The sequence below is a fragment of the Lethenteron reissneri genome, chromosome 48 (genome assembly GCF_015708825.2).
Source record: "Lethenteron reissneri isolate LAM-NWPU_2019-01 chromosome 48, ASM1570882v1, whole genome shotgun sequence".
In the NCBI taxonomy this organism is placed as follows: domain Eukaryota; kingdom Metazoa; phylum Chordata; class Hyperoartia; order Petromyzontiformes; family Petromyzontidae; genus Lethenteron; species Lethenteron reissneri.
This window is the reverse complement of record NC_083826.1, coordinates 8,924,018-9,167,810: the sequence shown is the minus strand read 5'-3', so window position 1 is coordinate 9,167,810 and position 243,793 is coordinate 8,924,018. Positions and strand designations below refer to the sequence as shown.

The window sequence follows — 243,793 nt, the reverse complement described above, 5'->3', positions numbered from 1 at the left end:
GAAGTGGCTTATCATCACGTGGACATTTATAGCAGCCAAATGCTCTAAACGCGTGTTGATTCTAAATGTGGAGGGAAAACGGGAGGACCCTGAGACAAATACACACGACCAACGGGGAGAACATGGAAACTACAAATAATGTATACAGGTGTCAGGGTTGCGATCGAACCCACTACCTCCTGTATACCAGGCAAGAGAGTTAACATCTCGCCACCGCAGCCCCCCTACATAGTGGTCGTGGAAGCCTACGTAAAAAAAAATAACTTCTGTTAAAAGGCGTCGCACTGCAGAAATCAAAAAACGTATTGGTGTGCCACCACTGCTGTATAGGTTTTTGTGATTGTGCTTGCGTAACTTTTCGATGTGTTTACGTGTTGTTTGGCACGACGTCTGACGTTTCGCTCCACGTGCTGGGAGCTTCTTCAGCAACTGAATTCAAGTAGATCCCAGCACGTGAAGTGACACGAATCACGCGCGACAACTCCAAAAACGTAGGTACAGTGCACCGTATACAATCTCTGCACAGGAACTTGTTGATATTATTCAGCCAAAAAATTGTAAAACGTTTTGAGATGCTATTATTTTCTGTTAACTGGAGTGGGAAAAACGACACTCACAAGCAAGCTGCTCCAGTCTTGTGACAACCTGTGAATTACTTTCTAACAGTGGCAGATATTGAAAGTTGGGCCTTGCACGATAACAATGGATTTCTGCAGGTGTCCGAATAACATCTATATGGGACAAACCTACACCAAGGGAATTTCTTAATGAGGCAATCCACTCATACACGGGAGCTCTTATCCGTAACCCGAAATACCACAACTTCTGTAAACCGTAGCAACTAGAGCAGTGGTGGTCAACCTGCGAGCCCGCAGGCCCCTTGCGTCCCATGGAACACCTCGTGGTGGGCTTATCGAAGCGTGTCCAGGTAGCTGCGCGGGGTCGTCACGAGTGCACAAGCACGACGTCAAGTTTCGCGGCCCACTGAGGTGCAGGAGGGCTGCCTATCTGGCCCACGAACCACTGCTAGGTTTCGATTTAAAGCTTTCGTGACTGCAGGGATTCATCTTCTTGGTTCTTTCGGTAAAGTCACGTAGAATGGAAATAATAAAATAATAAAAATAAAACATAATAAAATACAAGAATTGTATTTTAAACATAATAAACATAATAAAATACAAGAATTGTATTTTATTATGTTTTATTTTTATTATTTTATTACTTCCCTTCTACGTGACTTTACCGAAAGAACCAAGAAGACACTGCTAGGTTGCCCATCACTGAACTGATACAGAGGCCTTGAATCGCATGTTATTTGCGGCCCCATTCCGTTTTACACAATTATCGGCAATTTATTTCCCCTCCTGCTTTGTGGATGGCTTCCTGTTATCTGCTATCCCCCCCCCCCCCGCGGATAAGTGTTGTAAAAGCACATATTATCCTGTGCTGTACAAACGTTGCACCTCCAATGATCACGGTTGGCTACGTACTTTGCTTAAGAAGTTCAGCACATATATATGTACCTATATTCTGCCCTCTGTGCTGTTTATGGCCAATACGTTTTTCCCCCCAATGTATGTTCAACTTCTTAATTGGATTTATAATAATTGGATTCCTATATCATGGATTCCTAAATCCAATGATGACAGAGCCGGTGTCAGGTTTTGAACAATAGCCTTTCCAGATGGACATAACCTCGATTTGGAACATTACGTAAAAACTTGAGAAAAAAACCTTTTGTTACAAATAAAAACATCACAAAATAATACAGTTGGGCAACACGAGGAATTATTGCAGCATTTATTTGACGGTTTTGTAGACAAACTTCAAAGAAAGTCCTCACACTATAGTTCTCCCCTAGAATATTATAAGAACTTGTAAATACCACATTTTCCCTGAATGAAACCCCTTGATTCAAGAATTAAAACAGAAAACATTTGCTCATTTGTAGGCTGCTGCTCCTGTGTATCTTACGCCGCATAGGTGCAACTGCGGGATGCCACTTTGAGTTGCCGATGCATTTCAGCACCCTACGAAGGGGTGATGTTAAACAAATCCTATACGCAAGGTTTACATGATTGTATCTTGACCGTCTCATCTCCTTTCATGCCCCCTCTTGTCCTCTTCATTCCCAATCTTCTCTCTTTCTGTCCCTCATTCTCCCTGTGCCCAATTCCATTTTCGGGACCCTTTCCCCCCGTGCATCCCTCCACTGGAACCACTACCCATAGGCTCAGCACTGCCCATAGACGCAACACTGAGACCCATAGACTCAGCACTGCCCATAGACGCAGCACTGCCAACAGACTCAACACTGCCCATAGACGCAGCACTGCCCATATACTCAACACTGCCCATAGACTCAGCACTGCCCATAGACTGACTCAACAGTGCCCATAGACACAGCACTGCCCATAGACGCAACACTGAGACCCATAGACTCAGCACTGCCCATAGACGCAGCACTGCCAACAGACTCAACACTGCCCATAGACGCAGCACTGCCCATATACTCAACACTGCCCATAGACTCAGCACTGCCCATAGACTGACTCAACACTGCCCATAGACACAGCACTGCCCATAGACGCAGCACTGCCCATAGACTGACTCAACACTACCCATAGACTCAGCACTGCCCATAGACGCAGCACTGCACATAGACTGACTCAACACTACCCATAGACTCAGCACTGCCCATAGACGCAGTACTGCCCATAGACTGACTCAACACTGCCCATAGACTGACTCAACACTGCCCATAGGCTCAGCACTGCCCATAGACGCAACACTGCCCAGAGACTCAGCACTGCCCATAGACGCAACACTGCCCATAGACTGACTCAACACTGCCCATAGACGCAGCACTGCCCAGAGACTCAGCACTGCCCATAGACTGACTCAACACTAGCCATAGACGCAGCACTGCCCATAGACTCAGCACTGCCCATAGACTGACTCAACACTACCCATAGACGCATCACTACCCATAGACTCAGTACTGCCCATAGACTGACTCAACACTGCCCATAGACTGACTCAACACTGCCCATAGGCTCAGCACTGCCCATAGACGCAACACTGCCCAGAGACTCAGCACTGCCCATAGACGCAACACTGCCCATAGACTGACTCAACACTGCCCAAAGACTCAGCACTGCCCATTGACTCAGCACTGCCCATAGACGCAACACTGCCCAAAGACTCAACACTGCCCATAGACGCAGCACTGCCCATAGACTGACTCAACACTGCCCATAGACTGACTCAACACTGCCCATAGGCTCAGCACTGCCCATAGACGCAACACTGCCCAGAGACTCAGCACTGCCCATAGACGCAACACTGCCCATAGACTGACTCAACACTGCCCAAAGACTCAGCACTGCCCATTGACTCAGCACTGCCCATAGACGCAACACTGCCCAAAGACTCAACACTGCCCATAGACGCAGCACTGCCCATAGACTGACTCAACACTGCCCATAGACAACACTGAGACCCATAGACTCAGCACTGCCCATAGACGCAGCACTGCCAACAGACTCAACACTGCCCATAGACGCAGCACTGCCCATATACTCAACACTGCCCATAGACTCAACACTGTCCATAGACGCAGCACTGCCCAAAGACTCAACACTGCCCATAGACACAGCACTACCCATAGACGAAACACTGCCCAGAGACTCAGCACTGCCCATAGACTGACTCAACACTGCCCATAGACACAACACTGAGACCCATAGACTCAGCACTGCCCATAGACTCAGCACTACCCATAGACGCAACACTGCCCAGAGACTCAGCACTGCCCAGAGACTCAGCACTGATCAGAGACTCAGCACTGCCCAGAGACTCAGCACTGCCCAGAGACTCAACACTGCCCATAGACGCAACACTGCCCATAGACGCAACACTGCCCATAGACTCAACACTGCCCATAGACTCAGCATTGCCCATAGACTCTGCACTGCCCATAGACTCAGCACTGCTCATAGACTCAACACTGCCCATAGACTCAACATTGCCCATAGACTCAACACTGCCCATAGACTCAACACTGCCCATAGACTCAACATTGCCCATAGACTCAACACTGCTCATAGACTCTGCACTGCCCATAGACTCAGCACTGCTCATAGACTCAACACTGCCCATAGACTCAACATTGCCCATAGACTCAACACTGCCCATAGACTCAACACTGCCCATAGACTCAACATTGCCCATAGACTCAACACTGCCCATAGACTCAACACTGCCCATAGACTCTGCACTGCCCAGAGACTCAGCACTGCCCATAGACTCAGCACTGCCCATAGACTCTGCACTGCCCATAGACTCAGCACTGCCCATAAACTCAACACTGCCCATAGACTCAGCACTGCCCATAGACTCAGCACTGCCCATAGACTCAACACTGCCCATAGACTCAACATTGCCCATAGACTCAACACTGCTCATAGACTCAACACAGCCCATAGACTCAACATTGCCCATAGACTCAACACTGCTCATAGACTCAGCACTGCCCATAGACTCAGCACTGCCCATAAACTCAACACTGCCCATAGACTCAGCACTGCCCATAGACTCAGCACTGCCCATAAACTCAACACTGCCCATAGACTCAACACTGCCCATAGACTCAACACTGCTCATAGACTCAGCACTGCCCATAGACTCAACACTGCTCATAGACTCAGCACTGCCCATAGACTCAGCACTGCCCATAGACTCAACACTGCTCATAGACTCAACACTGCCCATAGACTCAGCACTGCCCATAGACTCAACACTGCTCATAGACTCAGCACTGCCCATAGACTCAGCACTGCCCATAAACTCAACACTGCCCATAGACTCAGCACTGCCCATAGACTCAGCACTGCCCATAAACTCAACACTGCCCATAGACTCAACACTGCCCATAGACTCAACACTGCTCATAGACTCAGCACTGCCCATAGACTCAGCACTGCCCATAGACTCAGCACTGCCCATAAACTCAACACTGCCCATAGACTCAACACTGCCCATAGACTCAACACTGCACCATAGACTCAGCACTGCACCATAGACTCAACACTGTCCATAAACTCAACACTGCCCATAAACTCAACACTGCTCATAGACTCAACACTGCCCATAGACTCAACACTGCACCATAGACTCAACACTGCCCATAGACTCAACACTGCCCATAAACTCAACACTGCTCATAGACTCAACACTGCCCATAGACTCAACACTGCACCATAAACTCAGCACTGCCCATAAACTCAACACTGCTCATAGACTCAGCACTGCCCATAGACTCAGCACTGCCCATAAACTCAACACTGCCCATAGACTCAGCACTGCCCATAGACTCAGCACTGCCCATAGACTCAGCACTGCCCATAGACTCAGCACTGCCCATAAACTCAACACTGCCCATAGACTCAGCACTGCCCATAGACTCAGCACTGCCCATAGACTCAACACTGCCCATAGACTCAACATTGCCCATAAACTCAACACTGCTCATAGACTCTGCACTGCCCAGAGACTCAGCACTGCCCATAGACTCAACACTGCCCATAGACTCAGCACTGCCCAGAGACGCAACACTTCCCCTCTACATGAAGCAGTCCGCCCTCCTTGACCTCCTTCCATTCCTCTCTTAACGCATCTCCTCTTCTCTCTTGCCCATTCCCTTCCCTCCCCTCGCCCCTCCACTTCTTCCCGTCCCACCCTTGCCCTTTTGTGACCCCCTCTATCACGGTCACTCGTTCCTCATCACTTGCACGCCCTTGCCATCTGAACCGTTCTATTTTGTCGCCGTGTTTCTAAGCTGTGCAAAGCGCTTTGTGTAAAGGTGGTCTATAAAAATAAATTAAGGTAAGTCAGCAGCAATGTGACCCTTCAAAACCAGCATATTCAATGGTTTCCAACCTGACCCTCGAGAAGGGATGATAAACACCGTTCTGATTTGCTCCTCTGTGGGCAAAACTACCACGGGGAGGCTTTTTAAATGCTACCAGGCCTGTTCAGAGCCAGTCCGGTGAATTTAAACAAGTCCCGATATTTTTGTGCGACTAACTTTTAAAAGAGCATTTGGGTGCAGTGCGTGCAGGCGACAGGCAAGGCTTGTGGTGTGTTGAGAAGTGTATTGTACGACGGTAGAATGCCTCGTCTGTGAACAATGCCTGTTATCCGTGGGAGCTGTAGGGTCTGCAAAATATTCCATTATGCCCGCGACTGTGTTTCTCACCATCTGCAAATTATCCACAGGTTCCCTGTCCTGCTTTTCTCAAAGGTTTGTCTGTGAACCGCACTTCTCTCCACGGATGAGTGGAGATCATCGGCCAATTCGTCCGATTATCCGCAATAAAACTTTGTGGATAAGTGAAGTATACATATACCCAAAGAACTTCACAAATAATGGAGTCAGCAATTGTTTTGTACCCCGACATCATTGGAGTAACTAGCCGTAGCTGTGTTGGTAGCAGGTGGCTGCAGGTTGAGAAGGTCACAAACGCTGCCTTTCTTATCCTAGTCTCGGGTGAAGCCTGAGCCTGGCTGAACTAAACACACGAAATGAAAAGCAATGGCATTGACTTAATTGGTGTGGGCGCAGGGAGTCTATGCAGCATCCCAGCAAAACCGGTCCTCTGAGTGACAAGCACACTCAATGAATTATCACGGTAATTCTTAGCAAATATCAAGGGCCGGATTGTGGGAAAATAAAAATAAACGAATCTATGGAAAGGTCACGGAATGAAGGTGGGCCATTGCTTCACCCAGAAAGTCATTTCCAAAAAGTTTGTAAAACAAAATATATGTTAAAATCACCATTTTAAGATAAAAAAATGTTTTAAACCGGCTAATTTTAATTATATACATTTTTGTGGCATTTCGAATCAATTTGGAAAGAATCGATTAAAAATTCAGAAATATGGGGATCCGTTTTGCATATGGACAGGGCTCGGAGAGGTGGGGGGGTCTCCTGGCTGCCTCACGTCATGCGCTGTAAATAACGACCTGTGGTGTTTTCAGCAGAAAATCTATGGCGTTAAAAAAGAAACAAGTAAAATTAACACCTAATCGAATGTCTTTCCATTGTCATATCCAAAAAATTTAAGCACGTTATTCAAGTTTATAATATCTGTGACACCCGTGACTTCTGTAAACCACCGTGACCCAACTCATAGCCTTGGTTATCGTACGCTGCCTTGGTGTCCCAATCAGTAATCGATCCACCTGCATGCATCATCTGAGACTCGAAAAACCCCAGACTGAGTTCGCAGCTTCCCTTGACTTGGCCTCTTGACTTGGGCTGAGCGGCGCTACATGTCGTGCTGTGAGCTTGTGCTGAATTCTACACCCAGACCAGATGTTACGGGATGTTTGTCGTCAAACCTTCCATGCTAAAAATACAAATAAGTATAACCCGTAAAAACAAAGTGTTTCACTATAAATCCTTTATATGCGTGGCAGCGAACTTAATATAAAGGATTTAAAAATGTATTCGCCTGTGGAGGACGCGGGGATCGATCCCGCGATCTTTGGCATGGGAAGCGAGGGCGTTACCAACTGCGCTACTCCGCCACGGCCTGTGGAGGGGTTACGCTCTGGGCTCTTATACTGTGACGTTCAGCCAAAGCCAAGAATGAGTTCTATTTGAATATATGTAAAATATTTTTTTTTGCCTAAAAAGTGTAACATTTTGGGAATTTTTTTTCACGAACATTGTCTGGCACAACGAGTCTGTGTGGAAAATGTCAGCTCGATTGGATCACGGGAAGTGGGTTAAAAAACGACCGAAAGATTTGCACGGTCGTAAGCAAGCAAGCAAGCACGCAAGCAAGCAAGCGAACTTAATATAAAGGATTTAAAAATGTAACCTTTGACAGCGACTCAAAAATACCCCCACATATTATTAGAGTATTTCTATGCATGATCTGTGTTTGTGAATTTATTTGTGATTTTTAGGAGGAAAATTATTACCCAAATTCACGTCGCAATATCTCCGAAATCAAATCATAATATTTAATTATACTGGAGAAATCCGATGAGCAATAACGCTCTTTTTCACAGATGTACACTGGGTCGTCCTCTTCTCCATTGGCAGCCCTGAGTCAGTCGTAGAAATTTCACATTCATATTGCAGGGCCATAGGACAATAAGTGTTGAGGAAAGTATGACTTGATCTTGTATTGGCATTTCATCTGCAGCATAACGCATTATCTTTAGTATATTATTGGATGCACAAATGTTTTGGGAATGAGAAATGTAAAAATTAATGGCAAATTAATAGCAACCTAATGTTATATGGACCCAATAATCATTAGAAATGTCAGCCTATGCCAATCCACTGCTGGATGACGGCCTCCCAAACCATGTTAGGCATGGGTGATGTTTAATCATACTTCACCTACTGTCACAATAGAGTACAGATAGTATGGAGCAAGAACGTAAAGTCGTGGACGAAGCGCATTGATGCTCAGGGTCACAGTGTTTACGAGCATAAAACAAGTTGGTGAGTAAACCTGTGCAAACGTTTTATTCTCAACATCTTCTTCTCAAATCGGTCTGATCATCTCGAGTTCAGAATCCTGTAATGGTATGCGCATCGAGTGGGTTTTATGGATACGGTGAGACTCTGCAAGAGACGGGGCAAGAACGGTTGGCGACTCAACAGCCGCAATGTAGCAGGGACAACTGTGCATCCTTCCTCTTGAGTAAGACATTCTTTAATTTGTTTCAATTGCCCAAGAGGAGTAACATGAGAAACAAAAGCAGAGCAAATACATTCATGGGAATTTGGGCGTGGTTTTGTGCGATGAAATGATTATAAAAATATAATGGGAGACAGCTTTTTTTTATTCTTCTTGAAACTATTGTCACGAATGCTTTAAATACTGTATACTGCATTGAGTGTCCACTACAATACTGCAGGACCAATTTCCCAGAATGAACACGCCAAGAAAACATCTTCATGTTCAAGATTAAAGAGTGATCTTGTTTAATGTCATGAGTTTCAAACAAAACGCAAGCAGTATGTAAAAAGCACACCGCCTCTGTGCATTATGCAAAATCCATCAGCCATTCCTGAAGTAGTGCATTGTGGTCTCATCTTGTCTTTGGTCAACAACAATTACATTTGAGCGAATGTGACCAAGAGAGGACCACAATGCACTGTTTCTAGAAAACGCCGATGGCTTTTGCATAATGCACAGAGGCGGAGTGGTTTTTAACACATTTTTTCCGCGTGTTGTTTGAAACTCTTTGTTTTTTTTCTCCCCGCAGCTTGCACCTATTATTCCGTTACGATGGGTTTTTTTTTCTCCCGTAATTTTACAGATTTTATTCCCTTCCGCAACAACCCGGTAGCATGTGTGGCATTGTGGTTGTATACACATCACACAGGACACTCAACCAATCCGCATTTTACATTCATATAGACATTGATTTGTTACTTCATCACGTTTCATATAGCGTCACCAAACACTCGCGCTATAATCATGTTTAATGGCGCGAGACTTGTAGCAAACAAATACTGTACTCTCTTCAAACTGGTACTAACAAGGACCAACGAATTCCAACACGGCTGTTTTTAATTAGCTTCAACAACTTCATTTGTATCGACAGACTCCCAAGATTACATCTGGGAGTGCGTGCCATCTTTTTTTTTCCCACGGAGCCGATAATAGTCGAACATAATTAGTGTGAAAAGCCCGAGGTCCCTTGTGCACGTTCACACCAAGACATTTCATTTAACGCAATATTTATTAACTTTTCTTGGCATCCGTCATGGAGCAGCTCGTGGAACATTGCCACGCGCACGAAGCAAAAAGCAAAACACAGTTTTTCTCTGACCTCCCAACCACTCACAGCAGCAGTCTTCCGCGGTTTTCCCACCCCCCCACCCCCCCCCAAAGTTTTGTTTCCACCGTGCCCCCCACTGCGACCACTTTGCGACGGGGCCTTTGTGACAGCTTCACGCCGGGCGAACGTTCTTGCCATCCTCGTGTCTCTCGTCGTGCCACAGATTCCCTCCTTCCGTGGTATTGCAGCGGCGTGCGTAGAGCGGGGTGGTTGGTGCCAGGGGTTGGTTGGGGTAGTGGTGGTGGTGGTGGAGGAGGAGGACCCACAGTAAGGGATTGCCCTGACGCGTTATAACTTCGTTGTTGTCCTGGTCATCGCTTACAAATCTTTCTGCGCACATTTCCGACGCGATTCTTCAACGCGGTGGCCCAACCCCTTGCAAGCGACTCCTGCGGCACTCAATGTACGACAGCGAGAAACCCCCCACCCCAAAAAAAAAAAAAACGAAAAGAAAATTCAACCCACTTTGATTATAATCAACCCCAGGCGTACAATAATGCTGGATAAGAGGTCTGTCGTTTTGGTAGAATCCTTTCAATGTTATTCAGCATTGTTCAATCGCTACTGTCTGTAGGCTTGGCTCAAAGCCCCGTGTCTAGGTAGGCTTGTTGAGCAGTAGACGCACTGATACATCCTCTGTGTTGATCGTCATCCTTTCAATATAAAACACACACAGGTACGTGTCCATCATCCAGTTTTTGTTTTGATGAAGACGCTTATCCTTTGATGCCATCGCTGGACATCCTGGTGCATCTTCTGATATGCTGTTCATGTGCCGGCCACTCGTTTTACCATCGCTTATTGGACAATTAGACGCTTTTCTGTTGAATACTCTAATGAGCATTCGATACGCATAAGTTCTTGTGTATTGCCTTTTTATTTTTTTTTACTTTTATCGTATTTTATTACCAGAAAGTAAAGTATATGATAATTGTAATTAAAATTTTAAACAGTATATAGCCACGGTTTCCATCATCAACCCCGGCCATGCATAGACACTCAAAATAAAAAGAAATTAATGTAAAAACTAAAAAAAACCCACACAAATATCACCCCTGTGAAACAGCTGGTCCGAACGTCACCTCAACAACTTCGCTTGGGTAAATCTTCGGCGCTCGATTCAATTAAAGGTGACACTTCACGGAGAGTTTCAAGTCGGTTGAACTCTGACGGGCGATGGCTTCCATCAAATACGTTTGGGTGGAGCAGCACGAAGGCTGGGGCTGGGCAAGGGGCTTGGGCAGCAGAGGTCTGGGCATCAGGGTGGGGGGGCTCTGGACTTGGGCTGCTTTCCGCGATTTTAAAGGCAAGCGTTGCGCGTTCAGCGCGTCGGCACCAGAGTCTGAACGGGACCCGTCGAAATCAGCGCGACGAGTAGCGGCAGCAGCAGCAGCGGCGACGAGGACGACGCGGCGAGCATCGGCAGGGCCGGAGCGCGGAGGCGCCGGCCTGCCGAGTTCGAGCCGCAGCTGTTGGGCGAGGTACAGCGGGACTTTTCGCACAGCACACCCTCGTAGCCGGAGACGCACGCGCAGCGCTGCCGCTGGACGCAGGTGCCGCCGTTTTCGCAGCGCAGGAACTCGTCGCACACGATGGCTTTTCCGAGTTGAATCGTTGCGGGGGTGGAGGGGGGGGGGGGTCAGCAAAGTGCGTGTGTGTTTTTGTTTTACCAGATTTCGAAGGCGGCGGTTATGTTTTGGAAGGGAGGTTGAAAAGGATACACACAAATGGCAGGGTTAGAAAAAGGACTCGAACGCATTTAATAGAAAACGTGAAATATTTCAAACGGTCTGAGTTACGTTTTCCCTGCTGCTGCATTGTAACTTCGTGGCAATAATTGCTGCACGTTGTTAAATCAATTTGCTTGGGTTTTTTTCATCTTTTATATCTTTTCTTCACATGTCGTTTCAATTAATTAACTTTTGAATCCACTTATAATTTTGGAAATGTACATTTAAAGGCCCTTAACTGGAAGCAAGGAATACGCAATTTAAATTGGGACGGTGGCAGCCGCACACGTGGTCACTTTTTTACAATAACATGACAGGAATGTTAACGTCCACTTGCGAAACTTTTATATATTTTTATTTATGACAATACAACCCGAGTTATTAAAACCGGGGGCGGCCGCTTCGAACCTATCCAACAAACCACTCGGTCGGCCACCCCCACCCCAACCTCCAATTTACCTCCGCGGATAATCCGCGAGTCGGCTGTAACGATCAAAAGGACATCGACGAGTAAGGACTCACGGTGGCAGCCCCTGTTCCAGTGGAAGCCCGGCTGGCACTCGTCGCACTTGAGTCCAGACGTCCCCTCTTTGCACTCGCACTTCCCCGAGTCGTTGCAGCGGTCGTGCATGGCTCCAAAGTTGTTGCACTCGCATTCTGCGGGATTCGGGGAATCAACGAGCGTCCGGGAATCCCAACGCCGCCTGTTGTCTCGGCTAAAACAAGGTAACAGGCGCGAGAAACCCTGCGATGTTTTGCCGAAGCCACTGTTGGCCGAAGGGACTTCACTAGCGGTGGGAGCTCTCGTGAGGCCCCCCAAAAGGGGCTATTTGGCCAATTTCGCAATTAAACTTGATTTGGCGCTTTCGTGATCTCTCTCTTAAATTTAGAAATATTTGGAAGAACGTAATTAACCGGTAGGGTGGTGACTGTTATGGTAGCCGACTATCTGTGTTGTTCTAGATTTGGCGCTTTCGTGATCTCTCTCTTAAATTTAGAAATATTTGGAAGAACGTAATCAACCGGGTAGGGTGTTGACTGTTATGGTAGCCGACTATCTGTGTTGTTCTAGATTTGGCGCTTTCGTGATCTCTCTCTTAAATTTCGATTTAAAGCTTTCGTGACTGCTGGGATTCATCTTATTGATTCTTTCGGTAAAGTCACGTAGAAGGGAAATAATAAAATAATAAAAATAAAACAGAATGAAATAATTCTCACGACTTTAAGATATTTCAACAAACTCCAGAATAAGAAGGCTCAGCTAATCGAGTCTCTCACCTTTCTGAAGAGATGCCGCGACTCTAAGGTAATATGCAAATTATTTTGTCAAGGCGCTCTTCCCCCTCCAACCCAACTTAAATATACCCTCTAAGCCTGGTGGTGTTTCATTCAGACGCTGTCTTTCCGACAGACCTGTTCTTCACCTGAGGACGGCTGCTTGCGTTGTGGCCGAAACGTCGTGAGAATTATTTTATTATGTTTTATTTTTATTATTTTATTATTTCCCTTCTACGTGACTTTACCGAAAGAACCAAGAAGATGACTCTCTCTTAAATTTAGAAATATTTGGAAGAATGTAATCAACCGGGTAGGGTGTTGACTGTTATGGTAGCCGACTATCTGTGTTGTTCTAGATTTGAAGCTTTCGTGACTGCAAGGATTCATACTGTTTGGTTTTTTCGGTAAAGTCACGTAGGTTAAAAATCCAATAAGCGGTTGTGCTTTCGCTACATTGTCCACACCTGAAAAAGGACGCTTGTGTTGCGCCCGAAACGTCGTGATTTTATTTAGTTGTTTTCATTTATTTGATTTGATTTTTTACCTACGTGACTTTACCAAAAAAACTAAGAGTATCAGTGTTGTATTGCATTATATTTCTAAATTTAGTAGGTCTGTTTTCTCTTTCATTTGTACCTGATGATGATTGCTTGTGTTGCAATCGAAACGTCGTATGCTATTACTCAATTTACTATTTTCTCTTTCTCCGTGACTTTACCGAAAGAACCAAACAGCAATGTTGCAATTGCCATTCGGGTAGATCGAACAGGCGACCTCGGAATGTGAGATCTTGTAAGCTAGGCAGATTGACCCTGGTTTGTACTTGGATAGCACCTCGGTTTTCAAAATATTCTAGACGTCATGCTGCAAAGGGCTGATGGTTACCCACCCCTGCCATCCCCTGGGTGTGTTTGCTCCGGGTTCTCTGGTTTCCTCCTGCATGAAGCCAAACTCTCATTAACGACAAAGGCCAAAACATCACTCTCTCTTTGTAGCAGGATCCTCCTGAAAAAGAGTCTTGAGACTCAACGAGGCTTGCCTGGGTAAAATAATTGTCATCATTATCATCATCAAATGCAAAAGTCAAGTCTTTATGTTTAATCGAGTTTAGTGGGTTTGTGTTGAGTAAATTCCACATTCCCACCGTCGAGACAATCTAACCGTATGCCGACCATTTTTGTGATGATGAAATACACCATACTCTTTGGTTCTTTCGGTAAATTCACGTGGGTATAAAATAAAATAAATCACGACGTTTCGGGCGCAACACAAGCGTCCGTCACCCACCTGATGACGGACGCTTGTGTTGCGCCCGAAACGTCGTGATTAATTTTCCACCAACGTGACTTTACCGAAAGAACCAAAGAGTATGGATTCCTGCAGTCACGAAAGCTTCAAATCAAGAATGAAATACACTCTTAAATAAAAAAACTACTTTCTTTATAACTGCGTTTTGTATTGAGCTTGTTGTCATTCCCTTGCACGATTGGCTACGTATGGTGCGAAAGAAGTTCAACATACGTACTGTACTGTACGTATAGACAAGAGTGATTTAAACAACACAGACGATACCGTTGGATGATTACAGACCTCAGCGCTGATGAAAAATATTGAACGTGATGCGTGCAACCAACACAATTCATGCGATTGTTGCGATTGGTGATTTTGTTTAGTAGACGGTTGTGGTGGTTGTGGTGGTTGTGGTGGTGGTGGTGGGAAGCGGTGGCTTTGGCGTTTGGCAGCGATTGCGGTGTTGATGGTAGGCACACGTTATTTTTGGTGTCACTTAATCTGAACGTTAACTTTGAACGTGTGACGTCAGTTGCACTTGAATCAGAAATGTTGTCGGGTGAGCTGAAATGGGATACGAGAAACCTGCAGAAATATAGACAGGATATCTTCGGGATAAAAATCAATTATCCTGACCTTCCGGGGAAACATGACGCTTCTTACGGTAAGCAGCAACGCGCGGATGTGAAGCCATTTGAGTCTACGCTTGAAAGTTTTACTTTTTAAAAAAAAACTGTGTCGTATTCATATTTTGTGTCTGCTTTATAATTTTATCTTCAAATTATCAGTGTAATAGGAATTAGTAACTTAAATTTAACGTGTGTACGATGCGTGAACGTCTCCTCCGCTATTCAATAATTTGTTACATTTCGTCGGGCTGATTAAAAGTTCACAACGAAATATATCTTCCTCCGTATTATGACAACATGACCTGATTTAGTTAACTTTATATTAAATATTTTTTTGGATAATATAATTGGTGTGAAGTTTAAATCATAGTTTCCAATAAACACACAAATGTCACGTGAAAAGTAATGTAGTTTTTGTATAACGAATGATGTGCAATTCCTGAGGTTAAAATATACATTTGTTTAAGTCATTGTCTCCACATTCAAATGCGCATAGGGCAGACCCTGCTTGTTCTTATGCCTCGGACTGTTCCCATATAGGTCAATTGTTACTGGTAGGAACCTCCTGGTTACACCAGCCCACAGGGGATTATTGTGTCCGTCCGTCTGGCCGTCGTGCATCCAAAAATGGGAGGGGTGGGGCTGGGTGGAGAGGGGAGGGGCTGGGTGGGGTGGGAGGGGTGGGGCTGGTCACCCCGTGGTGCCCTTATAAAACTCAACGTTTAATCTACTCACACCGGCTTGTGCCCGCCCTCACAGTCGGCCATATTTGCGGAATACACCACGCCGCCGTTGACCCTGGCCATTGACCGAGCAACCCATCGTTCCTACCAGCTCACTCCGCAGGAATGTGTTAACTTTTCTTTTTACCAGGTAAGGCCCACTGAGCTATATAGCTATTTTTCAGAAGCGACCTGGCTACCACAATTGACAGCTCAACAAAGTGACTTATTATCACGAGGAAATTTATAACAGCCAAATATTCTAAACGCACAGGGGAAAAACGGATTACGTGGAGAAAAATCCATGTGACTATGTGGAAAGAGAACACGCAAACTCCAAATAAATAGGGGTCAAGGTTGGAATCGAACTCACGACCTCCTGCATACACGGCAAGGTAGTTAACATTTCGCCACCGTGGCGCCCCAACATTACTTTTCTGATTTTGGGCATGAACGTGAACCCCTTTAGAATCCTAAAGGTCTGGCTCTGCGAACATATCCATTTACAGCATACTGTAAACAAAATCCTCATAGTTCCTTAGTTTGGCTCTATGAGGCTCAGCCAACAACACTGAACCATTAGAATCTTATAAGTTTCTTCGTCTGAGTCTTAGACATTAGCACTGAACCCTCGGAATCCTAAAGTAGTGGGCACCTTTCACTGCTTAAAAATAAATCTGGCTAAACATCTCAATTATAAGACATTGTGAATAAGCGTTGAACCACTGATGTTTTATTGAACACATGGAGAGCCAACGCTGTTGCAGCATGGCAGTGACTGGCTCTGTGCACTTTAAAATCAAAAAGAGAAAACCAAATGGCACCTCAAGCAACAGAGTCATCGTCCCAAAGGAAGGGGCCGGGGGGAGTGATCACCCCTTTAGGACGATCCCGTAGAACTTGGCGCTCAAACCTGAGAGTCACAGAGCCAGACTTGGGAACGTTTTGGATTCCTGGGGTTCATTGTCTATGCCTGAGACACTAAGAGCCAGACTAGTTTAGCGCAATTAATAAGTCAGTGCATGTGGTATGAGTGCCGTTATTGTGGCGCAGGTCGCTATGTTTCACAGACGTAGTCTATAGTAGATGTACAGGACCAGGCGGTCTTGCGGTGTGTAATCCCAATTGACTAATTTGCAGTATATATTTTTTTGTAAATTTGAGAGATTTGGACCATGCCACCTGGCACACAACGGCCTACTGCCAAGCAGCCGGTGCAATATGCTTTCATGACTAATACAGTACACCGGCATTAATAGCTAGGGTGGCCTGCAGGGTTCGAACCACGAACCTCCGCAGCAAGTGGCGAACACTGCTACCACCAGGCCACGTCGCCCCCCCACCCCACCGCCAAAACAAATTGTGAATACAAAAAGAAAGCAACGTGTCCATTTGCTGGTGCGGCATCTGTGAAAAAGAGCTTCATAGCTCCTTCTTGGTTCTTTCGGTAAAGTCACGTAGAATGGAATAATAAAATAATAAAATAAAACATAATAAATAATTCTCATGACGTTTCGGCCACAACGCAAGCAGCCGTCCGCAGGTGAATCCCTGCAGTCACGAAAGCTTTAAATCTAAATTTAACTTCATAGCTCATCGGATTCCTCCAGTATAAAGAAACATTCTGATTGTGATCCTGACGACCAGCCCCCCTTTTTTCTTCTTCTCCCCCCGCCCCCCCTCAACGTTAGAACGCGAGCAAGCGGAGCGAGCGGAGCGGCCGGCCTACTCACTGATGCACATGTTGGGATTGTCCAAATCCACGGAGAAGTTGCGGTAGAAGCCCGGACGGCAGAGCTGGCAGTGCTGGCCCCGCGTGTTGTCCTTGCAGCTCACACACGTCACGATGTTCAGCACGTCGATGTAACTGCAGCGGTTTGAATGGCCATTGCAGCTGCATTCTGGGGGGAAGAGGCCAAGCGAGACGTCAGTCGAGAAAAACTCGAGTGACAGTTATTTTTCCTCTTTGGATGTAACGGTGTTTTGTTTTTTTGCACGTCAAAGTTACGTTGCATTTTTTAACAAATGTTGCATTTAAATAGTGTCGCAAATACTCTAAGGTGCAATTGGTACTGTGCGATCATCGTATTGACCCGTTTAGGTGTGCGCAGTGTTTGTAATTGTGTATCTTTATGCAATATGATGCAAATATAAATGTTTATAATATTTTAGGAATGTTTTGTAAGTGTAGGACTACACAGGACGTGTACATCTATTTAGTGTTATTTTAAGATCATCGTATTGATCCGTATAGGTATGCTGCAGTGTTTGTAATTGTGTATCTTTATGCAATATGATGCAAATATAAATGTTTATAATATTTTAGGAATGTTTTGTAAGTGTAGGACTACACAGGACGTGTACATCTATTTAGTGTTATTTTAAGAGCGTCTACATCATGAATATTATTGAATATGCGTTTATTTAGTTCTCAAATAGGAAAATATTTTCCTAAACGATCAGAAATGCCAGTGGATATTTTTATCTGTTTTCTCTATGAGTCATCGACACCATAATCCCATGTGCAGCATTTCATTCAGTGTATTAGAATAATCTGTAACAGCAGGTGCAGTTGGGACAGCAGTTGAGAAATGTAAATCATTATGGTGAAAAATGAATTACTGTTAGAGTTTTCAAAAAAACTTTTACAGAGTGTAAATTGATCACTATGTCAATCAAACTATGTGCTAAAGAGAATTGTACATAGCTACTGCAATTCGAAATCGTGGTTCTGTTTTAAAACACGATTATTGAACAGTTTTCACATTTCCAGCAGAGTTTTTTTTACATATTCGAGTGGAATTTTCAACGCGAAATATGAACACGATGCATGCATACGGCATTTACATCAAAATACAATCTCACTGCACAGTTGGCAGCAATAAACATGGCTTTAGACCATGTAATGAAAGAGAAAGCATTTGCGCCAAGATGACATTAAACGGTATTGTTTTAAAAAATTTAACAGATTACAGTAGATTCCACGCTTGGACAAGAGCCAATCGGAAGATAGCCCGGTGGGTTGTGGTGATTTGTAAGTGAGCTAAGACTTGCCGTGCACGGTGTTGCAAATATGAGGCAATGGACAAATTAAAATGGCCACCATGTCTGGGCAGGGGAGTTGTTCGTGAAATATCACAGCTTGGAATTTGATTGTGCGGTGAGTCGGAAGTCAAAGTGACCACCCAGTTGGCATATCAGGTTGCCCAACTGTCCTGGTTTTCCCAGGATCACCCCTTCTGTTGAGGTAGCTGCTGTCCTGGGAAATCTATAAGCCTTTCCAGAACATGAAAGGTCCAGTTTTGTTTTGTATCAGTCATGAAATCATACACCGCTCAAGACCAATGCAATTACCTGTAGTGCTCATCCTCTTTTAATATTACGAGATATTCCTCTTCACGTGATATTTCCACGTTTTGTGTTGTTGTACCTCAGACGTGGTGATTCCAGTAGATAAGTGTGGATAGCGTGGGCCCTGCTGCAATAATTGAAATGGGCCATCCCCCCACCCCCGCCCTGTCCAATGTGGGCCTTTTGGGCCTCTCCGGCTCGTGGTCCCTACAGCGGTTGCACCGCTCCACTGCGACCACTCCCGTCGCGTGTTGAAATGAGCATGGAGTGGTTGCTCATTTCCCTTGGTGGTCGTAAGTGAGGATTGGAAAAATTCAACATTACTATTGCCAGGACAAATATCTGCAAAGGAAATTCACTGTTGATGTCTGACACATTGATGGTTCCTTGCACCATGTGACAGGGGGGGGGAGTGGCTTTAAGAAAAATAAATAAAGCTGTGTCCTATTCACACTAGAGCCAAATCACCCTGGATGCATCCGATCTCCAATGCTCAGAAAGACTGAGCCTTGTTAGAACTGGGATGGGAGATTGTCTTGGAATACCAGGGCATTGGAGGCTTGGGATACAGTGTATTGAATCCACCTGTGTGGAACTGAAAATGTTAACCATGGACATGCATGGGTTTATTCCGAGTGCTCCAACATGCTAAACATGCCAATGCAAGACTATCCTGAAAATGAGTCTCGATATTTTACGAGCACAAATAAATAGCATTGCTATCCTAGATCGAAACTAGAAATGCAATGTAGCCTCTGTGGAGCTGTGGTTCTGATTGAGAGGTCGCTCTTTTTTGTTCTTTGCAGATCAACGAAAAAAAATCGACTGATTTCCAGGCATGCAGCGTATGATGTTTGCAATTCACAACGGACACTTTATCACTCCAAACGTCTCCGCGCTTTTGTAACGTATGGAATTGTAGGCCAAATTTGATAGTTCCAGTCACATACTTGACTTATGTGTTGCTCACTGTATTCACTGCTTGGTAGTGGGTGTACACGCATGGGCAACTTGCCAATGCGGTGAATTCAAAAGTCCCATACATGACAATTGCACCACTGAAATCGTTCTCTTGCATATTTTTTGTGCCTTTTGCTTTGCAAGCTCTGGATGTGCCCCAGATTACATTTTTTTTAGAACTTTACACAAAGATGGTGCCGTTTAAAATCAGATGAAGTGAATTAACGGGAGCGTGCTCTTCAACATTTCTGCCCGACTCGAACTCTCCACGAATCGGGCTGCTGTGCCTTTACGGAAGTTTGTCTTCTGAGAGCTTTACAAGAAAAAAAACAATCATCACCCTATAAGGGCGATCATTGAAAATCCCACGAGAGATTAGAATCTAGCTGAGAATAACAATTATTCTTGCGCTTTACATGCACAGGCACATTCATGAAAAGCCAAGACAAATGAGAGCACTATTGATTAAAATAAAAAGGAGAGAAGAGACTAAAAAAGATTACTTGAATGATGATGGCGAAAAAGTTCTCGTACAATGAACGTCAAATGGGGATGTGTTCGGAGGAAATGGTATAGGTATGGTACTTACAAATGACAATGATTGGGACACGGAGGAGATGGCAGGCACTGGGGAAATGACTGGATGGTGACGTCCAGGGAAAACAGGAGGGTAGTCTTGACCCTACCTGGATTGGTGTCTAGTTCCTCCAGAGAGGAAGAGATGCTCGGCAAAAAGGCATCGGCCTTTGAGGCGGCTGAAAACCCAAAGCAGAATAAGACACGACACACAGATTAACCCCTTTTTTCAGGCCGCATTTATCTCTGCCGCCTCAGAAGAAGAAGATTAAAAAATATATGTATATAACTTGTAGTTTAAAAAAATGCCACGGAATCTCCATGCTCAAACAAGCGCGGGATGATGCTCAACTTTTTGGCATCTGTGAGCAAAGTGGAGAAAAAAACTTGCACATTACTATGGCAGGGATCGGCCTCAATGTCACAGCCGCTGTTGACTTCCCGTAGAGTAGCACTTTAGTTTTGTTGACCCTAGATGGACGATCGTCCGAGTCCGCCACCCGACTGGAAATTGAACTCGTAACCTTTCCACTGCGAGTCGATGAGCATCATGACGGCACCACTCGTCTTTGATGTATACGTCGCAGTGGTGAACCAAAAATTGTCTGAAGTCACTCGGATTACATGCCATTGCTGCTTATGCTCAAAATGGTCTTCAAATGAACGTAAATGTCACTGCAGGCCAGGAATGTAATATAAAATACCAAACAATTTACGTTGTCATGTCTGGATAAACAATCTATTTCTAATTAACACGTTTTCCCTCCAGTAAAAAAAAAGCTAATGTGCATGCCTACCAATGATTATGCCTGCAGACAACAGATGTATGCAAAGGTTTAAGCAGACAGCCTTGCCAAGGTACATTAAAAAGACCAATTGAATTCTAAAAAACAATCAAAGCCTTCCCCACATGCAAAATTCATACGGCATTAAGGCCCTTTGTTAAAGCAAGATCCGGTTTCTGTAAAGCCTCTGGAACCACATGACAATGACTTTGGTCGCGGGCAGAATTCCTCGACGGATGTTGCTTATCGGTAAAGTAGCAGAAATTTACAGAGACGAAATTAAAGGGGTCGACGGAGGTTGGAAGCTTTTGTCAAGTGAGACGGCGAACAACAACAACAACAAACATCTCTTGTAGATGGCGCTCTTGGCTCTGTTCGAATACCAAGCGATGCCGTTTCACCCGATTGTGAATCAAACAAGATGTTTGCAGTTGGCCCAGGCACGGCTCTCCCCGGAAAAAAAAAGAATTACGGAAAATTACGTTTGGCTTTTGTTTTTCACGAATGGCTGTTGTTGCAAATGTTAACGACGGATATAAATAACCACGGGTCATTGCGGGGGGCACTGTAAACTCGTAATTGTAAACGTACGCCCTCGTATAATAAATGGTATTATTGTAAAAAAACAACAACATAAATTGGAGTCTGTGATTTTTGTACATCCTCTGACTATATGAAACGTTGCACATTTACATTGCATAAAATGTTTCAGGTTGTGTGTTTTTGTTGAACCTGTGAAATGAAGGCTTTCATGCAAAACCAACAGGGCCGCTTAATGCAAAAATCGGTGCATTTCTCTTTTTAAAATGGCACAGACACAAGATGGGCATAATGCGCAAGAGATTGCCACTATGGCTATTTTTAAAATCGAAACCAAAGTACATTATAAATATTCTACACCATCTACGACGGCTTCATTCAAGCTGTATTTTAATAATTAATGTGCATCGGGGATAGAAGTGAGATCTTGCCTTGGTTTAAGTGATGGAAATGCATGTGTGCATGCAAGGCAATGGATGAGCTTTAGCCTTCCTGCATGCACACGGTACATCTGTGCAGTGCTCACAATTGCTGAGAATCTCGCTTGCGTAAAACACACTTTCCATTATTCTGTATTTTATATTTCACCGCGTGTAGTTTTATTTTTTTACCATAGCTTATTTTTCCCTTCTGATACAGATAATCCTGTAATTCTGTAAGGCTGCGTGGATACGATGCTGAGATGCGGACAAAGGTGCTTTGGGAAATGGCACACAAAGGGAAAAAATAAAAAAAACATCGCAGCAGTTGGGGGGGGGGGGGGGGGGGTTACTTGTGTCCAAATCCCAACTATTTCTGGGATGAAGTATGTTTTTGATTGTGCTCGCTGAATGATTGCACACTGACATCATAAAACTGAGCACGGGCTAACCGACACAAACCATTTTTAAATTATATGTTGCTGTACTTGGGGAGGAGAAAAAATTGAGCTTTTCCTCTTGTTGGGAGGGCTGAGTTATTGGCCCAGTCGATTTATACATTTGCCGGCGCTGACGCATGATTCGACCGATGATGATGATGATAACGTCGCTCCCGTGATTGTTGGCAACAACTCCTTGGGGCTCTCGATTGTCACGTGGCTATGTTTTCCGTGCCCGGTTAATTCGAGCGAACCAACGATTCAATTTTCCGGCAGTGTGTAATTTTTGTAAGGAGGGTAAACGATTCGAAATGCTGCATCGGGCTCTTGAGATGCCATCGCGGGGCTCGAACGGATATTGGCGGTGTCCCTCGCTGCCAGCGGGCCAATGAGCTGTTTGCTGCCACTGATCAAACACTCCGTCCCCTGTGGCTGAGGCTGGCGTTCGCCATCCAGAATTTAAAAAAGGCTCTGGGTGTCCCAACCGATCTTTGGCCAAAGAAATGAACACCGTATTTTTTTCGACTTGTTCAAATTTGAGCCCTGAGATTACAAATTGCGTACGCTTCAACAAGTCGAGAGGGGCGGCTTTGGAGACCGCTGGTGTTTTGTGCAGATGATTGTCAAGTTTATTGATGGTTAGTGTTTAAAGAGACCTCAACGTGGGTCACTGCAGAGGATGTGGGGTAAAGCTACGGCGATTGTAACGAGGGCCCAACTATTGCGAGATTTTGAGAGATGTGTGCATGTTAACAATTGCACGTATGTATTTTTTGCCACGACTATTTTTATTTGACCAGACAAGGCCCACTGAGCTATATGGACGGAAATGTATCGAGACCGCAGGGTGGCACAGTGGTAACACTTGTGTCTCACAGCAAGGAGGATCTGGGTTTGATTCCTGACTCGAGTGCAATTCTCTCAGGAGTCTGTATATTCTCCCTCTTCTCTGCATCATTTTCCTCTGGCTTCTCTGGTTTCATTACGTCGCTGAAATCATACAAAGCCATTGATGTCAGCCAAGTATCCTCAGGCAGGACCCTCCTGAAAAAAATAGTTTTTGGATTCGGTGTGGCTTTCTTAAATATGTAAGACTTCGGGAAATACGCACATGTATAAATGTGGGTTGTTCAATAAGTCATGCTCATATTTAACTGAAATGTTAATATAGTATGACCACACAGGGAAATAATAATACATCTCTTTGATGTATTGCAATACATTTTTTTTAGCAAATCCAACTTTTAGTTAATTGTCCCTTTAATTTTACAAGTAAAACGACATCTTGCTAAAAAGCTACTCTTGAGGTTGTGTTTTTTTTAGAGCTGACTGCATATAATTTCGGACATTATTAAGTTCCGTTGAAAAATGACAAGCTGAAAATTGCGCTAATTGCACGTAATCAGTATGCGTGCCTAGAAAGGGGGGGGGGGGTATATGAACGGTAGTCTGGAGGCACCAGACTTTGTTTTTCGAAGCCTGTGGGGAGCAAGGCCCATGGCGTTGACATCTGAATTATCAGACTTGCCACTGCTGGTGGGGAAACAGGCCTCCACTCTCGAGGGTGGTTTGACTTTCCACGCTGATCAGTCATCTCGGAGGAGGTGAGAGTAACAACAACAACAACCGCCATTCGCCACTAAGTGGCAGTGACGTCACCACGACGCTTGTGCCAGGCCATGTGCACCTTGAGGCCACGTGAAGTGTCGAACGCCCGCTGGCAGGAGGTCACGGGCAGACCCAGGTGCCACGGGTCGACTGACTGAGATGACTGAGATGACTGGCTGATGCACCACCTGTGCCCCCTACTGTGCCAACTTGCTGTGCTTTAGCCACCCGGCACTCCGCTCGTTGTTGTGGGAGTAACCACACTTTTGCACCACCACCGTGGCGTACCAACCTCTTAGTGGACATCCGTGACCCTCCTGGACATCTGGGATACAGGTGCTCGATAAGCTCGTCGGATTCCTCCAGAATAAATAATTATTGTGATTCTGACAAATATTCTGATATGGTAGATACACTTCTTCACAGTGGATGTTAAGGATCGCGTGATGTTGATTCGTTATAGATTTTTAAACACGGATATTTACGCGATTTAACCCCCCAAAAAAACTATTGCGGACACGCATTTTATTAACGCGATCGGACACACAAAATAAATTATGAATCGTAATATCGGTCGCGAAAAGCCTGAGCGTGTTAAATAATTTACCCTTTGATGTCATTCGAAAAAGGGAGCACAGTCGGTCATGTGTGCCGGTGACACCGGCCCAATTTTCCAGACTCGGAAATTACACCGCAAATTACCCAGTTGGCTTAAAATCACATGGCACAAACGCCCCCTCGCGTGAAACTGCCAAAGAGTTTCCTGTACCCAGCCGTGTCAACAGACCGCCTTCGTGGTAGCGTTGACAGCCTCTAAGAATGACGTGAATACCAAATACAGGAGGCCCTTTTGCAGCGAGGTGAAACCTGAGCGCCCTCTGCCTGGTTCGTGCAATGATTCTTCTGTCACCTACGCGTTTATCATGACGATGATGACGACGATGACGACGACGGATGCCTAATGTTCTCGTGATTTGATTTGATTCGGTTCCTCCATCGTTGGCAATCCGAGTCGTGAGCCAGTGTGAGCCTGTTTAGGTCGTCGGCTCCGATGAGAACCGGCTGAGAGGCGGGAGTGGCCGCTGAGGCTTAGGGACATGATCACCGTACGACGGAGGAAATTGTACGGGTCTAACAAATCACGGTTGATGGGCACACTAAGGTACACATCGGTTTTCTCTGCACGAGAGTCTCCTCAGGATTCTTATTCCTAGGATTTATTTAAGGACCGTTTGATAGACAGTATTGTTTAATGCGGTTTAAACATTTCGGTGTGGGGCAGTATTGCAGTGGTTAGCACGCTGCTCTATGAACCTGGTAACTCGAATTTGATTCTTGGCCACAGCTGCTATCAGAACTGGTCCTGCCCTCCTCCCCCATCACCAACCTGCACTTGACCAGCGTGGTGAAGTATAGTCAAACAATTAAATCTTGACTTAAAGCTTTCGCGACTGCAGGAATTCATATTCTTGGATCTTTCGGTAAAGTCACGTAGATCGGTTTTTGTTATTTTCTTTGGACCTTTCTATGTGACTTTACCGAAAGACCCAAGAATATAAGAGTCAAACAATTCCCATGACCAACACGGTGTGGGGAGGCCTTCATCCACGAGTGGCTTCATTTTCTATTTAAAATTTTTCTAATGTAGCTTACATGTATCTATTTGATGTTAAATACAAGGAACAAAAAATATAGAACCTCGTGCAATATGTTCATAATTTCAACGTCGCTCACATTTGCTAGGTAACTGACTAAACACATTTTACAGGTAATGCCACTGGTCCTTCACAAGCCAAAGCTGAGGCCCGTATTGACCACTATGCAAGCGGGTGGCCAATGCGCCACAGTGCAATAATTAGGGAATGGAAGACGAGTGGGCTGACGCTTCCACTCGAGAAAAACAAACTACTAAACATAAATTCCCAACGCACCAATGACTCACAAACTACTGTACGCAGCAGCAGCAGTTGGCGGTAGTGCTAAGCGCACGTCGGATGGACGTGCGACGAAACAAAACAAGGAGGCTCTAGGGGTATGATGGATGGGCAGACGGGCGAGCGAGTGGATGGGCGGACGAACGGACGCGGGGTGGGAAGATACAGAGACGGACAACAGCGTGGGAGGGTGACTGAGCGGATGGGCTAATGGACATGCGCTCGCATGGACTGATGAGCGGGCACACTGAGATGTCACGGGGTACAGCGGGTGGGCACATCCAGCAAGTCCCTACCTTGTTTGTGATGTGAGGCCTCGAGGGAAGAGGCACTTGGCCACACTCTCTCGTACTTTGGAACGGCTGGGAGCGTTCAGGAGATACACGTTAGCTTCTTATTTGTTGTGCATCTCGCCGTGTGTGTGTGTGCCGCACGTGAGTGTGTAATGTGTGCAACGGTGCGAGCTATATGTATATATCCGAATATACTACCGGCATTGCTGAAAGTAATTCCAATGTTATGTAACTATGGCGAATGTTATAGTCGTTCCAGGGCTCTAAAATTAAACAAAATAAGGCACAGAAACTTTTTTTGTTTTTTCTGCCTGTGCAGTCATGTAACATATATTTGCCAAACCATTATGATTTAGGTGGTAAGGTGCAGATTTTTAAAAAATAATTAGACTACATAAGGATTTTCAAACGTCTTCATACAGCTTTAAAAAAAAATGTTTTATGCATTTCTTGCTTTGAAATTGATATGCGGTAAAAAGGGATTTATAAATCATCAGCCTACCACTTACATCGGTAGGTTTGGCAAGTAAAAAGATGTAGACAGAAGAGTGATACATGTAATAGATGTAATCGATCATTTCCTACTAAAACAAGTGGGGGAAGTGATCGGTATTTATCAGTTGGGTCAGATTCAGATGTTGGTAAATGGAAATTAAAAACAAAATTTGGCAAAACATTTGTCTGTCCCAGTGGTTGTCTTGTGGGGCCTCTGCTTCACAAACCTGCATTGACTAGTGTGGTGAAGTATGGTCAAACAACCCCCCGCACCACTGACACGGTGTGGGGCGGAGACCTTCATCCAGCAGTGGATTGACAAGGGGCTCTACGTTTTTGTAGTTTTATTCTATTATCGAAAAACGTTGTGTAAAGAATTCGAGCACTTCTCTCCAACTAGAATCGGGGGGGGGGGGGGGGGGGCGGTGCAATCGACGTCACTCTAGAGCAGCGCTGGCCTGACGGGGAGACCAGCGCCGGTCGGTCAATAATCACCGACCGGCGCCGGTCGGTCAATAATCACCAACCGGCGCCTTTGTGTTCCAATTCGGTGACAAGCGTCACATGCGTGACGTTGCCTCCGCCCAACTGGAGCCAATGGCCGCTGCCTCCGTTTCCTCTCTGACCGCCGCTGACCCGCAAGTTCAATCGAGTGAAAGCGATGTGCGTCGGCCAATATCTGGGGGAGGGGGTGGGTGGCGTCGGAGATTGGCCTACGATGTGCGGTGTTCATTGATCATCCCAAAAAAAAAATGAAGCGGCTTAAATTTATTATCTGCAGTGCGCAGGTGAAGATAAAATCACTAGCTTGCTCGAATGAAAAAAATTAAACCTGTGCTGGTATTCGCCAGCCCTTTCATGAAACCATTCTGGACAATGAATCGTGTTCACCATTAAGACTCAGCGGCTCGTAAAATTACAAAGTAATGTGACGCTCACTTTAAACTATTACGGGTTATTTAAAACAATGTTGCTGTTATTGTAAAGGCACATTATTTTCCCTCTAATTAGCAAAGGTCAATGTTTGTCAATTTGCATGGTAATGAGGTTGTGTGAATGTAATAATACACTGAATGAATGGATGGATTATGGGTAGTCAACACCTACATTTCATAATTTACGTACTCTCAATGAATGTGGAATGTGTATTAATTTTAGATATCAAATCAACTTATGCTCACGTTATGATACATTATTTAGTTTATGTTATTCATGAACAACCTACATCGTTCATATTTTGGCTACATATTGTCTCTCGTGTTTGCATAAACAGTGCTTTACAAATATTGGTGCGAGTGGAGAACAATTCGCAGAATGTGTTTGTTATCGTGTTGCATTTGTAAACGATCTGTTTTCGTCCTTTGCGGTTTATATTTTATTTAACTCCTAGCGATGTTGAAAAAGCATGACAATACAGATACAATGTCTGGTTTTCCTTTCCCATTTTCCAAAATGCAAGTGACCTCACCTCCAAAGTTGCCACCAAGCCCATCTGTGGACAGAGACAGGTTAGTTCAGTTGAGATTTCATATCCAAGTCACATGGCATGGGTTTAATGACTCGTAACATTCCACAACTTGTGCATCGCATGTCAACAAAACCACCAAGCATGGCTGGACGAGGGCCCTCCTACGCCACACGGGTCGCAAAGGTCATATACAAAGGTCAGAAACATTGAGCAATTACGGGTTGGTCAAGGTGGCAATCATAGGTGCGAGAGCATAGAAGTACAGTACAACCACATACATTTACGTGTAATATTCTTGGCTGCCCGCTGCTGCCCAATATGTGGCCCTGTAGGTGCCGAGGACAACCTGGCGTACATGATGGTCACCCATCCAAGCACTTTGCGGGCTCAACTCTGCTTAGCTTCAAGCTCTTGAGATCAGGTGTGTTCTGGTTGATTTGGTCGTCGGAGAAACAAAGGAACATCTGTCCAAAACAGGCACTTCGGATACTTACACTAGGCCCGGTTTTCATAGGCGAGCATCAACACGTTCCTCCTGTCAGACGGACTCATGATAGCTGATTGAAAGTTTACCTTTTTTCAATTGCCTATTTGGAACACCTCGCACACAAGAGGTGTCAAAACCCAACAGCAGGCATGTGTCACGATTCATTGATTTACATCGACTCTTCTTACCCTCCCAGATGCATGCATTGAATTATAGCAAATCATAATCGGTTATTTGTTATTCATAAAAATTATCATCCCAACATTCCCTCGGGCTAACAGTGATAACAATTACATATCGTTATGTTAACTAGCTCATACTCACAGGCCCTTTGGATTGCACCCGTTGGGATTGCACTCCCTCGTCGAGGAGGCCGCTGTCCTCCTATCTTACAGCTACATGCTAATTTCTCACATTAACATCACGATAATCTCTCACATTAACATCATGCTAATCTCTCACATTAACATCATGCTAACCTCTCACATGAACATAGCCACTTCCGTGCCCTCGTCGAGGAGGCCGCTCTCCTCCTATCTTACAGCTACATGCTAATTTCTCACATTAACGTCACTAGCCCCAGCCACTTATTTATGACCCTTGGGCTACACCCATTTCAAACCTTTTAAAACAGTCAGCCTCAGCAGCAGACCATGCTTTCCCACCTGATGATGGACGCTTGTGTTGCGCCCGAAACGTCGTGATTTATTTTATTTTCTACCTACGTGACTTTACCGAAAGAACCAAAGAGTATGGATTCCTGCAGTCACGAAAGCTTCAAATCAAGATGGTCTAGCTCGTTATGTTTATTTGTATTTGCATTTGAGTTGATATTTAGTACACATTTGCCAGCTGCGTAAAACTCTCAGCCTTTTCCCACTTGGTTTGCTTTTAATGAAGTGACATCACTGTTGGAACAAAACGACCCAACTGGTAATTTGTTTAAAATTCATTATAACTTCTAAACTATTTCTGTTACACTATCCTTGCAAATTATAATTGTTCGTTTCATCTGCGCTGCAACAGAAATTCAAAAAAATACTTTCGGTGTCGTATGCAGAACAAAATATCCCAGCAGATGGCACTCAAGAGATTCTCGAAAAAAATTGCGACTCCAGATGAAGAATGGCACGTTCGCCATACGGATGACAATTGTCAGCAGCAAAATGATGAATATGTAAAATATGAATACCAAAATAATAAAATATTATTAAAGCCAACAGCGATGAGTTGAGTGGTGCCATGCTGTGCCCAAGTGTCAATAATGCTTCAATTATTTAACGAATGCAAGGACCCATTATAATGGAGAAGGCAAACAAGCATATGGTGAGTGGCTATGTATGGTGCTAAAGAAGTTCAACGCACATACATCAAACACTTTCCACCGGACCCCCCCACCCCCACCAATGTTATCAGGTCAGCCAATCTGTCAACTTGGTCACGCTATTTTAAATTCATAAACATCCAATTACCGGGTCGGTATTCACTCTGCCGTCACAGTCTCTTGCAGCGTTATTAAATGATCACGGTCAGCATCTTTATTCAGATGGGTTAATTCTCTTTCTCTCTCTCTCGTTATTACAATCAGTGTGGCTTTGATCTCGGGGTGGGAGGTTGAGGCTCTTGGGTAGCTCGGCTGACTGAGCTCACGAAAATATTTACCCCTGGGGGGGGGGGGGGGGGGGTGCAGGGGGGTTGTAGCGGGGGGGGGGGGGGGGGATAAAAAATATTCCACGAGAAATTAAGCCCTGGTCATTCTTAATCATTTTTTATCCACTAACAGTCACCACTCACTCAAATAAAATGACATTTGATTGACGGATATGTTTAACACTGCGAGGGGGGTGGTGGCAGTGAGGAAGCGCAGTGGTAAACACTCGCGCCTCGCAGCAATAAACGCCTGGGTTCGATTGCCAAGTTTGGATGTGCTTCCCCCTGTTCTGCACGGATACCCTCTGAGTTCTCTGGTTTTCCTCCCAAAGCCAGAATTTTTTTTTTTTTACAATGTAAACTGGTAGTGGTCAAACATCCCAATGCTGGAAATTTACCTGCAAAAATTACTCAATCGGGAGTTCACATGAAGCCAAAAGTTTGGCGGGACCCTCCTGAAAAGAAGAGTCTTGACCCTTTTCTTGAGTGAACGAGCACAAGAACAACAAACAACAACAACCAACTAACAACGATGACTCACTTTGCTTACCGGTGTTGGCTGTGCACTCGTTGGGCATGCCGTTAGGGTACGGGAGGTAGGTGCCCGCCTTCCACAGGCGCCCGCGGTATCCGCGCTTGCACTTGCCGCAGTCGGAGCCTGTCGTGTTGTGCTCGCAGTCGCAGAGCAGCTGACCCTTTTCAAATTTGCACTCCCTGGCGTGCAAGTTGCACGTGCACCTTGAGCGGCGGGAGAGGGCGGAAAGGTTGGGAGAGGACCGTAGCAACGCGCACACACAAGAGACAAAGGTAAAAGGAGCAAAGGGTAGGCTCACAGACTGTCAGGGCAAGTGCTGTACAGCTCGCCGACGTCTTGTCGAGGTTGCACCGTGCGCGTTGTCTCGCGCTTATCTCCACATGCTGGGAGCTTCGAGAGGAACTGAATTGAGGGGCCGTAGTTCCTCGCTCGGTAAAGTAGCGCTGGTTGCTGCTGCTGCCTCCTCTACTCGGGAGAAAAGGGCTGAAGCCTCCGTAGTTCCTGAAGAAGCTCTCGGCACGCGGAGACAAAAGCGTCCTGACGTCGTGCCGCAAGTCCACAACACGCGGTGACAACCCGCAGATGCCGTTCGTTTGGGCAGCATCCCTCCAGGCCACCGCTTGTGTCTCCCCCAGCGCCGATATTCGCACGCTCTCTCTACTCGCTTCTTGCTCGCACGCAAAACAAAATAGTGCATTCAGCTTCGTGCCTCGTAAGACAAAGTGCCGTTAACAAGTGCCAATTGAGGCCAGCACCACAACCAGACGCTTTACGTCACCACGGTACTAGTGCCCATTGACTGCATCAAGTACTCGCTTAAGGCCGAGTCAACCTAGGGGGAGACCGACAACTCCGATTAGCACGGTTGGCTACGTAGGGTGCGAAAGAAGTTCAACGTACAGTACATACAGGTTAAGATGGCACTTGGCACTCATGCTATACATCGCGTGGAATCAAAGACTCTGAGCAGGGCTTTAGTGCAGTGTGAGAGTCAACGCAAGACTCCTGAGCCTTTGAAGTAGTTTCCGTGCTGTTGGCAAAGCATTCATTGAGGCCGCAATGGTGGACAAAGGGAATTGTGTAGCCAGCACCGTACTGTGTGTATGCGTGTATGAATGTTCAACTTCTTTTTGCACCGTACGCAGCCAACCGTGAGAATCGGAGGTGCACAACCGCTGCTCAACTTTGTTCCTCCAATTCCGATGATCGGCACAGTGCACCAGGTACTCATTCAAGGCGGAGCTGGAAGGCGGAGGGCAAGTACGAGCCCAGGTGCCGCTTGCCACAAAAATGTTATTTGTCGCTGAGAAGTGAACAGCAGATTTTAGCGCAATGCACGAATCACAGTGCCACTGTCTTTGACACTTACAACAACAATCACCGTCATTTGCCAATAAGTGGTGGCGACGTTGCTATCGGGGTAGAGGTGCACCGAGAGGCCAAGACGTGTCAAATGCTCGCTGCGTGGGAGGTCAGCGGCACAGACCCCAGGCGTTACGGAAATTTACCGAGATGACTGGCAGATGTTTAGACGCACGCGCGCGTGGCACGGTCAAACAAGCGTCCGCCGCGCGCGCAGGCTCAACGACACGAGCGGGGTCAACGACAAGCACGGGGTCAACGACACGCGCGGCTCTGGAAGTTCCGGGCACCGTTGCGCCGTCAGCGAATGAAAGTCGCGGCCACTCGTGCATAGACGAGGATTGTCTCCAATTTCGGATGCAATCACCCCACCCCCACCGAGCGTCCCCTCGGCACTCGCAACAAACCGCGGCGTCTGCGCTCGGGCATCAACGTGCCGGCCACTTCGTTTGGCGCGCGCACGATCCTGCCGGGGAGCCGCGTGCACGTGCGGACAACGCGCACCTGGATACATGTTGATGGCGGCATTACCGCCACCGTCATCCGTGCATGCGTGCAGGCGCTCCCGTGGCTACGACCCAGCGTGCCCTTGCCTTTTGCCTCGTGACGCTCCTTTGTATGTCCCCCTCGAAACTGCGGCGGGGATAAATTGCAGCCACAACTCGGGAGGTGGGGGTGGTGGGGGGCGCACACTCGGGTATCTTGTTGTGCACCACGAGGCTCCTCAATGGCCTCACGCAGCTCGTGAACATGTCGCCGTACGCCAGAATGGAGCGGCCTATTTTATGCATCGCGGCATGAGTCACCATCGGCCGCGGTAAAAATAACTGCCGGGTGAAGCCTCCTCAAGCCGAGCGTACGGTGTGTAACAATCCGCGTCGCACGTGCAAACGAGGTCATTTTTTGTTGTTGCGATTATGGTGCATAGTGGCTGTTCGATTTGTTTTATGTTTTCTAAAAATGCACTTGAAACGGGAAGAGCTGTGCTTTTCACTCAAGAGTAAAAGCTAAAGGCACAGCCCTGCAATTGCTTGCTCGCAGCACTGCTGCCAGAAGAGGGATCTCTAGAGAGTCCCTCTGGAATGTATTCGGCCTATTCCTCAACGTGAGCGAGACATCTCTGATGTGCGGGGGTAAGCATACTTGGGACAGATTAAAATTTCGTTTCCCCCCCCAATTATTTTAACCGCCACGCCGGGAGAATTATCCGAACCCGCAACCTCTGCATTGCAAGTCCAGTGCGCTAACCGTTACACCGCAGCTACAACCGCCTACTTAAGTCGACAGTGTCTGATGGTAAAAATATCTGCCAAGTTTTGTTCGAGCTCGAGAATGTCCGATTCCTGTGTCCACGGTGCTGTTGCCAATTGTGTATGAGATGGCACAGAGCCACTCCGGTGTGACTGCCCAACACAGCAGACTTGCACGCTCTCATTTTTCTTTTCTTCAGGATGAATAAAAATCGCCGATTTTGTGATTCGAATTCATGCAAATATAAACGCGGCCCGCACTGGCGAAACATCGCATTGGTCAGGAGTGATCTTCGCTCTCTCTTTCATCGCGACGATACGAATCGAGTGATAAGCGCTCGCGTTTTTTACTGCTTCTAAATATGATTTCGGTGAGCCGAGTCATTGGGCCATTTAGGAAGCAAAAGAAAACGGCTATTTTTCAAAGCCTGTCAATTGAAGGGCTGTTCAAAGAGTCGTCTTAAAATAGGGCAATTTTATCAGTAGTAGTATTATTATTATTATCATCATCATCATCATCGAGCGCGTAACAAGTGCTAAAACACTGTAATGCTCTTTCATTCATTCGCGTGATGCTCACGGAAGTGGGCGCAGTTGCGCTGATTATCCGTGTGAATGATTGCGGCGTAGAGGGCACGTGGGAATTGAGCTTCTGCTCCTTGGGATGTGTGTAGTGAAACGATACAAATGTAGATTATTATTCATTGATATAGCCCACAAGGAGCTGCGGCTCACATGGAGCCTGTGAAAGGGCTGAGGAAGAAATACATAATGCCAAATTCCACGGATTATATGGCGGCGCTGGGTAGAGGAAAATACACCTTCCAAACTTGTGCTCGGTGTGAATAACATTACACAAATCTGTTCTCTCTCACGCACAGCTGCCAGATTGTAAGATGCACCCTCAACTTTTAGGTTTAAAATGCGTGGGGAAAATGCGCTTCATAATCTAGAGAATATGGTAACAACTATCCCTTTTCTCCAATAGGTGAAGCGAAACGAAACAGTGTTCTTATCAATATTTTCCCATTTTTTGTATTCTATATTTTTATTTTATTGTGGGTTTGAAGCCATCAAAAAAAAAACTCGTTATGTTTGAATGTTATGTGCACGCGCATTTCCTCAGTTTATTTCCTGATTGTCTTCGGGAGATCAAGCGTTGTCGCCTATTTCTGCGTTAAATGTTTGTGTCTGGAGGCCCATTACGCTTTCCGAACGCCGCCACGTGTTCATATAAATAGTTTAAATCTCACGTGCTGCTGCTTTGATCTCAACAAGAGTCGTAAAATCCATCACCGACACGATGGCAATGCGTGTTGTTATCTTAGAAAAAAAAAATCCGGAAAATAATTTGACGCTGTGTTCAAGAATGCTTCGATACCTAGACATCTAGTGGCGTGGATTTATTTAAACAAGGTGCTCTGAATATTTTTGTTGTTGCTTGGTTACAAGTGTTTAATGAAGGCAAATGTAGAAATGTTTTACTCTAATCACTGTAATTATTTGCAGTGTTAACACGAGTAATGTAAACATATTTAACTTGCATTCAATAGCATAACCCACGTGTTTTTTTTTCTCGGCATACACTGCTGCTCGCTGTTTGCAATTTAAAGCATCCATATTCATTTCGGGGTGGAGCATTTGTGTACAGTGGTAGCGTGCTGCACTATGAACCCTGCGACCTGAGTTCAATTCGAGGCCATGGCTAAAATCAGCAGCAAGGGATATCAGAACTGCTCTCATCCCAACTTCACAGACCCGTACCGACCAGCAAGGTGAAGCATGCAACAAAAAAACCCACGAATTACAAAGTGTGGGGCAGCCTTTGTCCATTGGTGGATTGAGAATGAATGGATTTTTATTTACTCAAACAATCTTTTTTTAAATTAACATGAAAAGATCGGTCACTTGACGAGTTTTGGCAGATCGAATATGAACTTGAATTCTCATGCGCATTTTAGGAAATTATGACAATCGCAAACGAATGTGACATATAAACTTTGAGCATACAAGAGTTTGTTAGTCACATCACATCAAACTTCTCTGCTGTGATAATAATAATAAACATTTACAGAACCTTGTCAATACACTGTATTATTACCTAAATGGCCTCATATTTGCAGCTGTTCAGACCCGTGCATACGCTTTGCTTGATTTCCGTAGCGTAAAGCACACGGGCATTCCAGCGTTGGCTAATGAAACTACTCGTAATGTAGAAAGCCCACTATTAGGCCGTGAAGTTTGGATCAGTGCTGAGTATGATTAATAATCCTCCAGCCCGCAATCTGTGTATTCGCGTGAAATAAAGGGAAGGCGCAGAAGAAACTAGACCAAATGAGCAACAGCAAAAAAAGGGCAAAATTGCATTTTGTATGTTATTCTGGGCACAAGGGAAATCATTAAACCGGGGCTGCACAGAAATCTTCCTCTTGGGTATGAAATGAAGAGAAGGGATCATAGTGAGCGGGAGTTGTTTTGTCTTTGGTTTTTGTTTCTGCTTTAAAGCCCTTGGAGGGATGAGCCGTGATACTGTCTTGCATCCTCATGTTTGCATCTCCCACCTCTTGAGTCCAAAAACTGCTGTGAAGAATCACTTTCCGCGAATGATAATTGCTCTGATTAGGGCTGGCATATGCAAGATCGATGTTTGACGTCAAGATAGCAATTGGAGATGAGTCGTGTTTGGTGTTGCCACGTCTTGGGGTGCATAAAACTGGGACACAGCACGACGAGAAGAAGAAGAATATTAATCCATACCAGAAGAGGGGGAGAACTACATTTAAATGCATCGTCTTGAGCGGCGCATTATTATTGCGCAGCTTACAATAACCGAGACTTTTAACGCCCTGGGAAGACTTTCCAGAATTTCCCAAGATAGCTACCTCATAAAGAGGACGGTCATGGGAAAGCCAGGACAGGTGGTAACCCTCGTTGTGTTGGTAGGGTGGGTTGGCACGGGCCATGGTACAAGGAATTAAATAGGGTGGCCCCCCTTGTCCAATTGCATCCCCCCCTCCCCCCACCTTCTTTATAACCCGGTGCCCGGGCCCCTTTTGCCCATCGGCCTTGGTAAAGTTCCGCCACCTGCCCACTCAATAGCTACCCCACTGCCGGTTGGCTGGGTTGCAATGGATTGTTTGAAAATGCAAAAATAAAAGGAGGTTCTCATTACTTAAACATGCATTGAACGGTGCTCGTCTCTGTTTGAGACCCTAAGCCACTGGTCAAATTCCACATTTGCTATGGCAGGGGCCATTTGTATTGTCTTTCAAAAGGGCAACCGGTGCCGATTTTGATACAAATTGGTGGAAATTCAAATGAATCGGTGTAAATTTAAAATGAACTCCGACGATAGGGACGAGACTCAATGGAAAGACAACCACTGCCGACTTCCCACAAGGTGGTGCACGTATTGACGCCTGATGGATGGTAGGCTGAGCAGATCCACAACAGGAATGCGAACTCGCGGGCCTTCTGAATGCGACTCGTGATTTGTGCCACGCGGCCCCTGAGCTGGATATGCGGCGTGAAAACCCCACCGCTAGATTCCTCGCGTCTTGTTCAATTGAAAGCAGGTAATCACCCCCCCCCCCCCCCATGTTAAAAGAAAAGGTGACTTATTTTATTCTAGATTTGAAGCTTTCGTGACTGCAAGGATTCATATTCTTAGGTGTTTTCGGTAAAGTCACGTAGGTAAAAAATTAAAATTAATAAAAGTAAAATAAAATAATTTTAATGTTTTAATGTTTTACCTACGTGACTTTACCGAAAACACCTAAGAATATGACTTATTTTAGTCGTCTTCTGATGACGTTTTTTTATATTCATGTGTAGCCGTGAAATGCAACGACAAAAAGCAAGTGCCAGCGGTGACATTAGAGAAATATATGCGCTGACAACAGACTATATGTAAGAGAGCACACACGCTTAACATCTTACCAAGAATACCGGGCCATGCGTCTCGGTTTCTCGTCTTATCTTGACCTTCACTACGGTCAGTTGTTGTTGTTGTCGTTTCCTAATAAATACCGCCACGTTTCAAAGGTGGCATGAATACACCGCCTTGCGACTGTGCGCTCTACGCGTTTCGTTCATGAACAAGTCATCAGTATGAGCATTGTTCAAATTGTCGTCATAATACACTATTACTCGGTATACGGTGTATAAACCCTGCTGCCGCTGTTGAAACAGTGGTACAGGTTTGTTACATCCTCCTGCCACCAACGCCTCGCTCCACAATGTAAGTGGTTGCACTGCAGTTAGTCAATCCGCAGGTCATGTGTGGCGGGGTCAAGTGTGGGTACTGCCAACGTCTCCAAGACGTCCTGGCCAGCGTGGAAGAGTAGGCCGAAGTCCACTCTTCTAGGGCGAGCTCCCTCGTGTTGACACCCTTTCAGTCGGCGCATGGTTTTCTGAGTTACAGGGCGGGGGGGGGGTTCTTTATCATGAACCCCCCCCCCCTGTAACTCTTAATACGTGTATTAGACTGCGGTCTATTTAGAAGGTGAACTTCAAACGCGATTGCGAGTCGAGTGAGCCAGCGACGGGACCCATTGTGAGCCATTGCAAATGAGATCGGCCGAGCATCTCGGTGCGTCTGTGTGGGACACCGCCTGCATGCGCGCAACAAAGCAACGACGAACATCAATGACTGATGTTTGGAATGAAATCAAATGAGTCCCAAACATGTATTCCTCTGATGATGTTAATTCAATCACAAAAGAGCACTGAAGTGCAAATGAAATCTATTTATACAACACAAATGAAGCATTAATAGAAAGAAGTGATGTTATTCACCTAGATTGATATGGTTATATAATGCCGGTTATGATGTCAGAAATGGAGACTGGATGTGGGGCTAACACAGGGAGATGCATTCGGTGTTTCTGGTTTAATATTAATCGGTACGTTAAGATATTCATGATTTGGCCATGATTGTTACCTCTTGCTAAACTAAACTATTTTATTCACCAGGTAATGCCCACTGGGCTATTAGCTCTTTTTCAGAGGCGACCTGACCACACATGATAGTTCATAAACGCGGCCTAGATCACATGTCGACATTCATAGGAGCAGCCAAATAATACAGAGGAATGTTTCTAAATGTGGAGGGGAAAAAACCAGAGGACCCGGACAGAAATCCACAGGGCCATGGGGAAGAACACGCAAACTCCAAATATACAGCGATCAAACCCAGGAGCTCCTTAGCAGCAGGCGAGGGAGATAACCGCTCTCCACCATGAGTGAGTAATTAGGAAGCCTCAAAAGATGACAAAATTCGGATGAAAGCCTCCCCACGCCGTGTCGGTCCTGTGGGTTGTTCGACCATGTTCCATTACACTGGTCAGTGCCGGGTTAGTGAAGGTGTCACCTAAGATTGGTTCAGATATCACTCCTACTGTATGTTTGGCGTGGCCGGTAATCAAACTCAGGTGGCCGGGTCCATAGCGCAGCGCACTAACCACTGCACTATTGTTAAGTTCCAATTTGGATAAGGTCCGAAGTTTGTGAGTCAGTGTCAGCTGACTGTTGCATCTCTCGCGCCGCTGAGGCTGCAGATACCTCATCTCCCGTGCCCCCCCCCCCTCCCATAGCCCAGCCCAAAGTCAAACAGCCAGATTCACCGTCCAGTTAATTTTCACACTTTTTGTTGAATTCCAGTTTTATCTGGAACTAGCAGGAAGCCTGCAATCCCCCTTCCCCCCAGCATCTCTCCTTCCCCCCACACCCCTCCTCGCTCTCTGCTCCCCCCTTCTCGGGCGGCAGAGTGCTGGGTGATAAGTGAACTTTTTCGGCTACGGACACACATGTGTGACGACACATCGTTGCACTCAACGGCGTCTGCCACTTCCCCAACCCCCCGTGCCCATCCCGCGGCTCAAACAAGCGACGGGCCGCGTGCCTCCCGGGCGATATTTGGCCCTGAAGGCAGTAAACCAACAGCTCCGATACCGTATGCGTTGGTTCTTTCGGTAAAGTCACGTAGATAGAAAAATAGACTGCCAGTACACTCACCGAGGTTAAGAACCAGGCTACAGTCTACATTATAGACTTCCAGTACACTCACCCAGCTTAATAACCAGGCTACAGTCTACATTATAGACTACCAGTACACACACCCAGCTTAATAACCATTGCTACAGTCTACATTATAGACTGCCAGTACACTCACCCAGCTTAATAACCATTGCTACAGTCTACATTATAGACTGCCAGTACACTCACTGAGGTTAAGAACCAGGCTACAGTCTACATTATAGACTGCCAGTACACTCACCAAACTGAACAACCAGGCTACAGTCTACATTATAGACTGCCAGTACACTCACTCCGATTAAGAACCAGGCTACATTATTTTTTTATGTTTATTTTTATTCACTTTTTTATTTTATTTATTATTTTCCTTCTAACTTCGTGACTTTACCGAAAGAACCAGCTCCTACACCGAGTGACGTGTGCTTCTACAACAACAACAACAAAATCTGCTGCGCCTTCTAACTGCGAGCAATTAACCTTGCACTGTGTTGCGCTAAGCGACTGGAACCTAAAGCGGTGGGGGTAAACAACAACAACAACAGAAGATGCGTCTCGTGCTGGATCCGCGGCCCCCCATCTGTCTGCCTGCCAAGCTCCAATCCCCAAACCGCGAGCTCCGATTGGCTGCGTTTGGGGCTCGCCGGCTGATTTCGTAATCCCCGCGTTCGCCACCAGAGTCGATCCCCCCCCCACCTCTTCTCCCGCTTGCGGCCAAGATCTTAGAGCACCTCGCGAGAGATGGAGAGGTTGGGAGGGGGTTGTGAATGAGGGGGAGCCGTGCCGATAGCTTCGCCTTGCAACCGCGTGCCCTCTGCGTCTGCCTGTTTAATAATGCTCCCCCCCCCCTGCACTTAGCGGCTGGTGCCGCCACCACGCCCGCACCCCCCCTAATGAAGTTGCCGGTCGCCCGCCTTGTTCGTGTGCCAGCAGCCTGTTTAATAATCCACGCGTGATGCAGCTCCCGCTAGAGAGAGGTGGGGGGGGGGCGATTGTGGAGGTGACATAGAGAGGATGATGGGGATGGGGCGATGGGGGTTCGAGACGCAGTGTCAGAGAGAGAGAGAAGCGGGGGGGGGGGGGGCAAAGCAACATCGCTTATTTAAGGGACAAGGGAGAAATGACTTCGCACGACCGTCTGTCGTGATGTCGGGGCACGTGCTTAATGATTTATTTACAACAATTACTTATTCATAGCTTCTCGGAAAAGCCACAAACACCTATTTCAATCGAGCCGTATGCAAATCAAAAGGGGGGTAGGAGAAACTCCCCCTCCCCCCTTCCCCCCTACAACGAGCAGAGCCATAGCAAATAGACTTCACTTTGAATCAACGCTGACTAAAAACATCACGTGTGAAATTTGGCTCTAAGAAATGCTGTCATGTGCACAATATGTACTGTATCGTGAAACAAAACATGCCTTCGTGGACTTAGCCAAGCTATCGCGTATTTATTGATTAGTTTTAATTTGCGCTTTCTAAATGCCACGTGTAATTTCGAAGTGACGTTTCTCATCGTCGGGTTTATGCTCTTTGATGCCTCATTCGACGAAAGATACGACATTTCGAAACAAAGGAAGAGTCAATTAGATGTTTAAGACAGTCTCTCAGTAAAATGAGCGCCCGAAATTTTAACTCTCAAAAGGTTTGGCATGTTGTGGATATAATCTGTCGAAAGCCATTAGCAGGGTACTGATTTTCTAATTTAGGTCTCCCATGAGGTATTGAACCAATGGCCTTTTGAACTCATTTCAGATTCTGTAGCCACAAGATGACTTCGTTAGTCTCCTACACATCATACAAAATAAGCTTTAAAACGTGCACATCTGACAGCCGTGAAAAACAATCTCGCAAGCCTGCCTGCCTGCGGGGCGCGCACGAGACTGATATTAAACCAGAGATTCGTGCGCTTAACTCAACATTCAACAGGGTCACCTACACATCGTCACTAGGTTACTGGGGGTGTCAAAGACAAGCATTTCGCTTTGTTGTTCACCCTCCTTAGAAACGTAGAACAGGTCCAGGAATGTATTTGAGAAGAACAGACCCCCCCCCACCTCCCTACCTACCCCAGCCCGACATTGATTTCTGGGGCAACTGATTTCGTCTAACACTATCTGGAATCCATTCTTCTAATTACAATCACCGGGAAAGTGCATTTTTGTAGCACCTTTCCCTAGACGCGCGTAAATGAACTCCTTGTAGCTATTACACACCGTTTGGTTCGGCCCGCATTGGACGTGACGGACACATCGCTGCTGCTGCTGTTGTTGTTGTAACTTCTCAACTACTCCATTGCGCGCAAGAGCAAACATCCCACCATATGTTCTGCATAGGCGGATGCGGTTCGTAAAGGTCCATTGTTTATCAGGTTTCGCGTGTTGTCCGTGCACAACCACATCGCCCAGATTGCCCCTTGCCTCGTCATGTCTCGCGAGTTGGGTTTGAGCGTGGAGAGCGTCCGGTGTGGATGGGGGCGACCACCATGCACATGAGGTGCACAATCGGCGTTAAAGGCTGCGCGGTCCACGTGGTGGGCAGTAGAATAAGTCCGTGCAGCAATATCCATCGTTGGACTGCATTTCTATGCTCTCTGCTTTCACCCAACCCTCACTGGCTAGCGTGGTAAAGTATGATCAGGTACACCCCCCCCCCCCCACAAAAAAACCAAACTCGTGCGACGTGGGTAGGGCCTCATCCAGCAGGGGGTTGACAAGAGGGCGGTGACATCTACGTGTACGATGTGTGAGGAGCCGTGGCGGTGTTGTAGTGGTCCGCGCGCTGCGTTGCGAAGCCTCCTGACATCGACACTGGGGAGACGAAGGCGGCCGGGCGTGGTGCTGGCCACCCACCCCCTCGTGTGCCGTGCCGGCCTTCATAGGTGCTGGCTAACAGCACTTGCCCCAACAGCCTGTTAAGGCTATATGGGGGAGCTTTGTCTTTGGTGGCGAGGAGAAATTAGCTCGCTGCGCCGCGAGCCCGTGCGACCCATAAGAGCGGCAGAGGAGCCTCCACTGGTCCTCCGTTAGGTTCACCTGGCCTGCAACACGTGTAGTGTGATGTGTGCGAACATCAGTCCTGGGTAGACACGTGCGTCCGAGCATCGCCTTGAGCTCACCGCCACGTGTGTCCCCGTGCGGCTTGAATAGGCGCCGACGAACAATACCTCCCCCCCCACACACGCACGCTTAGATCACCCCTCCCACGACCACGGACTCACCTGCCGCGAACCTGCACGTTGGAGATGGCGTAGTAGTACTTCTTGAGGTTCTCCTTGTCGATGAAGGTGTCCCCGGTGGCGGGCTGCAGGAGGCGCGCGCGCAGATCCGTCAGCGTGAAGAACCTGCGCAGCTCGCTGTCCACGTCCAGCCTCGCGTACAGAGACGCCACGTTGCGCAGGCCGACGCCGGCGAAGAGCGCCGTGCGGTTGAGCACCTCGAAGCGCACGGTGCGGTCCTGTTTGGCCACGAAGCTACGCGAGTACTCCTCGGTGCAGACGACCTGCGTGGCCGACGCCTGCGTGAGGTCGAGAGCGCGGCGCGCCTCGCGGCGGAAGAGCTCGTAGCAGTCGTCGGCGTAGTACTGCACAGCCGTCCACGTTCGGCCGTAGTCCAGCGACTTCTCGAGCACCATGGCGCTCGGCCGCCGCGACTCGAACGTGATGACGACGTCGTCCGTCAGCTCGATGGTCTTGCCCCACGACATCGTGATGTTGACGCGCAGCGGCTCCGGGTGGCGGTGCCACGAGACGCTCTGCCAGTAGGTGGAGAGGCCTCCCTGGGCCCCGACGCCGACGTGGCCCCCGTGGCCCCCGTGGCCGCCGTAGCCCCCGTAGCTCGGCGAGCCGAGCGCGGGCTCCGAGTCGAACATGAGTTCCGCCGGGTGGGAGAGCTGCGGGGTGCTCGCGTCGCAGAGGTTGCAGAGGTATGGGTTCTCCTGCGAAGCGGCAACGACCACGTGCGTGATCGTTTCTGTGTTTTCCCACCCCTCGTGCAACAATGTTGGACAGGTGGAACGTGCACGGGCGCTCGCCGTATCGGTTAAACCGCAGAGACGGAGACGCCTTGGTGGAGGCCTTTGTGGGTGAGTCGTGATCACGAGGTTGCTCCTCGTTGTTAAATGCACGGAGCGTTCGATAACGAGGACGAATGACATCGTTTATTAAAATGGGCATGTGACCAATGGCCTTGAGCCAGTGGCAGGAATTCTACAATGGATTGGTGATGCCTCCCATCCAGCAGTGGATTGATCATGGACGCTGATTATAACATTGGTGGTGATGTAACGCCAGCTTTCGTTTAAGGGGTAGGTCAATTTGATGCCCTTGTGAGTGGAGACTAAACTAAACGTGGACGTTATCGATGATAGGCAGGCATTTAGTGTGTACCCGCTTTGTTCACAACATATAATTATAATGCGAGCGAAAGCCAGTACATTGTGAGCTGCGCCTCACAAGACATTCATTAGAGTGATGTTTGCAGTGAGTGGGTCAGAAAGGTCAGTACACAGTGGTGCCTCCGAGTGGATTACAGCAATCTGAACGCTTTTGCTTATAAATGTATGCCGAGCAGCTTATGACAGCGATAATTTAAGCAGCAAATATCTAAAACTTTGCATCGTGTCATGAGTAGATTTTCTCGCCGTACCATGATCGGCAGTCAGGAACGGAGTTTAAAAAAATCCCAGCCGATAATGCAACATCAATCTCTGCCTCGGAAAATGCCGACACTGGAACTGCTCAAGTTTGCCCGTTCACACCAAACCATCGCATGCTTGCGATGTCCCATTAACCCAGACCCAGTCGGTGTCACGCGACCCGTCTGTTGGCAGTGTGTGTGTGTGTGCTGGGGTGTAAAATGCGGATCCTCTCACCTCGTTCAAGTCGTTTGGCCCGCGTGGATGACTAGGCCAAGTTAGTTGAACACGTCGTATAGGCTTTCGCGACCAATTTAATCCATAATAGAGGTTTTTTGGGGGGTTAGATCGCATAAATATATAAATGTGTCGTTAAAACTTGCCACCACCCGACACAGCCAACTGTCGGGTTTTAACGACACATTTATATATTTTGCGCGATTTAACCCACAAAAACCCTCTAATATCGGCCAAGTTTCTCTCGATCGAGAGCTCACGGAAGAGTGGAGAGGCTTTTGCCAGCGGTGGCGTGAGCAAACGAGTGCACGGCTTTACCTTTGCACATGCCTCCAAATCACCCGAAATATTCCCGATCTTGTCAGATTTCTGAAGCTAAGCATTGGTTTCACCTGGATAGTGCTTCGTTGGGTCACCTCCATGCACGAACAGGTTGTTGTTGTTATAGAGCAGTGGTTACTAACCTTTACTGCAGCCTCTTTGGTTTTCAATCGTTAAAACGCTTATATTAGTAAATACATATGTTTGATGAAACAAAGTAGTTGTACTTACGTGCACGTGATTAATGTGTGTTTCGATGATTTACCTTCTAAACAAAATCTGGTCATGTTTCACACCCCCAGAAAGGGAATCTCGCACCCCCAGGGGATGCACCCCAGGTTAAGAACCACTGGGTCAGAGCTAATGAGGACAGTCCAAGAAAAGCCCGTTGTCAGACTGCACTTCTATGCTCCCATGTTTATATGTACCCCGTGTTCCGCCAACCTGTACTGATCAGCTTTGTGAAGTAAAGTCAAACAACGCCCATGAGCAAACATGGCACGGAAAAGCATGTGTGTGGCAGTGCATTGGCAAATGGCTTCACAATATGACGAATGAAAATGCTGGGATGAGAAAAAATAAACATGGGATCAATTCAAATTGTAAACATTCAGATGAATTATAGAACAACATGTTACATGGTAAGGTAAGAATAAAATACGGTAAAAGCAACGTTTGTTTAGGGTTACATGCTGTGACATGGGCTCCATGCGAGACCTCCTTGCATGCTGTTGCTGCTGTAACAGTCCTGTACAAAATGCACACCAACCACTGCCCCCACCCCACAGACCTTCAGGCGACGCTTCCACCCCCATGTGAAAGACGCCGTGGCACCCGATTGTGCACAACTCCTGCCAAGCCGCGGCCTTGCCTGCCCCCCCCCCCCCCCCCCCCAGTTGCCAGAACATTGCTCCCTGGACAGAAGATCACTTCACTCTGCCGTCCGGATATTGAACAAACCTCCCTGACGAACACATTGTCGACGAGACCACTGATTCTGGTCTTCAGGCCCTCACATGCCGAGCACGTGGACACCTCCTAGCCTCCCCACACGCCTTGTGGGACTACTGCAGTGAACCAATGGTTATGACGATTCGATGTGCTAATGTCTGATATGGATATTGCTCACAATTGCACCCAATACTGTATATATATATAACAAAAAATAACTGTAGATGCACAGCCACACATGGCAATAAATGGGTTCTCTGGCATCGGAAGTTGTAATAACATTTTGCAAGTCAAAATGTTGATAAACTTGGGTTTTGTCTTGGTTTGAAGCTTTCGTGACGGCAGGAATTCATACTCTCTGGTTCTTTCGGTAAAGTCACGTGGGTAGAAGACATAATAAAAGAGAACACGACGTTTTGGTCGCAACACGGACGCTTGTGTTGCGACCGAAACGTCATGTTCTCTTTTATTATTTTTTCTATCTATGTGACTTTACCCAAAGAACCAGAGAACTTGGGTTTTATTGCACTATCTTAAAAACCCAAACAAACCAATACACAACTACCCCGCCCCCCAAAATAAACATGCCGAAATAAGTTTAAACTGTAAAATTCTCGTGAAATTAATTTAGCGTAAAATTGGTAAAAACTACGGTTAAAATAAGCTAGGCACAATGTTTTTGGCTGAATATATTTAGCATTCTGTATACTATTTACACTTCAAATAAAGAATTCTGCGAATGTCATCTATTTTCACAAGTGAAATATATTTTACATGAAAAAAATGCACATGTATGATTGTTAACTAGTTATCGTCATCGCTGTCACGTGTTAGTAACAGTTTAATATCGCCGTTCCACGATTCTTGGTGTTTGTGCTTCGAGGGTAAAGAAAAGAGGATTAAGAAGTAGTAGGGGACTGAACAGTGGTAGTGACCTGGTATAATAAAACGCTGCTTCCAATTATGGGAGGAAAAAAAAGTGATTAGCAGCTGGCCGGTCTGTTCATACACAAAGCCTGAGCGAGCTTGCGCTGTAGGATTTTAATTATTAAAGCGGTGCATAATTGCCGTTGGCTGTAATTCCATTGTTAACATGCGTGAGCGTGCATGGGATAATCCATTACATCTGGTGATATAATCCCGCAAAGTTTTTTGACGATTCCCAGAAAATAGATTTTCAAATGTCGACCCAAATGCAAACATTGGGTTCAATGCAGTAAGAATGCATTCTCCATTTCACGGGCGTTTTTTTTCCTTTCCCCTGCTGCCATTTTCTTCTCCTCCTCTGCGATTTTAATTTTCCAGCCGGGAGCAAAATAAACAAAGCTCTAATCCGCATGTAACCCCCTTCCGTCACTCCCAAGTAAAACGTGTTTGTTATCCATTACAGGGGTATTTCAACTTGAAAGTCAGGAGTCGTTTGAATGTCATCACGTAGGGGGGGGGGTGTGATCCTTGTCGACACGTGAGTGGCTGCCGATGTTTTATTTCCGTTTGCTCTTCTCGACAATAGGATTGTTATTCTTTATCATCACTGTAGGGACTTGGTAGCGCAAGTGTGCTGAGCACACTTAATGGGGTGGGTCTTTGACAACGACCCTGACTTTTCACAATTGTGGTACATATTTTATTCGCATTCAGAGAGATGGGCTGCCAACTCACTCATCGTGTGCTGAGCACACTTGCCGCTGGGATCTCCGCTATCTCTGTCGTGGCTCACGTCTGTGGCGGGTGCCCAGAGCCCCCTCCCCCAACCCCCTGGCCGCCCGCTTCACCAACTCACATTGGCCAATATGCGGGGCTGTCTCCATCCAGCAGTGGACTGACAAAACGTCATTAATTATATCATAATTGTTTTAATCATTATTATGCACAGTCGAGTATGCCGTCGCATATTGGGAGATTATGAGTGAGTTGTCAGCCCATCCCTCTGGAGGAGAATAAAACAGGCACCACATTGTGAAAAGTCAAGTGGTTGTCATCGACTGACCCCATCACAGGGATGTAGAATTTCTTCAACTCATGGGTTGTGACCACCAGGGCGTACCTCGCCACTATTGTGGATGTTTATTTTACTATCATAATTATTCAGTTGGTATTGATCTGTTTCTCGCTTAAAAGCCTCATCGATGGGTTGATCTTTAATGAAGTCCCACATACACCAAAAGGGCATTCTTGTAAGCTCGAGTACGCTTGAACACTTCGCAGAATGAAACTACATTGGACATTCACTCTCGAATGAAAAGAAATGTGCCAACTCGTAAATTATATTTTTAAACAAAACCAAGCAGAGGTGACCCGGGATGGTTTCAGACGTCAGAGTGCTGGATTGCCACTTCTGAGATTCTCATCCAGACAAACATCAGAATCGTTATTTAGACTGGAGGAATCCGGTGAGCTGTGAAGCTTTTTCACTCAACGATGTCCACCTTTTATTAAACCGGAGTGTGTCAAGTGTAGCGAGGTTGATGCTATCAGCCAGATTACCAATGGCTGCACACAAAAATGAAATATATCATGTGAAGTTTCGTTCAGCACTTGATTTGGCTAAATTGCAATGATGAGAATAAAAATATGACTGCCAGGGGGGAAAGAAAAACAATCCGATTACAAAGTGGACGGGAGAGTGTGTGATTGCTTATTGCATGTATAATACAAATGGCACTTTAATTGTTTTGTATAGAGAAAGTCCTGTGAACTATATTCCGGTGTATTGTGCAAATAAGAGTTCCAAATGGATTCTTTGTCTAAAAATGTCGCGTCGATAGCACAATCGGAGAATGGAGAACAAAATATTTTCCCCCAAAATGCGACAACATCAGTTGTGAAATCGACCCTTAAATCTAAACGATATTTTGAATCGTCACCGGGTCCGATTCTTCCCGTCTCAGTCGAATCTCCTTGGCGCAGGCTTTTTATAAGTGCATCACAACCTCTATGAATGCTCTAGAAGCGCCATTTGAAAACTAGGAGCACGTGACACGACACTCGGCGTGATTATTGTGTACTTTGTGGACGAGTTTAAATCTCCTGAGGTTTGGTCACGGGAGCGTAAATAATTAAAACTGTCTTGCCGTGCTTTTCAAAGCTTTCATGTTGACTTGCCTGGCTGTATGCTTTAATAAAATAATGAGGCTGCACTTTATTTATAGTTGATTTTCCCGCAATAGACGGATATGTTAAAAGGTGAAACCTTAAAAGCAATAACAGATTTGTGTGTGTGTCGCCCCCCATTTGCTATGCTTATTTCTTTTACCAGCAGCGCATGATTGATCATCTCAAAGTGTTTGGGTATTCTCGTTATTTTGTCAAAGCAAAGATGTAAGTAAAGAACATATAAACCCTCAAAAATTGCATACTTTTGAAAAAATATGAAGTGCTGCTTGTTTGACCTTCAAGAACCTTGGAGACCAACAGTGCTGTGGTGTGAGAAAATAGCGATGGGAGATGCATATTTATATATACATATGGTGACAGCACCTATTGTATTGTTTTCTATGCATGTATAGCACAATTATGCATATGTCTAGCGTATATGAAACACATCTCTGCGGAGGAAGCTGGTAGGAACGTTGGGTTGCTCGGTCAATGGCCAGGGTCAACGGCGGCGTGGTGTATTCAGAAAATATGCCCGATTGTGAGGGCGGGCACAAGCCGGCGTGAGTAGGTTAAACGTTGAGCTTTATCAGGGCACCACGGGGTGACCAGCCCCTCCCCATCCAGCCCCACCCCTCCCACCCAGCCCCTTTCCACCCTCCCCAATCCAGCCCCTTTCCACCCTCCCCACCCAGCCCCTTTCCACCCTCCCCACCCAGCCCCTTTCCACCCTCCCCACCCAGCCCCTCCCCACCCTCCCCACCCAGCCCCTCCCCACCCTCCCCACCCAGCCCCTCCCCACCCTCCTCACCCAGCCCCACCCAGCCCCGCCCCACCCTCCCCACCCTCCTCACCCAGCCCCTCCCTACCCACCAGCCCCTCCCTGCACGACGGACGGACGGACACAATAATGCCCTGTGAGCTGGTGTAACCAGGAGGTTCCTACCAGTGTTAATGTTTCATATACATTGCATTTGCATGCAAGTATGCATGTAAAATACTGCGGTTGTATTATGCAAAGCATTGTCACGCCGCTGTGTTTTAATGGCTCGTGTACTTGCACATACATCAAATCGTATTACACAGGACTTTTTAAAATGTTATTCTGTAGCTCAATTAGAATAGGATGATAATAATAATCGTTTACAGTCCTTTGCCAATGTGATGCTTGGTGAAGGCTGCCCTATGCAATGTCAATCACAGGGGTTTTTGTGATCAGACTTCGTCTGACCGATGAGTGCGGGTTGGTGAAAGGGATGGAGGACGCGGACTGGTTCAGATATCACTTGCCACTGATGCGAGCCGTGACTGGGGATCGAACTCAAGTGGCCGGGTTCACAGCATAGTGCAGTAACCACTGTACCACCGATCCACCGCTCGTTGTTTATGTGTTCATGTACCATTAATATAATTTACAGTTGATTAACTAGTTATCTTATGGAAGGCTCGCCACCGCACTAGATGAATGTGGAATTTCCAGTACTAAACCACATTTGTTTACGTAAAGACAATTTGATTTTTGTCGCTTCGAGGGGTGACTGCACGTGAGTTTGTCAGTGCCGAGAATGGCCCATTCTCAAAACTCTTTCACATGATTTTTTTTGCATTCAATGTACCGCATATATTATGTATTTGCCTATCTATCCACCCATGTATGTATGTATGCATTAATTAATTAACTCGTTTAGTTATTCATTTGCTCATTCATAATTAACCTACTTATTTACGTTGCCACTTTCGAGGTACGGCCTGCCAGTTCAGTGCGTGGCATCACAGACACAGCACAAGCAGGGGCTGGCCAGAGAACAAGGGCGGTCTCACCGCATCACGCCCCTTCAGATGCACTTCTGCAGCCGCCTGGAACGCTCTTCCTTCCGACATTAGGAAGCCACTGGAGCTATGCAACTTGAAAAGAATCCGAATTTCTTGAGAACCGATGTTTGTGTTTAGTTTGTTGTCCTTCCCCGCGGACCTCCGATTAGCACGGTTGGCTACGTCCGGTGCGAAAGAAGTTCCACGTAGATGCATACTACACCGCAGTGCACGTCCTGAGAAGCCTCGTTATTCTGTTGAAGTATATCCCGACCCCATCCAGCGCTCCGCCAGCGTGCCTCCTCCGCTGAATTGATTGCTTCCTCCATATTGCCAAGTAGCGGCTTGAATCATTAACGTGCAGAGGCTCCCATAAAACATCTGCCTGGCTGTGATGTATGCCTTGCACGGACAGGTGGCTTGCATCGCATGTCATACTCTTCATCATTATCATCATTGTTATTATCATCATCAACATTGCTCGGTGAATGGTTTCGCTCTCTGCAAAAGTAAATGCATATGCTCTTAGACTGTAATGATTCTCCTCCACCCGGTGATTCGATACATTTATGCAATTCCGGCGTGTTATTTGATAAAAAAAAACATGTTTTTAATGCTTTCCAAATAAGGTTGAAAGTGTTCATTCGTTAGCTCTGTCCATCGCTCTCTCTCTCTCTCTGTGCATTAATTCGTCTGTCACGATAACTCTCGCAGAGATGATCCAATACAAATAAAAATGACAGTAGATTCGTGTTGCTCTTAGGGGACGTAGTGCCTATACAGAAGAAAATTGCCCAAGTTGGTCATAGAGTTGGCAAAACACAAGGCGATGGCAAACATCCGCTCAATATCTCACGGCCCTTTTCGGGCAGACGATGCCATTGCTTGCGGCGCCGTCTTTGACCCTCAACGTGTCATACACATTTTCACATCATATTGTTGGTGTATGTTTTGAGAGGTGACATTTATTTTTAATCGGTGCATCGTCACACGTCCACTGGAGTCGAGGGCAGCTGAAATCCTTGTTGTTGTTGTTGCCGCTGTGCCCTGATCCAAGTCAAGTCTTTGTCACATCCTCTTTCGTTATGACCCGAGTTTAGTGGATGTACTGTCACTGGTTTTGTCAGCTCTTTGTAAATCAGCGTCATCGTCATCATTGCAGTTGCTAACTTATTGTCACTGGTCGACACCACCGTCAGATTAGCGGTTTGCAAACTGTCAGCAAACAACCGATGTTGTCATCATCTTACACCATATTTAAAATCACGATTGCTTAGCAGAGGCCCCTGAGGTTCAAAGCGGCAAGGGGTCAATGATGATGATGAACACCACTCAAGAAGGTGTAACAGAGAAGATAAACTACAACCGGATGAGAGATACTACTTGCTGCTGATATGAGCCGTGGGCTTGGAATCGAACTTGGCTGGCCGGGTTTGCAGCGCAGTGCGTGAACGACTAAATCACTAAGCCCCGTCTCAACGTGCGCTCAAAGCATCGTTTACATCTGCCACCGTGATATACAGAGACACCCGCGTGTTTAGAAAAAATTACAGATAATGTCCCCCCCCCCCCGCCAATGCAGCAATATGTTGGCAGCTTGCCTTATGTAAAAAAAGCAAATGATACTGAAATTAATTAAGAACTTTGAATTCCATGATCTGGTTTAGTTTCGCCACGCGTTTTCAATTTGCCGTGCAGTGGGGCATTTACGACAGTTTAAGCGAAACCCGCGCGGACTTTGAGAGATTTTTTGCCCTCCCTCGTGATCCCCGAATGTGCATGCGGCACGTGTGAGCCGGGCCCAGCGACGCTTGCCACAAGGTGTTTGTCTCGCAGACCGTGACCACCTCTTGCCAAGCTCATTGAGCAATTTACATAATTGGAAATATTAATTTCAATGAAATATTTCTGCACCCCTCCCCCCTACACTCGCCCTCCGCGCCCCCCACCATCCCCTCACTCACCACTCCCCCACTTGCTTATTCAAGCGAGTTAACCGCAAAGGTTAGCGTGGGTCTCAAAAAAATTGTAAATTTAAAAGGGAAGAGGAGGCGGTGCGATTAACATTGCAAATTAGTGTTTCGTGATTTGTTCCAACACCACATGCCTTGTTAAAAAATATATAAGAAGAGAGCGAGAGATTCCAGTTATAACCCAATTTGCAGGTTTTTTTTTACATCTGGAGAGTAAAATGAGGATAAAATTGCATAGCTCATAGCAATCAATCATATCTGAGCATAACGGGTTTAGGTACGCAAAGTTTTTTTCGTGTGTGTTCGTGGTCTTGTGCGGGTTTTGAAAGGGGCCAGGCCAAGAGAGGGGGGAAGGGGGGGGGGGGACTGATGGCCGAGAGTAGCAGGTGGAGAGATGTGTGAAGGGAACGGGAGCCGAGGCTGTTGGTGGAAACGTGCCGCACGGAAGGGAAAAAAAACCCGCGGCGAGTGGTAAACGACTTTTGTGAGCGCAAGTGACAAGGTGGGCATTCCTCTCCTGACAAGCAATTTCAAAATGCAGCCCGAGAGCTTTGACTCTATTTACACTCGTGACAGCGCGCGCGGTCTTTCATTAGCGCCGCACGGGGGTTTTTTTTTTTGCGCGTGAGAATTTTCGAGCTTACATATATTTATTTTACGTTACCGAGAAAAATAGGTGCACAGATGTTTGTTTGTGGGAAGAGGGCTTCAGTAGCAATTTCATTAGGATTATCCCCAGCGTAAAACCTCGCCGCTGCCTTTGTATTACGATAAGTTATGATTTTGACATCTCGCGCTCCCGCCGCGAAATTGGGGAACACGACACAGTCCGGTGCCGGTTCCGTCCACGCTCCTCGACTCTTTTTGTTTTAAAGGGCCCTGGCTTCTTCCCTGGTTGCCCCGACTATCCTCGTTGTTCATTGATGCTTGGGCCCTTTCGTTGGGCTGGTAGAACTACTAGTTGCTTCACTATCTTGGGCTCAGGCCTCATTGGGCCTGGCCTGTTGCTCCCTTACTTCCCTTCTCTTTTCCGATGTGTGTTCCTACCCTCACCACCACTGTCTGCCAGTCGCATTTAGAATAGAGCTGGCAATATGCGACGAATTAGGTTCGAGGTTGCTCTACCGATAATTCGGTCGGATTAGTCAACGAATTGGATGACGTGAAATTGGTCGGGCAAAACGTCTCGCTTCTGCTCCCTCTTCTAAGATGTTTGGTGAGCATGGAAGATCAGGCCAAGTACCCTCCAGAGGGGATCACGAGAGCTTCGTTGAGTGGATGCCCGCAAAATAAATTGCAGAGCTGCACTTTTACCACTAAGACCTTTAACATCCATATCAAGGATTTAAACTCCATCTGATCCAATTCGTTCCATGTGAATCCATGCTCAGATGTATTGGTCAACAAATATTAACTAAATTATTGCTAACTTTTTTTATAGAGTGCAGGAATATGCTATTTGGATATATGCAGCTTTAATATTTGCACATAACTCAACATGCTACGTGTAATATGAAAGCCTGAATGCGTTTATAAAGTTAGCAACATCATCACAACGAGCCGACCAGTAATCACCTCGTGTGAGGAGCTCGCATCTGGCTCCAATTCCAAATGGTTCACATGGCAGAGCCTAAACAGACTGAGAGTGGGTTTCGGCAGACGCAATTATCTCATGAAATTATGGGGATTCAGCACAACCGAGCAATGTGCTTGTTAGGAGAAGCACACCATGGATAATTTTCTGAGCTGCCCCGTAGCACCACCATGCAATCCTCAAGATGTGGCCGTGCCAACACCAGAAGCGGTGGCCTGTGCAGAATATTGGGTAAAGACTGCATAGGTTGGACATGAGACACGAAGAAGACCACGATACTGTGGTAGACCATATGGGAAAATCTCATTAAAGACATCTTTTTAGAACTTTCTTTTGAAGATAGCAATGATTGATGTGATCACAAAGCAGTGACACAGTGCTATCTTATAACGCGATAACATTTTATTCATGACCTTATTATTTTCTTCAGTACGGGTGTTGCCTTAAAAAAAATGTAAACTGTTGCTTGAAAGAAAATGACAAAAAAAGAACCAAAGCAAAATACTAAACTGATTTTAAATAGACACGTTATCTCATCGTCCTCATCCGTGGTTGTGAACGAGCCACCACTTGTGTTGTGATGGTTGCATGTGGCAACGAGCATTTGCTCGGTTTTCTCGACTCGACAAACAACGGTGACACGGCGATGGCAGCGCGGTGCACAAATAGCAAAAATCTCAAAACACGAGTCATTAAAACCGCCCTAAAACGGAAACCTATTAAAAATATATATTCCGTCAAATTGGCGACGTTGTGGGCAGCGATCCTTCTGCACAGGCGTCTAGGTTTTTTTTTCTTAAATATTTTTGACGTTGTTACAATACAGGATATGTCCTCCGTGAAAAAAAAGAATAACGTAAAGGTTTTCATCTTAAAGAATTTAAAAAAATGTGCACAGTTTCACGGGGCAGCGAGGCACCCGAGATGCAGATGCTCAAACCCCGATGACAACGAAACGTTCCCAAAAAAAAGCGTCTCTCCTGAACCAATTAAACGTGACAGCTACCTTCGGGCGACTTCAAGAAAATCCCTTTCCGCCTTCATGCCTGACGTGTTGAAACTGTTTGGGATCCTGCGAGACGCGACGGTTCACTTCCGAGACACACGGAGTGGTGCCGTGCGCGCGACTCTGCACGTTCCGCGCCATGCTCACGCCGCCCCACCCCCCCCCCCGCCACCAGAGCCGCGTACCTTGAAGTCGTGCCCTCCGATGCACGCAAATATCGATTCGTGTAAAAAAATGAAGATGAATGCGGCACGAGGCGTGGAGCCCTGAACGCGGCCCTCCCTGACAAGACGGACGAGGGACTCGGTCAACGTAATTGACTCGGACGCAGCCGTATAATTGGTGGTTAACTCGGTAATTAAAAATGTGAGTGAAAGTGGATGTGAACATTTGTAATTAGAAAAAAAAACGTATGCCTCTGTTTAACCTTTCTTTTTTTACTCAATTTGACCTCAGTGCCGCAATTGTCACGAGATGCATAAATAAAAAGGAACTCTCGCAGAGCATCCAAGCCCCCCCCCCCCCCCCCGTGGTTGGGAGCGGTCCGTAGAAGTGGGTGTTATGGAAGTATTTGTGGGTAACCCTTCAGTAATGCAAACGGCAGAGGGCAGCACTTGCACACCGGTGCAGCGACAGAGAGCAAATTCTCAGAAAGTGGATTTTCGCCAGAGTAAGTCTCAAATAAATTGTGTATGATAGTTGTCGGTGACTTGAAACTCGAGTTTAATCACAGGCAAGTGAAACCCGGATTATAACCCAGCGTCACGGCAATGGCAGATCAGTGCTCTGACCCCCTGCCACCTCTGAAAATAGAATTCTTCTGGTAGGAACCTCCTGGTTACACCAGCCCACAGGCAGGGGATTATTGTGTCCGTCGTGCAGGGAGGGGCTGGGTGGGGAGGGAGGGGCTCGGTGGGGAGGGTGGGGAGGGGCTGGGTGGGGAGGGTGGGGAGGGGCTGGGTGGGGAGGGTGGGGCTGGGTGGGGGGTGGGAGTGGTGGGGCTGGGTGGGGAGGGGCTGGTCACCCCGTGGTGCCCTTATTAAACTCAACGTTTAACTTACTCACGCCGGCTTGTGCCCGCCCTCACAGTCGGGCATATTTTCGGAATACACCACGCCGCCGTTGACCCTGGCCATTGACCGAGCAACCCAACATTCCTACCAGCTCCCTCCGCAGAAATGTGTTTTTTTAGGGACCACGATTTCCCCCTCTCGGAGGCACATGCTATGGAATTCCATGTATGAGTTTGACAAAGGTGGCTTGCACATTGTGCTGGCCACACCACCCTCTCATGCGCCATGCAGACCTTACTAAGAGGCGCTCACTAACAGCGCTCGCCCCAACAATCTCTATTGATGGCTGTATGGGGGTAATCGTTGCTCGTTTGGTATGTGTGTGCGCATATGAGCATTTGGAAGTCATATAAAAAAGAAAATGTGTTCGTGGTAGAACTGTATTAGTCCTAACTCTGTTTGGAGAAAATGATGAAAAACCAGACCAAGAAAAGAAACATCAATCAGACCTTTTTTGCAAGCTGTAGTCCCCGTAAACTAGATGTGCAATGGGCTTGAACAGGAAGTGCGCAATCGAAAGAAGATATAGAACAGCAGGATTCCAGCTTAAAGAGGCTTGCTGCTGGCTAGAGAAGTGGTAAGTTACACTACTAACAGCCGATAGTTTTCCTGTTAAGAGACCACAGGCGCTGTAATGGATGTGAGAAAAAAGAATAAAGAGAGAACGGGTCCTTGGGTTGGTTATTATTCTATCTTCTAACCGCCTTTATCAGCTATGCAGATACTACACCCTGGTTCTGAATACAAAACAATGACAGCTCTGTGGTAGACAACATCTGGAAGGTCTGGCAATTACCGTGAGAGGTTATTTGATGAAAAATTGTGCCGAAGGTAGATTCTTAAGTTGAGCTGTCAGCACAAGTCTCATTGGGCTCATTTGATTGATACTGTAGCGGCTTTAGAGCCGAGTCCTGCCCAGAGAATATATGCCACTTCTTGGTCAACATTCGCTTCCAACAGCCTCAATTTGCTCCATTCATTGATTTTGTTTGATATTTCTATTTTTAGTAAATGTTAAGGTGCGGCCCTGTATTTGCTTACTCACAGCCCCGCTGGCAGAAGGGTCTTCACTGGAGGGAACTCTAAAGACAGCCCAACTCTAGGGCGCTTCAGCATACTCTCCCACACTGCTCCCACGTCTTTGAAGACGTCGGAGTACCCACACTTTAACGCTCACCACATGCGATCTGCCAAGTGGCTATACTGTAGTGTACACATTTAGACTGCTGGCTTGACAGAGACTGGGGGTGGTGGGGGGATTTGTGGCAGGGCTTGCTCCGATGTTTCAGCTGTCGCTACGGGAGATCGAACCGGTGACCTCTGGATTACAAGTCAAGTTTACGAACAATTACACCATACTCTTAGGTTTTTTCGGTAAAGTCACGTAGGCAAAAAAATTAAATTAAAATTAATAAAAGTAATCTATATATATATAAAATCGTGCATGCCTGTCTGTGTGTGTGTGTGGATTTCGGACCATACGCACTTTCATTGGACGGCGGTTGCCCCTGGCAATGGCTAGCGACGCCTTCGCCGCTTTCATTGGACCTGGCAATGGCTAGCGACGCCTTCGCCAAGGGCTGCAGTTTCATTTGACGGCGGTTGCCCCTGCTAACGGCTAGCCACGCCTTCGCCACTTTCATAGGCTCCGTAAATAATTAAATAATAGCCATTACACAGTATTGTTGGAGCGCTGAGGGGGGGTGGGGAAGGCACGCCACCCGTACCCTGCCTTTGCCGGCTGGACAATTTTGGCGAGGCCGCAGGCTCTGCACGCTACTAGGCCTCGACACCCACCACGCCACTCTGAGGTAAATTCATCAAAGTTTTTCCTACTCTTCACTCCACCCCCACCACAATGTGTGCAATTTATATTACTTTTAAACCCAACGCGCCAACAATCGATTACTTAAATGTTCACTGTACAAATAGTCATTAAGCTGGGTCAGCGTACTGCCAGTCTATCATGTAGACTGTAGCCTGCTTATTAAACTCGGTGAGCGTACTGCCACTCTATCATGTACACTCTAGCCTGCTTATGAAGCTGAGTGCGTGTACTGCCAGTCTGTAGCCTGGTTATTATAATCGATTCTTTATATGTTCTTTGTACAAATAGTCATTAAGCTGGTTGAGCGACCCCAGTTCCATTCCAACTCACGCCCACCACCGCTGACGATTATTTGAAACGGACCTGGGTCTCCCCTAGGTCGACTCAGCCTCAAACGCGTAACTGCTGTCGTGTGTGAACATCGTCACTGGGGAGACAAAGGCGGCCGGCCATCGTGGATCCAAGTCCCGGGCGAAGCCGGGTCATGTGTATGTGTGTATGTGTTTATGTGTATGTCTGTGTGTCTCTATGCATATGTGTATGTATGTGTGTGTATGTGTTTGTGTGTATGTGTGTGTGTATGTATGTGGGTTTTTTTGTATGTGTTTATGTGTATGTCTGCGTGTCTGTATGTATGTGTGTATGTACGTCTGTGGATGTGTTTGTGTGTATGTATGTGTGTGTCTATGTATGTGTGTGTATGTGTTTCTGTGTATGTATCTGTGTGTATGTATGTGTGTTATGTGTCTGTCTGTGTGTCTGCATGTATGTGTGTGTGTATTGTCTATGTTTTTGTGTGTATGTATGTGTGTGTTTGTGTGTATGTGTATGTCTGTGTGTGTATGTGTGTGTATGTGTTTGTGTGTATGTGTGTGTATGTATGTGTGTGTATGTGTTTGTATGTGTTTGTGTGTTTACGCTCGCATTACACAAATGTGTTGCAGGTCTAAGGCGTTCCTCGCGCAGCATTGCCGCTTTCTTTTTTCAGCCGTTTACTGCCGTACGCACCCTGACAGTCGTGTGTGTCTGCAGCAAGCGCGTGTATGTGTACCTATGGACGCGCGCGCGTGTGTTGTGTAGGGGGAACGGTAGTGTAGTGCTTAGCGTGCTGTCTGTGTCTGTGTGTGTGTGTTGCTCGCTAACAGCACTTGCCCCTACAGTCTGTTAAGGCTATATGGGGGATCTTTGTCTTTGTCTGTGTGTGTGCGTGTGTGGTGTGTGGGGAGCGGTAGTGTAGTGGTTAGCGTGCTGTCTGTGTGTCTGTGTGTGTGTGTCTGTCTGTGTGTGTCTGCGTGTGTCTGTGTGTGTGTCTGTGTGTGTGTCTGTGCGTGTGTGGTGTGTGAGGAGCGGTGGGTGTAGTGGTTAACGCTACGCTGCGCTACAAACCCGGCGAACCGAGTTCCATTCCCGCTCACGGCCACCACCGGTGACGATTATTTGAACCTCCCCTAGGTCGACTCAGCCTCAAACGAGTAACTGGTGTGGCGTATTAACATCGCCACTGGGGAGACAAAGGCGGCCGTGCGTGAGTGGTGAGGGAGGGAGAGTGGTGAGGGAGGGAGAGTGGTGAGGGAGGGACAGTGGTGAGGGAGGGAGAGTGGTGAGGGAGGGACTCAGCCGCAAAACGAGTAACTGGTGTGGCGTATTAACATCGCCACTGGGGAGACAAAGGCGGCCGGCCGTGGTGGATACAAGTCCCGGGCGAAGCCGGGTAGTACAGCTAGTAATAAAATAAAATAATAAATCACGACCTAGGCAACACAAGTCTCCGTCATCAGGTGGGACCGTCACAGCTAGATTTACTTTTATTAATTTTAATTTTATTATTTTACCTACGTGACTTTACCGAAAAAACCTAAGAGTATGAATCATTGCAGTCACGAAAGCTTCAAATCTATAACAATGACACCCACAGCGGTGTCCCTGTATTTTAGTAATTCAAAAAAACAATATAATTTGCTCTAGATATGAAGCTTTCGTGACTGCGGGAATCCATACTCTCTCTGGTTTTTTCGGTAAAGTCACGTGAGTATAAAATAAAATAAATTTGCCCTTTTCAAGCAAAGCAGACGATAAGAACAAAAATATGGAAAATGTATTATGAGGTGTCAGCACTCGTTATGACTTTTATCCATTTCATTTCAAATCATTACATGTGAATGTTGGTATGTGCCATGAGTTTTACCGCAGTAGAATGCAGCTTGGCAGTTTTTAAAAAGTTAATTGGAGGCTACCATTTGCATAATGACTATTTTCATGCCTTGAAGGCTGCTGAACAAAAGTAAAAAACAAAAACATTATTCAATTAATTCAGCTTAATGAAAGCGTTGAGGAAAGTCACAATCACAAATACGAGGTAATTAAGCGCAAATATACCTAATCAAGATAACATCGGAACACGAATTGTTATTATGATTTGGTTTTATTTGGTGTTGTGATGTCATTAATTAACGTTCGTCGCTCAACTATTTGTGTGCTGCTGCGGTATAACGGTGAGCACACTGACAATCCAGGGGTGTGCTTCCATCTCCTGGCGCGACAGTTCAAACCCCCACGGCGCTCTGCATCCAGCGGTAAACTTGCACACCAGAGTCGCTCGGCTAGTCGCTTAAGTGCGGGCACTCGCACCTGTTTTGAGATGTCTGACCCGCGTGGAAGAGTAGGTCAAAACAACCTTTCAGGGATCTCCCTTCAGCGGAGGCCCTTCTGTCTGCAGTGGAGTGAGCAGGTCATTGCATTGCTGCGCCTTTAACCATTAGCTAGCTGTGAATCTTTTGATGACCGTTCGTTCGTCCGCGGTTGATAACTGAGTAGGCCAAACCACCCTCCAGAGCTGCCTCTGATAGAAGCCCTTCCGCTAGCGGCGGTGCGAGTAAGAAATCCGTAGGGCTGCACCTTTATCTTCATAATTACTCAATTATTTATTTTTAAAATTTAAGAACATTCCGATAGTCCTGATGCATGATGGAGGATCGCTTAAGTGCCAACCACTTAATTATTTAAAAATCCCTCTGTGATGTTGTCGGGGAGCACCACTACATCACGGGTAAAAAGGTTTCTTCACTTGTAAATGACCGTGCTCTTACCCGTGCCCACCAATTAGCATGAATATAGCCATAACCGCGCCGTGCGCCCATTAAAAAACTACGGTCTCCGATGAAGGCACTTGTTCATAAATAGAGTGTGCATCTCGTCGTTTAATACTGCACGGCCATGTGTCTCATATTAATCAATGGCCATGCAATATGGTCGGTCTCTCTTTGTATGCCAATGAAATATTTACAAGCTGTTGACATTTTAGTGACCGGTATTTTTTGTTACATCACTGCTCGAAACCATGACAATGTTTCATGTTGCTTTAAATGTAAATTAACGATTAACAGCCCGACAAGATAAATGCAACTGAAGGCAAATTCGATCTTATTGACCGACCTGAGTTGGTTAAAAAAAAAAACCACGAGATTTTGAAATATATTGCGTAACGTGGATCTTAAGACAAAAAAAGTGTCAATAACGGTAAATGATTATTCTATTTGTTTCCCGCTTGGTGAATGGCATTGGCTGTGGCCCAACGATGATGTTATACATTAAACGTACACCGAGAGAATGGCTCTGGGTTGTGGAGTGAGCTACCCTCTAATGGGGACTAATGGACCATAATGCCTCATCCAGGGACAATCGCAGGCTCCGGAGAAGCTGCAGACGCTTTGTTTTCTTGCAGAGGCAGGAAGTCGTTCGTCTTTAAACCGTGCAGCCTCGCAGGTGACAGCGAGGCTGTCTTGCCGTGTTTAACACAGTCTAGCAGGCTGTGTTAAACACTAGACTGTCTGCAGTGTTTAACACAGTCTAGCAGGCTGGGCACACGCGAGGCTGTGTGCAGTGTTTAACACAGTCTAGCAGACTGTGTTAAACACTAGGCTGTCTTGCCGTGTTTAACACAGCCTAGCAGACTGTGTTAAACACTAGGCTGTCTGCAGTGTTTAACACAGCCTAGCAGACTGTGTTAAACACAGCCGAGCAGACTGGGCACACGCGAGGCTGTCTTGCCGTGTTTAACATAGCCTAGCAGACTGTGTTAAACACAGTCTAGCAGACTGTGTTAAACACTAGGCTGTCTGCAGTGTTTAACACAGCCTAGCAGGCTGTGTTAAACACTAGGCTGTCTTGCCGTGTTTAACACAGTCTAGCAGACTGTGTTAAACACTAGACTGTCTGCAGTGTTTAACACAGTCTAGCAGGCTGGGCACACGCGAGGCTGTGTGCAGTGTTTAACACAGCCTAGCAGACTGTGTTAAACACGAGGCTGTCTGCAGTGTTTAACACAGCCGAGCAGACTGGGCACACTCGAGGCTGTCTGCAGTGTTTAACACAGTCTAGCAGGCTGGGTACACGCGAGGCTGTCTGCAGTGTTTAACACAGTCTAGCAGACTGGGCACACGCGAGGCTGTCTGCAGTGTTTAACACAGCCTAGCAGACTGGGCACACGCGAGGCTGTCTGCAGTGTTTAACACAGTCTAGCAGACTGGGCACACGCGAGGCTGTCTGCAGTGTTTTACACAGCCGAGCAGACTGGGCACACGCGAGGCTGTCTGCAGTGTTTAACACAGCCTAGCAGGCTGGGCACACGCGAGGCTGTCTGCAGTGTTTAACACAGTCTAGCAGACTGGGCACACGCGAGGCTGTCTGCAGTGTTTAACACAGCCTAGCAGGCTGGGCACACGCGAGGCTGTCTGCAGTGTTTAACACAGTCTAGCAGACTGGGCACACGCGAGGCTGTCTGCAGTGTTTAACACAGTCTAGCAGACTGGGCACACTCGAGGCTGTCTGCAGTGTTTAACACAGTCTAGCAGACTGGGCACACGCGAGGCTGTCTGCAGTGTTTAACACAGTCTAGCAGACTGGGCACATGCGAGGCTGTCTGCAGTGTTTAACACAGTCTAGCAGACTGGGCACACGCGAGGCTGTCTGCAGTGTTTAACACAGCCGAGCAGGCTGGGCACACGCGAGGCTGTCTGCAGTGTTTAACACAGTCTAGCAGACTGGGCACACACTAGGCTGTCTGCAGTGTTTAACACAGTCTAGCAGACTGGGCACACGTGAGGCTGTCTGCCGTGTTTAACACAGTCTTACAGACTGGGCACACGCGAGGCTGTCTGCAGTGTTTAACACAGCCGAGCAGGCTGGGCACACGCGAGGCTGTCTGCCGTGTTTAACACAGTCTAGCAGGCTGGGCACACGCGAGGCTGTCTGCCGTGTTTAACACAGCCGAGCAGGCTGGGCACACGCGAGGCTGTCTGCAGTGTTTAACACAGTCTAGCAGGCTGGGCACACGCGAGGCTGTCTGCAATGTTTAACACAGTCTAGCAGACTGGGCACACACTAGGCTGTCTGCAGTGTTTAACACAGCCTAGCAGACTGTGTTAAACACGAGGCTGTCTGCAGTGTTTAACACAGCCGAGCAGGCTGGGCACACGCGAGGCTGTCTGCAGTGTTTAATACAGTCTAGCAGACTGGGCACACACTAGGCTGTCTGCAGTGTTTAACACAGCCTAGCAGACTGTGTTAAACACGAGGCTGTCTGCAGTGTTTAACACAGCCGAGCAGGCTGGGCACACGCGAGGCTGTCTGCCGTGTTTAACACAGTCTAGCAGGCTGGGCACACGCGAGGCTGTCTGCAGTGTTTAACACAGTCTAGCAGACTAGGCACACACTAGGCTGTCTGCAGTGTTTAACACAGTCTAGCAGACTGGGCACACGCGAGGCTGTTTGCAGTGTTTAACACAGTCTAGCAGGCTGAGCACACGCGAGGCTGTCTGCAGTGTTTAACACAGTCTAGCAGACTGGGCGCACGTGAGGCTGTCTGCAGTGTTAAACACAGCCTAGCAGACTGGGCACACGCGAGGCTGTCTGCAGTGTTTAACACAGTCTAGCAGGCTGAGCACACGCGAGGCTGTCTGCAGTGTTTAACACAGTCTAGCAGACTGGGCGCACGTGAGGCTGTCTGCAGTGTTTAACACAGCCTAGCAGACTGGGCACACGCGAGGCTGTCTGCAGTGTTTAACACAGTCTAGCAGGCTGGGCACACTAGGCTGTCTGCAGTGTTTAACACAGTCTAGCAGACTGGGCACACGCGAGGCTGTCTGCAGTGTTTAACACAGCCTAGCAGACTGGGCACACGCGAGGCTGTCTGCAGTGTTTAACACAGCCTAGCAGACTGGGCACACGCGAGGCTGTCTGCAGTGTTTAACACAGTCTAGCAGGCTGGGCACACTAGGCTGTCTGCAGTGTTTAACACAGCCTAGCAGACTGGGCACACGCGAGGCTGTCTGCAGTGTTTAACACAGTCGAGCAGGCTGGGCACACTAGGCTGTCTGCAGTGTTTAACACAGCCTAGCAGACTGGGCACACGCGAGGCTGTCTGCAGTGTTTAACACAGTCTAGCAGGCTGGGCACACTAGGCTGTCTGCAGTGTTTAACACAGCCTAGCAGACTGGGCACACGCGAGGCTGTCTGCAGTGTTTAACACAGCCGAGCAGGCTGGGCACACGCGAGGCTGTCTGCAGTGTTTAACACAGTCTAGCAGACTGGGCACACGCGAGGCTGTTTGCAGTGTTTAACACAGTCTAGTAGGCTGAGCACACGCGAGGCTGTCTGCAGTGTTTAACACAGCCTAGCAGGCTGGGCACACGCGAGGCTGTCTGCAGTGTTTAACACAGTCTAGCAGGCTGGGTACACTAGGCTGTCTGCAGTGTTTAACACAGCCGAGCAGACTGGGCACACGCGAGGCTGTCTGCAGTGTTTAACACAGTCTAGCAGACTGGGCACACGCGAGGCTGTCTGCAGTGTTTAACACAGTCTAGCAGGCTGGGCACACGCGAGGCTGTCTGCAGTGTTTAACACAGTCTAGCAGACTGGGCACACGCGAGGCTGTCTGCAGTGTTTAACACAGCCTAGCAGACTGGGCACACGCGAGGCTGTCTGCAGTGTTTAACACAGTCTAGCAGGCTGGGCACACTAGGCTGTCTGCAGTGTTTAACACAGCCTAGCAGACTGGGCACACGCGAGGCTGTCTGCAGTGTTTAACACAGTCGAGCAGGCTGGGCACACTAGGCTGTCTGCAGTGTTTAACACAGCCTAGCAGACTGGGCACACACGAGGCTGTCTGCAGTGTTTAACACAGCCTAGAAGACTGGGCACACGCGAGGCTGTCTGCAGTGTTTAACACAGTCTAGCAGACTGGGCACACGCGAGGCTGGGCGGCACGGTGACGCAGTATCAACACTTGCGCCTCATCGGCAGGAATGGCCTCGGTTCGATTCCCGACTTGGGCGCCTTTCTGTGAGGACTTTGTGTAATCTACCCCCCTTTCCCCGCATGCTCTGGTTTTCTCCCGTAGCTACAAAAAATACAACGTCACGATTGGTGTGGGCAAAAACATCCCAAAGCAGGACCTTTCTGAGAAAGTGTCTAAAGATTCAGTGTGGCTTTCCCAGGAAAATGAGCCATTTATTCATATCCCCGTGTGCACATGGTAAGACTGTCGAGGGACTTGTGCTTTGCATTCACCTAACGCGATTGAGGTGGGCATAGCCATCGAACAAAGACGGGCACTGCATCGCGCACTCTCAGATGTGCTTCTGTGGCCATTGGGGAACGCTCTTCCTTCCGATATTAGGAAGGCACCGGAGCTACGCGCTTTTGAATAATCGAGATTGAAACCACATTTGTTTAGAACTGCTTTTTGTGTTTAGTTTGTTGTCCTACCCCCGCACCTCCGATCGGCGCGGTTGGCTACGTACGGTGCGAAAGAAGTTCAACATGAGAGGAACACATTGATTAGGTAACTAACACAGATTACACTGACATACGTGAAGATACGTTGTAGAGCAAGGAACAGACACACAACGCAGACGTCATATTATTGGCTGTCAAGAACATTAAGTAGGTTTTGGTGGCAGGGCACATCGCGAGGAGGGGTGGTGGCTGCTGGACGAAACTAGTGACGGAATGGCAGCTAAGGGAGAGGAACACGTCTAAGCGGATGACCACCGCAAAATAACGATGAGATCATCTTTTTGTGCAGGAGTTTGATGGATCGTGGGCAAGGCAAGACCAATAGGGATGGCGACGGCATGGGGAGGGCCTTTATCCAGCAGTGGATATACCGTGGCTGGTGATGATGATGATGATAATAAGTGCAGAGTGGTGCAGCAGGGTTAGGTCCACCTAGAGTTCAAAGTATTGACGCAGCTGTGTATTGAGCTGAGATGGGAGTTTACGATGTCCGTTGCCACCGGCATTGTTCATGACAAGGAATCGAACCCAGACGCAAGACACTCGAATGTGATCATGTGCATTACAATCTCAGCTTAGTAATTGCTGTACAAAATGGACGTGTCATATATACGGTATTGACATGTCATATATATACAGATTTGGTTTTCTTTGCGATTGTTTCGCACTCTTGTCAAACTTTACCTTAATCTCTCAGGTTTGGTAAGCTGTGCGTGGTGTAAGGACGAGGAATTATGGTTCATAAATTACCAGTCAGCCCGTGTTAAATTGTGCCCTGACTCATTTTTATTTGAGTTCAAATTTACATTTCGCTTAGCATTTTGCACCACGCCAAACCTTTTTCGAAGATAAATAATGGACGGTAAATTTTACAGACACACCCTCTCCCTCTCACAGGGCTATACCAAATACATGAAACTGAAACTCTGTCTCTCCCGCGATCGTTCTCCGTGCTTACAAGAGTGATGTTTTACTGTAGCCATCTCTATACATGATTATATATATGGTTAGGATTAGATAAATTGAGAGACAATAAAAAAAACTCAACACAACTCCAATTTGCATCATTGTACAGTATGAGACATTTTGTTTGTAATGTTTACTTCAGAGACCTGATAATGATCACTTCACACGTATGGTGATGTCTAGGTTTAACATGTTGTGAATGTTGCACGATACGTGAAGGCAAGCACATCTGAATTAAAAGCTTTGTTATCAAACTAAATTTACACCTTGGTTCCAGAAAATGGCAGTGTTTATGAGCTTTGAGTTTCATGTAACAAATATCATTATCCAGGAAAAAAACCCACACTCCACACATATACAAATGTTATGTAACATCGTAATGTAATTATTGATGCAGCAACGCTTTAGTGAGTCTATTGGTCGTGAAAGCCGACGTGATAAAGAGTCTAATGACTCTTATTCAGGAGGGTTCTGCAGTGTGTCTGTACGGTCGGTTCCATTTTTGTATCGAGTGTTTTGTACCCAGAGACCCCCCCCCCACACACACAGCGATAACGTTCAGAGCGCCACACAGATGGGTTCATCAATCCCCTCGCTGGACTGCCATCTCCTAGCCACTTGACATCATAAGAAGGCAAAGATCCCCTGTATAGCCCAAATTAACTCTTCGGGGCAAGTGCTGTTTGCGAGTCGCACCTATGAAGGCCAACACGGCGCATTAAAGGGGTTGGTGGCCAACACCACACCCGGTCGGCTTTGTCTCTCTAAGTGCTGATGTTTACACACTGCCCTAGGTACTCGTTTAATGCTCAGTCAACCTAGGTAAGGCCCAGGACAGGATGCGATATTCGTCACTGATGTTGGCTGTGAGCAGGAATCGAACTTAGGTCGTCGGGTTCGCAACGTAGTGCGTTAACCACTGTGCCACCACTCCCCATCATGTGATCCACTAGCCACCGGTCGATAAGACATTGATTGCGTACTAATTATTATACTGATGGGACTAAAAAAATCATCTGCCAAACTTTATAGCAAAGTATGTGTTAAGCGAATGGCGTGCCATTTATATTATCACTGAAATAAAGCAATGACAAAGGCCTAATGCCCGCAAAACAAAATAACAATTGCAAAAGTTTGATTTATGATGGGATGTGGGAAAATATATAATTGTAATAAATCTTCATTGAATAGAACCCAGAGGGGGTTTTCCTTTTTTATTTTTTCAAATTTAACCAAATGCCTATTCGCTAATCACGTAAATCACATTTTACGTTTTGATATTATTCGTTTTCCGTGGCCAGATTCGCCGGTCGTATGGCCAACCGAAAATTCACTTCCACCACCTTTTGGACCGTCCGTCATCGTTGGCTTTTCGATGAAGGATGCCACGCTTTTTTGTTGTTGTAGCTTAAGGCGGTGGCAAAAAAAAAGTTATAAGGCTTATCAATCAAAAGCGGCTGTCAAAAAACAGACTTGGCCCAACAACCCAAGTTGAGCGATTGATTTTTTTTGGAGGCAAGCCCACCCCCCCCACCCCCACCCCCCCCCCCCTTTCTCTTGCAGAGGGCACGAGCCTTTCATTCTCCTTCAGCCACCGGTCATCATCGCCGCGCTGGACCTGCTGAATCTTCTGCCAAATATAGCCGGCGTATCTGTCCGTCGCGGCCGATATGGTAACGTAATATGCTGACGCGAGCGGGCCGGGGAGTGATAACCGGGATGAAAGCGGCCGTGAAGCGGGGGAGGAGGGGGAGGGGGGCGATGATGTGAGCGGGTGGGGGCGGCTTGCTGGCCGGAGGTAGACCAGCAGGGAAACGGTTTGGCGAGGGAGGAGGGAGAGATTTCACTTAGCTCCAATTTAATCGCCATTATTAATGTATGATGGGGGTGGAGTGGGGGCTTTGGGTAGGGGGGGGGGTCGCTGGTGGGGGCGGTGGGAGAGGACAGATTGTGACGTCGCGGCTGTCGTACTTGAGAGCGTTGGGCGATCGAGGTGCTGAACGTGCACGACTCTGCGCGTTTGGTCTCCACTGTTTTGGATTATTTTCTCGCAATTGAATTGTTCAGTGCGCTTGCTATTTAAACAGGAACGTGTAAAAAATATGCATTAAAGGTTTGGTTGTACTTAGCCGAGCCTCTGACCTAATCATCCGGCGTGTAGCCCTTTTCGTCAGATCTCGGACGTAGTTAAGCAGCGGTGAGCCTACATAGCGCTTAGATGGGACGTGACCGTGCGAAACAGATGGCGACATGGGCTGCGGGGCTCTGTACCCACACGCAGCTACCTCCACCAGCGTGATGAAGTACGTCAAACAACCTCCATGAACCGGGCGTGAGGAGGGCCTTCATCCAGCAGTGGATTGACGCACGTGCTCACCACGTGACCTTGCCGGGTTGTGTGTCTCGACTCGTAGTGATAGGCTGGGGTTAGCGTTTAAGACGTCATCAATGCTGGCTTTACTGTTATGTCGCATTACGTATGGACACAATTTAAATTATAATTTTTTGTTAATATATAAAAACCTATCCTATTTTTGTAATTATGTTTTGGCAATGATATTTAATAACATTAAGACATATGCTTGCAGTGGATATGCAAGCATGAATTGAACATTTCTTACACTCATGTATTTTACTGCTTTTTAACAGAAAACTATTTCTACTGCCGTGGATAATGCTGCTCAGTTGGCCTTCAGTATAAAGAACAGCAACGACATGAGAGAAAACGTTGACATATAACCTTTCACTTATTTTAAAAAGAGCCATAGCCTGAAACCGTAGCACATATTATATATATGGTGACCCAAAAGTGAAGCCACATAGGATTATATATTATTATTTTAAGAAATCACAGATGGGGAATTTAATTAATTTCAACAAGTGTTCAAACATAATCTAGGGTTTTTTTGGGGTTAGATCGCATAAATATAAATGTGTCGTTAAACCCGCCACCAGCCTACATAGCCAATTAGTAAGGGTTGTCACATAAACAGAACGTGCCAATTCGTTAATAGCACTGCACACTGGTGTGTTGGAGACAAAATTCACAGCATTAAAATGTTGTGGATTCGCAACATTTAAAAGTTGTGGCGGGTTTAACGACACATTTATATGCATGTGATCTAACCCATCAAACCAATATGATGGACAATGGTGTGCTGTTTAAAATCACTCAGGGTTCTTGGTCCAGTTTTGTGAACGACGGATTTGAGGTGACCCCACAAGAAAAAGAAATAATAGATTGTATTAATAATGGATACAATATTAACTTACAGAATGAACAATACAATTGTGGTAATGTCGGTGTAAAACATAAATAAATGTGTCCTGACTCTTGGACCACCCTGTATTAATATATGTGTACACATATTACTGTTTATGCTTCAAATGAAGATAGGTGGATTATTACATTGCAATATCAAGATATATGGGGAAGGGGCGGGGGGGGGGGGCTTGGGAAAGCCTTCAGCCAGCAGTGGATCGATTGTGGCTGCAGATGACTGTCAATGAAGATAGCCGTGTTGTGTTCTTCATTCTGGAAAAACGTGTGCGTCGTGCAGCTCATTATTTGTCAACATCATTGGCCGCTGGATGAAGGCCCCTCCACAAGCTGCAGAAATCAAGGTCAGGAAATAAAGGGGGTGGACCTGAGCTGCTTTTTTGAGCGCTTTTGTACTGGATAATGAAACGCTTACTTTTTATACGTATAAGCCAAAATGTGAGGGCACACACGTGCGTTTTAGATACGTTTTCGGATTTACGAGCACCCTTCATTCTAAATCTTGACACGGAGTGTATATATGTATTTTGATTTTTTCACAAGTGATTATAGACTACAAAATGTTTTTGCTGCAACCTTGGTAAGGCTTTTTTAAAGCCTATCAATCAAAGCTGGGCCTCCCAGGAGGCTGGTACAGTAAACCCTTCCGCACTCTGTCCGTGGGAGCTCTTGAATTCCTGACCCAATGAAAGGCAAGGAAGGTGGTCACTTTGTCCATAAAACGGTCAATTATTTATATCCCTGATGTTATTTGCAGAAAAAAATTGGCAGCCCGTCAATACTCAAATGCATCTTTTTTCGCTCGGTCAATAACCATGCTTTCCGCGATTATTTGACGAGGGCAGGGTTGTTATTTTTGCTGTTGTTGTTGTTAAGCTTGAAAAATCCGGTACTAAAATTTAATGAGGACAAAAGGCCACACACACACACACTCCAAAGTGAGCCACTCAGAGTAAGGTGAATGGATGGAATGTCGGGAGCAAAGACAAACAGATTTGACATCCAGGGACATTTTCCTATTGGCTGCTGTTTCATTGCTTTGGGCAATGTGATTTTGGATCCATACATGTGGGGCCACATTGTCAGCAGAGGGCAGTGTAAAATAAAAATCCACTGTTGTACTGTACTACGGTCCAACATCTATGCTTACCTTACAAACCCACACTGACCAGCATGGGTAAGTGTGTTCAAATAATCCCCACGGTCCGCCGTGGTGCTGGAAAGCCTTCGTCCAGCAAGCGGCATGATAAAAGGGCTCTATATACAAACAATACATGTGGGAAATTGATAAATTGTTCCTACTTTGAACTGGTACGAGTGTCCGTTGTTTATTTTATCCCAGCCCAGTCGAACCCCGGTGACCTGCAATTGATTCACGGGTGATGCACATCCGTGGCTGTCCGCCTCAAGTGAATATTGGTGCGGCGTGCATAAATCAGCGGTGGAGGAATGGAGGTGGCCAGGTGGTAACGCTGGCATCGCCACCCTCTCGTGTGCTGTGTTGGTCGCGGTTAGGTGCCTTTTAACCAGCTCTTGTGTGTACGTTCTGCGAGGATGAATCAGCGGTATTTGTTTCATTATGTTATCTCAGGTCTCCCTTTGCAATGGAGGCATTTGTATGAATGGGCTCTCAGATGATACTAGATGAAAGTGTAATTGATTTTAACATGTAAGTGGAGCACTCTGTCCTTTGTTTATGATGACAAACAGTGTACACACCTTGGTGAACCTGCTGCACCTGCATGAAGGCATCCCCACATTGTCAGTCGAACCCGGTGTGCTTGCCTAACGTGCGACCGCTCCCCGAAAGTTGTATGAACTTGAATTTCCATAATAAACTCTCCGTTTTCGGCTAAAGTGGATGGACTCTATAATTATGAATACATATTTAATTGGTGATTCAAAACATTGAGATACAAAATACAAACTCGCCCTCCTCCCCCCCCCCCACCACCAATCATTATTCCGAGGCTCATTTCACACACAGGTGATAAAATATGACACATTAATGTATGTTAAGTGTGCTATATTAAATGCTAAAGCAATGTTGAATGCTAAAGCAATGTTAAGGCAACGTGCGTTGGTTTGTGTGCATGCATGTAATATTCCACTCTCAGAACGTATTGACTGTCCACTATATATATACCTTTATATATAGATTTCCTTTATTGAATTTAAATGAAAGTGCATTGAGATGACATTTCTCTTTTTCAAGGTTGACATATATAGTGTAAATATATAACCTGGATGTGCCCCCCGCACATACCACTCTTATACATATCCTGCCTATGTGCCTGGGCAAGATATTTACAAATATCTGTGTGCTCTCTCACTCAGTCTGACTTTCTGCTTGCTTGGCTTCATTGGTGTCTGCTCCCATATTGGCCCAAATTCTCTTATGCCCCCCCCCCAACTGGTTTGTAATCCCTCGACGCATAACTGTGCATGCTTCAGAAGCAATCCAATAATGCACGCTATTCAGACTCACTCCACCGAGCTTTAATTATTGCCAATCAATCAAATGCACTGTATGCATGGAACGTCCCAGCTTTGGGTTGGCTACATGATCATAATAATTATTATTTATGCAACAACTAATGTAATGGAAGTGAACCAAAACACAGTAGTGGAACACATTTGTGTTGTTATTGGTCTTACGTGAGCAGTGTTTGCACAAGTCGAAGTTGGCGCTGATTATTTAGCAAAAGCCTTGTGAGTACGTGATTTTAAACTCACGCGGGGTTTGACTCACACACCGTCCACACAGTTGGAAATGCAGACGTTTTAGATAATTTGCCTACTTGTTGAAATGCGTTCACGGTGATGCACGGTCACACACTAATTTAGCGGCCAGGTTAAATTTACATCCCAAAATTTGCCCTGCATCGCTGATGAGCAGCGCACTGGTTATTGCCTATCATTTTACATGTTTTTAATGGAAAGTTATTCCTTCATTTTAACTGGATACAAGACAATGCTCCCTCCCTCCCACCAGCCAGCAAAACTTTTCAATAAAAAAATATGAATGAATGGCACAAAATAAAATGAATCTCGCTACAGAAAATGTCGAGCATGATTCAACAATTATCACGATGCATTAGACAATTTACAAGATAAATTAAATATTAGTTACAAGTAATTGGAAATTGCATTTACACGTTCTGTCATGAGATTGTTTTACGTGAATAAAAAAATATATTTTATATAAAATCTCTTTTTAATATAAAAATGTAACCGCACATATCAGTTGCAAATGCAAATCTCACATTTTGGTTATCTAGAAGGTGTTGAGTAAAGCTATTCTATTATTGTGATGAAAACCTTCAGCTAATGCTTATTTCATCATTAAGAATGTACAATGAGTTCTACGTTTGAAATAACGGCATCTGTTTACAAAACAAAGTCCAAAATACACGTCATTCCTTGCATATTTTACTTCCAAAATAATCATCGCATATTTCATGAAACCTAATTGCCAACATTCGATTGTAGTTGCTCTTTTAGGTAAAAAAAAAGTATAATATTCATATTGTTGTGAACAGCCGCTGCGAGAAAGCCGATGCATTGGTTTAAGAAGTGAATGACAATACCACAATCAAATAACTCTCCACTTGCTCCATTGCGAGAGGGCACTTGATACGCTAACTTCCCATTGAAATGAGAGCTCACTTGATCCACCGGTTTACCCTGCTCATGTTCATGCAAAAATTATTTTAAAAATGTATTTGTTCTCAGCCACGTCTGAAGTAGAATGTACGGATTTCTCGCGCATCTGGGAAGCCTGCCAATGCCGATGTTACTCTAAACTCCCTTTGCCTTCGTCGGAGAGAGTGACCCCATTGCGTAAGCGCTTTTAGGAGCGGATTGAGTGGACACAATCATTACTCGTCCACCATCCGCTTACTGCAAATGCCACCCCGACAACTGCTCTGAGCTGCATAAAACACAGGATGCACAATTGCTGGAGTATGCCACTGGTTTATCTAAATGTATATACATCTTACACCTAATGTGTGAAAATGAGACTCGGCCACTTTACACCCTTTGGTATAATTTCCCTGATGTGCCAAGCCATGCAGGTACACCCATGTCTGCATAGTGCTCTCGGAGACTCGGTTCATGTATCCAATGTGAGCCGGTGCTGTGCACAATCACGGCCATGCACAATTGTATAGATGGCATGAGGCCGTGCATGGGTAATGTGCGTTGATTTGTGGTGAGTATATGCGCGCACACATACTGTATTGTTGTATATGCAGTAAAAGCAAACTAACGCGAGTTTACAGCATGGAGTAGCCAACACAAGATGAGAAGATTAGGGGGAATATTAATATAATATTGCAAATTGCATGATTTTATTTAACGAGTAATTTATACCGCCATTGTGCACATTGACATTGTGTTTTATATACGTATGTAGTGATTTGGCAAAAAAACACTTCACTATGCTTGGAATATGTGATTAAAAAAAGCAATCTGGAACACCTTATTTGGCCGGGTTTGTTTTCCTGCGCCTTAAACAGTGCATGGCATATGCAGAGGCATGCGCACACAGCAGCTAAATAAACACGGTGATATTTACAGCGGAAGTAAGCGATAATTTCTTCATTGTGGAACTCATTTAGAATGAACCGCGCTTGAATTTATAATATTAACACGAGCATGAATATTGCACGGTCTGCATGCATGAGACACTCATTATAAATGGCATTAGGCCATGCATGGGTAATGCGTGTGGGTGTATAAATATTTATTTTTAATAAGTTTTGCTGATTTTATCACCCGAGCAGAGGTTAACGTTTCAAACTACGCCCATTAGAGTTAACCACCTCAGTCCCTACCCATACGTGAATGGAGCTGAGTTTGTTTGATTTAGAAAAGTTAAGAAGCACCAGTGAGAAGTTGACTCTTTCCACTTGTACATGGAAGCTTCCAATATGCATTACATGATCCAAGTCTAAACCATGCATACTACGTACCTTAGACAGCCTCATCCATTCACATCAATTGGCGAGTTTAATAATGTATTAGATATGCATCTTATATTCATTTTAAAGCACTGATGGATCTATGAGTCGCATGAAACAAAAGCTCGCGTAACCAACCCGCAGTAGCCTAGCCTCGTGGAGGATAGTCACCCAACCCCCGCACGACTGACACTTAGTGGGACCGGCTTCTTTAAGCAGTAGCTTGAGCAAATAGCTGTCAATTATTATAATAATACTTCCATAAGTATCATTCATTTTATATTTTCTTGTATTTCCACGACTATCTACGACTTTGTGGGAAGCCAACAGTGGGTATTTCTCCTATGTATACACAGGACACCGCTGTATGGAATGCCCACCAGTCACTTGGGGGTGTGAAATAACGTGAGTAACCGCTCCAAGCTAATTTTAGACGCAAACTTTTACCGCGTTTAAAATGTGCTCTGGTCTACCTCGCAAGAAATATTAGTACGGCTGGCATGGTTGGCTCCGTACGATGCGAAACAACTTCAACATACATGCATAAATATCCGTCATTCTCTGCTCTTTAAGCAAATTAAGTGAACACGTTTTCGTTAGATAAGCCCATGATTGGGTTGGCATGCGAGTCATCGTTAACACATTTTTTTCCCGAATCACCGTGCAATGATGAGCAATGAAGGGGAGGTTGGGGGTGGGGTGGACGTACCAGGGTGCAGAAGTGGTCAGGTGGAGTCCCGCACGTGATGTCCGGCGGGTCGAGGCGCACCTTGGCAAACTTGGTCATGTCGGTCGCCTCGGGCTGGCACGCGTGGTACTCCCAAGCCGGGCCCCTCCTCCGTGTGAATCATGCTCTTGCACTGGTCGTAGCGATCCCTTTCGGCCGACGTGAGCGCACCCAGAAGTAGCCAGCAGGCCTGTGCCGACAGCAGCGCTTGCACGCCCGGCCACATGATTCCTCGCCTTTGTCGCATGAGCCGGTAGGGAGATGATCCCTCTTCCTCCTTTTTTACACGCTTATTGCACTGTGCATTAACACGGTTAATGCTTTGCTTCGTCTTCCCCTTGTGTGTGTGTGTATAGTACGATTGTTATTGTTATATATAAATATTCCTTCTATTATAAATGTAATGTGTACTTATTATCTATACGCTGGCAGTCTTTATTGTTAATTGCAGCGACAACTTTGAAGGGGAATCCCCCCCTCCCCCTTCTATGTGAGACGCGCTGCTATGTGTCGTCTTCGTTGCATTGCAATCCAGATCTCCACTGGTTGAGCCGGCGCCGCCAGGTAACAACCGCAGGGGAGTCGACGACCAGCGGTGGTCTCGGAACGCGCACGCCACGCCGACGTTTTAAACACTTCTGGCGAGCAAAACAAAAATGCGTACACAAAAATCAGACAGTCCCGTATTTCAATTGCTGTGCTCTATTGCTATTCTAAGTTATTCAGTAGTATTAACTAACTGTAGTTAGTACCTTAATTACCACGAGAGACGGCTGTTGTGTTGTAGCGATATAAAACTATGTTGGTCCCGCGCTACGCCTTGCTTGATTTAAGAGATCATCGCAATTCCGAGGCGCTGTCCGTGGTGCTGAATCGGGACGCTCCGCACTGCCCTCCACTTAAAGTGAGCGCAGCCGACTGTCTTTAAAAAAAACACTTCGTTAGAGCGAACGAGCACACACATACGCACGCACATAAGCACGAACGCTGAGCAGGAGTGTGCGGTAACTGCTGCCTGCTGCTACAGCTACTGCCGCTACTGACAGGGATGGGGAGGAGGTGAAATGAAACCGGGGAGAAGAGTGGGGGTGGGGGGCGAAGGGGTGGGGTGCTGGATGAAGAGGATGGGCTAGGAGGTCACAGCAATAGGATATAGACGTGGAGGAGAGAGAGAGAGAGGGGCAGAGTTGCCGAGTTGGGGGAAGCTTTGCGCGCGACACAGAGCAACGCCGTGGAACGCACGCGGCTCTCGCGCCAGACAGGGGCTCTCTCGCACCGCGGCACTCTGGCAAAAATGCGCGCTCGCCGACTCCCAAGCGGAACTGCGAGAGCGTCACCGGGCACTTTGCGCACTGGTGCGGAGAGGGTGGTGTACGATGCAGGGGCGGTGGAGGGAGCAGGAGAGGGCGAAGGGGGGGAGGGGTAGTGGATGAAAGGGGGCGATCCAGTCCCGGTGGGGAGTGGTGGCGCAGACGGACACAGGGAGACTCACTAATATCCGCCACAGCGATTCGCTCGCTTAGGATAAGTGGACGAATGTTGCGACTTTATTTAAAAAAATCGAGGGCGTTTTACGTGAGAACTCTACGCAAGAAGAACGCCGTCTTAGCATGCAAGATTGTTAAATACAAAGGCCGTGTAAATATGTGCATGCGTTTTATAGGTATATGTGATCACGTCTACGTTGCACAACGATGTTGCGTTATGTATGTACTCGAATGCATATTAATCAAGGCATCGGTGTTTTTTTTCCTCGCCTCTGTGCTGTAGAACGGTTTTGTTGGGCGTGTTTCATACACTTATTGCAGTATTTATTACTAGAGTCTGCAGTGTGTCGTCTTCTTCCTTTAACATATGGTAGTCTTCTGCAAATTATATACCAGTATCCAATCTCTTGTTCATACTGTTCGCTTATATATATATGTGTGCGTGTGAACTGTGGGTCTTTTTTGCGCTTCTTCCTTTATAAAGCTTCACAGACACCGTTGAAAGGAGTAACCCCCCCCCCCCCACCATCTTAAGAAAACCCATACGCCGTTTGTTGTCTTGGTTGCAGTCTCGGCCGGCACCGACACAGCTACGAACAGCGCAGAGGTGCCAGACGACACCGCGTATCCGGGAGAGCAACACCGCTGCTGCTGACGTTTTGACATAATGTTTTGGGAATCGAAACGCCATACAAAGTCGGACGGTCCGTATTTTTAATCGCTGTATCGTTTCGCCATTCCTATTAAGCAGCAGGGTGTCAATTAACATGTATAAACTGTCATCATCGATAGAGGATCAAAGCAGCAGCTGTGTTACAATGCTAACTGCAGCGAGCGCCGTGCCTTGCTTGGTTTAAGAGTTGTTCGCAGTCCCGAGGCGCTGTCCCTGGTGCTGAACCGCGCTCCACTTTAAGTGAGCGCAGCCGTCTCTAAAGCCCCACGACAACACACGCACACAAGAGAGCAACACCAGGTAGGCGTCTCCGGCAATGCTGCCCGCCCGCCCTCCCGTTTGCCTGCCTACCTGCTGCGGCAGCTACCCCTGCTGCTGCTGCTGCTGTTACTGACAGGAACGAGGAGGTGACGAAAGCTATGCCGGTGGAGAGACGTGCTGGGTGTGAAGAGGATGGGCGGGGAGGTCACAGCAACATGGTTATAAGTGTGGAGCAGAGAGATAGAGAGGCGGAGTTTTGCCGAGTTTGGGGAAGCATTGCGCGGGGAGATTGAGCAACAGCGCCGAACGCACGCGGCCCTTGCGCCAGACAGGGGCTCTCTCTCTCTCGCACCGCGCTCATGGCAAAATGCGCGCTCGCGGATTCGCAAACGGAGCGGCGAGCATCACCGGGCGGCCGCGTGCGAGAGTGCGGAGAGGGTGGTGTACGATGCAGGGGTGGTGCAGGGAGCAGGACAGGGGAGGGGAGGGGGGTATCAGGAAGAGGGGTGAACCAGGCGCGGTAGGGGGGTGGTGGCGGAGACACGGAGAGACTCGCTAATACCAATCACATCGATTCGCTCGCTTGGGCCAAGCCGATTATTGTTCTGTCAGATGTGTGCTTTGACTTTATGGGAAAAAAAAAACATGCGCGTATGTTGTGATAACTGTATAACAGCACGACTACTACATGTGCTGTGCAACACATAGGTGGTGTGCATGTATTGCTTTGCGCACGTGTATGGCAATACAGTATATATTTACTACATAATGCTATTGCGTGATGTTTGTAGCCAACTGCATATTAAGCAAGATATCAATGGCACCCCTTCTCCTGTAAAAAGGCGTATTAGGGCGCGTTTTATAAACGTACTGTATTATGTAACAAGAACAAACAGATATAATCCTCATTTCACCGATGGCATTCTTTATACACCTACATGACAGTCGTCATTATTGTATGCATACCGTTCGCTAATTGCAATACTGGATGCGATCTTCCTTGGCACTTCTTCCGTTTGAAAGCTTCAGCAAAACACTTTCAAGGGCGGCTGTCGTTTGTCGACTTCGTTGCATTGAGATCCACAATGTTCAGGAAGATGCGTTTGGCCCAATAAATAATTAACAGTCGTTCGTGTACTGTAGCGATCTACCTGCTCTTTTGCTGGACACCCCTTAACGCCCTCCAGAAATGTAAACCCTCCGCTAGCCCCGCCATCTACAGGTGGAGAAGGGGAACTCGCATGGTGTTAGGAGGCGTCGTTCGCGGTTTCACTTGGAAGAACAGCAATCACTTGAAATTGCACCACTGCCATTAGAACCCAAGAGACCTGCCTGGAGAAACGGCGACAGCTTTGCAGCTGCCGGCGAACCTTTTGAGGGCGTTGTTGCTGATTGGCACGGTTGGCTACGTACGGCGCGAAATAAGTTCAACGTACTGTGCGTACAGACTGTTGTTGAAGCCTTGTTGCCACGTGGTCAGCCACGCGTTTGCACGGGGCGGGGGTGGGAGGGGTCCTCGACCGAGATGCAACCTCGACTAACATATCGATCGCTCGAGCTCGATCAGCCACTGAGCGCTCGTCGAGTAAAATGCTGAAGGCCACAGTTTCAAAGACGTCTGCTTGCATAGTTAGCCGAGCATTTACTTAGCGATGCGGTGTTCTCGTGTTACAGTACCAGTAGATGCCAGTATCGTGTTATACTGTCGGTGACAGTACAGGAGACCCCTGAATATCGAGGGGGGTGGGGGTGGTTACGTTCTTGGAAAGTTCCGCGAAAGTCAAAATGGCAATATTCAAGCCTCAAGCCTGACCTAAATCAGGGGGTTAGGTTCACGGCAACCCACAGTTTCCAACATCACAATTGAAATAAGTACTGTACTGTATGCCAAATAAACTAAACACTAAATAATGTAAATGAACATGTAAAAACCCGATACAAATAAAAAACAAGTCGTCGACAATAAATAGTGCAGTATAATATCCATATAGTGTTGCGGTGTAGGTAACAATAGATAACCTCGGGGCCTATTTCCTGTGCATTTCAGCTTTGCAACGTTGCCGCCTATCTCGCTAACCCTGCTCGGTCCGTGACCAACAACTGACGATGATGATGATGGGCAGGAGGATACCGACGTGGGATTGGCGTGAAGTAGAGAGTTCGAGGTTTATTTAATGCGTACACGGATAATCCCATTTAGCCAGTTGCCCGGCTATTTTACAAGGGACGACACAAACATAATATTGCAGAGAACGAGTAGACGGTCGTTCTAGAATATTACACAACTAATTAAACGAAACATAAAAAGCACAAAAAACCTGCAAATATAGTCAGAGCAAGAGGCGCCAGAAATAGGTACAGGCGGTCATCGACTTACGAACGCCCGACTTAAGAACAACCGCAACTTACAATCCAGCTTCTATGAAAAATATATCTAACAAATAACATCGATTTAAAACGCGAACTCGCACTTTAAAACTGAACCGCGGAGTTATTTTGTTTAGAGGAGGGACCCTTCGTGAGATGTAGCGAGTGTAACGATGCTTCTCTTCTTGTTGCTGAGTCGTAACACGTTTCATAACACTAACCGTGTGTGAATTTAAATGCAGTGCATTGGTGTGTTCTGACTTATGAACCGTTCCACTTACGAACGGGTCTTAGGAATGAATTAGGTTCGTAGGCCGAGGACGGCCTGTATACGTGAAGGTATACTCGCTGTTTTAGTTTAACACTGACACGAGCACACGCGAATCGAAAGAGACAGCGCAAACATAGCGTGGGGCGCAAGAGGCGCCAGAAAAAAAACAAAAACAAAGTTTAACACGTCAGCTTTCGCCATCACGAAATCTCTATGTTTTGGTATAATAGGGAAACAGTGAAGATGGTTGTTGTATGTAGGGGAAGGTGGAAGGTGGGTGGGGACAGGTGGAGGATACATTATGGAGAGAATCAACTACCAACCACGTGAACTTACTCTCATTAGCCGAGCCGTTTATTGTTCCGACTTCATAAAAAAAAACCAGCGCCACCAGCTTGAAAAGCATGCAGCAATAAGTACTGCGTGTGGAAATTTTGCATGCGAAGTATTGATTTATATTTGCTACCCACGCATTTCAAAGCACATTTTCTTAAATTACATCAGTAGCTTACTGCACACACTCATCAACGTATCAATGCTATTGCTTTTAACGAATACAGCTGGACCGGTACATATTCTTAGGTTTTTTCGGTACATGTTTACATTGTAAGTGCTATTTGCCTAACATGTCTGCATTATTAAAACGAGATACCAAGCGGCCTTCAACGTGATTTCTGTTACATTCGAGTAAACAATGGCACTTGAACGTAATCAACGTGTGCTAATTAGGAACAATGTAATTGTACAGATTTTTTAAGTGGCGAATTTCAGCTACAGTACGCAAAGTTGTTACTCTTTACATGTGAGAAAACAATTGCATGCGAACATAACTTGTGCTCATTAGGAACATCCTAATTGTACGTTTTTTTAAGTGGCCGTTTTCAGCTAAACAAAGTTACCTGTTCGCGTGTATTGATATTTAACAAAAAAAAACAATAATCACCCTTCTCCCTCGACTAATGAAAAAGTCAATGGAGAAATGAGGCAGCTCACGAGACAATATATAAATATATAAATTAATCAAGCCCAAGAGCCGGGAGCACACATGGGGCAATTATTCTTGCAGAAGAATGTGTAAACTGCCGTAAGCAATGTGTAGAGAATACGGAGACTCTGTTGGAGAGTAAATGCACAAATTGTGCTCAGATTGTACATGTGGTGGATTTGCTCTCCGACACACCGGTGTGCTGTACTCGTAACGAATTGGCATGTTCTATTTTTATATTATTTGGGTCTTTCGGTAAAGCCACGTAGATAGAAAAAATAATTTTAAAAAATGAAGCTCCAGCGCATGCCCCCCCCCCCCACACCTGACGCTCAACGTACAATTGTCAGACGCACAACCAATACACAGACGCGCTACCGCCACTTCCGGCTCAAGTGGAGGCCAACGTCACCTCGGGAGGGGTTCTCTACAAGCCCTCTCTCGTGGAGGCCATTCCTCCAGCAGGCACGTGCGCAATCACTTGCAGCGCCTGCGCCTTCATCTTTTACGTGACCCAATTACAAGCGGCTACAAATTCGTCATCAAGACTAATCGGCTGGTACGGCTATATGCTGTCGTGTAATGCTGTTGCGTGTTTAGCAGGCACGCGTGCGTAATGCACTGGTGTTGGTTCACACCGCGTTTGCGCTTGTGACCGTGGGTCGCCGCGTGATTTGCTTCCGTGGCTTCGTTACCGGAGGCCAAAAATAACCCTCGCGGCAGCAGCAGCAGCAGCATGCGGTAGGCGAGAAGGGGGGATAGCGGGGGGGGGGGGAAACTAGGGCAGCCAAAGCCCTTCCCTGGGAACAATTGTTCCCGCAGATGTGCGTCCGTCATGTAAAACGTGATGGTAAATCACCGCAGGGCAGTCACGCCTTCACCATCAAGACAACACATGTGGCTCAAGGGGCCTCCTCGCAAAAAATACCTTATTGGCCAAGTGCTCATTTTCAAAAAGCCCAAGTCAAAGTGTCGTCCTCCCTGAGCCAGCGGTGGAAATTCCACGTTACTGTGGCGGTGGCCAGCATGCCCCTAACACGATCACGCAAACTTTCCGATGTGTGTTGTTTTTCGCGTTGTGCCGCGGTGTTGTTCGGCGTGATGTGTCCGACGTTTCGCTTCACGTGAAACAAAGAACCACATGACGAACGACACACGGCACAGACCGCATCACGTCGCAGAGCTGTGCAGCACAACCGCAAACATCCACTTCGTAGCAGGACAGTAAATGTTCCGCGAAGTGGTACATATGTTACCGATCCAGGAGAGATGATGCGACTGGACTCCTTGACGCAGCGATTAACTGGTTGAGATACGATTAGCTCAAACTTTATTTGAAGCTTTCGTGACTGCAGGAATTACTCTTTGGTTATTTCGGTAAAGTCACGTAGAAAGAAAATAAATTAAATAATAGAGCACCACGTTTCGATTGCAACACAAGCAACCGTCATCAGGTAGAACAAAACACAGACACGGAGACACAGACAGACACACGAGCAGAGAGAGAGAACACAGAGACACAGAGAGAGAGAGAGAGAGACACTGTGTCTGTGTTGTCTCTATCTGCACACTGTGCATAGCTAACACAGAGGTGAGCATCTAGAAACAACCCATATTGCTGGAGGTCATCGGAGGAGGTGACATGTGGCTGGTATATTTGTGAAACCGTGAGACTACAATATCTGACTGACGTGGGAAATCAGTTCATGGAAACTTGAAAATAAGTAGTGTTATTTTGTTGTGGGCACGGTTGCAATGCCATCTCATGGTCTACAGGGGCAGCATTTGTGGACTTATTCGGTTTTCCAACACCCAAAAGTGGTGTTAATGCACGCCATGCATGCTGTCTCCTCCTGTAGCAAAGGAAGCCAGGGACAATTGCAATAACAGACAGTAATCTCCGCAAATAGCGCCCGTCCTATTTTTCCAAAATCCGGGACCATATTGTACCTTGCTGGTATCAAAACTCGGAACGTGCAGAAACACTTCACGTCAAACTGACCGCAAGGCCCTTCGCACTTAAACCACCTCCCCCCCCCCCCCCCCGTGTGTAAATAACTCCAGCGGCGGTTTGTGGCTGCGGTTTGAGAAAGCTACAAACTCCGTCTCGGGTTTTCCAAGTCTCAGGTGATACGGCAGAGTCGGATTAACCGGCGACTGAACTGAGCAGGCAATGCATAACAACGCACCAATCACGGGCTCCCACTCGATCAGTTTCTCCTGGGAAGCTGCAAGGACTGCGTATGCCTGGCTGGGAGATCAAGTGATAATTAAGCCATTGCATTCCAGTTCGTTAATTAATCCGTTCGCGTACATCACCAGAGCCTATGGCAATGCACGGTGGTGGGTGTTTTCTTTGGTGCGTGCATTAACGGTTTGCATCTTCATCCGTCCTCGATTCTCTGCCCTCATTTTAATCTCGACAAATGCCCCCTTCAGCCCCTCTAACATTGCCAATCCTTTGGATTTCCTCTTGGTTATTTCCCCTTCGGTTCTTCCTTCTGTTAGTGTTCTTAATTCATCAAATGTGTCCAATTCATAGAATGTTGTCCCATCTCGTTCTCCTTCTGGTCACTTCCATTGTACGTTATTTCGTCGATGCCACTAAATATTGTTTTTTTTTCTCTGTCCAGCAGCACACGTGGTGTTGTGTACAAAGTAGACTTCCTCACTACCCATTTCTGGCTTCAGCAAACTGGAGCCCTGGCTTGCAACCTTAGCTCTCAATACCCAGTTGTGGTATACATGGCTTGGATATCCGTATGCGGTACTAAGTCATGTAACCGACTCACTGGGGGCATAGGTTTACACTTGGGAACACATTGACTTGAAGCTTTTGTGACTGCAGGAGTTCATATTATTTGGGTCTTTCTGGTGACGATTGCTTGTGTTGCGATCGAAACGTCGTAGTTTCTTCGTAAATGTTTTTGTTCTACGTGACTTTACCGATAGACCCAAATAATAAGAATACTTGGGAACATGTTCAAATGCATGCCTGTGTGTGAAATGGACAGATGAACATCTGTTGAAAATGATAGTTGTACCATGTACAGATATTGCACTGAGTGTGGGTGGTTAATTGGTCAGAGTGAATATATGAAGGTCGGATGTGTGACAGTCCAAATACTCGCTGTGGCCGTGTATTATGGTGCACTGGTGAATCAATACAATTTGCAAAACTGTATTACAAACACTGACACATTAATTTTAGTCTCAGCTTCTCCAACGAGTTGAGTTAAAGTCCACGTCGTCGTATCTAATTATTATTCACAAAAATGTACTTTAATTAAATAAGGTTACAAAAAGGCAAAAGAAATGGACTCAGCTTGATGAGAGCCAGCGATGGGGCCTGAATGTTAATATCTAAAACGTAGGCTGTCGCGGGTTAAATCTCGTTATTAGTAAGGTTTGTCTCCTGAACAGAACATGCCAATTCGTTACTAGAACAGCAACACCGGTGTGTTGGAGAGTACATCCACAACATTTATAATCTGAGTCTGACGTTTCGCCAGTAATTACAACTAGCATCATCAGGCGACGGCCAGATTTGTGGAGAGATCCTTCTGTTTCGTTTCCTTAAATACTAGGACAGATGTGATGTCGTCACTAGTGAGCCTCGAACGTGCGAAGGCCAGTGGGGGAGGGGGCAGCTAACGAATTCATATAAATGACAACGGGTATCCATTGCCTGGTGGGTTATTCATATGGTAATCAACGTACGTTCTGCATCGAACCTTTGCAAAATGTGTGGGACACATTTCGCACTGAGCACGCGTTGCAACGTGGCCGAGGGTCGGTGGCAGCCACTTGGGACCGTGCCCAACCAATCTCCCCCAAACTTACGCTCGGGCATGGCTTTTTCACGCGTGAAATCGCTCCAGTTCCAAGGAAGCGATGTGCGCAATTGCATTTGATATCTGCATCAGCGTCTTTTACAGTACGTTGGAACCCACGTGGGAGATTTTCAGCCGCTGTTAGCGAATGGACGCACGTGTCCCCCGCCCCATGCCTTTGGACTGAATGAGGTTGAGCATCCATTGAGACTCCGCTTGCTCCACTGCGTTGCGGTGCCACCTATGAAGCTCCGCGGAGTAAAAGCTTGGTGCATCCTCGGGCATCACAACTCGGTAATTTGTGGCACTGGCTATCCCCGGAGGGAGGAGGGGAGGGAGGGGTGGGGAGGGAGGGGTAGGGAGGGGAGGGAGGGGGGAGGGTGGGGAGTGAGGGGGGAGGGGAGGGTGGGAGGAGGAGGAGGGGAGGAAGGGGTTGCCCAGATCTTCTCCTGGAAAGGTGACAGATGCAAACAGGAATGATTCTAGGATAGTCCCGCACGTGTGCCTTTCGCACATGCTGTACGCCTGTTATCATCTCGCCCGAGTTTTTGCCCATTAACAACCCAACGCGCTCCTTCTCCTCCTCCTCCTGTGACTGCCGCTCCAGGGATCTGTGCCCAGTTTGAGCAGCGGCCTACGCTGAAATGGAATACGCTTGTTGGGAAGTTTGAATTACAAGTTTCCTTTCCTTTCACATCATTCCATGACTGTTGGTAATCATTCCCCCTCCCTTCCCCCCTCTTGAGCGCCGTCGAGAACTTTTTTTACGTTGAATTTCCCTCAGAACCAAGTTGACTTGAGCGTAGTTTGCAAGCGTATTTTTGCATTGTCAATACATAGAAGGCAGCCATCGAACTCCTGCAGACACTTGCGATGAATGGATGGATGCCTTTGTTATTTGCAATGTAAGCCCTCCCCCCTGCCCCCCCAACCCACGCCCAGATTAAAAGTTCTGCAAAGCTTCACAGAGTTACAGAGAATATGTACGTGTAATAAGCATGTGTGTGTTTGACACAAATTGGAAAGATTGCGAGTTCGTCTCTTGGCCAGGAGTCAAAAAGATGAGGAACCATTTGTTAAGAAGTCAGCAGTCGGTGTCTGTCAGGAGAGATTACGCGTTAAGGCACTTCCACGTATGTGTACGCATTGTGGAAAGGTTTCCGATCACGATAAGCTTTGATATTTCGGTCCGTTCGTGAGTGTTTTTTGCATTTTTCCCATTTTAATGCAATTGTGCTATCGTCACGAAGTCACAAGATGCAAAATCGCTTTGGATGATCATGCAGGGCAGTATGCAAACGCGCATCAGAGAATGGCCGATGGAAGTTGATTATCGGAGGGCTTTTCCGAGTAACCGTTCAAGTGGCCTTTTAATCATTTGCACCGGAAGGTCACACTTTTCCACACACCCTCATGTGAGAAAGGTGTTTGTCATATGACAATCAAACCAGTAATAACATTTCAATAGCTGGAATGTATCCAAAGGAAGTACAAAACCCAATGTAATATTTCTTTTACACAGTCATTGGTAACTGAGCTCAGACCATTGGCTCACGTATACCTGGCAACCTGTTATCATGTCGGCTCACCCCTCTGACCTGGGCTCCACCTGGCTACCTCAATCACGTGTTGTAACACCATCATTTGTTCTAGATTTGAAGCTTTCGTGACTGCAAGGATTCATATTCTTAAGTTTTTTCGGTAAAGTCACGTAGGTAAAATTTTAAATTAATAAAAGTAAAATAAAAATAAAATAAAAATCACGACGTTTCGGAGGCAACACAAACCTGACGACGGGGGCTTGTGTTGCCTCCGAAACGTCGTGACTTTTTTATTTGTTATTTTACTTTTATTAATTTTAATTTTTACCTACGTGACTTTACCGAAAAAACCTAAGAATATCATCATTTGTATACCTACTGGCATTGCACGCTGGCTTAGGTAGCGTTACTCTTCACGTCTCTATGCATGAAGAATGTGCAGGTCGGTTCACAATCTGGACACTGATGTTGCCGAGGCTTTCATTGTGAAAGCCAGTATGGATGTTAACTGTGAACTCCAGATGGAATATTCATCCCTTGGCACATTGTTCCAGTTCAAGGGATTGGCCATACCACGTCTTTGATTATTTCTGGTATTTAATGTGTTACTCTTGATGGCTTACTCGAAAGGGTAAAATCTGTTGCTGTTTTTAGTTTGATATTACTCGCCAAAAATAAGAAGTAATTAGTCAATTCAATGTTACTTAATCATCAATTTCCTTAGTTGCACATTTAGCCAAGTAAAAAAAAACTGGAATATTTTTTACTTAATAATAAATAATGCCATAATGAAAAAAAAGTTACATAAAAGTTTCTCCTTGATCTAATAAGCAATCTCATAACATGCCCATTGGTGGCTCTGAGCCAATGATTAAAATTCCCTCTTTGCTGGGTATATCGGTCGGATCATAGTGATAATACATTATCCAGAGAAGCATGGATGAATCTTTCGGCTCTTCTTCAGGAGGGTCCTGCATTGGGATGTTTTGCCATTACTTTATTAAATGAGTGCATTGCAAAGTGAGAGGAAACCAGAGTATTTGGAGAAAACCGATGCATGCGAGTGTACAATTTGAAGCCCAATGGCTGATAGATGAAGGCCTCCTCATGACGTGTCAGTCACGGTGGTTGATCATACTTCACCACGCTGGCCATTGCAGGCTGGTGAAGAATTTACTTTTACCGCTCGCAATTTATGTTATCAATGGCTGGGAATCGAACTCGGGTTGCTGGACTCAGAGTTCAGTGCATTAACCATTGCACTCGCAGTATGCACAGATTGATTTGGAAGCAACCACATCTAATCTTACACCTTAACTGTCTCTCTCTCTTTCTATGACTCATATAATTGCATCAACACCATCGCTGTTACCCTCCCCAGCCTTTCATCATCATCATCTCAGTGTAAAACAAATGCATTTTCATGGCCATGTTATAATGTGCACATTTCATAAAGGTAAGAGCATGATTATACTTTCTCTAAATTGGTATATTTATTATTTTTTTACACCCATTTGCACAGGAAGAATCAAGGCCATGAATAGTCACTCTCGCCGTTTCAAGGGAATGCATCACCTCCGATTACCAAGGCTAAAACAGACAAGGCTGGTGTTTGGTGTATAATCCTGCAATACCCCTCATTGCATCCAATTTGTGATAAGAGATAATGGTGTAAATGCCAGTCTTCTGCGTTTCTAAGCTTCGCATATGGAAAACAATTATTGCCATTTCAGACGTTGGCTCTGCAGCAAGCTATCAATGTGATTTACGTAACCCAATTCAGCATAACAGGGTTTGTAATATTGCTCGTATTAATCCAACCAAACGTTTTGACCACTGACAATTAAGTAGGATGAAATTATATGAGTCAATGGGGGAAATTTCACATCACTATGACAGTGATCAGTTTCTATAGTTTGCAACCACCTTTACTGGAGTAAAACGTACATCCCAGCATTATTGCATTTATTTGTCAATACAAAAAAAATACGATGACAAAAATAATCGCGTTAAATTTACCAAGCACTCAATTCACGCGATTCACTTGGCCCATAAAAAAAAAAACGTGTTTTTGTTCAAATTCAAGTTTCGTTCATTCCGCACTGCCCTCTTCGCTTCCGCGGCGCCCGACGGCCGAATCAATGCGGTAAAAATTAGACTCGCCGGCCAAACCCTGCCGAATCGGGCCCTCCCACCACTAAAGCCTTGCTCACGTGCCCTTGGAGTTCCCTAAGTGGCCGCCCCTCTTGTCCTTTTTATCATCGCCGCTGCGCGCGCGTGTGCGTTGAGTGCCCGGCACAAGTTGCTCGGCACCGTTCGTTTCTGCTGTGGTCCCTTTCGACCAAGCCCGCCCCGTGTCTCCTCTATTGATTGCGGCTCCAATGCTTTCAGCACCCTCATTGATTTTATTAAGCTAAAAACTGCGCTCGCTTTTTTTGTTGTTGTTGCCGCCCTGGTGCACACCGAAGCAAAAATATTGGCGGGCTTCTGCCAGTATTGAGCCGGATTGATTTGCGCGATACATATTTAAGTAACGCTAAAAGGGGCGCAGATTCACTTCGTAGATTCGAGGCTCACGAACGCGTCTGCGTGGGCCAGCGTTTGAGAATGTTATTTAAATGAATATTCTTGCTTTTTATGAATATTCTGCCACGTGTAAAATGATTGCCCGCCCATGCATGGATGTGTTGAAGATCAAATGATCTCGGCCAGAGTGCGTGTTGATTCTGATCCAAATATCACCTTCTCTATTTTTTAGGAATCATTAAAAATAATCATTTTGTTATGCTGAAACAGCCAAGTGACAGCACAGCAGCTGGTGCATGGCCTCTGACTGGCTCTGTTTTGAATGGGTCTGCCTCATGAAGGACATTTTAAAAGTTGCCTTTCTCTGAGCTTTGGACGATATCCATTAGCGCTTTGAAGTTGCAAGTTAAGCTACCCCAGCTACATTAGTTAGGCGGTGGTAGCGAGAGAGTGGGAAGTGCTAAAATTCCTGTAAAAGTTTCACACACGATCATTAAAAGAAATGGCACATTTCTGAAGCTTTCAACACAAAATGTTGTAAATTGGGAAACTGTGCTCTGTGTTTGCCTATGAAGTGCGGTGTACTCTTTTTTTTCCGGTAAAGTCACGTGGGTAAAAAAATAAAATAAATTAAATCACGACGTTTCGGAGGCAACACAAGCTTCCGTCTTCAGGTGGAACCGTCACAGCAAAATTACTGAAGACGGAAGCTTGTGTTGCCTCCTAAACGTCGTGATTTAATTTATTTTATTTTTTTACCCACATGACTTTACCGAAAAAACCAAAGAGTATGAATCATTGCAGTCACGAAAACTTCAAATCTCGAAGTGCGGTGTGTTTTTATTGAAAAAGAGTTTGAAGGACCCACTGTAATTGGAATTGTTTGGTGTGTGCGCACCACCATACGAATCTGATTTGATCGCAGGTCCTGGTCACCTTTATCGGTCCCAGGATCTCAGCAGTGTCCGCTCGGCAATTTGACCTGAGAGCCATCTGAATATTATGCTTTTTTTAATTTCCACTCAGACCCTGTCAGCCTTTTTGTGCTCATCTCTTTTACAACGCTAAGTTGCTGGTGTTTCAGATCACAGTTCAGATCACAGTTTGGGTCATCTCGATAGGTTAACGATGACATTCAATCAATCATTGTTAACATTTCTCACTTCACATTAATAATGACTACCTCAACACTTCAAGTGAACGAACAATTGCATTAAGGTCCAAGACTGATAACACTCTATGTAATAATACCAGACATTTAGTTTACAATCTAAAAAAGCAACGTACCACAGGCAATTTAATTAAAAACGAATTAAACCGTGTACTATAATTAAGACTAATGACTGAAATCAAGCAATAAGAAAGTGAAAGCAGATACCCATTCATGTTACAGATGCAGTGAGGAGATAGGTGCTTAATAAATACTAAAATTGTATAATCTATCTGCATGTCTGTATGCGTTTGAACAACTCTCATTCGCATAATGATTTCTGAAAGCATTGCATGTTTAAAATAAACATCTGGTAATGAAGTCAGAAGTTACATTAGTACTGAAACATTATTTCGTATATATTTATTTTTCCTATGTATATTTGCGAGTCACATACTATCGATTGTTCCTGTGAAGCGTGCAAGTATATGAACAAATTAAACAACACATTTGTGCGTGATAGTTCACCATTTACCATTTTGGAAAGTTCATCCGTAGAAAAATTTCATTCTCGTTTTTTTGTAAATGACCCGTTTCTCGTTTCTGCCAATATGCCAAATCCTAAACCCTATCCCCATTTAGTATTTTGATTAGGTTGGAATATTTATGGTGATGTGAAACACCAAGCCCAGGATGGGGCTTTCATTCATTTTTATTAAATCCGGCCTCAAAGGCACATTGTCAATTCCTAAAACACAGTTGCTAACCTTTGTCTGAAGGTATAAAATGTGTATGTGTGTGTGTGCGCGCGTGTGATGTTACACTCACAATGACTGAGCTCTTTCGCACTGGCGCAGGTGTGTGACCACTGATGTTAAATGTCATATGGGTACAAATTCAATTAAGGTAGGCCATTGTGCGGTTGCTTATGATGGAGGTACTATCACATATTGAATTAACCCTTTTCCTGCCTGGCTATACCAAATCGATTCAATCTGCTTGAGTTCGTTTACAGGCACATTTAAAGGGACAATACCGCGCAGTTTTTATCTTTTCTTAAACGTCCCGTTCTGAATTTACATCCGTAGGCGTGAATGTCTTCGTTCGGAACAGATGGCACGTTACATTTTGAACGTTTGCACTCACTCACACAATTTGCTGCTGATTCGTGGATTAAAATTCGCGAGGTTTGTTATAAAATCCGCGCAGGTGTGTCAGAAGTGGCGCTCGAATTATCTGACAACAAGCCTGAAGGCAATGATTCTTGTCCATCAAAATTCATACTAATTAATGCAAATAAAAACGAGTGCCCATATGAAGCTGGCTTTTTGTTTATCTTCAAAGAGGACCTACCCCTCCTGTGATGTATGCATGGTACGTAACTTTAGCATGGCAAGAATGAAGCGTCAACAGTTAAAACAAAAATAGAGAAATTTCAGTTCTCCTCCCGCTATCCTGCCGATGTTCTGCTCCCTTTTCTGTGATTGCCTCTTGCTCAGTGTGAATATTAAACTTGGAGATTAGTGGCGCCTGGAGGATTAGACTCTGAGCCGATCCCAAATCCCGCGCCTTAATGCTCGATATTGCATTCAAATGAGAGGCATGAAATTTGCTTTGGCAATGACAGACTTAGGTGTCTACAACCACCGTGGCCTTAGCAAGCTGGAATAAAACAAAAAAGCTTAAGACAGAATCGTGTTTCACACGCGAATAAAATAAAAAAGTTCAAAGTATTCTGATGGCAATGACGGTGATAATGCGTTCATTGTTGTGTTGGTCTGGTTTATGTTTGCGTATTTGCAACAAGGAATGTTGATTTCTTTACGTTCAAACTGGATGTTAACTTTCCTCGGCGTGCGCTAACTTGAACGTATGTCTCTGATATGCATGGAACTCAGAAGCGTGCAAACACAAGCCGTCTCGGTTTTAAGGTCGCCGTAATGAAATATCGCTCTGCAACTTGTAAAGATTGCGCTCTGGTCGGGAGTAGGAAGCTTTACGTTGGCAGTGCGGTAAAAAAAATACTGAAAATTACACGTTTTTTTCATCACCATTGGGCATTGTTCATGAACTAACGAAATCTATGCTGCGCACTCTCTGCGTTTGTGTGTTTAGGATTGTGCAGCGCCGTATATGCGCGCTGGGTATGCGCATGATGCACATGTCAACCTTTACCGCATTTCTGTAAGCCACACGACTTCCAGTGTGCAGTCTGGTCGCCTCCCCCGGCATCACCACGTTTTCATGATTTTAATCAACTCGACTTGGCAAAATTTTGACTTTAAACTTTCGTGACTGCAGGAATTAATATCCTTTGGTTCTTTCGGTAAAGTCACGTAGATAGAAAAATGATAATAAAAATAAAGTGAATATATATTTTTTATAAACAACAAAAAAACACTAATGTAGTCTGTACCCTGGTTCTAAATCGGAGTGTACTGGCAGTCTATAATGTAGACTGTAGCCTGGTTCTTAAGTTTGGTGAGTGTACTGGCAGTCTATAATGTAGACTGTAGCCTGGTTATTGAGCTGGGTGAGTGTACTCGCAGTCTATAATGGAGACTATAGCCTGGTTGTCAAGCTGGTGAGCGTATTGGCAGTCTGTAATGTAGACTGTAGCAATGGTTCTTAACCTGAGTAAGCGTACTGGCAGTCTGTAATGTAGACTTATTATTGGTTGTTTCAGTAATTTAAATATAAGAAAAATAGAATTAAAATAAATATATATATAAAATACGAACAAAAACTACGACGTTTCGATCGCAACACAAGCGGTCGTCATCAGGAAAAGGGGGGTTAGCCTCTAAAGGCAAACTGTTTATAAAGGTTTAGAAATGGGCGTAGCCCAAGTGTGTCAGCAGCATGGGCGGGGCAGCTGATGTTAATGTGGAAAAAGCAACGCCAACGCAGCGGGTCTACACCAATCAAAGTGCCGCCAGGCAATGACTGCACCTCGCTCCACATACCCACACTGCTGACGGTGGAGGTTGACAAGAAAACACAAATCAAGTTATGACCCAAAGTGGTTGATGACATCTTTCCAATGATTGCTGAGTTTATAATCATCCTCTCGGTTGAAATTGTGTCTGTGTCTGTATATATGGATGGCTTCATGAACGAATCTTTGTTGATAGCCAGTAGGCTTGCAAAGTACCATCGTCTTAGAGAAATACATTTCGTGTGAACCAGCCGCATTAAAATAATGATCAGCCACGGCAGAAGTATTGGTCCTACCGTGTTTGAAATCTGCCTTATGCTCAAGAACACGGTCAGAGACATGTCGCTTAGTTTCCCCAATGTCACTGCTTCCGCAGATACAGTTTAGTTTGTAGACGCCGGGATATTTCATGTCAGGAATCTTGTCCTTCACAGATGGGATCAGATCACGAATTTTATATATTGTGTTAAATCGGACCTGAAACTTGTGTTTGTTCATGATTTTGGAAATATTTTTGGTTACCCCTGCTTTTTATGGAAAGGTGATGGTTTTGATTGGATCTTCAGATGGCTCCTTCCTCATGTTTGGGGTGATGGCTTTGCGGATTGTGTAGTCAGAATATCCATTCGCCTTGAGAGCTTGGTGTACGTGTTTGTTTGCAATCATTGAAGATTTGGTCCAGCAAGGATTGAATGCTGATGTACCGGCCCTGGCGAGACACTGCCTCACCAATACATACTTCGTGTTTTTGTTTTCGTTTTTATATTTATTTATTTTAATTATATTTTCTTATATTTAAATAACTGAAAGAATCAAGAATAAGTCTACATTATAGCCTGCCAGTACACTCACCAAACTTAACCAGGCTACAGTCTACATTATAGACTGCCAGCACACTCACTCCGATTAAGAACCAGGCTACAGTCTACATGAGTGTTTTTTGTTGTTTATTATTTTTTTAATTATTTTATTCACTTTCTTTATTATTATTTTTTTTTATCTAAGTGAGTTTCCCGAAAGAACCAAAGAATATAGACTTGGCTGCCATCTCGAGCTGAGGCTTTAATTCTCTGGCCCAACGTCACTTGAACACAGCTGGCCTGAATTCCCCATTGACAGAATTCAGCGTGCGCAGAAATACTTCGAAAAGGAAACTAAACGAATTTTATTTTACCAACTAAAGCCCACTGATTTATTAGCTCTTTTTTTCAGAATCGATTTGCCCACCAATGATAGCTTAACGAAGTGGCTTATCATGTGGAAATTTACAGTAGCCGAATTATCTAAACGCACGTTTCTAAATGTGGAGGGAAAAACCAGAGGACCCGGAGAATAATCCACGCGACCACGGGGAGAGAGAGACATATCGAACTCCAAATATACAGCAGGCATCAGGGTCAGGATCGAACCCACGACCTCCTCCATACCAGGCGAGGTAGTAGACATCTCGCCACCGTGGCGCCCCAAATAGCTGTCAGTTAAAAATGTTGTAGGCAATACAAATGAAAGTTTAACGTTAGATTTCATTTTACATTCATTTTTTGTCAGCAACATGGATTTCACCTGTCGATATTTAACTATAACCCTACGCCACCTGACAGAGCCAATCAAATCAAGTTGTCATGTGGCCAAACATGTACTTTTATTTAGTTTATTTGACCAAAACTGGAAATGTTGATAAGCAAGGAAAATCATCTGGCGTTAATCATCCAGAGCTGAGATCTCACGCGATCTGAGCCCATGTTAACCCCTAATGATGCTGCATCTAATCTCCCGAGAAATGTCGTTAATATAAATTTGTCCAATAAATGTTGGCCTGTCAACATGATGGTTTTGCCGATAAATTAACTCAATTTGCATATTTGGCTACGCTGATGACTTTGATTTTGATTGACGCTATCAGATGGTGTGGGGGGTTACGGTTAAACATTATCATGATACACACAATGATCAAACCCAATAGTAACTTATTTGGGAGGGGAGAGGCGAACGTTGCTCACGTGAAAACTCAGTGTTTCATTAATATTGACCTTCATGTGAGCAGCTTGCAACCAGATGACCCCATACCCCCCCCACACACACTCTTGATTCAGTACCTGCAGTGAAATACTGCGGCGGGGTGGGAGGCCGAAAGAGCGGGAAGGAACTCATCTAGAACATCTAGAGATGGGGCCCGGGGGAGCTGAGAGAAGGGTAGAAAATAAGGAAAAAGTAGAAAAAATAAAGCCGCGTGAAGGTTTTTTATTTTCAGGATGGCTGGGTTACCCCCCCCCCTTCCTTTTCCCTAATTACCCCCCCACCCCTCCACCGCCCCCCTCCCCGTGTCAGAGGTACACCTCCTCCCCCCCCCCTGTTTATGACGCCCCACGGAAGACATCCACAGACCTCGTAGAACGTACATGCTATCCTGACCACACGTCGGCTCATACAGAAGCGTCGGTTGGACCCTCGGCACCGATGCATCTGTGTAGAATGTGAACACCGCGATGCGTTGCAACGGGCCCGTGAGTTGTTTCGTTGTAAAAAAAAAAAACCTTTGACCTTCATGTGGTCACCAGAAGAAATTTAAAGAAAAAATGAAACAAGTGTACAGGTGCGCCAGAAACACTCCCCCACCCCCCCCCCCGTACTAGAAAAAAGAGCTTCATAGTTAATCGGATTCCTCCAGTCTAAATAAATAATGGGTCTGATTTTGGTATAACAGGTCGACGTCGCGGGCATTGGTCGAACAAAGGATCCAATGCCTAAAACGTCACCAAACGTATATTTTTTGTTATTTTCGGGCCCGAGTATCAATGACGACTGTTTTGAGTTTGTGGTTGTTGTTGTTATCTGTGCTTGTACACCACTGCCAATGCAGCGTCACCAATTAGGTCGTTCGATTCACAGAATCACAGGCAGATGTACGATGGGAAAAATACAAACTAGACGCTCTTTCTTCCATCATAAAACCTAAGATCAGGGTACGTAAGTTATGTATATTTTTGACTTGATTTATATTAATGTGTTTTCCATATGTGCAAAGAAGTGCTTGTTTCACCGCAATCTCTTTTTGACCTCATTTCAATTTTAAAATATGTATCCTGGACGCTATGATAGAAATGAATGATTCGATAGTTAATGAAATGATCACGCACTAATTTAGACTTGAACAATCACTCAAGGCTAGAATTAATAGACGTCAGATGTACCATTAGGAGGAAAGAAAGGCCCAAGTATAAGAGAGCTCCGCTGTGAAAGCGGCCTCATTTATTTATTTTCTCACGAGCTGCCATCTGATCATTTCTGCAGTGAAAAAGAAAATAGAAAAATCCTTCCATTTTTCTTTCCATCTGCAGGATTAGGAGTTTTGACAGCGGCAAACCTTATCATATTTTTGATGGCACGATCATCAGATCAGCACGGAGACCAAACTCTGTTGATGTGATTATGACGGGCAAGGCAGTGCCATCTTCCAGCAGACCTTGAATGTGAGCCTATGCCCGTAGCTGGTGGGGATTGTATATGCACGCGATGGTATTTCGAAATGTCTTACTCACCAAAGCACTTCGTTCCTTCATCATATATATACACCGCATCAATTGCTCCCCGCATCATCATCATCAGCACCCTCATCATAACACCTCAACTGTCCAGAGACGTGCATGCAGCTCTTTGCGTCGGTTATTAATGTCTCATTTTTTTTCGTCTGTCTATTTTGGTAAAACTGTAAAGCCTGATAAATCCGTTAAGCCATACCCTGTCCATCGTAAGGTCACAGAGGCCTATTTATTTTTAAATTGGGCCTCCATGGGTTACTGATGAATCCACTTACGTAATCGCATTGAGTGTTTGCCTGAGAGTGTAGCACGTGAGTAGATGCACGATTTATTTCCCTCTACCAATCGCCGTTGCAGTCCAATAGAGCTTTGTGTAACTGGAAATACAGAAAGTTTGACCGATGTGAGTATTGGCTGTGGAGCGTATTGGGAAAATACATTTAACATTATTTCGGCAGTTAACAAATGTAACTTTGTCCGAACGGCTGCCATTTCAGAAAGCTCATGGAACACACACAAACAACTCCAATGTTGTTGCCCATTGATATACTTTCATTTCATGTTCACTTACTCTTTGGTTCTTTCGGTAAAGTCACGTAGATAGAAAATTAATAGATCACGACGTTTCGATCGCAATACAAGCAACCGTCATCAGGTGAAACAAACACAGCAGAAGAACTGCTGACATAGGATGCTTCTATCTAAGTGACTTTACCGAACGAACCAAATAGTATGGATCCCTGCAGTCACGAAAGCTTCAAATCAAGATTCATGTTCACTTGTTCATTCGTTATTACTTCATTTCGGCATCCGCAGTGAGGACAGTAAATTCCCGCCGAATGGCTTCTCTCCCTTTATAGCGAGGGCTTATTTCGGTGTGCTGAGCGGTTGCAGACATTATTGCTCGGAAGTGCTTGTAATGTTGTATTCACCTCAAGAGCATTTCATTATCGGCGAGTTGACGGAAATAGAGAGAGTGACCGTAATCACTCGGAGTGCGCCCCATTCTCATCGGGTCTTGAGATGCTAAGCAGGGTCCCACATGGATATTGTTTCGATGGGCGTCCACTGTGCACAAACACAGGTATTGTAGGCTGCTGCGAGGGCTACGTTATTAGTGAAGAGCAGGGCAGGGAAACCCGTTGTGGTACGATACTTCTATGCTCCAACATCCCGTGCTTCAATAATTTGCACTTTGACCAGCATGGCAAAGTGTGGTAAAATCGCCTCTCGGACCTGCATGGCGTGGTGAGGCCCTCATCCAGTATTGGATTGACCAAAATGGCTGCAAGGTTAGGCATGCACACCGCACTTGCACACACGTGTACTAAACGGGCAATACATTTTTAGTAATTTTATTTATGAAAAAAAAAGGAAATTTCACCATTTATTCCACTGTTGCAGCCAATGTGGAAGTGCAGGCGCCGCGTGCCGCGTGAGCCGCGCAACGTTTGCATGCAAAGCGTGAGCTGCGAGCGCTCGGTAAGAACTTTGTAAATAAATCAGTATAGCGCGTTTGTGCACTCACTTGCAAGCAGACGAGGCTAAGCGATGTGGGCCTTGACTGAGAAGAGCCGCGTGAAGGCCACACAGCCTCCTTCCTTCAGGTTTGTCGACAAAAAATACAAGTGGAATAAGGAACATAAGGGGCACATTAGGGGCTCAGCCTTATTATCATAATGAGAATAGATGGGGCACTTCTGTGCTGTGTTATTAAACAGCCTTTACCAAAAAAAAGCAGGTGTATTGAGCCTGTAATGACTAACTAGGGTCGTGAATGAAATAAATGCCAGGTTATTAAGTCATTCAGATAATTTGGCCAAACATGATTAATTCAAGTGCGAACATAATTTATCTGACAGTGGGCAAGGTGTCTTGGGATCTAAAGATATTGCTTCTTCTGAGCGTTTTCAATCTGCAATTTCTAAAATGTTTCCATAATTTTAAAATATTGCTGGTTAAAAAATGAAATATAATTGAATGAAATACAGGCACCTTTACATGGTATGACTTGCGAATAAAACACGTGGGACCTCAAGCGTTTATAGGATTAATTTTGGCTTGACTTGAATTTCAGGGTATTAATATTCAGTATCATTTTTACAAAACTGGACATAAAATGAAAGGTCACGTGACTTTAAAATGAATATATTCTGTTGGAAATGTAATTGTTTAAGTCACTAAGTGGAGAAAAAAACATACAGTTGAGAGGGAGGCATCTTCGTGTTTCATATAGCACAGGACGGGCTATATATAATTCATGAGGTGTTTTCCATGTTGCGTTCTGTGACCTTGGACTCTCAGATTATAAAATAATAAAAATCTGGTTACAGTCAGCCATGGCGCCTTCTTAAATAGGAGCAGCAGTGCCACTTCTCTAATCCATCTCATCCTTGTTGTGGCTGAGCCTGGAACGTTGCCAGTGTCTGGAATGAATACTCACACCCTCACCAGCAACACACCCAAACATAACATTGCGAACGAAAGACAAAGATCCCCCATGTAGCGTTAACAGTTGGTTGGGCAAGTGCTGTAAGCGAGCACCTATGAAGACCAGCACGGCACAAGGGGGGGTGGGGGTGGGGGTTGGTGGACAAGACCATGCCCGGTCGCCTTTGTCTCCCCAGTGGCGATATTTACACACCGCACCAGGTACTCATTTGAGGTGTTGGCCATCAGCTTGAATTGAACTCAGGTGGTCGGGTTTGTAGTGCAACGCGCTAACCACTGTGCCTCTGTTCCTCTATGAAATTGTTTTTAAAAGTACTAACTATTTTTTATTTTACCAGGTGAGGCCGAATGAGCTATGTAGCTCTTCTTCAGAAGTGAACTGGCCACAAATGATAGCTCAACGAAGTGGCTAATCATGTGGAAATGTATTGGAGCCAAATAAACGCGTGTTGATTCTAAATGTGGAGGGTAAAACCGGAGGACCCGGAGAAAATCCATACCACCACGGGGAGAACATGGAAACTCCAAATATACAGGCGTTAGGGTTGGGATCGAACACACGACCTCCTGTACTCCAGGCGAGGTAGTTAACATCTCGTCACCAAGATGTTGTGTGTATACCCAAATCCTCCATGATAATACATTTTAGTTTGTTCTACAATCATGGCTGAAGGTAAAATTGCAGCCCTGCAAGTACAAACTCAAGCCACTGATGATAGAAGGGTCTCCACTAGAAGGAGCTCTAGGCAGCCCCCTCGAGAGAGGGTGTTTAGGCCTAATTCTTCCATGCTGGGCAGACATTTTTGAAGAGGTGTGAGTAACCACACTTCACCCCACTGCACGCGACCAACCGATTGACCAATTGGTATACCCATTTGTACTGCTGATTGGACAGAGTCGGGGGCAGGGATTTTCGATAAACTTTCGACGACTGCATCCGGGAGATCAAACCGGCGATCTCTGAAGTGCAAGTCCAGCGTGCCGATCGTCACACCATGGCGGCGTACTCTGCAGTTGGTATCGAACGATATTCCTTCTGTTGACAAGTCATCTCTGCCATGTCACACATTATTTGCACTGCTTTAAAGGAGTAAATGGTGTTCATGAATGTGTGAAACGCGCAACGAAGGCAACATAAGCGGCACCTCCGTGCCTCTGACATTTAATTATCACAATTAAAAATACACGATCATAACATGCCCCATGGCTGATGATTTCTGACGATAACGATAATGATGATTACAATGTACTGATATTGAATATTTATCCCTTTAAATATTCGGGTGAATGTTTTGACCATTTGTACCGCATACGTATATTATTTGTATTTTTGTTGCACTGAATGTGTATACCGTGCATCTTCACCACTGTGTTCTCTTGCAAACGAGACCGTTCTCACAAGGGACCTTCGCTCTTCCCAAAATAATGTCCATTATGTTCAATAAACAAATGAAGATGTTTACTGCAGGAACACAACTAGAAAACACAGCAGAGTTTAGATACCTGGGACGATTAATCATTGAAGGCAGAAAGGGATCAGATTAAAAACGAACCATACCACGGTCCTTAAAGAAACATGGCAGTGTACGTTCTACACTTGCTCGGCTAAGATCCTCCCCAAGTTGTTGTCCCCTGTCTCTCACGATCTTGAGACGCAACGATTTGTCTAGCGCCTGCGCAAAAGGAGATTTCATCGATTCGTTTCCACGGCCGATGTACTCTTGAGCATTGCCTCTTCGTTTGCTGCCACTCCATCGTCCGGCGTTAATCACTGGCCATCATCCGTGCCAGTCACGTGGCCTGCCCAAGCCCACCAAACCTTTTCTTAACAGTTCTACATGATGTCTCCAACTTGCGCATGTTTTATAATCCAGTGAAATTCCACGTGTACGCCTCTTTACAAAAGTTAGCTTTTGTTCCAATTTATTTAGTCAATATCAAGTTTTCTGACCGAGATGTCATCGGGGATATTAATACATATACTCTTATTCATGATTTTATGGGTTTTTTTTCTCTCTCTCAGTGTTTAGCATCCAGTCAGCAAATAGCATTGCATATTAAAATAACTCTGGTCATAAAGTATAAATATATATTGGCAGAGCTGCACCATGCCGGAATGGCAGGCTGTCCATAGGTTTAAAATATGCATAGCGCATTAGTGGAGCATAAAGTAAACAAATGGCTACTTTAGAAGAACAGTAAGCATTCAAGAATGATGCTGTTCAACTCCGCAAGAAGCATTAGAAGCGCCTCGAGATTTTCGACCAGAAACGGGCGACTCTGCAGAAAAGTCCCTGCTTTGATGGCAGAATGTTGGATTTGTTGAAATCCACTTTGACCGCACGTATCCATCTCACTCGCGCATTGCGGGGCCGCGTCTGTGGCCTGGGCCCCGTGCTCGCGTTGTATTTTTTTTTTGTGTGCTGCCGTTGCCATCTCTCAGGCTGTATCTTGGCTACGCTCGCTTCGACCCGGGCCCGGCTCATGTTTATTTCAGCTCAGGCGCTCGCTGTCCCTTATTGAGCGTCGAGTCCTGCCAAATTGAGCGAGACTGCGAAATGTTGTCCAATTACGATGCCCGTCATTAGCAGCCTCGAAAAACGGGGCTCTGACATCGTCGTCGCGGCTTCCTCCGTCGCGACAGCCCGAAAGTCGTTCGAGCTGGAAACAACCTCGCTTCTTTTTTTCTTCCACTTTGCAAATTTGTCACATTTTATTTTGTTCTCACTGCGTTGGTACCATTCGCTGTGATCCTGTGGACTCTTGCTGAAGCTCATACTTTTGAAGTGGCAACTATAATGCTGCTGCCACGGGACTGCGTAGTTTTGTTTCGTGATTATTCTGTGGCTCACCCGTGTAATTCCAAGTTGTACGGTATGCTACAGCGTGCACCTCCCCACAATTCTTCGTGCTCTTTCCAGCCTTTGTTCCATTTTCTGTGTCAATGTCCAAGCAGTCGCCCACCAGCAATGACGAAGGGCAGAGGAGCCACGCTCACAACAAAGAGCGGAGCGCCGGGTGGCTAAACGGCAGAGAGTTGGCACAGTGGCGAGCACAGTTGGTGTATCTGCCAGTCATCTCAGTCAGTCAACCCACAGCACCTGGGTCTGTTCCATGCCTTCCTGCCACTTGACAAGGCCTCAAAGTGCACCTAGCATGGCACAAGCGCCGTGGTGGTGACGCCACCGCCACTTCGTGGTGAACAGCGGTGGTTGCTGTTGTTGTTGATCCAAATGTCATAACGTATATATTCATGATTTTATGATTCCGGTTAATCGCATTAATTCTGGTACTGTGACAGTAATGATGACTGAGAAGTCGAATAACATGCAGCACGGCCCGCAGATGCATCGGAGAGCCGTGCAGCATTGCAACAACTGCGCTGGCATTCTACATAATCTCACGATGGCAGCGTCATGGGCAGTAATTAAATAGAGCGAGTTGCGGCGTGAGTCACTGAGCTGCGCGCCAAGTGTGAGAATTAATTACAATTAGAGTACAAGTGCGTAACGAGAAGCTGCGCAACGCAAAACAAAAAGGCAAAAAGTGTGAATCGCACATTTTTGGACGAATGAGGTGTGATCGCCATCGCCAGTGTTCTTGTTAGGGGCGCGCGTTCGAGAAAGAAGAGACGGCAAAAGTCACCAAATGCACTCGGTTAATAACACTTTGTGTGCATTACACATTGAGGCCCGGCACACAGAATGTCATTATTATAATCCCACCGCTGTATATTTTGCTGTCTCAATGCAATCCAAGGCCGGCCGCAAGTGCAATTACTCCTCGAGTAATTCTACTCGCCGAGTCTCTATAAACTAATTTCAATGTCAAAAAATGCCCGCGCCCAAAATGACCTATTTTCGACACGCCGTTGTATCGCTGGAGATGAATCATACACAAGGCTTCCGCCTCTCCTCGTTTGAAAGCATATTTCACGGCCTGCATTGCAGAGCTGACATATTGCCTTTTTATGATGGACAAGACTGAACCTGATGGCGGGACCACCGGGGTCCCATCAGCCCCCGGCTCTCGTATAAACTGCGTCGACCGTCCGCGCCAGGCGGGTCGCGGCGTTTATGTGCGCGGTGGGACGGAGTCGCCAAACATTTATTTATTCATTACGATTTTGACTTCCGTTTATTCGGGACCCATTAGGTTCAAGGGCTCTTTACTATAAATGGGATCTATAAAAATGTATTTACTTGCTTCAAGTCACAGGTATGTGGGGTAACCTCACGGTTACCCCACATATCTGCGTTTTTTATTTATTTATAAACCGCAATGCTTCACGACAAAACAACGATTTTTTTCACATTTGGAATTTTTATTTAGAAAAAAACAAGTTTTAGTTATCGATTACAAAAGAAGCTAGATATAGCGCACACCTTCAGAGCAAGGCAAGCTGTGCGTATTTCCAAAGTAGTGTGCTTGTATCAGAAGCTGCCCTTCACCTGCCATTCAACGGAGCAATGTAAGGATACGTTGCTTATATCAGAACCGCGCGTATATATACAGTGTGCTTATATCTCGTGTGTACTGAATTGACTACATTCACACCGAAAAGCGCCGCACCCGCCCTTGCCAGCATGGGGGATGCCGCTCTTCTCCATCGGAGGCCCGGATCCAGAGCTGAAAATTCCACGTCGTTATGGCAGGAGTCAGAGTGACCACGCTTGACTTTCCACAGCGTTATGGACCCTAGAGGGACAATGGACTTAACCGACCTCTGACTGGGATTTGAAACGTTGCAACCTTACCGATTGTTTCGAGTCGGATGTCCTTTTCACGTTGCCACGCAGTCTGATTGTAAAAAACTACATGGGGGGTGCAGCGAGACAGGATCTGAGAAGTTCCCCCCAACATCGTCAGGGCTAAGAGGAGCTCCACTGCACTATGATTGCATTACATCTCCACAACCATCGGCTGCTACTTACTCAGTCCTCGGCCCACTGATCCTGCACTACTCTATATGTATGCACGGGCGTTGAACTTCCTTCGCACCGTACGTAGCCAAACGTACTCATAGAAGGTGCGGGGGAAGGACAACAAACTAAACACGAAAAAGTGGTTTAAAGGTCCCCTCTCCAGAATAATCAACATCACCTAGTTGAAGGGAGTTAAGCGCAAACTGAAAAGTAGCATTATTTTTGTCCTAAATATTGCGGGTGTCTTTGCCAGTTCTAAAAATATTGGGGGGGGTGAAGGGGGGGGTGTCGGGACACCCACAACACCTGAAGCAGCCTGCAACCCCATTAGCACCCACACATGTGGCGATTGAATGCGTAACTCAATTAGCTCAGAGTAACCGCACAAACGCATCCGCACGATTTAGGGGACAATTTCTTTCGCCCACCTTGGCAAACAAACAGGGCTCGAGTGCGTGAACAGATTCGGCCCCTCGCCCTCTGCAGCCCGGCGGCGCAGCGACGTGAAATCGCCTCGGTATTGCTACCTAAAATGTTTCTATACACGTATGTGTACCTTAGTTAGAGTCAATTTGTAGCTTTAGGGATTCAGGGTCCTGCTGTTAGATCCGATTAAATGACGAGGGCTCCTGCAGGGACCGTACGAGTCCACTTGGATTCTGCCTCTACGAGCGGGGGGTGGGGGGGGGTATAAACGCCCCGAGTCGCACACATGTGCTACATTTATCGCCTCTCCTCTCTGCCATGTAAACACCTGTCAACATGCGAAGGTGGACCGGGTAACTCGGAAGGCTAATGGTGGCTGCCCCTGGCAATGCTACATCCCTGGATTCGAATCCCAGGCTTCCCACCTCCACGCAATGCAATCACGCCGAACGGGGACAATCTCGTGAGGTCTCGGGCACTAAGACGGGTTGAGCCTGAGCAGACACTGGCATGGCCTACCACCATGCGCAAACGGGTTGTTATGGGCAATGGGGGGCAATGCAGCAGAGGGCAGTGCAGCAAAAAGCACTCCACTTTCTCTGCTGCCACACCGATGATCTGCCCGCGTTCACAAGGCCGCGCTGAACCAGTGTCACGAAGCGTGGTCATATCACCCCCATGCCCTGCGTAGAGCGAGGAGGCCTTCTTCATCCAGCAGCGGAGTGACACACAGGGGCTGTACATATACACGTAAGGTCTTGGTCGCGGCACACGACAAGCGGATGCTCGTATTCGCCGGAGGGAGGGCTTTTTGGCAACGCATTGGGAAGCCTCACTTAGCATTGCTAACTATCTACTCCGGCTGGAATTCAGGGTCACTGAGTAGAAGTAGCGCCGTGATTGCGATGGACGGTCGAGAATGAGTGAAGTGCTCTTTGCGCGGTTGATATTAATGCACGAAAACCTGAAAACAAATTGCGGCCAGCTGAGTGTTAAAAGGCAAAGCCAAAGTTTTGCCTGCAGCCTTTTTTACACTCATTTGGCTTATCGAGTGCTATTAGCGGGGAACTCGATTGAGATCGGCTCACCCACACGAGGGACATCGCGCAACCAGAATTGCGACCACTCTCTTTCGGGGTCAAAAAGTGTCACGGCGAAGTTTCGAGAGAAAAGTGCATTTTTGAAGAGCGGCGTGGTGAAGGTAATAACACCTCTCGGGAATGTGTTGATTATTAAAATCCATTGATTTGTTTGGGCTTTTAATATTCATCGCAATGTGATCTGGATTTCCATAGCGGCCGAACGCAGCGGCGCCTGGAGATGCTGAACAGAAAGCAGGGCATACCAGTCGAGGGATATCACAAAACTGCGATTCTGTATAGATGTATACACCGAGTAATGTGTATAGCCCCTTCGTCAAACCACTGCAGGATGTGGTTCTCCCCACACCAAGCGGGTCATGCGGGTTACCTAACCATACTTCACCGCACTCGCCAGTGCGAGTTTGGCGAAGGTGGACAGCACAGACGAGAGTAGTGCGATGAACTGTTTGCTGCAAACTGCCCTCTGCGAATGCACCACGTAACCCGCAGCCTCAAACAGCTGCTAGACGTGGGTGTTAACCATCCAAGCACTATCCAGGCTCAGCGATGCTTAGCTTCCAATATATACATGGCGAGATTGGGCACATTCTCTGGGTCGTTTTGTGTCAAGTGACTCAACATGATCTTGCTTGGGTATAAGGGCATAGGAGCCAAAAGGCAGTTCCACCGATATTTGGTCGATGATCGGCAACATTGCTGCTGTGTTTGCTGTTGCTCCACTTAAGATTGCCAAAAGCTGCTGTTCATCAAAGCAAAATCACGTCCATGGTCTACGCCGATGATGCTTTTATCAAGCCCTCACACTTCACTGCAATACATAAAGTGCCTGTTCCCTGTATGCAGATTCTCCATATGCGAGTGGTGGCAATTCTTCATTCTACCGAGTGGTGCTCGTTCTATCTATCCAATTGAGAGTGCTTCAACTGCAACACCGGATCGTAAGGAGCGAAAGACGTAAAGGTGCAGCCCTGCAACTGCTTTGCTCACACCACTGCTCGTGGAAGCGCCTCCCTTGCGCGGAGCGCTCAAGGAAGGTATTCATTTGGTCTATTTCGTTTCTGTGCTGACCGAACACCTTTGAAGAGGTAGGAGTCCCCACACTTTACCCCACCACACGTGACCTGCCAATCGACTCATTGCGGTGATACCCATTTGCACTGCTGGTTTGGCATGCGTGGTGGGTGGCGGTGGTGGTGGGGGTGGTGGTTCGAGAAAGTTGCTCCGTTGCTTCGACCGTCGCGCCGGGAGATCGAATCGAATCGGCGACCTCTGGACTAGAGGCCCAGCGTGTTCACCGTTAACACGGCGGCACCATCCAGATAGGTGAGTACGCACCTCGAGTAAGTAAATATACCCATAAGACGAGTGACCACCTGGAGTGCAGCGCAGTGTGTATGTGTGTCAGGTAACCAGTGGTCCAATGAGGATTAATTAGCCGTTTAATTCCCCACTTGTCGTTCCTTAACCTTTTCACTCTCGGCGCTTGGCACCCGACGGCAGACGCTAGTTTTTAATACGACACCAGCCCTCGGTGTGCATCCCAGAGACAGCTGTAAATGGGAAAACAGCACCGCTGGGCAATGTGCGCGCTGCTCGTCGCCGCGACAAAAGGGATGATCAGAGCCGGCTGACGAGATCTAGTTTCTGGCCCAGAGATGTGGCATGCTTGTCAGAGGCTGTCGCGCAAGGGAGAGATTATTTTGGCCCGTGTTGTGGGAATAAAGAATTGCTCTCTGTTCGAGTTGGCGCAGAGAGTATCGTTTGTCTTTTTTTTGGGGGGGGGGGGGGGGGGTCAAACTGAGAGCATTAATTAGCTCTCGCAAGCCCCCTGTCAAACCCCGCTGCTACCCCCGCCTGGGTTATCCGCCGATCGGGAGCGTCCTGGCCTCATTGCTCGCTCAAAATAGTTACGGCGGCGTCCGTGAGTCGCGAACGGTGGCAGCGTCGCGTCCAATGATGCGCAGTGCAGCTGAGAGGCGTAGCCCTGCAATTGCTAGCTCGTGCCACTGCTGGTGGAAGGGCCACAACGAGAGGGAGCTCTGGCGAGCTCAAGACTCCTGTTCTAGGGGGTGTATTAGTCGAATTCGTCCAAGCCGGCAAGACGTCTTGGAAGAAGCGGAAGTAACCACATCTTAACCGCATCACCCACACGTGATCTCCCGATCGACTGCCACGGGCCCATTTGCAACTGCTGGGTGTACAGAGCCAGGGGGATTTAAGAAACTTGCACTATCATGGGACCTCCTTTGCCAGTACCAAAATAGGAGAATAGGTTTTCCCATTTTTTCTGACAACAAAACAGCTGTGTTAAGATGTTAAAACACCAAACTGAAACCTTTTATAAGTAATCATGTCTGCATTAACCACAATACTTGTGGTCAGAATGCGAACAAAAAACACACTCTGATGATATATTGGCATTGTCTTTGAAACGGATTGGTCCACACCAGAGACAGCTTTCTTTTGAGCCTAGTCTCAAAACGGTGTTAGACCAGAGGCCGCCAAAAGGCGTACAGCTGAACGCCTTTATCAGATGCTTGTACGCCTTCAACAGAGTATGTTTTTTGTGGTTAATGCAGACACGATTCCTCGTTAAAGGTTTCAGTTTGGTGTTTTAACATCTAAACACCTGTTTTGTTGGCAGAAAAAATGGGAAAACCTGAACTCAAACTTGCACTAGTTTTCCTCATCGTGGTACTCATATAGTACACTTATTATTTTGACCCTTTAAGAATGAGTTGTCAGGTCGAACCTTTTGATTGTGTGTCAAGCATTCCACTCTAACTACAGCACCACCCAGCCTCGTGCAGAAGCACCACAAGACGAACAGTTGAGAGGGCAAAGTGCCTTTATAGAACAACAAAAAACTAACATTGAACGACCACCTTGATGCATGACGTTGCCATTAAGAACTTGACCATATACTTGACCATATACACTTGTGTTTGGGTTGTTTTCTTCTCGTATTTTTTGTTGTTGTGGTAACCAGGTTTCTGTAAGCGGGTCCCCGTCGAAAAAGGAGTGTTTAGTCTTATTCTTCTCCTTCAAGGCGGTGTTTAGTGCCCAATGCTGTAGAGCGTTTAGAGCTGAAATGGGGTTTTACCTGCGCCCAAATAAAACCGAAAATTTAATCTGAAAAACAAAGTCTAAATGCATTTCAGGGAGCAGTTCAAACACATTACATGCAAAGATATTATGCAAATAATGAACCCTCATTAAAAATGGTACTGACGTGACTGTTTTGTTGTTGTTTGCGTTGGAATTTTTAGTTTAATAATTCGAAACAATGGCCTTTGTGCGGCGGAGTGGGTGTGGGTGTTACGTGTACTGTCTGTGCGGTGTGTTTGTTTTGTCTTTTTAGTTTGTGCGGGCTTGTGAAAAATCCGGGTGTGAAAACAGAGTTGGCCACTTCTGCCGCTTGCTGTCGTTGCGCCTGCCCGTTTGCCCAATGTAACGATTTCAGCAGAGAGCGTTTCTGTTCGTGTGAATTGACATCGAAAAATATGAGGCAACAACAGCCAAAACCCACGAAAATATGAGCCAACAACAACAAAAAACCCCTCAAAAATCTGAGCCAACAACAGCAAAAACCCACAAAAAATATGAGCCAACAACAGCAAAACCCACAAAAATATAAGCCAACAATAGCAAAAACACACAAACATATAAGGCAACAACAGCAAAAACCCACAAAAAATATGAGCCAACAACAGTAAAATCCCACAAAAATATAAGCCAACAACAGCAAAAACCCACAAAAATACGAGCCGACAACAGCAAAATCCCACAAAAATATAAGCCAACAATAGCAAAAACCCATAAAAATATGAGCCAACAACAGCAAAAACCCAATAAAATATGAGCCAACAACAGAAAACCCCACAAAATATGAGCCAACATCAGCAAAAACCCATAAAAAATATGGGCCAACAACAGCAAAACCCCCCCAAAACGAGTCATTGTATCACAGTGCGTGTATCTTTCCACGTGTACACCTGGCATGGATTAGAGAACCCTCGACAGGTTAACGACATTCTTCCTCAAACATGTTAAGAATGAGTGGGCTTGCGCCGTGACGCATTACGAGAAGTGATGATGATCAATGGGCAAGAATAGTAAGAGTGGTAGCAGACAAGGAATGGGAATGCATTGGGGAGGAAATCGGCTCACGTGTAGATGATGCTGGGTACATTGTGCAATCACGAGAGATGTTGACAACTTGGGGAGATATTCATCCAGCAGTTAATTAATTATGCATGGTGATGGTGATGATCCCCTTCAGTGGCACAGTGGCTCATAAATTGTGCTACGAACCCGGTGCCCTGAAACTTTGGTATCTGTAGTTATGAATTATTATAATTACACTATGTTGCCGGTTAATTAGTCTTCGGGACACTTTTTACAACAGTTCTCCCTACGGAGAGACTGACATCTTGATAGAACCGTGGCATTTTTACACGATTCTGCTCGCGGTGTCACCAAACTCCGCGTTGACACGCGGAGCCCAGACGTTATGTGGCAGGCTGCAGGGCTTTAAACTGTCCCACCGCGAGCAGACCAGCGCACTCACGAGGTCGCGTCTGGTCACGCATTCATCGATGAAGAAAGCCACCTTGCCGTGTCAATGTGAGACGAGTAGCGACGGATTTGGGCCAGAAATCGGCGTTAACCCTCAGCCAAAGTGCATTGCGCCATGCGCAGCCCAGTGGCATATACAGCTCAGCAAGAGGCTCCCGATTGCCTCCCGTTCCCCATTTTCTCCCCCATTTCTTTTTGTTGTCGTCTTGTGTTGAGTAAAAGCCGGAAAGCCGGATCAATCTGCATGCCAGGGTAGGGATTGGGAATATTGATTGCCCATTTAGTAGAACCTCTCTTCTGCCCCGCTCTGCGCCTCCGGCCTGCGCCCCCCCCCCCCCCCCCCCACTGTGACGTGCACGTCGGAATGTTTATTTTGCTCGAGCTGAGCCCGGGCCGGCTATTTTAATAGCCTATCGATCATTTAGTGCCAATCGGCCGCCCACCGTGGGCCCTTGGAGGGAAAAGTTAAGAAACGAGAAGCGAATGTCTTTCATCTACATTTACAGCACGGCTCGGGCAGCCGACGCCGACGATGGGCGAAAGGTTGCCGCTGAAAGTGGGGTTCAAATGGCGGTGCAACTTAGATCTCAGCCCCCTGTCTGCTGCGCCCCTACTCCTTCTTGTTGCTGCTACTGCTGCTGTGCTGCTGCCACCACGGTGGCCAGGCGATGTTAACTACCTCGCCTGGTATACGGGAGGATGTGAGTTCACTGTCGACCCTGACCGCCTGCTGTGTATTTGGAGTTTGCGCGTCTCTCTCTCCTCTCTCCCCGTGGTCGCGTGGATTCTTCTCCGGGGTCCTCTGGTTTTTTCCCACCACATTTAGAATCAACGTCACGCGTTCAGAGTTTTGTGGCTGCTGTGAATGTCCACGTGATAGTCCACTTCGTTGAGCTATCATCTGTGGCCAGGTCGCTTCTGAAAAAGAACTGTATAGCTCAGTGGGCTTTACCTGGTGGTAAAATATATATATTTTTTATAGTTTATAGTTTATAGTTTCTTTCTCTATGGCAGAGTTAGGAGCCGGGCAGGAAGGTTGAGCACATTGGGGGAGGGTGGCAATGGGTGGGAGCTGAATGTGGAGATGGTGGGGTATTCACGTTGTCCTTACGAGGGATAATAACGTGCCGATTTACGGCAATACAATTTGGAGCAAAAAGCAGTTAATCTGACGTTAAATGTTCATTGTCTATGATTATAACATTATTTTTTCTGTAGGAAGTGTATTGCATAGGTTCGTTATGGCAAGGTATCAACTACTTCCCTTCTCTGTTGTGACAACAAATATCCTCCGTATAGCCTTAACAGTATGTTGGGGCAAGTGCTGTATTTTCTGCACACACACACACACGTGCTGTAATACGAATCTTGTTGGGTGGCACCGAGCAGATCATATTTCGCATAATCGTAAGGTTGCAAGTAAAATTCCTGGTTGTGGGTGACTCAACACATTACACTCGAGGGTCGATAAAACGATGACCAATTCAGCAATCGTTCTACGGACTGACTGGCCCATGCTATAGGGAATGTGGAATCTCCGCCCCTGGCTTAAAATCAACAATGGGGATGACCACTGCCCAACATTTGCTTAAATGTGGCGACAATGACACTCTTTGTAAGACGTGCACCATCTAAAGACCCCTCACTTGGTTGTTGTTGTAATATTAATGTCAGGGATATGATGGCGTTCACCTTCCCTGCTCACATGTACATTTCACGTCATTCACTGTTTAACGTAAACATGTAAACGCTTTGATTCATCGATGACTTCATTCACTTATTGACGGCCGGGCCTTCTGGCTTGGCTTGGTGAATTAACAGAGGCCCTTCTGCACCCGATCTTCCGTCACTGTTGAACATTCCACTTAGTGGCAATTAATTTCGCTGAAAATAATTAAACTCAATCAGGAAACAAGTTTATAGTTAATTAGTGGGGGGGGGGGGGGGCGGTGTAAGCAGCTGATTCATCATTCTTGATATTTTAATGTCAATGCTAACTCTGTCGGCGTGACTGAGCTGCAACAGAGTTTATCTTGTGTGCCAGAGAGTAATAGATCAAAACTAATTAAATGTAATTATTGATGAGCACTATAATACTTTCAAAGGTCAGCTGTACTTGGGTATATTTAATTATGAACTGAAGCAAACTTAATTTCGGGCGGCCTATTGACATTTCCATAGCTCGTCGATAGCCAATCAAGCCTTTTGGAAGGATACCGATAAAAAAAAGTTTCGTTAAAAATGTGCAAGATATGCTACGGGTGCTCGTCAGGAAGTTGTGAGAATACATTTAAAACTAGGCAGCCAATCAGGGGTGGTTGCGGACGTATCTCCCACTAACAGATCGACCTGTGATATGTTTATTTACTATTGCTGTTGGAGATTTTGGCAATTTGATGATAATTTTCGGATAAATTTGAAGGTAAGACGACATTATCTTTTGTATGATACCAGAATTGCGAGAGTGAGAGATGTTGTTATCGAGGAAGATGGTGCATAAGAGGGGTTTTTGGGTTAGATCACGTAAATATAAATGGGTCGTTAAAACCGCCACCACCCGACACAGACAAATAGTAAGGTTTGTCATGTAAACAGAACATGTCAATTAGTTACTAGTTCAGCACACTGATGCGTTGAAGAGTAAACCCACAACATTTACAATTCGAGTATGACGTTTTACAGGTAATTACGAAATACTTCATATTAAACTGAAGAGATGTTGACATACAGATTGTATATATCTCTGTATTTATATATTTACATCACCAGATCTGAAACATTAGCTTCCACTTGCAGGAAGAGGAAACCCACAACAGAGCATAAATAAATACCGGTGGAAATTGTTTTTACAAGATTCAGGATGTACCCATAGGTACCCTATTCGTGAAACTTTCTTGCATACACTTAATGTTATTACCACTACATCTTATCTTTAAAACACTTCATGCCACTTGTGTTAAAATATGTAATTACGGAATTCCTCTCATTTCATATTGTATATTGTGATTCAGATTTTTATCCGTTCATTTTAATGATACCAGACTGGTAAATAAGTGCTGCTTTGTAATGCTTTCCAGAAAATACATCAAAAGGGTTTGTGCGTTATCTATTTGCACCTGTCTGTCTTTAATGGGAATGGTAGGGGAGAGGCACGATCACACCAATCATTATTATTATTATTTGATATATAAATGAAATATTAGGTAAAGCTGTGTTGCTTTTAGGGACCTACCCTATTTAAAACTTGCCCCATTGATCTCAATGTTGCTCAAGACTTGGAGACGCAAACCAGAGCAAATAAATACAATGTGCAACCCAAGCAAAGCCATTTTGCCCTTTACAGCTACCACCACTCCGCTTCCGTACTAATTAACTACTTCCAAAGAGAGGCGCCTGTTTGGAAAGCGCTACACAAATCCACGAGTTTGCATCATTTCTCCTGACCTGTTTTATTTTCCCTTTGCCTCCCCCCCCCAACGCCTCACCTGCGCTTTAGACTGACATCACACGCGGAAGGATGCGCTCTGCACCTCTCTCTCTGCCTCGGCCCCTGGGTTCCTGACAAGGGCACGGGGCTCTTCTGCGTGGATGTCAGAGCACAAACCACGCCGGGGCGTTCCCCGCAAAAGACGCGCCCCAGAGGGTGACCAGGCCGAGGCGAGGCGACATGGGGCAGGAAGGTACCCTGCTGTGGCTGTAAAAGCGTAAAGCGCGGCACGTGAGCGATCACACGAGCCCACTGCATTAGCAGAGTCCAAATGATTTGAGCCGAGGACTGCCCAGAGAGTGGTATTCGTTTCGGCGTCAATGTTTGATGATGAGCGGCACGCCGGATGCTGCCGTGATTTTTCCAGGTGAGTTTCTCCGTCGCATCCCATCGCTGATTTGCTGTCGGTGCTGTTCCAATAATTACGCTTGAAAGTGGACCTTTCCATTAGTTATGAGAGGGCAAAGCAGCCCTTTGGCACGCGACATTGTTTAGAGGAGGGTGGTGGGGGGGGGTCATATAAAATGCAAAACTTAGTAAGGGGGGGGTGGCGGGCATGACGGAGTGAATGTGAAAACATGTTTTGAAGACATTTTAAACGCATTAACAGAATCAGTCACGATGCAATCTGCTCTTGTTTATATCCTATAATTTGTTGCTATGTACACGAGGAATTGCTGAAGAAAACCCACCACTGCTGTTTAATATTTCAGCAAGTTCTTTGTTTCTTTTCTGACTTTGACGATACGAATTTCGCTTTCAGCGGTGGGTGGCGGGGGATGGGGGGGGTCTTCCCCCTCAAGCCCTCCAAATGCAATGGGATTGGTGAAAAACTCCCCTTTCTATGAATAGCATTGTTCACAGTGAGAGCAGCACTTGCGTGTTTTAATTATTGACCGTTGAGGAGAGGTTTACTATAGTTGGTATTAATGATCAGTTTTGGGTAAGTTTAGAGTAGGGCATTCAAACATAGTGCGTGCTTACGCGTTACAACGCATGCATGGACAAATTATGGAAAGTGTTGCACGTGGGGCATATCTAAAAATCATCTTTTTTATTTGCTGTTATTGTGCATAACCTTTTAGGGTGCTATGGAAACATTAGATTGGCTAATAATAATAAAGCAGAGCTTGCCTATCAAATGTATCGGTTCACTCCCTGTGTTTAAGGCTCCTCCTGCCTCTCACCCTGGCCTCAGTCATTCTTGCCCAACAAACGTGTTGGCAACGATAGCAATTATACCGTATCATCGAATTGTATTGTGGGTAAAAAAGGCTGTTGCCGAGCACAGGCCCAAAAGGCCAGAATCCACAATCAGCCAGCAACTAAACAGTGCTCTTGAAGGTGTCGGAGATACGTTTCTTAAAATGGGCAAGGTTGGAGGAAACTTTGGAAAAGAGACGAAGTGGAGGGAATTCCAGAATTGGCTCTTGCAATGAAATAATGTTTTCGATTTGTTTATGCTGTAAATAATTGGTCAACATGTCCCATTAGGTCACTTGATGCCGCTAAACTCATCGCACAGTAAAAGAATAATAAACCATGTTAAATCGAATCGCGGCCAAGAGTTACAATTACAGTGAAACCTTGGATTGCGAGTAACTGGGTCTGCGATTGTTTTTCAAGACGAGCAAATTTTTTAAATAAAAAATAACTTGATAAACGAGCGATGTCTTGCAATACGAGCAGTACGTACAGTATACGCTTTGTCTGCCAAGCGTCACGTGATCACAACTGAGCCGATGGTTCTTCTCTGTCTCTCGCTGCAGGATTGTGGGTAATCGTCTCCCATGCTCGGTCTCAGTCGGCGTGCCTCACTCGTATAGTCAACATCCGTGCGAGCGTATACTGTTTACTATAGCGTTGTGACCACGTGTGTGTGCGCAAAGCATTTTTTTAATTTTGTGTCCAAGTGTAGTGACTGTTCTTTAGTAACTGTACTGCAAGTGAAAGTCACCCTACACAATAACCCTCCTTTTCCTCTCCTCTCTCTCGTCTCACTCACACCAGCCACGATACATTTAATTAATAAATTTGATTACTTTATATTAAATTTAAATAAAAATATAAAAAGGTACAGTATTTTGTATTAATCATTTTTATATGAATATTTTTGGGTTGTGGAACGAATCATCTGAGTTGTCATTATTTCTTATGGGGACATTCGCTTTGACATACGAGTGCTTTGGATTACGAGTATGTTTCCGGAACGAATTAGGCTCGCAATTCAATGTTTCACTGTACATTGAATCGAGAAAACACCTCGAGGCCTCATAGAGTTAACAGATAACTCCTCGCATGCAAGTCCTTTCAGACATCGGAGCGCCGCTGTGTACCGTCTTCAATATTTATAAAGACTGCGGCACAGCGAGGCGGGATCTGGAGCCGGGGAGGGCAGCAGGGGTTATGGGTGGAGTGCTCCCAAGCAGGCAGGAAAACACGGCAAATGCATTTAATGCACTCTCAGCACGACAGGCTGAAGGAAATTGGGGTGACGTGCGAGTTTGACGACACGGTTTGTCAGGCAACGATAGGGACGGCGAGCTCCTCTGCGAGAGTGATCTTGGGGGAGTGAGCGGAGGCTGCGTCTGGGATGGCATCCGTTAGCCAAGGTCCGGCCGTCTGCTGTCAATTATTTCAATATTGGCACACCTCACCGCATCGCACGCTTTCAGGTGCGCTTCTGTGGCCCGTCTGGAACGCTCTTCCTTCCGATATATTATGACACTGCTGGAGCTATGCACTTTTAAATCTAGATTGAAAACGCATTTCTTTAGAACTGTTTTTTTTGTGTTTAGTTTGTTGTCCTTCCCTTGCACCTCCCATTAGCACTGCTGGCTATGTATGGTGCAAAATAAGTTCAACATATATACAAACATATTTCTCCGTTTTGGATAAGTGTGTAACCATGTGTGTGTTTTTTACCACATTTTTCTTGGATGTGTTTTGAATGCTCGATGAAGTGAGGTGTTGTCGATTGAATGAAATATATCTGCTTATGGGATTTTTCAACAGCAAAACAAATGGAAATGGTTTACGCAGATTAATGTGTGTGTGTGTACAGTTAGTGTGGGGAGGGGTAGTGTAGTGGGTATCACATCACGCTACGAACCCAGTGATCTGAGTTTGATTCCATCTCATGGCCAGCAACACGGAATTATGCCTCAATCATTCTCCCATTAAACCATTGTGACAAAACTCACAGAAAAAGTAAAATCTGTTTTCTTCATATTACATGTCTACACGTTAAACGCAATGATCATAGCAATTTGAATATCTGAAATAGTCCTGGATTTTCCTGAGGTCACCTCAGCCTTACATGAGTAGCACCTGGTGCGATGGGAAAACATCAACACTGGTGAGACAAAGGCGGCCGGATGTGGTGCTTTAACCACACTAGCACCTTGTGTGCCATAATGGCCTTAATGTGCTCACTCATACTCTACGGGGGACCTTTGTACATGTGGGCAATAATGAATATGAACTATATAGTCAAAGAACTTATTTTTTTTAACATCTGCCTCTCAACCGTATTTGATTTAGATGTGCCGAGAGCCGGCTGCTGTTATGCCCATCTCATGCTTACCGACAAAAGGGCAAAATGTGTTTATTTATTTGATTACAGAACGGTACTGTGCAGTGAAATACATATATAATGGATTATATATCTACAATGCATTTCCATTAGCTTAGAACACAGTCATCAGGACAACATTATCTCCAGCAAAAATGTTCAGCTCTTGCAAGTTACACAATGTCCACTCTGAGTGTGTGTCCTCAATTCTGGGAAGGTGAGGACAGAGAAAAAAACTGTTTGGCCTGGCCAACGAGAGACTTTGTCGGTTGGGTAATTACAATGCTTGTTTTGCCATTTTAGCCAACCAAAACAGCCTTCGAGTACCGTATTAAATACATCCAATTGTCTGCTTTGGCAAACGTCCCATGTGCCTTGGCTCGAGCCGTAGATTTTTTTTTCACAGCGTCTTGCAGATTTGCGACATTCATCGCGTTGGTCCATTAAAACAATTGGCAGCTCATCCGTGTTTCAGGTTTCAGAAAAGGGAAGGTTTACCGATCTAATACGAGCATTAAATTATTCAGCTGCAACGGCAGGCACGTAACCAGCACGGTCAGCAGCAGAGCGCTAATTAGGAACCCATTCACAGGCCGTGGAACTTGAAAATATTGCGGAATTCATAGAACGACGGTAAACGCTCTGCCACTAGGCATGATACGGCAGACTGGAGAATCGTAATGAAAATTAGTGCGCGTTAACGTTGCTGTGATTTCACAGTCACTGATCCTGATGGACATTTGTCGATCCACTGCTGGATGAGAGTGACACCACACCATGGGGCTCGTGCGGGTTATATGACAATGCTTCACTACGCTGGTCAGTGGGAGTCGGTGTTGGCAGGCAGCATATATGTGGAAGCATAGAAGTATGGTACAACTGTGTATTTTGCACTGTCCTCTGCTGCCCACCACATAGTTCCACAGAAACCTATGGTAACCTGACATGGATGGTGGTCACCCATCCAACTACTTTCCAGGCTGAACATTGCTTAGTTTCTTAGATCTTATGAGATTGGCTGCATGATTAGGCCGATCCTGATATTAAATTATAAATCCACACCATCGTCATCATGAGAGATAAAATGGCACTTCAACTTAAACAATGTTTTTTTTTATATTTCAGAGTTTATTCAAATTGAACGGTCATCAGTTCCCTTATTGTGTTTTTCAATGACGCAATATTACAAAATAGCCAGTGGAAATGTTAAAGTAATCATGCAAAAGTATTAATGATGGCCAAATGAGCACAGGGTGGTATACATTGTCCTTAGCGACTGGTTGAAAATTCCACATCCCCGTGGCGGACACCAGTAGCGCCACAGGATGATCACTCTTGAGCTCAAGCACAGGAGGAGTATCGATGATGGGCAAAGTGGACTTCTGACCGTGGTTTGGACTGACATTCTTCCAACTGGGAGTTGAGCCTTCAAACGATTCCAAAAGCCACCGCCCAATAGTAGGCAAATATCAAAAGCGACAGTGAATGAATACACTCACCACGGCACTTATATTCTTTTACTTCGTATACAAATTTGACGTTCGTAGAGCAGAGATGAGCTGATGTGAAGGATTGGTAGTTGATGAATACAATGACGCGTGAACTAAACGATGATGAAAGTGACAATGAGTGGTTAGTGATGATGAGTGAGTGTGACGATGAATGAGCAGGGAAGTTGGCAAGAGGGACGGTGTTAATTCTTGGGAAGGAGAGGGGGAAGATGAGTTTTAAGGGAAGAACGAAAGATAGACAGTGAAGCTGATTATTTGACATGAAGGGGCAGTTTGTTCCGGCGTAAGAGGGCCAGAAGTGAGAAAGAACGGAATCGTTATTTGGCACAAGGAGGAGGAACAGACAGAGTCAGCTGGTACAACCTGAAACACACCGGACAGCTATACAGCGCAATCGCAAAATCCCATGCCGCAGAAATAGCCACATGTGCTTTTGGAAATGTCCTATGCACATGGGCAATATTACCCAAGTAAAAACTGCCAATCACAGCATTGAGCAAGAACCAATACATCTCTAAAGCCATCAATCGCCTCCTCTTCACTCATATCCCTCCCTCTATGGTTTTAGTTGTTTGTGCCAATCCCCAGCCATCTTTCTTGCTCCGCCATACACGATACAGTAGCGAGATGTTAACTACCTCGCCTGGTATACAGGAGGTCGTGGGTTCGATCCTGACCCAGACGCCTGTATATTTGCATGTTCTCCCCGTGGTTGCGTAGATTTTTCTCAGGGTCCTCCGGTTTTACCCTCCACATTTAGAATCAACATGCGTTTAGAGTATTTGGCTGCTATATATTTCCACGTAATACGCCACTTTGTTGAGCTATTGTTAGTGGCTGGGTCACTTAAAAAAGAGCTATATAGCTCAGTGGGCCTGATCTTGTAAAATAAAAAAATAGTTTTAAATAGTAAACCAGCCACATGGCCTCCTCTGAGGCTCCGTGCCAAACATTAGGACAAAGCTACCAATCTGGGCACGGTACTTTGAAAATGATCAGATATGCATAAGTTTGAAAAATCACATTATTATTGTTATGCATAAGCTGACAGTAAGGTTTTCTTTCAAATCTTTGGGGATTCCTTTTCCATATTTATTGAAATGGTGCTATCAGTGTCATGTCCCGAGACAAAGCATCCATTGAGGACCCTCACAGAGCGGTGAATGTGACAGAGAATGGCCCATTAAGGCAGATTCAACAGAAACACGTCTGAGATCCCTCCAGGTGATATTTTCTCTAGCTGCACAAAAGAGGCCCACTTCCCCATGCAGCCTCGTTCAACAAACGGCAGTCAAACGAATTTGTGTAATTTTCAAGAGTCAGAATGTAACCATATTGAGTGTGTGTATATATATAGGGCGCCATAGTGGCGAGATCTTAACTACTTCGCCTGGTTATAGGAGGCCATGGGTTCAATCCCAACCTTGGCACCTGTATATTTGGAGTCTGCATGTTCTCACCGTGGTCGCGTGGATTTTGCTCCAGATCCTCTGGTTTTTCCCTCCACAGTTAAAATAAACATGCGTTTAGATTATTTGGCTGCTTCTATAAATGTCCACAAAATAAGCCACTTCGTTAATCATTTGTGGTCTGGTCGCTTCTGAAAAAAGAGCTATATAGCCCAGTGGGCCTTACCTGGTAAAAAACTAATTGAATAGTTTTGTATAATAGAGTAGTACCCGAAATAAAATACAACATTTTTGTGTGTGCAGTTATTGGTAACATTTGGGATTTGAGTCATTATCGTGAAATGCTACAAAGGAGGCACCGTGTTTCACGGACGATTAAAGTCTGTAATATCCAATTAGCAATTTGCGATTAATTTTCAAATTGAACAAATTTGGGTCCCTGGTGATGGCAGACATGCATGCCCTAGTATTTTCTGAATAAAGTCATGTGATCTTCAACGTCCACTGTGTGGCGGGTAGCTCCCATTTTACGTTCAATTCACCCTCAGTAGTAACCAGGGGCGGCCACTGGTCTCGAATCACGAATCCCTCCAACATGCGGTGCTTCAATCAGGGTTAGCTACCCGCATTCAAACCCCCCTGAGGCCTAAGCCACCCATGCAAACAGTATATATAAGCAAGTTACTCTGTACAAATATATCCAGTCATTGGCTGCCAGTTGTTTTAATCGCGGTGAAGCATAGGTAACACAACAATCGGTGCAAGTACGCAGTCAATCAAGCGTCACGATGAACCCTTCACGGATGCTGCTTACCAGCAAGAAATGTCTCCAAATAGAATGTACACAGGGTAACTGATTAATAGCGGTAATAGTGGTGGTAATTTATTTATGCGGTACAATCCTACCTGAGTCTACAAGGTTCTTTTCAAGTCCTTGAGTGGCTTTGCAGTGAAAGGAAACTGAAGTGCCTGGAGAAAACAAATGCGAATGGATCTATAACACTCAAGCTCCGTACGGACAGATCGGGGCCCTACTTGCTGTACTGCATCACACAGGTGGGTATCTCGTGCGAATGATGGTTTCGGTTTAGCACGTAGGTTGTTTAAATACATAATCCAAGTGTGGTTTTCCTGGTTATGCAGCCCGCTGAGCATTCGTTATCTTAAGCCATGCACCTCTGTGGGCATCTTCAGGAGCACAATTTAGGAAGCTCACCTCGTCTCCACCCAGGATATCAGAGAACCTACACAACGTAACGGTGGGGGCCAGATGAGACTCCCACTTAATTTCTTTGAGATGCCCACAGTTGTGCGTGGTGCAAGCTTGCGAGAAGACACGTTCGAACCACGTGGCCAAACCAGGAAGACCCACAATCCTGGGTGATGGCTCAATCTGTGCACGATCCACCAGCCCTTGCATCAATAAAACCACCGATTTGATTCTTGAGTGTCGTATTAAGCTAACACCAGTGGATGGAATCCTCACCTAACGGCTAAACATGTCTGTCTCGGATTACAGTCCGTGAATTCGTCAATAGGACGATAAATACACAAGGAACAGCAGTGGCAGGCTGTCTTGGGAGTGGCAGGTCATTCGTACAATGTTTTTTTTGCATTCGCGAACAGCTATTGTCTACGCGGAGCAACAAGACTACGTTTGAGACCCAGTGGCCTTGTAGGCCAGTCTTTAGTGTAAATCAATGTCATGAAAGCGCCGAGTTGCCTTTTATGGTAAACTTTGCCTTTCGGACCCACGCTCTCTCCCACTGAGGAGCACTTTAAAGAAGCATGCACATTGAGCGAGCTGTGAATTCATTACGCTCCATCTCACGGCGACGACAACTTCACATTCTGGTTTACCGGGAGGAGTTGTTGCAGTGCACGATGAAAGTACATTCCTAATTTCCATTTTATTGTCAAGGATTTTTATGATAATAAATATCCATATAGCTATATTTTACTTATTACATAATTCTTGCTGTATTTACGCGACTTACCAATCAATAACAATGTACATTTCATTGTACTTGCCAAGTTAAACATTTATAATTTTTGTTTTTTGATTTGAGCTGTAATCGTTTCAAAGTAATGTCAATTAATTATTGTAATTTTCAACCCGTTGTAAATCCACTGATGGAAAAAGTCCATCCCATGCCATGTCAGTCATTTGAGTTGTTTGACCATACTTCACCATGCGGAGGGAGTGTGGCTTGGCTTGGTGAAGCCCAGGATTGATGTGAGTCATGCCTTCGAAGCAAACTCAGACGACAAGGTACATAGTGCACTGTGTGAACCACTATTCCAATGCTCCCACCACAAGGAATAAAGTAACGTACTTTTTTTTTCAAAAATTAGGTGGATTATCATTGGTATATCTATCATAGTTTGCAAGTCCATAGGCGGTTAAATACAAACATCATCACTGACGGCGCAATTCACGAAAGCTAGATTTATGATTCATGATTGCGCGTGTTTAATAATGAGAGAAAGTTGTCATATTTGATGTGTATAATACTGAGATATGGCTTTCATATGCCCATTTCATATTAAAAATGATAGACGATGTGACATAAATAAACACGCATTGTGTGTTCTAGATCATCGTGACCAGAGAGCTCATTTCTTTTTAATACTTACTAAGCCAGGAAGATAAAAACATAACTGTCCTGGATTGTAATATTTTTGGGCTTAAAAATATACATTATTGGAGATAAGGTAAATGTGTAGCCCTGCAATTTCTTTCACACGCCTCTGCTGGTGGAAGGGCCTCGACGAGAGTGAGCTCGAGGGAGTTCCCTGCGCAGGGTTTTTGACCGACTCTTGTCACGCCGGCCACGCATCATGGAAGCTGTGGCACTGCCCACACTTTACCCCATCACACACGGCCTGCCATCGAACTGTGGTGCACCCATTTATTTGTTACCGCTGATCACCCACGAAGCTCATGGTCCACCCTAAACCGCATCCGCTGCACAGACATTGGCAGATGGCGGACACCTGATGCACAAATGTAAAAATTCAGAACTCTGCAGTCGTGTGCGACCGTGGTCACCCAGAACAGACAACGTATAACGCCGCAATGCCCCGATCCACAAGTACGAAGGAGACATCTTACAGCGATGCTCTCCGCTGCTCCTGCCCGGTTGTCTGGGCCCGACCACCTCAATGTCAAGTTGTAGCTGTTGCTTTGCCATCTACGTCACGCCATACGAAAGAAGAATACCTCACTACACGCGGCCTCCCGATCAACACGAGAGGCTGAATCGACCCCCATTCGGGATTTAAAAAATCGCACATCCTTCCAACTGTGAGCTGCTGTGCTCTGACGAAAGAGACACTCAGTCAGATGCAGGGAAACTAAGCGCGTGTAATTGCTGTAATGTCAACGCTAAATATATCTTAGCCATCAATACTCACTCGACTAGATAGCCTAAATTTTAATTTACTGACGCAGTGAACTGTATTTGCTGCCATTGATTTACTAAAAAACCAAATTGGTATTGTTGACAACCTACGTAGATTTGTCTAAACTTTCACTTTTACAAGTGCTGGTAAATGTTTTATTGTTTATTCACCTTAATACGGTCACGGATTTACAACATTTAGAATAATGACACATGTCCTTTTCCTCGTGCGCATCAATAATCGCACCAAACTGTTAATCACACATTTTAATAACGTAAATATTTGCAATATTAGTGTTTTACTGGTCGGCTTATTAAGCGTAATTGCTTCGCTATGAATTGACGTTATTGGCCAAACATGTGGACACATTCTTACGCAATAAATGTTCTTGTATGAATGTAAATACATTTCTCTCGGCATTTTGGCACCGATGACATCCTAATTGATTCCTCAATCAGTTGGCTATTGAAAAGGTCGCAACAAAACTCATTTGAAGAATTGCAGACCCAATGAGCCGCTTATCACGCACATACAGACAATTCACAATGGGCGCAGAACAAAAGTGAACAATGGTCAATTCAGAGGCCGAGCAACTGTGGGAGACAGCCCATATTAGAAAGGCTTGTCTACAATTGAATGACAGACAATCAGATTCGAGATGAGACCAATGAATATCAAATACCACCATGTCTGGATTTTTGGTAAACTATGAAAGGTTAGTTTAACACGTAGGCTTTCGCAACCAACATCATCCATAATAGAGGATTTTGGGTTAGATCCCGTAAATATATAGGGAATGTTACTTAATTCAGTTCAAACCGATGTAGTTATCCACATGCTCTCACAAACCAGGGCATTGTAAACAAATATTTACGGACGCATTCTCCAACCATTTACGAACAGCTCAGACACATCGCATGAGGGATGGCGACGACTTGTGGAGGCATTCATCCAGCAGTGGGTAGATCATGGACGACAATTATGATAGCAACATTGCATGTAGGGTGCAGGGTGATTCTATATATTGCACAGTTTTCTGGCTGAGTGTGGAGTTTGAGGGTTTTTTCCCCGACACACAGGTTTTATCCACATACTCCTGTTTCTTCCCACACACAAAGACAAAGATCCCCTGTATAGCCTTAACAGACTGTTGGGGCAATTTACGTTAGCGAGGACCTATGAAGGCAAGCACAGCGCATGAGGGGGTGGGTGGCCAGCACCACACGCGACCACCTTTGTGTCCCCAGTGGCGATGTTTACACATCACACCAGGTACTCATATGACGCTGAGTCAACCTATGAGGAGCCCAGGACAGGTTAAAATAATCGTCACTGGTGTTGGCTGCGAGCAGGAATCTAACTTGGGTTGCCGGCTTCGTAGTGCAGCACCCCAACCACTACACTACCGCTCCACATACACAAAGACAAAGATCCCGGTATAGGCTTTCATCGACTGTTTGGGCAAGTGCTATTAGCGAGACGCTTACAGACACACACGCACAGAGCAACTCACATACAAATTGGCAATCCTTCCCATGCAGGATTCTACAACAAATATACAAAAAAAAGCCTTGCGCTGCTGCAAGACTTTCCCTAATAAACAAAACACATGACTTCGATATCACTGTCACGGAGAATGAAAACTGAAATCAGTGCTCAAACTAAATGATTTGTGGTAGATGGTTTTCTCTCGTGTGTGTGTGTCGTTGTTATCGGCGATATGCCCGAAACCAGCAACTCACTGCAGATGAAAACCTTGATTGAGCTCGGGAGGATTTCCCTGCAACCGAAAACTTTCTGCAATGGGTATTAGCCCCCTCTGAGCCAGTCCAAGCCAACCTCTTCGACTTCTGCATTCTATTGAATGTCACTGACACTCTGAATTGCTTTGTACCCAGAAGTTTCGGGGGCGCACGCACAGGCGTTGATGGCAATGGTTAACGTTTAGAGACCAACCACTTGACGTTAGCAAATCGATGCCAAATGACATTTCACGTCCAATGGAAAACAGAAAAAAACGTGGAACTTTGCCAAATTGCAAACCCGCCTCCTTTCCTCGCGCCTCCTAAGAATGTTCAACCATACTCACGGCCATATATCCCCACTTGTTATCAATCACGATGTTGTTGTTTTTGCTCCCCGGTCAGCTTTGCCAAAGCGATCCGTTTGTTTGCGTTATTTATAAACGTGCGTAATTAGTCTTTTCATTTTTGACGGGAGGGTATTCTGCCTCTGGAAAATGTTATTCAAGTAATAATTTGGATTTGCTTGTATGTGTGGTTTGGAAAACTTCGACCGGATGTTTTTTTTCTCTCTCTCTCTCGCAGACGGCAACATAATGCGGGAGATGTCACGGAAAGCGAATGCAGAGTTATATCTCTCGTTTGATGCTTTGCATTTTTTTCGCGACGGCGTCGTTAACCCGCCACGAGTAACTCCGCAGAGAACAGCTCTCCGATGCGTTTTTGGGTTGTACCTTGTGTTTTACGGCGCCACGTCCGACGTTTCGCTCCATGCGCTGGGGCCTTCTTCAGGAGCTGAATACAGCACGACCATGAACATCTACACAGCACATTGTGGTGTTATTGTTATTCTTATCCTGTGTGCTGTCTCCCACACATCGCACTGAGCATCTCTCAGTGACACTGCTCACTCTTGACCTGCCACAGGAATGGATATTTTCAACTAATTGCACGACTGTCAACAGATATGAGTGTTGTTACGTTTGGTCAGGGGGGTAAATCTCAGACTTTTGACCTGGATTATCAATTGTTATGTTACGTCCAAAATTAACAAATATATTATCATCATTTTCATCAGCAGCCATGTTCTATCCACCCCTGCATGACGTCCTCCCCACATAACATCTCGTGGTCACGGTGGCTAGGAGATATTAACTACCTCGCCGGGTATACAGGAGGTTGTGGGTTCGACCCTGACGTCTGTATATTTGGAGTTTGCATGTTCTCCGCGTGGCCGCGTGCATTTTTTCTCTGGGACCACAGTTTTTCCCCTCCACATTTAGAATCAGTGTCACACGTTTAGAGTTTTTGGCTGCTGCTATCTATTTCCACGTGACGACAAGCCACTTTGTTGAGCCGTGCATTTGTGGCCAGGTCGCTTCTGAAAAATAATTGTATAGCTCAGTGGGCCTTACCTGGTCAAGTAAAAATAGTTTGTACAAGAAAAATTGTTTAGTTTAGATATCCTCGCTCCGTCTCTCAGATGAACGTCTTCTTGGGCATGTTCCCTCGTGTTGCCACTCTATCATGAGTCTTCACCACCGGGCATCATCGCTTCAAGCAACGAGTGCTGCCCAAACCCGAACATTTTTATTCACAGTCACCGTGATGTCCTCTAATTCGCATGCCCTCTCACGTGGTCTAATCCTCGTATTCCTCTTCCTGTGATTCCAGAGCGCGTGCCTCTCCCTCCACGGGCAATCAAGAGATTGATTCGAATAAAAAAAATCGACAAGTAGTGGGTAATGCATGAATAATAAATACACAATTAATAGTGGCTTCTTTAAAAACAAAAAAAAACATTAACTTTTCATTCATCGCACGGTGTTTCCTTGCAGAGAAGTATCGTTTGACTTTTTACAAGAATACTCTTCGGCCGGTTTATATCTCCTATCAGCTGTCTGTAAGCGTCTAAACCCGATGCTGCTGGGCAGTCCAATATTCATGGGCAAGAACAACCCACAAACACCCGTGGTTCCCAATTGAGTTGCGGCTTCGCATACAAATACAAATACTTTGCATCGATGAATTGCAGTAAATGCATAAAATATTTAATGCACTGGAATTGCAGAATTGCCACGTAAAAATGCTTCGTACTATTTTGAATGGTCAACACCCTGGCTCTACCGAGTGTTGTGTTTACCACAAATTACAACGCGGTTACCGGCGTCACTGCCCATCGAGGTATTTTACTTCTCTGCTTGACAGTCGGTTAGATATGAATACCGGTTTGAATGCTGATGCGATGTGGTGGTGGTGGTGGTGGTGGCGCTCTTTGCTGCATTACATATTCATCCGCTGTGCTGTTTCCAAAATCTCTGGGAAAATTAAGAACACGACTGAAATGCTCCCGACATGATCTCCGGTAGCTTAATTTCTGAAATAATCTCGAATTGTACAGAAATGGGGTCAGTCTCAATGAAAACGCGTTTTTTTAAAAATTTATGATCACAAATCTTTTTATACCTTATCACATTTTCCCTGGGTAACCTCATAAGTGTGAAGGTTTGTCACTGTCTTTGATCAAGAACTATAAAATCCTTATTCAGACCTTTCAAGCTGTTAAATGTGAAGACTAACCCTTCTTGAATACCATGATGAATGACCCACTTAAACATGTAATACTTCATGCTGATGTTTTGTATCATGATACAAGTAACATGTAACATCAGTGGAAAGTGATACCTGAACGGGTCCTGCCTCCCCTCCATCTCTCAGCAATCCCTCACTGACCAGAGTGGTGAGGTATGGTCAAAACAACCTTGTCATGAACACGTAATTTTAATCCAGCAGTGGATTGACAAAAAGGCTGTTGTTTAACCCAAACATGATATCAGCCACAAAGCTGTTGCAAATAACAAAAAACATATGCTGTGTGAATAAACACATTTACAAGTGTACTGCCCCAGTGCCATCATCAAGAGCCAAGTTCATTCCACTGCTGGATGAAGGTCCCCAACAAACTACGGCCATCTCTATAGTCTCGCAATCAAACAATTCGTCTGTCTACCGCACACGAGCTGATCTAATTGCTCCATCTCCACAGCGAATGTCCTCTTGTTCTCTCCATCAGTCTCAACCATTGGCCATTGGTAATGCGCAAAAATCATGTTCTTAACAGTCAACGCAATGTCCCTTGCCTTACGTATGCTCTCTGATTCCAGATTTGAAGCTTTCGTGGCTGCAAGGACTCTTAGTTTTTTTCGGTAAAGTCACGTTGGTAAAAAAAACTAAGAGTACGCTCTCTGATCCAGTGTAATGCCAGGTATTCACCATTCCTCGCTTCTTTGTTTATGCACGCGTAATTATTATCGCCTCAGCTCCAATAAACACAAAATACACGAGCCGAGAGTGAAAATAAAAAGTGATGTAAAAATCATTGCAACAGTTATCGTTGATTGTTTTAGTGAGCGCTTAAATCAGTCGTGTTTTATGTATCGCAGCTTTAATTTTGAGCTCTTAAACATTCTAATAAAGGCTCAGTTTCAACATCTAGTCTCATATCACATGTGACGGAGGCACAATAAGCTATCATCACTGTTACAAGTAAACAAACAGTAGGATTGTGATGCACTGAGCACACTGCCTAAATAGATTTTCAAGTTCAGTCACAGAATTTGTGTTACCGTTCACGGTGTTAGGCCATTGTCTCATTTAAAGAGTTCGTATCTATATGTGCACACTCGCAGTGGCACTAAAAAATGAGCATATTGTCAGCGGTTTAGCATTTATGGGCCATGGCGTTGGAATTTTCACGCGCTCGCTGCTTTGCGTGATTGTACATTCGCGATAGTTTTCAACGCCGGTTAACGCCTCTCTCAGCGAAAGCAACGCGAAACAAGAGGCGCCCGCTGAGTCGGTGTGATATTTGTGGAGCCACGACCGTGGATCAGCTCTGCAAGCGCCGTGATTACCCACTACCCCCCACCCTGAGCACACGCACTAAACACGCAGCGCTTGCACCCACGCAGTGTCCTGACGGGGGATTGCCTGGCAAATCGGGTTTTAATCCCAAGGGCCCCTAGAGGGAGAGTCCCACGGTTTCCCGGTGCCAGGAGCTTGGCCGACCCTCACAGGACAGGTTACATTGCGGTGCCCCTAAAATTGGTTTACAATTGTATGGGCGCAGAAAGAAAAGGTTCCCTGGGCCAACCGCAATGAGGTACAACTCGGGGGGGGGGGGGGGGGAAGAAACCCTGAGCAAGGGACAATGGGTGGCCACTCCGCCCGGTATGACGTCACCCTGGACCTTTGAAGATTAGAGAATAACAAAAGGAGCCCAGGACGATTTGAGCTTAGTTGTCTTCAACCTCCAGGCCGTCAAGACCCACTCCCTGGCGTCCTGCATCTTCGAGCCTCTCACAGCATCCATGTGATGCCAGAGAGTGCTGCTGAGAGACAGTGATAGGTCAAGTCTTCTCTCGTCCTTCTCCCTCCGACTCTCTCGGCGTTCGTGGGACGCGGTGAGTACAGCTTCGAGGTACGTGGTAAGACGTTTGAGTAATTGGGTTCGTAGGCAGAGTTAGGCTAAGCTCTTTCGCGAAATACCCCCCCCCCCCCCCCCCAGGTAGTGTGGATTCGCGCCGTTAATAAACTTTAGTTCAGAGGATCGGTGCAGTGTGATTTGCGTGTGTGTGTGTGGAACCTCGGCGCGGTGTTGGTGATTTGAGCGTGTGTGTAAGGCGCGCGTGTATTAAAACATACACGGCCGCTGACGCTCGTGCGTGTGTGAAAAACGAGCGCCTGCAGTGTGCCACGTGAGTCATTAGGGCGGGGTGCGATAAACCTGCTGGCCAGCGCTCGCGCGCGTTTACACGGCGACAATAGCATCAACGGCGAGGAGCGCGCGAAAATTCGCGCAGCCCTTTAACACTAGCCTTGGTGTGCGGATCAGCCACCCGGAGGTGCGCGTGCATATTCATACCGTCCTTTAGCATTAGCCTTTGTGTGCAATCAGATTAGGGTTTAACCACCCGGAGGTGCGCGCACATATTCATACCGCCGTTTTCTTTAGCGCTAGCCTTTGTGTAAAACGAGCGCTTGCAGGGGCGCGCACGTGCACGCGGGAGAGGGGTCAAATTAAAATTGCTTGCCGACGCTTGCGCGTGTGGGAAATACGCGCCTGCAGGGGCGCTAGCGTACACGCCACCGCGTTCGCTTTTGTGGTGGTGTACGTGGGCGTGTGCGGGATAACCCCGGGCGGTGGTGAGCCAGCCAGTGAGAGATGTCCCTCAGAGAGGGCGCTGGATCGGGGGGGCCGATCACCCGATCGGCGGGGACCCGTCGAGAGGCGGCCGACGAGAAGGAGGGGGGGGTGGACGTCGCGCCCCGCCCGCTCACAGGGAGCGGGGAGGCGGGTGTCGGCCCCCGCATATTGTTGTAACGTGCTACACAGATAGCGATCCATTGAGATACCATGACGATGGTACCATTGCGATACAATCATGATGATATCTACTGTCTAAGTACAGTAAAACCTTGGATTGCGAGCATAATTCGTTCTGGAAACGTGTTTTTAATCCAAAGCACTCGTGTATCAAAGCACTCGTATATCAAAGCACTCGTGTATCAAAGCGAATTTCCCCGTAAGAAATAATGGGAACTCAGATGATTTGTTCCACAACCCAAAAATACTGTATTCATATAAAAATGATTAATACAAAATACCTTTTTATATTTTTATAATTTCAATTTAATACAAAGTAATCAAATTTATGAATTCAATGTAATCGTGGCTGGTGTGAGGGAGACGAGAGAGAGGAGAGGAGGGTTATTGTGTAGTACGACTTTCACTTGCAGTACAGTTACTATAGAACAGTCACTACACTTGAACACAAAATAAAAACATGCTTTACGCACACACACGTGGTCACAACGCTATAGTAAACAGTATACGCTCGCATGGATGTTGACTATACGAGTGAGGGATGCCGACTGAGACCGAGCTTGGGAGACGATTACCCACAATCCCGCAGCGAGAGAGAGAACCATCGGCTCAGTTGTGATCACGTGACGCTCGGCAGACAAAGCGTATACTGTACGTACTACAGTACTCGTATTGCAAGACATCGCTCGTTTATCAAAGTAATATTTATTGAAAAATGTTGCTCGTCTTGCAAAACACTCGCAGACCAAGTTACTCGCAATCCAAGGTTTTACTGGATATAATCTGGATGTATGGCAGGTGCTCGTCAAAAGCATTTGCCCCAACAGTCCGTTCAAGGCGATACGGGGGTGGCGGGATCTTTGTCTTCGATTTTATCTTTGTATGTCATTAGTACGTTTGTACAGATAACTCCTCCGGGACCACTCCATCAATTCATACAATGAATAAGTATAACCCGTAAAAAAAAAGTTTTTCACTCTAAATCCTTTATATGCGTGGCGGCTAGAGTCCTCTCGTCCTCTGGCTTGAGATGGCTGCCACCTATGGGTCAGATGATTGTCTGCCAGTATTAAGAAATTGGTAATTAAATATTTAATTTGTTTTCCCTAAACTGTAAAATTTTGGGAATTTTTTTTCACGAACATTAATTGTCTCGCACAACGCGTCTGTGTGCAAAATGTCAGCTCGATTGGATCACGGGAAGTGGGTTAAAAAACGACCGAAAGATTTGCACGGTCGTAAGCAAGCAAGCACGCAAGCAAGCAAGCGAACTTAATATAAAGGATTTAAAAAAGTGGTCCGGGGGTGGGGGGAATAAATATCTATAAAATATGTGACATTTTAGGCAATGGATCTTCTTCATAGCACGCACATGGAGAGAAGGGCCACTGCACAGAACGTGGACTATTATATATTGATATAGTGTCCCTCGGAGGCAGTGTTATCGATGAATGTGTTGAGTTCTTCCTTTTCTTAGTGCACCACTGCCAATGCAGCAGCGGCGGCACCGCTAAATAATTCGTGAAACAAATGAAGGGGTCGTTTGAGAAGTCGTGATATGAAGCTTATTATGTGAATGGGGTTTAAAGTAGAAGAAGAAAACTAATCCATCCTGCCGAATAATTCGGCATAATAAATGCCCTTTTTGTTTCTTATCAAGTAATACCATTTACAATAGCGCCTGATGCCAATATATTTTTAAATTAATACGTATAACCTGGCATCCATGAATTTAAGTGAGCATATCACTAGTTTGTATGTAAATACCTTTACGCAGACTTATTCAGTATTTAAATGTGAAATCCTGCAACGATGATTTTTTTATGAAGAGCAGCAGGAAATATGAATATATATGTTCTATCTTCGAACTGATTTGAATGCCTGCGTTCACGAGGAAACATCACTAATAGGGGCAGGGGATGCCAAGTATGCAGTACAGAAAGTAGCTTGAATGGGTTTTTCATTTCTCATATACCACACAAATAAGACTGCCTAAAAGGAGTTGATGAGTCAATTCTGGCTAACTAAATTATTATTGAGATGGCCCAGTAATACTCATCAAAAACGTAGGCCATGGTTAGAGATGTGGATGGGTCATCGTTTCAATGACTGCTGGAGAAAAATAGGAAGTTGCAACATCAACCATTTAAACATTTCTCTGATATTTTGATGAATTAAAAAAGTGTCTCCATCCCTTGGAAATGCTACCTGTCACTGAGAACAGTTGAATCAAATTTCAATATTATTTTGTTCAACCAGATGAGAACTCGGGAGACCAGGAGTAGTCTAAACTTGCAGGAGTGACCTGGGAGCATTCACCTGCCAGTGGAGGGTGACGATTGCGGCCCACATTCCCAAATGAATAATTTGCGGGTCATTTTGGATTTTTTGGGGAAAATTTAGACCCTGACTTGAATGGCAAGTGTCTTTACAGGCGCATCACAGGGCCTGGGCTGTATTTCATTTTAACGGGTGGCACTGTGGCAGTGTCGCCGATAGCACCACCCGGAATTAATTTTACAACCGCCCTCGGTGGGGTTTGTAACTGGAGGGAGGGGCCCGGGGATGGGAGCTGAAGGGGAGGGGGGACCTCTGAAATGCATTATCTTCCCACTGTTTATATTTCCTGCCTTAGGCAACCACCTACGTCGCCTACCCCCCAACACGACGCTCGCGCCTTGACCTACACTCACAATGTTACAAGTTCACATCTTGGTACGAGATCAATTCAGCCCATCATCCCCCCTTGGTGTTGGGCAATTGATTTGCCACTGTGTGACTCAAAAGCAGGGGTTGTCTCATGGAGAGAGATGGAGTGGCCTTTGGCATAATCACGTGGAATTTCCACCAACGGCTCAGTGCCACCGTTGGAGATTGGTGCCAACAAAAAGTAATTTGACACCTTAACTTGGCTTGACGTTTACTCCTTGACAAATATTTTCTCTCGGGTGAGTACTGAATGGAAAATAAATTTAAATTACTCTTCATATTTTACTTGATAAATTGTCTTCATATCACGTAAAAATATTTTTTTTTTTTATCTGAGCAGCAATGATTGTGAAACATTAGTCATTGTTAGGGGCTGTGTGCTTAGTCAACGTAAAGGTGCAGCCCTGCAATTGCTTTGCTCAGATCACTGCTGGTGGAAAGGTCTCCACTAGAAGGAGATGTAGAGAGCTCCTCTAGAGGTAATTTGGCCTACTCTTTCACACTGGCCAAGTGGGAATACTCACACTTTACCCCACCGTACACCACCTGGATATCGACTAACTGTGGTGTATGAATCTAAACTTATGGGTAGACAGAGGTGAAGCGATTTAAGAAACTTGCACCATTGATACAAGTTCAACATACATACATATATACAACATACATACATACAACGTATATACAACAAACATATAACATACATACAAAACCGCTACACCACGGTAGCTTGGCTATGTGCTTAATAATGCTGTTTAAAATAATACGGTCGGATGTATGAAGTCCTTAGAATCTTAAGGTTGTCAGTGGGACAAGATTAGAGTATGGGGTTAGACTAAAAGGGGCAGTCACGCAGCGTGTGAAGCGGCAACAGTCGACGTATGAACTGCGTGGGTGCAATTTTACCTGAAGCAATGCACACCGAGCTTCTCCAACAAATTAATGAATGAGCCACGTTAGCTCACAGGGCGGTTCCTACCTCCAGCAAAACGCAGCAAAGTCCACGCGTTCCTCTGCACCACCTTTAATTGTACAGCCGCATTTTGCAAGGACACCATCGTGTGCGTGGATTGATCGCCTCCATGGAAAGGGAAGCATCTCACCGGGTCTCTGAGACCCCGATAATTGTCCCAGCGGCAGCGAGTTTGAAAATCCGTTACATACATCCAGGCGGTATGAGCAGAGACTGCGGCTTTCAGCCACTCTAATTAGCAAGCAGCACGAGAGAAGGGTCTGACCCTAGGGCGTGTAATCATTACGCGGTTCATGATTACGCCTGGCCCAGGAACCTCGTGCTACGTTATTAGAGGCTGGCCGAGGTAAGGGCTTGAGTTACACGGGAGCTGGAGTTTCCGCTACCAATTTTCACCACTCGCTGCACCGTGTCCACGTCTCGGGTCAAGAAGCCCTCGTGTGGTCAAGTCAAACAAGCCAGGGCTCTGTCTAGGGTCTGTCTGTTTAGGGCACCACGATGGCGAGATGTTAACTACCTCGCCCGGTATGCAGGAGGAAGTGGGTTCGATCCCGACCCTGACGCCTGTGTATTTGGAATTTGCGTGTGTTTTCCCCATGGTCGCTTAGATTTTTCTCCAGGTCCTCCGGGTTTAGAAACGGCTGCTATAAATTTCCACCATCATTTGTGGCCAGGGTCACTTCTGAAAAAGAGCTACATAGCTCATTGGGCCTTACCTGGTAAAATAAAAATAGTTTAGTACTTGTTAAAAACGATTTCATAGGGGAACGGAGGCGCAGTGGTTAGCGCGCTGCACTACAAACCCGGCGACCTGAGTTCAGATCAAGCTGATGGCCAACACCTCAAATGAGTACCTGGTGCGGTGTGTAAATATCGCCACTGGGGAGACAAAGGCAACCGGCATGGTCTTGTCCACCAACCCCCCCCCGTGTGCCTTGCTGGCCTTCATAGGCGCTCACTTGCAGCACTTGCCCAACTGACTGTTCAGGCTACATTAGTATAGCTCAGTGATGAAAAAAACAAGTGTTTTAAATAGCAGCAGTGCTCATCTCCTTTGGCAACGGTGAGCCAGTGGTATACATTTCACTACTCACGAGTGGAATATTAAAGGACGAACAATGAACAATTTTTCAGAATGCACCTGATCCTGTAAAGATCGAAATAGGGTTGAACCAAGCTGTGGCTTTGACAGATGACAATGATGCAAGCCAGGATGTCATAGGTGGCTTGCGGGGCCACATACTGGACAGCGCAGGGCAGAGCACACAAGTCCATTGTTGTTCCCTGAGTCTATGCTCCCGCATTTATGCGACCCACTTTCACCAGCCCACACCGATCAGCGTGGTGAAGTATGGTCAAATAATGTCCACGACCCATAGGATGTACGTCGGTCCTATTCCAGCAGTTAATTCACAAAATGTCTGTTTCACATAGTATACAGGAGACTCGATTATCCGCGTGCGGTTTATCCGATTGTGGATTAACCGCGGCACCTGAGATTTTTACATTAATCATTTTCCCTTAAGCCCAAATTAAAATCTAAAAACAGTTATACATTGTTATTCTTGGAAATGTTTAAGACAAGTCACGTGCTTAAACCAAACACATATGTGCTCCGGTTAATCCGAAATGCACGTGACCGCCTCTACAGTACAGTAGTTGCATATCTTTACAACAGTGGGCGGAGTTTGATGTTGATTGGCGTGGCTCTGCTGGTGTCCACTGAGTGGGCGCAACCTTCTGCGCGTGAGCAGCAAAGTGTTATCACTGAGCACGCGCATCAACCGGTCGATCATTAGTATTCGTTCGAAATCGAAAGAGTAACAATCGAAATGGTTATTTTTTTGGATTATCCGCAATTTTGAATTATCTACGGCCGTCCTCCCCGTCATCACCGCGGATGATCGAGATTTTACTGTATGTACATAATAGGGGCCAATCTCGTAAGAGCACAACTGCTGTTAATGTTCCACGTGAAGCAGGTACTCGTTTTGACAACCCCAGAGTCTATACGGGATGAGTTGGGCACTCGGTACGGATTTGAAACTGCAACCTTCAAATTGTAAGTAAGTAACTCGCCACACAGCCATCTGGCCAGGCATAATGACTGAATCACATTGTAGACACACACAACGGCCAGCGTTAACCCCGCAGTTGATTGACAAGCGGCTGCAAAAAACAAAATAAAGACTCTACGTACCTCTATTGGTTAGCCACGGCTCCCACATACACATGCCCCCAGGAAGGTGCAACACACGAGGGTTTTCCATTTGCAGGTTACACGTGATAGGGCAGTGTGTGCGTGTGCGTGTTTACAAATTATGAACGCCGGTAGCATGTCAATCTTGACGACTCTTTTATTTGATTATTTCGCAAACGTGAACGAAATTAAGTTTTTCAGATGAACGGCTCCATTTAATGTACAGCGCAGGGCATGTAAACAGCTCTAAACGAGGTTTATGACCGAACGCTAAGAGTCTTTTTAAGTATTTTTATAAAACATCACATGGGAACTGCATTCAGCAATGCATTAGATTCCAGCCACAATGCAATTAGAAAGTAAAGTCTTTTTTCAGCTTCAAACATTAACTTTGAGGCCCCCTGTGAGTGTATTAGTTAGTGAAAGTCCAAATAGCTACATATATAACAGTAAGTGGGACCTGTGTGGTACTATGATACGTCACGTGACAACAAGTCCATGATAACCGTCTTGTTCATTTCGCAAAATATTTCAGTATCGTGATTACCATTACTTAATTTAGTTATTAGCTAATTAACTTTCTGAGAAAATATATTTTTTTTACGAAATAACAAAGGAATTCATTCATTTTTAAATATATGGAGCGTTTCCATTAAATAGGTGCTTTGTAAAAATATTTCCTGGAGTAATTGAGGGCATGGCGATTATATGACATCATTACTTTTGTAGTTCGTATTTAATGGTGTCGATGCGACTGACAGCATGTGTGTTATAAGCAAAATTAGAAATATCACAGAGGACTTATGTTCATCCATAAGAGTTTTTTTTGGTTAGATCGTGTAAATAACCCAAAAAACCTCTATTATGGTTGATATTGGTCGCGAAAGCCGACGTGTTAAACTGACTTATGTTCAGTGAACCACATTTGAAACACAACTTTTTTAAAATTCTTAATTCCAACTGAAAGTAGGGCTAAGCACACAACAAATATTTAAGAAAATGAAATATAAATGAGTTATGGGAAAATTATTCTCATGTCGTGATATATGACATTGTATAATATCACAGCAACTCTAGTATTATGTGTTCAAATTATTACAGTAGCGTATTGTTACTGTGCAACACAGCCTTGAAGCAGGCCTAATGGAGTCAGTGGGGAATGCGACATCAGGGCATGTGCAATCATTGCATTAATATATATTAGTCCAACAATTTATTACAATTTGAATTTATTCAGCGATCTCGCGCTATTGAATTTCAAGACACTGGACAGAATAATTGGGACCGTGGGCTTCCAGGGGAAAGGAGGCTCGCGTTATTTATTTAAATTTCTTAATTTTACAGAGACAGTCGTAGGCAGAGGGAAAAGTAAGTAATATTTTAAAATACTTTTTTTAAAAACACGCTTTAATGAAATGTACCATACTCGTAGTGGCAAAACTCCACGACTCCAGGAAGTGGCCCCGAAGCGTGCCATAACGTAAGGGACAGTGGTGATTTACAGCCAACGTCAGTTGAGCGTGGACAATTAGACCCAAGCCGAAATTGAACATTTGAAAAAGAATGTAAAAAAATATTTTTGTAATTTTTAATGATAGAATATAGTATTGTCACCAGTATGACATAAGTATACCAAGTTTGCAGTCGATACCACATTGGGAAGTGTGTTAAAATTGAGTTACAAAATTTGAGGATACGACAACAACAAAGTGAGTTAAATAAAAGCGTGTAATAATAAAACGGAAGGTCTTAAGCCTGTGCGAACAGGCGTAGCGAGTCGACAGCACGGACGACAGGGGAGGGAAGGGAGTTCCAGACCTTGGGGGCAGCAGAAGAGAATGAGCGACCTCCCGCCGAGCGAGGGTTAACTGCGCTTGGACGTTGAAAGCCTTGGGGGCTGATAACGGAGCGAGTGTGTGGAGGTGAGCGTGCAGCTCAGAGAGAGGGTTTGGATGGGCAACCACCATGCACACCAGATGATATCGGCCACGGGACTAAGCTGTGGACAGCAGAAGTGTAGCAAAACGTATTGTTCTGTTTTATACTGGTAGGAACCACCTGGTTCCACCAGCCCACAGGGGATTATTGTGTCCGTCCGTCCGTCGTGCATCCAAAAATGGGAGGGGTGGGGGTGAGTGGGGAGTGGCTGGTCACCCCGTGGTGCCCTCATAAAACTCAACGTTTAACCTACTCACGCCGGCTTGTGCCCGCCTTCACAGTCGGGCATATTTGCGGAATACACCACGCCGCCGTTGACCCTGGCCATTGACCGAGCAACCCAACGTTCCTACCAGCTCCCTCCGCAGGAGGAATGTGCTTTATATGCCCCCCCCCCCCCATGTCTTTGTCTACGGAGGGCATCGGAGTATACATGCAGTTTATATACCAACGACGACAACCACAACCGTAAAATAACGAGCGCGGCTCCCTGTCCCGGAGTCAGTTGTGTTGTATCCAGGCTTGGGTTTAAGCACGCGTGTGCCCCGTCTCTCCTTCCCCGTGATCTGTGCGCGCGTCAGCCCGTGCAGCGGCTCGCCCTGCCCCGACGAAAACACGTGTCGTCACCTCTCAGTGGTGGCGGCGGCGGTGGCGACACGCACCTTTTTTCTTCTTCTGTCGGCTGCGTTACAAAGTTGGCTCGAATGCAGACTCCATTTGGGAACTTTAACCCTCGAACAGCAAAGTCACGCAAAGACGATGCCACCCCCCCCTCTCCTCCCCCCGTATAGCCTGTAACAGACTGTTGATGAAGGCTGGCACGGCACACGAGGTGGTGGGTGGCCAGCACGACGCCCGGCCGCCTTTGTCTCCCCAGTGAGTTGACCTAGGGGAGGCCCACAACTGGTTTACATAATCGCCACTGGTGTTGGCCGTGGGCGGAAATCGGACAGGGTCACCAGATTCGTAGCGTAGCACGCACACTGTTTCACTACGGCACACACACACACACACTGCATTATATCACGAACGGACATATCCCTTCATTGTAACGCATTTCACGGTTTAATATTTTCAGTAAATTGCTCACACCAAGCAGACATTTAATATTCAAACCTGTGCACTTTGATTTAGTGCTTGTTAACGGCTCAAACTCGATGCAGATTTTTGCAAGAGCGCTTATTAATGATAAAATCGTACATTGTGCCACATCGCTTGCGCATTGCGAAAACACAAACTTTAAGATGTAATTTTGTTAAAATGTAGTATTGCTTGGAATGATTCGTTTCTAGAATTAACACCGGAGGTTGCAAAATTCAACGGACTCGAGTTTGTGCAACCAACGAATGCCAATACTACACTTTCTCAACAGTTTCGTTTAGGACAACCTGTCACTCTTTTGCCTAAATACAAGATCTATCGTCGTCAATGCATAGTTATATAGTAGCAAGCTGTCAAGATACAGAACAAGTAAAACTAATTATGACGAGGTATTGCATAAAATAGGACAAATCTTAGGCGTTTCACGATGACAAATGATACTTATATTGGTCGCATTTTGACAGAGCGCTCATTTCTGAAAGTAGACTCATTAGTCATTCACATTCAACACAGTTACCCATCACAGTTACCCGTCACAGTTACGCATCACCATTCATCCATCACCATCCACCCATCAGCTTCTCATTGCCATTCACAATTCACCCATCACCATTCACCCTTCACAGTTTCTCATTGCCATTCACCCATTACCATTCACCCATCACAGTTACCCATTACCATTCACCATTCACTCATCACCATTCACCCATCACTATTCATCCATGCTTTTCCATAAAAATAAATTCATTTGAATTTGCCCGTCATAATTTCCCATTGATTAAACTATGAGCATCTTCTTTTTTAAACGTCATCGTTTCTTGATATGCCAGAGGTGTTCAATTCGGCCCTCATAATGACATTCACTCCCATCGTCTCTGTTTTCTCAAGTAATTCAATAAATGCATCAACTCTTATCCATGACACCTAACCATCGCCTCGTATTATTCTTGGGTCTTTCGGTTAAGTCACGTAGATAGGTTAAAAGAAAATAACAAAAAACTACGACGTTTCGATTCTACAGGAAAAGGGGGGTTAGCTTCCAAGGCAAACTTTTATAAGGGTTTAAAATGGGCGTAGCCCAAATGTCAGCAGCCAATGATAATGTAAGTGGTGAGCAGCCAAGCCGAAGGTGGTTGGTTTTCCACCAATCAAAGGGCTGCCAAGTGAAAATTAGCATGTTAATGAGAGATTAGCATATTCATGGGAGATCGCAAAGCCGCAACCAAGGGGTCGGCGCAAGTTTGAAATGGCCGTAAAGCACAACTAACATCGGAAGGTGGTAGGATGGGAACATCATAGCCAATTATGACTTAAACTGGTCGATAACATCCTTCCAATGATTATTGTCTTTGAATTATTCTAAGGCACTGGTGGTGTAACCATCAAACCACATCTCCGTCGAAAAGACGAGCCACAGCAGTGCGATCGTGGCACGCAATACAATCTATGGACCATACAGTCAACCACTGGAGTCTGTGCCCCTTCAATGGAGGAGGGATAACAACGCAACACGAACTCTCTCCTGAAGCGTTTTTGTGTCTAGCAGACCTCGACATTGGAATTTAGCTCCTGGACGAATCGGTGCCACGTGCAGTAATACAAAACAACATTTCAACTTCGTTCGTCCCGATTGTTGCTGGCCGCTGGGAATGTTTGGGCCTCGTGGGGGGCTGTGCTCAGCGCTGGCGATTAAACAAAAAAAATACAATGGTGACGTACAAGTGTGGCCGTGGTATTTCAATCATGCGCTCTGAGGGGTCAAGTTATTCTGCGGACATCTTGAATGTACGGGAAAACCTCGCCGAACGCAAAAGGTTACGTTACTTTCGTTCGTTTCTCAGTCCGCTCGTACCGGTGAGGCTCGGGGCGGCAGCGTGTTGAGTCGGGCCCCTTCATGAACGGTTTAAAAATACAAACATCAGAGAAAGGATACCGAGACACACCCCTGGAGGCAGGCCTGGGGGTGGTGTTCGCCGGCAAGCGCCTGGTGGCCGCTTGAACCCACATAACCAGGTCCGACCCGGCCCAAAATGTCTACGTGGCGCCGTCCTGTGGGCCCACCATCCGCAGGACGAAGGGTGAGGGGCGGGTGCGATGCCAGTATGGCAGGGAGAGGGATGGTCTGACAGGTTACGTTCCATGAAAAATGCCGTTTTGGGCAAATAATAGACCTGGTGGGAGAAAATTGGGTTGCGTTTCTGGGTCGAAAATGATCACTCCCTCCCTTTTCGTTTAACTGATTCAACGTGATTTCCCCCCACTTGGTACCACTTAAACAAACACATAAATGCGTACAATAGATGTAAATGGGATAAAAATTTAGTATTTAGGCATCATGGAATGAAATCAGTTAAACCGATGTATTTTTGTTCGACGAATGATGATGGTGAAGATGCTGTTGGTCGTGGTGGAGGTGTTGAAGGGGGCTCACAGGACTGTGGGTCCCTCTTCAGGGTCACAGGGGGTCACTTGAAGACCCCTGGGAGCCGGCGATTCATCCACCCTGTCCAACTTTCCAACGGATGCAGCACTCTCTCGCAAAGCCTATCTAACAACCGCGCTTTTTTGCGTTGAAGTCATCACTTTTCTCTCCTCTTTCTCGCGAAAAAAATCGCCATCACTCAACTAATGCTTTAGGGGCCGTTATTAAAAATAAGGGAGACTGCGTAAGTGTCAGGGAGGGAAGTGGCGACGAGATATTCACCCGCAGCATCTGCTGCACGGTCCAAGCGGACCGCACATGTATACGCACACACAAGTACGGTACGTACGTATCTGTGTGTCAGCTTAACACGTAGGCTTTCGTGACCAATGATATTCATAATAAAGGTTTATTATGAGTATCTCTGTATGTGTATGTTGAACTTCTTTTGCACCGCGCGTAGCCAACTGGGCCATTCAACTTTTCGACGCCGAAATGAGAATCTTTGCAAGTGTCAAACCGCGTACAGCCCCGTGCTCCAGCAAACAGACCTCATTAAGTAAACCGCGTACAGCTGAAACATCAGCCCCGTGCTCCAGCAAACATATCTCATTAAGTAAACCGCGTACAGCTGAAACATCAGCCCGGTGCTCCAGCAAACATACCTCATTAAGTAAACCGCGTACAGCTGAAACATCAGCCCCGTGCTCCAGCAAACATACCTCATTCAGTAAACCGCGTACAGCCAAAAACATCAGCCCCGTGCTCCAGCAAACATTCCTCATTCAGTAAACCGCGTACAGCCAAAATCATCAGCCCCGTGCTCCAGCAAACATACCTCATTCAGTAAACCGCGTACAGCCAAAACCATCAGCCCCGTTCTCCAGCAAACATACCTCATTCAGTAAACCGCGTACAGCCAAAACATCAGCCCCGTGCTCCAGCAAACAAACCTCATTAAGTAAACCGCGTACAGCCAAAACATCAGCCCCGTGCTCCAGCAAACAAACCTCATTAAGTAAACCGCGTACAGCTGAAACGCTCCTTCAATACAACCGCGTTCAGCGAGGCTTTCCTGTATTCGTTCACTCTGAAGACCATTTTATACACTACTTACAATTGTATTCGTTTCAAATAAAAACCTATCAGGAGGCGTAGATTTCGGAGGTCTAACATCACCTTCTCTGTGCTAAAAGTAAACATCGAACCACAAAGTAAACATGCTAATGCCAGTTATAGAATAACGAATGGGGATGAGTGACCAGAAGCTATAGCATTGTGGGCTGCATCCAAATGTGTACCAATTCACATTTAACCGTGCATTTTACCAAAATACTTCTCCGACATGCCTTGTAATACGCAATGTGTACACTCGTCCACATCAATCGTGCGACAATCAAATGCTGAGCATGCACTTTACCCCAAGTGATACAAAACAATGAACCACACACACACTTGACCCATAAGACAGCGCTCAGAAATTATAAAATAACAATTTAATTTTCTAATTATTTTCAACCATTTATCAACCCACTACTGGATGAATGCCTCGCCCATGTTGTGTCATGGTGAGTAGGGGGTGGGGGGAGGAAGCTATGTGACCATACTTCACCACACTGGTCAGTACGAGTTGGTAAAGGGGGCGCGCCTAGGACATCTTTAAGCAATCGCTTGACCCCGTCTGACGTTGGCAGTTGCCCAGATTGTAACTTGGATCTCCGGGTTTGTAGCGCAGTGCCTGAGTGTACTTTAAAAAGGTATGCGTGACTGTTTGTGAAGAAGTTAGAATTTGTTGAACATCTGTAGAAAGCAACAGTTTATAGGCCGGCGCACTAACAAGGACTGGGTGTGGGCAGTTAATTTCACGTTCTGACCCGCCAGTACTGGACCTCTGCGAAAAAAAATAGCTTATTGGATTCCTCCAGGATAAATAAATATCCAAATTCTTAAAAAAAAATTCTGATAATAGGCAGGGGGTGGGTTTCGTGATCTCGCACTGTATAGCGGGTGTCCTCATGAGCGCATCGGTAAAATTTGGTCGTGAAAATGTCCCTTTTTCCCTGGATGTGTAATTGCAGCGAAGGATACTGGGCTTCTGCTTCGTCGTGGAGACCCGTTTAGCGTTTCATCGACCCTGACGCCTGTTGCTGCATATTTGGAGTTTGCACGTCTCTCTCTCTCTCTCTTTCCATGGTCGCGTGGATTTTTATCTCCTGGTCCTCTGGTGTTTTTTCCCTACACATTTAGAAACATGGGTTTGGACAATTAAAACGATTTAGCTGCTATAAATGTCCAACTTTGTTAAGCTATCATCTGTGGGCAGGTCGCTTTCGAAAAATTAAGTGAATACCTCACTGGGCTTTGCCTGGTAGGATGGGGATGGTTTAGTTTTATTTGCGTTTGGGTGATTTGTTGACCTTTCTTGTACTGTGCACTCCTGTCATGTTTTTGTGATGTTTTGTTGTAACGTTCTACTCCGTGCCCCGGCTGGACATCTGTGAAGAAAGAGCTTTATAGCTCATCGGATTCCTCCAGGATAAATACTTATTCTGATTCTGGTTGTCACGTGTGACATTATTGTTGTCACGTTGGAGAAACTGCCAGAGTGAGGAGGGACCACAACAACAACAACAAAAAGCTCTTTCCATTTTATTTCAGCTCGTAACTTTGTCAATTCGCGTGATGTTTGTTTAACTCGCCAAAACACCATTTGCATCAGGAGAACACACTCATTACCCAAATGAGCTGACTCTATTCGTTCTGGGAAGAATTGTGCAAACTACTTGCTAGTGAGTAAAAAAAAAACTCGCACAAACTATAAGGAGCGATATTGAAATGAGTTCCAGTTTCACGCGGCATAAATGCAACAATCTCGCTTTTTTTTGTCATTTGCCGTTCTTTGGCGCTGACATCGAGTGTTAAAAAACTAACGTGTTTCAAATTAAGTTGATGGTCTCATTCTGCTCCTCCCGTGAGTACGTGGACGTGTGTGTGTGACAGGCTTGAAATGGTTCCCCAGGTTATGCCAAAATATATGAAGAAAAAAAAAATTCCACGGGTTTGTAGTGCTTATCACACTCGCTTCAGGTATGGGGCCTTCATGAGCTCTGCGTGGGTTTGAAATCGAAAAGAAAGCGACAATCGTGGCAGTTTTTTAATTGTCACACAAATGATAGACGGTGTTACTTGTGATGCATAATAAACGGGTTGCACGCCGTTTAGTTATTGACATGATATAGGGAAGTTAGCAATGCAACCTTGGTTTAATGGTTGTCCATTTGACTTCTAATCCAGAGGTCCTCCTCCACGGATCGATCTCCTGACACAACAATGGTGCAGGTCTCCCAAGTCCTGCCTCTCCAGCCCGTCCAGCGGCATCAATTGGGCTACACCGCCGTCAATCGTGGAAGAGTAGGCCAAAAATACCATTTCGGGCAGGGCTCGGCAACCCAAATAACAAGAAGAGCCATTTTTGTTCGAATTCGTTGAAAAAACCAAACTCGATATTTCAAGAACCGCAATGCACTGTGGTGGTTACGGGGACGGTGATGCGCAGTGAATGACGTCACGAAGCAGCAGTCCTGCCGCTGCGGAGCCGCACATGTCCGAGACCTGCTCTACGGGGGCCTTCTCTGGGGCTCCCTCGAGTGCATGACCCCTTCATCCAGCAGTGGAGTGAGCAAGCAATTGCAGTGCTGCACCTTTACCTTTCATCATGCAAGGTTGAGAAGGTAAGATGTCTGGGCCTTATAATAAATTGTATATATTTACCTTGAGATACAGCATTTGAATGTACTTATTAACGTAAATTGTAATCAGATATTGGATGCAGTGTGTCGTTCCCATTCTTGGAAGTAACACTTTCTTCTTGACAACAGGTGCTAATAGTTAACTGATGGCGTTAGTAATTATCGAACAAAACACAATTCAAATGGTGCAGCTGTCACATTTTTTCCAACTTCACACTTGACATCGTATGGCAGTAAAATACTCTGAGAAAAAAGGGTGGAATGTGAAAAATTATCGGTCAAACTTAACATTGGAAAGGCCTATGGGCCATTGCCGGGGATTTTACCTTTTCCAACACTGTGCACACACACACGCATGCACGCCGATGTGTGTTGATGAATTAATGTGTAGCTTGAGAAACTTTTTTTTTGACGCTTTGTATGAGCTCAACCAATTTCCATAAGGCATACAAATTCAGCCGATGCAGATATCCAGCAGTTCACAAGGACAATTGTCAAAATTTCTGGCAGGGCGAAAAAAAAAGAGTAATTATATTTAACTTTGCCTTACAATGAGATAGATGGGCAGCAAATCCTCGAGCTGCCAGCTATTTGTAGTCTGTCTCTATATTTATTTCTCTCTCCTACTTCTTATCCAACTCCCTCACCCCCCTCTGGCTGTTGTCTGCTTCTTCTAAGGCCACTAAAGAGACCCAGACTGGCCACTGGGGGACATTTGTCTTCGAGTCGGTAAAACAGAGAGAAAGTCTTCACCGCATTTAAGAGGCGATTATGACACTCCGGGCAAGTTGCACCGTGTTTACCCAACTTCACTCGCCACATTTGGAAGGTCGCAAGTTTTATTCCGTTGGGGGAACCTGCTCCGACCTATGAATCACCTTGGTTGCATAAAATAAGTAGTATACTGCGTAGGTTTCATAGTTGTGCTGCACAGTTTTGCCCCATGGATTTGCAGGTCGCCCCCACGCATTGTTCGCCGTACGTCCGACGTTGACGAGGATCCCAGGACAAGGAGCGAAACGTCGGACATCATGTCGAGCAACATGTAGTACAGCCACGAGTCACCCACACTGTGGAAGGTCAACAGTGGTCATCTTGTAGGAGGGCAGTGCCCCAGTTATGGGAATGTGTAACTTCCCCCTTTGGCTCAGTGCCAGCAATTCAGTAATACCTCGATGTACGAAGCAGATGCGTTCCTGAGGCTTCGTTCGCATATTGAAACTTTGTATATTGAATAATGTATAATAATAATAATTATAAATCACGTTTATTTGTTAGGCGCCTACCACTAATGTCTCAAGGCGTTCCCAGCTTTCGTAACTTGTCATCACATACTATAAATACTTCATAACTTACTATTCTTATTGTAAACAAAAACAATTTGTATATGAAAAAAAAATGAAATGTTATACCGTACAGTGTTAAAATGAAACGCTGCATAAATTAAAAAAAACAGTGTACCATAAAATATATTCACACTCACCGGTATCGTCTTCGGTGCAGCCGTAAGGTTGCCCACCAAATACCAGAGTCCTGCACGTGGCTTTGGTGGCAAATGTGATGTGGAGTTGGTTATGGGGAGACGAATGCAAGCACACATTCTGTGACCATCGCGATGCGCAACGACTAATAATCCACGTTTTATTATAATGCTATTCTTATTTTCTCCTATAAACATAGGGTTTTTTGGGTTAGACGCGATCTAACCCCCCAAAAACCCTATATTATGCATGATATTGGTCGCGAAAGCCTCTGTGTTAATCGTATTTATATATTACTGTACTGTAAATAGACAAACGTGTAACTTATTTATTAATTTCCGTGTATTTATTGATTATTTTCCTTTAATTTTAGCTTTCTGCGCGAAACAATGCTAATAAAGCCAAAGTTTGTTCTGCCTAAAGTTCGTTGATCGAATCTACACATATCGAGGTATTATTGTATGTGCATGTGGTGCTGCCCCATTGCTCGTGAGGAAGGAGGTCGTTGCTTTGGTTTAACTCATGCTATTCCACTCCGCATATGACCCAATCACCCTGAATGCTGAACAGATCTCAGAAGCTAAGCAGTTTTGAGTCTGGAATGGTGCTCGTAAGCGTGATGACCATGCATAATGGTTCTTGGAGGCTACAGGACCACGTGGTGTACAATAGAGGGCAGTGCAACACAATCCGTTGTATTACACTTATATGCCCCTAAATTCGTGCCTGCCAAGTTCAATCGAACAATACTGGCCAGCGAATGATAAAATAACCCCTCTTCAACCAGGCTTGCATGGAAAGGCTGTCATCCAGTCATGGATTGACGTGGGGCTGTTCGTCTACATTCCACTGACAGCTTCGGCTAAAGTCAAATTTTTGCCCAAAACAGGAACAGGCGTTATCAAGAACCGACACCATTTTACCAGAATATTTGCACATTTGAAATGGAACATCTATGAACGCACATTTCTCTAGCGGCTGGAGCACGCATACCACACACATGTCGGTGATGTGCGCGTCTTCCTTGAACGCTGGTGAGCCGGAAAAGCCCCTCTCTGTACCAGCGTGGACGGCACCCTCGTGTTCACCTTCTGAAGCGCTCGCTCGTCACCGTGGCGTGCGCGGTGACCACCAACACCACCACGTGACTTTTCTTTCGTGTTGTGCGCGGTGCATTTAGCGCAACAGCGCGTGGATGTATAGCGTTTGTGTATTTGTTTTCTGGTGACAGTGTATTTCATATCTGAATCGCCTCCAGTGCTGGTGCTGCTGGCGGCAATAAAAGTTGTTTTAAAGTCAAAAAGTCTAGCGGGGTTGATCAATATCAGCCACAGGCTGGCACCAGGAGCTAATTGTCGGTGTCCAAATGAAAAATACTTCCCTGAGTGCTTCAAAGAGTCCCAAGTAGATCTGAACGTTAGTTGTGAATTAGAAAAGGACCGAAAACTAGAATATTAGTTTAAGTGGGACTCACATCTAAAGCTTGATCAATGCAAATGCAATTCAAAAAGCTTTTACTATGAGGTTTGTTTGTTGAAATGTATATTTCATGGATCTTTTTTAAGCTTTTAGGTTCATTCCGAAAGTCTTTCATGTAAAAAAAAAACCCGTGAAAAATGTTGAGTTCAAAACAAATGCTCGTGCTTTCATCACGAATGGTGGTCAAAAGCACCAACCAACGTAATTCGAGTGATGCAGTTATATAGTTATATCCTTACATGCAGCATACACATTTGAAAATTTTTCATAGCCATTTTTGCTCATCATTATCTTCATTAGCCATGATAAATCCGCGACTGGATATAGGCATACTCAAGCCATTGGCACCCCCCCCCCTCCCCCCATGGTCCAGGCAAGGATCAATCCATCCAGAACTTGCAGCGACACTGCTGGCCTCATCGCTCCATCTCCCACCGCTGGACATTCTCTCGGACACATTCCGTCCCACATCGTCACCGCTCTTTACCATCAGCCATCATCCCTAATTGCGACATGCCCTGGCGAAACCCACTTTTATTTTCTAATGAACAGTTTGAATTACTTTTTTTTTTTGGGAAATCTGTTCGGCTTGTCCGCGTGTTTTCATCGTGTTGGTAACAGTTGGTAGCAAACAACAAACAAAAAAAGGGTATATATATATATTCTTGGTTCTTTCGGTAAAGTCACGTAGAAGGGAAACAATAAAATAATAAAAATATAAAACAATACAATTATCACGACGTTTCGACTGCAACACAAGCAATCATCATCAGGTGTGAAAAACACAGCGATCATTGGAAGGATTTGATAACCATTTCGGGTCTTAATTAATTGTGTTCACGCTTACGGTGACTTTCAGACCGCATTCCATTCTCTTCCTCTCCCCCCTTGTCTTTTCCGAACATAGATGGACTCGTTCATCTGAACAACTGCCAAAATCGCTGTCCGTGGTGCTAACGCTAAGAAAAAAACTCCACTTTTTTCCAATGTTCTTGCTGTGTTTCACACCGGATGATGGTTGCTTGTGTTGCAGTTGAAACGTCGTGAAAATTTTACTGTTTTATATTTATTATTGTATTGTTTCCCTTCTATGTGACTTTGCCGAAAGAACCAAGAATATGAATATCTGCAGTCACGAAAGCTTTAAATAAAAAAAAGGAGTAGACAAAATTAATGCTTGTATCCATGTTTGTAAATGGCCTTGCGCTATTGTTTGTAAGCGTTCTTTAAACACTGGACCCCCCGCCCGTCCACCCCGCCACTCACCTACAGCAGTGAAAGGCACGGCGTTACGTGACACGCGCGGCAAGTAATAAATAAACAAACACGCGCCTTAACATTTGCACTCGTGATTTTTTTTTGGTGGGCGTTAAGAAATGTTCGACTTGACGGACGTCATTAACTGTGCATGAAAATAGAGTGAATGCTGACATTACATCCCTTTGAGCCAGCACCAATTACCGCACTGGTCCTCGCGGCATCTGCATGTGTTCCTCTAGGTTGGTAATGGGGCAAAAATAAAATAAAAAAAATAAAAAAATAAAAATGCATTTACCTGTGGGTGTACGCGCGGGTTGTGCTTCTATTTCCAAATGTCACTGGAATCGCTATTCGGGTTATGGCATTTTTAATCCTCCAGGGAGCCAACTGTGCCGATGCCCCCTTTGTAATGCAAAGATTCCGCTTAGCATGCTGCACTTCACAGGACGGATTGTTGTCGTCGTCGTCATTATTTCGACTATAAAACTCGTACTTTTATTATTCTAATGAAAGCCATCTACCGCTCTCAAAAATGAAGCTTCTCAGTTGTTGCTTTGTTGTTGTTGTTGCAGGGGATGGTGTGGGTTTTTGTTTACTTTCAGAGCTCCACATTCCAGATGATTGCACGACCTTGGCGAGGAGACATTGGACGCTCGTGAAGTCTTGTCCGTAACGCTAAGAGCCGGGTGGGGAGTTGAGTTAACTGAAGTTGTTCATTTGTTCGCTTCAATCAGCGGGGGTTTCGGCTCCGACAGTCGGATACCGTGCGATTTTCTGGCATTTTCCATTCCACATCGGAGTCCCGTCAAGGTTACTGCTCAAACATGATAAAACAATGAATCCCTGAAACTGTCAGTTATGAAGCCTTTTCTGGTACGCTGACAATAGCATGCGGCATCACAGGCAAATACACGAATTCTTTATTTAATATGGGTTCCGCCATGGCCAGCGCACACTGCTCTGCAAATCTGGAGATCTGAGTTTGGTTTTATCATGGGACCTTATTTGCCAGCATTATAGAATGAAAAACAAGAATAGGTTTTACCTTTTTCTGGCAATAGAACAGGCGTTAAGATGTCCAAACAACAAATAGATACCTTTTGCAAGGAATCAAGTCTGGATTAACAAACATGCTCTGATAATATAGAGCATGATGTAGGCTAATCAATTTAAAGACAATGCATATATTACCAGAACATGTTTGTTTGCATGTTCAAGTACTGTGTGTGGTTAATGCAGACTTGATTCCTCGCAAAAGGTTTCTATTTGGTGTCGGAACATCTTAAAACCTCCTGTTTTATTGCCGGACTGGATAATTTAATGAGATCAGTTTGCAGCCATTAGTCCACGTCAGTGGCGGGCGGTGTCCGCACGGGAGGGTGGTTCAGGCATCCTCTCGGCTTCCCCAAAACGCACTTTAGCAACCCGCACACGGAAAGGGCACATTGTCAGGGACGGTCAGAACGCTCGCATGCCCAATCTGGCGTTCGTCCAGCAGTGGATTGACTTTGCCTTTAAAGTCATGCTTTATGAATATATCATTGTTTTTGTTGTAAAATTTTCATTTATAAAGCTGTTGCCACTCTTCTCACTCCCGTAGTCCATCGACCTCCTTGCGTCCTAATTTGTGCCTCTTTGTGACCAATCGTGTCATTGCGTAACACCGCAAGTCAATGTTCAGCTTTAATACCAGCAATTTCTAATCCTAACCTTTAACAATTAAATGCTTCTATATTTAGACCGAGCAAAATTTTGCGTCAAAGGGATGACATTAGTGCAGAGAAAGGGACTCGTGAGGTGATTTGCATGAATATCAGTGCAATGCCTCGGCCTTCAAACCAACTGATAGCTCAAAATGTGATAGCGTATTAATATTGTATTGCTTTCAGCGAACTCCCGTGATGGGGATACGAAAGCGCATTACGTTTGTGCATTATTTTTTTTGTTGTGCTAGGTACATTGGCAACACTTGGCCCAGCTGTTGACGTGTTTGGCGGGGCATTTCAGTACTCGCAGCGAAAGCGTGTTTCGCCGCATGCCGCACCTGCAAGATGCTATTATCGTGATCGCGCAACGCATCGAGAATGCCGCAGGCCTTCAAACTCGGCAATTAATAAATAAGCACGCGTAGATCTACACGCGCGCAGCAAATCGTTTTGCATGGAAATTCCTCTCGCGTTATTTTCGGTACGCGACCAAAAGGGCAGCGGCTCGGGAAGGTTAGAGACTGTGGCAACGGTGGCGCTTTCCCCTTTTTAATTATTAATGCGCGCCCCTACCCTTTGTTCATTGGTACAGCCCAATACGTCCTGGTAACTGAACCCTTGGGTAAGGGCGCAGCCTCGGCAACTGGAGGTGGCGGTGCCTTAATAAGGCCACGCGAGTCTCGTAAAAAACAGCAGAGATGACGAAAACAGTGACTGATATGGAACGCGTCCGGCTCTCTTGTCGTTAGCAGGAATTTGCTTTTTTGAAAGTAACGCCGCATAATTCGACGTTTTGTCCACACGCCTTCACAGCGGACCCGGTTTCTCAACGCAACGGTGACATTCAATTCTGCAGCGAAATGAGACGTCTGTCTACAATCGGTGGCTTTACTTAATCACCGCTGATTTTTTGTGTTTGTTTTGCGAACGGTAGCCACGTGGTCTTGTACTATTCACCGCACAGTAGGTGAGGTTTATGAATGCACTGCGCTGTTACCATGGATACTGACGTGCTGTCACGATCAAGACTTGCAAATCCAGGAGCTGCCGGTTCGAGTTCATCTGCTGGCGTGGAAGTTGAAATTCCCTCTCAATGTCCACTCAGAGGTATAAATGGGTACCCAATGGTTAGTCCAGCGGCAGGTCGCCTGTGATGATGTGCATTGTGGGTGCGCACATCTCTCCAAATATTTTGAAGAGTTTGTCAAAAATAAAGTCTACGGGAGGCTCACCAGAACTCCCTCTAGTGGCAGGTCTGTCAGCAGTGGGGTGAAGAAGCAATTGCAGGGCCGAAACTGTGACACTCTCACCTTTTACACTGTTAGTGGGCACGCAAACGGCTAACCATTGCAATCTATACGGCTCAGTGGCATGAACACTCACCACTTTGTATCCATCGGATTGAACGCAATTTTAAAAAACGTATTTTTTTACATTCCTGCTCACGTTAACTGCATTAATAGCTTTTTTTTTTACCCCTGCTTTTACTTGGAAGCTGCATTGCTTCAGGTTTAAGGCTCTCCGGTACGTGAGCATGCATTACGCTACAGTAGTACACGGACCAGTGGCCATGCTGGCAACAATGAAAGAATGTGACAAATTGACATTCGTACCTCGGTAACCCAGTTTTACTGGCAGCCTGGGGACTTTCACAAGGAAATGCTAAAATAAATAAATATATTTCACCCACAGCATCTTGTTTAAATCACATTTCTCGTATGGATCGAGGAATAATCCGTTCTTGTCAACAGAACGGAGACAAATCAACCTCTGGCTTCACCCATCGTCAATACCTGTGACTTGCCGTAACTTGGATTGTTTTACTTATTTTTGTAGCGTCATACAACAGCACATTTGTCATTCCCCATTTCGAGCATAGAACCGAAAGTAGTACAAGGGTTTGAACATCGTGTAACCTCCAAAGCATCCCTCGTTCCGAAATCCCAGTCTGTCCTTTTGAGAGGGCCTTGACCTAGCAGCGATTGGTCGGCTGTGATTGCTCACCAGAGACACCTATTGACGGATGGCTGAATTACATCTTTTAATTATCATTACAACCACAGCCATTGAACGATTGAAAGACGATTATTAAATCCTTTATATTAAGTCCACTTGCTTGCTTGCTTGCGCGCTTACGACCGTGCAAATCTTTCGGTCGTTTTTTAACCCACTTCCCGTGATCCAATCGAGCTGACATTTTGCACACAGGCTCGTTGTGCGTGACAATTTATTTTGGTGAAATTTTTTTTCCATAACTTTACACTTTTTAGGAATTTTTATATATATTAAATTACCAATTTCTTAATGGTGGCAGGCAATCATCTGACCCATAGGTGGCAGCCATCTCAAGCCAGAGGACGAGAGGACTCTAGCCGCCACGCATATAAAGGATTTATAGTGAAAAACTTTGTTTTTACGGGTTATTTTTTTTTGTATTGAAAGTTTTACCCAGAGGAACCATATTCTCCAGATCACAAAATATACGCTGTTATCCCAGTCTCTTTATTTCGTAAATGTATATTTGCCACTTGTTTTTTTTTATTATACTTTTCCAGGATGTAGTATTTTCCATTAAAAAAAATCCTTTTTTTCAAAATAACCGCCACGTTCGGGGCGCGTCTTACTTTCCGAAGCATCTTTTAATTCTGGACGACACGGCGGTGGAAGCGATGGCCTCTGTGTACACGGCCGCTATGGCCAGACGGCGCTCAACAAGGTGCAACCGAGGCATGATGTTTGTTAAAGTCAAAACAAGGCAATTCCCTGCTCCACTGAGCAAGGAGGTAGTACTCATCTCCCGTTGACAGCTGTGGGTGTTTGGTGGAAATTACACATTCCTATGGTGGGAGGAGAGGGTTGGGGTATCCATAGGACACAACCACCGTTGGAAGTGACCACAAAGTGGTACTGATCTCATCGACCTCGGAGGAATAATGGGATGCTGCGCTGAGTCAACCCCACAACAAGGATTTGAGTTTGCAACCTTCACATTGCAAGCCACAGTACTGGTGTCTTCATGCGGTGGCGAGATGTTAACTACCTCGTCTGGTATGCTGGAGGTCGTGGGTTCGATCTCAACCGTGACGCCTGCATATTTAGAGTTTGCACGTTCTTCACGTGGTCGCGTGGATTTTTCTCCGGATCCTTTGGTTTTTCCCTCCACATTTAGAAACGTGCGTTTAGAGTATTTGGCTGCTATAAATTCCCACGCGATAAGCCACTTCGTTGAGTTATCATTTGTGGCCAGGTCGCTTCTGAAAAAGAGCTATATAGTTCAGTGGGCCTTACCTGGTAACATAAGAAATTGTTAGTGAAATAGTCTTTGGAGACATTACACTCAAATAAAGTCAGGTTGCGCTACCTATCTCGAAGAGGAGTTAATATTAAATAGAGCGTCCCGGTAAACGCAGGCAAGGGCCACAGGCCTGTGATGCATGTCATGTCAGACGCCCAACACGCTTGTTGAATTTGCCGAGGCGAAGACACACTTCAGTGCTCCTCCAAAAATCACGGGGGGAAATTTGCTTTCCCCCCACCCCCCTCCTCCAACCTTCGTCCTGTTATAACTGTGGCACATTGTCGTGAGCCAGTTGTAAACGTCGGTGCTCAGGGGTGGGGGGGTGAGGGAGGGCTCACGTTCACACCTGAGAGGTAGCGTCACTGTCTCATCACGCCACACGGCGCGGAGGTAAACATGGCGCATTGTGTCACAACACCACGAAGAGATTGTGTTTCAAACCAGGTCAGCCTCACGCCTCGCCCCAGGCAAGTGTTGTTATTGTGTTCTCGGCGCTAAAAAGACCTGCATGACTCGTGTTTTCAGCGAACATTTCTCATCGCATTCGTGTACAAGATCTGGGATGCATCACCTAAGTCCGTTATAGAGACGATATCAATGTTTATTGTGGAATGTGATTCAGTCCTGGTGAGGTTTAACTCAGCTATTCATCGTTTGTCTAGGGAATCTAAGACGAGTACCGTCTACTAGAGCTGCACTGATTAGTATGAAGTCAACAGTGGTTTGCTTGTATACAGATTGGTCACTGACATAGGAATATGGAATTGCCACCACTCGCTTCGAAAACCCAGCAAAGATAAGCACTGCCTAATGCATGATATAACGTGATTATCCACACGAAGACAGATGTCAACTGTACTGAACAGTTTATAAATAAGTCAATATTAAATGTGAGAGCAATTATCATCATCATAAGCCGTGATATTTTCACACACAAAGATCACCCTCATGGCCAAATAGACTGTTGGGACAAACGCTGTTCGTGAGCACATATTAAAGCCAGCATGGCACTCAGGTGGCAGTGGCGTGGACAACACTGGGCTGTATTTGTCTTCACAATCTTGGTGTTAAGACATGCCACCAGGTACTTGTTAAGAATCTGAGTCGACCTAGGGGAGGCCCAGGACCGCTTCAGATATCACTCGCCACCGCTCCACTACTGCTCCTTACAAAGACAACAACAACAAAGTGGCGGTGACGTCACCACGGCGCCTGTGCCAGGCTAAGTGAACTTTATGGCCACGTGAAGTGCTACAAAGACACATCACACAAACGAGGGTGATACTACCATACAATATACGATATAGCCAGGATAATCATAGCGTCCGTTTTGCAAATTATCATCATGTCGTGATAAATTATCGTTGCTCATTGAACTTAAAAATAAAAATACTTCGATTTAATGCTTTCGTGACTGCAGGGATTCATCTTCCTGGTTCTTTCGGTAAAGTCACGTAGAATGGAAATAATAAAATAATAAGAATTAAACATAATAAAATAATTACTCCGACTACACAATCCGCAAAGCCATCACTCCAACCATCAAGAAGGATCCTGTTGAGGAGCCTTTCAAAACCATCTTACCCTACATTGCTGGGGTCACAAAATGATCTCCAAAATACTGATAAAACACAAGATCCAGGTCCGATTCAACACAGTACATAAAATCCGTGATCTAGTCCCGTCTGTAAAAGATGTGGTTCCAGACATACAGTACCCTGGCGTCTACAAACTAAGTTGCCTCTGTGGTAGCAGTTACATTGGAGAAACCAAACGACATGTCTCGGACCGCATCCGTGAACATAAAGCAGACTTGAAACACGGTAGGACAAACACCTTAGCCGTGGCAGATCACTGTTACAATTCAGTGGGCTCACATGACATTGACTTCTCCAAGACAGAGGTTCTCTGCAAGCCATCTGGCTACCATGAGAGATTCGTTCATGAGGCGATCCACATATACAAACACAGAGACAATTTCAACCGAGAAGATGGATTCTGGCTCAGCAATCATTGGAAGGACGTTATAAACCATTTCGGATCTTAACTGATTGTGTTCACGTTTACGGTGACTTTCAGACCGTAGTCCACTCACTGGCATTGTATTCTCCGCAGGGAATGGATTCTTTGCTCCGCTGCAAGTCTCCTACCACCACTCTCCCATTGACATATTTCGTTGCTTCCTCTTAGTATCTTTCACGCGACGGTCAATGGTATAGTGTATAGCGGATTGTATAATAATAAATAGTATAAAATTGTTATGTTTAATACAATGTACAAAGTAATATATGGTATCGTAATTATATAGTGAATATACAGCAGTGTAATATACAGTAGGGTGGGTAGAATAATATATAGTGTAATATTACAATGTATAAGGTGGTGTATAGTAATCCAGTATATAATTTAATGTTGGGGTTGTCTATGGCAGTATATAGTACGGTGTAGACCCGTGTGATGTAAGAGAATAAAGTTTAGCTGGAAGCATATTATATTTTTTGCGACATATAATTGTAATGTAGTACTTACTGTTAGTAGCTCAGCTTATTGGAGAGTATATTTAGTATACTGATGATACTATGTAGTTTATACTTTAGTTGTTTACGTGGTGGTTTAGTTACTGCAGCTATATACTATTAACATTCTTTCCCTTTTTTAATGTTACCCCTATCTCCTCCCTTTGATGCTGCTAATCCTGCATAATGCACGGGCATAATATGACTTTGAAACCCCCCGCCCACCTCCTACGCATTTCACAAGTAGTACGAATCACATATCTGCATTTCCCATAAATATGCTAAATTCCTCTTGATATGCAAATTATTTCGTCAAGGCGCTCTTCCCCCCCTCAATCCCAGCTTAAATAGACGCTCCAAGCCTGGGGTGTCATTCAGACTCTGTCTTCTCGACAGACCTGTTCTCCACCTGAGGACGGCTGCTTGCGTTGTGGCCGAAACGTCGTGAGAATTATTTTATTATGTTATATTTTAATTATTTTATTATTTCCCTTCTACGTGACTTTACTGAAAGAACCAAGAAGATAAATAAAAATACTGTATCTTATTGACAAAATATGTAAAAATAATAATAATCAAAGTGCTCATTAAATAGATATTACTCATGAAATGAATGCTTTGAAATATGGTGTTCAGAGCGATCGATGGCGTTGATGTTATATGACGTCATAATTATCTGTTTAAATTAATTACTCGATCATTTTAGTGTAACTGACAGCTCGTGCTTGATAAGTGTTTAAGATTGTCACGCTGCAATGATTAGAAACCCTATGGCAGACTAATGATGAGTGAGCTGCAGCTGGATAACTGTTAAGTAATTTATTGGTAAAGAAACACGTTGCAATATGCCAATTACCACTTTTTTAGTTCATTTTTATTTTATTTATGCCAGTATGATTGAAGTTGTTTGCATTGTAAGCATTGTAGATTTTTAGAGTGACAAAGAGTGGAACTATGGCAGGCTTATGTAGAGTGAACTACAGCTGAAGACACTTTAAGTCATCTTTAGTCCTACTGGAAGTCCTGAGCATCACAACACACAATTCAGTAAAATTGTGAAATACAATTACAGTACAACGTTTTGGATTAATGATATCGCGTGATGTTCTTCATGTTGTGAAAATTCGTGTCGTACCACATCGTGAAGAATGATGTCGTGGCAAGCCTTCTGCAAGCCTACGACCAAGCTGCACAAATTACTGGGGAGCAGGAGCTATGCCAACCGATACCAATCAATGGACTTGTACCGGTAGGAACCTCCTGGTTACACCAGCCCACAGGGGATTATTGTGTCCGTCCGTCCGTCGTGCAGAAATGGGAGGGGTGGGGCTAGGTGGAGAGGGGAGGGTGGGGAGGGGCTGGAGGGGCTGGGTGGGGAGGGGAGGGTGGGAGGGGCTGGGTGGGAGGGTGGGGCTGGGTGGGGGGTGGGAGGGGTGGGGAGGGGCAGGTCACCCCATGGTGCCCTTATAAAAACTCAACGTTTAACCTACTCACGCCGGATTGTGCCCGCCCTCACAGTCGGGCATATTTGCGGAATACACCACGCCGCCGTTGACCCTGCAGGCCATTGACCGAGCAACCCAACGTCCCCTACCAGCTCCCTCCGCAGGAATGTGTTTATACCATTCTCTCTGCGAGACTCTGCCTCTTACTGAACCAAGTGTGAGTGATCACTTTTCACTTTGAGTTGCTTGTGCTATGATCTTATGTAATACAAAGTATAAAAAAGAAATGTCAACCTCTTTGACCATTTTTTTTCCAACAATATAATCAGTAATTGGGCTTGAGCCATTGTTTAATCAAAGACTTGCAGCTCCCATGCACTCCTTTTGCATCCGTGAGTCACACAGGCTCGGCTATTGTATTATTGATAAGAGAGATTTCAGTTAGCGAAGTTAATAATTGAGCATCCTTAAGGTTTATGAAATGCCGAGAGTGAAAACAAACGCCACGCTGTATTTAAGCACAGAATACAAGCAAATGTGCGACCAGACACAAACGGTGAGGTTCACCTCTGTCGCCAGACCTGAGGCAGTGCTGGAAACTCGACATTCTAACAGTTTGTCTTATATATGTGTGTGCATACACATGTGGCGTATGGGGAGCGGCAGTGTAGAGGTTAGTGCGCTGCGCTGCAAACCTGGCGACCCGAGGTCGATTCCAGCTCACGGCCAGCATCGGTGGCAATTATCTGAACCGGTCCTGGGTGTCCCCTAGGTCGACTCAGCCTCAATGAGTACCTGGTGCGGTCTGTAAAAACATCGCCACTGGGGAGACAAAGGCGGCTGGGCGTGGTGCTGGCCACCCCAACCCCCTCGTGCGCCGTTCTGGCCATCATAGGAACTTGCTAACAGCACTTGTCCCTCCAGTCTGTTAAGGCTATACGGGAGATCTTTGTCTTTTGGTATATGTAAGTGGAAACTCGGAAGCGAATCAGTATAGAGCCTGGATAGTGCTTGGACGGGCGACCACCACATACACCATTGTTATAGGCTGCATACGTTTGTTAAGATGAACAAATCAGTGTAGAAAATACATCTTTGCACGAAAATGTAATATAAACACGTGGGTTTTAAAAATTCGTTTAAAAACCCACGTTTGTATATTACTTTTTCTGAAATCGCATTCGTGGTTGCTTAATAACAAAAATAATGATGTCTCTAACAGGATATTTTAACCGAAATTATGTGCAATGGATATTCAGCGCAATCGTTCAATGCGTGACGGGAACCATATTTGAAGTAACATTGAGTAGATTTCAAACTTTGGAACTTGATGAAGGAGAAAGGCGCAGCCCTGCAATTGCTTTGCGCACGCTACTGCTGGCCGAAGGTCCTCCGACTACACTACAGAGAGCGCTAGGTACCCTTTCTCGAGGAAATGTTGGCCTGCTCTTCCATGCTGAACAGGTGGGAGTACCCACACATTACCCCACCGCATAAGAAACGTTCCCCATTGTTCCAACCGTCGGCCGCAGAGAAATCTAAAGGAGAAAATAAACCCCAAATGGATCACGTGGAATTTGTTTTCATTCAGCTCTTGCAGCTGTGAACGTAACAAAATAAATCCCTTGTTCAAATTCCTTTGCAGGGAGCACGGCTGAGATGCAAAGACTGTTCAACCTCTGTTCCAGCAAGTGGTGTGAGGTTATGTTGGGTCACGTGTCATTAACATGTGTAAATCCGCCATTAATCATTAATTTTTTAAAGGTAATCCGTGATTTAATGTCATGTCTACATTATTTTAATGAGGCGCTTTCGTAACATTTACTTGAGCATCAACTGAAGAAACAAAACATGTTGACTCAGCGGCAAACAAAACCGCATATGAAGTTAATTAGTCTTGGTACAGTACGTGATTTTGTTGTTTTATGTATTTATATTTTACTTTATCAATTACAGCGGTCGACTTTCCATCCACACATCAACACAGTGACTTGTTTTCTTAGCTCTATCTATTTGGGTTATTTTTCCCCCCCGTTGCTCGGTGGAGGAATGTGTGCAAGAAAAGGTCGCTGATGGACGAGTGAATGATTCACGTGCAGAGATGGCAATAGCTCAATATGAGGCCCCCACCTATGTATGTATGCATGTTGAAATTATTTCACAACGTACATAGCCAACCGTGCTAATCCAAGGTGCGGGGGGGGGGACAACAAATTTAACACAAATAGTAGTTTTAAAGAAATGAATTTTCAATCTATACTTAAAAGTGCATAGCTCCAGTGACTTCCTTCCCAACGTTGGAGTCTGGTGGGACCTCAATATGAGCCCCACGTGGGAAGCCTGGTGGGACCTCAATATGAGCCCCACGAGGGAGTCTGGTGGGACCTCAATATGAGCCCCACGTGGGAGTCTGGTGGGACCTCAATATGAACCCCACGTGGGAGTCTGGTGGGACCTCAATATGAGCCCCACGTGGGAGTCTGGTGGGACCTCAATATGAACCCCACGTGAGAGTCTGGTGGGACCTCAATATGAGCCCCACGTGGGAGTCTGGTGGGACCTCAATATGAGCCCCACGTGGGAGTCTGGTGGGACCTCGATATGAGCCCCACGAGGGAGTCTGGTGGGACCTCAATATGAGCCCCACGTGGGAGTCTGGTGGGACCTCAATATGAGCCCCACGTGGGAGTCTGGTGGGACCTCAATATGAGCCCCACGTGGGAGTCTGGTGGGACCTCAATATGAGCCCCACGTGGGAGTCTGGTGGGACCTCGATATGAGCCCCACGAGGGAGTCTGGTGGGACCTCAATATGAGCCCCACGTGGGAGTCTGGTGGGACCTCAATATGAGCCCCACGTGGGAGTCTGGTGGGACCTCAATATGAGCCCCACGTGGGAGTCTGGTGGGACCTCGATATGAGCCCCACGTGGGAGTCTGGTGGGACCTCAATATGAGTCCCACGTGAGAGTCTGGTGGGACCTCAATATGAGCCCCACGTGGGAGTCTGGTGGGACCTCGATATGAGCCCCACGAGGGAGTCTGGTGGGACCTCAATATGAGCCCCTCGTGAGAGTCTGGTGGGACCTCGATATGAGCCCCACGAGGGAGTCTGATGGGACCTCAATATGAGCCCCTCGTGAGAGTCTGGTGGGACCTCGATATGAGCCCCACGTGGGAGTCTGGTGGGACCTCAATATGAGCCCCATGTGGGAGTCTGGTGGGACCTCGATATGAGCCCCACGTGGGAGTCTGGTGGGACCTCAATATGAACCCCACGTGAGAGTCTGGTGGGACCTCAATATGAACCCCACGTGAGAGTCTGGTGGGACCTCAATATGAACCCCACGTGAGAGTCTGGTGGGACCTCAATATGAACCCCACGTGGGAGCCTGGTGGGACCTCAATATGAACTCCACGTGGGAGTCTGGTGGGACCTCGATATGAGCCCCACGTGGGAGTCTGGTGGGACCTCAATATGAACCCCACGTGGGAGTCTGGTGGGACCTCAATATGAGCCCCACGTGGGAGTCTGGTGGGACCTCAATATGAACCCCACGTGAGAGTCTGGTGGGACCTCAATATGAGCCCCACGTGGGAGTCTGGTGGGACCTCAATATGAGCCCCACCTGGGAGTCTGGTGGGACCTCGATATGAGCCCCACGTGGGAGTCTGGTGGGACCTCAATATGAGCCCCACGTGGGAGTCTGGTGGGACCTCAATATGAGCCCCACGTGGGAGTCTGGTGGGACCTCAATATGAGCCCCACGTGGGAGTCTGGTGGGACCTCAATATGAGCCCCACGTGGGAGTCTGGTGGGACCTCAATATGAGCCCCACGTGGGAGTCTGGTGGGACCTCGATATGAGCCCCACGTGGGAGTCTGGTGGGACCTCAATATGAGCCCCACGTGGGAGTCTGGTGGGACCTCAATATGAGCCCCACGTGGGAGTCTGGTGGGACCTCAATATGAGCCCCACGTGGGAGTCTGGTGGGACCTCAATATGAGCCCCACGTGGGAGTCTGGTGGGACCTCGATATGAACCCCACGTGGGAGCCTGGTGGGACCTCAATATGAGCCCCACGTGGGAGTCTGGTGGGACCTCGATATGAGCCCCACGAGGGAGTCTGGTGGGACCTCGATATGAGGCCCACGTGGGAGTCTGGTGGGACCTCGATATGAGCCCCACGTGGGAGTCCGGTGGGACCTCGATATGAGGCCCACGTGGGAGTCTGGTGGGACCTCGATATGAGCCCCACGTGGGAGCCTGGTGGGACCTCAATATGAGCCCCACGTGAGAGTCTGGTGGGACCTCAATATGAGCCCCACGTGACAACTTGGCAGGACCTCAATATGAGTCCCACGTGGGAGTCTGGTGGGACCTCAATATGAGTCCCACGTGGGAGCCTGGTGGGACCTCGATATGAGCCCCACGAGGGAGTCTGGTGGGACCTCGATATGAGCCCCACGTGGGAGTCTGGTGGGACCTCGATATGAGCCCCACGTGGGAGTCTGGCAGGAGCCCACGCGGGAGGCCTCACCTGGCCTCACTGTGAGCAACCGCCCTCTGTCATATAACCTTGAAGCCCGATTCGGAGCTCCCCCCACATCAAGCCAGGGTGAAGCCCTTTTGAACTTATGGCTTCTGAGCCCACAGAAAAGCCTATGCCCGCCGCTCTCTGCCCCAGCTCTGCTGCTCGTTTGAACTTCTCCTCGCTGTGAAATGATGGCAGTCCACAATGCAGTAGGCAACAATGACATTCGTCATGCAGGGCCCATGTATGATGAGGGTAGCCAGGATCCGTGTATGTTTGTGTTTGGGCCACTTTTAAAAAGAATATTATTGTGCTTATTATGATTATTATCGTAATTGTTATTTTTATGTATTCATGTGGATATGAATGTGAATGATATGCGTCTTGTGATGGCTTTGTTTTGTTTTGTTTTGAATTCGTGGCGTATGTATACTTTTATATTCACGTTGCCCGTGTCTTGTGAAGTCACCGTGCGAATAACACATGGAATAATTGATATTCTGTTCACAAAAATACATTTGATTATAAAAACACGTTTTTGTTTTTTTATGATGTAATGATATGGGTTGTGTGTATTTATATACAGAGGTGGATGTGTGAAAATGTTAACGTCTGTCGATAATGACATTTACACTGTGCACAAATACTACACTGGGTGTGGACAGTCAATTGGTCTTCATGGTGGATAGGCAGCATTGTACTGTCTACATGTATACACATATCACATGCAGATTCTGTCGCTACGTTATGAGCAATATTAATTACAACTGGAAGGTAAATCCGACATCTGTACGTTTAAGAAGTTCAGAATGCAGACCAAAATACTGCTGAGATATATAGCAAAGCACTCAAAACCTCACGATCCAACGATTAAAAGCAGATTGCACGATTGAGACAAGAAACATCTCCTTCAGCTTAAACAACAAGCTTCACAAGCACAACATGTTTTGATAAGCACAGAAGACATCTGCGTGTGTGCAATTAATCAAAATTTCTGACCATCTGTGCAAACCATCATTATGTTCGAGACATAATTAAAGTATTCACTGATCAAAGGAACCCTGTCAACACGCGGGTGTGCTATTGTTGAGGCATGGCAATGCACCGTCTGCATCTGGCGATAGTTGGCATCTTTAAACCACTCCGATGTCGGTCGAAGCGGCATGGAAATTGCTGCCTATTGTAGGTTTTTTTGCACTCTACAATTTTCCGTATCCTCATTTAACGTTGCACTCATCTTGGTTCTTTCGGTAAAGTCACGTAGAAGGGAAGTAATAAAATAATAAAATAAAACAAAATAAAATAATTCTCACGACGTTTCGGCCAACCCAGCTTAAATATACGCTCCAAGCTTGGTGGTGTTTCATTCTTCACCTGAGGACGGCTGCTTGCGTTGTGGCCGAAACGTCGTGAGAATTATTTTATTATGTTTTATTTGTATTATTTTATTACTTCCCTTCTACGTGACTTTACCGAAAGAACCAAGAAGATGAATCCCTGCAGTCACGAAAGCTTTAAATCGAAATTTAACGTTGCACTGTTTTCCCTCAGATGTATGTCGTTTTCGATACGGGCATTCTGAGCAATAACGTTGACTTTGATTTTGATTTCTGAGCATTATTGTGGAACTCTAAGAATCGTAAAGGTGGCTTGGTCTGGCATACGTTTCAAAAAAATATTATGAGATAGGGTTAAGTTCTTATCTGTTACCTTAAATCAACTTTACAAATTAAGAACAGGCAGTTCTCGACTTACGAACGCACGACTTATGAGCACCTGTACTTACGAACCAGCTTCCCTAATATAAAAAAATTACATTGACTTCAATTGCGAATTCACACTTGCAATCTAATTTGTTCAGAGGAGCGAGCCTCCGCGGGATGTAACGAGTGTAACGATGCTTCCCTTCCTGTTGATGTTGACGCGGAACACGATTCATAACACTGACCGTACGGGCATTCAAATACAGTGCATTGTTGTGTTCCGACTTACGAACCGTTCCACTTACAAATTGGTAATGTTGGTGGTGCTTTGGAAATATTTACACCTCGTGCCCGGTCAACTGTCTCTGAAATGTAGTTGAAACACAAATGCCATTTTAATTATGAATCACGGAGACTGGTGGTAAATTAGACATCAATTGGGAAGATTCTGCCTCGGTTCTTCTATTCACTTTCACAAATGTCAGCTTTAGAGTGTGTAAAGTTGGATGGCAATTCGATCATTCGAAAACCCGAAGATATTTCCTCGACTTAAAAATGTGTCCCCGAATGGCAATTCATTGGCTCTAGGTACGGCCCAAAAATAAAGATACCTCATTGTGTTTTGTTTTTATTTTCTTAGGGGGTTGGCTTCCGGGGAAATGGCAGAGCAATTACAGTTCAAATTGCAGTTGTATCCGTCAATGCTTGTGTTACACGTAACGTTGTGCACACATAATGTCTGTTGCCTTTGTGTTATTTTACAACTCGGGTTGTGTGTTTGAGCAGATCTCACTTGCTAAGTTGTGCACAGCTCATCATTTTCATGATTTAAAACATTTTTTTACATACATTTTAAAAATGCTGAGGCTTACTTTTTTGGATTGGCTTGTTAGCTTCATCATTCAATAAAATAAGGTACTGGAATATTGCATACAAGCATTTGCAAGTGGAGATTTACAGTCCTTTTGCCAATCCACCACTGAATGAGGGCCTCATCAACACGCCGTGCTGGTTAATTAACCAACCTGTATCGCACTGATTGGTGAGGATTTGTGAATATGGCAAGCGTAAATGTGGGAGCATATAAGTATAATACAATAATTGTTTTTTTATGCACTTACATCCACTGCCCACCACATAGCCCCTTGCCTATAGCACCTGCCGTGCAAGGTGGCCGCCCATGCAAGCATTATCCAGGCTCAAGCCTGCTTAGCTTCCGAGATCTGACAAAGTTGGGCGCATTACAGGTGATGTCCGTCATAGGTTTCATTACAGTATACCCTTATAGCAAAATATCTTTGTAATTTATGATGCTTGTAAAGTCTGGGAGAAATTGAATGATATGGCTATTCTATCTGTAATATGCATATAAAACAGTCTGCCTGTTTGATATATTGCTTACATTGCTGACTCTCTCTAAGCTATTGCATCTCTTGTTTACGTTGTGTTCCGGAGTTTTGAACATTTTATTAAGAAAGGCCTCTGTTGCCGAGTCAGCCACCAGTCGAAGAATGTCATCTGTTATTGATTCGTGGATAAAACATCACCACATCTGAAACAATTGAAGTGCGTGCTCGAATTAAACAATCATAACAAGAGTAGCCAAATGGTCATATACGAATATATGAGACAAACGAAATGCTCCGACGCAATGTAGTAATAATACAAATGCAGTACATGAAGCAAATATTTATTTATTTATTTGTAACATTGTTGTAAAGGTGCGGCCCTGCAAAAGCTTGCTCCTGCCAGTGCTGGTGGAAGGGCCTCCACGAGAGGGAGCTCGCGAGAGCCCCTTTGGAAGAACGTTCTGACCTGGCCCTAACGTCTTGACCTGCCCCTACTGGACATCTGTGAAAAAGAAGCTTTATAGCTCATCGGATTCCTCCAGTAGAAATATTTAGATTCTGATATTTTTGGCCTACTCTTTCATTCTGCCCGTCACCTTTGAAGAGGTGGGGGTACCCACAATATACCGTACCACACCTGAACTACCTATCGGTTCTACTGCGTGGTGGAAGCGATTCATGCTGTTGGGTGGACAGAATATAACTAGCGACCTCTGGATTGCAGTTCGAGTGTGTGTATGTATGTACGTACGTATGTATGTTAAACTTCTTTCGCACCGTACGTAGTAGACCGTGCTAATCGGAGGTGCCGGGGGAAGGACAACAAGCTAAACACGAAAAATAACTTTAAAAGAAATGAGTTTTCAATCTAGATTTAAAAGTGCATAGGTCCAGTGGCTTCCTAATATCGGAAGGAAGTGTGCTAACGATTACACCACGGCAACATCCATGACAGCAAATCTGATTTTAAAAATCTAGTAGACTGTAGCCACACGTGAATACACACACACATATATACAGCACTGTTTGTATATATTCTATTAAATTGGTACAGGGCCTGTGTCCAATGCTTGGGCCTGTCTGCTCACGCTGCGCTGCTTGAGTGATACAGTGTGCGGTGCCATCCCACAGGGAGGATGGGTCAGAGGTTGGCGCGCGAAAGAGTTCGGCAAAGTGTGATTGTGAGAACTGTGACGAACAAACCACGGTAGCAAAGCACGGGCCGCCTTGGAAGGGGGGGGGGGGGAGAACAAGAAATCTCTGAGGTTACCATGAGAACACAGCGAGCCATGGTGAATGTGTTCCATCCCAGCGGTGGTCGTCCGTTATGAATGACACAGGTCAAGGCACTGTAACTGGGGTGCCACGGTGGCTCGGAGATGTTAACTACCTCGCCTGGTAGACAGGAGGTCGTGGGTTCGATCCCGACCCTGGGCACCTGTTTGTTTATTTGGAGTTTGCATGTTCTCCCCATGGTCGCGTGGATTTTTCTCAGGGTCCTCCGGTTTTTCCATCCACATTTAGAAACATGCGTTGAGAGTATTTGGCTGCTATGTATTTCCAGGTGAGCCACTTCGTTGAGCTATCATTTGTGTCCAGGTTGCTTCTGAAAAAAAACTATATTGCTCAGGGGGCCTTACCTGGTTAAAATGAAAATGGAAGTAAAAATAATTAGTCGTTTATTAAATGCCCTAATAATTAAAGCTGTAGTTTTATCTTCAAGAAAAACTCAACAATGCTGCCACGAGACTAAAGGACGTCAACTATCGTGATATTTGTGTCCTAGGCGGTATATAGAGTTGCTGCGTGATTTTTCCAAAATCCCGGTTAATAAGAATAGCTGTAATTCGATTATGCATATGTAGGTATGCATGTGTGTGTGTGCATATGTTTGTAGATGAGACGAAAATATGTTGAAACGTATATTCGTGTAAATTCTGTGCTACGACTAGCACTGTACATCGCAATATAAAACGTTACTATTTTATTCACCTGGTGAAGTCCACTGAGCTATGAGCTCTTTTTCAGAAGTGACCTGGCCACACATGATAGTTCATTGAAGTGACTTTATCATCATATGTGGGAGTTTATAGTCACAGCCAAATCATCTAAACACATGCTTCTAAATGTGGAGGGAAAAACTGGAGATTCTAGATTTGAAGCTTTCGTGACTGCAAAGATTCATACATACTCTTAGGTTTTATCGGTAAAGTCACGTAGGTAAAAATAAATAATAAAAATAAATTAATAGAAATAATAATAGAAATACAATTATAAATCACGACGTTTCGGAGGCAACACAAGTCCCGTCATCAGGTGGGACCGTCACAGCTAAATTTAAGGCCAGCGTCTCGAGAAGCTGTGACTTCTTGTCTCGTTGTCTGTTAAAAACTCTAACAGATAGGTGAAATTCCTCCCCGTAGAGGGTATTAATTCTAGATTTGAAGCTTTCGTGACTGCAAGGATTCATACTCTTAGGTTTTTTCGGTAAAGTCATGTAGGTAAAAATAAATAATAAAATGTTGCATCCAAAACGTCGTGATTTATAATTTTATTTCTATTATTATTTCTATTATTTTATTTTTATTATTTCTTTTTACCTACGTGACTTTACCGAAAAAACCCAAGAGTATACAAACTGGAGAACCTGGAGAGAAATCCACGCAACCGACATGGGGAGAGAGGACACGCAAATTCCAAATAAACAGGCATCATCAGGGGTTGGGATCGATGGCCACGACCTCTTGCATGCCAGGCGAGGGAGATAACATCACGGCCGCCGTGGAGTGGTGGGTTGTAAAATAGAAGCACTGTAACAGTATTATCTCGAGGGGATCGCTTGTGATTAAATTAATCAGTGCAATTAGTTTCGTTCATTGCTGGTTCATTGTTGGATATGCCGATTGTACAGAGGGATACTTAAATGAACATTAGACAGTCCCAAAAATAAAATGTCTAATTACTCCTCCCTGAGTGGCAGGACATGAACCAAACACTTCTCACCGTCTGATTCACCTTGACTTTGTTTTACACCCTTGGCTATTTTGCCACAGTCCACAAAACATTATTACATCCTGAACGGATGCCTTATTCTCTGTCCCCCTGCTACAGCAGAGGTGTAGGGAATTTCAACAAGACCTACATCTCTGCTTTATTGACCTGGTCAAGGCCTATGATGCCATCAATAGGCCAGGTCTCTGGATTATTCTTTATGCGTTCGGGGTCCTTGACCCACTGCTCACAATCATTAAGGATCTTCATGACGGTGGGCAAGCCCGGGTAAGACTGCGTGGACGGCAGTCAGAGCCATTCCCTTTTCACCTTGGGGTATGACAGGGATGTCCTCTGGCTCCTACAGCCACCCTAGAACAACAGCGGAGGGCGGAGGAGTGACGTTCCCAACAATGAGCAGAGCGCCGCGTGGATAAAACGCAGGAAGTTGACAAAGCAGGGAGCACAGGTTGTGCATCTGCCAGTTATCTCAGGCAGTCAACCCATGGCACCTGGGTCTGTCCTGTGACCTCTTGTAAGCGAACCTTCAGCACTTCACATGGCCTCAAAGTGCACTTAACCTGGCAAAAGTACTCTAGTGAAATCACCGTTAATGGCTAATTGCGACCCTTGCCGTGTGTGCGTGTGTATGTATGTGAACCAGTATGTGTTTAGAGGACAAGTGCCATGTTGGTTGTGCTCTGTATTTAGTTTGTTGCCTTTCCCCTGCACCTCCGATTAGCACAGTAGGCTATGTGCGGTTCAGAATAAGTTCAACATACATACGTACATCACAATCATTGTGACACATATTCAATTCTTCGTCAGTTATACCACCGGTTTTCTGGGCATTCACTAGATTGACTCAGCCTTAAACAATGCCTGTTGTGGGTGAGTCAAGAGCGCTGGGGAGACAGGCGTGGCTGCATGGGAAGGAGGCTATGATGCTCACACCAGCACCACATTGTGTGCTGAGCCGAGTTTGTACTCAATGATTTCGATAGCACGACACTTGTCTTCTCGCAAAACAGCGGCCCTGGATCGCTAGACAAGGGATATTTACTCTGCGTCACAAACGTTTGAAGGCGCACCATGGTGGCGAGGTGTTAATTCCCTCGCCTGGTATGCAGGAGGTCGTGGTTTCGATCCCGACCCTGACTGACTGCATTTAGAATCAACGTGTGCGTTTAGACTTTTTGGCTGTTATAAATGTCCACGTGATGAGCCAAATGCGTTGAGCTAACATATGTGGCCAGGTCGCTTCTGAAAATGAGCTATATAGCTCAGTGGCCGATACCTGGTAAAATAAAAAATAGTTTCGTTTATAGTTTTGTTCCCCAGAGCCTGTTTTACATTGCATTTTTGTCCTTTGAGTTAAGTCATTTAGACGTGAGTGTGGGTAATTTGCCTTCACATTCATGAACGTTATGAATCCATGTTTAATTGTTTTGTCTTGCAGTATTTATTGAACACAGACGTCTGTCCACACACAGATGTTTGTGTTCAATAAACACATTCTTGCGGAGGGAGCTGGTAGGAACGTCGGGTTGCTCGGTTAATGGCCAGGGTCAACGGCGGCGTGGTGTATTCCGCAAATATGCCCGACTGTGAGGGCGGGCACAAGCTGGCGTGAGTAGGTTAAACGTTGAGTTTTATAAGGGCACCTTATAAAACTCAACGGTGACCAGCCCCTCCCCACCCAGCCCCACCCAGCCCCTCCCCACCCACCCCTCTCCACCCAGCCCCACCCTCCCCACCAGCCCCTCCCCACCCTCCCCTTCCCACCCAGCCCCTCCCTCCCTCCCCACCCAGCCCCTCCCTGCACGACGGACGGACGGACACAATAATCCCGTGTGGGCTGGTGTAACCAGGAGGTTCCTACCAGTATTACTGTGGAGTACATGTTTTATGAATACACGTAGATCACAAAGTAGAGCTGTACAGCGCAACACATGCTCACGAAACACATCTTAGTATTTCGTTACTCATACTTCGTAATGTGTTTAAACCAATGCTGTTAATATTATTTGCAAGGATTTACAATCCTTTTTGAATTCGCTGCTGGATGAAGGCCTCCCCATACACCGTTCTGGCTATGCACTGCTCTGTAAACCGAAATCCGATTAGCACGGTTGGCTACGTGCAGTGCGAAAGAAGGTAAACGTCCATGGAGGTCACACTGGTAATCTTATCTGGTCATTCTCCCCACCCCCTTCCCACTTTCACTCATCCATGGTGATGTATGGCCAAGACACTCCGGGCTGGTGGAAGGGCGTCCACTGGAGAGAGTTCTAGAGAGTTTATCTAAAAGAGGGCAGATATTTTGGCCGGCTCTTCGACGCTGGCCCGATGCCATTGAAGAGGTGGGAGTCTCCACACTCGAGATATATAATTGGCTGTTCGGAAAACTACTTGGGCTTGGACAAAAAACACATCTCGAATCGATGACGGCCAATGGATGACACTTTTGATGGAATGACAGCCAGTGAAGAGAGAATGTGCCCAAGAATTTGACGATCACAGATGTGGAGTGATGACATCGGTTTATGGGCAGGGCATAGATTTTGGCTTTGCAGGACCATTAGGGATGGCCACTGTGTGGGCAGGCCTTCATCCAGCAGTGAGAAGACAATGACTGATGATGGTGAAGATGAGTTACACGTGCCTTGGTTACATTGAAATTTGTTGTTGAATTATTAATACTCTCCAGTGACCCGTAACTTTGCATTATGAAAACAGACGCGAAATATCACTGGAGATGCATAATTCACTTTGGTGCACAGTTTTGAGCCGGCTCTCTTATACTGTTTATTTAATAAATCAAATACTTATTTTATTCAATAAGCCAAATACTTATTTTCAAAACCATATTTGAAAAAGGCATCACATGTTTGGTCCAGATTAATTACAGTGCGGCTTTGTTTATTGTTGATTGAGCGTAGTGGATAGGGATTCGGCAACGTGGAATTAGGAATCCAATTTTCTTTTAATTCTCTCACACATGAGATTCTATTTTTTCCAATTGTAATTCTGATTGCAAGGTGCTTTTAGGGGTCTCTGCAGCAGATGGGGCGGGCAATATCCATGTTCACTTACACAATTGTTTGTTGTTGATTTTAAACTGGAGAACATGCACAGGTTTCTCCGAGGCAAGTCTATTCAGCCCGAACCTCACATTTCTGTGCAAGAGTATATGTTTTCTTCTTCAATTTAAATCGTAAAAAAACACACGAACTTACTGATGTAGATGGCTTATTACATCGCAGAATCATGAGAGGTGGTGGTGGCTCAGAAAAGCCTCCGTCCAGCAGTGAATCGACCATGGCTGATGATTGATGATGATAAAGGTGCAAGTAATGTGTTTGCAGAAGTAAATGATTTCGAAATAAGTGACAGACTTCGTAATTCAAACTTTATTGTCGGGGACTCTCCATGGTCTAACACTGCCCTTGAAACCCTGGCTCCAGCTAAGTGGCCGTGTGGATTTGGAGGCTCATGTTGAATTATATCACTGGGGGCTTATGAGCGCCTGGGTTCGAATCCAGGCAACCACTTGTGATTAAACAGTTTCTCAGGTAATGCGAACTGATTGCCTCAGTTCAGTCAAAAACCTATCTCACTTCTGATGGGTAAAAAATTCGTGACATTTGGTGAAACACACTTTAATTAACCCTTTCAGAGACGTCTGCAAATTTGCAGGATGTGGTTTGTCCCGCTCACCGCTGAATCTTCGAATGCGCGAGTGGTTTGCCGTTGATTTTATTTAGAGAGGCGTAGTAGCACCGTTGTTTTTAAAGACATTGTTACTCACCGCGGAGAATCCCAGCGACACAACCTCAACTCTACGATAGCCGGCGCCAAACTGTTTCGCATGCCCTCCTGCACGGCCTCGTGGGAGTCTAAGTACCGAAAAAGTTAATTTGTATTATTTTTTCTTCTGGTTCCATTCCGACGAACACATACGTCGTCGGAACAGCATTGGAAGAAAATGTGATGGCCTACACGTACGTCATCAGAACTGGAAAGGGTTAATGCAGCATGAGTGGGCAATATGTGGTGTTAGGTCATCTTCCTTTCCCTCCTATCAGTTCAAGAGTGACAGGGAGGCCGAATGACCTCCCTCCAACTTTCTTCTTGACCAGCTTGGTTGCTTTAGTGTCAGTGTTGGGGCAAGAGACCTCTATACTAGTTCCTCCAGAGGTAGTTATGTAGTGGCGTTATCTTCCACGGCCACTCCCTGGCATGACGTAACGCACTACGTTCTGCAGGATTGCCATCGTGGCAAGTGTCTCTGTCGCTTCCCTGAGCAAGTTGCCGAATTAGTATTTTGTTTTACAAACAACCTATTCTTAGATCGTATCTAACTTCAAATCGGCGAATACTCCTCAGAACTGGATGTAAGAGAACATTTACGACGAAAAATGTTCTTTGTGTTTCTCAAAATGCACGCGAAATAAAATGAACAAATTTTAAACAACGGTGCGTTTGGCAGCACTCTGCAGCCGATAGCATCAGACGTTCATATTTTGTTTGTTGCGGTTGCACCCGAATTAAGAGCCGCATGGCTCACAGTGCTGAACCTAATAAATGAACCTGAAACTTGAACTTACTGACGAGCCTTTGTTGGTGGCTTTCACGATTTGGCAGGGTGTTGCATAATGACTTATTTATCTATGCAAATGGCAGAACAGCGTCGACTGTGCCAATTTTTACGAGTTAAATCAGGCTATGTTTAAAGTCGTCTGTGTCACATGTGCACGGTTTTCGTTTGGCTCTTAATCCCTTGCCGTAGTTATCTGGCGAATGAATAAATCATGCGTTTCTATGCCAGTGCAATGCACGTGCTTTACAGCTGTTAACCGACGGATGTTTTGACTACCATTATTTATTTACTTACTCGGCATCATCATGCCGCAGTACAATTTATAAATGAAATGTGTTGTAATTGGAGATGACTGAACACCACGGAATTTGTGTGTCAGTGATTATGCACCACCAGGTAATCCTTAGGGGATGGCACTTTTAAAATGTAGCTGTATTAACATTTTACGCAGAATGTTGGGTTATTACAGTGCTACAGTAGCATGTACTACTCCATTGCAGTTACTCTGAGGCTTGTGAAATATACGAGGTTAGAATGAATCTAACCGAAAATGTAGAGCATAATAAATGTACAATTCTTAGATTTTTGGTTACAAATATAAATAAAATATTCAAATATTCCTTTTCAATTCAGTTAATTGCATTTCACAATGGAAGAAAATAATTTGTACATTAAATTATAAATCCATACGGTTTTCATAGGAGCCCTCGAAACGTTGTGTACGCATAATCATAACGCCGGTGTTTAGGTCACAGATGAACATATTGTAAAAGCTGCGCCTCAAATAATTGAAACGTCAATTTCGAAGGCATCTGAAAACACTGAATTACAGTAATAAAATCAATGGGAATATGAGTGCAAATACTCTATATGAACAGCACCCGTATAATGCTTTTCCGAAATTGCACACAAATTTCACAGTACATTACACGGTGGGTTGAAATCAGGCGAATATGCTTTGGATCATGTGCACATTGTCATGATTATGATGCAGTGTTAACGTGCCAATGGTAATGTCTCATTGGGCACGAGAGAAGGGAGAGGGAGTGGCTCGCGATCGGAATTAATGAGTTCACATCCTGGTTGGGGGAGTGGGGGGTTTAATTCAGCCCATCATCTCTTCGCAACCTGATGATGCTGGGTGTAAACACCAGCGAAACGTCGCAGCCCTGCAAATGTTGGAAGATTACTCTGCAGCAGCAGCACCGGCGGTGGATCCGAAGAGGTTACGCATTTGGCACGTCCGATTCAACGTGGCACCCTTATTACTTGGCCGCGTCGGGTGGTGGAGGGTTTACGGCACACACTTTTTTACATGAGCTCACCCAAAAGAAACCACCTGTGAATATTTTCGCAGTCGACGAATCTAAGCGCCACTTTCGTGTGAAAGTCAACAAGAGTGGCCGTCCTCTTGATCAACTCGCACCTGCGGTGGGAACGTGGAATTTCCACCACTGGCTCTGGGATGTAAATATGAGCTGGGCATCTGAAAGAAATCACTTTGATTCTTTTAGTGTTTTTTTTGTGATTCTTCAATTGCATAAGAGAAGGTAGTGGAAGGCAAGTATCCGTAATAGTTTTATTTTCCTGAGCCTGTCGTTGGCTGTGCACGTGTACTGTGGTAGTTTCTCGCGGCCTCGTGCTCAGCTGTGCACATGCACTTCTCGATTTCCGATGTTTCTGAATCCGAATGGCTCAGCTAAACCACCGAGTAAAGCATTTTTTTTCTTACCACTTTGACTGCCAGATACTTCGTAAGTTTCATAAATTGGTAGCACTCCAAGCAATTTTGAAAGAAAGGAAAACAAATCCAGTTAGCACTTGTATTGTGGAGGGTAAGATTGTAAATTTGGGCTGGGGGCTTTATGGCATAATTCTGTGCGTCATCCTTTACCATCACCGATGAGCAGTAGGTGATCTCATTAACGCGAGACAGTGGAAACATGGATAGCCAAGAGGCAGACGTTGTAAATCACAAAACACCTTAGAATGAAGACCACAGTGTGAAAGTGTGAGATTAAAAATATAACATAAATGTTGCTGATAAATAATGACCTGGTTTTGTTAACATATGCAGTACAATACTAGCTTGCGTTCCCAGGAAACAATGGTGATTTACATAAAGCCTTAGGCTGTATTTAATTACGTAGGAAAAATTCTTCCATTGAACTTGTGAATTAAAATTTAAGGCCATGAAATTAATAAGCCTGTGCTTAATTTGCATGTGTTTTTCTTCTTTTGAATTAGGACACATCTAATGTAAGGCAATGTTTTTCACATACTCAGCATTTGCGCTTAATAGATACATACATATGCATGCATCATAAACCCACATGACTAACCCATTTATATTTCATATCATGTTTCCAAACAGGTTCAACATATTTTTTGCTGAATTCTGAACGAATCAATTGTCAGTCGTATGCGCATGAACACATTTAAATGAGCATTGAACACGGGATATTTCCATGTTCCCATTTATCAATGCCAGTTGGAATGGCAATCACAGTCTCTATTATGCCTTCACTTTCAAGACTGAACCTGATGTAGTAGTGACGTGGCTGACATACAATCTTGTAAATAACAATACTATACAAAATCATCACAAACTGTGCTTAAATTTAGCATATTATTGGTGAGCGTCAGAGGTTTCGGTAATTAAAACTGTACACATATTCTGCCCCTTAGGGAGTGGCTTGTTAATTGGCTTGTGCGAATTACAATTAATTTATTTATATCGCTCAATTAGCCGCAACCACACATTTACACATTTCGGCATCTACATGGCAACTGTGGTTTCGCAAATATCCGAAGCCAGCAGCACACGACGACCCCACAACTTTTTTTCTTTCCAACACGTACAAATGTCAGCGCACATGCGGCACCGTATATGCGAATTTAACCGTTGCGATCGCGTTTCACAAAGCAAACCTCCTCCACTGTGTGCTTGTGAGCGCGCGCGTTACATTAACCATCTTAGTCGCATGCTTAGCCCTCGTGCTAAACTTGAGCCGAGTGCGACACTTCTGACGTTTCCGAGGGAGACAGAATTCGAAGGGAAGGGGGTTCGGATGTGAAAGCGCGCGTGTTACTCACGGTACCTTTCGTGGCAAAGTGACGCTTTCGCTTGGCAGTCGGATGCTTGCGTTTTCATTGTTCAGCAAAAACACATTCGAGTAGGAAAAGAACAACACGGTAAAATAACAACAGAATTCTCAGACTGGTGGCAAAGTTCACCCTTGGCTCGACGCTCCTGAGAGAGAGAGAGTGAGATAAGCGCCGTTCGTGAAAGTGTCAGTTGCGTCTTTTTTTTCTTCCCCCCCGTTAGAGTGAACAGAATCGAGACAACCTTCGGGCGTAGGACGGTGCCTAAACAGCATTAATAAAAAAAACACATGAATATCTATTCGAGTTTTTGAAAAGGAAAAGACGTTCGAGTTAAATAGCGGTGAAAACGAGGGACCCTTGCCACGGATGAGGTCAGATGACTCTTCCTCGTGCGTCTGCTGCCTTCCGTGGCAGGCACACGTGAGTCCGCGCGCGGAATGCTCGCGGCGCGTGTCTCGACGCGGGGGAGACTTTGTAAGCTCCTCCTGTTGCCGCCCGCACCGCTCTCGCGCTGCCTTTCTCACTCAATTGCGTCCGCGGCTGCCAACCCCGCAGTCTCGCGCTCCTCTTCCAATCCAGTTTTTATTGATAAATCTTTAATCCTCCCCCCCCCCTCCCTCTAATCCATTATTCATGGCTTTGTCCCAAAGAAGCAACCGCACGCTCCACGCGTTCTCTCAACGCTGCTCGTCCCGCCGATACCCCCCCACCAACACCCCCTGCCCGCCGCGTCCCAATTGGCCTCGTTGTCAAAAGTGGCTGCTTGCCCAAAAAAATGGGCATCTTTGAGAGTTGGATGACCGGCCGAGGTCATGGCTCACATGCTCGCAGCGTAGGATAGATCCTTACACGGGCCAACAGTCCCGACCCCATTGCTTTAAAGGCAGGGGCTTAAGTGTGCCCACGTGTTGAAATGCACAATGTTCGCAGAGCCGCTCAGGGGGCGTTAATAATGTAATAGTGAGAGTCAGTGTGGAGTCGGTGAAGGTAGGATATTGGTAAGGACCGGTTCGGTTATTAACGTTGGTCGTGGTTGGGAATCTAACGCAGGTTGCCTGGTTCACTGAACACTGCCCAAATTTGAACACAATCATTCGACGCCAAGCTATTAATACTCTACAGTATGTCCGATGTTTTTTTTCTTCTGTAAATGATGCATGCTCTCATATAATGACCCATACACATACATCCAATGGGAATGGTTTAATTCACCTGATGCCATTAATAATATTTCAACGTCATCAACATAATCATGCATTCTCTTACCACTGCTGTGTGTCGTTGAAATATGAAATGCACCAAAATGTAATTCCATCATCATCATTCTATCCATCATCTCAAAAGCGTCGCATTTATAATAAGGTTGCGGAATTATCAAATGGGATGAACGTGCTGATGTTAACTTTTACAGTTGCAGCACAGTGACAGAAAAGAGCGATCAATATTTTACTACCAGCTGTTCTATTTGGCCTGGAAATTTACTGTAAGTGCTGTGGTGGAAGCATCTGTCTTCTCAAAGAGGCACCGCATTATTGCATTGATGAAAAAAGGAACATTCCAAGCGTGTGAAGATGTCACGACGTTTTTTTTTTAAATTGTCGTAATTTGCAGTCTTTAGACTGGCTAGGTGTCTGTGTGTATAAATGTACGATTTGAATAGGCAGAGACTGATTGTTTTTTTTACACAAAAACAAAACTCACTTCAGCAAAGTTCAAGGAACGTGAAAGGTCAGTCGACACAAAACGTTGGTCGTTTTTGTTTCCCTCCATTATAATTGTTCAACTCTGTTTTTGCATTTCATCTTCAACATTCTGTTTTTTTTCTATGTAGATTTGCGAAAAGAGGACGCAACACTGGGGTTGTGCATATAGTCCAATTTAGCATTTGAAATGTTTTAAGGTTTCACTGGAATTCGTGGATATTCACGAGGGGACTCGATTGTTCTACTTTTCGCTGCTCTTTAGAAACATCAAACAAACCTGTCCCACATACAGAACATCCCTTAAGGAATTGGCAAACATCCCACATTCAGAACCCAGCAATCCTTCTGAACAAGGGCATTGACACTTAGTATGTTGAGAAATGTGTTTAGGAGCATAAGTTGGACGATGTGTTGTGTTTTTATATGTATGTATAATCTCAGGTTTTTTTCGGTAAAGTCACGTAGGTAAATAAATAAATAATACGTTATAAAAATAATAGAAATAAAATAATAACTCACGACGTTTCGGAGGCAACACAAGCTTCCGTCTTCAGGTGTAACCGTCACAGCACAATTGCTGTATCAAGTACTTGGACTCAATTGTTCTACTTGTCGCTGTTCTTTAGAAACACAATTGCTGTATCAAGTACTTGATACAGCAATTGTGCTGTGACGGTTCCACCTGAAGACGGAAGCTTGTGTTGCCTCCGAAACGTCGTGATTTATTATTTTATTTCTATTATTTCTTCTATTCTTTTTATTATTTGTTTATTTTTTTTACCTACGTGACTTTACCGAAAAAACCTAAGAGTATGAATCCTTGCAGTCACGAAAGCTTCAAATCTAGAATGTATAATCTCACCCAGTTATTAATATTTTTACCATCGTTGTTAAGTGAACACGATCACAATTATCTCTGTCCTCAAATGTTGAACTTCTTTCGCACTGTACGTCGCCAACGGTGCTAATAGGAGGTGCGGAAATGAGTGCTGCCCATGCTCAAACAAGCATGGGTAGTACTCGTTTGGCCGACTTCAGTCTAAATAAGTAATATTTAAAAACCTTGTTTTAAAACACGCTTTTATGAAATGTACTAGTAATGGCAGAACTCCACGACTCCAGGAAGTGGCCCCGAAGCTTGCCATGACGTAAGGGACCGTGGGCAATTAGACCCAAGCCGAAACATAACATATAAAAAATAATGTTTAAAAATATATTTAGATTTTTATGTTAGAATATAGTATTGTCATCAGTATGACATAAGTATACCAATGTTGCAGTCGATACCACATTGGGAAGTGGGGTTAAATTGAGTTACAAGATTTGAGGATACAACAACGACAACAACAACAGACAGAGTGAGTTAATACTGGTAGGAACCTCTTGGTTACACCAGCCCACAGGGGATTATTGTGTCCGTCCGTCCGTCATGCAGGGAGGGGCTGGGTGGGGAGGGGAGGGTGGGGAGGGGCTAGGTGGGGAGGGGCTGGGTGGGGGGTGGGAGGGGTGCGGCTGGGTGGGGAGGGGCTGGTCACCCCGTGGTGCCCTTATAAAACTCAACGTTTAACCTACTCACACTGGCTTGTGCCAGCCCTCACAGTCGGGCATATTTGCGGAATACACCACGCCACCGTTGACCCTGGCCATTGACCGAGCAACCCAACGTTCCTACCAGCTCCCTCCGCAGGAATGTGTTAAAAAGCGTGTTAAAAAATAGTTTGGACCAAGGTAAAAAAAAAAATTCAGTCCGTGTCAGCACCCAGGTAACATCTTCTTAATTCACCAACGTTTGCAATGCCCTTCACCAGTTATTATCAATATACAGAGATTTTGAAAGCAAAACAAAGAAACAAACTCAGGCACCGTGTGATATATTTCTGGCCACCCCATTGTACGAGTTCCAGGGGTCCTTTAGCTCCATGTTCACTTTCTTCTCTTTGTCCGATTTACCGGCTTTGATCTCTTTTCGAATTCGTCAGATTCCAAAAGTGGGCTCCCCTCTTATTTTGAGCAATGGGGTGGCACTCATTTCCTGAGCCCAAGGGTGACAATTCCACGTGTCTGTTGGGTTGGGAGAACACATTTCAAGAGGACACCCGCTGCACCAATATCTTGATACTGGCAACAGGCTCTCATCGTTGGGACCCCCCCTGTTTGTCTTCTGCACAAAGTGTTAATTATTTTAGTCACCAAAGATGGATGAACGGCTCGACGATCCCTGACCTGGTTTTTAATTCGCAACCTTCTGATTGCAAGCCATGCACCACTGAGCCACGGTTGGCTACGTACGGTGCCAAAGAAGTTCAACATGCATACGTACAGCGTTTAGAGTTGGACAGAACACAAGTTCCACCTTTCTACTTCCATAGAACAACTACAATCAACTCGTCAGAATGCAGAGATCATCTCCGGCCGGGATTCGAACGTGGAACCTTCCGGTGGCGGGTCAGGCGCCGAGTGTGCATGGTTTCAAGGTGAATGGGCGACTACTCCGAGTGGTCGGATGAATAGTGTCGCCTGGGTTGGACGGGCGATGGGGCAATGCTGTGAAATGAACTGATAATTATGAATCCCCCGTGCGTCACCCTGCTCAATAATTCTATCCAAAATATTGTGGAACAACAGCCTCAGTTTGCCCTGCCCTTGGCTCGTATACGCTTGTTGACTTTGGTGTTCTCCTTCACTGGCTGATGATCGTAGCCATTGGTTTAAGGTTCCCTGCGTTAAATAATTAACCTGCCCTTTCTTTTATCATAACCTCCCTTTTTCCAGTTCCTGCCGTGCCTCTTTGGTGCTGATTTATGCATTTATTTTGTATTGTTCATTCCGTCTATCGTCTTACCGCCCCGCATGTTGCCTTTCTGTCAAATCATTAGAAAACCCTTGGAAAGGTGAAATAGTTGTATGTTAATTTTTCAGGACAGCAGGACCATTTCTCCATAATTAATGCTGGCTTAATGGATACTGGCAGACGATATCGCTGAACTAAAGTGGAGCAATTTATCATAGCTTTTTTTTAATACCCCTATGGACAGTGCCTTTGCTCTCACACTCAACACTCAGCCCTTACGAAAATGTTCCATATTTATGCCCCACAACATGGCTCTATTGCGGCCAGGAGGGAAGAGTCAGCTCAGGTTTTTACATTGCCTTTAAGTGTGAAATGTAATTTGCAGTCGTTAAAGCATGCCCACACTTATCAGCACCCTCAACCTTGGAATGGTGTCATTCTACTCGACCTTCGTGTCGTTTAAAAAAAGAAATTGTATTCTTTTCTCTAATTTTTTTTTGTAATCAGTGGATGTGTCATTAAATTAATGTAAGTGGCTGCTCGGGCATGGCGTAGCTTTTACCACCAAAGTGTCTCCTCTGCTCATCGAGCACAGGGGCTGTGCGCTTCTCTCTTCAGAGCTGGAATGATCTGTGGATGAGGTTGATTGATTGACTATTTTATTTTTCGGTCGATGGCTCGGGACTTCATTAAAAATGTTAGCCCCCTGCACATCCTGCTTCCCGAAGGCAGGAAACCCCCTTACAAGGCATGGCCAGCGTGACGTCAATGGCGCCGCAAAGCTCCGCCCATAACCTCCCGTCCAGTGGCACATGTGAGGGCAGCAGAAATGAGTCCGTTTTTCAACAACTTCTGTCCCATCCAATTAGACGGCAATCGAATTGATTGTCCGATATAATCAGTTACTTAAACAATAATCGGATAGGTCAGATCAGCTGCAGTGATAGAAATGTAACATTCCAGTGGCAGGGCCATTATATCAATTGAAATCCACCGCTGACTTCTCACGAATTGATACTTGCTAAACTATTCAAACTAAACCATTTTAAAAATGTATCACGTAAGGCCCACTGAGCTATTTAACTATTTTTCAGAAGCGACTTAGCCACAAAGTATAATTCAATGAAGTGACTTATCACGTGGAAATTTATAAAAGCCAAATACTCTAAACGCATGCTGGTTCTAAATGTGACGGGAAACACGGAGGACCTGGAGAAGAATCCACACGACCACGGGGAGAGAGACATGCACACTCCAAATATACGGCGTTAGGGCTGGGATCGAACCCACGCCCTCCTGTGTACCAGGCGACGTCATTAACACCTCGCCACCCAGAGGGATGATGGGCTGAGACAACCCCTGACCAGAGTTTGAACTCCTAAGATTGTTGTTCCGAATCAATAATTTATATCTTTTGAGTTGATAAATACTATTTTATGCATGACTAGCTTTATTACCCGGGCTTCGCCCGGGACTTGGATTCACCACAACCGACCGCCTTTGTCTCCCCAGTGGCGATGTTCACACACCACACCAGTTACTCGTTGGAGGCTGAGTCGATCCTAGGGGAGGTCCAGGACCGGTTCAAATAATCGTCACCGGTGGTGGCCGTGAGCGGGAATCGAACCCGGGTCGCCGGGTTCGTAGCGCAGCGTGCTAACCACTACACCACCGCTCCCCCCCCCACACACACGCGCGCGCGTCCATAGGTACACATACACGCGCTTGCTGCACACACACACAACTTTCATGGTGCGTACGGCAGTAAACGACTGAAATAATAAACCAATGCTGCGCGAAGAACGCCTTAGACCTGCAACACATTTGTATGTCACTTTACCCGCGGAGGGTTGTGGGGGGGGGGGATGCGTGACGTCAGCAGGCACACTGCGTTACGCTTTCGCATACGGGTGACATGACAGATGTGACGTCACAGCTCACTTTCCGTGCAAAATAGATGCATTATTGCGCCCCCCCCCCCCCAAAAAAAAACATACAAAAGTCTATTTTTATTATTTTTGAATGGTGTACAGTCTGGAAAGTACCCACATGGCAAATTCCAAGTTTGTTACATGTCGGGAAGTATGCTAAACATTTTGAACAGACACACATATTCACAAATTTCACTTTTTCATATATATATACTTTTATATATAGAGAGATATATATTTCAACGTGTCTCTGAAGGTATCACCAATTGTGAAAGAATTAAAATTATATAGCAGCGTGACCTGTGGAATAGCAATGTTGCCTGAATGCTCTGTGTGCACTTGAGTTTTGTATAGGCCAGGGGTCGGCAACCAAAATAACAATAAGAGCCATTTTGTTTCTAATTCGGAAAAAAAAAGCTCAATATTTCAAGAGCCGCTTTGCATGTGAGTACGAGACGGTGGGGGTCCTTAATAAACAACAGCTCACGAAGCAGTTCCTTACAGAGCCACCGCATGCGGCTCTGTTGGACACGTGGAAGCTGAGCGTGATGAGACTCATATGTTCATACTACCAAGTGTGTGTGTGTGTGGCTTTTGTGTGGACCAATATCAGTGACGATTATCTGAACCGGTCCCGGGCCTCCCCTAGGTTGACTCAGTCTTAAATTGTGCGGTGTGTGTAAACATCAGCGCTGGGGAGACAAAGTCGACTGGGCGTCTTGCTGGCCACCCACTCTCTCGTGTCCCGTGCCGGGCTTCATAGGTGCTCGCTAACAGCACTTGCCCCAACGGTCTGTTAAATGCTATATTGTGCAGGGAATATCTGTCTTTATGGACCTAATTCGGACTGATTGTAGAATTATAATTCTTTAATAGTGGCTGATACCTTCATGAACACCCTGGACACTCTTTCAAGTGCACCTTAAAAATCTCATAGTGGAGCTTGATGGTCAAATGGGACAGGCTGATACAAGATGTTTGCTCTTCAGAGTCTCATTAAAAGTAAAAGTGATTGTCCTGCTCAAATCGAGCATTCAGGTGGTGCTCATCTCCTGTCCACAGCCCCGAGGCAGTCGAGGAAATTCCACATTCCTATGGTAAGAGTGAGCGTCTCCACAGAACAATCATTGTTGGTTGTGGTACAATTCTTTATCGACCCCAGAGGTATACCGACGATGATGAGTCAACTCCAAACCAGGATGTGAACTTGCAACCTTCAAATTGCGAGCCGTTCGCTCGATCGCCGTGTTTTTCCGCAGACTTCACCAATGAACTCGATGTTCTCATATAAGACGTGGGTAAACGCTGAGGCGTAGAAATGCACCTGCATAAAGTGAAATGTGCTAACACACCTTTAATAACACCCAAGGCCGGCTCACCTCCCCAGTGGTCCAGAGGCTCTTTGACAGGTGTTCACAATTGACAATGCAATTGTAAATTTATTGCAGTGCTTCGGCTGCAGACTAACATCGTATTTCATAGCGTAACCTCATTGTAAATTCCTCCATCAGAGGACATCGGCTGCTCTAACTTTTTTTGCCCATCGCAGGCCACAGGTTCAATTTGATTGAGTGTGTTCAGGTCACGTGCAGTTATTGAGGCAATTTCTTTTTTACGAGTCTTACATGCTGCTTGCATTTGGCCAGGACTGGTGTCTGCGTGTTTCATACACCATTAGCACCCCTCTTTCATTCAGACGAGCTGTACTCTGCCAATTAGCAGTGTCCATGGGGCTCAGCCATTGATTGTAATTGATGCACAGTGGAGCTGCTGGTTTATGCTCGACGGCGGACAATCTTTGATGGGTCGGTTGAACGCAAAGTCAATTTTGTCGGCGGATAACATCATGTCGGGTCGGTAACGGACTCGGTCAATTTTTTTTCCGCGGAGCAAAGTTGCTCATCCACATTGCCACCGAGAATGGCTTCACGTGACTGGCAGTATTAATGTGGATAATGGTTTTTCAATTAGGGCGCCTCGCGAAAAGTTTTGACGACTAAAGTCTTGAGAGCTGAGAATTGTGCTGCCACCTTCTGGCCAAATTCGCAGCCCATCATGCCGACAACACCCACGACGCCTGGGTGGTCATCCATTCAATTACCAAGCCAGGTTCATATCTACTTAGCTGCTGAGATGCAAACGATCGGGTCCATTTATATGGTGATTTTAGATAATTACATAAGTGGTAAGCCCTTTGGAAACGTTTTGAGCATCGGTCAGGCTTCATGGGTCTATAATTGGCGATTACATTTCCCCCCCCTATAATTACAATGATGCCAATTATATCAGCGGGAAAACCTCACTGAGGCTCAAGGTTATGTTACAGCAGGGTCCTGTCTCGGGTTGTTTTGCCAATATCATGAACAAAGTGTTTGGCTTAATGCACGAGGTAACAAGAGAACCCGGAGAAAAGGATGACCCTCAGCGCTCATCGACAGATTGTCCCAGCTCCACACCTTACAACACCTGGCAAGCTCTGGTGGTCACCCATCCAAGATTCATGACATTTGGTGCATTTAGGGTGATTTTTGTTGTAGGTATACATCTATAGAGTATATATATATATACAATGTTTGATGTATAAGAAATAATGTCATAGTATATGATTGTCTCCCCAGGCCTCAGTGAGGATTTCGCATCCATTTCCAGCATCTAAAATTATTTGGTCAGGGACAGAGAAAAAGCAGCGAAAGGCAAAATGAAACAAAAGCTGAACAGTGCACAAAGAATCATGGAGAGGGTGCGCCCTTGGAATTGCACTGAGAGAACAGGGAACACGTGGATCACAGGAAAATAATAATAATTAATTACAGACATATATACAGGGACACTCCCGGTTTACATCTTTGACGTTGTTTCGCAGACACGTCGTCACTCCATTAACACCGTGACCCAATTTGCGTCGCCTCAACCTCCCACACTCACGTCGTTGACAGCGTTGTCCGCCCTTTCTCGTTATCCGTCGCCTCTCAGCCTTTGCCGCTTCCACGCGCTGCCCTGTAAAGGGCTTCGATTGACTTCGTTTCGATATTCGTCGTCGCAACTTTCAGGAACGCCCCCCCCCCCACCCCCCCTCCCTCGACGTAAACCGGGGTTAAATTTCGATGTAAAGCTTTCGTGACTGCAGGGATTCATCTTCTTGGTTCTTTCGGTAAAGTCACGTAGAAAGAAAATAATCTATATATATAAAATCGCGAATCTGTCTGTCTGTGTGTGTGTCTGTGTGTCGCCGGACCATACGCAGTTTCATTGGACGGCGGTTGCCCCTGGCAACGGCTAGCGACGCCTTCGCCGCTTTCATTGGACGGCGGTTGCCCCTGGCAACGGGTAGCGACGCCTTCGCCGTGGGGTGGACGCCATTTTTAATTCCCGTTAAAAATAGGCGCACGCATTAACACGCGACTCTGAGGTAAATTCATCAAAGTTTCACGTCCTCTTCACTCCCCCCCCACCACAATGTGTGCAATTACTATTATAGGGTTGGTAGATTATAAAATTATAGCGATTACACAGTATTATTGTAGCGCGGGGGGGGGGGGGGGGGGAACGGCACCCGTACCCAGCGTCAGCCGGGTGGGAAAATCAGGCGAGGCCGGAGGCTCTGCACGGTGCTAGACCTCGACACCCACCACGCGACTCTGAGGTAAATTCATCAAAGTTTCACGTCCTCTACAGAGTGGTGAGGGAGGGAGAGTGGTGAGGGAGGGAGAGTGGTGAGGGAGGGAGAGTGGTGAGGGAGGGAGAGTGGTGAGGGAGGGAGAGTGGTGAGGGAGGGAGAGTGGTGAGGGATGGAGAGTGCTGAGGGAGGGACAGTGCTGAGGGAGGGAGAGTGGTGAGGGAGGGAGAGTGGTGAGGGAGGGAGAGTGGTGAGGGAGGGAGAGTGCTGAGGGAGGGAGAGTGGTGAGGGAGAGAGAGTAGTGAGGGAGGGAGAGTGCTGAGGGAGGGAGAGTGGTGAGGGAGGGACTCAGCCTCAAAACAAGTAACTGGTGTGGCGTATTAACATCGCCACTGGGGAGACAAAGGCGGCCGGGCGTGGTGGATACAAGTCGCGGGCGAAGCCGGGTAGTACAGCTAGTAAAATAATAAAATAAAACATAATCAAATAATTCTCACGACATTCATTCATTCAGATGCTGTCTTTCCGGCAGACCTGTTCTTCACCTGAGGACGGCTGCTTGCATTGTGGCCGAAACGTCGTGAGAATTATTTTATTATGTTTTATTTTTATTATTTTATTATTTCCCTTCTACGTGACTTTACCGATAGAACCAAGAAGGTAAACGGGGGTGTTACCGTATCATGTTAAGAAAGGTAAGAGGCCCTAGGGCAGGATACTTGAAGGGTTGATGGACAGTGGTCGAGACTAAGAATGGAGTAGCAGCCAAAGGAGTGACCAACGGGACATCCGCTGCAGAGGTGGAGCGATGAAATCAGCTCGTGCGCAGGAGCGAGATGGATTCTTGCATTCAGTAGATCTTGGCTGACGCTCATGATGATTGGGAGTTTGTCTCTTGTAGATTTGCCGAAAAGGAGGACTCGTCATCGTCAGGCACTCCAGAGTAATTGTAAGTCGAGTGCCGACCTTAATCGACACGGTATATAGGTATGTATGTAATCGTATGTTTATTGAACTTCTTTCGCACCGTATGTAGCCAACCGTGCTTATCGGAGGCACCTCACGGGCTTTGCCGCAGTGCAGATGCAGACCACCGACATGTATATGTTAAATGAGCAATAAATATAGACAAGGCCGTAGCCATGGAGTCAACATTGGGGGGACCAAATCTTCCAGGGGGTCTGGGGGTCCCCCCCCCCCCCGGAAAAAAAAATCTAAATTTAAAAACGAATTTCCTACCATTTCCTGCCTAATATATAAAAGCATTCACCAACACATAGGATGGACTTTTTATATATTTTTTACAATAATGTCTAATAGTATATTGTATTACATTGCTCTGTTTTTTTTTTACCTTTTTTGTTTAATTGTATGTAATGGCAGAGATTAGGGATTAATGAAGTAAAACCATAACCACAATTATATTAACAGAAATCTATTTTATAGCAATATATTGGGGGGGGGGCATTTTGAGCATATTTGAGTATTGGGGGGGGGGATGTGTCCCCCCCAATGTATATTATAATTACGGCCTTGTATACAGATGATATTTTACTTTGCTGAGTGGAAAGACTAACAAACTGGCTTTTTCCAGCATGCAAAATGTCCCGCTGGCCAACAATTGTCAACCGTCAAAACACATTTAACATGAAAGGCAATGAAGAGTACACTCATTTAGAGCAGACACGATTTAAAAAAAAATAGATTTATCCGAAACAAAGCGAAAATCTTCTCCTCTTTGCTTCCCGCTAACCTCCATTCCGACATCACGGTTGCAGTGCGGCATTGTGGTGGTAAATGTGAGAGATATTACGCGGCGGTGTCGGTGTGGTGACTGCTGTGCTGGAGATTGCAGAGTCAAGTGTGGGGCCCGCCCTCCAGCACCTCTGTGTGCATTTAATTAAGCTGCTTCGCCACGTTTTTTAAAGACACTCTTTAATTCTTGGCACGTTTTTGTGTGTTGTTGTTGTTTTGTGATCATAATAGCAAGCAAATTGAGTAGGTTTAATGTTGCAGTAGCACCCCCCTCCCCCCCGTCAGACTGTTATGTTTTCTTTAAAAAAACACTACCATTACGTTTTTGTCTTGGGGAATTGAATTCTCGTCCACGACCATATTAAATTAGCCGTACGTATACTTGTTGTGTGTACAGTAGAACCCCTCTGAACGACCAACTCTGTTAATGACTAATCGCTTAACGACGGGCCTCCATTGGAGCCCAATGTGTTCGCTTGTGACCATTCCCCTGTTAATGACTAATCGCTTCACCATGGGCCTCCATTGGAGCCCAATGTGTTCGCTTATGACCAATCCCATGTTAACGAATAATCGCTTAATTACCCGCCTCTATTGGAGACCAATATGTTCACTTACCGACCATTCCCCTGTTAACGACTGGATATTATAGGTACAGTAAATATTAATCAATGCATTGATTCACCATGTTTCCTTTCATATTATGTGTTTATAATGTTGTTAGTATCTTTGTGTATTAATATCCATCGTTGAAACATTAGAAAGTACGTTTTTTTGTGTGACAAGGGGAAACTTTGGATGCTTTCGGAACGAATTAAGCCCTTGACATGTATTTCATAAACTCGCTTAACGACCAAATCACTTAACGACCGGTTTCGTGGAACCAATTCACCGTCGTTAAGAGGGGTTCTCCTGTATGTTGACCTTCTTTCACACCATACGTAGCCAACCGTGCCAATCGGAGGTGCGTGGGGAATGACACCAACAGCAAACTAACACAAAGAGAGGTTCAAAAAGCTGTCCTGGGATGACCACTACAGTGTAATGGTTAACGTAATCGACGTTTGAAACGATGGTTGCAAGTATTTTTTTAAATCCCTGCTGCCGCCTCAGCCGTTTCAATAGATACACGGCGATCAGTTTTACTGTTTAAAACGAGCTTCATAGCTCATCGGATTTTTCCTGTCCAACTATAGATTCTGATTCTGTTAGTTGGTCGGGAGGAGACGTGCAATAAAGTGTGGGTACGTTCACCTCGTCTAAGATGTCTGGCCCGAGTAGAAGAGTAGGCCAAATACCCCCAAGAGGGGCTCTCTATAGTTCCCCGTAACGGAAGCGCATCCCCCAGCAGTGGTGTTAGCAAGCAGCTGCAGGGCTGCACCTCTACCCTCTTGCTGTGTGCTATTCAACATTATCTCACTGCTCAAAGGAGTATCCAGCATTGGCAATTAAACATTCCGATGAAGGAGTCAATCTTTCAATGGCACGGTAATCGTTCATTGGACACAAATTAGTGCTCATTTTTCAACCCTGCAGGGAGGACAGAATGAGTAAATGGACCGAGCCTTCGTAATTAATGTTTCCGAAGCAGTAGTTGTATCAACACAGAAACCTGGGACAGATTTTAAACTTTCCTGAGACTCATTCAGCAAAGTGTAGCCTGGTAGAGCGACACCTACATGCCCTCATGTTATATGGACGGTACAAGCCAACGTAGCTGTTGGGTGAAGGTCTGTGACGAGACACTCATTGTGACGAGCGGTTCTTCAGCTGTTATCTCGCTTCGCTATGAAGCCAGCGACCGGGGTTCAATTCCCAGCCACAGACATCATCGGTAGCAATTTGTATCTTGGGCCTATGTCCTGGGCCTCCCTTAGGTCAATTCGGCCTACACGGAGTCACTTTTCTGCGATGAGTAAATTATCTGAGGAGACAATATTGGCTGGGAGTGGCACAGGTAATACCAACCACGTCCTCGTGCGTCATTCTGCCCTTCATAGGTGCTTGCTAATATACCGCATATATACACTAATGCACACACAAACCAAAGAAAAAACTAAGCCATATATTGCAAGAAGATTATTGTTGTTGGAGACAAAGGGTACGGCGTGGTTTTGTTCAACTGCTGAATGCTGGCGCATGACTTTTGTTCATGCTCTGCTTAACTCATCCTCTCAGACCCCATAATCTCGTTGTCTGTCTCTCCTAATCTCTTGCGCTTTCAATTTACTTGTGCATATCCTCGTGCGTTTGCTTGCATCTCTCCTCTTATCCCGCCTGCCTACACGTGAGGTTCGCTTCCCCTATTGCCATGTGCCTTTCATTCCGCAGAAAGGAGTTTGTATTTCTGATCCGGTACAGATGCACTTTGCTATTTTACGATTTGGCCTTTAAGAAATATTCGCTGCCAGTTGTTGCCCAGTATTTAAATTCGACTGCGTTATTATTACTTTATTGCAATACTGTCGGTGTACTTGTGCTGTCTGTATTTAACTGCTGTTTGGCTTTTTTGCGGTTGTGCTGTGTACCTCTCTGATGTGTGTGGCACCGCACGTTGTTGTTTGGGAGAGCGGTGGTGTAGCGGTTAGCGCTACGCTGCGCTACGAACCCGGCCACTCGGGTTCGATTCCCGCTCATGACTACCAACACCAATGACGATTATCTGAGCCTGTCCTGGGCCTCCCCTAGGTCGACTACGCCTCAAATGAGTACCTGGTGTGGTGTGTAAACATCGCCACTGGGGAGACAAAGGTGGTCGGGCGTGGTGCTGGACACCCACCACTTTGTATACCGTGCCGGCCTTCATAGGTGCTCGCTAACAGCACTTGTCCCAAACAGTCTGTTAAGGCTATGAGGGGGATCTTTGTCTTGTTTGTTGTTTATCACGACTTGCTTTGTTATGTTTAGTTTGTTGTCGTTCCCCCGCACCTCTGATTAGCACGGTTGGCTACGTACGGTGCGAAAGAAGTTCAACTTACAGTGAGGGAAAAAAGTATTTGATCCCCTGCCGATTTTGTACGCTTGCCAACTGACAAAGAAATGATCAGTCTATAATTTTAATGGTAGGGTTATTTGAACAGTGAGAGACAGAATAACAACAACAAAATCCAGAAAAACGCATGTCAAAAATGTTATAAATTGATTTGCATTTTAATGAGGGAAATACGTATTTGACCCCTCTGCAAAACATGACTTAGTACTTGGTGGCAAAACCCTTGTTGGCAATCACAGAGGTCAGACGTTTCTTGTAGTCGGCCACCAGGTTTGCACACATCTCAGGAGGGATTTTGTCCCACTCCTCTTTGCAGATCTTCTCCAAGTCATTCAGGTTTCGAGGCTAACGTTTGGCAACTCGAACCTTCAGCTCCATCCACAGATTTTCTATGGAATTAATGTCTGGAGACTGGCTAGGCCATTCCAGGACCTTAATGTGCTTCTTCGTGAGCCACTCCTTTGTTGCCTTGGCCGTGTGTTTTGGGTCATTGTCATGCTGGAATACCCATCCACGACCCATTTTCAATGCCCTGGCTGAGGGAAGGAGGTTTTCACCCAAGATTTGACGGTACATGGCCCCGTCCATCGTCCCTTTGATGCGGTGAAGTTGTCCTGTCCCCTTAGCAGAAAAACACCCCCAAAGCATAATGTTTACACCTCCATATTTGACGGTGGGGATGGTGTTCTTAGGGTCATAGGCAGCATTCCTCCTCCTCCAAACACGGCGAGTTGAGTTGATGCCAAAGAGCTACATTTTGGTTTCATCTGACCACAACACTTTCACCCAGTTGTCCTCTGAATCATTCAGATGTTCATTGGCAAACTTCAGACGGGCATGTATATGTGCTTTCTTGAGCAAGGGGACCTTGCGGGCGCTGCAGGATTTCAATCCTTCATGGCGTAGTGTGTTACCAACTGTTTTCTTGGTGACTATAGTCCCAGCTGCCTTGAGATCATTGACAAGATCCTCCCGTGTAGTTCTGGGCTGAATCCTCACCGTTCTCATGATCATTGCAACTCCACGAGGTGAAATCTTGTATGGAGCCCCAGGCCGAGGGAGATTGACAGTTCTTTTGCGTTTCTTCCATTTGCGAATAATCGCACCAACTGTTGTCACCTTCTCACCAAGCTGCTTGGCGATGGTCTTGTAGCCCATTCCAGCCTTGTGTAGGTCTTGGCCATGGTGGAGAGTTTGGAATCTGATTGATAGATTGCTTCTGTGAACAGGTGTCTTTTATACAGGTAACAAGCTGAGATTAGGAGCACTTCCTTTAAGAGTGTGCTCCTAATCTCAGCTCGTTACCTGTATAAAAGACACCTGGGAGCCAGAAATCTTTCTGTTTGAGAGGGGGTCAAATGCCTATTTCCCTCATTAAAATGCAAATCGATTTATAACATTTTTGACATGCGTTTATCTGAATTTTGTTGTTGTTATTCTGACTCTCACTGTTCAAATAAACCTTCCATTAAAATTATAGACTGATCATTTCTTTGTCAGTGGGCAAACGTAGAAAATCAGCAGGGGATCAAAAACATTTTTCCCTCACTGTACATAATATGTACGACGTCTGACGTTTTGCTCCACGTACTGGGATCTTCTTCAGGAACTGAACTATTTGAACAACGCAGGGTACAACGCTAAAACAGATCAGAGTTTGATGCATTTTCTGGCCGTAAAATCCACTGATGTTGTTCAATCAAAGGCATTCATTTTCTCTTATTTATTGTTGCACGGCTTGGGGAGGGGGGAAATTATCAAATATAAAAAAGGTGGAAAAACATTAATGCTGTTTTTTTTAAACAAACAACGTATGATCACTGACGAATCATGAATACAATTTAAGATAAAAGACACGTGCGGAAAAACAAACAAAAGAAAATTATCTATAATGTTCATAATCAACATAAAATGTCGCTAAAGTTTGACATTGTAAAATGTTTGATAATTAATTGCAGTGATCAGTTACCAACACATATATTAGTAATCTTTTACAATTGATGATGCCATATTTAACAAAAAATTTACACAGCAGACGTCAGTGAAATTCGAGTTGCTTTTTTATTCTGTAGCTTGCCTGCTCTATCGTCAATTTTTTTCACTTTGATGACATTAATCTTACAAGATATTGATTGATACGGTTAAACACAATGCAGGCAATTCAGATATCTCAAAAGAACATCTTACGTGGGAGCTAGAGGCTTTTTGAAGGTTGTTTGAGTTGGTTCAGATGCTCCTTACAATTTCTGAAAGTCAGGATTAGAGTGAGCCTCCCCCCATATGCCTTTCCCCCACAACACACATCCCCCCTCCCACCCCACTGCTTCCCAAGCCCAGAATAAATTGAATGCTGTGTTTTTTTTCTCCTTGATAACATTAGTGTGAACGAGGCAGTTAACAGATGCTTGCTCAATCGTAGTTTATAATTTGGCAGATTACATAAACAGCGCCGCCGATTCACGGTATCCCAATTGGTTTAAGTGTGATTAATCATAGCAGTTAAAATGTTTTATATATATACGCTAATGCTAATTTGAAGTATTGACATTTAATGGTCTGTACACACACACACACTTTCGTGGGAGTTTATATCAATTGCGTCATTTTGTAAACTTGAGTTTTTGTCAAAAGTGACAAGGAAAATTCCAGACCTATCTTGTGTACAATTCGAAAGCAAGTACTGAACTAGCAGCAGCAACGATTGCCTATGGACTTGGCACAACTAACACGGTTGCAAAGGTTGCTATGTGCTTGCGGAGGATATTTACTAAAAAATACTTTGAAGAGTCTGGCAGCCTCCCTATTTGCATTTGTTGTGTGGCCATCTGATCTCCTGATCTAAAATAGTCGATACATTTCTGAAGCCGACTTGCAATGACATCCAAATGTTTAAGGTTCCGTGCAGTTCGAGGCCATAGGAAAGGACAACGTTTGTCAGTCGATGTAATTTGTCTCCGACTTAGCATTCGACTTTTCTCCGCTGTAGTCTGAGTGTTTTGTATTCCGTAGAGATGCACAGCTTACATAAGTCACTCCGTTGTAGGATTATTTGACCATTTATAATTTCCTCTCTTGATTACTTGGCAAACTTTGGTGAAGGCCTGACGAGGTGCCTTCTCAAACTCTTCTTGCCAGAAATGTCTTTCTAATCTTCACTCCTCCAGTAGGCTGGATCTTGAACACGTTTATTAGGACGTTGTCAGTGGAGCTGTTCCTCACAAGAAATAAAGTCATCGCCTAGTTTTTCAGCTCAGAAGCTTCTTACAGTATCTCCTCTCGGCTATTTCAATGACTGATTTGTATCCACCGTAGTCAAACTTCGAAGTTCCTTCTGTTGTCCATATACTCGCACATCTGTTTAGGTTAAAGTTCGTCACCTTGACCGCATCCGCTGCACAAACAATGGCAGACGCGAGGATACCTGACGCACACGTGGATAATTAAAAACCCTCCAGTAGTGTGCGACTGTGGTCACCCAGAACGGACCGTGCAACATACAACGACGCAAAGTCTCATGCGTAAATACGATGGAGACATCACAGCGATGCACTCCTCCGCTGCCTCTCGTGCGGTTATCTGGCTTGACCACCTGCATGTGGAATTGTCGATGTTGCTCTTCATCTACAACAACCACATGAAAGGAGAAGTAGAAAGAGAAACTTGCAAGGGATGCAGTCGGCCTTTAAGAGGCTCTATTCGGTTGGTGTGAGGTTCGATGTTGCAGCATGTTATAGGTTCCGACAGAGCAGGTGATGGTTTCAACAGGGACAGGTTCATCGGAGAGCTTTGGTAGCAGTCATGGTGGAATTCGTGTGCTCCTCGATGCACTCATCAGGTCGTTATTCACAGGTAACCTCTATCATTTGCCAAGATCCTGCAGGTTGAGGTAAGGCGCTCTTCTTCCACCTCCAACCCAGCTTATATATATGCTAAATTCCTCTTGATATGCAAATTATTTTGTCAAGGCGCTCTTCCCCCCCCCTCCAACCCAGCTTAAAAAGACGCTCCAAGCCTGGGGTTGTCATTCAGACTTTGTCTTCTCGACAGACCTGTTCTTCACCTGAGGACGGCTGCTTGCGTTGTGGCCGAAACGTCGTGAGAATTATTTAATATGTTTTATTTTTTATTATTTTATTACTTCCCTTCTACAGTGACTTTACCGAAAGAACCAAGAAGTTGAATCCCTGCAGTCACGAAAGCTTTAAATCGAAAAAAAAGAATTTCTTTCTTTCTGTATTTAACTTATTCAGTCTTGTTTGTTCCTCTCCCAATCGATGTGCTTGCTCTTTCCTTCATTCACTCCAATTTATTGAAAGAACAAATACTAATAAAAGAGTTATGACCTCTTACGTCAGAAAATGTTGGACGAGTGCATTCACACTGCCTGTCCATACAAGATGTAAAGCAAACTGTAGAAAGGTTAACACTGCCGCTGATACTAAATCTACTAAACGCTAAAGGCTAATCGTATGTAAGCACAATAAACATGTATTACTAAGGATACACACATTATATAACCTGGCACAGAATCTTATGAAATAATGTACGTTAATATAATGTATTGCTCCTTTGGCAATGTTAATTATTTAGTTTTCAATAAAGAAATAAAGTTTTGAAAAGTTCGGAGTCAAGAGCGTGAGTTGTTGGGCACCGGTACACCAGTTAACAGCTCCCAGAGGCTTGCAAAACGGCTGAAATTAATTCCGAGAGTCATTTATCTCGTAACCTCAATGCGAAACATCACAAACAACAATTACGAAATAGCGTGAGCTTGAAAACAAATTAGTTTTTGGGTGAAACACCCACCCCTGTCTTATACGCATTGACGGTAATTCGTCGCTTTATGCGTTTTCACACGACGCGTTGTCGTGATATGCATTTCCGCACGTTGGACTTCCTTCACAGCCAACGACACTAAACATGCTTTGAAGGGGAGCACTTTTTCTCAGAGCGTAGCGCGGTCGCTGTACTTTTGTTTTGAGCTGCGTGGCTGAGCAGTAATGGCAATTCTGGGTGCACGCGTGGGATTACACAGCAAGCAGTATACTCTCATCTCAGTTGCCCCAACATCTCACTGAGTATGCGTACATCGTATCTCGCTTCACCCCCCCCCCCCCCCCCACACTTTGTAGATTATTTCTTACGGGGAAATTGTTTTCGCTTGATGCGTTTTCGCTTGATGCGGCACTTTTCAGGAGCGTATCTGCCGCGTTTAAAAACGGGTTGAGATATTTGGATGCTGTTTGTGTGTCACGGACAAGAGTGAATGTCCAAATGTGTTGCCCATGTGTATAAAAGCCACTGACTTCGACAATGAAAGATTCCTGTCAGGGGAAATGCCACCAATCCCCTGCCACTACCCCAACTCCTTCTTAACCACTGCCACCTCTTCTCCTTACACTTCACCGATAACTTCACCACCACTTCTAATAATCCACTTTTTATTTTAACCACGATCATCTTTTAAACATTTTTTATAACTATTATCAAGCGCCTTGGACGAACGTGCTATGTAAATCTGCATAAGGGAAGATATCACTCATTGTGTACCCTAAAGAGACCGCTTGGGGTTCACCTACTAAATATTCAACCAAGAAGAGCAAGTGCCTGTCAACATTTGTAATGTTGAATTTTTTTTCTTGTTTGTCAAACCCTAAAGCATTAAAAAAAGGTACCAAGGAGATATGGAACTTGGAGGGCATGGGCACGCGGTGGGAGTGGGGACGTGGGGGGAGAGGGGTGGGGGGGGAAGTGGGGGGAGGAGGGGCACACTGGGGCTACATATCCCAGGGACTGAAGAGCAGGGCTGTTGACATGATTATTGTTATTTTATGGATGTCATTAGTTTCAGTTTTTTTTCTTCCAATTATACAATCACATATATTGTCCAGCCCAGACAAGGAGATGTTAGTGGGTGATTACAAACTTGGGTCCATAATTGTGAAGCAATTAAAAATCGTAATCGTGCATTTAATAATCTATTTAAAAGGAACGTGAAATGTTCCGTTGAAATGATTGTCTGAAGAGACCCAATTGAAAGCATAGAAACCTATAACTAGGATTGGATAATGCGATTTGATGGATGGCTCTTAAACCTCTCAACAAAGGGCATTCATATCATCACATTGAGAATGGACCAAAAAAAATCGCAGCTTAGTAGCGCCATGACTCATTTTGTTCTTCTGCATAGGCGCATGTCCCCTGGCAACCAACTCGGAGTGATAACACACGGATGAATGCCCTGAATCCACGGTGCCTTGGATGTTATCTTGGCGCGAGTCTCCAATGCCGATTACATAACGCCCATTGCATGGCCACTCCTCCCCGGCATGAGTGGAAGTTTGGAGGCGGCCGGGCAAATTTTCACCGACTGCAGCAGACTCTCTGACCCTGTTAAGATGCAACTCCGAGTGTACACCACCCCTCTCGCAGCAGAAGCTGCAACTGGCCCCGTCGTCTGGCACGCGGCCCGGCGCACGAGCAAAGAAGAGATCTGAACGTGTGCAGCCTTGTCAATGTTGTTTGTTTCATTTCTTGCTGGGTTTTTCTCTCTCTCTCTCTCTCTGCCTCCCTCCCATCTTGCCCCGTTGGACATGTGCGTGTCCATTGTCAGTGTTGTATTGCGGTTGGCATGGGTCCTGGTGCAAGGGAACACATTGGGGTTTGGGGTAAGTTTGGGGTGGGGGGGTCCCCGTTACAATTTCCCTCTTCAGTAGCCACCCCCTCCCCAGGGCATCGGTGCATGCAGCCCGTGTGCTCCATTGCAGCTGCACCGCCTGCACACTCGAAAGCTAAGCCACCGTACACTGTCAACCATTCAGTGTTTTTGTTTAATATTTCTGAAGAGTTATTTTATTAATTTAAAGCACACTTCTTTCATTGGCCAACTCGACGTTTGGTGCTGCTCAATTTTGTTGGTTATCATGACTGAAAAAAATAAGATTAGGGGTTGCCCCTTTCTCGAAACGTAACAGGTGTTCGTCCTCTTTGGTTCTTTCGGTAAAGTCACGCAGGTAAAAAAATAATGGATCACGACGTTTCGATCGCAACACAAGCAATCGTCATCAGGTGGGACAACCACAGCGAGAAACAACTGCTGAAGTAGGCGAGAGATCTGCCGTGGCACGAGGTTATATAATGTAGTGTATAGTGTAGTGTATAGTGTAGAGTAGTGTATAGTGTAGTGTATAGTGTAGTGTATAGTAGTGTATAGTGTGTAGTGTATAGTGTAGTGTATAGTGTAGTGTATAGTGTAGTGTATAGTGTAGAGTAGTGTATAGTGTAGTGTATAGTGTAGTGTATAGTGTAGTGTATAGTGTAGTGTAGTGTATAGTGTAGTGTATAGTGTAGAGCAGTGTATAGTGTAGAGTAGTGTATAGTGTAGTGTATAGTGTAGTGTATAGTGTAGAGTAGTGTATAGTGTAGTGTATAGTGTAGTGTATAGTGTAGTGTATAGTGTAGTGTATAGTAGTGTAGTCTATAGTGTAGTGTATAGTAGTGTAGTGTATAGTGTAGTGTAGTGTAGTGTAGTGTATAGTGTAGTGTATAGTGTGGTATATAGTGTAGTGTATAGTAGTGTAGTGTATAGTGTAGTGTATAGTAGGCCTCGGCAGTAGGGGGGGGAGAGAGAAGGGGGGGAGGCGGGGCAGAGAGTGGATCCCGCAACAGCACCCGGGTCACTCTCTCCCCCCACTTTCTGCCCCGCCTCCTCCACTCCCCCCTTCTCTCTCCCCCCTACTGCTTATATAACCTCGTGCCACGGCAAATCACTTACCTACTTCAGCAGTTTTTTTCTCGCTGTGGTTGTCCCACCTGATGACGATTGCTTGTGTTGCGATCGAAACGTCGTGATCTATTATTTTTCTACCTACGTGACTTTACCGAAAGAACCAAAGAGTATGGATTCCTACAGTCACGAAAGCTTCAATTCAAGATTAAAACAGGTGTTAATATGTTCAAACACCATGTGGATACCTTTTGCCAAGTCTGCATTAATAACACATACGTGTGGCAAAAAAACATGTAAACAAACATGCTCTGATAATATCTGCATTCTCTTCTGAAACCCTTGATTTAAAGCTTTCGTGACTGCAGGGATTCATATTCTTGGTTCTTTAGGTAAAGTCACGTAGAAGGGAAATAATAAAATAATATTAATATTAAACAAAATAAAATAATTCTCACGACGTTTCGACTGCAACACAAGCAATCGTCATCAGGTGTGAAATCCACAGAAAGAAAATTTGAAAAAAGTGGTGTTTTTTTCTGACGTCAGCACCATAGACAGCGATTTGGCAGTTTGCCAGATGGACGAGTCCATCTATGTTCGGAAAAGAGGAGGGGGGAGCAGAAAATGGAATGCGGTCTGAAAGTCACCGCAAGCGTGAACACAATCAATTAAGACCCGAAATGGTTGATTAAATCCTTCCAATGATTGCTAAGCCAGAATCCATCTTCTCGGTTGAAATTGTCTCTGTGTTTGTATATGTGAATAGCCTCATGAACGAACCTCTCATGGTAGCCAGATGGCTTGCAAAGAACCTGATGATGATTGCTTGTGTTTCAGTCGAAACGTCGTTAGAATTTTTTTTGTTTTATGTTTATATTATTTTATTATTTCCCTCCTACGTGACTTTACCGAAAGAACCAATAATATGTATCTGAAACCCTGTTTTCTTGCCAGGAATGGCAAAACCTACTTTTATTTTTGCTACTAGCAAAAAAAAGTTCCCATAGACATCATGACAAAATGTTGAAATTCGACATTTCCATGGTGGGAGGTGGGGGGGGAGTCTTTCCATTGAATAACAACTGTTAACTTCACCCAACTTGGCACAGCGCACCCTTAATTTTCGCGGGGGTTACTCCCGCGGTTTTGCGTATCCGCGAGACATTAAGTGCTATTGGATTTTCGCAGGGTTGTAATTTTAAAATGCATTCGCGGCCGTAGCTCAAGAGACTATCCGGCGAGGCGTTTACACGCCAGTGTTTAAGTTTACAGTGTACTCCTGTTATCGACCCTCGCGGGATGATGAGTTGAGTCCATCTCAACTGGGATTCGAACTTGCAAGCTTCCGATTCCCAATCACTTCAACCGCAGCACCGCCTGGCTGACATTAATCTCGTTTATGTGCTGCGACGAAAAAGTATATAAAAAAAAAATCTGAATGCACAGAATATTTTTTATTTTCATAAAACTATCGACGTGTGCTTCTTACAAAAAATCCCCTGTTTTATTTTCTAACCGGGTTGCCTTATGTTGACTGTGTGTGTGTGTGTACATGCGTCACAACGTGATGTAACGGACCCACACATTGCTTCAATAAAAAGCAAATATTTATATTCGTGGTTTGAAAAAGAAAACCGTCGGTGATGCTTTATACCGCCTTCATCGTTGATGCAAATGTGCTTCTTTAAAACGCGTGGGGTTAAATGCATATCGTGTTTCAGAAACCAAAAGCTCTATATTTCATTGATTTTTAAACCAGAGTTTGACCGTGCGGCTGAAAACGGTCCAAAGCTTCACCTTATTGTGCCAAATATAGTGTGTGTCCAGCTGACGTAATTGTTAATAGCATTGCTTTAAGTCTTGCTCTTAATTGCTGGCTAACAATCATAGCACTTCCTAAAGACACTTGCTCATTGCCATTAGTAGAAGTGGATTTAGCTAATCAGCTCCACTCACCAGTGCTGGCAAAGGCCATCTTCAAATGTCATCGCAAGTGAAGCCCTGTTTTTTCTTTCTAACGCCGAATAAAGGTGTTGATGGGCCGGCGTGTGTTGTGTGCAGTCCCCATATCTGAGCTTTGCCTCTAAAGAAAGCCTCACGCTGCTTGAGGAACTGATTATCACGTCCAGTTGTTTGCATGTGGTAACGCTAATTATCTAGGGTTATGTTTTTTTTAGAAGCTATTATTATTGTTTTTGGGCAAACTACTAAATTGCCATATTTTTGGGTAATCTTTGGCATTTCACAATTTTGGGCAGTCATTTCATTATTGATTTTCTACTTTTGTCCTGTGTGTTGCGATTTATCTGTTTTTGTTATTCGACCCACTGCTATTTTTATGTGTGTGTCCGTCTCATGCTTGTGCCATTGTTGATGTGGCGTTTACCTCTTCTCAATCGCGCAATTGCCGGTGCATCGCTGTTGTTGTGCTACAACTATTGGGCAGCTCCATGCAATTGCGGTTAAAGTGGCTTTCACAGTGGTGGCGAGTGGTGGCCCAGCGGTTGGCACACCATGATCAAAACCAGGCGAGTATTATCCGGGACTCCCTCTTCATCGATCGGCATTGACCAGCGTGGTAAAGTATGGTCAAGCAACCCCTATGACCGAACCGGTGTGGGGATGCTTTCATGCATCAGTGCATTATTTGCTTCACTATCCGTGCTTCGCGACTGCCTGCAGTGGAGGCATTCGTGTTTAGTTAGTTTCCGCAGCATAGGAATGGGCTACACCGCAAGGTAAAGGTGCAGGCCTGAAACTGCTTACTCACGCCACTGCTGGTGGAATGGCCTCTACTAGAGGGAGCTTAAGATAGTCCCATTTACAGAGTATTTGGCTGCTATACATTTCCACGTGGTAAGCCACTTTTGTCCAGCTATCATTTATGGCCGGGTCACTTCTGAAAAAGAGCTACAGTAAAACCTTGGATTGCGAGCATAATTCGTTCCGGAAACGTGTTTGTAATCCAAAGCACTCGTATATCAGTTGTGATCACGTGACGCTCGGCAGACAAAGCGTATACGTACTACTCGTATTGCAAGACCTCGCTCGTTTATCAAATTAATATTTAATTAACATGTTGCTCGTCTTGCAAAACACTCGCAGGCCAAGTTACTCGCAATCCAAAGTTTTACTGTATATAGCTCGTTGGGCCTTACCTGGTCAAATAAAAAAAATTAGTTAGCAGTTGGTATGCTGGATAGCCATCTTGGGACAGGTTGGAGTATCCACACTCTACAGCACCACACGTTACTTGCTGATCGCCAGCGCTCTATCCATTTACACTGCTGAGTAGACAGAGGCACGACAGCTGGGATTTGGAACGCGAGACCAGTTTGCTGAATCATGTCGTGCAGCATCCCAACCAATAAGCGCAGATTGAAAAATGTGGGGTAAACAGTCACGTGTACTTCTAGATTTGAAGCTTTCGTGACTGCAAAGATTCATATTCTTAGGTTTTTTTCGGTTAAGTCACGTAAGTAAAACATAAAAAAAAATAAAAAAATAAAAGAAAATAAAAAAAAAATCACGACGTTTCGGAGGCAACACAAATCTCCGTCATCAGGTGTGACGGTCCCACCTGATGACGGAGACTTGTGTTGCCTCCGAAACGTCGTGGTTTTTTATTTTTTTATTTTTATTTTATTTTTATTTTGATGTTTTACTTACGTGACTTAACCGAAAAAACCTAAGAATATAGTCACGTGTACTTCGCACCTCAGCGATGTACGGCGCGACAGAAGATCGACAGGCATACGCTCAGAGAAGAAGACGGGGAACGTTTCCCTTCAGCGATGTCTCGTACATGGGAAGGGAGAGTAATGGGAAAGGTAGGGTAAGGGAAAACAAGCACTAATCACAACGTACGACAACAAATGTGCCTGGTTCATTTCGCAAGGCAGCATAACCCTAAGAGGACGTGTGTCGCCACTCTTTTCGGAAATTAATGTCACAGCAGTTATTGTAGAACAGAGCACACAGAGATAACTTAAACAAAGTTAAATATTCACCGAATACGTTTTTGTATAGTAAGAGATTTCAGCGATCACACACTATTGAACAATAAAAATCTACATAAAACTAGTCTAGAGTCACTTTAAAGAAAGCCTAGATATCATTGAATATCTATACCAGTATAAAATTATAGATATTATTTCCCCGATTTCAATAAAATGTGATATTCAAAATGTAACATCGCAGTTGACTTTCACTTTAATTAATTTCTCAAAATAATTACATTCGTACGATATTTGCCAAATAGTGGGGATGGGTGCTTAGCATAACTAAGGCGTTGCAGTATGCTAACATGCGATCGCACGTGAATATACATGGAGGAACATATACTTTGTCGTGCAAATATTGCTTGAGTTGGTTCAACTAAAATTATACATGCATATCTTTTTTTCCCATAATTGGGTGTGCAGTTAATTTAAAGTAAACAGTGAAAATGTAATCCCTTGGCATTTTTCACATTATCAAGTCAGTAGACATTATCATGAAATGATTTTCTCAGTGTAATGCTAGATCACCTGTATATGCAAGATGACTGCATATTGATTAGTATTTCATTTTATTTCTGTGCAGTGGTAGCATTAGCAGTAAGGGTGCTGTACTACAAATCCAGCAACCCGAGTTTGATTCCCGCTCATGGCCTACACCAGTGGGCCTCCCCAGGTCGACTGAGCCATAAATGAGTATTTGGTCTGATTTGTAAACATGTGTGAACATGTGTAAACATCACTACGAGGGAGACAAAGGTGGCCGGGTATGGCGCTGGCCAGCCACCCCATCGTGTGTTGTGCCGGTATTCATAGGTGCTTGCAAACAGCAATTACCACAACAGCCTGTTAAAGCCTGTACATGCACTCTCTGTCTTTGTGTGTGTTTGTGGACAGGCAGTTTGCAGAATGAACTACAATCCCTGAAATCTGAATTTGATACCTGGCCCTGCACAATAGTGACAAGTGTTATTTGATCTGGTACTGGCCTTCCCCTAGGTTGACTCAGTCGTAAATGAGTATATTGCATTGAATACCTGCTGGCCTGGGGAGATAGACAGTCAGGCACGTTGTTGGCCTTACCACTCTCTCTAGCCTTACCAGCCTTATGCGGTAGACTTGTCAATAGCACTTTTTCACACCAGTCTATATATTCTCAAATGTGTATAGATTCCTACAAGTGTTTATATTCCCATATGTTACTGGTAGGAACCCACTGGTTCCACCAGCCCACAGGGGATTATTTTGTCCGTCCGTCCGTCGTGCAGGGAGGGGCTGGGTGGGGAGGGAGGGGCTGGGTGGGGAGGGGAGGGTGGGGAGGGGCTGGGTGGGGAGGATGGGGAGGGGCTGGGTGGGGAGGGTGGGGCTGGGTGGGGAGTGGGAGGGGTGGGGCTGGGTGGGTGCCCTTATAAAACTCAAAGTTTAACCTACTCACGCCGGCTTGTGCCCGCCCTCACAGTCGGGCACATTTGCGGAATACACCACGCCGCCGTTGACCCTGGCCATTGACAGAGCAACCCAACGTTCCTACCAGCTCCCTCCGCAGGAATGTGTTTTTTGGGGGGGGGGGGAGAATAATATGAAAAGCTCACAAATTTCGGTTTAAAGCAATGTTTTATCAATCAGTAATTCTGCTCAGGAATCTCTAAAACAATGGTTGCTAATTAAGGTAATTAATCGAATGCAAATTGGGAATTAACGAATAATAGAAACCTCTGAAGTCCAAAAATGAAGTCACCCATGCTGTGCTTGATCATGACATTGTAATCAGCATTGTGCCACGTGGTTGGCCAGAGGGATTAACTTCCACCATTGTTTATAAACTACCCATCTGGCTGAACTTAATTACCACATAATTCATGTTTAGCTGGACAGCTTAAATGTTACATTAAGGTGTAAGAGCGTAGTAGATAGTCCCTGATTTGGTAGTAGTGGCATGTTCAATTTGTCATTGTTGTTGTCAGCTTTTAATTTCTCACTGCTGGTCAATGGCCTCCCTTCCCAATTTACTTCCATTCCTTTCTTTCCTTAAATTCTTGTCCAGGAAGTGGCCTCAACATTAATTGAGGTCCTCTCACTGCTGCCACCTCTCCCGCTGTCTCCCCTCTGATTCGTTTGCCTCCTCTCGTGGTCTCCGCTCCGTAGCCGATTTGTCTGTGATTGTCCCCCTCCCCCCTTCTTATACCCCCGTCGATTGTTCTCTTGCACGTGACGAGTGTTGCCCATTTTGCGCTCAATTTTTCTTCCCTCCACAACAACAGCGCCGGCGGATCGCTGTTCTCTTTCCCTCGCGCCTTCATTCCCTCACCTGTCCCTTGCACCTCGATACTCACTCCTGCGGCGTGTATCACACACACACAAATCCCTTTAATTTTACACTTCGCGCATACCGCCCCCCCCCCCCCCCCCCGTTCAGGGTTAAACCTGGGAGGGAACGATGAAAGGTCATGTTGGCGGCAGGGATTTCTTGTGGGAGCAAACGTGACTACACAAGCAGGGAGCCGTAATTTGACTTCATTTCCGCCCCCCCCCCCACTGCACGCCACCAGTAATCTCAGAATCCGTGTGCCTTATCACGTTTTGCTTGACGCGCGCCTACACTGATGGGCACGCAGAGAGAGAGAGAGAAAGAGAGGTTGACGTGAGCGCTTCGAGTCACTTTGATGATATCAGCAGGCGAAAGAAGAAGAAAGGGACTGCCATCGGCCTACAGCAGGAAATTGAGGAACCTTTCCCCGTGACACGCCAACGACGCATATCCCGCCAGGACCCCTTTTCAAAGACAAATTTCGTCGTCTGACACTTTTGAGAATGTTGTCAGCGGATCAAATCCCGTGTTTTATCTGGGAGAAAGAAAAAAACGACGTCGATTCCATAATTCAGTTCACGTACTTTATCTTGTAATGATTTCCTGCGATGAACGGAGGTAAAGCAGCCGTGGTGTGCGAAATTCGGCAAAAGGCTTCATTGAGTTTGCGACTGTTTTTGTCGCGATCAGCTTTCATTTGTGCCGAATGTGAAAAAAAAAATGTTGATGTCGAATGAAAGGTTTCTTATCAGCAGCTGGAGCTCTGCTGGATTTGATCTGAAGGAATGGCTGCTCAAAGGGCAGAGGGTTGATGGGTCGCCGGCACATCGGAGGATCCCACATCTTAAGCCCTGCCTTCACAAGGCCTTCTGTAAATCACTTTATTGCCAGCAATCAAGTGTGCTCATTCCACAAATTAATTATCGCAGTTTTACGTACCCACCGCCATCATCATCATCGTTTATTACTCGCTATTACGCCTCACACAAGTATGAAACGAGTCCCAAAGCGCCGACGGAATTAGGCAGCACAACTAAAGAGTCCGCTGCCCGTAGGCAGCGCACACAAATAAGACGTCGCTCGCATATACTTCACACAACCCCAAGTATACAAATAACTATTTGGTACGAATCATTAAGTATGATTCCTCAGTCGTATGCAGTGTAATTGAGTCTCATTGTCAACAATCTTCCCAGCATACTCTTTGGTTTTTTCGGTAAAGTCACGTAGGTAAAAAATTAAAATAAATTAAATCACGACGTTTCGAGCGCCACCTCTGAGACACACTTAAGCGGTGTGTGCTTTCGTTAAGTTGTCTCTACCTGCATAAGGACGCTTGTGTTGCGCCCGAAACGTCGTGATTTTATTTATTACAATTTTTAACCTACGTGACTTTACCGGAAAAGCCAAAGAGTATGGAATCCTTGCAGTCACGTAAACTTCAAATCTAGAATTAATTTTCCCAGCAACGTAAGTATTAATTCTACTCCGCAGATAGAGTGATTCACGGGCAGACATATATTTTAAAAAAGCACATGTTAAAGTATGCACAAAACAAGTAAATAAATCAGTATTTATTTGTATTTGTGTAAATGAATATATATATGATTGTATCTAATGTCTGGGTTGTATTTAGGTAATAGTTAATTAAAATGTGTTTCCTATCCATGCGTCATTCCCTGTATCCTTCGGTCTCTACCCAACAGAAGACATATCAATAGGCTCTTACCTGTTCAAAGATACCTATCTACCTATCATAGACACTGATAAACATCCATTTCCAAAGGGTTAGTCCCATTGAGTGGTGTGCATTGTTTAGTACCAAATGGTAACCTTCTCAAGGTTGATTTCTTATCTATGATTCGTTTTATTACACAAATATGTACGGAGGTTTGGAGTATCAGGGCTAGGTCAAAAGTGTCATGATAAACAGATCTATATTAATTATACAAAGGCCTTTTAAAAATAATTTGACACAGATATGGAGAAGAGGATTAAGGCACAAGATTAAATCTTTGCATAATAGAGTATATAAAAAGGTATATCTGTACCACTATCTCCCATGAAGCTACAAATGAAATCCCACAATCCTTCTTACTTAGCCGGAGTGGCTACCAATATTTGAGTGCAGTTTCAATACCCCGGTCTCCGACTAAACATTACAGGACCCTTTGTGAGATTAATAACAGAACAAGTACATATGCATCTTTCCTTTCAGCCCCATGGATTAATCTGAACGTATTGGTTTAACCGATATTTATAGAGAACATAACTACATTGAACAATTATATTTTACAATAGCATTGTATTTATTTATTTACAGTTTATTTTGTATTACAATGAGATAATTGTAAACTGTTATGATAAAACAAATATATATATTTTTTAAAGTAACAATAATAATGTGTAGCTTGTCAATAATTGACTGCTGGATGAAGGCCTCCCAATGCCGTGTGATTTATGGGGGTTGTTTGACCATACTTCACCACGTTGCTCAGTGTGGGTTAAATTTCAGGAATGTAAAAAAAACGATATTTTGTCTTTAAAACATTTTGCTTGGCTTTCAAATGTTAATTTTGGGTGTCAGTCTTCAAAAGACTTGAAAGGCTGCTTTCCATTGCCAAGTTTATCTTCTGAAAGTGCTCAAGCCTACTCTTGTTTGCCCCCCTTCATTCATTCATTTTGAATCTCTCCAGTTTTTACTGAATGCCATTAGTATACATATTCTCCAAGATGAAAGTTGCATCTCTGCAACAGTTACTTGAGGTCAAGACCGTGTTTCTTACACAATTAAATGCTTCACGTGAAACAATTTATACGCAGTATTATATGTTCCTGCCGACTTGTTTTTTGGCGACATATTTCCACCCTGTGTGAATTCCGACGTAGGAATTGCAGAGCAGCTCATGAAGAAAAAAACGTCCGGAATATTCTGGCCGCAGTGAAAATTCGGCTGACTTGGGGTGACAAAGCGAATGGCAATTAGATGTATATTGCCCGTGTAAACACAGTCTCTATTTCTCGTTCTCACGTGACATTTGAAAAGCAACTGACAAAAAAATGATAACTGTAAACTGAGTTTGGCAATCCATTCGATGGCATGAGGAGTTCCTCGATGTGGAGTGTTCACACCTCCTGTGTAAGCGTACAATGGCGCAGTGGTCGGTTAATTGTGATGGAACACGGTGTGAGTGTGTCTTGTAATAGTCATCTGAGCTCAACGTTACGCACAGAATTGAAGAGTGTCTACATTAACTGTCCCCTCAGCGGTATTCTTTCAAACATCCAGAAGCAGATCATTGTCAAATTCTCTCCAAACGAACGGGGTACAGCACGTGGAGACAAATGTTCTCTGGAGAGTGTTCGGAGATTTCATTAAACAGAGTACGAGTGGTGAGCGGTAGTTTTCCATCTGCCATAGCGCAGCATTGGCGGTGCAGTTTAAATGCAAAATGTACGATTTTTAACCCCCCGTTATACTACTTAGCATCGCCTATAAAGAAGGTGCATAATTTTATAACATCTACACTTAAAACAAATTGTACGACCGCTGGTCAGAGATGGATTGGTGACTGGGGGCAGCACATTGGAGCACGGTACAGTAGAACTGTAGTGGGTTTTGCTGCAATTCCCTCCGCTGACCAAGTCCCGCAGCGTATAACGCCTCTCTTGCGCATGCCGCTGCGGACCCCGTTTCCACCTGGGACCACGTGGTGCCCCCAATACCCCCCCAAAAAAATCTGCGGATCCAGAATTGAACCCCTCAGCCATCTCAAGAGCCACCACCAAATCTGATGGACGTCATCCTCGAATCACCGAGGAACTGCTGACGACGAAAACGACGCATGGTGGTCTCCCTTCCAAGCACTCTCCAGGCTCATCCCTGCTAAGCTTCCCAAAAATGATGAGATCGGGTGCATTCTGGGTGATTTGGCCACAGGCGAAATACAGCATATTTATATGCACAGTATATTTTAGAAATGTTATCATGATGGCGGTAATCATATTAATAACGATGAGTCCGATGTTTAACGCGCGCATAATCCGTGCGGCGAGTCGTTAACACGAGTGAAATAGGTTGTGGGTCGCTTGCGCAGCAGTTTCGTGTGGGAGCAAAATTACTGTAATGCCATTCACAGCTGCTGACCCATATCAGTGTTAAACATGTGCCCTATGTTTTGATAAATGGCCATTATTAACTGTTGCTTTAGCACACACGAATGGAGTGTAGCCTTATAACCGAGTCGTGTTTTTTTTGTGTGCAAATGGCTCTAAGCTCATGTGTTGTTGTAAAATGCCACTTGAAGGATCATTAAATGTTTGTTTATGAACGGCTGTTATGGTGCACTTGTCGCGTGCCATTGTGTTCCTGGTCTTGTTGTCTTTGGTACGCTCTTCCTAATTGTTATGATCTTTTAGAAATGGGGTGGGGGGGGGGGTGTTGGTCGGTACCACCTGTGGTGGCCATTGCTTCAAGTATCCCACCATGAGCAAATGTTTTGGGTATATACGCTACTGTCTGTTTCATGCATGCTTCATATTTATATTCATATTCCGTGAATGTTTCATATGGCGTTCGTTTAATTACCCTTGAAATGATACTTTCTATAATGCATACGATGGTACCCTTGTTCAATGACATTTTGCCACAAAATGCTACCACGGTGACCTTGCTCTCACACGTACTTGTGATCTAAAGATCACGTGTTTCTAGAAAATCCTTGTTAGCGTCTGCCACCCTGGATGGTACCAATAAGACATTTGTGGGCCAATGGCTCAAAGAAGGCCACTATTCTGCTCCTATATGGCTAAAGTTTTTCTCAGGTGTTATTTTGTTATGTATAAGGATGCTGCTGTGGTGTTACAGTTGGCATATCTGACTTGCAGTCTAGAGGTCACTGGTTAAATTCGATCTCCTGGCGCAGCAGTTGAAACAACGGTTCAAGTTTCCTAAATCCCTACCCCGGCTACCGCCTCAATCCACCCTGCAGTAGAAACGAGCATCGGCCAGTCAGCCAATCGGAAGGTCGCGTACGTGTGGTGGGGCAAAGTCTGGGGATTCCCACAACTTACAAGATGGCTGCCGGGCATAGAAGAGTCGATAAAAATGACTTCGAGAAGGGGGATATCTGGAGCTCCCTTGAGTGGTGGCACTTCTAAACTATATATATAAAAAAATTGAACTAAAAGAAAACTACAACTATAAACTAAAAATATTTTTTATTTTACCAGTTAAGGCCCACTGAGCACTATATAGCATGATATAGCAGTTAAATGCTCTAAACAGATGTTGATTCTAAATGTGGAGGTAAAAATACGGAGGACCCGGATAAAAAATCCACACGACCACGGGGAGAGAGACACGCAAACTCCAAACATACAGCAGGCGTCAGGGTCAGGATCAAACCTACGACCTCCTGCATACCAGTCAAGCTGGTTAACAACTCGCCACTGCCAGCAGTGTTGTGAAAGCAACCGCAGGGCTGTACCTTCATTCTATTTTTTTACCGTAAGTCACTGGCATAGTGCTACGAATATCACAATACGTTACCATGTGCCAGTTATTAAGTGGTCACAGCTAACCTACTAATTTATCTGAGAAGGTGCAGAAAATCAGGAATAGCCTCACGGTCTCTGACTGCTGTTCCTATTGCCTCTCCCTTTGTCTCGCCCTTGACATCCTTCAGCATGCTATCGTAAACAACATCACGCAAAAAAGTATTCTTCTAACCTCGATCCTTTACTCACAAAATCCAAATTGCATCTCAATTGCGTTTTGTAAATTCCAGTAGCTTATAATATTCTCACAGGACGAGTGGCCCGGTCGGCTTAAAACTCGAAGTTGTCTTTGTATTGAAGTGGTTTGACCGGAAGAAAGCTCTATTATAAGGCAATTTTGTTGGCCCATTAGTAGTGTGTTTCACCTCTTTAATGCAGAGCCAGACTTTGTTTTGTTGTTGTTGTTGTTTTACTCTGGCTCATCATATCGCACTGCATTCCACAGAGGGAACAGTGATCCCCCGTGAATCGCTCTGATCGCCTTCATCTCTTGCCAGATGCCTTTTAGCATGTCGCAAACCCATGGCGTGCAAATTGACTTAAAAAGCAAAGTCAAATTCGTGAAATGGGAGCGTGCGCCTAATTTTTTACATCGCTTGCCTCGAGCGTCAGCTTGTTTCTGCGCACGTTTCAAACGAAGCAAAATGTATTTGTGCGGGGAAATGTTGCACTGGGTATCATTACACGCAAAAGTTCTGCGAGGAATGTGTATATGACCCCGAATCTTTAAACCAAACAATACTCGTACCGGGAGCAACCTGACTCCGTGATAATTTGTGCACGAAGACACTTTGATAGACATACGCATCAACAGTAGTTGTTGTAAGGAATAACCGGTTGCCTGACATTTGAACAGCGGGAAATGGTGTTTTTCGACATTGCGCTATACTTATGAAAGCAAGTGCTCATTTTCTGCAGAAGTAGAGTATCTGAAAGGCATGCTTGGATATCAACCTGTTTTGTGAAGGACACTCCAGCAAACACAAGGCGCTGCACATTATGCTGTAGCTTTACCCTGTATTTACTTTGTAGGGGGGCCCATATCAGCAGGATTATTGAGAGTCCAAGACTCATCAGATGATCTACGGTCAAGCCGCGGGCTACATTGACAGCTCTCTTTCATGTGACGCTCACATCTCCATGTCCCACATCTGCTTTTACCCTTTCATCCTTTGCCTTCCCTACCTCGTGTTCTCCCGCTCACACCCACCTTCACAGCAACCCGTTGTTTTGTGTTCGGTTTGATAGTTGAGGATGATTTATTATTGTTTATATTATATATTCGGTAATTGTTATTGGAGGTTGTTATGCATGGTGGTCATTCATGCATGCACTACGGTGGCAAGATGTTAACTATCTCGCCTGGTATACAGGAGGTCGTGAGTTCCGATCCTGACCCTGCGCCTCTTGCATATTTGGAGTTTGCATGTTCTTCCCGTAGTAGTGTGGATTTTTCTACGGGTCCTCCAGGTTTTTCCTCCACATTTAGAATCAACATCACGCGTTTAGAGTATTTGGCTGCAATACATTTCCACGTGACAAGCCACTACGTGGAGCTGCCATTTGTGTCCAGGTCGCTTCTGAAAAAGAAGTAAATAGTTCAGTGGGCCTTATCTGGTGAAATAAAAAGAATAGTTGAATAATTTTAGTTTAGTTCTTATCCAGGTTTTAACCTGCTTAGCTTCTGAGAAGTGACAAGATGAGGCACCTTTCAGATGTTAATATTATATTCAGTGATCAATGCTTTGACAAACGGGAACAATGTAGTTTCTATTTGTCCTCTAACGTTTCTTCGCCCTCAAATGTTTTCTGTGATAAAATTGAACTGATTGCGGGAATAATCCGATTGTGAATGCGTTTGATACGGGCTGGGAAGATTAGAAGATTAAGAAGATTATAATGAAGATCCACCAATTTTGGTGGTCAATTGCTTAGGTCCTTTTAAAAATAACCTCCACATTTTGCCTTCCGAATGTAGGAAACCCCCGATAAGCCACGTCCAGTGGGACATGGCTGATGATGATGATGATGCCGACAAGGTCATGAAGCCCCACGGCATCACCTCCCGTCCAGCGGCACAGATGGAATTTAAAAAAATCGATGTTCCACCTCTAAGTTCAGTATGGCCTCTAACTCACGTTGTTTATTTGCTTATTTATATCTACTAATTTGCATTCACATTTTCTATTGCTAATGATTTAAACTTGTATCACTTGTAATTTAAGAGTTTCTTCATGGTATTTGACATTTATATTGACTTGCAATTGTGCGATTATCCATACCTGCCCTTGTACTGAATATATTTAGTAACCCATGGCCTCCATTGATGATTTTTTAAAAATAATTATTATCAATGGACGCTCGCGAATTTACCTGTTTGTGTCTCTCTTAAAAATGTTCGATATCTGCTTGCATCCTGACCCTGAACCAGACTTCAGTCACAATTTGGTAAAAGTTGTCCAAACAGTTTTCAAGATAAAAAATTAACTAAACTAATATTTAATTTTATCAGGTATGGCCCACTGAGCTATATAGCGACCTGGCCACAAATGATAGCTCAACGAAGTGGCTTATTACGTGGAACTGGAAAGCAGCCACAAAGTCTAAACGCGTGTCGATTCTAAATGTGGAGGGAAAAACCGGAGGACCCGGAGAAAAATCCACGCTACCATGGGGAGAACATGCAAACTCCAAATATAGCAGCGTCAGTGTTAGGTCCGAACCCACGATCTCCTATTTACCAGGTAGTTGACATCTCATGCATGAATGATGCTAAAGAGTGGCCCAAAAAGTCAGAACACAGAGTTATTTTTGCGTATTTGAACACTGGTATTGAAACATTTAGTTTATTATTTAAGTTGATATTATAGCTTTTATCATTATTGATATTTATTCTTCTCCTTGAAATGGGGTTACCTCAAATACGTAGTTTATAAATCTCGACGAGCAACCCTGAATGAACTGAGACAATACATAAGTGATGAGTGTTCACAGACTGCACCTGTAATTTATTTAATTTTTTAAAGCCCGACATTAATTTCAAAAGATAATTCGTACATGCATTAATGTCAATGGAAGTCAGTTTTAACATTTGTTAAAACACATCTGGAAAACTCTATGCATCCTGAATATTTGGCCACCGCATATACATATATGAATTTGCACAACCACCCGTGTTGTTTACGTGGGCACGGCAGACATTTCAGATCAATGCTTTCAAGGGGGATCTTATTTTAGACAGAACACACCGTCTTAGCCGTTTGGGTGCTTGTTGGCATTTCAACCTTTAACGGCGGAATTAGCTTTCACCCGCCAGCAAAAGTAAATTCCATTCGGTGTTGTTTCTACGCCGCTAGGCCCTCTGTTCTGTAATTTTCCGCAGTGCGCTGGGACATTGGTGGGCGGGTTGTCATCCACTGTAATTGAATGTCATGCGAGTTTATTTGTTCCGTTAACAAGGCTTTCATTTACTCACACAGAAGGTCACACTGGGGCACGAGAGCACTTTGGTCAGCCGGTATGAACTGTTGTATGATGTTACGCATTAATTTGGCCTGCGCAGTGTCATTTTATGTGTGTGTATAGAAAATCAACAATCATTACCTATCCACTATTGGTTGAAGACCTCCCCATGTTTGTGCCATTACCTATGGTCTATATATACAGTGCATGATCCCTTTTTCAAAATCCATATTGTTTATTCTCGCATGAGCTGACACGGTAAGGTTTTTTTTTTCAAAGATTGTTTTTGGTCTGAATAAATGCGAATAAAATCGGTGACCTTTTCTTAGCGCATAACAAAAATTAACTTTTTTATCCAGCAAAGCCACACTGGGTCGTAGAACTTTTGTTTCAGGAGGGTCTTCCTGGCACATTGGGGATTTTTATTTTAGAATGTTTTCAGCCAATTACAAGGTCACACTCATTACACACAAAGTGCCAGCCACAAATGAACCCACAATACCTTGCTGATCGGATGAGTTTTCAATCTCGATGATTTAAAGTGCGTAGCTCCTGTTGCTTCCTAATATCGGAAGGAAGAGCGTTCCAGACAGCCGCAAAAGCGTGTCTATGAAAGTGCCGTGATGCGGTGATCGTCTTCGTTCGATGGCTCGACAAATCTTGCCGCTGTGAGGATGATCGGAGTTCACGTGATGGTTTATGCTCCTTGACGAGATCAGTGAGGAATTGACAGGGCAGAAACTACGGAGGAAAGGAGGGAGTATGTTGTTTTCTTTGCATTGTGACCTCAAGCATTGTGGTTAATGCAGACATTATTCCGTGTAAAAGGTTTCAGTTTGGTGTTTTAACATCTTAACACCTGTTTTATTGCCAGAAAAAAGGGTAAAACCCTATTATCGGGAAAGGAGGGAGTCGAACAAAATGGAGGCCTCTGCTCAGCAGTGGGAAGTTTAAACAACAACAGCAACAACTTCCCGCTACATCCTGTAAAGAAATAACAAAAGGCTTAAAAGCAATTTTGTGAAAATGTAATTGGTAAAAGTGTAATGCGGGCATAAACGGCCTCGCGGATATGACGTAACAGGGGGGAGGAGTTGGGTCACGTGGGGAGAAGGGAGAGCTCTTAAGGGCGGGAACCAGAAGAGACGGGGGAGAGTGTAAGAATAAAGACGGGAGGAGGCCACGCAGGGCAGGAGGTGGGAAGTGGCGTGATCGCCACAGGACGGGACTCGGCACCGTTGGCCAGCAGTGTCCGGGCACGGGGGAGACGAAGAGCAGCGGTGGGGCTGCAAAGAGAGCAGCCGAGGGGCTGCAGATCGGGGGCGGAGAGGCTGAGAGAAAAGCCAGCAGCGGAGCTGCATCGGGAGCCAGCAGCAAGGCTACGTGAGCGACGGCAGCAGAAGGGCTGCCGAGCGGGAGGTGGAGGAGACTCTGAGCGAGGCGCCGTGTGGGGCAAAGTTGTAAGAACCCAAATAAAGGACAACGGAGACAGACACAGTGAAAGAGTCCTTTATTACAAAAGGACCAACTATGCGAGGTCACTATAATAATCTATATTGAATAGCAGCATTCCCGTTCAAGTTATTTGCCCAGGGTCAGCTGTAAAAAGTTTGGTTTTAATTTTAAGTTTGAGACCTTTGACTGAATAACTCAGAATCCCACCCAATCTCCTCAGATTTTTCAAGCTAAGGAGGCCTTAAGCCTGGACAATGATTGAATAGGTGACATCGTGGTCAACACAGGGCAAACCCCACAAGTTGCACTGTACTTCGATGCTTCCACGTCTGTTTATGCCTGCCTTCACCAGCCCACACTGACCAGAATTGTGAAGTATGGTAAACAAACAAAACAACCTTACGACCCAAACAGGCATGGAGCGGCCCTCGTCCAGCAGTGGATTGACATGTAGCACATGGAGCTTTAAAACAAGAGAAAACCACTGACTTTAAACACTCTCCGTGATTGCGCGTGTGTTCATTTTCCAATAATCAAGCTCAACCGTCCCGTGTCTGTTGTCATTAGCGTGGCCCTTAAATAAGTAACATCCTTCCCCCAAGAACTTATTAACGCCAAATCACTGACACGATAAGGAGCTCATTCCACACACTGGGATTGATTTAAAACCTACCCGCTTCCCTGCCCCTCCCTGTACACTCACCACCACTCCCACCTGATTCCCTCCGCTGTTTCCCATTAAAACTTCGACATAGGAACGGGGAGGGAGGTTCGCTAGACGCTGTTCAAGCAAAGCAAAAACACCAAGAGCCAATGGGCAGCAGTAACAGCTGACGGAGGCCTTAGCCACCAGCTTCTTAAAAGACCGAGGACTTGAGTTCAAAGCCAGATGGTTGCTCCCGTTACTCAAAGGAGTCTTCTATGAGCTGCGCGGGAGGTCGGGTGGTGAGGGGCCCGGTGATGTTCGTGGGTTTCGTTGCTGTTTTGCGAGGGGGTGGGGGGGGCCTCTCTCGTTCGCGAACTGGCCAAGGAGCCGAGTGACTCCTCTGCGGGGCACGTTGGGTGCGTTGTTAATTCATGACTTTATTCGTGGTGTTTTGCCCTCCCCCCCCCCGCCGCCTTTTTCTCGCAGCCTTGTTGTCTATTTGTCAATGCGGCACCTGACTAACGAGCGCAGTCAAAGTAACTCTTGGACGATGATGATGATAGAAAAAATGTGAACAGCGCCGAAGCGCGCAGCTTCACTCCCGACTCCCTCCACAGCTCCGTCCCCTCACTCTCATAAACATGTCGGGAAGCGAACGGCCTGGCCCCTTTCAACGTGGCGACAATCGTAAGCTGCCTACAGTATGACACGTAGAGGCTTACGCCATAATATGAGTGTTTTTTTGGGGGGGGGGCGCACGACAAATTGCCACGTTCTGTTTGCGTGACAAACCTTACGAATTGGGCCGGCCCAGGACACGCCGGCATGACGATGTCGCTCGGCTGGCCTGGGAACGCCCCGAAAATCCCGAGGAAGAGTCTGTGTATAGTAGTGTATAGTGTAGTGTATAATATAGTATATAGTAGTGTATACTAACGTATAGTAGTGTATAGTGTAGCAGTGCATAGTGTAGTGTATAGTAGTGTAGTGTATAGTAGTGTACAGTAGTGTATAGTGTAGTGTATAATGTAGCAATGTAGTGCTGGAGTCTGTCGCCACGGAAAGGGAGGTCTGGACCGCCACAACTCTACACGCTGCCGCCGCGACCCTCACCAGGACAAGCGGTTTGAGAAACGAACGAACGGACGAAAATAACAACTGACAGGGGGTGAGAGACTAAAATGTGTTACGGAGTGGAGAAATCGAGAGAAGGGAAGAGAATCGGAGAAAGGCAGCGGTAGAGGTGGCAGCAACAGCAGCAGCAGCGAGCAAAATCAAATAATGTTGAGGCCACTCCTGGATAAAAACTGAGGAAAGGAAGGAATTCTACTGAACTCTATTACTACCACACGTTTATATTTTACCAGGTAAGGGCCACTGAGCTATATGGATCTTTTTCAGAAGCGACTTAGCTACAAATGATAGCTCAAGGAAGTGGCTTATCACGTGAAAATGTATGGCAGCCGAATACTGTCAACGCGCACGATGTTTCTAAATGTGGAGAAAAATACTGGAGGACCCGGAGAAAAGTCCACGCGACCACGGGGAGAACATGCAGACTCCAAATATATAGGCTTCAGGGTCAGGATCAAAACCACGACCTCCTGCATACCAGGCAATGGAGTTAACATCTCACCACCCTGGCGCTCTCAAATAAATTCATGTAAATTAGTCACGTCCTTTCCCAGCAAAAACAATAACAGTGCAATATTATCAACCCACTGCTGGATGAAGACCTTCCCATGCCTTTTCAGTCACGGGATTTTTTTCCCCAGCCATACTTCAGTAATGCGAGCAAGGACAGGGTCACGTGAGTGTGGGCGGAGTCAGGGTCACGTGCGGAGGAGTCAGGGTCACGTGAGGGGGAGGATATAAGGGGAGAACCGGAAGGGGATCGGGAGTGGAGAGAGAATAGAGAAGGGAGAGGCCACGCGGAGTGCTGGCGAGGAGTGGCGCGATTGCCACGAGGCAGGAGTCACGGCACCGTCGGCCAGCGGTGTTCGTGGAGCAGCGGGGGTGTCTGCAGAGTGTGCGGGAGCACACGGAGCAGCAGGGTGGCTGCTGGGTGTGCGGAGTCACACGGCGCAGCAAGGGGGCTGCAGAGTGTGCGGGAGCACACGGAGCAGCAGGGTGGCTGCTGGGTGTGCGGAGTCACACGGCGCAGCAAGGGGGCTGCAGAGTGTGCGGGAGCACACGGAGTAGTAGGGTGGCTGCTGGGTGTGCGGAGTCACACGGAGCAGAAAGGGGGCTGCGGAGTGTGCGGAGCACACGGGCAGCGGGGTGGCTGCAGAGAGAGAGAGCGAGCGGGAGCGGAGGACTCGGACGACGTGCGGAGGCACGAGGCGGAGAAGGTGCGGGTTGGAGCGGAGACATCGCGGGGTGCGAGCAAGAACCCAATAAAGGACACGGAGAACAACATCAGCTGAGAGTCCTTTATTACACTTCACCATGTTGATCAGTGTGTGTTGGTGAAGTGGGCAGGTCCTGGACCATTTCAGGAATCGGGCACCACTGATGTTAGCCTTGGCCGGGAATTGAACTCGACTTTACGCCCCCTTTTACTGCTCGAAATTGCCCACACAATGAGTTTTTTCAAGCGGTTGCTTAATTGTTTGGGATTAATTAAGTGAGTTTGCCACCCTTCGCCCCCCTCCCCACCCACGCGAAGTGTTTAAATGAGAAGTGTAATGAACACTTCTGACGCAAAGACCAGCAGCAACCCACACGTCAGGCAGCAGGAGACCGCTACTTTGGCACCCGCTTATGGCACTTGCACAAGGAGACAAAATCTGCACTTGTAAATGGGAGCGTGGGTTGCGGACGTCAGTAAATCTATTTACACTGTTTTTTTTTCTTCTTTGTAAAACAGCTTGCGTTGAGCTATGTTTAAGATGGTGCCGCTATTATATGTCCCTAAAATACGCGTTCGCGCAGCCTGTTTAACCTCTCCACTTGTCATCTCACTCGGCTCCCTTCCTGGTGAAACCCTCAACGTTTCTCTCATTCCTCTGTTGCTGCCTCCCTGAGTCTGGAATTTCTTTCTTCCTGGCCATTTGTGCTGCAGACGCCCCCGCCCTTCTTCAAATCAAGGCTCAAGGCCTGCCTCTTCGTGACCTTCTTCCTCAATAGAGTAGAACTCCCCTCTTAAGGACGATAAGTGGTTCCATGAAACCGGTCATTAAGCGATTCAGTCATTAAGCGAGCAAAGAAAATACGCGTTAAAGGCTTAATTCGTTCCGATATTATCGAAAGTTACCCTTTTTCACCAAAACACGTACTTTATAATATCTAAACAATGGATATTATTACGTAAAGATACCAACAACATTATAAACAACTGGTTTACCTTCATATAATTTATTAGAACGCGATTTTTCCATAACGCGGTGTTCTTCAGGAACGCAACGACTGTACCGCGTTATAGGAGGACACGACTGTACGTGTGTACATATAATTGAACGTCTTTCGCACCGTACGTGGCCAGCCGTGCAAATCGGAGGTGACCATTGCACCAGCGGCAGCATTCCCAACTCACAGAGTGGTGCCGATATTGGCTTCTAGTTCCTGGTGTGTGGTCACACAATGCTTGACAAGGTTACCTGTGGGCACAATGGAGCAGTCGGTGTGTGGGATTGAATCGGGTGATACGAGAAATTATTGTTTTCACTTGCAGCGCGGGAATAAAAGCGTGCTGACATTGTACCTTTCCGTGCATGTGTTTGTTGTATGTATGTATGCATGTTGAACTTATTTCGCACCGTACGTTGATGATGATGATATACACCGTACCTGTCAACCCATATGGGTTACTCCGTATTCCTGTACAGGGGAAATTGAGTTTTCAGGTCCATACGGCGTACAGCCGTTTCAATGCGGGCACAAAATGTTTGTGTCTATGTGTTTGTGTTTCTCCCTTGTGATGGGACTTTGTAGGATGAACATTGAAATTTATAAGGGCACGGGGTGACCAATAAGGTCTGAATTGGTCTGTGATAAGGTAGGCACTGATAAGGGGTTGACAGGTATAATACATATTATTGGGTTTTTCGGTAAAGTCACGTAGATAGGTTTAAAGAAAATAATAAAAAATAACAGAAAACTATGACGTTTCGATCGTAACGCAAGCGGTCGTCTTCAGCTTCTAAGGCAAGCTGTTTATAAGGGTTTGAAATGGGCGTAGCCCAAATGTCAGCAGCCAATGATATGTAAGTGTTCGGCAGCCAACCCGACGGTGGTTCGTTTTCCACCAATCAACGGGCTGCCAGATGGAAATTATCATGTTAAAGAGAGATTAGCATAATTTTGGAGCTTTCGTGACTGCAGGAATTATTATTATTTGTATCTTTCGGTTAAGTCACGTCTAAAGATAAAATAATAAATTAAAATAATAGCAAATTACGACGTTTCGATTGCAACACAAGAAATCATCATCAGGCATAAAAGAAATAGCAGCAAAAATCTAACTAGAAAACTATAGACAGACATACAAGCAGTCCTTGTGATGTCTGTCTGCTTGTATGTCTGTCTATAGTTTTCTAGTTAGATTTTTGTTGCTATTTCTTTTATGCCTGATGATGATTGCTTGTGTTGCAATCTAAACGTCGTAATTTGCTATTCTTTTAATTTATTATTTTATCTTTAGACGTGACTTAACCGAAAGAACCAAAGAATAAGAGATTAGCATGTTGATGGAAGATCGCAGAGCCGCAACGAAGGGATCGGCACTCGAAGTGACTGTGAAAGGCAAGCTTGAAATGGGCGTAAAGCACAACTAACATCGGAAGGTGGTAGGATGGGAACATCATAGCCAATTATGACTCAAACTGGTTGATAACGTCTTTCCAATGATTGCTCAGTTTGAACTCATCATTTCGGTTGAAATTGTGTCTGTGTCTATATATGGATGGCTTCATGAACGAAACTTTGTTGATAGCCAATGGGCTTGCAAAGTACCTTTGTCTTTGTGAAATAAATTTCGTGAGCCCACCGCATTAAAACAATGCTCAGCCACGGCCGAGGTATTGGTCCTACCGTGTTTCAGATCTGCCTTATGTTCACGAACAGTCCGAGACGTGTCGCTTCGTTTCCCCGGTGGGCTCACACGAAATTGATTTCTCTAAGACTGAAGGTACTTTTCAAGCCCACTGGCTATCAACAAAGATTCGTTCATGAAGCCATCCATATATAGACACAGACACAATTTCAACGGAGAAGATGGGTACAAACTGAGCAATCATTGGAAGGACGTTATCAACCAGTTTAAGTCATAACTGGCTATGAGGTTCCCATCCTACCACCTTCCGATGTTAGTTGTGCTTTACGCCCATTTCAAACTTGCACTTACACAGTCACTTCATGTGCCGACCCCTTGGTTGCGGCTCTGCGATCTGCCATCAACATGCTAATCTCTCTTCAACATGCAAATTTTCACTTGGCAGCCTTTTGATTGGTGGAAAACGAACCACCGCCGGGTTGGCTGCTGAACACTTACATATCATTGGCTGCTGACATTTGGGCTACGCCCATTTCAAACCCTTATAAACAGTTTGCCTTGGAAGCTAATTTCCCTTTTCCTGAAGACGACTGCTTACATTGCGATCGAAACGTCATAGTGTTCTGTTATTTTTAAATTATTTTTTCGAACCTATTTACGTGACTTTACTGAAAGACCCACAGAATATGAATTCCTGCAGTCACGAAAGGCTTTAAGTCAAAGTATAATACATTTTCGGTTGGGATGCACAGTCGACATCCCAATTAGGGGTCGATGCATAGTTATAGGTAACACTTAGCCATCTGTGGCTCGGCACTAACCACCGTGCCTGCATCCCATTGGAGGGCGGAGAAACTCTCTCGCTCGCTCACATTAGCATGCGTATGATGCTAAGATGTTGACGTTTCTTTACGATAGCTTCACTCGCGAGTTGGATTTTACTTCATCTGTCCTCGTCTATTTCTATACCAGTGCAATGATCACCCTACATCCATTTACAATTTTCTGTCACTCAATTTTACTTCGAATGGTTTTCAAAAAGGTATTTGTATATCCCCCTCCACTTCGGTTCCCCACTCCCCTTCCTCCCGTTCCTCCCTCGCCCCTTGTCCCTCTCCTTCCCCCAGTCTGTTAGCTACCTTCCACCGTACCTCTTCCCCCCTCCGCGATATGAATCTTCATGCCACCCCATACGCGGTCCCCCACCTGCGGTGAGGAGGCAGTGTGCCCAACGTTCCCCCTTGGCAGGGCCCTCTCGCGCCGAACTCGGCCTGCTGTTCGCGGAGTTTCTGTTCACCCCCCACCCCACACCTTCCCGTTCTGTGATCAGCGTTGTGTATCGCTCTCACGTTGAGTTGCAATTAAACAAAATTAAGTTATTTGTCCCAGTCAACTTTTGCTCTCTTGGGAATGTATTTAATGTAGCAATGTTCATGTTTGTGCACTTTTTTCGTTTCCCTGAGGGACGCAGTTGTTTTTGCTCTAATTTCTATTTTCCTCATTGTTGTCCTTGGGTTTTTTTTTACTTTATTGCCCCGAATTTTTATTTGGAAAAAAGATTAATGAGTATTTTTGTCTAACCCGGGTCACGATTGTGGATGAGACTCTTGAGTTCTCACCTAGTTAAACAAAATGAACCTGAAACTTTAGTCTTGCGGGTAAAGCCCGTTCACATTACAAACAACCACGGGCCACAACTCAACTTCGCTCCTCTCCCATGGAGCTCCATCCATTCCGCATGGAGAATCAGGCCAAGCACCACACGCCACAAAGCGTGCACAGGCACACACATCAAAGTGCACACAAATAAAAGATCCACCGTTATGGCCTTTATAAGTTATTGGGGCAAGTGTTGTTAACGAGTACCTTTAAAGGCGGGAATGTCGTGTGAGGGTGTGGTACGGCCAGTTCCGTGGCCAGCCGTATTTGTATCTTGGCAGAGCCGAATTTTTTTTTCGCATAACCATTTCTGTGGAATGTGCGCCTATCAACGAGTTCACAAAAGTGTGAAAGCAAATTATAATTACGGCTTTGGACCCTTGCATCTTAACCGTTATAATAAAAAACAAGATATTATATGATAAGCATCAATAGCTTTCAAATTCAAATATAATTCGAAGTGAAAAATCAAGTGGTTCAAAAACAGTATTTATTTCTATTAAAATATATATATGAATTATTATATTTACAGGCGAGATCAAATTATCATTGCTTTGTCTGATTCCTCATTAATGCCAGAGCAGTTGTCAGACATGGTCCAACTCCATCTCTGCATGGACTCTGTTGAACCAGGCACTCTGCCTCCTCTAATTTGTGTGCGCGGATGTGGCAGTATTCTCATGGGGTGGGTCACTATGTGCTGTGTCATGGCCTTATTTCCCAGAATTACCCACACATACTAAGTTTGCCAGGTTGTTTCTTGTTGAACACTTGCCAAGGCTGGTTACCCGTATGCCGAGCTGCCAGTAATCCCCATGGCCTAACATTTCTTCATATTTTTTTCCGCATGTCAAGAACAGTGATGATGGTGATAATAGCAATGGTACCACTATTGGCAGTCATCCATTAATATACGAATAGATACAAAATAACTTTTCCAATTTGCAGTTCATATGGAATTACTAAAAGCCTCATAGGCAATGCTTTGACATAATTCCAAGCTACACTATTGTTTTAATTAGTAAGCATTGAAATGTGTTAAATGAAAAAAATATAACGATACCTTATTAAAATTAGAGTGACATCTAATATATATTGTTATTCTGCAATAACATCGTAGACAAGATATTACACTGGCCATGTTTCGCATGTCATATATAACTTGGTTAAATCTCTTTGATATTGATGTGATATTTTCTCATGATTAATTTCTATAGTATTATTATCACTTTTATTGAAAGAGTTGTCATTTTTATTTCTCAGATGTTTGTGGATGAAGAGGTTAAGCAAAAATTATAATATCAGCTGGTGTAAAACATTGATCAAAACGGAGCTAATTTCATTAAAATATGATGTTATGAAATGAATCCGATTGAAAGTTTTGGTGGAGCGATCTCATGGGCGTAGCGTTGGCATCACATTCAGCCCGGCGGCTATGTGCTGTGCATTTCCACCAACTCCACATTCCTTGCGTTCCAGGCCAGTGTTTTTTTTTCATGAAAAAAATAACTTCATAAAGAATTTATGGGGACATCTGTTTGAATTGGAGGAGGACTTTCATTTCTCACACGTGAAAACACTACGTGTGCAGAAGATAAAGTCGTAAATTGCACTGGCATTGCATTTCTTAAGACAATAACGGTGGAAATTTGTTACACCTCCAAGAGCTCGCTTGCTTATTTTTTCCGCACATTCTGTTTTTATGTAAGAATGCTTGCTCTTCCGCGTGCCTGGGGGTTCTTGTATGAACGCGCGCGTGTTCTTGGACTTGTGCGCTTGTGCGTGCGTAATGGTTATGTCACGGCACTACAAACCCATAGGCCTGAATTCGATTCCCAACCGCAGCATACACTTGCGGGCATCCAAACCGGTTCTGGGTCCTCTGCAAGATTGGCTCAGCCTCAAATGGGCTGCCTGATATGCTGTGTAAAACATCAGCGGTCGTGTTGGTTGCCACACCACCGCCGACATGAATAGGTGCCCAGTAGCAGCACTTGCCCCAATAGCCTACGTAGTTTACACAGAGGATCAGTATCTCTGTGTACGTGCGCACAAAGATATAAAAAACAACTATAGCCTGAACAGACTGTTGGGGCAAGTGCTGTTAGCGAGCACCTATGAAGGCCGGCACGGCACACGAAGGGATGGGTGGGCCTGCACCACGCCCGACCACCTTTGTCTCCCCAGTGGCGATGCTAACACCGCACCAGGTCCTCATTTGAGGCTGAGTCGACCTAGGGGAGGCCCATGAACGGTTCAGATATTCATCACCGATGTTGGCCGTGAGCGGGAATCGAACTCGGGTCGCTGGGTTCGTAGCACAGCGCAGTGACCGCTACACCACCGCGTACGTGCACACACAAACAGACAAAGATCCCCCATATAGCCTTAATAGACTTTTGGGGCAAGTGCTGTTAGCGAGCACCTATGAAGGCCGGCACGGCACACGAGGGGGTGGATAGCCAGCACAACTCCCGGCCGCCTTTGTCTCCCCAGTGGCGATGCTAACACACCGCACCAGGTACTCATTTGTGGCTGAGTCGCACACGTACGCGCGTGTGCACAGGCGAGCTTGCTTTCCTCTGTGGCGTCGGTCGTGCCTGCTGCATGTCAGCGTAGAGGGTGGGAAGGGTTGGGGAGGGTGGTGCATTGCCGGCAGCAGGGAAGGGCGACGCGCTGCACTGCAGGGGGCTGTTGGTTCACGAGCAGCTTGCTTTGGAGGTCTCGCCTGTCAGACGTTAATTAGACTGAGTAATTTATCCAGCCCAGCCTCAAATGACTTTTGCCAGGTTAACGTGCCAAGAGGAGCACAGAGCCGCGGCCACGTGCACACGGCGGCGTGTTTTGTTTTGTGCACTCGCCAGTTACGGGATTGCGTGCCTTTTTCTCCCCTGCAACCCTAATTGGCTTTGACAAATTGGGGAATCGAGGTTCAGCAGGTTTTGCGTGGCTTACTTCAAAAGCAAGGACAAGAAAAAAAATGTGCAATAGATCATTTTATTATTTCATATTTTTATTCACACGTAATAGCCATACTCTGTAACAGTCGTGCATAAAAGTGCGCCTTGGCCACACATATGCGCTGAAAAGAGGCTTCCTTGAATTGTTTTAATGGAAAATCCAATACCAATGTCGACATTTTCTATCTTGCATTCATTTAATATACATTTGTATGCATGCATTAACTTCTGCCAGCTTATTGCATGACTTAAAATTTTCACGTGCTATTTAAAAGAGATTCATCTGAGGTTGGAAGTCTTTTTACATACACTGTGGAGTGACTTACTCCCACCATAGGAACATGGAATGGACGCCAGCAGCTCAGGACGAACAACGGAGAATGCCGGTATTGGGTGAAATTGTGAACAATAACCATATCAGATATTAGTACCTCTTATTAGTACCATATTAGTACCTCTAATCGGCATAACCATTGGTTCTCTTGCAGCTAAAAGACTCAGTCCCTACAAGTCGTGTGGGGTAGTTTGGCGATTTCCCATGTGTGCGGCATTTGAAAGCCTGAAGACCAGAATCAGTCATCTCGTCGACAATGTGTTCATCAAGGAGGTTTGTTCCATATCCGGATGGCAGAGTGAAGGAGTCTTCTGTCCAGGGAGCAATGTTCTGGCAACTGGGGGCGGGAGGGGGTGCCCACTGCCTGGATGGTCATTCAAGCAGGGGCACACTTTGGGGCATATTCAGAGTCCGCAGCTCAGCTCTGGCTCGAGTGAGCCGGATCAAACCCTTGGTTAACATTGAGCCAGCTCTGAGCACGGTCATTAGCGATGGTTAGGTACTCAAAGAGCTGAGCCTGAGCAGAGCCATGGTTGAACCGCCGCTCACTCACAGCCTGCATCACCGTCGACAAGTTGTTGCTGTCACAGTCTCGTACAAAATGCACACCAATCACTGCCCCCCCCTCCACAACCCAGAGGCTTTCAGACCACACTTCCACCCCCATGTGAAAGACGCCGCAGTAATTTTCACAGATATTCAGTAGTTCATAAAGGTAAACATAAATGGTTGTGTTATTTGTTGGCGTTTGGCAATAACAATGAAGATAACATTAATGCTTTACAATAGTGGGCCTGAAAAAGTAATTCATGTTCTGGAAAGTTGTTTTGGTTTCCATATCAATGTGTGATTCCGATTAACACGGTTGGCTACATACAGTGCGAAAGAAGTTCAACAACATACATACATTCCGTTGAGAGTGGAATCGGAGCCTTGGAATGACCATGAATTATATTGTTCATTAAATGGGAGTACGTATCATCCAATTAAATTGTCCCATTCAGATTTGGACAAATGGGTGTAAAAAGTGTAGAAATTCATGGAATTATTTTGCAGGCACTGCATTTTTAATTAATATGTCCAATCTCCAAATATTGAGATTGGCAAATGTCACATTGCCAATATCGCCGTATCATTATAAAAAAAACTACTTATAGATGTTTCACACTTACTAGGAATAATAATAATGAAATTACCACACTGTTTGAAATTTTAATGTAGATGGTGTATTTTTTGCAGAGAAAAGGCTTAAGAAAGCAAATACTCCACACTGATGAAAACTATATGCATTTCTTGATTTAATATCCTGCCATATACTCCAAGTATTATTGTACCAAACACAATTCTTACGTGTGGAAATGTTCTGTCCAGGTTGGGAATTCAAACTATATTTCCATAGCAGAGCAAATGACATTCAAGACATATTGTCATATTTTTTGCTGAATAAAAACATGTTAATGGTTAACACGATCAAATGCATTTAAAATTAAAGCCTCTTTATACATTTTGATTAAGAATCGTAGTTTTAATGCATGGCGCTTGATTGCAAATTCATGGAAGTAAATGGCATTTAATAATTTTTATTTTCTTGGTTCTTTCGGTAAAGTCACGTAGAAGGGAAGTAATAAAATAATAAAAATAAAACATAATAAAATATTATATTATCATATTATTTTATTTTATTGTTTTTTTTATTATTTTATTACTTCCCTTCTACGTGACTTTACCGAAAGAACCAAGAAGATGAATCCCTGCAGTCACGAAAGCTTTAAATCGAAATTTTATTTTTATTTGTTTAACACTTTTTTCAGTCGGGCCCTGCGTAGACATATTTTGGCCAGTTCCATCGAGTATTTTTTGTATGGAGGCGGAAATTAAAAAGTGCTCAGAGAAAACCCACGCTTTAAAGGGAATAACATTCAAGGTTCTGCACTAACCCTTCACTGCACAACCTCTTTGCTGTGGACGCATTACAGGCCAGCGGTGAAGGCCTCGGGAGTCACCAGCCCATTCGAACCCAACCAACCACCTACGACACAATATCTTACGGGATTCAACTTTGCTTCTCATTTTCCACCTCATGCGTGTTGAGAGATCCATGCATTAATATATCCGCTCTATTTCGCAGCGTTAATTTAATTGCTGTTTGCTCTGGACCAAATCGCCTTGAGAGTCAGAGAACCAAGGCAATCTCTTAATTGCATTCGGCATACGAGCGTAATACGTTCAGTGCACATCTGACCCAATGACCGAGAGTGTTGTTCACAAAGGCGACACTGTACGTACTTGTATGTGTGTATGTATGTTGAACTTATTTTGCACCGTACGTAGCCAACCGTGCAAATCGGTGGTGAAAAATGAATATGGGCCAAGACATAGCCCGAGGCCAGGATGGACTTTAACATTGTATTGCCACACTTTCAATAACTGGAAAATCCAAATTCATTTGTGGTGAGTTACACCACATAAGCCCTCTATCGAGGAGGGCTTTGCAGTCTCTGTATTATTAATATAATCCAAAGTGCATTTGTTCACGTTTGTGCTTATACAATACTGGCTCTCACAATCACTATGGGGACCTCATGTGCCAGTAAAAATATGATAATTGGTTCTTTACCCTTCTATCTGGCAACAAAACTGACACCTTTTTGCAAGGAGTCATGTTTGCATAGACCGCAATACCTGCAGTCATAACACAAACAAAAGAACATAACTCTGATAATGTGCACTGTCCTTGACGTTGATTGGTCCACACCCGAGACAGCTTTCCTTCGAGCCTAGTCTCATATGGGTTGGACCAGATGATGCCAAAAGGCGCACGTTGAAGATGGTTTTCCTTCAATGATATTTGAACCGAATCGATTATGTGCATCCTGTAGATACAAATGCCAGGTTTCGTTGCGGCATCTCTACGTTTTCATCTTCCTTGTACCCATTTTGATGGATATTTTTTGGGTTTTGAGAAGGCATTTTAACCAAAGCTTGCACACCACATTCATCGGCACACAAATTAATGCCATTATTGAACAAGCTAAAGCCATGGGCAGCGAGAATGTATCTGGTGAATGCACACCACTTGGAATGCACACTTAGCCAGGTGTCTTATTAGTCAAAGTAAAGCTTTTTCCAAGCATCGGCGCAATGTGCTTATTTAATGCGTGTGTCAACGTGGGCATTGATGCGTGACTTTTTATTTGGGACCACTCCAAACTGCATCTTTCATTGGCAATGCAAGAGATGGGTCAAATTCCTAAGCTCGTTAAACAGAACGCTACTCTATATTAAGTCTCGTGAATTTGGAGCCAAGTGTACATATTTCCTTTTCCGAATGTTTAATTTAATAAAAATAAAATATAGTTTTTATATTATTGTTTAATCAGGCTAGCCTCACTGTGTCTGAATACTCTTTTTTCAGGAGGGTCCTGCCAAGTATTTTCAGTAGGCACCAATGTTGCTGCTATGTGGAATCCCAGTCAAGTATCTTGCGGGTAATATTTCAGTTTTGGGATGTTGTTTGGCCAATATCAGTTACCTATTCCTGTTTTATCAATATGGAAGGAAAAACGGAGAACCCAGAGAACACGTATACAGAACAGAGGGAGAACATACAAATTCCTGCGCAGAAAAGCACCTGACTCAGGAATCAAACCCATGTATTATTGCTGTGAGGTACAATTATTACCATTGTGCCACTCTGCCTTGTACGTGAATGTGGTGGAGTGATTTCCACGCATCATTATATCATCTCATCAATAATGGTAAGTTGTTGCTGTCGTTTGTAATCACTAACATGCTGTTCCATCACCAGCTCATCAACAACATCATGGGAACATGCCGATTCCAAGTGTAGTGGCTTCGGTGGAGGCCACTGCATGAGGTATAAGCCGGCCTGTGTGAGGCACTATGCGCGCCACTCACACCAGCCACATGCAATGCCAGCCTCTGGCGGTTAGGGGGCGAGAGTACCAGGGGTCACCGGGGGCCGTGGCACTCCAGGTGAACCCGGAGGCCTGGTGACTAGAGGTACCGGCCAAGAGGCCCCAAGGAGGGGGCTGGTTAGACCACGGGACCAGGACCAGGTCCCTCTCGAAGGCACGAGAAGGGAGGCATGGCTAGGGGCAGACAGAGCCCCGGGACTGGCAATATAAGCTGGAACCCTGAACGGGTCGAGGAGCTGTTGCAAGACTGAAGACAGAAGCTGTCACCCGGAGAAGACCTGCCCAACTACAGGACCCAGACCCGAGCCAGGGTCCGGTCTGGGATAGCCACCCCGTGTGAGCTAGGGTTAGCTAGTCCGGAAGAGATACCTCCCTAGGGTAGTTGATGAAGGGGCAGTTATATCCCTTCGTGTTTTAGGGCTTATTGTGAAATAAACATGTTGTCTCCAAATAAGTCTCATGTGAACCACGACAACTGATGTCAGAAGTGGCCACACAGTTATTAATTAACTGGCTGAATGGAGACGAGGAACAGGGCACGTACCTGGTCTCCGGAGGAAGAGGAGGGGGATGGAGAAGCACCATCGGGACGAGCAGCACGTCATCCGGTCGCTCGGCAGCTCGCCGCCATCATCGGGGAGGCTGCTCCTGGCGGCTCACTCTCGCCTCGCTGTGCTCCTCCACACAGCGGCGTCAATTTTGGACAAAACCCATCGTGAGGGCTCCCGCCGCCGCTTCCAAAATTCCCACCGAAAATGCGGAAGTTACCACTGAAACTCTCCGCCAACCGGAGGTCTTCGTGATTCCCGCCAAATTTTCGCACCAACCGGGGACCGCCGCATCATGCTTGGCGTGACCGGCGCAGGGGCCCACCATCTTGATGGCGGAGAGCGGCGAAGTTCCCGCCAAAAGTGACGGGGAGCAGCTGTTGGCGGCTGCGCGTCCCATCTCTCCAACAGCGCCTGCCCGTTCTGAGGTAGTTCTCGACCACTGGGGGTGACTGGGCCGCCTTCCAGCGGCACTTCCTCATAAACTGCGAGATGGCTATGGGTGCTTTCCGCTGCGCTCAACAATGACGCCCTGGCAGCCCTGGTCACTATCCTGCCAGCTGATCATACCACGTTGCACCAGGCGAAGCAACAGATGGTGGCGACCTATGGGCTGCCGTCCAACACTCATCACCGCTTCGCCGCACGGAGCCGCGGGGACACTGAAACGCCCCTCACCTTCCACAATGCGCTGCTGGCGTTGGCAAAGGCCGCCTACCCCCGGATGGACGAGGAGGGCATCGACGCCCTGGTGACAGAAAAGCTCCTGTCATTAGAGTGGGAGCTGCGGGTGATCATCCACGCCATCGACGACACTGACTTGTGCTCCCTGCAAGTTGTATGGAGCATACAAGCGCACGTGCTTCTCCAAAGGGAGACGGGATTGGTGGTGTGTGCTGCGCCCGAGAAGGCGTGCAGCCAGCTCCTGCCCATGCCATCACGTCAACCGCAGATGGTGGATGGCGGAGGAACGACCGGCCGCGTCGAGATGGCGCTGGGGGAGGACGTCACCGCGACCGGAGCATTGCTTTGGGATTCCGGGTGCCGCGACGATAGGGTGGTCGCCCCGACCGCGAGTTCGTCAGTAGTTGTGGGCCCCATTGAGGGGGTCGATTTTTGTATGCTCGTTGATTTCCGAGCTCATTTATAACATCTTGCCGGATAAGTATCGTTCCTTGCGCCCTGTCGAAGTGCCGTGCTTTGCCGCCAGTGGGAGTTCATTAGGGATCATCAGCCAAATCACTGCTCAAATTAGTATTGGCGACATCAAATTGTCAGGGCCGATCCTTGTTTCATCATCCCTCGCTATCCTATGCTTACTAGGGACCGATTTTTTGGGAAAAATGCTGGTGGAAATTTTTATCGATCAGGGTTGTATTGAATTGCCTTCCGGCCATCGGTTGACATTCCTGCCCTCCCCCACCCGCTTGTGTACAGTAAAGGTAAAGGCCAGGTCAGATTTCCCCAGGCGCGCAAATGCTCGTTCCCCTGTGCTTGCGAAAGCCGCTTGAGCCGGTGGCAACAGCGGGGGGATCATCCTGGGTCCCTCTAACGCAACTGTGCGGGGGTTGGATCTGGTGGGGGCACAGACCCTGGTGTCTGCTGATAGGGACCCGTTCATTCATGTCCTGAATGCCGGGTTACAAACGTCTGTCATTCCGCAAGGCACGGTACTTTCCTATGCAACGCCCGCACTTTGGGGCGATTGTGTGATGGATAGCATTGGGGCCGAGTCACGTCTGATGCCGCGTTCGGGTTCAGATGTCCACTGGGTGGACTCCCTCTGCTCGGAGGCTGCGAACTTCTCCGTGGCCCAGCGGAGCAAATTGAGGTCACTCTTAATGGAGTTCGCTGACATTTTCAGCACCGGTAAATTCGATATTGGCGGCACCACATTGTTAAGCCACCACATTGGTACAAGTGATGCTGCTCCCATCCGCCAAAACCCTTACAAGCTCAGTCCTGCTGAAAAAGAGCATGTCCGACTGGCAGTTGATGACATGTTGGCCGCCGACATTATTTCACCATCTACCAGTCCGTGGGGAGCGCCTATTGTGCTCGTTAAGAAGCACAATGGTAGCCTGCTCTTTTGCGTCAATTTTCGGAAACTCAACAAAATTTAGGTGGCCGATGCTTACCCTCTGCCCCAGTATTTTTCCGCGCTCGACCTCCTGTCCAGGTTTTGGCAGTTGCCGAAGCTTCCAGGCCAAAGACGGCTTTCCGCATGCCGCAGGGCCTTTTCGAATCTAGCCGGCTCCCGATGGGGCTCCATTTCGCGCCGGTGACATTCCAACGTTTAATGGAGCTAGTTCTAGCTGGACTCCAGTGGGCTCCTGTCTCATATATCTCGATTATGTCATCGTCTTTAGCTGCACGTTCGATAAACACCTCGATTGGTTGCGCGCTGTTTTTGCCAAAATGTGGGTGGCAAATCTCAAATTTAAGTCCCAAAAATACCACCTTGCGGCAAACATCTGTGCGGTATCTCGGCCACATTGTTAGTAAGTCCGGCGTTTCCACTGACCCCGAGAAAACGGCGTGCGTTTGGACGTGGCCTACTCCCACGTCGGTGGGGGAGGTGTGGAGCTTCATCGACTTCGTATCTTACTACCGCCGCTTTGTTGCCGGGTTTGATACCATTCCAAAACCCCTCCACACGCTGACAGCCAAGGGTCAAAAGTTTCATTCGGGAGAAGAGGAGGAGGCCTCGTTTTTGGCACTTTGCGAGGCCCTGGTCAATGCCCCTCCTCTCCATTACCCCGATTTCACTATTCCATTCATCCTCGATATAGATGCGAGTGACACCGGCATTGGGGCAGTTTAATCTCAGGGTGGAGTGTGTCATCGCATATGGTAGGCAGGGTACTTTCCCCAGCCGAACAGTGCTACTGGATCACGTGCCGTGAACTCTTGGCAATTGCTTTTTTTGTGCAGCTTTACCGTCCATATTTATATGGCCGGCACTTCACAGTGCGCTCTGACCATGCCGTGCTGCAATATGCGCTGCGGGTCGACCAGCCATCTGGCCAACGCTCACGATGGCTCAAGATCCTCCAGGATTTTTCCTTCACCGTGGCATACAGGAAGAGCACTCAGCACTCCAACGTTGATGCCCTGTCACGGTTGCCATTGCGCGCCGAATGCGCGTGCTTTTTGGGCTCTGGCTGCTGTAAGCGGCCAGTTGACGATTCGGCGCCACCCCTTGCTGTATCGGCTGAGGTGGCTTTCATGGAGGTGACAGACAGTCCTAAGGCATGCGACGCCATACTTGAGCTTGACCTCACTGAATGGGGACGTCTCCAGATGGAGGACACGTCCCTTGTCAAGTTGCATCACCATGCTGAGCGTTCCGCGGGGATGGCCTGGTGATGTGCTGGGACGAGGGGGCGCACCATTATGCCGTTGTCGTGCACATGGCCCTGCAGGGGGAGGGTTGTATGGGCCGTGCATGCCAAAATTCTAAACTTGGGCGTGCACAACACCCTCGCGATGATCCAACGTAATTTTTTCTGGCCAGGTATGGCCAAGTGCGCGCGGCGGAAACACCCGACCAGGCCCTGTTGTCCACCCTTGCAGTCGATTCACATATCATGCATCAATGAACTGGTCGCACTGGACATTCTGGGTCCCTTTGCCATTACCTCCCGGGGTAATAAATATCTACTGGTGGGGGTGGAATACTTTTCGCACTGGCCTATGGCTTGGCCGCTCCCCAACCAATCGGCGGCTGCTATCACTGACACCTTCTTGGAGGGCTATGTTATGGATAAGGGTGCTCCCGAGCGTCTATTAACTGACCGTCTATTAACTGACCAGGGGAAGAACTTCTCATTCCAAGTTACTGTGGGAGGTGTGCGAGCAAAACGCTCACCTCAGTGCTGAGTCACCAGGTCAATGATGTGATGGGATCTTTGTCTCCGTGTTTACCCACATCATCTGGATATGTTACTAGTGAGTATTTGCCACTTCATACTACACCTAGCCTAACACAAGTGCTTCCGTGTTGTCACTGGAACATAGTTCCAAATGTCAGATGTGTGCGCGCGTTTGTGCCATGTATGCAAGTGTAGTGACATTAGAGATGTCACTATATGGTGCCGGCCCGGGAGGGCCATGGTGTGCGATGTGCTTCCGTCGCGGACAGCACCACGTGGGTTGCTGTGCGAGGCCGGCTCTAGCACAGCACGGCGTACGATGCACCGTCATCGCGTACACACCCCGTAGGTGGGTGTAGTACCAGCCCTAGTGGGACTCGGTGAGTGCTGGGATAGCACAGGCACCACGCATAGTGTGTAGTGCAAGCTCCAACAAGGGGGAGTGGAAGAGTGTCAGCCCAGGGACAGGGTTGGCCCGGGGCATGGCACTCTAGTTGACCCCGTAGACATGTGATCTGGAGTGTCCACAGAGAAGGCGCCAGGTGGGGGGGGGGGGGGGGGCTAGGGGGTGATCACGTGTCCAGGGAGAGCTTTCGAACATTCTAGGGAGCTAGAATGCTCGAGGAGGTGGGCAGGGCCGAGGGCGGAGCCGGCTCTGACCCGGGAGGATATAAGGTGGGTCCCTGAGAGGGACCGGGATCTCTTCGATCTACAAGCTAGAAGCTCTACGTCCTACGAGGGATCAACACGTGGCCGGAGACTCATGTGAGGGTCTGACCCTTTGTAGCTGTAACTCCTACGTATAGTGTAGTTAGCTGGGTGGTCACCACCCAAGACTGTATCTGGTACAATAAATGTTTTGCCTCTTAAGAATAACGTCTGCGACTCAGTTGGACTCACTACAACTGGTGTCGGAAGTGGCCACCATGCTAGTCTATACAGCTAGCAGTAGACTATGTCATTGCAGACCATGTATCCCAGACATCGGACAGCGAGGACGAGGACTTTGTGCTGCCTACAGCTCTGGAGGATGCAGAGGAGACGCTGCCAGCGGAGCAGGGCGCTATCCGGGCACGCAACGTTTCGCCGTCGGTGGAGGCGACCCTCCGGGAGGTGCACGGTCACATCGCGGAGCTCCTCCACGCTACGGCTTCACTCCTTGTGGAGATCAGTCCCACGGTCTCGCCGGTGAAGGAAGGAGAGGCGATGCTGATCGTCGACATTGAATCTGCTGCCATTTCGCAGCTGCGCCATTCTGTCACCGGCGCGGTATGTGCAACCTGCCAAACTTGAAGACGCGCCGTCGGTGCTGATGGATATCCCGGCTTTCCAACATTGGCTTCCCTTTTTCTAAAAGTTCGCGGCTACCAGTGGCGACTGAGTGGCCTTCATGTGGCGTATCCTCACCAACGCCGACTTGGCGGGATGGATGGAGGCGGAGGCGCTGCGAACGTTGCCCGCCACCTTCGACGACGACGCCCTTGCGGCATTCCTTGCCATCCCACCGCTGGAGAGGTCCACTCTCATGCAGGCTTTAGACCAGATGGCATCTATCTACGAGCCTCGGGCAACACGTGCCACAAGTTCGCCACGCGGTGGAAGGGGGAGACTGAGTTGGCCCTCGCCTTCCATAGTGAGCTTTTGGCGCTGGCAAAAGCCGCCTTCCAGAAGATGGACCACAATGGGATCGACGCGTTGGTCCTCGAGAGACTGCTGGCCTTGGCGAAAACCCTCCACACCATTCTTCCAGCTGAAGATGATGACGATTCGTCTCTCAAGGTCGCTAATTGCATCCAAGCCCAGCAACTTCTACAATGGGTCAGGGCGCAGGTGACGTGTGCTGTGTCCCGCATGGAGCCGGGGCCACCTGATGGAGCGGAGCCCCTTTCGGCATGCTGTCGACTCGGGGTGAAGGCGACCGGCGTGGTGATGGCGCACGACAAATGGATGAGCAGCGGCAGCCAAGAATGGTGAGAATCCCTCCCGGCGCGCAGATGTTCGTTCCCCTCAGCTTGAGGATGCTGCTCGATTTTGGGGCTACGGAGAATGGGATTGTTTTGGGACCTTCCAATAAGGTCAGTCGCGGGCTAACTTTGGTGGCGGCTCAGACATTAGCATCCAACGACCAGGAACCTTTTATTCAGGTTCTTAATGCTGGGTTGGACACCACGGTCATCAAGGAGGGTACTGTGTTGGCTCATGCGTTGCCGGCACGTCCAGAAGGGTGCGTCATCGGGAATGTGGGCGCTGAGTCTTACATGCGCCAATCCCGGGACATGGATGAAGGTTGGATAGACAAATTGTGTGCTGAGAGTGGCACCTTGTCCACGGACCAGATAGGGAAGCTGCGGATGCTCTTGCGTGAATTCTCGGATATTTTTAGCAAGGGAAAATTTGATATTGGGTACACGTCGCTCCTGAGTCACCACATTGACACGGGCGATGCGGCCCCTATCTGGCAGAATCTCTACCGGCTGAGCCCGGCGAAGAACGAACATGTTCGGCTGGCAGTTGATGAGATGTTGGCCGCAGACATCATCTCACCATCCACCAGTCCCTGGGGAGTTCCGATTGTGCTTGTGCAGAAGCACAATGGTAGCTTACGATTTTGCGTCGATTTTCGGAAGCTTCATAAGGTTTCTGTTGCGGATGCGTATCCCTTGCCTCGCATGGATGATTCGCTTGACGGGTTGGTGGGGGCACGTTTCTTTTCCACCCTCGAGCTCTTATCTGGGTTCTGGCAGTTTCCGCTTGATGATGTCTCGAGACCTAAGACGGTCTTTTGTACACCTCAGCGATTGTTCAAATTTTATCGGCTTCCTATGGGGCTCCATTCCGCGCCAGCCACGTTCCAACGTTTGATGGAACTGGTCCTGGCGGGCCTCCAGTGCGACTCGTGTTTAATATATCTTGACGATGTAATCGTCTTCAGCCGCACTTTCGATGACCATTAGGTCTGCTTGCGTAGTGTGCCGTCTTTCTCAAAATGCGTGCGGCTAACCTTAAATTTAAACCCCAGAAATGTCACCTTCTCCAGAAATGGGTTCAGTATCTTGCCCATATTGTTAACGAATCAGGTATTGCGACCGACCCGGAGAAAACTGCGTGCGTTCGAACTTGGCCGACCCCCACCTCGGTGACTGAGGTGCGCAGTTTCATCGGCTTTGCATCTTACTATCACCATTTCGTTACTGGGTTCGCATCAATTGCAAAACCTCTCCACGCATTAACGGCTAAGGGTCATAAGTTGGGGGGAGGAGGAGGCTGCATTTCATGCCATCCGCGATGGATTGGTGAACGCCCCTCCCCTCCGTTATCCGGATTTTTCATTGCCATTCATCCTAGATATGGATGCTAGCAATAGCGGAATTGGAGCCGTCTTGTCTCAGGTTGTTGACGGGGTGGAGAGCGTTGTTGCATACAGCAGTAGGGTGCTGTCTCCAGCCGAACAGTGTTGCTGTGTTACGCGCCGTGAATTGCTGGCTATTCTGGTTTTTGTGCAGCAATATGGCCCCTACTTGTACGTGAGACGATTTGAGGTGCACTCTGATCATGCAGTGCTCCAATATACGCTCAATGTGGACCAGCTGTCGGGCCAATTATCACGCTGGCTGGAGATCCGAGAGGACTTCTCGTTCCACGTTATGTACCGCAAGGGTTCTTGCCATACAAACGCCGATGCCCTGTCCCGATTGCCAACGACTGGAAGTTGTGCATGTTTCTTGGGTTCCACGCACTGTAAACCGACCGATGTGACATTGCATCCTCCTCTTGCGGCATTCTGCCGATGCGGCGACAGGCGGGACAGGCGCCGGTCCGGGTGCATGGGATGCGGTCATTGGTCTGGATTATGTGGAATGGGGACACCTTCAGGTGGAAGACGCTTCGCTACTCAAATTGTGGCATCGTGCGAGGAAAGCTGATGGGGGCACGGATCGATGCAGCGTCGCCTCGGTTGTTCTGCGGGGCGGCTTACTCATGCATTGGGACGGGGGGCAGGGCCGTTATACCATTGTTGTCCCCACTGCCCTGCGAAGCGAGGTTGATTGGGCTGTGCATGAGCGTCTTTTGCACCTAGGTGTGCAGCAGACGCTGGCCATGCTCAAACTGTATTTCTATCAGCCGGCCATGTCTGCTGATGTGGACGATTTGCTCAAAGGGTGCATGCAGTGTGCTCGGCGGATGCCGCCGGCGACACCCTGCCGCCCCCCCCCCCCCTTGCAATCAATTCAGGTATTGTGTGTCAACAAATTTATTGTGCTGGACATCCTCGGCCCATTCCCCACTACCGATCGAGGGAACACATATCTGCTTGTGGGGGTCGAGTATTTTTCACGATGGCCTGTCACTTGGCTGCTCCCAAATAAATCGGCTGCGACTATTACGGAGGCATTCTTCAATGGTTATGTTATGGACAAGGCTACGTTACTGAACGCCTTTTGACTGATCAGGGCAAGAATGTTTATTAAAAATTGTTGCATGGGGTCTGCGCTTTGTTAGGAACAAAGAAGGTGCGCATGATACTGTACCACCCGCAGACGAATGACATTGTCAAACGGCTACAGAGGACTCTGACCTACATGTTGAGCCACCAGGTCAATGAGTCACAACTCAATTGGAATTTACTTATCCCTGCCGTCCTCGCCGCTTACAGGATGGCTCCTCACGCGATGGGGATACTACCCCCCCCTCCCCCCCCAATGATGTGCAGTTACAGGCCATGCCGAAAATGTTGACTCCGTTCGTTTCACTCTTCAGAAGCTTTCCGAGGCACGGGAAGCTTCCAGGGTTAATTCTGAGTCGCGACCATTGGCCAATGAACGGTTTAAGGGAGTGCGTGCTTCTCCGTATGAATGGACACCCGAGGACAAGGCCTGCTGGCACTGTCGGCAGGTGCCGGTGGGTACATCGCCTAAGTGACTCCAACCCTGGCGGGGGCCGGTCAATGTTGTTCGGGTTGTTCGACCACAGTGTGTCCAGATCAACTTGGGTCGGCAGAGTTGGTTCGTGCATCCCTCTCGCCTGAAACCGTTTATTGCACCACACAAATTCCTTTCATCTCCACATCGCAGGGGGCGAGTGTGAAATGTGTCCGACGAGTCGGGGTGTGTGCCCGCTGAGTTTGGTCCTCAGCGGAGCGATTCTGTTCCGTCCCCAGGTGCTGCGCGACTGACATCTCCCGAAACGGCCGCACATGCCGTCTCCGCAGGCTTCGAGCGCAGAGGACCCATCGACCGACCTACTGCTCTCCGTGAGCAGCCGGGTTCGGCGAAACATTTGCACATTCCCCCAGGACCTCCAGGGTGAGCGAGCCCACCTCTCCTGGGAGCCCGGCATCACGGACTCGCTCAAAGATTCGTTTTTCGTGATCCCCTTACACACATGCTCCCACGCTGTCAGTTGCTTGCCGTGCTCGTTGAGTCATGGCGGTTATTTGCTGATCCGAGCCGCCATTGAGCTCGCGGGCATCGTGGTGGAAGGGATCCCGTGGGTTCACGCAGTTTTTTTAATTGTTGTTGTTATGGGTTCGTTGGGTTACACTCTTCTCCCTGTGGGTTTTGTACATTTGTGGATAGTGTTAATTTTGTACAGGTGGGTTTGGGTATTTATTACTGATCTTGTTATAGTTGAGGCACACTATGTTTTATTTCTTGCATTTCAATAATTTGTTCGTTTGGAGGGGGAGTTGACAGCCGGGACGGCAGAATGCTGCGAAGGGGGGGGGGGGGGTGATGTAGTGACCTCGGGGATGTCACTGTATGGTGCCAGCCCAAGAGGGCTGTGGCGTGCGATGTATTTACATCGCGGACAGCACCGTGTGGGTTGCTGTGTGAGGCCAGCTCTAGCACAGCACGGCGTGTGATGCACCATCATCGCGCACACCCCGTAGGTGGGTGTAGTACCAGCCATAGCGGTGCTCGGTAATAGTGCAGGCACCACGCATAGCGTGTAGTGCGGGCTCCCTCAAGGGAGAGCGGGAGAGTGTCAGCCCAGGGACAGGGTTGCCCCAGGCCATGGCACTCTGGTTGACCCCGTAGACACGTGATCTGGAGTGTCCACAGAGAAGGCTCCAGGTGGGGGAAAGGGCTAGGGGGTGATCACGTGGCCGGGGAGAGCTCTCGAGAGGGATCGAGAGGGAGCTGGAACGCTCGAGAAGGCGGGCGGGGCTGAAGGCGGAGCAGCCCCGACCCGGGAGGATATAAGGTGGGTCACTGAGAGGAACCGGGGTCGCTGCGTTCTACAAGCTGGAAGCTCCACGTCTACTAGCTGGAAGCTCTCCATCCTACGAGGCATCAACACGTGGTCGGGGACCCATGTGAGGGTCCGACCCTTCACAGCTGTAACTCCTACGTATTGTGTAGTTAGTTGGGTGGTCACCACCCGAGGCTGTATCTGGTAAAGGGGTAGCTACAGCTTTGTATATATGTGTTACAATAATTATGTTGCCTCTAAAGAATAACGTCTGCAATTCAGTTGGACTCACTACAAAAGTGACACACTAGCATAACGGTTCTAGCCCACTGTCCTATACACCTGGCAATCTAGGTTGGATTCTTGGCTAACGTTAGGGGCGAATATTTGAAGTGGTCATGGTCCTAGGTCGACTCAGCCTTAAATGAGTACCTGGTGTTGTGTATTTACATCAGCAGTGCATCAGTGGGGGATTCAAAGAGGGGGGGGGGGCTATGCAAGTGATTGCCGCCCGCCCCCCCCCCCTCATGAGATCCCGAAGAGTGGTATGTTATCGGTGAAGTATTTACCAGGGGGGGGGGGGGGGGAATTGAACTTTTTTTTTTACTTAAAACTTTCGTGACTGCAGGAATTCATATAAAATATTTGTATTCTTTTATCTACGTGACTTTACCCAAAGAATCAAAGAATATTTTTTTATTTAATTGTAGGATTGTAGAGCCCTCTTTAAAAAGCTTGACATTTCTGGACCGCTCCACACTTTTTTCGAGATTGACCTCTGCAGTGGTTCGACAAAGGTGAGGCCAGGTGTGGCGCTGACCCACGCCACCTCCTTGTGTGCCGGTGCCAGCCTTCATACGCACTCACTCACAGCACTTGCCCCAACAGACTGTGTAGGCTCCACGAGGGACCAGGGGAGGGGGAACTTTGCCTTTGTTTTGAATGTGTCCTCAAGATGCAATGCCGCGGGTTACGTCAGTTGCTGCGCATTTATTTTGCATGCGCACACACACGCGCACACGCACACACACGCACACACGCACACGCACACACACGCACACACGCACGCACACACGCACACGCGCACGCACGCACGCGCACACGCGCGCACGCGCGCACGTGCGAACGCGCGCACGCGCGCACGCGCACACACGCGCACACACACACGCACACACGCGCGCACACACGCACGCACGCACACACGCGCATACACGCACACACGCACACACGCACACACACACACGCACACA

General features: G+C 45.8%; 1 protein-coding gene across 1 annotated transcript; it reads right to left on the bottom strand.

The window, feature by feature from the left end:
- Positions 1-5,783: 5,783 nt before the first annotated feature.
- Positions 5,784-178,632, bottom strand: LOC133354580 (netrin-G2-like). Its single transcript, XM_061571527.1, is given in 11 exon segments — positions 5,784-11,472; positions 12,129-12,263; positions 17,259-17,426; positions 20,523-20,591; positions 26,435-26,500; positions 28,395-28,418; positions 31,082-31,269; positions 42,931-43,646; positions 75,953-76,075; positions 76,077-76,608; positions 178,093-178,632. Coding segments are annotated over 10 exon segments (1,905 nt in total). The 5' UTR covers positions 76,218-76,608; positions 178,093-178,632; the 3' UTR covers positions 5,784-11,197.
- Between the last annotated feature and the right edge of the window lie 65,161 nt (positions 178,633-243,793).